Raw genomic sequence first — 288,358 nt, forward strand, 5'->3', positions numbered from 1 at the left:
CCCCAGTAAATGTCTTAAAGTGCATGAAGACCAACATATTTTGTATTATGCTTCCTACTGAAGATTAGAAACAGGGTGCAAAATGTGTCAAACAGATTTCTCAGCTAAAGACATATACACCAGTCTAAAACATTAAGCATCCATAAACCTTCCTCCTTGTCATCTGGTCACTAATACGACTTTTTGTAAAGTTAACTGTTGCAGTGAGCATCCCTACAAACCCTAAACAGATTTTAAGCATTTTTTTTTTTTTTTATTCCATTTAGTTCAATGCAAGTACCCTACAAGGATGTGATGATCAACATTAAAAACAGAAAGGTGTCAAAACACAACAGTCAATTGTGCTGTGTCTTCTTTTTGAATACATAATGTATTACGAGCAGTACTTTTGTCCAGGACACATTCTACACCTCCAACGAGCCACAGGCATGCTCAGTGTCAGTGTTTTATTTCTGATCCTTTGCAGTAACTCTTCTACATTTCACAATTATAATTTATTTATTGTAGGATTGAGCAGGGTGCTAGGTAGAATGCCAATTTTCCAATGGAAAATCAAGGTGAGAAATTCAGATTCTGGGATCTGCAAACATTTTCAGAGTGTATTTTATTAGCAGGTATAGCGAGGCTGTTTATTATGCATTTGAAGATGACAGGAAATGAAGAGTTCTGAATTACTAAGTGCCATTTTATGCATTTAAGGGCATTGTAGGAGTATGGGGCATCTTGCCATGCTGTTTAACTGCACCCTACTCTTTAGAGCTCAGCTATGATGGAGAATGCAACAAAACTGGCTGAGTTAGTGGTCCTGGCCCATTTTATTGAAGGTGAGCCAGAGTGTTATGTACCTTGTTTGCAAAAAGCAAATTTTTCGGAGGTCAGAACTATGTTCCTAAGCGGAAATGGCTTCTCAAATCATTTAAAGTGCTATGAATAAGGCCCCATCTTCAGAGTTTTCTTAATTCTCTCAGCGTATCTCCCAAACAGCTCCAGTCCCAGCTTAACTAAAATCCATCAGTTCGGCACCTGATAACGATGTTGGATCTTTCTGGATGCTCTCGAAGAGTGTTGCCATTTCGGGGTTGGCACTAATGTAGGAGGTGAAGTCTGACATCCCAGGACTCTTCTCCACTTCTGGGATTGTAAGCAAAGCAGCCACAGTTCTCATTGCTGAGCGCTTGAGTTCATCCTGCTTTTCGAACTCCTGTTTCACTGATCCAGCTTTTACCTACAAATCAGGAAAACATGTAAGAAAACATAAAACAATGCATGTATCATTTGAATCCGCCTTCAGCTTCAAGTATTCATCCCTGGTCATCACGCTCTGTTCATCAAACCTTCATAAAGCTGCTGTTATGTGGACTTGTCTGTATTGGTTCATGTCGACAAAAATGAAATTTAAATATAGATGGCTTCTATTTTTAGGTCTTGCTTCCCAGCTACCACAATCTGTCTGGGTGCAAAAGACACTTTGTGGGTTTCCCAAAAACCTTAAGTGAGCTTACAGTCTGCCCATTATGTACCACTGATTGACTTTATTGAGACTGTCATTTGTTTTTCTTTTTACTTCTTATCTGATCGCTTGCCTTCCTCTTCTTGTTTGTCCCTCTCCTGGAGCATACCATATTTACTATCCTTTTGATCGGCTGACTTGTATCCACTACTCACTTTCAGGGAACCAGTTTTCTTTTTGGTTAGGTAATCCAAGAGAGTGCATGTGTTTTCCAGCTCTCCCCTTATCTGCTTCTTATCCCCACAAAAAACCCGCCACACTTGCACTCTGTGTTGGTCTCCCCTTTGTGTGCTGCTCTCGTGTGCTTCTGCTCCACCAAACTTCATACCCCCGCACTCTGAGTTGCTCACTCCTTTGTGTGCTTCTCACTGCCAGTGTTGTTCTCTACCTCGATTGTTGCTTTTTTATCTCCTCCCCCACCCAGCTTTGTTGTTATTTTATCCCACTCCCATCTGTTTCTCCTCCCTCCCTCCTTTAACAAAAACAAAAAAGAAATTCTGGAGGGTACTGCAGCAAATTGTTGCTGGCACCTCCATCTTCCAAAAAGCAATTTTATGCTACTACATTTGTTTTTAAATATACAGATCTATTTTTGGATTAGTACATAAAAGAAACAGTACCTGCATCCTTTCATTGGTGTGTGCATGTGGTGATGCATGTGCACGTTTGCTTGATGGTGAATGCACACTTCATCAGGCATGTCCCCACCTACTTCATCATAGCTTTTCTTTTGGCCGATACTTCAAAGTGTGACCTATTGGCTTTGCAGTGCAAGTTTTATTTGGGGTTTTTGAGGAGCGCTACAGATCACAATCTGGTAGCCTCAGAATGCTTTGGCTCAAATATATCAGCCTGGCATACTATAAACAGTTTTATTTAACTGACAGCTAGAAGCATAAAACCTTGCATGCTGGAACTATATGCTTATGCCTTAATGAAGAGTCAACAGATGCCGGCATTGATCTGGGGAGATGGGTAGTAGCTGATTTTAGACACCTAACTAGCAAGACTGGTTTTGAATGGACAGAGGCGACAACAGGCAAACCACACGTCTGCCTGAAAAGTTACGTTTTAGCAACATTCTGAGAAACCTGTTTCCTGTCTTAGTTGCAGCAGGATAGAGTTCCACAAAGATAATCTATGTGCATAAAGCAATTTTCCTCCAGCCCTCTTGTTGCAGAATGGCCAACAGCAAAGAAAGCTGTGATCTGTAGATCCTAATCTTCATGATGGTAGATAAAGGATGAAAAACCTAGCCATACTAATCCTCTGCTTGGCCATGTAGCCCTTTATGGAACTGACAGGAATCTTTTACTGGCAGCCAATGGAGGATCTTTAGAACCGACATAATATGGTCATAATGCTTCAGGATACGAGGGGCCAGCGGCCTGATTGTGTGCTGGTTGATTTGTAGGGATGAAGGTTCTTGCACAAAAAAAAAGCAGTACTACCTAACCCCTTTTTCACTTTTCTTGACCTGTCCTCTGTTTCTCACTGAACATGAAGGCATGCCAGTCCATTGAGGGTGTTGTACGTTTTGCTACTCAAAACTATGCTGGTCAGAAGGCACACCACAGTGCACCCCCACATGGAATGAGTTCTCCTACCATGCTGCAGAAAAAGTGACCATTCTTGGCATAAGGAAGAGTGCCCATCTTCCCCTTGTGGATTTTTTTTAAGTCTCCACTAACTGGGTTTATCAACTTTCCCTCTTGATAGATATGGTACGTGTAGGAAGCTGGCTATCTATGTAGTGCACTAATATATGGAGGCACTATGCATATATTCAACACAACCCTTACTGGTTTACAGGGTTAAAAATTACAATCCCAAAAGCTCTCTTTTTTGGTAGTATGGGTGAGCAGTTAGGGTTATCAGGAGGTAGTGCTAAGCATATGTCATACTCACAGGGTCAATAAATGAGACATACACTCGAGAAGGGGCTTGAGACCAATTGTTAGAAAAATAGTTACTTTGTCTGATATTATGTTTCAACACCAGAATACTGTTGCAAGAATAAATACTGATGCAGTTGGAAGAGAACAAGCAAAATACTTGAAGTGTCTTTAAGGCAGTAATGCAAACCTATGGAGAAAAGCACATGTATTTTATACAGGCATTCAACAGTGACTTACAGGACCAGTCTTCAGGAGTTAAGTTAAGGGCGGTGCACTGTCCAAGGAAGCACCAACAGGTCACCTTTGGGAGCACTGGGACGTTGGGTGCCGCTTGGGCTTTCCATGGGAAACGGTCCTGGGGAAAAGAACTTGCAGGTGAGGACTGGGGGGCCAGTTCGACTGAACCAACAGGGGGCTAAAGTCTTGTGATGCTCGGAGACGTGGGGACACCATTTGTCCTCTTCTCCTTGGTTCGGGAAGGCCAGGTGCAGAGGTGTCCTGAGGCATCGGGTCTTTGGTACCAGAGGCGGTGGCAGTAGAAGGGTCCTGCACAAAGAGGCTGCAGGTGGTGTCGGAGAATCCAGAGCTGAGGAACTCAAGGGGGGGGGGGGAAACTGTGCCCTGGAGACACTCGATTCATAAACTATTTAACAAATGTGTGCCCCCTCTGGCCCATGTTGTGAGATCCTGCTGAGTGGAGATTGTGTCATATGCCAAAGACACTCAGTTGCTTATTACCTCTGGACCAGAGCCAAACCAGACGCAACAGAGATTCAAACATTGTATGAGAAAAATTACTAACTGGATGACTTTGATTTGTCTCCAACTAAACAGCAACCATTCCGAGAACGCACTGTTCAGGAAAGCATGGGAGCTGTGGTCACCAGATGGGACCCCTCCAATCTCTGTCCTGCTCCATTTAGGTAGTGAAGAACTTATCAGTAAAAACTGACCGGGAGTTATCTGAGAGAGCAGGTCAACACAACATGTGGCATATGTTTTGCCACAATGAAGTTGCTAAAAAAAAGATTTCCCTTTGGCTGCCTTCCACCTCCAGGAAAATGCTAGTCCAGGCGCTGATTCTAAATTGCCTGGATTATGGCAATACATTGTTGGCGGCCGGTACTACTTTGATGGTAGCCAAACTGCAGGTAGTGCAAAATACCGCCACCAGATTAATATTCAACATGCCAGCTCAGTCACCCTCAGCTCCTATCCTTAAAACTATGCACTGGTTGGCAATAAAAAAAGTGCAATCTTTAAACTATGTGGCCTAATCCACAAGACCTGGTATCAGGCCCAGCCTATGCACTTGCAATAAAAATTGAAGATCTATAGACCCACTAGACAGCTAAGATCTTCCAATAAAGCTTTGCTACAGATCCCCTATATACGTACCGTTAAATTTGGGGATATGGCTTTTTCCTGTCTATCTCTGTTTCATTGGAATGCCCCCCCTTTGCATATCGTTCCTGTCTCAATTTCAACAATTTAAAAACACTGCTGAAAACATGGTTGCTCTGGAGTTTCTCTTCCTCGTCAATTACAGCGCCGCACAGAGATATCCCTACGGGGATGAGTCATGTGCAATATTAAGTATACAGAACATTGAACTAGAGGGCCTGGGGACCACACTGCTGCCGTTAGCCCACTTCAACTTGGGCTACGGGGCATGGGTGCAGTGGTGCTGGCTGGTTTTAGGCGATCCGGAGTCCTCAAGGTTCTTCTTGGGTGCCTGCAGAGTGCAGGGAAGTAGCTTCACTATCCCACGGGAGATCATGGTGCTTTTTAGAAGTGCAGGTGGTCAACCCAGGCTTCTGGAGGCAGAGGAGCTGCAGGACGAAACAACTTTGGCACAATTGTTGAGGACTGCAGGCAGGCTAGCAGAGTTGGTACCAAGTCAGTAGCTGCTCCTCTGTTCTTACTTTTCGTGGCTCTTCAGTATCCTCCTTATTACAGAGAATCTGTTTTCTTGTGTCGGGAGCCAGTCAAAATACTGAATTTAGGGGTGTGTAGGGTAGGAGCCAAAAGGCCATATACCCTTGTGGGCCTACGCCCCCTATATGACCACTTTCTGTGGGGAGTGGGCTTATTCCTATCTCAGAAGGCCTAGTTCCAAACAAAAACAAGATGAAGGAACCCTTCCTTGGGTGTCCACCTATGGTACTTACCTTAGGGGTGTGGTTAGCCCAGAGGTGGTACACGCCTACTGACTAGCTAATTTTACCGCCTGTCCTCATGCCAAACAGGCCTCAGAGCAGAGGGTGGCTACACCCAGTTCTGGGGAAGCGGGAAAAGGCGGCAGGGCCTTTGAAGCCCTTGGTCTTGGTATCCAGATCTGCTAGCCATCCTGCTGAAATCGGTGACAACACCCCTCTCTGGAGAAGGCTTTGTTTCTGACCTCAGAGAGAGCGGACTCACCTCCAGGGGGACAGAAACCTGTCTGGTTGTGGCAGGCTGGTTGGGACTAGTCAGTCAACGCACCCAGACCAGTGGGGTTCAAGGGGCATCTGTAAGATGCCCTCTGGGTGCAAGTCATCATAAACCCAAGGCTAGCATCAGCCTGGATTTATTAAGATGAGGTGTTTGATACCAAACACCATAAGGTTCAGTGAAGCCATTATGTGAATGGGTCACTTGTGGGGGACAAGTGTCCAGCACATACCTTAAAATGGCTTCTCTGTTCACTTGAGATGCTCAGCAATGAGCCTGGACATTACAGAGGCATACCTGGCCGTGCAACTATGTCTACACATCAAATATAATGCATCCTGCCTCAGGGCTCCCAGGCCTGATGTAGGGGTGACTTCCATATATTTAGATGCAGTGCTAGTACAATGGCACACAATGGGTGTGCCATGTCGTGTTTACCCCTGGCTCGCACCAGGACACGCAGACTCCAGGGGCAGCTGTGCGTATCTCGTTTTTAGGGGGTGACACAATATGTGCTGCAGCCTTTAGGGACCCTCTCCTCTACTCAGGCCCAAACTGTCAGGCCAGGTTCTTCCTAGACTGGAAACAAGCATTCTGGGACCGATTTCGGGGTATCACCCCTCATCAGCCAGGCTAGCTTGAATCCAGTGGCACAGTGAGCAAGGGACCCATGTCTGGGCATACCCTTGCCACTTAAGGCGCACATAGCAACACAACATGATGATGGACAGTGTGCTGAAACCTTTACAAACAATCACCCCCAGTCACAGATCTGGGTTAAATCCATCATTCTTTTTCTTATAGTGCACCCCAGGTTGGACCCAGCCAAATGCAAATCAGTCTTGACCCTACTCCCGATGGGAACAGTCCAGCCCACGCTGCTATACTTTGAATTTAGGCCAAAACTATACATTTCAAATTCAATGTCGTTTTCCATTGTGCTTCTGTGAAGAAAATCAGTGCCTGTCCCTCCCTTTTTTTAAATTCCAGTTTAAATGATCTAAAATCCTCTGCGTTTTAAAACACAGTAGTGCACAACTGTTTCATTTGCAGAGACTTGAAACTGTCTTGTCTGGTCCTGGTTCTTCTACTTTAACCCTTGGTCTACTTCCCCTTCTAGTTCACTCAAGGGTATTAATGCCTGCATGCTTTCTGGTATTTGACATTCTTCATTCCTCACCAATGCACCAATCTGCCACTCGGCCCTTGCCAGTGCAGAAGAAGCCAACCATCTGACCTCCACGATCTTCAGGTTTGCCAGGTCAGTTTCAGACTCCAGCTCGGCTTCCCAACTCTTCTGGAGGTGTGATGTGTCTCAAGCCCCTGCTGAGGTCAGAGTGTCTGAGTCAAGGTTTCTGTGGCACAATGCAGGCCACTGCTTCCAGTACAGCAACACTTGAAAGTCTGAGTTTATAGAATACAACTTTATATCTCAATATATTATCTTCCTTATACATGTATACCCTTCTATGTAGTTATGTATCTGTACATTTATTATTTTATTCCCATTGTAGAAGCAAAGAAAAACCTGACTGTCTCCAATGCACTACTCAATGTTATGTATCTCTGTATTTATTACTTCACTCCTACTTTAGAAGGAGAAAAAAAAACGTAGCCTCCAATGCACTACTCTATGTCTCATCCTATATCTCTCAATATATCCTCTACGCTGACTCATTCCAGACCTCATTCTACTACTATGGTCTCCCACACAACCCTTTCTAGACTCTTCCCTCCTTGGCTCACCCCAAACCTCATTTACTACTATGATCTCCCAAACAACCCTTTCCAGATTCTAACCTCATGTATCCCTCCTTTGACTCATCCCAAACCTCATTTTACTACTATGATCTCCCTAACCCCGTTCTAAACTCTTCCTTCCTCAAACATTCAATCCAACTAACAAACTTGCATGTCCACCACACAACTCAACTCATATTTCCCTACACTAATCCACCACTAATTCACGTTCTGGATTAGCGTGCTACTCGCCGAAAAACACTTTGACGCCTCATCAGGGGTATAGATAGATATACATATAATTACCACTTTCTCACCGCTTCAGCTCCCATAGTCAGTCCGACCTGTAAGCTAAGTCTACATGAGTGTGACCCCGTAAGGAGCTCTCAATGCTTCACAACAGCAATTGTTATGAGCAAGGAAGTTTCCAAAAGGTACCTAATGAATCATCCCCGCAGAGAGTGCAGCTTTCGAAATGCTATTGATAACTTTCCATTATTTTTATTGATGTTTGCATTTTTATTGTTTTATATTACAGTTTAACAAATGATGTGATACTTTTGTTGGTGAATTTCTTTACAAATTCAGTACTCCTACAAAAATCTTATTTTTGCGGGATTGTATCCCTCATTTGGGAAATTTAAATGTAATATAACTACTGGAACACAATCATTAACCAACATACACTAACCACTTGTTTAAGAATTTGCGGGCCAATTTAACTTTTTTGCTCATATCTATTATCCAAGCTAACACCAGGTTCAATTCAACATTCAGATCACTTTCTCCTATCTCCAAAAGTATCCAGGATGCACCTAGACCTCCCACAGTATCCCTCAGTGAAATAGGTAAAACTGCCCTCCCAGTCCGGGGCAGCTTCCCTCATTGCTTAGGGGAATCTAATCCTCATACTCTTCACGGTGGGTCCCACTGCCGCAGTGACTGTAGGGAGCGCAGATTAGTCTCCATTGTGGCTGTGCTGAGCAATAAATACTCTGCATCATGACTATTGAGCAAGAAAGGGTCCCCATGGTGAAAGTGTTGATCTTTTGCAAGGTAACTTAGCTGTACTTTAAATGGTAGCATGTTCACGAGTTGACTATTTTGGGCCAAAGGATTTCTTTATGTTCTTGGACCCTTCATAGTCAGCGTTTGTAACTCTGCATGGTCACAGACTGACACTGCATGATTGCAGTCTGTTTCCCTTCATTGTCAGTGCCAGAGACTCTGCATGGTCAGTGTCTATGTTTATTCATGGTAAAAGTTGTTGGACCATGGGTGTTAGTAGTCTCATTCCTAGCACGTCTGCAGCCCCAGACCTTGAATGGCCACAGACCTGGAATCATCACAGCTCAAGTCCTGCAGATTTGGGGACTTACGATGGACATCTGGCAAAAAGCGCTGGATGTCTTGTCTATCCGATTTAATGTATACATTATAAACAGTATAGATGGGGCATAGGCAGCTGTTGGACAATAGCCAGCATCCACTAAAATCTAATTAAGGCCCTTGGATTTGCACTGTCACAGACTCTGATATGGCACCAGACTCGGAAACTCTGGGTTTGCATGCTTAAGTTTTCATGACAGTCTCTAGGTTGGACTCACTAAGGTAACACATTTTCAGTTAGCAGGATCTGAAGGTTTATTTTCACTAAGGATAGGTGCAGTCAATGGTGTATGTCAAAAAGTACTCAACATGTATATGTACTTATTTTTATTAATGGCAGTGAAATGACAACACATCCAGAATTTAAAACGTTATGGAAAGCGGGGAGAAAAAGGTAGGATACTGATGTTGCTGATTTGAATACACTGCAAAGGTATTGAGAGATGGATATTTATGTTTCAACGTGGCGAATGTGTTTGTTAATCCTGCCTCCTTTCCCTTTAAAAAATGTATTCCTTGGTGTAAGGAAATGTCTCCTTGGCATGGTTACCCCCTGACTTCTTGCCTTTTGATGATGCCAAGTTATGACTGAAAGTGTGCTGGGACCCTGCAGACCAGGCCCCAGCACCAGTGTTCTTTCCCTAAACTGTACCTTTGCTTCCACAATTGGCACAGCCCTGGCACTCAGATAAGTCTCTTGTAAATGGTACCCCTGGTACCAAGGGCCCTGATGCCAGGGAAGTTCTCTAAGGGCTGCAGCATGTCTTATGCCACCCTGGGGACCCCTCACTCAGCACATGCACACTGCCTCACAGCTTGTGTGTGCTGGTGGGGAGAAAATGACTAAGTCGACATGGCACTCCCGTCAGAGTGCCATGGCAACCTCACACTACCTGTGGCATAGGTAAGTCACCCGTCTAGCAGGCCTTACAGCCCTAAGGCAGGGTGCACTATACCATAGGTGAGGGCATATGTGCATGAGCACTATGCCCCTACAGTGTCTAAGCAAAACCTTAGACATTGTAAGTGCAGGGTAGCCATAAGAGTATATGGTCTGGGAGTTTGTCAAACACAAACTCCACAGTTCCATAATGGCTACACTACAATCAGTGAAGTTTAGTATCAAACGTCTCAGCACAATAAATGCACACTGATGCCATTGTGGAATTTTTTGTAAAATGCACCAAGAGGGCATCTTAGAGATGCCCCCTGAATACCAATCAGACTTCTAGTGTTAGGCTGACCAGTTTCTGCCAGCCTGCCACAACCAGACGAGTTGCTGGCCACATGGGGAGAGTGCCTTTGTCCCTCTGTGGCCAGGAACAAAGCCTGTACTGGGTGGAGGTGCTTCTCACCTCCCCCTGCAGGAACTGTAACACCTGGCGGTGAGCCTCAAAGGCTCACCCCTTCTTGTTACAGCACCACAGGGTATCCCAGCTAGTGGAGATGCCCGCCCCTCCGGCCACTGCCCCCACTTTTAGCGGCAAGGCTGCAGGAGATAATGAGAAAAACAAGGAGGAGTCACCCACCAGTCAGGACAGCCCCTAAGGTGCCCTGAGCTGAGGTGACCCTGCCTTTAGAGCTCCTCCATCTTAAGTTTGGAGGATTCCCCCAATAGGATTAGGGATGTGCCCCCCTCCCCTCAGGGAGGAGACACAAAGAGGGTGTAGCCACCCTCCAGGACGGTAGCCACTGGCTACTGCCCCCAGACCTAAACACACCCCTACATTTACTATTTAGGGGCACCCAAGAACCCAGGAAGGCAGATTCCTGTAACCTGAAACAAGAAGAAGGACTTCTGACCTGAAAGCCCTGCAGAGACGACGGAAGACAACAACTGCTTTGGCCCCAGCCCTACTGGCCTGTCTCCTGACTCGAATAACTGCAACAGCAACGCTGCCAACAGGGACCAGCGACCTCTGAAGCCTCAGAGGACTGCCCCGAACCTAAGGACCAAGAAACTCCAGCGAACAGCGGCTCTGCTCAACAACAAACAACAACTTTGCAACTTTCTTGCAACTTCTATAGACTTCACTCTTCCCGCCGGAAGCGTGACCCTCTGCACCCGACGCCCCCGGCTCGAGCTCCAGAGAACCAACACCACAGGGAGGACTCCCAGGTGACTGTGACCTCGTGAGTAGCCAGAGATGACCCCACCCCGATCCCCCCCACAGCGACGCAGTCAGAGAGAATCCAGAGGCTCCCCCTGACCGCGACTGCCTATAAGAAGGGACCAGACGCCTGGACCAAGCACTGCACCCGCAGCCCCCAAGACCAGAAGGAACCGAACCTCAGTGCAGGAGTGACCCCCAGGCGACCCTCTGCCTAGCCCAGTTGGTGGCTGGTCTGAGAAGCCCCCCTGTGCCCTGCCTGCACCGCTAGAGTGACCCTCGGGTCCCTCCACTGAATCCTATACAAAACCCGATGTCTGCTGTGCACACTGCACCCGGCCGCCCCTGTGCCGCTGAGGATGTGTTTTGTGTGCCTACTTGTGTCCCCGCCAGTGCTCTACAAAACCCCCCTGATCTCCTCTTCGAAGACGCAGGCACTTACTTGTAGGCAGACTGGAACCGGAGCACCCCTGTTCCCCATAGGCACCTATGTGTTTTGGGCACCTCTCTGACCTCTGCACCTGACCGGCCCTGGTTGCCTTGAACCCCCAACGGTGGGCTGCCTATGCCCAGGAACTGAGACTTACCTGACAGACTAACCATTACTTACCTCCCCCAGGAACTGTTGATTTTTGCACTGTAGCTTATTGCCATTTTAACAAAAACTGTATGTTATTGCTCTAATTTAAAGTTCTTAATTTGCCTGTGTGGAGTACTTTGAATGTTATGTATTAACTTCAAATCTTGAACTTGTGGTTCTAAAAATAAATTAAGAAAATATATTTTTCTATATAAAACCTATTGGCCTGGAGTTAAAGTCTTTGAGTGTGTGTTCCTCATTTATTGCCTGTGTGTGTACAACAAATGCTTAACATTGCCCTCTGATAAGCCTACTGCTCGACCACACTACCACAAAATAGAGCATAAGAATTATCTAATTTTGCCACTATCTTACCTCTAAGAGGAACCCTTGGACTCTGTGCACACTATCTCTTACTTTGAGATAGTATATACAGAGCCAACTTCCTACACTTGGCACCTATATGTTGAGTGTTTTATTTGGATTGCATGACAGGCTAAGAAAAAATACAAGTTTGCTCTCTGAAGACTTGTCTTGGTGGCAACTAAACCCAAGTTTGTGCTTTGATAAAATATACAGTTATTGGATTGAACTACACTTGGTCTGCCCAACCGCTGATGTGCAGTAAGTAGTCTGCATTTTTATTTATTTTAACAAGCTTGCCCTGAACAATTAATGATTTGCACTTAGCAATTTCAGTATGATTATTGGTCTGTGCTGTAAAGGCTCTTCTTGGTTACTGTACACAATACATACCTTTGATGTGCAGGTTGCCCTCAGAGGCTCAATCAGTCGGTCCAGTCTTTGCAGCACTGCATTTGGGCACAATGTAGATAACCGGGCCAGCATAATGAATGTCAGCATCTGTGTAAAAGAAGAAGTGACACTAAAGGCATTCTCGAGAATAACTACATCTGCAATACTCACAAAATCTATTTATTACAGTCCGAGTGAGCACATGTGCGGCTGAAGGATCGCCATTCCAATGCAAAGTGGTGTGCAAGACCTTTGTTATGTGTTGTATTTGAGGAGATCATATTAGCCACTGTCTACAAGAATTAATCTGAGAAAACAGAGCAGAGGCCTCAAATGCCTATCTGCAAAAAGCCTTGACGGCTACTACCACTCACATGCAACGATCCCTAATTAAATTAATTATGGTGTGTCACTGAATGGATGATACCTTTTAGCAACAGTAGACGGCAGTTAATCAATGATTTGCTTCACTGGCGGTATACATTGATTAAAAAAATCCTTTTTCACAATCTGTTCTACAATGGGGTTCAGTGGACAACAGGGCTCAGTGAGGGGCATATTGAAGGTTGAAGAACTGAAGGGTCACACACCCCAAAGATTCATGCATTTACACTTATGTGTTCTTTCAATAATAAATAATTCTGTCATTCAATTTTATGATGCAATTTTACTATCTGCATATAAAGTTTTTTCAAGGTTGATGAAATAAAGCTGCGCTTGGAAATGACAGATACATGAGGCTACTATGTAGACCCGCAAGGGTATTCAGGTGCTTGCAAGTGGGTAGGCAGGGGCTTGCCGCGTGTTAGTTGAAGAGACAGATAATCAGCTTCTTGCAGAATTCGAGGAGTGACGTAGAGGACCTTATGTAGTGGGGAAGGTTGTGCCAAGCTTTAGGGGCTATGTGTAAGAAGGCGCAACCTCCTGCTCGGTTTCTGTGTATATGAGGGCTGTGTGCAAGCAAGGAACTGGCTGATCTGAGGTGCTTGGATGACTGGTAGAAGTGAATGCGTGCAATGAGGTAAGCGGGGCCTATGTTGTGTAGAGCCTTGTAGGTGTGAGTGAGAAGTCTGAAATGAGTGCTTTGGTGTATAGGGAACCAGTGGAGTTCCTTAAGGTGTGGATTGGTGTTGGTGTGTCTAAGGAGGTTGCAGACGAGTCTTGCTGCGGCGTTCTGGATGGTTTGGTTTCTGTTCAGAACCTGTTTGTTGACTCTGGCGTAGTGTTTGTTCCCGTAGTCAGGTCTGCTTGTTGTGAGGGCTTGTGTGACTATTTTCCTTGTGTTTTCCAGTAGCCACTTGAAGATTTTTCTCAGCCTCTTCAGCTGGTGGAAGCAGGTGAAGGTTAAGTAATTGCATTGACCTGCACGATAATGTCCACTTTTTCGTCTAGGATGATTTCCAGGTTTCTGGCATGTGTGGAAGGGGTTAGGGCAGGTCCACCAGCCACCAAGTGGAGTCCCATGAGGAGGTTTTATTTGTGAATATCACTACTTCGGTTGTCTATGTTGAGCTTGAGGCAGTTGGACCTCATCCACGTGGCTACTGCGGTCATGCAGGTGTTGAAGTTGGTCTTGGCGATGGGGGTCTTGCCTGGGAGAGTATGAGTTGGGAATCGTCTGTGTAGGAGAGGATATTGATGTTGGATCTGATGATGTCGGCCAGTGGTGTCATGTAGATGTTAAATAGGGTTGGGCTGAGAGTTTAGCCTTGTGGTACTCAACAGATGATTTTTTGGCTTTGGATGTGTAGAGGGTCATGCTTACTTTATCCTTTCTATGTTCTTCCCATGAGAAAGGGGCTCATCCATTTTAGGGCAGAAGCTTGGACGCTGCCTCATGGAGTCTTTTGATCATGGTGGAGTTGAAGACCGTGTCGAAAGCGGCTGAAAGGACAAGTAGGATGAGGGCCATTTTTCTCTTTGGTTGATGAGCAGCCTGGCGTCTACAGGAGCAATAAGTGAAGTTTCTGTGCTGTGGTTTGGTCGAAATCCAGAATATGCAGTGTCCAGAAATTGGTGTTGGGCTAGATGGTTGATCAGTTGTCTATATTTGGCCAGGGAGATTGGTCTGTAGTTTGCTAGTTTAGTGGGTCTGCCAAAGGTTTCTTAAGCTGGGCATTTACTGCAGCGTGTTTCCAGGTGTGTGGGAAGGTGGTGGTGGTGGAAATGAAGGTTTTCAGCATGTGGGTGAGTGTTTCGTCAATTGTGTGGGCACCATGTTGTAGATGTGATGCGGGCATGGGTCCTTGGGTGATCCAGAGTGGATGGTTTTCAAGAAACTTGTTTGTTCTGTGGTGATGGTCTTCCAGGCAGACAGGATGCTTCCGGTGTGGTGAGTTGGTAGGCTGGCGGCACAGGTCCTGCGATGAGGTGATGTTGTTAAAAAAGGCAGAGGGTGAGCTTAATTCTTTGACGATTGCAAAGATCTCCATGTTGCTGTTGAAGCTGTTGTTCATGCGTTCGGCTAGGGCTTTCTTCTTTGGTTTTTCCTATCTGGCTGTGGTATCATCTTTTGGCGGCCATGAAGGTGTCCTTACCAGTCTCTTTTTGGCTGGTTTTCTATTTCCTCTTAGATTATTTGCAGTGTTGTTTGGTTGCTCGGACTTCGTTGGAGGACTAGTTGGCCTGCTTTCTGGCTATTTTGTGGTGAGTGTGTTTGAAGAGTGCCAGGAAGCTAGCACAGTTGGATAACTAATTGCTGAGTTGGTCTGTGTCACCGTTTATGTCTCCGGTGAGGATGGGTCTGGCTTTGCATAGAGCGTGGGCCCAGTCTGCTTTTTTATGCTGCTGATCCAGCAGTGTCTTGTCCGGCCTGTGTCTGCGAGTGTCTTCAGGCAGGGAGTGATTATCTGGAGGTGGATGATGGAGTGGTCGGTCCAAGTGAGGGGTGTAGTGGCAGTGAACTTGATTCCGCTGAAGGTGGCGAAGACTGGGTCGAGGTTGCGTCTGGCGGCATGGGTGGGTTTGATAACATATTGGGTGAGTCCAGGGATGCCGAAGCTCTCGAGGAGTGCTAAGGAGCAGGATTTTGTCTGGTCTTCAAGGTGGAAGTTGAGGTGTCCAGAAGGATGTAGGCCTTGGAGTCAAGGGCAAGGGGGGATGGTGGTGAAATCCATAATGTCTTGGGCGAAGTTTGTTTGTGGTCCAGGTAGGCGGGCGGTAGGGTTCTGTTCAGGGTGAAGTTTGCGGTCATTTGGAGCTTAATGTGAAAGTGATCCATAGAGGGGATTGTGTTTTTGATAACTGTGATGCGGTTGAGAGATTCCTTAAAGATGATCGCAACCTCTCAGCCTGGTTTGTGTTCTTGTTCCTATTTCGCAATATTGTATCCTCCCGGGATTGCTGTGGCAATGTCTGGGAGCAACAAAGGGGTCAGCCAGTTTTCCGTCAGGAACAGGATGTCCAGGGTAGTGTTGCAAGGCTTGTCCCAGATCTCGGTGGCGTGTTTGTAGAGTGAGCGAGTGTTGAGTATCAAGAATGAGAGTGATTCTAGGGATGCTAGTTTGCTGGTCAGGTGGCATAAGAGTGATTCTGGGGGTGCTAGTTTGCTGGTTGGATGGCTTGGCGTGCTGTGGGAGGTCTGAGTAGTTGTAAGTAGTGCTTGCATTGTTGATCTGGTGTTGTATGTGAAGTGGCAGGCAGTGCATGAAAAGGCTCTGTGTGTGGTGGTGGCAGCAGTGGTGGAATGACAGGCAGGGTTGAGAGATCATAGGAGCAAGATAGAGTACTTCTGGAGAGCGGCTGGGCCAGGGTTCCTGAAGATGGGTGCAGTCCAGGCATGGACGGAAGCAGACGGGCTTGCCTTCAGTGTGCCAGGAGCACGTCTGTGCTGTGGACACAAATAGTTAGATCCTGGGAGGAGTGCTGGCAAGGGGGGGCAGGGCTTAGCAGTAGAGCAGGAGAGGAAGCGCAGCAGAAGCATGTGAGCAGGAGGGCTGAGGAGGGAGGGGGCGTGGGAGGCAGGAAGGGGAGAGTGCCACACAAGGTAAAAGGGTGGAAAGAAAGAGGAAAAGAAGAGGCACTAAGAAAGGCCCAAAAGTGAGAAAAAGAGGCACAAAGGGTGAAAAAGAGATCGAGTTGAGAGGCAAGAGGATCAAAAGAGGCACAAAGAGAGAAAGAAAGAGAGTAAACAAATGATTGAGTCGAGAGTCAGGAGGCTCAAAGAGGCACAAGAGGATCAAAAGAGGCACAAAGCGTGAAAGAGTCAAGACGTTCAAAGAGGCACTGGAGTCAAGAGGTTCAAAAGAGGCACAAAGTGTGAAAGAGAGAAGGAGAGAGAGTGAGAAGAGAGCGAGAGGAGCGTGGAGGATGAGGCGGGTGCCTTAAGGAGCGGGAGCCTGGTCTACAAGGGCCTTGACTGGTCCAGGTAAGTAATGGCCTAGGCAACAACTTAATTTCTGCTCTGCACTGAGGCCGCCATACAGTAGGTCCTGGGACAGGGGCGGAGCAGTGGGTGGGACTTGCTGGAGCATGGCAGAGGAAGCACAGAGAAGCAGAGAAAGGTGGGTGGGGGTTGCGGGAGGCGGGAAGGTGAGCATGGCATGCAAGGTAAAAGGGTGGAAAGGAAAAGAAGAGGCACCAAGAGAGGCACAGAAGAGTGAAAAACAGACACAAAAAGGGCAAAAAGAGGCACAAAAGGTAAAAAAGGCAAAAGAGTCAAGAAGCTCAAAGAGGCACAAAAGTCAAGAGACTCCAATGAGGCACAAATGGTGAAGGAGAGAGAGCATCAAGACGCTCAAAGAGCACAAGAGTCAAGAGGATCAACAGAGCCACAAAGAGTGAATGGGAGAGAGAGAATGCGAAGAGAGCGATAGAAGTGTTGATGACGATCTGGGTACTTCGAGGCACAGAAGCCAGGACTGCAATGGCCTTGACCAGTCTAAGGACTGGCCCAGGTAAGTCAAGTCCTGGGCACCAGCTTAATGGTGTCTGCTCCCTTGCATGTTATATATATTAAGAGAGGCAACAGTGAAAATGCTTAAAGGCTGATCATGGATTTTGTCATATAGATAACATGGTGCTACCGGAGGCCAAAACCCAATGCACAAGTGACCACCCTGGAAGCAACACATTGCGTCTAGTCTCATGCACAATCTGCAGAAAATCCCTTTTAGTAGGACTAACTTTTATTGTTATGTGTTATCTATTGATATTGCATTTTATACAAATGAAAAATTATGTGCAGTAATAGCAATAAGCATTATTTTCATGCTTATTAGCAGTTGTGCTTTCAGTTCTTTTTCAGCAGCGTGCCTGAATTATTTCTGATGTTAGTGCTTTTTCGGTGCAGCACTATCTTGATTTTATTATTTCTTCTGCTTATTCCAAACATTTACCGCTGGCATGCTTGTCATTTTCTGATAACCATCTTATAACATTTAAAAAGATATGATGATGCCTGCAGCCAGAGGGTTTGCTTGTTACCTTGGGACTGTTTTGTGATGCAGGAACTGAACTGAGGCAGTAAGATGAAACTAAGATGTAGACATCCAAGTTTTGTGATTGTGGACAGACAGATCATGTCAAATTGAACAGTAGAACTTGTGGTGCCTGGTCACCTAACCACACCATCAATGTTTGAATTTTTCAGGCTGTCAAATGTATTGTGCCAGAAGGCACACATCAAATAGTACCTTGTACAGTCTATCCACTGTACGGAGGTGATGCTTTGAGCTCAAATCCCTTTACAGCTTTAATGTTTAGAGCACTGAAAGTGATATATGGGAGTGTAATATCAAAGAAGGAGAGAAGGTTGCACGTAATGTATCAAAACCACTAAAGCTAGAGAACTTAGTTACAGGTCTGTACCTTTCTCTTCCCCAGCAGTGGGTTTTTCCTAGATTCACATGCTAGAATTAAGACAGACTTATGGGACCAGAAAAAAAATAGATGATGGTGAGAATGCGATTCACCTTAATGAAAAGGTTTCATATGCAACAGCTATGAACATATTTGTACGTAACGTTTTAATTCCATCCGATTATGTGATACATATTTTCATATATGAATAAAGCTCTTCCAAATGGAGTAACTGATTTGGAAAGCTGTCATCATAACAGCAATGTCAATTCTAGCTTGTGAATGTGATCAAGCGGAGAAGCCAAAATCTCCCAAGGTCAGTATTTAGTTCCCATGTTAAGGAAGAGGCCAAAACTGGTGGGAAAATTCTGAACAGAACTGTATGAACTGCATTAATGTTTGACACTGACTTGACAAAGATGGATAAGGCTTTAACAGTATCAGAGGTTTAAAAAAAAAACTGAGACAGAGCTGCCAAATGGACCCTGACCGAGGAATATTTGAGTCTTAATTCTGGCGAATGTGAAATGTTGGGGAAGAATTAGGTAAGGCTCCACCACCACTTGAACTCTTGATCCTCAATGGGCAAGGAGTCAGTTGGATTGTGGTGCAGCACTTGGTTAGTGCCCCGGCAAAGAGAAGCAAGTGCTCCTTGAGTATGAATGGTACTGTATTGAACATGCTCAGAAGACTGTGCACCAATACTGCACTGCCAATACTGAAGTGATGAGAACAATGGTTCAGCACTCTTCATTTGGCACATGGCTGTGTAATGAGATTGCTCAGTTGCCCATCCCTGCAGATAAAGGCAATAATTTTGATCCTGCGGACAGTGCAAATGATCTGTTCCACTATCAAAAAATAATATTTGACTCTCTGCTGTCCAGCTGCCGTTTGAGATAGACTCAGGAACTAGTACACATCTGAGACTGGCACGGCTAAATAGTCTATGAGAAGTACTTTCTTGCCCAAGTGAAGGGCAACATTTGAAGGACATCAAAGAAACGTCATGATTTTACTGGCTTCAGTATGGAAAAAAAAAAACAGGAGATTCACTCAATCAATCAATCAGAGTTTGTAAAGCGCAACTACTCGCCCGTAAGGGTCTCAGGGTGTTAAAGGAGTTTGTCCTCTGAGCTTCAGTCGAAGAGACAGTTTTTAAGGCCCTTCCTGAATTTGGGATGGTAACTGCCTGAGGTGCAGGGGCAGTGATTTCCAGCTCTTTTCTGCGAGGTAGGCAAAAGATCTCCCACCAGCCAAGGTTTTCCGTATGCGTGGTACGGTGGCTAGTGCTTTTTGAGCAGAGCGGAGAGGAGTAGAAAGTGATGCAGTTATTGAGGTAGGTGGGTCCTAGATCATGGAGGGCCTTCTAAGCGTGGACGAGGAGCTTGAAGTTAATTCTCTTCTTGATAAGGAGCCAGTTGAGGTCTCTTAGGTGATTGGAGATATCTTTGCAGCAGGGAATGTCCAGGATGAGTCTGGCAGAGGCGTTTCGGATGTGCAGTAATTCACTTAATCACATTACCCTCCAGTAGATTTCTTATCATACAAGAGTAATTATATATCCTTCCCCTCTTATTATTTGTTGAACTTGAGTGCTTGATTCTAGAGGGTATGACTTATTGTCATCTCAGCCTTCATGAAGACAATTTTACAATAATTCCATCAGCCAGGAAAGACTGTATCAATAAGCTGTAAAAAAACAAATGTCTTCGCTTTTGTCATTGGAACTTAGAGAAGAGTGCTAATTATCATACTTATACCATTGTCTTCAGTCTAAAGCCAGTGGCATAGATATGACTGTCTGTCTTTAATTTTAACAAATACTGGAACACAAGTGAAGTGATTTAAGACCAAAGGAGTGTTCCAAAGTATTCTCTATCCAAAATAGACAATGGGAGGTGTTCTCATAGCAAGTGCAGATGATGTGTTCTTCCTGATACCGGATGTCAGGCTGGGGAATCTTTCTATATGTTCAATTGAAGGGACAAGATAGTTGAATACGTAAATATTACTCCCCGTAGAAACTCCTGTTTCTAAGCCATATAGCACCTTCAATCATACAATCTTTTGATCATCTCCTTGTCCATTGCAGGACATAAAATAGTTTCCAGTGCAAGCTGGAGAAAAAGATCACTGAAAGGACAGGAGCACAGTCTCTGGTGTTTGTGCTTAGCCCTCCTTCTGTGTTAAGGCACCTTCTTTAGGAAATTAGCTTTTAAATACCTTTGGCTTTGGATATCTAAGTCTGACACTATGCACTACACTGACAATATTGCACTCTTGTTGCAGAACCTGGCATGATGTTAGCGTTGTTAAGCACTGGGAAAGTTTGCCCCTCTCCCTGATGGGGAAGGCCACACTATTCAAAATAGTGGTACTCTCTAGATTTCTCTATATCTTACACAATACTCCATATTGATTATATACCTGCTTTTTTCGTGAGGTTAATGCTCTTCTATGGACTCTTATGGCAGAGTGGTGCTCTAAAAATAGCACTCACTAACCTACAGCATTCTACTTATGAAGGAGGTATCGCCCTCCCTAACATAAAACGATATTATGAAGCAGCACATTTATCAGTCATTAACAACTGGGTCTTTGCATCGATGACAAGGTCATCATTTCAAATTGATAGGGAAATGGTGGGAGAGAAAGGTTCTCTATGGGGGCGAAACCTAGGGGAGATGCTCCACCGGACACAAGGTTATCAGTAGACCTGTGGTGATAGATGCATAGAGAGATGGGCTGGAAGGGGCGTCTGATCCCAGGAACCCCATTATGGCTCTGTACATGACTACAGGATCTCACAACACTGAAGGGATTTACGCAATGGGGTCTGAAAGGGATTAGTACGTTGGTGGATGTGTGTGACGCCAAAGGCATGGCACCATTTTCACATCTCCAAAAGGAATACCAAATGCAACCCTCTCAAATATTCAGATATCTACAACTACATCATGCCCTAACTAAGCATACTGCGGGAGGGAAAGAAACTATGGAGCCCTAGAATATAGGTTACTGGACGGCCCTCTGAAAAGGACAATTATTTCACATACTTATCAATCAATCAAAAAAACAATCAAAACATTTATAAAGCGCGCTACTCACCCGTGAGGGTCTCAAGGCGCTAGGGGAGGGGGGTTACTGCTGCTCGAAGAGACAGGTTTTAAGCTGCCTCCAGAATGCGAGGTGGTCCTGGGTGGTCCTGAGGTTGGCGGGGAGGGAGTTCCATGCCTTGGCTGCCAGGTAGGAGAAGGATTTCCCACCTGCCGTAGTGCGGTGGATGCGAGGGACGGCGGCGAGTGTGAGGTTGGCGGAGCGAAGTTGACGGGTGGGTGTGTAGAAACTGAGGCGGCGGTTGAGGTATTCGGGTCCCTTGTTGTGGAGGGCTTTGTGTGCGTGGGTGAGGAGCCGGAAGGTGATCCTTTTGTTGACTCATTAAACTCTTATGAGAAATATTCAGAAGGATTTAGGTGCACTATGTAATAAATGGCAGGCTGATATCAGTGAGATGTTGAGATGTTGGACGAAGACTAGATAGAGACCCTCCCTAAGTTGGTGTAAGTAAAACCTGTTATAAATTAATTAAATTAAAAATACTGTATAGTGTCTATTACACTAGGACACACCTACACATTATTGGGAAGATACCTGATTCTTCCTCTTTAAGACAATGTGGTCAACACAGGTCTTTCCTCCACACCCTGTGGGATTGCCTGGCACTGAAAGTCTTTTGGGAGAAGGAACATAATAGGCTGAAGGCGATCACGGGGGTTGAGATTGGCATGGCTGCTTCACTAGCTGTGTTAGGAATCTGGATTGACTCTGATGCCACTTCGTATCAATGAATACTAATTCATTTTGAGGTTTATCTTGGCAAAGAGGGAGAAAGCATGTAGATGGGGTTCTGCAGGGACACCGAAGCTCGAAGACTGGGAAAGATACATAGGTTTGTTACAGACAGGAGAAAGCAATTTGTAACAGTAGAGGATATCCCAAGAAATGTGATAACATTTGGAGAGGATGGATTTGTGATGACTGAATATTTGGAAGCCAGCGTACGTTCGGTTTGGAAGGGGAGGGGAGCTTTGGAGTGGAAAACTTTGGGCTTTGTGTATCTTTGTATATACTGTGGTTACAAATTATAAAATCAGTTTGAAAAAAAAAAAATGAGTTTGCACAGGACGGGATGTTAATACCATTAATAAACAACTAAAAAATGCACATGCTCCAGGCCTCAATCCAACTGCCCACAGCATTATTTAAACTGAATCCGAATTTCTGTGCCACAATAATGCTTACTAAGTTTCACTACATCACAGGATGTTGGTCTACTTCTCAAATTTTGACAAGCCACATACTGATAGCAATTCATTAACAAGCATTTACAATGCAACGGGTCTCGCGTTTGCTCATGTTAGAGCTGATCGCGTTGTAAACTCTTAACCCGACTTTTCACCTAACGGGCAAAAGTGCATTTATGTACATAACCCGAAAAAGTGAAATCAAGTATGTAAAGCGCTCGACTTCTGCCAAGCGAGATCGCGCTCGTAAATTAGAGAAAAACAAGTCCACGAGCCCAATGGAAAACAGCGAGCCTTGCATGTTTTCTGTACTTGGTCGCTGCGCTCGAGGAGGGCTAGCTACCGGAAAAGGCATGACATATGCGTGCCTTCGACTAATGAAAGCAAGCAGATTTTATTAGGGAAGCCCACGAACCAATAAAAAACACTGACGTGAAGTTGACAGGGCTCCGAGCCCTTTTCTAAATACAAAAGAGCCTCGCTGCATACGCATGCGCATGCAACGCAGGCTCGACCCTAAAAAAAGGGACCACCAAACAACTATCGATTTATCACACTGCTTTATGCTGAAAATAACTGTTTACTAAGGTAATCTGATGAGGATTAATAACTTGCCACTCACTGGTTACAGGTCTGGTGCAACAACAATGGAAGACATAATTACTTTAAGGATGTGTAAGGTTGAAGGCTGTAGTCTTGTGTTGACTACATTGCAACACTGCAACCTTTGAGTAGATAAGACTACACTATAAAATTGCAGGTTTTGGGGACTCATCTGCCTAGATTAATTCTCTGCAATCAAGAGAGATGAGTGAAGATCTAAATCAATCAGTTTGGGTCACAACCTCAGACAGTAACTCTGAATGGACTAAAACAAGTGTATATTTCAGCCCCTACACTTTTTAATTTACAAGTGGCTGATTGGTCATCACAAATGCAGTCCGTTAGATGCTTTCTGCAGAAGTTGAGGAAGCATATTATTATATGATAAAATGGGCAAGAGGGACATCAATTCATCTTATACCATAATGCTAAAATAGAAATTGCCACAATCTGGGAGGTATCTTAGCATGCTATTTACTGACACTCTGAACTAATTTGAAAGATGTGGCTATCAAAGTCAAGGGAACTGTAGCAGACCTGAAGATTTTTCAGTTTAAATTTGGCTGAGGTGCATAAGCGACATTATTTTAAGTTTAATTTTGTTTTTAAAGACCCTTTTTATTTTACAGTTGCTCAGCATACTCAGTTGACATTGTCATGGATGAATATACTGATACATTATGGAGAAGAAGACATCTCACTCACGCTTATGACTAGTAATTGATCAACACTGTGAAAGCACAGACATCTTCAATGAAAACTCGACCCTATGTGGGCTATCTTGAACATACTTTAAGCTCTGAAGTTCCTTCCCACCTCCTGTCCACCAACCTTCATTGTTCCCTGTACATAGTCCATAGATTCCAGATCTTTTTGTATTTCTGGGGGCATCCCCGACTTTTAGAAATCACCTGTTCAGCTCACTGGCACCTGTCCACGCCTCTTTCCCTGTCCTGGACAACTGGAGGTCAAATTCCACACCATGCCCTCGCAATGTTCCTTTTAGCCACCCCAGCCACCAGTATCAACTGGATTTTTTGGCACCTACGCCACATTTCCTCCCCCAGTTACATGCAGTATAAGCCACCTGGCATCCTGTGGTACCGCTAGACCAGTAGCCAGATTCATGATGTGCATTACCTCTTGCCAGTACTTCTGAATTATGTGACATTCCTATAGTATATGGAAAAAAGACCACACCATGCCACAGCCTCTAGCACACAAGTCAGTCACTGCGCCCCAAGCGGTGCAAAAGTGGCAGAGAGTAAAAAGATTGATGCAATATCCTGAGGTGGAAGCAAGCTCTTATTGGGACCTCCCTAGGGCTCTGAAGCACCTCCGCCCAATCATCATCCCTGAGTAACCCAATGTCACCCTCCCAGACTTCTCGCACTGAGCTCATAGGGTCAGGGGAGTTGTTCATCAATTTCCTGTATGTTAGGAAAATGGCTTTGTCCAGCAAGGGGTCTAGGAAGAGCCGGTCCTATAACAGAACCAACTCTGACAGTTGCTCTCCTTCCATCATATGACACCGCAGCACATGTCCGAACTGCAAATATCTGAATCGTTCCGATTCCCTCATATCAAAGTCTCTCTTAAGATCGTCAAAGGAAACCAATGCTCTCCCTCTCCAAACATACCTAAGGTGTTCAATGCCTATTAGGCTCCATTTATAAAACTCTCTAAAGTTTCCCACCTCCTGCAGTTGATTGCTGTTCTAAAGGGGAGTCATGTCTGTGAACCTGCCCTCCCAATCCAGGAATTTCCATGCCGTTACTACTGTTTGCGTGTGAATCGGGAGTTTGCGCTCTCGTCTTCTATCATATAGGAATGACGGACAGCCTTGGGTCCCCATAGCCTCCCTGTTGACTCGATAGGCAGGGTCTCTGACATCCACGAAAAACCAGTCGTTGATCATGATCAGTTGCAACGCCCATTAGTAAGCACAAACATCAGGGACCGCCAATCCACCCTAAAATACTCCACGTTGGAGCTTGACCAGAGAAATGCGGGAGCTGCCCCCGTCCCACAGGAGTCTGCACGGCTCAATGTTGACTATAGGGAAGAAGTCCGCTGGCACTCTATATGAGAAGTTCAGCAGGACATATAACAGGTGAGGGAGCAACATCATTTTAAAGAGTGCCGCTCACCCCATTAGACAACACGAAAGCGCTCGTCAGTCGGTGACATTGTTGCTGAGACGTTCCAGCTGGGGAATCAGATTTTTCTTCAGAAAACTCCTCAACGTTACGCGACATGTAGATGTCTACATACTGGACACCTTCACATACTACTGGGGCCACACATCTAGATGGAAAAGTTGGCTATACCCACGCCAGGGGGAAAGCAAGGGATTTGCTCCAGTTGATCGTCCAGAATGGTTCCAAAAGACCTGAAAAATGTGGAGCATTCGGTCTATTGTAACAAGGAGGCGCGTGACATACAGGAGAATGTCATTGGCGAATAAGGATATTCTTGCCTCCCAGCCTCCTCCTTCCTCGATTCCCCATATGAGGGGGTCCTATTGGACCTAAGTGGCCAATGGTTCTAATGCCACCTCAAAAATAATTCTGGATAGGGGGCAGCCCTGCCTCGAGCCCCCACAAAGGTTGAAGGGACGGGACAGCCCTCAATTCACTCTCACTCTCGTCCACGGTCCCTGGTACAGGAGCCTAATACAGCCACAGAACTGGGGGCCGAAGCCCTGCTTGTCCATGGCTGCAAACAGGTATGTCCTCTCGATGATGTTGAACGCCATTCTCATGTCTACAGAAAGCAGAACAGCTTCGCCACTGTAAGGTGGGCCGGTCATATGCAGGACTCCAACGATTCATCTGAGATTTAACCATGTGCTTTCTGTGGCATAAACCCCGATTGATTCGATTGGATCACTGTGGCCGTCACCTTTTGCAGCCTGTTAGCCAGAACCTTTGCCAGGACCTTGGCCTTTATGTTTAAGGAGCGAGATAGGGAGGTACGAACCACAATCTGTGGGCGACTTACACTTTTTTAGGGATCACAACAACGGTAGCCAATCTCAGCTCCTTTGGGAGAATACCTTCCTGTCTATCCCTTTGAAACATGCCCAGCATGTATTTCGCCGCTTTGTCAGACATGCATTTGTATAGTTCTGGAGGAAGGCCACTGGGTCCCACCGCCTTCCCGAACTGCAGCCCCTAGATTACACTCCCAACCATATTGTTAGGTCAAGCTCAAGCGCAGTCCAGACATCCTCAGACAGGGTCCTAAGAAAGATGTTCCTTAGAAGGTCAGTGCTTTCATCAGTGGCGGCGGCCGCTAATCTCAAGGGGTGGGGTGGACAGAGGGGAGTAATGGGGAAATAAAATAATTATTTAATAAAAAAATAAAAAAACTGTTTCCACTGCCAGCATCGGCTGCCTGGGTCCTGTTCCCTCGATGGTGTTAGCATCCCCACAGTCCCTCGGATACCAGCACAGGCTCCCCACGGAATCCTGGCACTGTTCTCATGCTATATCTAGCATGACAGTAGCGGCAGGATTGGTCTAAGTGACTCGGTCTGCCGCTCAGACAGTGCACTGGGGGTCTGTGCAGTTTCTCTAACCCGGCTGTGTTGCAGAGCAGGGTTGGTGAAACCTAAGAGCATTAGTCAGTTTGGCCGGCTTAAGACGGCCAGCCAAACTGATGTGCACTTAGTGCACTGACTCCACTCCTCCCAGCTTCTATGGACCACGCCTGCCCTTACCTCCACATGCAGGCTGAGCCAGCATCTGAAAAATAAAACAATATTAACATATCATTTTATTTGTCAGCGGCTGGCTTAGCCAGTGGGGCGACGCTCCTTCGCCTCTGCGAAGGAGCCACCCCTGTGTCGTCGCTAGTACTTGTATTTGCTGTGGAGTATATTCCTTCGCAGTATGTTGCAAAGGCCTCTGCTATAGCCTCACCAGTGGTGTGGGCCACCTCTTTGGTATCTCGGATTTCCACCACTAAGTTCCTGTCCCTATCTTGCTTATCTAACCAGGCTAGAGAAGCTTGCCGGCTCTGTTGCTGATTTCAGAGGCGTCTCTGTGTGGCCAACACCTGGGATCAGGTAGTGTCCTCTGCCAGATCTTTGAGCTCCTGCTGTAGGAGCCAAAGCCTATGAAATTGGGCTGGGTCAGGCCTTCCCCCATTTAGTAATGCAGTTTCAAAGCGAGCTATATCCTTCTCCAGTGTCTCGCACTTCCCAGCGGGCTCCAAGCTCAACCCCTTTATCAGAGCGTGGCCCCGAAAGACTGCCCTAAAGGTCTCCCACAAAGTACAGGCTGATGCAACAGTTCCTTAGTTTTCCTGGAAATATTGCTCTGTTCGTTCTCTAAGTTTGTTCCAAAATTGTCCATCCTTCAGGTACCATGGGTCTATTCTGGGGGCCTGTGCCTTGCTCCGGGAGGGGCCAGAGAGTATCACCTCAACCGGGGAGTGGTCAGAGATACCTTGTGCTAAGTGGAAGGCATTGTGGAAGTGACCGACGTGTGCTATGGGTAAGCAAATAATCTAGTCAGGAGAAACTACTATGTGCGGTTGCCAGGTGTGTAAATTGCCTCGCAGTCGGGTTATATTCGCGCCATACGTCTCCCAGCTCCATCGTGTCCACGAATGTCCGAAATGCATTGATGTTGGTCCCGCCTAGGGAAACGGACATCCTATTAATTTCCGGTGCCATAGTGGCATCCATGTTCTCCCCCACCCCACAAACCGGCTCCCCCCCTTACACACACACACAGACCCCCCACCCGGAATGTAATGTAGCCCGAATGTTGCCCTAAATCAACTGGGTTTCAGAGTGATCGATTTTTACTCTAGAGAAATGTATGTGGTTCCCACAGTACCTCCCCTCCAAGCTCCGCTGGCCTGTTCTCTAATTCCAGCACGTGTAGAGTAGGCAATGGATTTGCCCCAGTTTACCTGGAGTCTGGACGCCTCCGCAAATTCAGTAAATGCCGTGCAAGCACCCTCTATATCTGACCTCTTCTTGCAGAGACAGAGTATGATGTCTTCAGCAAAGAGATACTTTGAATGGGGTGTCACCCAGGTGCAGCCCATGGAACGAGTTGCACTGTCTGAGTGTTAATGCCAAGGGCTGTACAGCCATAGTAACTAGTACCAGTAAAAGTGAGCATCCCTGTCTGGTGCCTCTCGCAATGCTGCAAGAGTCTGAAATGAACCTGCCAGTCTTAACAAGTGGAGTTGATGCAGTGTATAATAGTTTTGTCCACGTGAGAAACCCACGACCACGATGATGGTGTATACAATTCCCAGCATAAATATGTCAATTGCCAGGACCTTGGGTGCACCTGTAGGGGAGAGTGTAAGACGCAAACAAGTCGTCTGATGTTAGTTACCATGCTACAGGTTAGGATAAATCCAGACTGATCCAGGTGTACCAGGCTCTGAAGTCAAGGCAATAGTCGGATAACCAGGGTCTTAAATAATATTTTATCGTCCATGTTTAAAATCAATAGTGGACTATATGAAGAGGCAAGGTCCTCTTCCTTGATCTGTTTTAAAAGCAGGATGATCAGAGCTTTGGGCATGGTGGCTGGGAGGGCACCACGCTCTTTTGCAGTGTTGTAGAGTTTCGTTAGTGGGGAAGCTAAGATGTCCATGAAGGCCGAATGGAATTTGACAGGTAGTCTATCAGTCCACGGCATTTTCCCACCGGAGGGCGTCTCCAACCTCCTAAACCTGGATGTCTCCCCCAAGCAGTATGGCTATGTTGTGGCGCCTACGATATTAGAGGGCAGCTCTTATAGGCCTGACTTGGATGTTCTAACAGTGGGCATAATAATCCTAGATATTATGGCCCACTTGATCAACCAGAGGTACCATTTGGGATTGATTTCTAAGAGGGTTTAGCAAGCCATGCAAGTAAGCACTCAGCTTTATCTTGTTTGCGATGCGCTTTGGTGATATATTGACAGTGGTCATGCCCCCTCAGTCTCTCAATTAGTACCAATAGTTTCTCCTTTTCAAGCCTAGCCCACTGGTGTGCAGAGGGGTCACAAGGCCCTGCCCAGCGTGTCAAGTAAGCGTTATTTCTGTGCAATCTTGCGATGGAGTTCCGAACAGATGCCCAGCAGCATAGCTATACAGTATCCCTGAACCACTACTTTGAGTGCTTTCCATTTAGTCACAAATGAGGATGCAGTGCCGTCATTCTCTGCAAAGTGAATGCCGACAGTAGTCTCTAGGAAGCCCAGAAGACTGTCTTCTAGGGAGTCTGTGTTGAGTTTCCAAGTCGGGATCAATGGTCTGGAGGGATCCCAGCACAGGGTAAATAAGAAGGGGTTGTGGTCTAAGTGAGTTTTATCGAGGTATTCCTAGTGGATTGCCTTGTGGCATAAGAGTCAATTGCAAAGTAATGTATTTGGGCAAACAAAGAGGTCATGTAAACCTGAGTAGTAGAAGTATTCCCTGAGCAGCGGATTACACTCCTTCAAAGTATCAAACATTCTCCACTTGTGCATCCACTTCCTAAGAAATTTCGGTGTGGCATAGGTTGGGGATGTGGGCAATGGTGGGCGGGTTCTATCCAAGGTTTTATCTGCTATGCAGTTGAAGTCGGCCCCCTATGATCAGTAGGTGATATAGAAGTGCAGAGAGGTGCATGAATAGGGACAAGAGGAAGGTCTCTTGATCTGTTTGTTGAATAGGTTTATCAATGCAATATCTTTCGTCTCCAGATTGCCCACCAGCACTACATATCTGCCTGTGAGTCTATACTCATCGATTGGTGGCAGGAAGGGTACCCACAGTAGTAGCGAGACGAGCACCGCTAGGGAGAAGGCAGAGTATGTCATGTAATATTTTCAACCCTGGCACCTGGCATCATTTTTGTAGTGCAAGCCTTTCCGCATCAGTTAATTGCGTTTCTTGTAGAAAGATGATCTGTACGGTACGTCTCTTGATGTAGGCTAGGACTCTACCTTTTCATCAAGGAGTTGTGGCCCCTTACATTCCAGGTGAGGAGTCTGACAATTGAGCCAGCCAGACATGGTCCTTTATCCCGCTGTCTAACCCACTTGCCATCCCAGAACCCTATCCCCCAGGTTCGTCCAACCAAAGTGTCCCCAAGCACGGAAAACAAGGAACTTCAAGAACAACCCTCACCCATGACAAATACGCAAGCGCATAGTGTTCAAACTATTCCAGCAAGGTTCTACCCAGACCCTCAGAAGTGGGGTTGATGCTCGGCCATCCTTCCATTGAAAAAAGGAGTTAAGAGCACTATAGCCACTGTCATATGAGTTTGTCAGGTGTGCCAGGGGTGATCTTAGGCAGGGGTGCATTGGCGTCAGAGCCAGTGCTGCTCCCGATGATTTCTTTGGTGTCCTCCTCTCAACCAGTCACCTTCTTGGGGCTCCGCCTGGGGTAAGTGATCATTGCAGCGACCGCCCTGTCTCAGCCAGCTCGGGCTTGTCACTGCATGGTACCTCTCCCTCAATGCGGGCAGGATCTCCTGTGTTTGCAGTGTTCTGTGGTGAGGGGGGGTTTCACACTCTGGCTAGCGACTTCTGTTTGCGTAGTCATTGAGCCACTACTATACCTCCTCTGGAGTACAGAAAAATAACTTGTTTAGCTAGGAACAGCAGTGCATACAGAATGGCAGATTTATAAATCTCTTCTTCGCAGTCAAGAAGGAAGGTCTCTGCTTCTGAACTACAGCTGTAAAAAGGGAGAAAAGTGAGACTCGCGCATTATCCACTTGGAAGGGGCCATTGCTTTGTGCCTGTCTAAGAGAAAGTCTCAATCCGTGAAGTGTAATAGCCAGGAATGGGGGGTGGGCGCGCTGGCACTCTGTGTGCACGCTCCAGGGCATAATGTTTGGACAGGCGCTCTGGGCTACCACCTCATGAAACTAGTCCTCTAGGAATGTAAGCATTGATACCCCTCAAACTGCTCTGGTAGGCCCTACCCTCCTAGTTCTCAATCTGGCCGCTAGGGTCTTGACCCTGCCCATCAGTGTACACAGGTCCTCAGCATGAGATTTAAAGGCAAGACACGGCACCAAAAGTTCTGGCTTCATCTGGCAGACACAGACTGCCCTCTTCCTATGGTCATCCTGTAGCAGTCACATGTCCACTACTGATTCTATTTGGTTTCAAGTGCACCTCTAGTGAAGTTTATGACAGCTAAAATACTGTCTAGTTTGGCGGCAGGGGGAGTGCCACTTGTGGTGTCCTTCTGACAATGAGAACACCCTATGATTCTGCTAACGGGCAGGGTGAGTATTCTAGAGGGGAAAATGGAGCAAGCTTCAGGATAGGCAGGCTCTTGTGGCATACGTGAGAGGTCAAGGTAGCGTCCCCGTGGCAGAGAGGGTGCCCTTAGTATTCAGACCTTGCTCTTTCACAAGGGCTCAAAGGGTCCAAGGTGAAGAGTGGCCAGTATGCTGGTCAGCTGTGATCCGCAACCAGTGGCGATCCTCATGCAGCAGAAGGGGAAAGAGAAAGCGGCACACAGCTGATCGTCTTTAACCTAAGTCCAATGGGCGGGACGCTGGGCCCAAAAAGGTGGTTGCAGCACTGAAGCAGTGTGATGGCCCTCTGCCAAGGGGCCGCAGGGCAATGTCCTGGTCTACCAGGTGCCGTTGCCAGTCAAACCCTGGCAAGGGATCAGGTATTGCGTGGTGGCTTGGAGTTAACCAGCCATCTCCCCACCTAGTGGGCCTCATGGAGAGGAAAGTCACAGTTCGAGACCAGATGTCAGAGGACCAAAGCAGCAGGATCTGGTGGCCATGGAGGGTCCCCACCAGGGTAGTCCTCAGCTCCTGTGGCACCCAGAGCTCAGACCCCCACTTGCCGAGCCACCCTCACCAGCCACACAGTGGCACAGCCAGACACCCAGTTCGCCACAGCAGAGTACTTGGCCCGATCGGATACAGAGGTTCCCAGCGTCTGTCACCAACTCTCTGGTGGCCAGAATGGACACCCAGGAGGCAGGATTAGGAGGATTTCACAGGGCTGAGGATAGTGCCATTGAAACGGCTTCGTCCAGCATGGCAGTTAGCCCTGCCCACTTAGATTCAAAGCACTACTGAGTAACTTCCACAGTACTCATTGTTGTAACATTCAAGAATGTGAGGTTGAGTTAACCAACTGATAATCCACTGACTAAGTATGGAATAAATGCATTTACTCAGCTAGTTTACTGACTTGTCCTAGAACTGTGGTGCTTCCAATTGGGTACTGCATCATCTTCTCGTTTAAGGACTGGTTTCAGCACTTGCCAAAGCAAACATGGAAATCCAGCAAGGGCCGTGGGCTGGTGATGGGAGACAGTCACTTAGAGTCATGCATATACTCAACAACTTTCCAGTGATCAAAGTTACGCTTTAAACTGAGAATGTTAGAGCTCACCATCTAACCCATGTCCAGGTTTTCACAGGTCAGCGGGGCATGCAATCACAAGCATGCTCTTAGCAACCATGCAATTGCCCTGCACGCGGGTTTGAGGAAAAAGCAGATTACCCTGATGTCATAATGATCCTTCAGCCCATCCTCCACGTGGTTTAAATATTCGTAGATATCCAACCTGTCCATACAGCTTTCGAGCAATGTGTACATACACTCGAAGGCAGCTTTCCGTACGTCCAGACCATCGTCTACTGTATGCTTGAAAGGTCCCATCTCCACCTGTAAAAAAGAGACAAGGTTATGTTAAGGTCCAATGTGTGCATCTGGAGTTATTCATGCATACTTTCTGTAATGTTCGGCAAATAGCATCACATTACCAAAAGCTTCAGAGACCAATGCTTTGGGAAACTTGTGAACAACTTAATCCTCCTCCCCCACTACTGCAACCACATCAATATGTGTTCCTCTGAGTTATTTTTTTAATGTTTACATACAACACAGGCTTCTAACTGATGCAAGCACAGCTTTGGGAACAAAACAGTAAAGCAGTATTTGCCTTTATGAGTAGTGGTGGAAGTAGAGGAGGAATAAGCACTTATTTGTATATGCTTAACAGTACCATAAAACCCTGCATGTGAGGCAGGGTGGTGGCAAAGGTGCAAAACTAAAAAGCTACTTACCTGCGGTAACTATCTTTCTGAAGGATACTCTAGCTACCTACAGATTCCTCACCTGTAGTACAATTCCAGGCATCAGACTGGATCTAGAAAACGTCAAAGCTCTCAAGTCGCCAGTAGAAGGCCCTGGACTCAGTCGAGGCCAGAAGTGAGACAGGTGACATCACCAAGGCCATTAAGCATCCGCCCCGGCACATCAGTTGCACTCCAATGTTTCCCAGTCCTTGAGGCAAGAGGTTAGACTGAAACTGATGAAAGACTGTGGTACCAAAATATATATATAGAATGGGATCTTATTAACTTTCCCTATAACTCATCCATCAAACGAGGAGGCAGGCAGGTCGGTGAGGAATCTGCAGATACAGCATCAAGATCATTAGCGCATGTAAGTGACTTTCTTCTGTGGGGTAATTCTATCTGCAAATTCCTCACCTGTAGAACTGATTTCACAGCAAAACGCTGCCAGAAGGAGGGTTGACAGATGGTTAGGTGATGTAATCCTGCAGAACAGGCCTGGCAAAATGTCTGTACCTGCACACCTCTGAATCAAGGCAGTAGTGCCTTGTGAAGGTGTGCAAGAAAAAGCCCATGCTGCTGCCGTACAAATTTCTGCAACTGAAACTCCTTTGGCAACGAAAGTGGTTGACTAAGCCCTGGTGGAATGGGCTCTGATCCATTCAAGAGGCTCTTTCTTGGCTAAAGCACAACAGATCTTGATGCAGAGAATGATCCAAAATGGGAGACTTGTCTTTTGCACAGCTTTACAGTTTTGGCACCACAGTACCCAATAAAGAGCTGGTCATCCGAACAACATTCCATGATGCGGTCCAGGTATTAATTACCCCTCTTTCATAGGATGAAGGGGAGGATAGAGGTTGGGAGAGTGATGGATTGACTGAGTTGGAAGGGAGTCACTACCTTAGGTAAGAAAATAGCTTTGGTTTGCAACGTCAACTTATCTGGGGGGAAAAAAAAAGAGTGTAATGGAGGTCAACAGCTAAGGGCCTGCAGTTCAATAACCCTTCTAGCAAAAGTGATGGCAACAAAAAACAACGTTTTCTGAATTAACATTTGTGTAGTACAACTCTGAAGTGGCTCAAACTTAGTCCCCATCAGAGAGGTGAGAACTAAATGGACAAATACGGTAATGCCTTAACTGGTAGAGACAATATCTACTTGCAGATTCCTTACCTTAGAATTTTCCACAGGCATCTGTCTGGATCCAGAAATGTTTCTCGAGGAGTACCCCCTGTGTGCCGCTAGGTGGCGTCGATCGGTTCCACATCCCTCGTCCACCGTACCGGATATGACATCACAGGTCCTATATAGGAGCCACCCTGGTGCGCTGTCAGTTTCTTTTCACAACTTTTCATGCCAGACGCGCAGAGCCATAAAGGTCCAGACTACTGGTGCATCAAAACTAAGGCCCTAAAAGGTGGAGGTCCCTGTCCCTAGAAATCAGTTTGCAGAGCGAGGAGAATGGGTGGGTCATTAAGGAATCTGAAAGTAGATAGCGCCTCTACTAGATAAAACGTTACTGAAGGTAAGTAACTTATACATCTGTTAGAGACATCTAGTTACAGATTACTACCTTAGAATAGATACCCAAGTAATACCATCCCCGGAGGCCGGTTTGCAAACTAACATCATACTAGGAAGTCCTGCAGGACCGAATGGACAAAGTACCTGTCCCTACGTACCTGACTGTCCAGGTAGTAGTGTTTGGTAAATGTATGCAGAGATGCCCATGTTGCTGCCTTAAAGAGGCCAAGGACTGGAACTCCACATGCTAACGCTGTGGTCGCATCTGTAGCTCTGGTAGAATGAGCATGCAAACCTTCAGGTGGTTGGGGAACTCATGACGAGGGGAAGGGATATGCCAAGGGACTTCCCACACTTGATTCACCTGACGGATGGGATCTGGTAAAGGACAGTGAGACAGGTTATGAAGCAAGCCCAGTATGTCCCTTACCTTGACTGGTTGGTCTACCCATTTCAGCGGATAGCCAGAGTGATGTTTGTTTCCAGATGGTAGGAAGGAGGATGTATTATGTTGTCAGATGTATACCCAGAAGGGCACTTTATTTCCCTGCAGGATGACATGGACACATTTAATTTAGGCCAAGCACAGTTCCTCCAGTACTCTAAGGTAGGAGTAACAACTAGGCAGTTATGGCCCACATTTCCGGACTCTCAAGACCCCACACAAACTCTGGTAATGTTCCTGTCCATGGCAGAAGATCGTACGTTTATTACATGCTTATACTGAGCACTGCGCTGTGACAAACAACTTCAGCCACTACAAATAGAAGAAACATGGCAGCAGTTTACTGAGGCACCCCCTACCCCGAAGGAATGGATTAAAGTACATGGGATAGCGGTGAACGCAAAGTTTAAACTAATTAAATATAATATAGTCCATACGATGTACTTATGCCCAAAAAAGCTTCATTCTATTTACCTCACCAGAGGACAGGGCTGCCCTTATTGTGGGACGACACAGGCAGAATTCTTACATATGGTGTGGTACTGTCCAACTTGATTTCCTTCTGGTCCCTGGTTTTAGTTCAGCTAAAAAGAGTGATGGGCTGTGGTATTTCCCACACAGTTGATATATGTCTACTAGGGCTCCTCCCGGAGAATCCAAAATGAAAACTTAGTAAGCGCAACACTATACTGGGTGTTAAAGTTGCAACACAGCATATTTCCTTACATTGGGCGTGTTTGCTTTCTTCAACATGAGAAGTGTGGGGGCTAGATATAGTAGAATGGGCGGGAGCAGAAGAAGCCCACCTGAAAAAGAGGCGGCATTATGAGAAAGAACAAGGTGTTCTGATGGCTGGGGGTGCAATGACACAGAACTTAAGAGAGTCCTCAGACTCCAACCCCCATATGGATGCCATGGTGCAGGAGAGGGACGGGGAGCAAGGTGGGTGATAGGGAGGCTCTTGACCTTCACTTCCAACATTCACACACACCAGAAAATATACAGGGTCGACATGATGGAGTATATAACTGCATCTGTGGAAGCTAATAGGGAGAGAATGGGAGGGGACAGGGTAGTTTCTGGCCTGTTGTCGAATGGGGTGAAGGTTACAAACTCCGGATGAATGGTGAATATCAATCTCATATATATCTCCCATCTAGAAATATATATGAATACTATTTTCTAAGATTCAGACTGTATTTCTATTGTGAAAATGTTAATAAAAAAATATTTACAAAAAAAAAAAACCTTCGGGTGGTTGCTTCTTGGTCAGTGCGTAGCAGATTTTAATGCTGAGTGCGACCCATCAGAAAACGGTCTGCTTCTGCACTGCCCGGCCTATTTTTGCACCAACATATCCCACAAAGAGTTAGTCGTCCACCTGGAACCCTCGTGTGCAGTCAAGGTAGAACGACAACGCTCTTTTTGGGTCCAGACGGTGGAGTCACTGTTCTTCCTTAGAAGGATGTGGGGGAGCGTAAAAGTAGTCAAGGTGATGGATTGGCCTACATGAATAGGTGTGACCACTTTAGGCAAAAAGGAAGCCCTAGTGTGAAGCACCACTTTGTCAGGATAGATGGAAAGGTAGGGCGGCTTAGATGGTAATGCCTGAGGCTCACTCACCCCGAGGGCAGATATAATGGCCCAAAAAATGCTGTTTTCAAGGTGAGAAGCCTGAGAGGACAATAGTGGAGAGGCTTGAAAGGAGGGCCACTGTCCATGCAACTGCCCTGCCCAGTGAGTCTTTTGTGTCCAGTCTACTTCTGATTGTGAACTTTGCTGTGTCCCTCCCATCAGCGACTACATGGGAAAGTACAGCCCAGGCCTCCTCCAGGGCCTGTGCAGCACTTGAGCAACTTTAACCCACAGGGTGTGGGAATAACTGCCCAAAAGGCATGCAGTGTTCACAGACCGCAATGCCAGGCTGGCAGAAGAAAGCATCTTGGCCAGTCTCTTGGATCCCCTATCCAAGGGTGCGGAAGGGAATGCGTCCTGGGAAGTGGAGGCTTGGATAACCAAGCTCTCAGGGGTGGGGTGATGCGTAAGGAAGCTTGGGTCGCCTGGAGCAGGGCAATGGGCAATTGCCCTATTCATAGGAGCCCCTGTGCTGGGTTTGGACCAGGTATCCTGTAGGACATCCGTAAGGGTTTCATTGAAGGGGGGCAAGGGTTCTGAGGAAGAGGCTCCAGGCTGTCAGGAGGTTAGTCCTGACTGTCATCGAAGGCAGCTCAAGGTGCAGGCCCTCAGCTGCTCTTCCCACCACCACAGATTATGAAGCACCCTCCTCCAAAGCCACGATAGGAGGAGAATCAATGCCAGTATCTGGGGAGGTGTTCAGTCCACTGGCTTCACCAAAGTCTGTAAGTCAGTCCATAGGGTCTTGGAGTTGGTACACCAAAGGGTCCAGCAACCCCTCCCATTCTTCAACATACCCTAACCAGTGGTCCCCAAACTTTTTCGACCCGTGGCTCCCTTGACCTATTGGCAGTTGGCTGCGGCTCCCCACTGTGTTATTTTTGTTTTGGCGAGTGGGGGGGAGGGGCTTGTAAGCCCGGCCTCTGGAGTTCTTCCATTTTGTTCCCTCAAAAATACTTGGTATGAACTATGAAGGTATTATAATCATAGATGTAGCAAAATTTAAAAAAATATAACAGTTGTTTAATAGAAAAAAATCTTTCATTGGTTAAGACAGAAACAGTGCTCTTCAGCACTGTGGTCCGCATAATGATTTTCTTTAAAACGATGTTTTGTTCCTTAAAAATTGCCTCCAGCACAGGGAGCTCTTCTTCAAGTCATTCTAGTTGTCAAAGAGCCACTTTTGATATATAAGAATACAGCTCCACTAATCAGCTCTACTATATTTCACTTTCAAGTACTATACTAAAGTACTTTACTAAATGTTCCAGCAGCTGCCATTATCTTAACTCTGCTCCAGTCTCTTCTAGCGTCTGATGGAGTCATTGCACTCTCCTGTCTCAGACTTCAGTATTTGTCTTCAGTCTCTGATTCCTTCTCACTATAGTCGTGTGTCACAGTTCGTGTCAATTCAGTTCTTATTATGGTACAAAACTCCGATGGAGGTCCACATAACACCATATCAAAAGTAAAAACACATTTATGCATTAAACATATTCCATACTATCATAGTTATAAGAACTTATTCATACACTATAAGAGATGTTAAAAAGTCTTCCCCCCCCAACTAACATTAACAAGACTAATAACAGTGCCCTTCAGGATTAAATAAAATATATTATTAAAACAATACCACAATTTCCTTAAAAGTGACACCGTACATACCTAAGTCCAACACGTGCCTCTGTTTTTATTTCTGCATTGCTCATAGTTTGTGTTAACTGTTCTGGCAGATAGGAGCAATTCCTGTGCTATTTTGCATGTCGCACTGCCATCTAGTGGTACTAGAGGGAGTTTCATCTTAGCAAAACATGTTTGAAAGCCAGCTTGAAAAACGAAAGAAATTACACTGGGAACATTGAGGCTTTACGTCATGGCGCCCCTGGGTAGTTTTGGAGGCGCACCAGGGTGCCACGGCGCACAGATTGGGAACCTCTGCCCTAACCCATAAGAAACAGGCTCAGGATCCAACATAGGAGGCACAGATCTTCTCGCCACAGGAGTCAGCACTGTAGGATGCTCATCTAGCTCTGTGTCCCGGCAATGAGGATGGGACGGTGCCGCCCAGGGGGAGGGCACAGGCAGCGCCAGGACCGTTGTGTCAGGACTGGCGTCGAGGAAGGTTGAGATGGTACGACCAACGCCGTCCCGGATCCTAGTATGGATCCATGGGTGCCCCTCGAAGCCGAGGCCAAAGCCCCAGCACGGAAACTGAAGGGGCTCCTTCCAACTCCGCAGGGCCCAAAGGCGCTCCAGCAGTGTCAGGATGCCCAAAAATGAGGCACATGGTCTCATAAAACTCTTTCAGCTGAACTGGGGTCACTGCCGGAAACTCGGGTAGGCATGAAAACGACCCACAAGTAGGCTTCGCAGATGGAGACCTAGAATAACGACCTCCCGCTCTCTCTTCTTGTCGGCCGACGGATGAGGTGAAGTCGAAGAACGTTTCACTTTCTTTGACTTCTTGTGCCTTGACCTACCCGATTGTCTGGAGGACTTGGAGTGGGACGATGACAATGGAGGACTCCGCAACCGCTCCTGGGACCTTCCTATTGACAGGGACCTCGACTTGCCCTGAGAGGAGCATCAGGCCATCCTCAAATTCAGGAACCGCTCCCTCAAAGACTTCGGATGCATGGCCCGACACTCAGAGCATCACTCCTAGTCATGATCGTGCTCCAAACAACAAAAGCACACGAGCTGCAAATCCATCATCGACATCGCCTGATGACAGTATCTGCAGGGCTTGAACTCAGTCTTCCTAGATAACATCCTTGGAAAAACTTTGACAAAAAGTTAAACAAGGGCAGTCAAAAAATACTGAGGGGTAGCTCTCTTTGGATCAGCGCTGGCTGATGCAGAAAGAAAGCAACAGTCAGCTCGCCGGGGTGGCGCCTATATGGAACCTCCAACATCATATCCAGCGCAGAGCCAATCAACGCCATCTAACAGCAACCAGGGGTACTGTTCAAGAAAAATCTCTGGATTCTGACGGATGCCTAGGGAAAATTCTAAGGTAAGGAATCTGTAACTGGATGTCTTTATCGGATTCAAGTCTCTCTGGGGAACCCCAAAGGGAGTGGGAGGAATCATATCAATCAGACCCTTGTGAAATCTCAAAAGAATAGGTGACTTATAAAGGGACGACTGGTCCGGCAGTCAAAAAAAATGCAGACAAGGCAGCCACATAATCCTTAATAGTGGCAGACGCGCAACCCCTCACAGCAAGGGTGAAGCACAAATTTTGACACCTGCGATAACTTGGCCTGTACCACTGGCTGCACACCATGCAAAAAAGGTGCTCCCTCTACTCGAATAAACAGACTTAGTGGAAGGGCAATATGCTGACAAGGTTACGTCCACCACCTCAGCTGGCAGCTGAAAGGGTGTCAGTTTTCCCTGCTCAATCACTAAGCATTTAGGTGGAGGTTTTGGAGATTGGGGAGTAGAACCATTCCATCAGAGAGGGAGAGAAGGTCCAGTCTGAATGGGAAGTGAAGTGGAAGAAACATCGAGAAGCACATAATGTCTGCATACCAGAACCTTCTCGGACAATCTGGGCTGATGAGAATGTCCTGACAACTCTTCCTCAGAACTCGAAGAATCAAGGGTATGTGGGAAAACGAGTAATGCAGATTTAAGTTCCACCTCAAGTTAGAAACACGTCCCCAAAGCTCCTCTCAACGGACTCTAGAGGGCACAGAACCCCTGGCACTGAGCATTTTTCAAGGAGGTGAAAAAGTCCACCTGAAGTGCCCCACTGGGAGAGCATGTCTTGGTCTAACTGTGGCAGAAGATGCCTCTCGTGATTGGCAAGGTGAAGTTGGCTCTGACACTTGGAGAGCCTTCTAGGTGATCAGCGGTGAGCCAGATCCCTTTGTTGTTTGCCCAAGACCACAGTCCCAACGCTTCTAGGCAAAGGAGGTGAGACCCTACACCCCACTGCCTGTTGAGTGTTTGTCAGTCAATTTTTGAAGACACTGACCCACGAAGGAGGAGAAGGTGGCCTTCAGCACCAGCCGAATCGATCGCAGGTCCAGCAGGTTGAAGTGAAGAACCCCCTCTTCTGGAGACCAGAGGCCCCTGATCTTCAGATCCTCCCTTGGGCTCCCCACCCTAGAGTAGAGGCATCCTTTCATGACCATAGTCATGGTTGGAGGGGGAGTGAAGGCCGCGCCACAAGTTATGTTTGCCACGTTCCCCCATCAAGCCATTTCCACTGCAGCGCAGGTGGGACATCATGATGGAGCTTGACAAGACTCCATTGTGCTACAGCCATTGCCTGCAGAGGCCCCACTGCGGGGCGGCTCATGCGCCAGTGTGGGTGCATGACTAGGAAAATGCAGGAAGCCAGAAGACTGATGAATCTTATGCCCCTCAACTCTGGGATTCTTGTGCCTTGCTTGAAAGATAGAACCATCTCCTGAATTTCTTTGATCATTTGTGATGGAGGGAAGGCATGACAAAGGGTCCAGGATCAACACTATAAACTGGAGTCATTGGAAGGGCCACAGGTTAGATTTGTGGTTGATTGAAAAGCCAGGGTTGAGCAGTAGGGATGCTGTTGAATGCAAATGGTGCAACACAATCTCCTGCTTGCTGCCTTTGACAAACCAATTGTCCAGGTACAAGAATACAGCAATGCTTGACCATTGGAGATGGGACGCAAATACTGCCATGAAGTTTGTGAAGACTTGAGACTATTGTCGGCGTACTTACAGCACCATGCAATTGACGTGTGCCTGCTACAGGAAATTCACTTAACCTCTGAAACTAAATCACGGCTGCATGCAGATTGGATGGGGGAGTGCCAAGCTGTTACCTACTCAAACTATGGGCGTGGTGTAGCCATAATTATACATAAGGGACTACTGTGGTGTACCATGGGGTACTTCGCGATCTGCATGGTCGCTTTGCTATGCTGCAGGGGTTGCTTCAGGACCAGCGTTTCCGACTCTTGTCCCTATATGGTCCTAATGTCGATGATTCAGAGTTCTTTGCGGAGGCCTGGCGCAGGACTCTTCTGTGGGGCAGAGATTTCAATGTGGTGCTCAACCCTGTAGTATACCAAGATAGCTGCGCACGCCCCGCCGACACCCGGCAGCGACAAAAGTTTTGTCCGATATTAGGTCAGAACATGCTTTATTGGATATATGGAGGGTGAGACATAGCACACGCAGGGAGGGAACTTGTGTCAACACAGTTCATAACAGCTGGTCACGCATAGACATTTGGATTGGCACAAAAGACGCAGAGCTCTGGACCGCAGAGGTGGAGCACCTACCCCGAACGCTTTCAGATCACTCACCGGTGCTACTTGTACTGTGGATCCCTGGGGGTGCTTGCCGAGAGTTCACCTGGCAAATGCCAATTGGGGCACTACGCAATCAGGTTTTTAGGGAAGATGTGCAGGCGGAAATAGTAGGATACTTTGTACATAACAAGGGCTCAGTTGCCTCCCCTCGCTCACTTTCGGAAGCCTTTAAGGTGGTGATTGGCAGAGTTTGTATAACTAAACAGCATGGGGTGCTTAAAATGCTTCGACGTGAGCTGGCTGATTTGGAATCCCAGCTATCCTCACTGGAATGACGTTTTTGCAAAAGTATGGATGGTGCTGTACTGGGGAGGCAAGAGAAAAGCTGTTGCAGTATGAAGAAGCAGCGCAACGCGAAGTTCATTTCTTCGGGAAGGAGGCACAGGTGAGGAGGGTGAGAGAGTTGGCAAGACACTTGCGGCAAAGATACGCAAACCATGGGCTGGGGACTACATTGAACTCTTAGATCCCAGTGGCGTGAGCCACACAGGCACAGTGGGAGTTCAGAGGTTGATGACTGACTTCTACACTTCTTTATACACCACTCCGGAAACACCCGACCCTGTGAAATAAATTGAGTACTTTGACACCATCAGCCTACCCTAGCTGGAGAACTCCCACAGACAATATCTGGACTCCCCATTCTTGGTTGACGATATCATTCAGGACATACGCGACCTACCAGACGACAAAGCACCTGGCATAGATGGCTTAACAGCGGCCCTTTATAAAGAGTACGCAGACATGTTGGTGCCACATCTGTAAAAAATGTACGCTGAGTCCCTGGAGGAAGGGACACTTCCCCCTTCACTCCGTGAAGCCCTAATAGTCACTATACTGAAGCCCAGCAAGGATCAACGTCTATGTGACTCATACAGGCCACTGTCACTTATAAATGTAGACCATAATATCCCTCTTCCTCTTACAACTAGCTTTCTAAAGCGACTCTGATCGCTACTGATATTGCTAGTTTGTGTGGGAAAGCAGCCTAGAATTTCATGGGAAATGCTCACTCAGCACTTAGAAAGAGGAGGACTAGTAGCCCGGACCTCAAATTTTACAATTGAGCCAAGGAGCACTTCGAGCATTTCTGGATCCACCCCACTAGATATTTACCACATCTGGCCCCGGAATACGATGTCATATGGATGCGTAAGTTGTCCAGCGCAATACACTACCCCCCTAAGTGGACCAGGGCGGAAGTCGATACGGTAGCATGCACAGTTCTGGCCTGAAAGGCGCTGCTCCGCCGGACTGGGGCTTCGGAGATATATGCAACCTCAATGCCAATAGCAGATCTTCCAGGATTGCAGATGGCGGAGGGATTGAGGCTTGCATGCGTCTCAGTAATATGAAACTGTCAACCCTAGGATCGCTCTTTCCAGAGGACCTATTAGTTTCCTTGGAGGCTGCGCTCTGCGAAACATACAATACAGCATTATATTGTCTGACGTACCTTCAGATAAAAGCGGAGATGAGCGCAGGCTACCAGGGATTCCCCACTGCGCCACAGCCTTTTCACGCACTTGAATTAATATACCAGGCCCAATCGCCCTGCCGGATAGTCACTTGTCTGTAAGCAACCATGCAGACCACCGCCCACTCTGCGGACCCTAAGGTTAGGATGCAGTGGGAGCTGGAGTTCGGCACAGCTTTTGAAGATGATGTCTGGAGATACAGCTGTATGCACATACCGACCTCTCCCCTAACTATAGACTGCGTTTAATTCACTTCAAGTTCTTAAATCGCATATACTATAGACCACAGCGACTCTTCCGCATGGGTCTTACAGCGGATGCCAAATGCCTCAGATGCCTGTCGCCGGATGCAGACTTTCTGCATACCGCATGGAGCTGCAGCGCGTTACAGGGCTACTGGCTTGAGGTGCTGGACGCAACTGATCAAATGGTAGGGAAGAGAGCCCCGCGTCCCCCCAAGTTCGCACTATTAGGCTATGTGAAAGATACACAACCTGCGTCCCAGAGATTGGTGGGACTGCTGCTGGTGAAGCGCAGGGTGGCTATGAACTGGGGAGAAAGCATGTTTGTGTAAAGTAGACTGGCTGAAAGACGCACTATACTATGAGGAACAACTGTCGGCCTGTTGGGAGTTGATGCCGCCCCGTTCACGTCCGGCGGATGTCTGACTGCCCCTTCAGATGTACATTCTATCTAATGACCTAGAGAATGTGGCTTGACTACTCCGCATTCAGATATACCGACCTACCCAGCGGGAATTCCCCTGAGAGGCCGGCCATTAACGCAGCATTTGCCTGAAAATGTTAACAGTGTAAATAGCCCTCTATTCCCCCTCTCTCCCCTTTCTCACCCTTCCTCCCTTTTTTGCATATGACCTTCACGGGTCCAGGTACCATATTAACCTTTTGCTTCACCTTATGCTAAATACAGTATGGTCACAACAGCTCTAAAGCACTCGATGTGCTACGGTTACAAAATGCATGCCGATGCACAGGATACTACTGTCACTGTGTTGACGATAATGAACACGGTATTGTGAATGTTAGTCATATGTTGTTGTACACTGTAAAAAAAACAATAAATAAAACAATTAAAACAAAAATGCACTTTGTAAAGACTCAAGGTGCCAATGTCGATCCAAAGGGTAGTACCACAAATCAGCAGTGTGTAGAAACCACCAGCAAAATGCAAGTAGTTCCGGTACAACCACAGGATAAAGATGTTAACCTAGGCATCCTGAAGGTCGAGACACATCATCCAATCTCCAAGCTCAAAGTCAGTAAAACTTGGGATAGTGTCAGAATCTTGAACTTCTCCTTTTTGAGGAAGTAGTTCAGGTCCCTGAGGTCCAGGATAGGCCACAGAGCTTTGTCCTTCTTGGGCACAAGGGAGAAACACTCTCAACCATCTTAACCATTTTCTCTCTCTGGCTTCCACCCCACTGCTCCTTTGAGGAGGAGAGCAGCCACACCCCCTGCTGAAGAATGGCCAAATGGCCTGAAGACAGAGAGGATGGAGGAGGCGGGATGGGGGAAAAACCTGAAGGAACGGAATGGCTTAGCCCCTTTCTATGAGTTGAAGGACCCACTGCTCTGAAATAATACCCATCCAGGCCAGACAAAAGTGAGACACCTGCCCTCCTACAGGCTCTGTTTGGGGAATTAAATCTAACCTGCTTTCCTGGTGTTGCAAAGGAAGAGAAGGAAGGTTGCAAGGTGGATCTGCAGCTGTTCTCTCTACTTTGGCTACTGTACTACCTGATGAGGGGGGTAAAGCTGTTGCTGTAGTGCCCAGTTGGTATTACTTTGAACCAAAAGATAACCCTTTTCCAATGCCACAAAAGCAACAAAATGGGCAGTAATCATTCGTCGGAGGAGAAAGATGTAGGCCTAGGGGTCCTGCTGTAGCCTTGCAAGTTTTAAACCACTCCAGGGCTGAGTCTGCTTTGTCTTCAGAAAGACACACCCCATCACACGCAAGGTCCCTTAAATTGGCATGGACATAAGAGGAGAAGTTGGCAGGCCGAAGCCAATCATGCCTCCAGATTGTGACAGATGTGCCCACTGCACATACCATTGAGTCCGCAGTGTCAGGACCTCATTTTATAATATGGAGGGAGAAACTTTGACCAAAAGTGATGATCTCTTGAAGTAGTCCACCATGTCCAATTGTACGTGTGGCAGGAGCATTTGAGCCATGTCCCGCTAGATGTGGCTGTATATCGCCACAAAACAGTTGGCATTAAGTGATCTGAGGGCCAAACTGCTGCAGAAAAAGCCTTCTGACACCAAGCCTAGATTCCCTGTCGGATAAGGGTGTAGGAAAGGCACCTGCAGAACATAAACTAGAACAGCAGGCTAGAATAACAAGGCTCTCCACGGCATCAGAGTCTTATTCACAAATGTCATGAAATCTGGTCCGATATGCCTCCCTATATGCCTCTCCTCTAAAAGTCGCTGGGCATCCAGTAGAGAGCGGTATCTAACGCTCGGCCCCTGATGCAGAGTTGAAAAAAAGAAACAATGGTTTGATCCTGTAAAGCCAGGTGGGATAGGGATCAGATAAATTAAATACTATACAAATGGAACCCCCACTTGCTATCAATGAATAAAGTACAATCAAATATACTAATCATCACCTTAATCCTGTGTGTAATAATATGTTTCTTCATATTTCATTATTCTATTCAATTACAAAGTCAAGATGCTATCATCAATATTTTACCAAAATAAGCCTGTGTATGCAACACAAACTTCAGGATGCCAAGCGCAACCCACTATATGAGTTACACCTAAGTGGGAACTACATTTCCTGATAGGCTCCCCCAACCGCCAAAGGAGTTTTACTTCATTGAAGAGTCCCATGAGAGAAGGTGTATTTAAATGGATTCTCTCCCCACCAAATGAGAAATCGGAAACCTCAGGAAGACATCAAATGCAGTGAAAATAACCGGACGACTGAGCAAAGCAGGTGAGCGACACAAAACAGAGACGCAAGGTACGACATAGCTGTCTCCACTTTTGTAGGTCACAATTCATTTATTCTTTTCCATATCTGCAATGTTTATTCTGGTATAACTCATTATCCCTAGAGATACTGCTGTGTTGTTTACAAAGCACAAGCACTGTGAATGCAGCATATTAAACTGCAACCGCTGGTATTTACTCTATACAGACACTGTACTGAAGGAGACAGATACAACTCCACACCTCTGCACATTTGGAATGTATTTATTTCAATTTTTCCTCACATCTTTGGTGTTCACTCTGGTGTGAATTTTATCTGATAGCCATGTCCAATTACAAAATATTAGCACCGTGATCGCAAATATAAGAGGTAATCACCAGTATCTAGAGGTGAGATTACACCTGAACTCCCTTTCCACGCTTCAAAAATAGAGGAAGTATGTTGCAACTGTTCACAAAAACCTCGGCACTCCACCAGTACTAAGTGGTGATACATACTTTCAGGTCTATGGGGAAACCTCTACATCAACCCGGGTGATTTCTCGAATAAGATGTGGATGGGACCACATGGGCACTTTTTCCACTAAGCGGTGAATTCGGAGATGGTTGTAACACTAAATGAGAGGGCAAAATGTTCTCCAAAAATAAAGTTTTTTTTGTTATCTTTATGTTTTTTAGAGTCCTTTCTCATACTTGCTACGCCCTAAGTCTTGAGGTCAAAACGCATCAGCATGATTTCATAAGGAAGTTGTATGTCCTTTCCATAATACAAAAGAACCTGCTTTAAACAAGATACATTGATAAACAAAGGACTGTGACTAAGGGGAAATGGAACCTCATCACATTTTCTCCTTATTAAGTGATTTGGGCTACTGATGAATTGATATTAGCATAACCTGCAATTGCTTCAAAGGCTCAGCGCTTTAGGACTCTGATCATTGGTTTTAATACGGATGATTTTCTCTTCTTTCTTTTTTAAATGTTGGTGCTATATTTTGCTCTAAATCTCTTGTTGGTGGGGAAATGTTTAATATTCATGTGACTGTGTATTTTCTGTTTGTAACAGAAAAGAGGCTATTTTATGTCAAAGAAAAATATGTGGAAACAAATAGAATAAATATAAAGAAATGTACTGTTGCACACAGGATTAAGGTGCTAATTTGTGCATTTGATTGTATTTGATACATTGATAGCAGGTGGGGGTCCGATCTGTATAATATGCAGAGCTGGAGGAAGAGGGGGTCGCAGCAGAAGTGGTGCCGTCCACGGCATCTGTGGCAGCGCCGTACATCAAAGCGCCAGGTTGAAGCAGTATGGTGATGGTATGAGGACAGATGATGCAGCGCCGAAGGACGTCAGCTGGAAGGACTAGAACATCTGAAGTCGTGCCACTGGCGCCGCTTGGTCAAAGGGGTACAAGATGGCATGGAGGCCTTAGCGAAGATGGAGTACATGGTGTTGACACAGGTGGGTCCGACCCCGGGGTCAACAACTTCGGGAAGTTTGGCATCAATGCCGAAGTCTTTTGCTCTGCAGATGCCAGCACCGATGGCTCCTGGGAGGGCAAAGGCTGCTACAGAGCAGGGTCCAGATATGGAGCAGGGCTGCGTGAAGGATCTCCAGTGGTGTTGTCAAACTCTAGTTCCAAGGACGAACGTCCTGTGTGAGACAGAATGATTGGGTGACTTACCTCTTGAAGGATTCTACATCTTCCTGTATTGCTTGTTCTTTGCAGCTGAAGAGGATGAGGGAGATGATGCTGGGATTATTTACAACATTGATGGACTTCATTGGCTCTAGCATTCAGAGCTCGGCCTTCCACTCCTTTATGGTCTTACGGTACATGCTGAGACAAGATAAAGGGTCTTGGCTTCATGATCAGATCCCAAGCACCAAAGGCAAATAGCGTGGGGGTCCATAATAGACATCTGTCCCTCATAATCCCTGCAGGGTTTGAACCCCGAATTCTTGGGTGGAGACATAGTTCTGAATTTTCTTTTGTATTTGTGAGGAAATTTCCTCAAAGAGAGTTAAGCTCCAGATAAATGTTGAAGGCATAGAAAACAAGCATTTACAATGCAACGGGTCTCGCGTTTGCTCATGTTAGAGCTGATCACGTTGTAAACTCCTAACCCGACTTTTCACCTATCGGGCAAAAGTGCATTTATGTACCTAACCCGAAAAAGTGAAATTAACTATGTAAAGCGCTAGACTTCTGCCAAGCGAGATCGCGCTTGTAAATTAGAGAAAAAGAAGTCCACGAGCCCGATGGAAAACAGCGAGCCTCGCATGTTTTCTGTACTTGGTCGCTGCGCTGGAGGAGGGCTAGCTACCGGAAAAGGCATGACGTATGCGTGCCTTCGACTAATGAAAGCAAGCAGATTTTACTAGGCAAGCCCACGAACCAATAAAAAACACTGACGTGAAGTTGACAGGGCTCCGAGCCCTTTTCTAAATACTAAAGTGTCTCGCTGCGATACGCATGCGCGAGCGCATGCAACGCAGGCTCGACCCTAAAAAGGGAACTGACATTGATACGCCAGGGCAGGTACTTTATGGCCTTGGAGACGCTTTCTGACATTATTTTCAGTGGGGCTGAGTCCAGCACTCTCAACCAGCGACATGAGGCCTTTGAAGTTTTCGGGATCCAGTCTAACGCCTGGGATTTTTCTACAAGTGGAGAATCTGCTGGTAGAAGTATTCATCAGACTATTATGATTTAATATGCATGCCTGGTAAAGTCTTGAAAGAGTGTATTTTCTCTGAATGTAGGGCAGAGACCTTTAAATTGTTGGACACACCCCTTTGGGGTTTCCTTGACAACATTCCCAGGGAGGCGCAAATGCCCCAGCAAATAAGTGTAAATGAGGATGGCCTGGAAGCATGACTTAGTTCCTTTTTTCACATTTCAAGGCCATCTTCATTTCTATGAAGCAATTGAAGTTAGGGTTGCCATCCTCTGCAGAGGAAAATGCCATGCCATCTCTTCACGTTTTATTGTTCTGAAAGGCCCAGACATGGTTAAGAAGAACTTTATACAAACTCACCTGTATTCATTCTTAACATGGCTTTTCTGTCTATATTTACTTTAATTGTCAGTCAGGGTTCCTCAGGGCAGCTGTAGAACCATTTTAAAGTGTTTTCTTCTAACATTTTCAGTTTAAAGTATGTACTGATAGGAAAGAACAACACAGCTTTAGGTAATTTTTCTAATTTTCGTTAAATACATTAAAATAGGTACTGATGGCAATTGATATATTGAGCCCAGTGGTGGCTGGGTCAAAAACATGGCTGAAAACAAAAAATATTCTGTAAGTACTTTGTTGTTTTTTTCACCTTCATGGCATCTGCATATGAAATAATGCAGATACCTTAAATGAAAAACAGATACAAACAAACTATTTGTTGGGAACTGCACTCATTTATATTAAGAAACAACAATTGGTTAATGTGATCAAGTTTCTGTTTGTGATACAAGAGAGTCACAGAATTAAATCCTGTTGGGCGCAGTGATGAATAGTGACTTGTCTATTTATAGTGCTATGTAGTCCCAGCAAGAAACAGAAATCGCTGTAAATATTTAAATTGTTATTTTTTAAATTGGTATTACACATAGCATAAGATAGGCTGCCACACAATGATTTAGTGTATGTTGGACCTGGCCTTTTACAGGGTCATTCCCCAGACTTTTTGCCTCCTTATTTTTCTGACCTTTGTTGGCTGACGTTATGACGTGCACTTTTTCACTGCTAACCAGTGCTAAAGTTCATGTGCTCTTCCTTGTAAAGTTGGTATGATTGGCTTATACCTAATTGGCATATTTCATTTACCTATAAGTCCCTTGTAAAGTGGTATCTCTATACCCAGGGCCTGTAAATTAAATACTACTAGTGGGCCTGCAGCGCTGCTTGCGCCACCCACTGAAGTAGCCTCTCAAACCTATTTCAGACCTGCTAGCGCAGGGCCTGTGTGTGCAGTTTTCTGCTACAGGGACCTGGCATCTAAATTTACTTGCCAGGCCCAGAACTCCCCTTTTACTACATGTAAGTCACCCCAAGATACGCCCTAGCTAGCCCTATGGGCAGGGTGCCATGTATGTAGAAGGCAGGACATGTGCCAGGCTGCGTGGCCTGTCCTGGTAGTGGCAAACAGCCTGACTTGGTGTCTCACTGCTGTGAGTGCTGCTTTCTCATAGGATTGCATTGGAAATGCCCTGCCTTATGTGTAAGGGGTATTGTCTGATTTATGAGGGGTAGCGTAGGCATGTTTGGTATGGTTGTATAAGAAATGCTGCTTACTGGTGTAGGTGTATTTTTATTACTGTTACAAAAATGCCACTTCTAGAAAGTGCGCATTTCTCTGTGCTTATGACTCTGGTGTTTTGCAGCTTGACTCCAATCCACGTCTGGGCAGACAGAGTTGGGGCTTTGTGCATACTTTTCAGACAGCGCGTACACTGGGAGGGTGGAGGTGTCACAGAGGTGCATCTACATATTGTAGGGTCTTCCTGGGCTGAGAGAAGGGAGAGGCGGGGCACATCTGCATTTGTAAAGGCTGTGCCCTGACCTCGTACAATAGGGTCATTAACCCCCCACTGATGTTTGGAGCCTGTGCTGGAGGAGAGAAGGGGCACTCCCAAAACCAGCTGTAACTGGTTGGAACCCCCTCTCCTCCTCATTGTAAGAGACTATGCAAACTGAGTATAAGTACAGGGGAATTTTCCCCACAATTTGGACATTCTGGAGGACTGAAAAGACTTACCTGAAACTGGACACTGAACGCTGCTGAGAGGACTCACCAAGACTCACCTTGGACTACTACTGCTGTGCTGATCTGTGACCTGCCTGGTCACTAGGAGGAACTGCCACCATCTGCAACCTGTGTGCTGGCCTGTAGCTGGGTTCGCCAGCCATGTGTTCCTTTTTCACTCCTGTCCCTAGGGGCAGGGTGCCGTGGCCCCTGACCTCTGCCACTAACTCCTTCACGAGGAGTGCTGCTTGTAAAAGGAAAGCGCCTTAAAGAGCGCTTCCGTGGGCCCCCTTGCCCCTCCTGCGCACAGTTGCCGTGGGAAAAAAAATCACCACCGCAGCCCGGGATCCAAGTGGTGTCTATCGCGCTTTTTAAAGCGCTTTATGTGCTGCCCGAATCAATGCCGCAGCCCGGGTGCAGTGGAATCACCGCTGCAGCCCAAGTGCACTTTTAATTGTCGGAGCGCGTCGCACTCTATCCAGTGCCCCCAGGGCACCAAAAGCAGGAATCGAGGAGCGAGCGTGCTCCAGCCGTGCCACCGGGGCGAAGCGCGCATACAGACGCGCCCCCGGGACACCAGCAGGCACCGTCCTTGGTGCCTGCTCGTGAGAAACGCCAAGGAAGCCAGGAGAGCGGCTCGCGCACCGTGGTTTGTGCGGCCGCCCTCCAGAGCAGGAGGAAAGCCTCATCGGAGGCCCCTGCTCCAACTTACCTTTTGTTTTGGACTGCCCCCCCGAGGACGAGGGCGGCTGTCCATGAGACGCAGGGCACGGGGAGCAGAAAGGGAGTTCCTCCCCCCCCCCCAGCCACTGCCTTAGGGGTGCGATCGCCCCAGTAACTTCACTTTGGGCATTTTAGGTGGCCCCCCTTGGTGGTAGGGCCAATGGAGGCCCGGGAGGGCTCCCCCAGAGATCACGGGCCTCAGGAGCGGCCCGTTAAGTGCATCAGAGAGGGTGCCGGCCACCCCTCTTCCCTAGGAGCCAAGAGTGGCCCCTGTTGAGCGCATAGGAGCGCCAGGGGCCCCTACATCGATCTCCCAGGCACTAGGAGTTCCTTGTTCTACAGAATAAGGTACTTTTGGGGACACTGGGAGGGTGGTATGCTCCAAGTTCATGATAGGCTGATGTATGTTTTCTTTTTCATGACTTGCCATATAATTTTATAATGTTCATGATATAGGCCTTTATGATATTTTCTATGACAAGTGCATTTATTTACTGTGATTGCTGACTATTGCGTATGTTGCAGAATCCCAGTACTTACGTGTTCTAATGTGACAACTAATTATTCCTGCAGAGTATTAGTAACTTGTTTAACATTCTGACAACTGCTAAGGTAGCAGGGTATTACTGACGTGTAATGTTTGGTCTAATTATGTTTTGTGCAATACAGTTTATTTTTACATAGCTCAGTGTTGTGTTTACATCTTGCGTCACGTGTGTTGTGATGTTGTGCAAACGCTTTACACATTGCCTCCTGGTTAGGCCTGACTGCCCGTGCCAAGCTACCAAGGGGGTGAGCCAGGGTTATCTTGGACGTGTAACTCCCTTGCCCTGACTAGAGTGGGTGGGTTCTGCCTGGCTTAGGTACATACTCTAGCCAAACAGAAACCCCATTTCTAACAGTGTATATTAAAAGACAAGAGCTTTCCAAGAAAACATATTAGTAATACCTAATTAGATTATACCCAGAGCAGATATTTGTATAAATTAGTTAAAAGTATACTTCACAAAACTCAGCATCCTTACATTAGCTCTCAAAAATAATCAAATGTGTCATGATGATACTTCAAGTGTCTAATTTTGGTTGTCTACAAATAGTCAGAGACAACTTCCCCACTTCCTTAAAGAATAAAAACTATTGACAAATCTACTCATTTTCTTTAAGTGCTATCACTTCCACTTGTGCAGCAGGTGCATTGGCACTAGGGAACTGGTGTGAGAGACCACTGCACACCAATTAAGGAAATGTTACTATTAAAAAAGTGGGTGATAGACCATTTTCCTTGTTAGCACTGGGGCCCAAATCCCCCTTCTTGGAAAGGGGTAAGGTCCCAAATTAAGGGAGTGGGGGGACGGGGGACTGGAGGGTGTTAATGAGAGCTCAGGCTTTTTCTCATTTGTTGATACAAAGGGGAAGACAATCTGCTTTGGGCGTCATGCCTAGAAGTGATGGCCCAGTAATGTGGGCAGGAGAGTAGGTACTATTGGTCCTGCAGGTGCACTGGCCCCGGCCTTAGGGGCGTGTGTGCCCAATTACCTGTTATGACTGTTTTACCATCATTCCAACTTGTATTAGGCCTCAAGGTACCCTTGCCATGCCAGTGTTACTTTGGGAATTACGCCAATGGCCCAAGAGAGGAGAACACTGAAGCAGAGGAGACTTCATAGCTTGAGCCTCCAAGAGTTTGCAGAAAGGAGAATGGGGGTACAATTGAGGCATGGTGGATAGCGTTAGGGCTGGGAGCACCCTTGCTGCAAAGAGGCAGTCAACACGTGACAGCATTTTGTTGGAAAATGACAGAGTCTGTTTCAAGATCTGAGTGATGGACAGGCTTGGTGGGGAAGGAGTGAAATAAGCAGAGGGGACAGCCTACTACTCAGGGCTGCAGCTGTCATTGGTACAGAAGGTGCAGTTACATTGGAGCCCAGGAATGTGAGGGGTTCACAAGACCCCCAATAATGGGAGTAGTATTTTTGTCTATGTCGGTATTTTTTTTATTTTCTCATTTAGAAGTATCACATATAAGTGTGGCTTACTTATGAGGTACTGGAACAGTACTGCTGAAATGATCTCACACACCCCTTCCCATGAGCTCAGCCCTGGCTCTATTGCCCTATCACCTCCAACCCCTATCAAGTCTTTTCATAAAGTTTTATGTTTTGGAGGGGGGCCATTCTTCAAAGAAGTTTGGGTAGGGGGCTCAGAGTAGACCTCTGATGAAGGGGTATTACCTAATGCCCAAATCACGTATCATCATTATCATAATTATAGTAATACAGTTGTCTTGTAGAGGACTGCAGTAGTAGATTCAGGTAAAAGTGAGTGGCAGCCTCATTGCCACTCATTTTTAGTCTTTGGAGGTTTGGAATGATTTAGTAATGCCACGTCAGTCATGCAGAATTTTGTGTCACATTAATACAGCAATAATTATCATCAACACTGGGCTGATGGCAACATGTTGATTTATTTACAATACTTCATATCCCATAAGAATATGCAATAGTCTACTGGATTATGCCTCAGACTGTAGCCCCAGCTCACCGCACATGCCCTATAAACCACTGACCTCCATACCATTGCTTACACTTTGAATGCCCATATGTTTACATGAAACATGATATCTAATCTAGAATAGCAAATTCTATTATAGTCTCACAGATGCACTACTGTGTGCTGCTGCTGTTAGGTTTCAAACATTAATTACAAAGTGTGTCTCTTTTCTTTCAATATTACTTTTATAATTGATATACATTTCCACATCTTTCCATTTGATTTCGAGTCAGAATGATTATAAAACAAAATCATGTATCCATCTTATGACTGAATTTATCAAAACAACATTCAGTGCATCATAATTTGATTAATTACTAATGCATTTCGGATCTGCTATGATTAATTAAAATTGTGCCGGACGCTAGCATGAAAGTGCTCAGGTTTTTTCAGCCAACACAGTACCAGTGGCATAACATAAAATGATGAGGCCCCCTTGAGAATGTGAAGTCTCCCATATCTCACAAACACTCCTTGGCCTTGGTAGGAACTGGGCCACTCTGAATGGTTTGGGGGTCCCTGAAGGTTCGCCACCCCACCTAAGTCGCAGAGGCTGCCTGTGTTACACCCATACACAGTACAACAGCAGATCAACATGCTGTTTGAAAGTTGGGAAGGAACAGCTAAACTTTAAACTCCAGAATGAGAAGGTTTGTGGTCCAGCTAGTGGTTAATTTTTAAACTGATGGATCTCCCGTTTGAGGCTATGTTTATGATTGATATGCAGCAATTCTGTTGGAAGGTTGCCTTGTTGATGACCATTACTTCCAGAACAAGGGTAAGTGAGCTTCTGGCATTAGTTTCAGAGGAAGCGTAGAATACTTTCCATTAAAGTAAAATCATCCTTCTTTCCTTCTGAAGGTAATTTTTGTGCACCACATTATTCAGGTCATTTTTGCTGACCTTTTTCGCAAATCCTACTTTTCAATTGGTAAGTGTGTTGCATACTGTAGTAAAGAACGAGAAGAAACAGGTTCCCAGATGAGGATCAAGATCCTTTAATCGGCCTGCTACAATGTCCTTTCCCTTGCCAGTCTCACACAACTGGCCTCAGGGATTCAAACCACAACATTCCTTCGCATAACTTGGAACGCGGGCGCACCTCAGTGTGAGGCAGGTGCTTGTGAATGCTAAGGTTTCAAGTATGACACAACCTTCTTCCTTATACATTTAAACAACAAATAAAAAACACAAGTTAAATACAATGAATGGCTCCCTAAGTTGGTAATGAGATAACTTGGAAGCACAAATAACAGGAAAAACTAAAAATAAAGTAAACAGTACAATTCAATGGAGGTCAAATTCAAACCCAAATGCCTAATGTTGGGAACTTGCTATAATTTTTTTTTTTTTTTTCAATTATGTAGCTCAGACTGAAGCATTCAAGTTATGTTTCTTATCAACAATTCGATGTGGTTCCCTTACATAATCATTCAAATATGCAGGCAGTTTTCTTTCTCTCACTATCCTACCTTCCCTTCTATTACCACCCTCTCCCGTAACCACTTGGTCACTCTCACCTCCTCTCACATCACTACCCGGAGGCAACGAAATATGAGGGTTATCAGTAGATCCACCTACTACCTCCTCAGTCAACATGAAACCGCTACACCCCAGCTTAACATTACTAACAGTCTTTCTCGATTCATCACACGTACCTCCCTTCTGGTACAAAGCTACTCTGCGCTTATTCCACTTGATGCCATTATTCAAAACCACATAAAAATCACTCACTTGTCTTGACTTCAAAAGGACCACAGAACGTAAACCATCATCGTCCTACACCTCTATCCTTTACTTTTACCCAATCGCCAACTTACCAGAACGTTTTCACATCTGCACATAACTATCAACCTTTACTACATCATCCACCAACCAGCCTGGGGCCAATTTCGTTCTGACCTTACGCCCTCTCATAAACTCGAAAGGTGTTTTATCTTTGTCCTTAAGCTTGGTGGTGAGATTAGCCCAAACCCCTTCTTGTACTGCCACATCTATATTTTGATTACCCCTCATGGCCAATTGAATAGTGCCCTTAACCATACGATTCATCCTCTCAACAACGCCATTCGCTTGAGGGTTACATAGAGCAGCGCCACAAAAATTCCTTCATTTCAACAGAGGGCAATTGTGTGCCATTGTCAGTAATGCTAGTATGAGGCCAACCTTTTCTCCTGAAAACATCTTTCAAAATAGCAATAGTACTCCTTGTCGACACCTCTCTCATAAACACTACTTCCATCCATTTAGAAAACAAGTCCACCAAGACCAAGGCAAACCTACGGCTGGCATAGGCCCTATAAAGTCCATACAAACTGTGTGCCATGCTTCTTCAATGTGTCCCATCTGTGACTCTGTCCCAAGTTTCAGTCTTTTTTCACTCTCCCTACAGTGAATACACTCCTCTACCCACTGAGCAGTTTGCACATCAATTCCAGGCCACCAATTTTTTTCTTTAACGCTCCTTTGAGTCAACGTGTGGCCTAAATGTCCTTCCTTAAATTCTCCGGTGGTACAAACCCGTCGCCTCTCATCACCATCCCTCTGTCACTTACCGACAACTCATCCAAAATTTTTACATAAGGTCTCACATACACCGCAACTGCACTCTCTCTCCTTGCACCCTCGACAATCATCCTGCTCACACTCAGTAAAACAGAATCCCCTGCCCTTCCTTGTACCCACTCCATTTTAGAAAAAAACACCTAACCTGTGTTGCACAATATCCTCCATCCATGCCACTGCCCCTTATTCCTCTTTGTTCAAAACTGCCTCCCCATCGACCACCCTCCAATCCACAGCAAGACATGAAAGTGCATCAGCTTGAATATTCCGCCACCCTTGAATGTATTCAACATGAGATGAGAAATATTGTAGGCGAGCAGACAACCTAGCCAATCTTGTGGATCCCTTGCCCGCTCCTCCTGCCGATAATACCTTCATCAGAGGCTTGTGATTCTATCTCAAATTGAAACCTATGTCCCACAAAAATGTTCTAAAGTACTCTGCTGAACACGCAGCCGGCAATGCTTCTTGCTCGATCACTGAGTAGTTCCTTTCGCCTTCAGTCATCGAGCGCGAGGCTAAAGCCACTGTCCTTTCAACTCCCTTGTGCAGTTGTGATAACACCGCGCCTACACCAGATGCACTGGTGTCTACAGTGACAATGGTAGGAAATGATGTATTAAAAGGTACTAAAATTCTTGCAGCACACGCATCACGCTTTATATTATCAAAGCACGCCTTCTGAACTTCTGACCATACAAAAATACTTCCTTTAAGCAGTAAAACCTTCAGCTCCTCTGTTTTGCCTGCAAAGTTTTCAACAAACTTTGAATAATACTCTCTGAGTCCAATCCTTGTTCTTTGGACATGGAGACAGTCTTATGGCTTCCAAAAGATCTCTCTTTGGTTTGATTCCCTCACTCGAAATTGTGTGTCCTAAGTATTCAATCTCTTTACTCAAAAAAACATATTTCTCTTTACGCAGCGTAAGGCCCACTTCCAGAAGTTTCCTAAGCAGCTTTCTCAAAATCTGATTGTGTTCTACAACAGTAGGTGCAAACACCTAAACGTCATCTTGGAAGAATATTACGTTGTTAAAACCCTCGAACACTTGCAACATCATGTGCTGGAAAACACTCTTAGCAGACGAGAAGCCAAATGGCATCCTAATGAAGTGGAAGATGCCATCCATGGTGATGAATGCTGTAACATGAACTGTGATGCAAACGGATCTGATGGTAAGCACTCTTAAGATCCAACTTTGAAAAGTACTTGCCTCCATTGAGTAACATGATGAGTTCATTGATGTTAGGCAGAGGAAAATTATCTGTTACAAAGCTCTGATTAACACTGCGAAGATCGACACAAAATCTTAATTGGCCATTAGACTTCTTTGTTATAACCATGGGCGAAACCCAATCAGAAGCCTCCACAGGTTCTATTACACCCTCCTTTATCATATCTTTCAACATTCTACAGACTTCCTCTATGACTACAATAGGTACTTTCTTAACTTTGAGTTTCACAGCGACAGCGCCTGGCTTCATGCGAATTTTGTGCACATACCCTTTCAACTCACCAATCTCTTCCTAAAACACTTCTTTTACTTCCTCAAGAATTTCACTCACACCACTATCTTCAACAATCAGAATTTGTTCTGGACCCCTTGGGTTCACAATTAAATTGAGATTGTATTGATGCATCCAACCTAAGATTGGTGGCCCACTTTCAGCCACATAAATTTTGCCCTGAATTTCCCTAGTTTTGAATCATATGTAAGTTGTGAAAAACCCTAAAATGTCAATCTCCTCTCCTTGATATCCACCAGAACAAATGTCCTTTGCTCCCAAATCAATCTGAGGCCACTTCTCAAGTAACATATCTTTAGAAACAATGGTATACTTTGAACCAGTGTCCACCATTAGTTCCACATCTATGTACTGTATGTTGAACCAAGCTTTGGGCCTGCTTTTCCTTCTATCGTGGTCTGTTTTACTTTCATCACTTAAGCTAAAAATACGATCATGAGGTTTACCTCTATCCTCACACGCTGCCACACCCTTTGACTTAGGCCACTCACTACACATACGTGCAAAGTGTCCCTTACATCCACACCTCCTGCACTCTCTATTTATAGCATAACACACCTTGGACTCACTGTTATGTAAATTACTCCCCCCTCTGTTACACTTATTATTCAACCTATTGTAAACAAATTTCTGTGTTTTCTGTGAACTCTGTGTATTCTTTCTCACAGCTCCCACACTACCACAGCTACTCTCAATTCCTCCTATTACTTCCGTCACATGTTCTGCTCCAAGGCAGGTATGTTTCCCCATTTCTCTCATACATAATTCTGATTCTTCCACTACTTTAGCCATCTCAATCACATCCTTTAAATTGGGATTTTTTTGCAGCCCACAGTCTTTCCTGGATCTTCCTACTCTTGCATTGAACCATCAACTGATCTCTAATCATCTCCTCACACATCCCACCAAAATGGCATTTCACTGACAGCTCTCTCAGTCTTGATACAAACTCGTCAATAGACTCACCAACTCTCTGTGGTTGAGTATAAAACTTGTACCTCACCATCACTACGTTACTTTCCTTTGCAAACATATTGCTTAATCTAATTCTGGCTTCCCTGTATTTGTCATCAATTTGAGCTCCATTGTCTGTAGCTAAAGGCATGAATTTAAATAATATCTGCGCCGCTGACCCTAAGCAATTCAACAAAACGGCTTTTTTATGTGCAAAACTGAAATCCTCACTGTCTAAAGCCAAAAGATAATTATCGAAGATATCTATCCAGTCTTTCCACTGAATCACTGGTACCCCTTGATGAGGCAAAAACAGTGGTGATGTAGTAATTGATACGTGTTTCATTATGTACTGATAATAAGGTACAGTGTAACCAACAAACCAATAACCAAAATGTACTGTCCTGGTGTGCACATCAACGAACTCTGAACCAGAACGCTGGTGTGCGCATCACTGTGCTTTTGAATGTAAGTTCAACCTTGAATATATGGTGTGCACGTCACCGGGCTCTGCAGTCTTGAGTGTTTGGTATGCACGTCACCGTGCTTAAAATATTGAAGCGTCCATCAACACTGAAGCGTCTAATGCAGCGAAATACCATCAATGTCATGAGGGTTTTACATTACTCTCTAAAGAAGACTAAAAAACATCTTAAGCTCATGGGGCTTATTAAAAACCGTGGACCTGTTCATACATGCTTAATCTCTTTTAAACACTATAGCCAAATAAGATAGTCTTATCTATTGACATTTTATTAGAAAGCTAATTGGCTTTTACCTGGTATGCCAATATTGAACTTTACAAGAGGGAAAACAGATATTGAGCCTCTCACAAGGAATATTCCCATTACCAGCACTTGGCTTTGCCCATATCTTGCTAAGAACTTTAGTCTGTACTCTCAGACAAATACACTTGCGGGACAAGCTTCACTTCAGATTGGATATTGTGGCCACTATTGACCTTTTAAGGTTACGGTGGGTTACTTTGCTACTATATCTTACTTTTTATCAACTTGGGAGAAAATACCGAGGTAAGAAAGGATAGACTTTTGCCACTATATTCTTTCTGAATTTGTAAATGGTATGCTGGTAGGTGTCACTTTCCCAATTTACTCTGCTGGAAGAAATAGCTGATTAATAGCCCTAGAATCCGTCTGCTATAAGCAGGTAGACTATCCTACCTCTCGTATGAGGTCTTTCCGGATCTTGGTTTCACTGTACAAGTGTGGCAAAACCATTCCCAGCAGATCTCGAACTAAAGTTGGCTTGTTGTGAGCAGCAGAGTTAAACATCACCAGTGCAACACGTCGAACATTAAGATCTGAATCCTGGAGCGTCTTTAGGAAATCTCCTGCAGAATTGAAAGAGAAAAATGTAATGCAAATTTTTAAAATGAAAACGTAGATAGCTACCATTATGGTGACTCAGTTACACTTAGCCTAACTGTCTCAAATTATCAACATGTGGGTAGCGTGCTGCCTAGTAAGGGGACTGGAGACTGCTTCTACAGATGTTTTTGCTTGCCTGGTGGCACTCAGGCCGATGTATGTCTAACATGTACACTCTTGCCCCTTCCCTACTTTAAAAAGCTGCTCACTGGTGATTATTTTTGACCTATGACTTAAGAGGATGGCAGAGAGTATTGATAACAAGAATTTGCAATGCAATGGTCTTGCGTTTGCTCAAGTTAGAGCTATTAGCGTTGTAAATTGCTAACTGGACTTTCTTGCCACACAAATTAAAAATGAAAAGTAAAACAGTTGACATAAGCAAGTCAATTCAAAGCGCCACGGCTGCCATGAGCATAAGTACGAAGGAGAGACAAAAGGAAAAAGAAGTTCGCTCCCAAACATATCGGCAAATGTGCAATTATCCATGTAACAGGGCCGGTCCCCAAGGCGGTAACAAAACCACCCTAAGGAGGGGGACACGTAAAGCATTTACCAATGTCATCAAAGGATTTTTGAAAGGCAACCCCAGAAACAAGTGAAAGTGACAGGCGTGAGGTGGACGTGGTCAAAATCCCACATAGATGCCAACACGTCAGAAAAACAGCGTTTACGTACTGCTATGCTCGACCTAAAAAGGGAAGGGAGGAGCCCACAAGTATACTATGGACACCTTTTTTTTTTATAATGCTATGCCTGACTTCCCACAAAACATAGAAACATTTTTAGAGGGGAAAACTGCACTGGGTGGTGTAGTCTTGACAAACATGCACACTGCTTCGAGAGGAAGCATTGGCAGTTTAATATTTGCAGAATCTGCACCCTATGTATTTCTCTGTAATAGACTATGGTTGGTGAAAGTACACTGAATTTGCCTTATCTATAATGGTGTATTCAAAGAAATCAGATGGATGGCCCATCCGATGCATTAAGTAGCAATGGAAGAGGCAGGATGAAATTCACCTAAAATTGGTGGCCTTACCCCTTAGCCCTCAGAAGTCGCAAACCGCACACCTGTGGAATGCAAAACCCTGGATCTGTTCAGCTGACATTGAGATTCTGCAGTGTGTCCTTGGCTAAGAAAGCCTGCAAAAAGGTACGTAGTAAATCTTTCTCATTTTAGTAAAACACATTCAACACATGGGAAACAAAGGTGGGGTGAGCCCTCATTATTTCCATGGGCACGTTGCATGGTTCACAGACACAAGAAACTATACATTTTCCAGGAGAGTAGATTCATGTTGCAGGCTACCTTGTAAAAGGGTTTCTACATGACTAAATGTTACCAATGTCTGGCGTTTGGCCCATTAAAGTCTGCAGAAAGTCGTGCCTCATACTAAATAAAAAGTGTAAATGACTTCCAATCAGCCACCAATTTCTAATCATGTATTCACAAACATTCACTGCACATAGTATTTGTTCTAGTGCCCAGGATTGGCATTATAAAAGTATTTCATTATTTTAATATCTCTGCTCCTTTTATCAACTGATCTCATATCACACCCACACACCACTAGTGTGTAAATAAGTGAAACATATACCACAAGAATCAATTAAAAAGACATAAAATTCAGCACAAATGCATATCCAGATAATATGACCACTTTTGCAAAACACAACACTTAACAAGCATTTGCAATGCAATAGGTATCACATTTTCTTGAGTTAGAACAATTAGCATTGTATATTCATAACTGGACTTTTCGTGCCACATTAATTGGTCAATCCTGCCTCATAATTTTGTCTTTTCCTGCCATATAATTCCAGTGGCCCAGCATTTAACTAACGTACGACCTCTATCCTTCTTACTCTATCTTAAAACATATATAATAATCATATAAACCTTTATCAGAAATAAACTTTTGGCACTAGAGTGCAATGCTCAAAACACCATTACAAAAATATCAGTTCGGATGGACTGGAGGGTGAAAGGAAAGAGGGACTCAGGAGTAAACATGGACAGGACAAATGGCATAGTAACGGTATCATAGGCCCTGGACTATGGAAGAAAAATGGTTGCCTGGAATTTCAGTACGAAAATACAACAGTAATTAGAATTAAGTGAGGTCCGTAGGTCTCTGGGCCCAGATGCCACTGCACCTGTTGCTCCATTGATAACTAGGCTTCAGCAGAGAAAGCAGAATAGGAAACAAGCAGTGAAAGAGCCAGGGCATGTATGTACTGACACATTTCCCAGGGACACAGAATGGGAAAACCACTTTGACACTTCAGGTCCTGACAAGTAACTTGTGGCTTCCACATACAGATGAGAAAAAGAGGGACTTATAGTAAAACGTGAAATGACAGATAAAGATAAGAAAAACACGAGAGAAAGGAAGAAAGATCTAAAAAAAAAAAAAAAAAAGTGAAAGACGCATACCGAGTCAAAGGAAAGTACACATAAAAAAGACAAAGAAAGAATGAAGGGAAGAGAAAAAAATTGTGAAAGACTGAATGCCTGATGAAGGAAAAAAGAGGAACAAAACAAGGAAAGAAATAACCATTTGAAAATTTGAAAGAGGAGGTAGCAAGAGGAGCAGAAATAAACAGTTGAAAGAAAGAGCAAAACTGTTAATGTGTGGATTTTAAGAGCTGGAAAGAGAAAAATGGGGGAGAAAGAAAACATTGAGAGTAAACTGAGTAAAGGAAAGAATGGAGTGAGATAGGTGAAACAGACCCTCCCAAATAAAGATGGCAGCTAAGAATAGATTTAATTGGCTCCCCCATGTCCTCAAACAGAAGTCAAACTGTGGAACAGTAGGGGGCATTGCAGAACAGCAGGAGTCGTATTAGCAGAGTTGTATGTGAACCCTGATACAGCAATATTGGGGCACTTCAGATCAGGATTAGGGGTACAGACAGAGCTGTGTCCTGGCCCAGTGCTGGAATAACAGAAAGGCAGCAGGTGAGGAATGAGAAACAGAGCGCAGAGTAATTCCTGGTATTGGAATAATGGGGCGCTGCAGGTTAGGGTTGAGGTGCACTGACAGAGTTGTATGTGGGCTGCAGTACTGGAATAGTAACGGGCACACAAGGTCAGAAGTGAGGTATGTTAATGGAGCTATGTGTTGAACCTAGTACTGGCATGCCAGTGTTGCCAAGTGTTAGCCTGGAGGTGTCCTGGTGAAGCTGTGAGTGGGGACCAGCATGGGAGTGGCATTGCCTCTAAACCACAGAGGCGAAGAGTCCTGAAGGGAACGTGTAAGCCCTAGTACTGAGAAGAAATGTGCATTGAATGTTAGAATTGATGGATTCTGGCAGAGCTGTGGTGGTTCCCATCAATAGTGGTGCTGGATGTTAGACTTGAGGTGCACTGGCTGAGCTGTGTTTTGCTCTTTTGGGTCCAGCATTGGCTTGACAGTGGGACTGAATATTAGAACTGAACTGCTGTAATGGAAATATATGTCAGCAGGGTCCCAGTATAGGAAAGGAAGTGACTTCACCGGGGTTGAACTGAGGTGCACTGATGGATCTGCGCCCGAGGTCCAGTACTGGAGCAGCAGAGTGTTCTGACTGCAAGAACTGAGGTGCTCTGGCAGATAGCGTGCATGGGGTTCCTGGCACTGGCATGGCTGAGGGCTTGGAGAGTGTAAACAGAGGTGCACTAATGGAGCTGCGCCCGTGGTCCCAGTACTGGAGCAGCAGACTGTACTTGCACTGCAAGAACTGAGGTACTCTGGCAGACAGCGTGCATGGGGTTCCTGGCACTGGCACGGCTTAGGGCTTGGAGCAGGTGAATGAAGGTGCACTAATGGAGCTGCGCCCGAGGTCCCAGTACTGGAGCAGCAGAGTGTACTTGCACTGCAAGAACTGAGGTGCTCTGGCAGAGAGCATGCGTGGGGTTCCTGACACTGGCACGGCTGAGCGTTTGGAGTATGTGAACTAAGACGCACTGATGGAGCGGCACCCAAGGTCCCAGTACTGGAGCAGCAGAGTGTACTGACTGCAAGAACTGAGGTGCTCTGGCAGACAGCGTACGTGGGGTTCCTTGCACTGGCATGGCCGAGGGCTTGGAGCATGTGAGCAGAGGTCGCTGATGGAGCTGCACCTGAGGTCCCAGCACTGAATGTATTGACTGGAAGTACTGAAGTGCTCTGGCAGACTGCATGCGTGGGGTTCCTGCAAATGAAAATGGAACTTCCCTGGACAGGAGCAGGAAACGAAGTAAAAAAAAGTCCCCTACAGACCAGATAAGGAGGACAAAGCGTAATTATACAGTAGTTGCTCCCTGCTCCCACATAGAAGAAGGAGGGACAAAGAGGCATGACTGACCACTAGCAAGCAAGGATTTGTAAATGACACTAAAACTAACAAATGAAATAGCTGAAAGCCCACAGAAGAAGTATACTTAAAAGTATACAAAATGTCATATGCTTACACTAGACCTGAAAGGAGCTCTATGGATCAGGAACTCTTTTTGTTTAGGATTTCTATAGTTATTTTGTCCCACGGAGAATACAGGACTCATATTCTTCTTATAGAATTCAAGTCTTTGTCAGCGTGGTCTGATGAGGTATGATTGTCCAGTCATCCTGTGAAGTACTCCTCAGTTAATGGTGACTATGAGGAGTGTTTTCACTGCACAAGTGGGACTGAGGTTTGGGAAGGTCTTGAGCAGAACTGGAATCCTCAGAGCACTACCCCGGTCATCTGTTTCAGTTTCATTTAATGTGTCAGTATCTTCGAAGTTTGTTAACTAGGTACCCATTCTTCCTAGGGTTCTCTGGAATTGTTCAGTTTTTTATGTGTTTTTTTGTGAAAGAGCCAGAATTAATGTGTGGATCAGGATGTTGCTTCCTTTGTGCAATTCTTTTATCTCTTCAGTTTTTGTACCTCGAGAACTCTTAGTAGAGGTGGGAAGTGTGACAATGATGTTTTCTTTGATATAAAGTATCATTGCTGCACCATACAGAACATATTGTGATCCGGGACAGTATGGCAATGATAACTGTCTGTCATGAAAAGCATCGTAGCCACATCATTCAGATTTATAATGAATATAGTTATCCTCCGAAAATTACTAGATCTCTTTTAGACACTGCTACTTGTGGTCCCAAGAAAACTGATTTTTTGCCTTAAAGAGGAACTTCAACATTTTATATAGGAAGGAGAGAGTTTATGAATGAGCAGGAAGCTCCTTCTAAGTCCATGAGAGAGAGAATTCTCAAGCCCTGGCCTAGACTGGTACTGTCAAGCTGTAGGTAACGAAGGGCTGGACACCCTAGTCCTTTGAGAAGACTCAGGCTGTAGTCAAGCAGGCAACTGTATGTGAGCTCTTATGAATAAGGCTGTGGCTATGTATGGAGCAGACCAAAATCTCTTTACTAAATCCTATTATTAGGATAGTTCTGAAGTCAAGAAGCAAACAGTTTAACTCATCAGTGCTGACTATATACTTGAGAAACATTCTGCCACTACATGTGATCCGGACCTTAGTTCAGCACTAAATGAGACTGTCTTTATAAACTGGAGGAAGGTGCGATGTAGCGTGGTAAGAGATATGTTAGAAGGTGAAGTCTTTTGAAGCATGCAAATACAACTTTCGAGCATTTGAGACAAGGATGCAATACTCTGGAGATTCAGCATCGGCTTTGGTAACTATATGCTTTTGATACACACTTGTTTACCACTTTATACACAATGCGCTATCAACACTTTGGGGGTTATTACAACTTTGGAGGAGGTGTTAATCCGTCCCAAAAGTGACGGTAAAGTGACGGATATACCACCAGCCGTATTATGAGTTCCATAGGATATAATGGACTCGTAATACGGCTGGTGGTATATCCGTCACTTTACCGTCACTTTTGGGACGGATTAACACCTCCTCCAAAGTTGTAATAACCCCCTTTGTGTCATTTATTGTGTATATTGAACAAACGTAATTGGATTTGACTGCTTCAAACTAAAGGCTTGCTCTTGAAGTGCACTTCCTAATGTGGCCTATACTGATTTACTTAACTCATTCACACCTTTACCACTGTATTCAACCGAAAATGAATACATTACCCTTGACAATTCGTCATTTGTAGGATGTTAGTAAGATATATGTTCTGAAGCATCGATTTAATATCAATCAGTAACCCCAGAGAAACCATTAATTTTTTATTACCATTTCAAGTGAGGCACTGCGTTATGAGTCCAGAGACTATGTCAAGGGCAATTAAGAATCTGACAAACCTTTGAAAACTTACACTATATTGTGGATTGCAGTTGTTTGCTCTCACTTTATAAGTTATTTCAGATGCGAGACCTGCAGGCATTAAGACACCGTAAACCATGTGAAACCAATGTGCAAATGTGACCTTCATTAGAAGACTAACAAAAGGAGTCCATACAACACACACAGGTCAACATCAATTTGCTATGTAGACAGCATCATACTTTGCTCAAGATGAAGACTGCCCCAGATGCAGCATATGAGTGCTGGGACAACAGTAGGCTTCACTTGAATACACACACAGTCAGAGTATAAACTTCATTCCTAATGACTGTTCCTTTAATCAGCATCCAGGTGATTCTTTTGCACTTACCTATGCTTCCCTTTAAAAGTGGGTCAATTGGTTGTGGCTGGTCCGAAATGGTAAATTTGATAGCAGTCACCACAGTGCTGCGTGCATATGGAGAGCCTAAAATTGCACAAACAACAAAAAACAAAAACAAAAAACAAGAGAAGAACAGATATCACATATTTGCACCACACTTGAATCAACATGGCACTGTCTCCAAGCAAGCACTGTAGAAACACCAGAAATTGAGAGAAGGTTGGAATTACATTGGCAGTACACTGAAAATGTGCATTTAAAGACATAACTTGTACTACCTACACCCTGTTGTGAAGAAGTGAACGATAGTGATCCTACGTATAGGTGTAAATAAGTGAAACGTGGCAAAGATTTTCATTAATCAAAGATTTTAAAAGGTCCAAACACTTGTCTGTGCTGCAGGAGAACTTTGTCACCCTGCACAAGGAGATCATGCTCGAATGTTGAAGCTAACTTTGGAAGCTAATAGACATTGCATACAGTGAAACAAACGTTCAGCCTTGTGTCTATCATTTAGGAGAGGGAACATTTTGTGGCAGGGACCGGGACACGGCCTCACTAGAAATCTATACAAGATGTTGAAATGATTCAGACAGAACCACGTGCCTGTGGGTAGTTATGGCAGAAGGGTTAGTCCAGATCCTGTTCTTTCTCCCTCACCCATCTCAGCTTATCTGATGGGGTTTGCTGCTTGTGAAAATGAAGCTAGGACTCATTACTGCTCCCTGCGCCATGAAGCTGGCTGTTGCTCCACAAGCACCTCTGAGCAGTGCACACATGTTGTGCAGCAACTGCCAAGAAAGTCTGCATTTCATCAGCCCTCCCCAGTACAGAGACACAGCCAGGACTGTGCTTAACGCACAGAGGCTCCCAGTCAGTTTTAGGATCTTTTGTTTAAAAAATATAAACCTGCGAATGTGCAAAGAGGGTGCTTTCGGAGCATCAGTTTTGAAAGTACCCTCTTCACTATTCACATTTTAATTTCAATCACTAATCTGCTAAGGAGGTGAGAAAGATCTCCTTATCAAACATATGCCACAACACATTGAATTTGGTGCTGTGCAACCATACTTATTTGCTAGTAGTAAAAATACACCACTTAGGAAACACTATTTCTAGAGTGGAGAGGATGATTGAATCTTTAATAATAAAAACCTCGATTTATATAATGCTTCTATGCAAAGCACTTTTTGTAAATTATTATTAGTTAACCAAAAACACAGGCAGGTACTCTCTGCTCATCACTGTCGGTGTCAGCAAACGTAGTCTCATCTCCCCTGCGTGCCACAGCTGCTTTATAATGGAGATCTGTGTAAATGTATGTTCTAAGATAGCTGTCATTTTTGCAGTAAACAGTTTTGAAACAACAAAACGTTTTTCCTTAAGGACACGATCCCAGTACCTCTGGATGAAGGGGAGAGGACATACTCACACGAGATGGCCTTAGATTGTGGTTACGGGTGAAAAGCAGGAAAGATCCGTATTTAGAGCAGAAGGTTTAGGAACACTTAGAACCGAAATGCAGAACTGCCTAGGACAAACGGACCTGTCCGGCATATGGCAGGCACAACACCCGGACCGACAAGACTTTACTTTACTTAACATGCACATGCACATAAGATGTGCATGAGACAACCACTTTTTGGTCTACTCATCACTCCAGAAAGATGTCACCAACACAAAAATAGGGAGCCTAAACCTCTCGGACCATGATATTAGAAGCCTGGATACCCTCAAGAGTGATTAGCGCGCTATACAAATAAATATAATATGTTAACAATGCCAATAGAAGTCCAAAAACCAGCTAGGCGCTGTACCAATGGACAGCAGAGGCTCAGAGAAAGTATGTTACTAGAGATACAATTCAGAGACTCCCTAGCAGAAATAATAAGATCATACTCCGCAGAAAATAATAATGGGTAGACATAGGAACACACAGAAGGCGGTAGCGAGAGTGACCCTCATAGCTGCTACCACCGCATTTAACAGAGATAGAAAACCTTTTGCTCTCTCGGGAGACACTAGTAGCGGTGACATCCCAGTATCCCATTCAAATGGGCAAAACATACAGTTGACTTTGCTGAAGCCAACATCTTACCATTATTACAAGAAATCTATCTGTAGGGATACTCACTGACGCATCGCACAAAGGGTCTATCATGGATGGGGCGCATAGCTGTCATCAGAACAACATTAACCAGGATGCTGTAGTTGTGCGCTCCACACTGCTCCCACTACCAACCATAATCTTTATGAAACCACCAAGAGCAAATGGGAAATTCATCGGGGGGGGGGGGTGTCATAGAACTGCCAGGCAAAGGTTGTCCAGACCTACATGGCAAGAGGGGCTGGAGTGCCAGAGTTTACAAAATATTATCAGGCCTCCTGGCTGCGCTTCAAGCTTGAATAGAGAGGCAGAGAGACGGGAAAGCAAGTGCTTCGTTGATCAATAAATCTAGGCAACCCAACTACAGAAAGTGTCCTGGCTGTAAAACACACAACACATGGGGATAATAATTCTCACCAGTCTCTAGATTCACACTTACATAGTGGGAGGGAGGTGAAGTACAGAAGGGTGTAAACATCTTCCCGTCACCTTTCACCACAATAACTGAAAATACGATCAAGATGGACAGGCATTTCCAGCCCGTGCAGATGCAAGATGCACCTGAATAGGAGACTTGTTTGACAAGGCAGGGATGAAAGATTTAGAGACACGAAAAAAGAATTCAGTATCCCAGTGGGAGAGCTCTATCACTACTGGCAATCAGGCATTGGGCAATGCAACTGAGATTAGACAGGCAGCAAATCGTGGCCAGACAAACTTCGAAAAATGGATCTTATGAATGGAGGTGACAAGAGATTAGTCTCAGAAATTTATAAAATACTGACAGACAACCTGGGATGTGACCGGACCAACAGAAACAGAGATAGGAAATAGAGGTGGGGTGCAAAATAACCAATGATGACTGGGCACAGATACATATCAAAACAACCCAAGGCACAGCATAAAAAAAATTCAATGAAACTGATTAGCTGCTGTTTTTTTTTTTACATTGGTCAAACTACACAAATGGGACCCAAGCAATATGAACAACTGTTGAAACAAACGTGACTTGGAGGGGGGCCCTAACACACCTACTGTGGTCATGACCAAAAGCCCAGACCTTTTGGAAAGAAGATGCAAAAGTTGATACATTTCACATTGAAATACCTCTATCCCACGCGTACACGATATTCATGCTACCTAATAAACCAAGTTTCCCTTTGAACTCAGACGATAAGCAAATGTAACTTTCCTTAATAGCATCAAACAAACCATTCTTGCCTTATGCAGAAAAAACAAAGGATATCCACACTCCACCATTGTTTACAAAAATATAGATAATGAGAATGGAATAATAGCATTCACGTTTTTTCAAGATCCTTGAGGGTTTGATAAATATGGGAGCCCCTTATGGATTATCTCTTAATTGAATTCAGAGGGCTCACACGCCACAGATTACTTGAGGATCATAAAATTATTCCACCTCAGAAATCCTGGCTACGGTAAGAGGTCAGACCAGACTACACAAGACATTAGCTTCACCTGAACACACTGCTCGCAGCTAAACACAAGCCAATTCACCTGTAGAGGAGCTGCACCAATCTCCAGGTGCTGAAAAAAGAGGATTGGAAGGAGAGGGCTTAGCTTGGAGTTTAACAGAGAGGAAAGATGGCTAGTTAGCCTCTTTTCTGGTTTAATATCACAGTTCTGATATACTAGAGTTATTCAATAAATGTCCTCTTATCCACACCAGCTACCGGGCTTTAGGAGTCAGTTGCTGGAATTTAAAAACTCAATAAAAAGATGTAATCAATAAACAACACACAACAAAACAGTCATATATGTTGCCAAATTCTTCACCCCTAAGAATTCAGTGACAGGGTAATTCACGTACGTACTGAATCAACGTTTATATGTAGACTGCCTTGCTCTCCAGCTAAGGCCTAATAAAAAATATTAATTGGGAACGGGATAAAGATTTGATGACAACTATGTTTAGTTTGGTATTTTCATGTGCTCTAAATGCGCTGATGATCACTGCAGGTTATGTATGTAAAACAGTAAACGTTTAAAAGATGAAGATCTTCTAGAAGTATTTTATCAACTGTGATTACAAGTTAAACAGTTTGTGTTTGGAAGTGACACATTTTACAAAGCGTCAGTGAACATTCTTAGGACAACGTGACGAGTTAAAAAGGAGGCCCTATTCCACACTTCAGAAGTAAATTGTAAAACTCCAGGTTGCTGCCTTAATGCTATGACCCAGACAGGATAACAAGGAAGCAGATATATGGCAAGGTGGGGGCAGTAGAGGTAAACTTCATTAAAGGAAACTTCAATTCCTCTTCTAGGCTAAGGGTAACACTATTAGTAAACAGCACAACCAGGATGCTAGTCTGGCCCTCGAGGCGCTAGTGCTCTTACCTGCTGTCAGCTGCTTCTTCAGCCTCGGGAGCAGCTGGGAAGGGTTGACCAGGGTCAGCTTCCCCAGGCACTCCGCCACCACGTTGCGAGTCCCTTCTTCCGAGCATTCGCAGTGCTTGAAGAGCAAGACCCAGATGTCCTCTAGAAAGGGCTTCAGGTCACCGGCAGGCGAGGCGCTGATCACCTCCTTGAGGGAGTGCAGCAGCAGGTACTGCCTCTTGGGCTGGCTCCCGATCTCCCTCAGGATGAAGGGAAGGTACTCCTTCAGGCTGCCGATGCTGACGCTCCCTAGGGTGTAAGAGGCTGCGGACTTCACCTCCTCACTGGAGGAGGAGAAGGCCTCTAGGATGACTGATTTCAGGTCCCTCTGTGATCCAAGGTTCATGGTGCGTCCCATTTCAGCCAATGAAAGCAAAGCCAGCATCTGCACAGCGTCACTGGACTTGGGATTCTTCACATCTTGAATAAACTGAGTCACCATCCCGGAAGCCTCTTTGGGACACATGGACGAAAGGGCAGCCACACATTTGGCTACGGAGTAATATGCTTGTTTGTGAACAGATACAGGAGCAGTGGCATGGCTTGAGGAGTAGGCAGGGCCCGTTAGTTGTTTCATCAGATCTGCATATCCTAGCCCACGTGTATTGGAGAGCACCAGAGCCCGAAAGAAGTCTAATATGGCATTAAGAACCCCTCCCTGCAGCAGAGGGGAGTGCACAAGGCGGAAAAGTTCCAGCAGGATGGAACCACTTATCTTGGACACGGATGGTGGATAGGCGGTAGCTAGGGACGTAAGCATCACGATGGACACTTGAGAAATATGCATATCGTTCTCCCCTATCAGAGGGGGCAGCTCAGTCAGAACTGCTTCAATCATGGCTGGCTTTAAGCTGTCACTATAGTTTTTGATCAGGATGTCCAAAGCAGTTAGGGTGCTCAGCTTCAGGGCCCGTTGGTTCTTGCGCAGAAAGGAGGCCAGGATGGGAAACCCATCCCCGAGGATGGGCCGCAGGTCAATCTTCAATGGGGAGCATGCGATAAGTGTAAGCGCCTTAACAGTGGCCAACCTTGTTATTTCATTTTTGAGCCTCTCCAAGAATATCTGCAGGGTGGGCTGGAGTTCATCTCCCAAGTGATCCCCAAGGTTGCAGACTATCTGCCCCATACAGGCAATAGCACGCTCTTTCACTTCCTGGTCAATGTCTGCTGCTTTGAGCCTCTTCAATGTGCTGGCAAACAGTTCACGGACATATGGTTTGCAGTCTAAGTTCAAGGGTTTGTCCAGTGGACGGATAACTTTCACCAGTTGCTGGGTGACTAGGAGGGCCTCAGAGATGATCTTATAAAATGGATCAGTGATGCAGGCCACGAGAGCTGGAAGGAGAGACCCAATATGTGGATGGAACACTTCAGGTGGGTGGTTGCACAGGATGACATGAAGGAAGGCCAGAGTATCAATCCTCATGTTGGAAGAGCTGGATTTATCAGTCAAGGAGAACAGAATAGCTGTAACAAGAAAACAAGTATTTATTATACTTCAAGATCGAAAGGCAAATAGTAGAAAAAATATGTCCTCCCTCAAAACCCTAATTATTTACAGTTTTATGATCCACTCTAGTCAATTGGCAAAACAGTTATCCAAAACATTCTATTTTCTACGGGGCCTGTCACATTTATTTATTTTTTCTAGGCTCAGATTACAATTAAAATTAACTTTGAATTCGTTTCTGAAGGCACTGTGCCTCATGATACTTCCTGAAAATGTAAGTGTGTGGCTCTTGGAACGGGATTACTCTGTCCCACTGTTACAAAGGAACAAGAAAGAGACAGGATGATTACAGGGGTGAGAGTCAGATTGCTGCAATAAGATACACAATTCTTAAGCAGGAGGAACACCCAACTTGTCAAGGGGCAGGAACCCTTTTTACCTTAGGTAAAGCTCCCTGGATATAATGAGTTTTAGATGGAGATACAAGTATAGGGTATTTTGTACAATTACTAAGGGGTACTTTCAAATTACCCCAATAAAATAGAAAGGTCGACAATTCAATTCAACAAAAGTTGCGAATAAAGTTTTCCCTGGGGTTTAGCGATATTCATTCCACCTGGTAAAATGTGATAAGATGTCTCCTAAAATGAAGAATTACGTGTAAATCAAGACACTTCTGTACTAATATTTCAGGTGATTACTGTATCTTTCTGCATATTGCTTTTCTAAAGGGATGTCCCGATAGCCAGAAATGGATCTGGGAACCTTTCCTCGAGTAGCTCTCCAGCGTCACCAAAAAGTACCATTTGAATTCAACTATGGCAGACACATCCAGGAAATAAAGACAATGGCCTATATTTTGTGCTGCCATTGGTTCCTTACTTTTTTCAGCACCCAACCAAAGTATGCAGAGAGGAACAGAAAGAACCTAATGACAAGAGGCAATAAAACAAGAGTAACAATTTTCATACTTCGATGCTTAGGAAAAGCACCAACTCAGGTAGGGTGGTTGGCAATCTAGGTGAAGATATGGTATTATCAGAAATATCATTACTGAAGGTCAGTAACATTTGCTTCTGTTTGATACTCCTTCCAGCAGATTCCTCACTTTCCTTATGAATGAGTTCCACAGCCACACTCACCAGAAGGCAGGACAGAACTGAAATCATGGAAGTCATGTAAGGAAATCATGTAGCATGCCACAGCAAAATATCCATCTCTTCGCGCCTGAGAGGGTGTCACTTAAAGGCCCATTTATGCAAATTCCATCTCCAAGATCAAAGCAAGGGATGGGATGCACTTTCTGGTTAAAGGTCGGCAATCTCAAGAGGTGGACAGAAAGTAGAAGGCGTAACCCTTGCGGACTAGTTGAAGCACTAAGCAATACATTACGATGGACTTCCAATGGGCCAGAAAAAGAGACTCCCCCGCATGGGCAACTGCTGTGCATGGGCAAAAGGGGTGTTGCCCTGCCACCTTCCGGGAGGAGGCAAGAACAGGGAAATAAACACAGAGCAGCTGAGAATAAATCACTGCTCTGAGACAGTGTGCTGAATCTCTTGGGTGAACACTAGTGAGTTTTGCAGATGTCCCACTGCGTAAGTGCCAACCGGGCGAGGTTTTCTTTGAAAAGAAGGCACAAGCTATAGCAGTGACATCATCGGAGAGGGAATGCTGAATTAGAAAGCAATTGATTCAGTTGGTTTTGGGGGGCATGAACAGTGGCCCTGCAAGGATTTACAAAACTCCATCCACTTCAATGGCTGGGGGTGGGGCAGGTCGATGAGACAAGGAGGGAGTGGGTGGTAACAATTTGTTGGTCATCACAGAGGGGCAGGCTGTAGGAGGGGTGCAGGGGACTTCTCTTCTGACAGTAACACATGTTTAGTACTGCATTTGGCTTCACTTTGAAAAAAAACATTATGGAACTGAGAAGGACAGAGTGTTCCTTATCTCGACCGTAGAAGCCCAAGAAAGGGAAGTAACCAGCTTCGGACAACAACTGCACTAGTGGACTAAGAGGTAAACGTGCAGCTAAACTTCTGTCTGCATCTGGACCATCGAAGAACCCACCTTCCCCTTGCTTTAGCAGCTACAGTAAAACGGGGTTCCTCATGGCCCTTTTCTGTCTGCAGCTCGGCAGACAAACACTCATAATTAACGTGGGAAGGTCAGTAAGTGAAAGGAAGGATGAGTGGATGAAATGGTGCATGGATCGACGCACGGATGAATGTGTGAAAGGATGGATGTAAGAATAAAAGGCAGGGAGGGTGTCTGAGTGAAAGGATGGATGGATGGATGGAATGAAAGGATGGGTTGATGGATGATGAGAGAAAGGATGGTCAAACGAGTGAAAGGATGGATGAGTGGAAGGGTAAAAGGATGGATGGATGGATGGAGCGAAAGTATGGATGCATGAGCGAAAGGATGTATGTAAAGACGGATGAGTAATAGGCAGGGCAGATGGAGGTCTGGATAAAGGATGGATGAGTGAAAGGGTGAATTGATGGATGGATAAGTGAAAGGATGGATGGGATGAAGGGACGATAGATGGGTGTAAGGGTGGATGGCTTAGTGAAAGGGTGAATAGATGGATGAGCCAAAGGGAGGATGATGGATGGATGAAGTGAAAGTCTAGATAGATGGATGAAAAGGGAAGATGGATGAACAAAAGGGTGGCTGGATGAGCAAAATGGGGGATGGATGATGGAATGGATGGATGAAAGGGGAATGGATACGTGAAAGGATGGATGAGTGAGTGGACTGATTGGTTTGATTGACCAGTGGCTACCCTTTTTTATGGGCTCCACAGCTACACTACACCCTCCTTGTTTTGTGGTCCATGTTTTGTTGCATCAAGAGTCAATAATTACTCACCTTGATATAAGAAAAATAAAATGCAGACCCGCTTCTAGTCCAGCAAATAACTGAGGCAGCTAGTGACTCTGACTGCTGACACAGGTGCATGAAGGTGCCTGCGCCAGCCATCAGAGATACTGTTCGGGGCTGTGAGCATGTCTGTGTGACAATGTGTGCGAGTTAAAGTGAGAGAGCAACTCAGTGAAGGAATGAGTCAGAGTGAGTGAGAATGAGTGATGATCAGAACCAGTATGTGTGAGAATGAATGTGAGCAAATGAGGGAGAGTGACCGTGAGTATAACTGAGTGCTACTGTGTGTGAGACTGAGTCACAGTAAGACTGAGTAATTCTGAATGAGTGAGAATGAGTGGGACTAAGTGAGACAGAGTGGGCCAGAGTAGAATGAGTGAGACTGCCTGTATTAGTGAGGCTGAGTGAGTCAGAGTGAAACAGTAAACTCAGTACAAGAAAGTGTGAGAAAACCCTTCAAGAAAAAGCTGTTTTGAATGCGGGCCAAGGATTACGCCCCACCACTTTTAAAGGTCATCAGCCCCACTGCTCCCCAGCAACCAGAAGCTAATGGTGCAGGTAGAGCAAAACAAAGTGACTTTAAAGCTGGGGAAGATAGTGTCTGTTGCTGGAGTCTGTTAGATTCACCTCACAGTGAAAGAAGCAGAACTTCTGCGAGTTCTGAACCAGCCAAGAGGGTTTTCGGAAATCTGCAAAAGTGGCCTTATTGTTCATGTGACTGCTTGGCTGGGGAAGTCAGACTCATCATGTGCACCACAGAACAGCTGTTTTAAAAACACTCCAAAGAAGAGTCTACATTTTCCACAAAAATCCTCTTCCCATTAAAAATCAAAGCCCTATTTATTAGAGCAGCCTGGACTACTGCAAAAACATCTCAGAGGAGCATTTTCAGTCATGTTTACTTAGGGTAACAGCTGTAGCCACAGAAAAGGCCAGTGCGTCTACTGAGTCCAGGTCATATATCAGAATTTGATTTGAGGCACTAGGTTGTCTTTTACTCGTTTGCAAAAGTGTCCTCTTATGTGTTGCAGAAAAGCTAGTAAAAATCAGCTTTGCCATTTCCAATGCTGCTTGGACACACCATCCTAGGAGCCAAAAGGCATTAGCAATGCATAGGTCACACTGCCCAAAGCAAAAACTTTGTGCCCCATAGAATGTTGATGTTTAGACTCAAGGTCCGATGGTGCCATAGAGAAAACAATGTGGCTTAATTTTGCTGAAGATGCTTGAACGACCAAACTCTGCAAAAAATGATAGGTGAATAAGAATTAAAAATCTGATGTGTTGGAACAGGCAGTCTTCTGCTTGGCTGTGGAAAGTGTGCTTCCCTCCTCTATTTTGATCTGGCAAGTCACTAGAAAGCTGCTGTAGATTTTATTGAGCTCTACCTCAGTGAACATGACAATCACTCACCTCCACTGAGAGGTTTCCTGTTTACATGGATTGAGACACACAAGTTTGGCTCTGAGGTTCAGGAGGCATGCACAGTGCATTCCTCTTTTCCAGAGAGTGGCTACTCGGGTTTGGTACACTGACAGTGGTGGCAGCATCAACCTATACTTAGGAGTAGCTGTACCACTGTGCCTTTTAGGTGGGGAGGCCAACCAGCTCCCACCAGGTAAAGCTGTGCAGTCTCCCTTACCTGGGTTCATTTAGCCTCTATCATATGTGTACTGAGAGCCAATGGGCTCACTGAGTGAGGTTAGGGAGCTGAGGTGTTATCCTTTCTGCTGGACATTTCAGTTCCCATCCCTGTTCCTTGCAGGAGCTTGGTGAGTAGGTACCAGCTCTCATCTATATTTAGTTACGACTCCATCTGCTGGGACAACTCCCGTCCTTTATGCTGGGTGATGGTCAGGGCCTCCAGATCTGGAGTTGATTAAAATGTATCTGGGGCATAGGCCTGACAGGTACCAAGAGGCTGGGAAGGAGCCCTTGTCACACGGACTAATCACGCAGTGAACATGGTGTACTGGAGGCACCCATGATGCAAAAGTAGCACCCCCCCCCCACTCCCGAATGGACAATCCCTTCAATCAGGGAATGATAGAAAACAAAGTTGTTTTCTTTTATTTGTCAAGTCACCAATAAGGGGTCGTCAAGGAAGATGAGATCCAGGAGTCTCCTTTCAGACCCAGGGATAGGGTTTAAACTTAAGACAGTGTCTCTGTGACAGATTATTGCTGAAATGAATTTGCAATTTTGACAGGAGGAGCTGGACTTCTGCTCATCAGACAAAAACAACAAGACATAGATGGATGGAATACTTTAATTCATCTCAACCACTAGCAATCATTCAGGAAACAGCACAATCTCCTTTTTTTTATGCCGACCATGCCACCTTTGTTCGGACCCAGTCAAATGCAAATCAATTTTAACAGTGGGAACATTCCAACCCGAAATACCAAGCCAAGTCCTCCCTGAAGCAGACACAAGCAACCCAGGACGGTTTCACTCTGGTTAGGGCTCATCAATCAGGTATAGCTTGGTTCCAGTGGTACAGTTAGAACTGCACCCACGACTAGCATACACGTTGCACTTAAGGCATCAGCTGCAACAACAAGGTGATGGATGGAGTGCTTGAAATGAACTCACCCTCTGGCAATCACGGGGACCACATCCCAATCCATTGTTTTTTGCCCACCATGTCACCTTAGTTTGGAGCAGCCGTATGCAAACAAGTCGTAACCCTGCTACAATGGGAACAGTCGACCTGAACCGCCTAGCCATGTCCTCCCTGAACCAGAACACAAGCAACGCCCTGATTAGGTCTCATAAGCCAGATAAAGTTTGGTTTCAGTGGCACAGTGGTCGCTTGTCTTCCGGTTCTGGGAGAACCTGGCCTGGCAGTTAGGGCTGAACAGTTCCCACTGAAGCAGGCTCAAAACTGATTTATGGCTGCATCCAAACTGAGGTGGCATGGTGGGAGGCGAAAAATGATGAACTGGAATGCCGCCCAGAGCATTCCATCTATCACCTTCTTGTTGTTTCAGCTCATCAGGCGGCATTCCAGAAGAGAATGAGCTGTCTGCGAGGCTTGTGGACGCTAGTGGTGCTTTGGAATAGAAGGAGACTGCAGACAGCTGCTCAAGATAAGGAAATGTGTGCTCAACAAACATGGCCGGACTGGGAACATGAAGCAGCCCAGGCAGATTTTGTCATAACAGTCCGCATAGAGTGCATAGCGAGCGAGCCTGACCACTTCAAGAGGTCTTGTAGGGTTGGGGGTTGGGTAGGGGGTGGGTGGGAGCAACCCCACCCTAACAAATTTGGGGTAAAATGGCAAGGCAGTGCATTCTACAACACATTATTAATTATATTTTCAATTGCATTTTCTTTTTTTAAAGCATAGTAGTTGATGATCTTACAGTGCACCAGGATACAGCAATCTTTATTAGGGTTCTTGAATGATTCCCTCACCATCACCCTCTAACAGCGCGTTTCATCTTTCCATAGCCCCTATCTCACATGTATTTCATAGCACTTCTCTTACCAGCGTAAGATGTTGGAGCACTTTACGTCACACACACATACAGAGACAATGAATCATACATGTGTAAATCAGTGTATAGAAAATGCTGATGAATGGGACTTCAAGGTGTGGGATTCATGTCATCCATTCTGGGTAGGCATTTTTTTAAGAGTGCTCAGGATTCAGAACATAACAAATACACGTTGTTTGCAGCAAGCATATTAACCCTCTGTGCTACCTTAGATGAGTCACAACTGCCGCTAGACAAAACCCCGATCTCTCTCCAAGAAGTACATTAATCACCAGAGTTATCTGGGAACTTTTACTGTTGCCCCAAAACTGCTGGATATACAAGGAACCCTGCAGTGCTTTCAAACTGCTGCAAAACCAGCCCCCAGTAACAAAAGTGGCCCCCTACCCGTCCACCCGGGGAAAAGCCTGATGCCCGTTACTGCCAGTCTGGCCATGCCAACAAAATCGAGGGAGATGGGGGAAGCTCCATATTGTCACTCACAGTGATACTACTTCAACCTGACCCCTCCCTTGAGTCTGTGGGTGCTTCAAGTTACTATCTATAGGTGGCAGAAGACTGCCTCGGTTAAAACATTTTTACCACTTGGTCCCTGCCCATGACGTGCATGGTCTCCAGCTTCGTCCTCGCTTGTCCTGCACTAGTGGTACAGCCCCCCCAATCCCTTCTGTGTCACCTGAGGGGATAAGGGTGGGCTGCACATTGGCCAGCCACAACCGTTCTACAGCTAGCCCTGTAGTTACTGGACTAGTGAGACTCCACTAACGGTGCCAAGACACCAGCACCACCACCCAGACCTCTAAAACTACCAGAACGGTGTCCTCACATAGGAAGGGTAGGACCTTTTGTTGCTTTGCTTTGGGTTGTGGGACAGTGTGTGGACCAGGAACATTTAAATTTATATCAACTTCTGAAACCAAATCACTGCAAAAAAAGTGTGCTTTGCGACTATGAGCTACACTAACGTTTGTAGTCAGAACTTGTAAAGACTTCTGATTTTCACTGTGTTTCTTAGTAGCTTTATGAGTAGTATATTTTTGTGTGTCTTAAAGTACTTTTCTTTTATGAAGTAAAGCACTGACTGGATGTTGATTTTATTAGCTGGCATTAAGGTGTAAACTATATCGTGAATGTCTAAACCACCTCACGTCATGGAGTAGGCCTTGGATTGCTCTGTCTCCTGACCCCGTGAGATCAAACAGAGGAGTACTTAGTTATTCCGTTTTGAGGTCAGGTAGCACTGCAGACTCCGGACACCGGGGTGAACAACTCCAGTTAATGCAATTGGAGTCCAGTAACTCCTGACTGCCCTGGTAATCATAAGAAACCAGTCTTCACAAGCCTGTAGCGCCGAACAGTCTGCCTGTGAACTGCTGCTTTTGAAGAGGATTTCTCCCAGGCAGCCAGCACCCATTCTAGTACAGCTTTGTTTTAAAGGTAGAAGATGCTCCAGAGAGGTAGAAGATGGCTGCAGAATTTCTGTTAGGATCCTGGACTTGGGCACCGCAGAAAGAAGGGTCAACTCAAGCCATTCTGCTGCCTTACACACAATAGCTGTGAACAAACAAGCCTCCTCAGAAGGATGCCTGAAGGATAAGGGATATCATCTTAAGGGGACGCATCAAGGCCACTGACAGGTAGCAGATCTAAACAAAGCCCAGCATCTGTATGATAAAGAGGTTGTCAGCATCCAAATCATTTTCCTTCATGCTTTGAAAATCCAGGGTGGTCATACCCAGTGCATCTGAATTTGAGTCAAAGAATCCTTCCTTGTGTACAAACATCTGGGCTAATGGAAGATGGTCAGCAAAAACCTAGTCTGCAAAGGAAGCTTGAATCTCCTCTCTGGCAACCTGGGGGTTTTCCTTCAACTTCGAGGTTGACATGAATGCGGCTCTGACAGCTGCGCTAGAGACAACAGAAGAAGCTGCATTAAAGACAATCATACCAGAGGCTTGTCCAGGTGTGGCCTGTGGCGGTGCGGACTCAGGTGGCATCGGGCAGGAGCCCCTGGAATCACCAAGGCTAAATTTTCTGGCCCAGTGAGAGCTGCAATGGATCCAGGGGGAGGAAGAGCAGATCTGAAGAAGTCTAACATGCCATGCTGAAAAAGGTGAGACATTGGCTACGCAGAGGAAATTCCAGTATATGATTTTTTTAAATTGGAATCAGTCCAAGAAAGAAGAAGCTGCCATCACAGACCAACAGACAAATCTCTAAACAGTCACGGGAGATGGACTTTGAAAAACAAAAGGACTTGTCCTTATGATGGTGTTTATGGCTTTGGTGGAAGGACTCATCGGAGGATAACACCCTATCAGGATACTTATCTGAGGAAGTGAGTGCAGCTTTGGAGTCTCCTTTCGCGTGTAAGCCAAAAATAAACTTTGCTTCCTTCATTGTGTTAGCCTTTAGGTTTCTGATATTATACCGGGCCCATAGCCAAATATATTTTATGGGGGTATAGCCCTAAGCAATTACCAGACATTAAAGCTGTGCAATATAGGTACATACTTTCTCAAATATGTGTAGAAAAGGATATAATATACAAGATTTAAAAGCAGACAATGCTTTTTGTTTTTTAATATTATTGGTGTGACTGGTTGTACTGCTAAATAACGACCCCCAGAATATTGTGGTACAAGAATATAGTGGACACAATATTGAGAGGTTAGTGCATTTTTGAAAGTATAGATTAACTTTTCCTCACTCCACATCTACGTACATTGAATATATATGTGTCACTGTCGGACCTCTTTCAGACAGCCATGGGTCATGCAGGGGCTACTGGGCCCAACCGTGGGAGCTGAGGCCTCTTACTCCTGATGCCTCAAGGCCAGAGTTACTATTGTGGATTCTTAGTAACTGAGCAAAGTACCCCTTCAGCTCTGACTCTTACGGTTGTGGTCTGAGCAGTCCGTGGATCCGAAAACCAAAAAAGGGGGGGGGGGGACGGTGTGGAGGAGGAAGATAGTCATGGTGTGATTCAGTATAGTGAACCCAGGCTCAAAACTCAAAATACGCACACCAGCAATAAATCAGTGCCCAGCTAAATACTCACTTTTATGAAGAAAAAAAAGGGAAGTATTTTATTTGTACTGCTGACCACACAAAGGAGAAATATGACATTCGCAAACAATTATACAATTACCCCTGAGGCTGAGGCCCTTGTATTTCTTTGGCGATTCCCTATGCCACTCTCTCCTCACATTAGCAATAGTGGTTATTCCCCATTCACTATTGGTAAAAATCCATGACAAGCCCCACTAACAGTCCAAGTCTTAAAAGTCCATTTTGACTGTCGGTTAAAGTCAACAGTGTGACAACAGTAGGGTTGCCTAGGGCCAACAGACCCGAAACCAGTCTTATCCACACCGGCAGGTGTGAAGCATTCAGAGTTCCTGAGTGTGCCATGGCTGCTAGCAGCGGGTGCAGCTGACTTCAGGTGAGCTGGTAACATGTGGCTGCTGCGGCAGCACTCAGCAGCTGCAGAGTCCCACACTCACAGTCACACTCCTGAAGGGACCACAGGCTCTCTGCAGCTCCCCAGGCTGCTATGTGTTCAGCTCCCGATGGCAGGTGGCTAAGACGATCCTGTTTGGGGTCCCACATCTGGGTAAAGGTGTGGAGATGCTCCCAGAGCGCTCTTGAGTCTCCAGTGCTGGCAGAAGAATTTGCAGACCTTGGCGTTCTGGGTGACCCTCTACAGCATTTAGGGTGTAGGAGGCTGGTCTGGCTTATAGTGGGTACCCTGTGGTACTTACACCCTGTGCCAGATCCAGTTATGCCTTATTAGTAAAATAGAGGTGTTTCTAGCAGCTTAGGCTGATAGAAGGTAGCTATGGCAAAGCAGCTTAGGCAGAACTAGGAGACATGCAAAGCTCCTACTATACCACTTATATCATATGCACAATATCATAAGAAATCACAATACTCAGAGTTACTAAAAATAAAAATATTTTTATGACAATATGCCACAAGTATCTCAGTGAGTACCCTCAGTACGAAGGTAAGTAATATACATATGTTATATGTATACAAACCCAAAACAGGTAAGTAAGAGTAAGAAAAGTAATGCAAAGTGTAGAATTACAATAGGATGCAATAGGTCTAGGGGCAACACAAACCATATACTCCAAAAGTGGAATGCGAATCACGAATGGATCCCAGACCTATGGGAGCTTGTAGAGGGTTGCTGGGACTGTAAGAAAACAGTCAGGGTGTCCAAGATACCCCACACCAAGACCCTGAAAAGTAGGAGTAAAGTACACCTACTACCCCAAAAGGACACAATAGTCGTGATAGGGGGATTCTGCAAGAACCACAAACACCAGCAAAGCACTGAAGGCGGATTCCTGGACCTGAGGACCTGCAAGGCAAGGGGACTAAGTCCAAGAGTCGCGATAGTGTCCGGGGGGGCAGGAGCCCAGAAAACCCCGGATGAAGGTGCAAGGAAGCTGCCTCTGGATGGAAGAAGCTCAGGATTCTGCAACAAGGAAGAGAGCTAGGAACTTCTCTGGATGGAAGATGTCCTACGGCGTGCTGAAGGGTGCAGAGGTGTTCCCACGCAGAAATACCGCAAACAAGCCTTGCTAGCTGCAAGGGTCCCGGTAGATGTTTTTAGGTGCTGCTGGGGACCAGGAAGGACCAGGGTGTCGCCCCTTGGAGGAGGAGACAGAGGGGGCGCTCAGCAACTCAGAGAGCCCCCACAGAAGCAGGCAGCACCCGCAGAAGTACCCGAACAGGCACTTAGAAGATTTGTGAACCAGAGCTGGCTCAGAGTCACAAAGGAGGGTCCCACGACGTTGGAGGCCAACTCAGAGGGTTGAGCACTGCAGGGCGGAGTGCTGGGGACCCAGGCTAGGCTGTGCACAAAGGAAATCCTGGAGGAGTGCACAGGAGCCGGAGCAGCTGCAAATCACGCAGTACACAGGTTTGCAGTCTAGCGTGGGGGGGAAAGGACTTACCTCCACCAAACTTGGACTGAAGGATCACTGGATGGTGGGAGTCACTTGGATAGAGTTCATGTGTTCCAGGGACCACGCTCATCAGGATGAGAGGGGACCCAGAGGACCGGTGATGCAGTCTTTTGGTGCCTGCGTTAGGAGGGGGAAGATTCCGTCCACCCACGGGAGATTTCTTCTTGGCTTCCAGTGCATGGTGAAGGCAGGTGACCCCCAGAGCATGCACCACCAGGAAACAGTCTAGAAAGCAGGCAGGATGAGGCCCTACAATGTTGCTGGTAGTCGTCTTGCTACTTTGTTGTGGTTTTGCAGGCGTCCAGGAGCACTCAGCGGTTGATCCTTGGCAGAAGTCGGAGGAATTCTGGTGAGCTCATTCGTTATCTGAAGAATACCCCATAGGAGAGACCCTAAATAGCCAGAAAAGGAGGTTTGGCTATCAAGAAAGGAGGATTGGCTACCAAGAAAGGTAAGAGCCTATCAGAGGGGGTCTCTGACATCACCTGCTGGCACTGGCCACTAAGAGCAGTCCAGTGGGCCCCCAACACCTCTGTTTCCAAGATGGCAGAGGTCTGGGACACACTGGAGGAGCCCTGGGCACCTCCCCTGGGAGGTACTGATCAGGGGAGTGGTCACTGTGTCACTCCCTTTTCCTTTGTCCAGTTTTGCGCCAGAGCAGGGCTGGGGGATCCCTGAACCGGTGTAGATTGGCTTAGGCAGAGATGGGCACCATCTGTGCCCATCAAAGCACTTCCAGAGGCTGGGGGAGGCTACTCCTCCCCAGCCCTTCACACCTATTTCCAAAGGGAGAGGGTGTAACACCCTCTCTCAGTGGAAATCCTTTGTTCTGCCTTCCTGGGCTGGGCCTGCCCAGACCCCAGGAGGGCAGAATCCTGTCTGAGGGGTTGGCAGCAGCAGCAGCTGCAGTGGAAACCCCGGAAAGGCAGTTTGGCAGTACCCAGGTTCTGTGCTAGAGACCCGGGGGATCATGAAATTGTCTACAATTCCATGATCTTAGACATGTTACATGGCCATGTTCGGAGTTACCATTGTGACGCTCTACATAGGTAGTGACCTATGTATAGTGCACACGTGTAATGGTGTCTCGGCACTCACAAAGTCCGGGGAATTTGCCCTGAACGATGTGGGGGCACCTTGGCTAGTGCCAGGGTGCCCACACACTAAGTAACTTGGCACTTGGCTAGCCAGGACCCCAGTGCTCATAGGTTTGTGGCCTATATGTGTTCTCTGTGTGGTGCCTAACTGTATCACTGAGGCTCTGCTAACCAGAACCTCAGTGTTTATGCTCTCTCTGCTTTCTAAATTTGTCACTGCAGGCTAGTGACTAAATTTACCAATTTTCATTGGCACACTGGTACACCCATATAATCCCCTTGTATATGGTACTGAGGTACCCAGGGTATTGGGGTTCCAGGAGATCCCTATGGGCTGCAGCATTTCTTTTGCCACCCATAGGGAGCTCTGACAATTCTTACACAGGCCTGCCACTGCAGCCTGAGTGAAATAACGTCCACGTTATTTCACAGCCATTTACCACTGCACTTAAGTAACTTATAAGTCACCTATATGTCTAACCTTTACCTGGTAAAGGTTGGGTGCTAAGTTACTTAGTGTGTGGGCACCCTGGCACTAGCCAAGGTGCTCCCACATAGTTCAGGGCAAATTCCCCGGACTTTGTGAGTGCGGGGACACCATTACACGCGTGCACTACACATAGGTCACTACCTATGTGTAGCTTCACAATGGTAACTCCGAATATGGCCATGTAACATGTCTAAGATCATGGAATTGCCCCACCAATGCCATCCTGGTATTGGGGAGACAATCCCATGATTCCCCGGGTCTCTAGCACAGACCCGGGTACTGCCAAACTGCCTTTTCAGGGGTTTCACTGCAGCTGCTGCCAACCCCTCAGACAGGTTTCTGCCCTCCTGGGGTCCAGCCAGGCTTGGCCCAGGAAGGCAGAACAAAGGACTTCCTCAGAGAGAGGGTGTTACACCCTCTCCCTTTGGAAAAAGGTGTTAAGGCAGGCGAGGAGTAGCCTCCCCCAGCCTCTGGAAATGCTTTCATGGGCACAGATGGTGCCCATTTCTGCATAAGCCAGTCTACACCGGTTCAGGGACCCCTCAGCCCTGCTCTGGCGCGAAACTGGACAAAGGAAAGGGGCGTGACCACTCCCCTGACCTGCACCTCCCCTGGGAGGTGCCCAGAGCTCCTCCAGTGTGCTCCAGACCTCTGCCATCTTGGAAACAGAGGTGCTGCTGGCACACTGGACTGCTCTGAGTGGCCAGGGCCAGCAGGTGACGTCAGAGACTCCTTCTGATAGGCTCCTTCAGGTGTTGCTAGCCTATCCTCTCTCCTAAGTAGCCAAACCTCCTTTTCTGGCTATTTAGGGTCTCTGCTTTGGGGAATTCCTTAGATAACGAATGCAAGAGCTCATCAGAGTTCCTCTGCATCTCTCTCTTCACCTTCTGCCAAGGAATCGACTGCTGACCGCGCTGGAAGCCTGCAAAACTGCAACAAAGTAGCAAAGATGACTACTGCGACATTGTAACGCTGATCCTGCCGCCTTCTCGACTGTTTTCCTGGTGGTGCATGCTGTGGGGGTAGTCTGCCTCCTCTCTGTACTAGAAGCTCCGAAGAAATCTCCCGTGGGTCAACGGAATCTTCCCCCTGCAACCGCAGGCACCAAAGAACTGCATCACCGGTCCTCTGGGTCTCCTCTCAGCACGACGAGCGAGGTCCCTTGAACTCAGCAACTCTGTCCAAGTGACTCCCACAGTCCAGTGACTCTTCAGTCCAAGTTTGGTGGAGGTAAGTCCTTGCCTCCCCACGCTAGACTGCATTGCTGGGAACCGCGTGTTTTGCAGCTACTCCGGCTCCTGTGCACTCACCGAGGATTTCCTTCGTGCACAGCCAAGACTGGGTCCCCGGCACCCTAACCTGCATTGCACGACCTCCTGAGTTGTCCTCCGGCGGCGTGGGACTCTCTTGTGCAACTTCGGGTGAGCACTGATTCACTCCACTTCGTAGTGCCTGTTCCGGCACTCCTGCAGGTGCTGCTTGCTTCTGAGTGGGCTCCTTGTCTTGCTGGACGCCCCCTCTGTCCCCTCACGCAATTGGTGACATCCTGGTCCCTCCTGGGCCACAGCAGCATCCAAAAACCCTAACCCCGACACCCTTGCAGCTAGCAAGGCTTGTTTGCGGTCTTTCTGCGGGAAAACACTTCTGCACGACTCTTCACGACGCGGGACATCCATCCTCCAAAGGGGAAGTTTCTAGCCGTGTCGTTCTTGCAGAATCCTCAGCTTCTACCATCCGGTGGCAGCTTCTTTGCACCCACAGCTGGCATTTCCTGGGCATCTGCCCACTCCCGACTTGATCGTGACTTTTGGACTTGGTCCCCTTGTTCCACAGGTACTCTCGTCTGGAAATCCATCGTTGTTGCATTGCTGGTGTTGGTCTTTCCTGCAGAATTCCCCTATCACGACTTCTGTGCTCTTTGGGGAACTTAGGAGCACTTTGCACCCACTTTTCAGGGTCTTGGGGTGGGCTATTTTTCTAACCCTCACTGTTTTCTTACAGTCCCAGCGACCCTCTACAAGGTCACATAGGTTTGGGGTCCATTCGTGGTTCGCATTCCACTTCTAGAGTATATGGTTTGTGTTGCCCCTATCCCTATGTGCCCCCATTGCATTCTATTGTGACTATACATTGCTTGCACTGTTTTCTATTGCTATTACTGCATATTTTGGTATTGTGTACATATATCTTGTGTATATTTGCTATCCTCATACTGAGGGTACACACCGAGATACTTTTGGCATATTATCATAAAAATAAAGTACCTTTATTTTTAGTATATCTGTGTATTGTGTTTTCTTATGATATTGTGCATATGACACTAGTGGTACTGTAGGAGCTTCACTCGTCTCCTAGTTCAGCCTAAGCTGCTCTGCTAAGCTACCTTTTCTATCAGCCTAAGCTGCTAGACACCCCTCTACACTAATAAGGGATACCTGGGCCTGGTGCAGGTGTAAGTACCCCTTGGTACTCACTACAAGCCAGTCCAGCCTCCAACATCTTCTCCGTAGACTATGTATAGCAACAAACTTTTCCGTGGGTGCGCTTGGCCATGAGCAGCAACTGCCACCTTTCTTTGGAAACTGCTTTTCGCTGCTCCTCAGTTCTGGAAGCCTACCATCCGAGGGGCTTTCTGAAACTGGAGAAATCCCCTACAACCAAAGAATTTTGTGCAATATGGCCATCATATCTCTGCAGCTTGTTGGCTATTCTTGTTGAACAGCATTTCAGGCTGAATGGATTTGGTGGGTTTTAACTGCTTTCGGGCAGAGGATAACTCACTGATGTCCAGTGAACTACCTTCACAGTGTGGTGCACTTCCACAGTACAAAAAAACAATATTTCTGGTAAAAACACAAGATACATTTTCTTTTCCAAAATGAAAGTTTGATGTGAAGAAAATGCTTCCCTCGAGTTTTACATTCTTTTTTTCTGTTGTTGAATTGGGTGGCACAATATGCATACCTTCGTCACAGCAAAACAAAAGTGAAAGCAGGGCATGCTAATGGAATCTGATTGGATTCACAAATGTGTGACCACACGGAGTTCCTACACTTCTCCCGCCAACAGAATTGACAAACAGACGCAAACGGACCCATTTCGGTCATGCAGGTAGTTATGGTATTCAGGCCAGGGGTCGATCGGCACCAAGGGAATCCTGCCAGACCCAGTCATTTCTGACAAAACAAAGGAAGACAATTTCCAGAATCTGTGAGGATCCATAAAATTACTACCATTGAGTATTCCCACACTTCTCCCAATAAAAACAGTACCCCAAATGTTTACCCAGTATTATGCATTTAGCATCAATTACATAAGACCTCATAACAGCTATTTATTGGCTGTGACCATCAATTAGATGGAACCAATACATTTAAAAAAAAGCAGATTTATACTACACTGATCGGAGATTACAATACATGCAAAACAGGAAATGTTAGTAGATGTTGTATCGAGATGCCTAGAGAGGTCAATTATTATACAAATTATTTCAGCCTTAGGTGCCCAGATTATGCTTTCCACAATATTTGATTCAAGAAGATGTATCCTCAGCGTGTTGACCGTAGCAGGGTTATACAGATGGAAAATCATTTTTGATAACTAGATAGGTAGACAAAATTGGGACATTTCACACTCATAGTACTGCTGGTTAGAGTATTTGTAGCTCTCTGCAGCAGGCATAATAACATAAACTATCTAGCTCCTGCAAACAAAATAACATTTATAAAGCAGATACATTAGCTCACCAGGATATATTTCACAACAGGCAAATGCCCCTAGAAAAGCTGTAGGATGAGCAATGTCAGTAAATGTAAGTCATACCTAACTTGTGATAACTGCCCAGGCCAATGGCTAATCAAAGCACCATGCAGTACTGGAATCTGGAGATTTCCTAACTGGACATGCTTCTGAATGGATTGTAGATGTAAACAATACATTTTTGTTTGACATACTATAAGTCAAAGGTGAGAAGAGAGTTCTGCTAGTGCTCATTGAATTCTTGGCCTCTCAGCTGAGACTGAGAACTAGTGTTAGTAACACCTTTCGCAGCTCCTCACACACAACACTGTGGCATCGCTTATGAGTTCATCATATTCCCTCTATTAATTAACATCTACCAAACTCCTTTACAAAACATGATTAAATCATGCAACCTTGCCTGCTACAGTTAGGCAAATGACCTCCAAAATATTTTTATAATGGTTGGCCATAAACAGATAGATAATGACTAAACACCTAAAGCTCAATACCGCACACCAATATTATGACCTGTGGACAATGTCAAAAATACCAGCCTACTGCAATATAGCCTAAGGAAAATGACGCCCCGCCAACAATATCAACAAAGGTCAGAAATCCCGGGATCACCATGAATCGAGACCTATACTTGATACCGCATCTTAACAACAACACATAGAGTGTCTTCTACTCAGTGAAAACACAGTAGAATCTTCCCATACCTTGGATACCAAACAGAAACCGCAGGCCATGTTCACACTCAAGCTCCAAACGGGACTACGTCAACAGTTTCTACCTTGCACCACCTGCACACAAAATGCAACTCATACAAAATGTTGCTGCAAGACTTCTCCGCCTTGACCCAAGAGAACACATGACTCCAGTCTTGCAATTAGTCCTCTGGATACCTATAGAAAGATCAGTGTTCAAGGTTCCCAAAGAAAAGGACCTCTATAGCTACAAGTTAAATTCAAGCAATACAAACAAAACAAGATCCTGAGCTCTAGGTTTGCACCATTTATCATCATAACATCTTACCATAAGAAATCTGCAGGAGGTATTGCTTTCTAAGTACAAGCCGCCAAACTTTGGAGCACCTTGTCAGTTAGCACTATTTGAAGCACCCAGGAGTTGAAAACATGGCTATTTCCAGGACAATTACACCACCTCACATCACAACAAAAACTGGAAATAGAGTTGTGCCCTCAGACTCAATCTTCAGCTTATAATCCACAGATTGGAAAAAAAAAACAGCAAATTACTTTCAACAGGCAGGTCATCTAAGGAGGGCTGACCAATGATTTGATGGGATATTATTTAGTTATGTAATTTCATATATAGCATTTATGGCCACAGTAATACTTATACCATAGTACTCAACGCTCAGCAGACAACTGTACTTTACATCTCTTACATTCACATAAGTCATATCTGCTACAAATGTTTTCCGTCACCAGTACTGTGCAGCCAATAAACTGGCCATCATCAAATGAATGGGCATGGAATAACTGAAGAGACCTATCACACACTGCTGTTCAATCAGATGACTTTAGTCTAGCCCATGACAGCAGATCCCAAATATCTTTACACTATGGCCACTTCTTTCATATCATAATGACACCATTCAGATATGGGATGATAGTAACAATGCCCATTTTAGCAGATCTCTCCACTTCTCTCTACCTTCCACCATACCACCTCAGGGCCACAATTATACACAAAATGCTCAATTTGGACAACTTTGTGCAGTAACCAGCAAGGCACATTACATTTATAGGTCCTGCAGAGTAGTTCAAAACTGCCAGCGTACAGAAAAACCATATACTGCGTGTACTACACCTCACCATTACAACACTGCTATGCGCTACCTCCCATATCATGATAACTGCACCTCTCCAGTCATCACGTGCGATATGGAAACTCTTCCCACATAGACTCACAAATGGCAATACACTTCCAATCACATACCCTATAAGTTGGAGCTTACTGCCCTTGTAGGTAAGCACTTAATTGACCCACCTAGAGGCCATAAGCGCTATACAAAATGATGCAATAAAGTACAATACAATATAACATTTATAATTTATGCATAACCAAGAATTGTTTTGATTCTATTAAAATCTTTCCTTCCATCACACTTCAGAATTATAAAATATAACATGCTTCATTTGTCCTTTCACATCTGCTGATATATTTTAAAATAATTGGATAGTCATTAATAGGTATATGAATTTTGTTGTGTATTAGAAAAAAACTGACATACTACAATCATTCTGTTTGCACTCCAGTGAGATTGCCACAAAATTCAGTTTACAAAATTCTCTCAGTTTGCATTCAGGGAAAAAAAGTAAATACAATACATCTCTTAAAAGAATAAGAAGCTGTTTGTCAGAAGACACGTGCTGTCATTTGACCTCTATCTTTATATGCACAACCAATGCGATGAGATACAAACAAACTTGAAAGGCATTTTCACTGCTATTTCACCTTCTGAACTCTAGCATAGTTATTGTGAGGGTGCTGCAGCCCTACCCACACCTGTGTTTCGATTATATTGTAGCATTCATATGTGAATGCAGTTTCTTTTGATAAACCAACTTTTCGATAAATGCTCTGCCAGTTGCCTGGATCATTTGTGGGGAATGGGGCCTGCGGGGGACGTGAGGCGGTAAGGTATGAAGATTAAAATGCACTGGCCGAGGCCTCACATGCCCCCTTTTGGCTACTGCCCCGCAATATGAGTCACAAGTTCAGAATAGTGGTACAGCCCAGGAACCACATGCAGAGATGTTGTGGGGGATTTAACAAGGACATCATCTTGCAATATGCTGACCATGTTGAAAAAGTGTCATTACACACTTGGAGGAATTTGGTATACACCAAAGTGCTACAGATTTGCATTGGTAGAGTAAGTAACAAAATGAAATATTGCCACAGCACCAGGTGGCAGTAAATGTATGGCGGTGATGTCATTACCTGGACTCCTGGAAAAGTGGAACCACAACTGGAGTCATGTGGCACCACCTGGCATGTCTGGAGAGCTATAGCTTAAAGAAAAGGTTCTGGATCTAGTCTGATGCCTAGGGGTATTCTTAAGGTATGGATTCTGTGGGAAGAAGCAGCTATCAGACCACAGTGTTTTCAGCACAAAGATCAGCATGTGCTGGTAATTGCTGAGCCTTTCACCTCCGTTAAATTTCATCAGGTTTCACCGGACAAAATCTGTTGGGGGTGCAGACTTTATAGTACTGGGCATCAACTAACCTTTTGAAATGCATAAACTCCTATGCCTTCCAGAATGAGGAGAGTTGGAAAAATAATAGTGTTCCCTATGCTTAACTACTTCTCCAGAAAACAGATAACTGTTAATTAGGTTGATGCAAATCAAAACAACTCACACCCTGAAATCACTAATAACTCATTAATGAATTTGCCAAAGGCTTGTTTACTTTTTATCACCTCCTAAGGGAAACCTTACACTTAAATTTAAGAAAGAGATAGTTTAGAAAGCAATACTGCAGAAATTCATACATGAGAATGGTTGGGGGTAGGAAAGCGGTATAATCACAAAGGCATTAAAAATCAATGAAGTAAAAATACTGGAACTAAACTGTGTATGCATTCACAAACTAGAGTCTATCAAAGAATGCTAAACTCTGAAAAACAAGTGCTACCTCTGTATTTGCTTAGGTTAATGGAGCATAATACCAAACATGGAACACTTCATACAGTTCATTTGGATTCCAAACATTTTATGCAGATTCCTTGATCTTCAAAGTTCTAAAACCTAGCCACACCAGACATTTCTGTAAAGTGGGCATGTTGGACAATCCAACGTAGTTGGGATTCATATTTACACCACAATCTTTTTCTGCCCATAATGCTGCAAAACCAGCTCTACATTGCAAACAATATGCTTTCTAATGTGTATGCCTACATAAACAAGACAACACACAAAGGGAATGAAAACCTCTTATTAAGAAAACGTTTTTTCCTTTATCTATGCGCCACATCATCGTGCTGGAATTCTTCCACTAAAATGTTTTGCACAGCACTAATAAAGTACATACCTTTAGTAGTATGCTTGCACCCCATTGTGTGTGTTGCCTTGCATTTTTTTTCCTGCACCTCTTCATCTTTAGTCTGTTGGCATTCTTGTTGCTGGTGTGCTGAGAGCTATCACAGGCAGCGAGTCTGTCACCCAGAAAGGCGAGGTGCCAGTTGTGATGTCTTGCTAAATGATGCTCTTGCTTTTGAAGGTAGTGCAGGCCAGTGGAATTTCATCAGGTGAAGGTGGTATTGGAGGATGTCATTATGGGGGTGGTGAGGAGCATTGTGGAGTCTGGGAGAATGGAGAAAGGTGTTGCCATCACCCCCAGATGCTAGCATATGAAGTCTCCAGTAGCAGTTCTGACTTTGCTAATAGGGAGAAACAGATTCACTTGGTAAAGAGAGCTGGTACCAGGCCATCTTGGTTTCCCTGACAAAGTCATCATTGATGGTGAGGTCAGTGTCTAGGGCGACGCAGAGTGATTTAGCACTGCATGAAAGTTGGGGTCTAAATCCATCCAGGTTCATTTTGTTAAGTCATGTTTGTACTAGGTGTTGCCGCTTCTTCTCTGAGCCCCGGTATAGAGTTTTGGTAGGATTATGATTTAGGTTGGTGTTGGGAACCAAAGTCTGAATGAGTTGCAGGCACTGTTTGAGGAAGTGAGCAGAAGAGACTTTTACGCAGAATTGTCTTGTTGACTTACTGATGATCTCAGACGCCAAAGGCAAGCCTGTCTATGCCCTTCTACACCCAGCGCCAGGAACCCTGGTCCTTCCTCCTCCCACCACTACCATGCTGAAACCCTCTGCACCCTCAACCCCGCCACTTCTGCCTCACCGCACCTCAAAACACGAAGGGAGCTTCCTCCACCACTTCCTGCAAGTTTTCATGCACTTACCTAGACCCAACACTCACAGCACCAACAGCACCCAACATCCCGCTCTCTGACACTAACACAGTCCTGCAACAACTCATACAGCAACACACAATCGCATACATGCTCCTCAATACCCACTGAATCACCAAACATGCCACAGAGATTTGGGATCTGCTAAACAACACTGCTCCTGACCTCTTCTTTCCTAAAGGAAACATTGCTGGACTCTGCTTTGGTACCTGACATAGCCACAGCCATCCCCCTTGGCTACAAAATTGCCTGGCAACACCTACTTCACAAACACAAGGGCGGAATAGTCATTATCAACAAAAACATCATCAGCTGCACCACATCCACAGACACGTCATCCTCCAACGTGGAACACCTGTCATTCAAGCTCTACATCACAGACAACTTCACCCTAAGCGGCACTCTCATTTACAGACCACTGGAACCGCACAGTAACTTCACTGACACAATTATGGACTTTGCTGCACCCTCTCTCAATGCTAGCACTCATAACCTACTAGGAGACCTGAAGACCACGTCAACCTCATCTCAAGAGCACTTATTGAAGACCTCAGAAGTCCGGGCCTCTCCGAACGAGTATGGGGTGTTACCAGTGTCCCGGCACACTGCCTGAACACTGTTTTCACCAACTTCAGCAACATCAGAGTTGACAAGCCCACACCAGTTACTTTGACAGACCACCCCCTCGTCAAGTTAGTATAGCCGTCCCAGACCAATGCACATGCACCATCACCAGACCAGCCTGCCGAAAATGGAACAGCATCACTGACGAGGACTGGAGCACTGCTCTCATCATCTACTGATCCAAATACAGCAACAGCTTCCCAAAAGACATCAATAATTTCAACAATTGGAATAACCTCCGGCGCCGACTCCCTAGCCCCCTCGAACAACACAATTCAACAAGATCCAGACCGCAGGCATTGTGGTACACAAAGGAACTCAGACTGATAAAATGCCACTGCGAGCAACTGGAGCATAAATGTATAATGAGCTAGACAATGCAGACAGGAGCACGTTCAAATCTGCCCTGAAAAGCTACCATCATATGATTCAGACCATACTGATGCCAGCACAAGCAGAAGCAAAGATATCTTCGCCATTATGAAAGATTTTAATTCACCATTGGCTGCCTCCAGCTCAAAAATGTCTTTGCAAGACCTCTTAAACAATCTGTCTCAATTCTTCTGCTACAATATCACTGCCGTTTACAACAACTTTAGTCTGAACCAGAAAGGACAGGCCTCACCAAATGCCTCCCAATCTTATCCAAATAACCAATGCTAACCACATTGCCTGTCATCCACCCCCCCCCAAAAAAAACTGACACTATACAGTTCATCCACTCAGGCCCTATCGGACCTTTGCACTAACCATGCCTACACCATAGGACTGCAATCCATCAGCGTGATGCTCACACCCATTCTGAATGCCTCCACCTCTTGCGCGACCTTCCCAGATGCTTGGAATGCAACTGTCCTCCCAATGCTTATGAAACTGTATGGGGACCCTGCAACAATCGCCAACTACAGACCGATCTCCCTGATACCATTCCCAGCCAAGGTCTTAGAGAAAATCCTCAACAGACACCTCACTGAATACCTCAACCACCTCCTCAACATCACTCAATCTGGTTTCAGCATGGAAACTGTCCTCATCGCTGCCACAGAAGACATCTGCATGACTCTGGACAGGGGAGACTCGGCGGCCCTTTTCTTCCTGGACCTCTTAGCAGCCTTTGACAGTTTTTGACCCCATTCCCTTCGAACATCTACACGACATTGGTGTCTAAGGACGAGCACTCGAACAACTCGAACACCCGCAGCGACATCTGCGGAGTTTCATAAGGATTCTCCCTGTGCCTGATCCTCTTCACAGAATACATATTTCCTCCAGCCAGAAACATCCGCTTCACAATATCAACATCCTCTACTATGCTTACGACACACAACTCAGTCTCTTGCTCACTCAAAAGACACCCAGTATCTGGATCAAGTTAAATGCCTGGATGACTGAAATCACCCACTGAATGAAGACCAACTATCCAAACATGATCACCAGAAAATCAAAATCGTAATTTTCGTTAAGAGCACATCACTGTGGGACTCCACCTGGTAGCCAAAAAGGCAAGGAACAACACCCACCACCCACGCAAAGACCCTTTAGATCATCACTGACAGCAAACTTGACATGACCAAGTCAATGCCATCACTGCTTCATGCTCCAGTACACTGAAGATGCTGCTAAAGATTTTCAAATTGCTCCAAAACAGCGCCCGGAAAACTGTCACGCACTCCCTGGTCCCTTTCCCTTTATTTCACTGTCCATGAATTACAGTCTAGTAGGTTCTTTTTCATCCCTGCTTTCTCCCATTGTTTTTCTGTCTTTCGCTGTCTGTGAACTGCTAAGTTGGACGACCCAGAAGAAACCCCCATGTGAGTCTGCATGTGAGCGATACACAAGATAGCGGGACACGGGAGGAGGGAATGTTGATGAAACTGAAAGGCATTTAAGCCTGATGAAAATATAATTGTCAGCGGAAAGGTTGCTCTGCAGCACAAAGTACAATGTTGGCTACTGAGTTAAAAAAAAAAAAAAAAAGAGAGGAAGAAGAAAACTGTTTCGAGATGGAATTTGTGCAGTCCCATTGGTTCCTCTCTCTTACTTAAGTGAGATGCAACAGGAGGCAAATGTTTACAAGGAGAAAGATTATTTACATTTTTAATTTATTTACACTAGCACTTGAATATAGGCACAGGTCATCTTATACAAAGAAGCACACTGACAGCATTAACGTTCTAGCAAAAGCACTTTAACAAAATAAGTATAAAAGGTATTTGAATTAGCCCACTTGGGCTTTATGACGGAAATGTTCAAACATGATAAATAATTCTAAGTGCAACGTTGGGAAAGATATATATTATTCTAAGAACAACTACTTCTTTGCATGTGCTATTTAAGCTTTAGTATTGAGTGGAAATAGCAAGGGAAAGAAAGGTTAGCCCACTTGGGCTTTATTGAGTGATAGATGCGTTTCACTTTATTTACATTATTTTGGAATAATAATAATCATGAATTTTAGTGGAAAATAATGCATACTTTTTAAATTAATAGCACAAATGGGTTATCAGAACTGTACAATGTGATGGAATGCTGTAAGAAGGCTCTGTTTTGTAAGCAAGGATGCAGGCTAGCCGGAACGCGTCGGAATAGGTAGCACAAGAACACTTTAATGAAAAGCTGCACCACTAGCACCCTGGAGTATCGGTAACCTTGACTGAAGGTTTTGTAACAAGTTGCGGTAGATTTCGGAAAGAAAGTGCTGACTCCGCGCACACGCGACACTCCCTCCTTTCAGATGAATGGTGGCAGCCAGAAACCACAAAAGAGTGGAATATATGGAAAATATCACTTAAACAGCGTACATCTGTTCGTGGCATGTAGTGCTGCACATTCACAGGCTATGCAATGCTTCCGCCATCTAGTGTTGGGCTCGGAGTGTTACAAGTTGTTTTTCTTCAAAGAAGTCTCTTGCGAGTCACGGGATCGAGTGACTCCTCCTCTCGGTCATACTGTGCATGGGCATAGATTCCTTTGTTAGATTGCTTTCCTGAAAAAGGGTGTAGGAAGGAGTGATAGAGTTAAAGAATGTAAATGTATATACATAAGTACAAATAAGAAACTACAAGGACTACAGGCTTCCGGGGAGGAGGGAGGGTGCATGTGATTCTGCAGCACTACATGCCACAAACAGATGTACACTGGGTGACATTTTCCGTTAGATGGCATGTGTAGCTGCAGATACACATGCTATGCATAGAATAAAAAGTAGTTGCTCTCCTCAAAATAAGCAGTGGTTACCCTGTAGGAGTTGGAGTTGGTTGAAATAATGTTTTTAGGACAGCTTGACCAACATTGGCCTGTTGCTTTGACAATACATTCACACAGTAATGTTTTGTAAATGTATGTGGTGTAGACCATGTGGCAGCTTTGCATATGTCTGCCATTGGTATGTTTCCTAAGAATGCCATTGAAGCACCTTTTTTCCTAGTGGAATGTGTTTTAGGTGTTATTAAAAGTTGTTGTTTTGCCTTAATGTAGCATGTTTGAATACATTTAACAATCCATCTAGCTAATCCTTGTTTAGAGATAGGATTACCTTTATGTGGTTGTTGAAAAGCAACAAAAAGCTGTTTAGTTCTTCTAAACTCTTTTGTTCTATCCACATAATACATTACAGCTCTTTTAAGATCAAGAGTGTGGAGGGCTCTTTCCGCAGTTGAACCTTGCTGTGGGAAGAAGACTGGCAATTCCACTGTTTGGTTTATGTGAAAAGGTGATACAACCTTTGGCAAAAAGTTTGGATTAGTTCTAAGTACAACTTTATGTTTGTGTACTTGGAAAAAAGGTTCCTCAAGAGTGAATGCTTGTATTTCACTAACTCTTCTTAATTACGTAATCACTACAGGAAAGCAAATTTCCAAGTTAGAAATTGAATATCACAGGAATGCATGGGTTCAAAAGGTGGACCCATTAGTCTGGTGAGTACAATATTGATATTCCAAGCAGGAGCTGGTGGTTTTCTAGGTGGAATGATGTGTTTTAGTCCTTCCATGAAGGCTTTGATAACTGGAACTCTAAAGAGAGGTATGTTTTATAGTCTGCAAATATGCTGATATGGCAGTAAGATGGATTTTAATAGATGAGAAAGCTAAATTTGACTTTTGTAAATGAAGTAGGTAGCATACAATATATTGTATTGATACTGTAAGTGGGTCATTATTTTTAGATTGACAGTAGTAAACAAATCGTTTCCATTTGTTAGCATAGCATTGTCTAGTTGTAGGCTTGCGTGCTTGTTTGAGAACTACCATACATTCTAATGGAAGTTTGAAGTATCCAAATTCTATGAATTCAGTAGCCAAATCGCTAAGTTGAGAGCGCTGGGATTGGGGTGTCTGATTTGTCCCATGTTTTGTGTCAGCAAATCCAGTATGTTCGGAAGTTTGTAGTGAGGTACTACTGACAGGTCTAGGAGTGTTGTGTACCAATGTTGTCGTGCCCACGTGGGGGCTATGAGAATCATGGTGAGAGAGGTTTGACAGTTTGTTGACCAGAAATGGAAGTAGTGGGAGAGGGGGAAAAGCGTAAGCAAATATCCCTGACCAATTGATCCATAGAGCACTACCCTGGGATAGAGGGTGTGAGTGTATGGATGCAAAGTTTTGGCATTTTGTGTTTTCGTTTGTTGCAAATAGGTCTATTTCTGGTGTCCCCCACTTTTGAAAGTACTGTTGAAGTACTTGAGAGTGAATCTCCCATTGGTGTATCTGTTGGTGTGTTCTGCTTAGGAGATCCGCTAGCTGATTGTGTATTCCTGGAATGTATTCTGCTAGTAGATGAATGTGATTGTGAATTGCCCATTTCCATATTGTTTGGGTTCGAAGGGACAGTTGAGATTAATGTGTCCCGCCTTGGTTCTTTAGATAATACATGGTTGTCATATTGTCTGTTTTTATCAAGACAGTTTTGTGTTTGAAAAGTGGTTGAAACGCTTTTAGGGCAAGGAATACAGCTAGTAATTCTAAATGGTTTATGTGATCATTTAGCTGTTTTGAATCCCATTCCCCTTGTATGGTAAGGTTGTTGAGATGAGCTCCCCAACCTACTATCATTGATGCATCTGTTGTTTATGTGGTCTGAGGCAAGGGTCTCGAAATGACTGCCCCTTCATTAAATTGCTGAGATTCCACCATTGAAGGGACTTAGGCGTTTGGCGGTCTAACAACACTAGATCTTGCAATGGACCCTGTGCTTGAGACCACTGCTGTGAGAGGCACTGTTGTAGTGTTCTCATGTTTAGTCTTGCATGCGGTACTATTGCTATGCAGGATGCCACCAGTTCCATTCATGATAAAGCTTACAGTGTATTGTTGATTTGGCTGCATTTGTGGTATGAGATTTTGGAAAGCTTGTATCCTTTGTGTATTTGGATAGGCTAAGGTTTTTTGTGTATTGAGAACAGCACCTAGGTAAAGTTGCACCTGTGCTGGTTGAAGATGGGATTTTTGGTAGTTGAGAGTGAACCCTAATGTATATAGGGTTTCTATTGTGTATTGAGTGTGTTGTTGACATTGTATAAAATTGCTTGATTTTATTAGCCAATCGTCTAAATAAGGAAAGACATGTATGTGTTGTCTTCTTTGGTAAGCTGCTACTACTGCTAGACATTTTGTGAATACCCTTGGAGCTGTTGTTATGCCGAATGGCAGAACTTTGAATTGGTAATGCTTTCCGGCTATCACGAACCTTAAGTATTTTCTGTGACCTGGACGAATGGGTATATGGAAATACGCATCTTTGAGATCTAATGCGGTCATGTAATCTTGTTTTTGTAGTAGTGGAAGACGTCCTGTAGTTACCATGTGAAAGTTTTCCGAAAGGATATATAGATTTAGTTGTCTGAGATCTAGTAATGGGTCTGAGTGTGCCATCCTTTTTGGGAATGAGGAAGTATAGTGAATATACCCCTCTTCCGTGTTGAGATTTTGGAACTAATTCTATTGCCTCTTTTAGTAGTAGCGATTGTACTTCTTCTTGTAATAGAACGTTGTGTTCTGGGGACAACCTGTGATGATGAGGAGGAATATTTGGAGGGGTAGAAATCAATTCTAGGCAATAACTATTGCATATAATTGAGAGTATCCATTGGTCTGTGGTGATATTTTGCCATTGGGAGTGGAATTGCTGCAGTCTGCCCCCCACAGGAGAAGTGTAGAGTGGAAGGGTGGGAAGGAAGCCACTGCTTAGGTGGTGTAGTGGTTTGCATTGAGGTTTGAAATTTACCTCTGCTCTTGAAATATTGCCCTCTATAGGACCCTCTAAACCCCCCTCTTTGATATTAGGTTTGTTGTCCCTGCTTTGTTTGGGAGGTGGAAGCATCAGAGGACTGTGGCTTAAAACCTCCTTTAAACTGTGGTCTGCGAAAGGAGCCTCTATATGGTGTGGTGTATAAAGCCCCCATTGCTTTCGCAGTATCTGACTCTTTTCTCAGTTTTTCAATAGTGGGGTCTACTTCTGGGCCGAATAGATGTTTCTTGTCAAAAGGCATATTAAGTACTGCCTGTTGAATTTCTGGTTTAAAACCAGAGGAGCGTATCCTTGCATGCCTTCTAATTGTGATGCCAATATTGACACTCCTTGCGGCTGTATCAGCAGCATCGAGGGCAGACATTATCTGATTATTGCTAATAGCTTGTCTCGCTTTCACAACCTGTTGTGCTCTCTTTTGATGCTCCTTTGGAAGGTGCTGTGTAATATCTTGCATCTCGTCCCAATGGGCCCTGTCATATCTGGCTAGAAGTGCCTGGGAATTGGCAATTCTCCATTGGCTAGCCGCTCGTGTGGCGACTCTTTTTCCAGCTGCATCAAATTTCCTACTTTCTTTATCAGGAGGAGGTGCGTCTCCAGATGACTGGCTGTTTTCTCTTTTCCATGCCACACTGACTACCACTGAATCTGGAGGGACCTGATGTTTGGGTCGGTAGGAGCAGGCTTATATTTTTTATCAGTTCTAGGGGTGATGACTCTAGCTTTGACAGGCTCATTAAACATTTGGTCCGCATGTTTAACCATTCCAGGCAACATCAGGAGACACTGGTACCTGGAATGATTGGAAGACAGCGTGTTAAATAGAAAGTCTTCTTCCAGGGGTTCAGAATGCATAAGCACTCCATGATGAGCTGCTGCCCTAGATATTACTTGAGTGCAGGCAGTGGTGTCTTCTGGAGGAGAAGGTTTGGATGGGTAGAGGTCTGGCTCATTGTCTGGAATGGGATCAGGGTCATAAAGATCCCATGGGTCTAGTGTATCTGCACATGAATACAATGAATGTGTTGGAGAAGGCAATGGTGGTGGACTATTGTGAGGTGAATGGGAAAGCTGTGGAAAGTGAGGAGGAGAAGTAGGGAGAGTTGCTGGTGTCTCCTTTTGTTTTTGCACTTTTGCTGGTGGTTGAACAGAGTCTAACTCCTCTTGAAAAGCCAGGTTTCATTTTTTCTTAAAAGGAGGTGCAGTGATAATTCGTCCAGTCTCCTTATGTATATGGATTCTCGATTGTCTTTCATCAATAATCTCTAATATTGGATCAATCTCAGTCTCTTCTTCAGAAGCTCTATAAGATTCCAGCATGAGCTATGAGATTTGCTTTAATTTTCTCGAAAGTCCCTTGTTCCTCTGTGTATGAGGATTTTAAAGGGCCTGAAGTGTGGATCTTTTTCAGTCCCAAAAGAGTTGTCGGTTGTTTCGGCTCCGAAACCAAGTGGCGAATTTTCAACTCCGAGGAATGAGGCCTTTTACTGGAGTCTGAAGTGGCCGCTTTAGATGATTTACTTGACTCAGAGGTGGACGGAGAAGTGGCCTTTTTCGGCGGCGGCCCCGAAGGTCAGTTGCCAGAAGTCTTTTTTCGGGCCAAACCATCGCCTTCCGGCAGTGGTTGGCCCAAGGCCTTCAGATGTTTTTTTATGTAGGGTGTAGGGGCAGACGTACTCACATGCTGGACAGCTGTGATGGGTCTATCATCTTCTGATTCTTGTTCGGAATCAGTGTCTCGGACTGCTCTTCCTCCATGACGTTGAGATGTTCGGTGCTTTTTAACACCATTTCCAGTCTTCGGGCTTTGTGATCTTTCAGGGTCTTCTTTGATCGAAAGGATCGACAGGCCTCGCAATCTTCCTCCCAATGGTCTGGAGAAAGGCACAAATTACAAACCAGGTGCTGGTCTGTATATGGGTACTTCGCGTGGCACCGACGGCAGAATTAGAATGGAGTCTGATCCATCAGGCTTTCCACGTGGTAGGCCCGAACAGGCCCGAGTTGGGCGCGCGCACCCTGAAGGGCGAGATGAAGGTTCCGACAGTACTACTGGTTTGATGTTAGATGGGGAACGCGATTGAAAACAATACCGACGAATAAGTAGGTTTTCCGATTCGAAATCTCAGAGCGAGAGGAAACACATCCGAACCAGACAGCAGAAAGAAAACAATCTAACAAAGGGGTTGATGCCCATGTGCACTTTAACCGAGAGGAGGAGTCACTAGATCCCGTGACTCCGAAAAGGTCGAAACGCATCGGTGTTAGTTTGTTTGGGGTCCTGTTATGGAATAAAAGCAATCTGCTGTAATCCTGTAAGTGCTGCATTTTTTACTTAATTGTCAAACTGGTGTGAAGAATATTGATGGGAATAGGTCCTTCCCATGCGGGCACCGACATGAGAAGAGAGCGCCTCTTTGGATCTGAGATATAAATTGTCAAACTGGTGTGAAGATTATTGATGGGAATAGGTCCTTCCCATGCGGGCACCGACAAGAGAAGAGCGCGCCTCTTTGGATCTGAGAGATATATATATATATATATACATATATGGAAAATGTCACTTACCCAGTGTACATCTGTTCGTGGCATTAGTCGCTGCAGATTCACATGCTGTGCACATCCCGCCATCTGGTGTTGGGCTCGGAGTGTTACAAGTTGTTTTTCTTCGAAGAAGTCTTTTTTCGAGTCACGAGACCGAGGGACTCCTCCCATTTCGACTCCATTGCGCATGGGCGTCGACTCCATCTTAGATTGTTTTCCCCGCAGAGGGTGAGGTAGGAGTTGTGTATGCTAGTAATAGTGCCCATGCAATGGAGTGAATACGTATGTACATAATGAAGTTTAAAGTAATATATTTACAAATTTAAAAATGTTCAAGATCAACTTCTAAACGGCTACAGGCTCCCGGGGAGGTGGGTGGGCGCATGTGAATCTGCAGCAACTAATGCCACGAACAGATGTACACTGGGTAAGTGACATTTTCCGTTCGATGGCATGTGTAGCTGCAGATACACATGCTGTGCATAGACTAGTAAGCAGTTATCTCCCCAAAAGCGGTGGTTCAGCCTGTAGGAGTTGAAGTTGTTTGAAATAATGTTCGTAGTACAGCTTGACCTACTGTGGCTTGTTGTGCCGTTAACACATCTACACAGTAGTGTTTGGTAAATGTATGAGGCGTAGACCATGTTGCTGCCTTACATATTTCGTTCATTGGAATATTTCCTAGAAAGGCCATGGTCGCACCTTTTTTTCTGGTTGAGTGTGCCTTTGGTGTAATAGGCAGCTCTCTCTTTGCTTTAAGATAGCAGGTTTGAATACACTTAACTATCCATCTAGCAATGCCTTGTTTAGAAATTGGATTCCCTGTATGAGGTTTTTGGAAAGCAATAAATAGTTGTTTTGTTTTTCGAATTAGTTTTGTTCTGTCAATGTAGTACATTAGTGCTCTTTTGATGTCTAATGTATGCAGTGCTCTTTCAGCTACTGAATCTGGCTGTGGGAAGAACACTGGTAATTCTACTGTTTGATTCAAGTGGAACGGTGAGATCACTTTTGGTAAAAATTTTGGATTTGTCCGTAGAACTACTTTATGCTTGTGTATTTGAATAAATGGTTCTTGTATGGTAAATGCTTGAATTTCACTCACTCTTCTTAGAGATGTGATGGCAATCAAAAATGCAACTTTCCATGTTAAGTATTGCATTTCACAAGAGTGCATGGGCTCAAAAGTTGGACCCATGAGTCGTGTTAAGACAATGTTGAGGTTCCATGAAGGAACTGGTGGTGTTCGTGGTGGTATAATTCTCTTTAGGCCTTCCATAAATGCTTTTATGACTGGTATCCTAAATAATGAAGTTGAGTGCGTAATTTGCAGGTAGGCTGAAATTGCGGTCAGATGTATCTTTATTGAAGAGAAAGCTAGCTTTGACTTTTGCAATTGTAGTAAGTATCCTACTATATCTTTGGCAGATGCGTGTAAGGGTTGAATTTGATTATTATGGCAGTAATAAACAAATCTTTTCCACTTATTTGCATAGCAGTGTCTAGTGGTAGGTTTCCTAGCTTGTCTTATGACCTCCATACATTCTTGTGTGTGGTCTAGGTGTCCGAATTCTAGGATTTCAGGAGCCAAATTGCTAGATTCAGCTATGCTGGATTTGGATGTCTGATCTGTTGTTTGTGTTGTGTTAACAGATCTGGTCTGTTTGGTAGTTTGACATGAGGTACTACTGAGAGGTCTAGTAGTGTTGTGTACCAAGGTTGTCTTGCCCATGTCGGTGCTATTAGTATGAGTTTGAGTTTGTTTTGACTCAATTTGTTTACTAGATATGGAAGGAGTGGGAGAGGGGGAAAAGCGTAAGCAAATATCCCTGACCAGCTCATCCATAACGCATTGCCCTGAGACTGATCTTGTGGGTACCTGGATGCGAAGTTTTGGCATTTTGAGTTTTCCTTTGTTGCAAATAGATCTATTTGTGGTGTTCCCCACATTTGGAAGTAAGTGTTTAGTATTTGGGGGTGAATCTCCCATTTGTGGATCTGTTGGTGATCCCGAGAGAGATTGTCTGCTAACTGGTTCTGAATTCCTGGAATAAATTGTGCTATTAGGCGAATGTGGTTGTGAATCGCCCAATGCCATATTTTCTGTGTTAGGAGACACAACTGTGTCGAGTGTGTGCCTCCCTGTTTGTTTAGGTAATACATTGTTGTCATGTTGTCTGTTTTGACAAGAATGTGTTTGTGGCTTATTATGGGTTGAAATGCTTTGAGCGCTAGAAATACCGCTAACAGTTCTAAGTGATTTATGTGAAACTGTTTTTGCTGTATGTCCCATTGTCCTTGGATGCTGTGTTGATTGAGGTGTGCTCCCCACCCTATCATGGAAGCATCTGTTGTTATTACGTATTGTGGCACTGGGTCTTGGAAAGGCCGCCCTTAGTTTAAATTTATACTGTTCCACCATTGAAGCGAGATGGTATGTTTGGCGGTCTATCAACACCAGATCTAGAAGCTGACCCTGTGCTTGTGACCATTGTGATGCTAGGCACTGTTGTAAGGGCCGCATGTGCAACCTTGCGTTTGGGACAATGGCTATGCATGACGACATCATGCCTAGTAGTTTCATCACAAGTTTGGCTTGTATCTTTTGATTTGGATACATGGTCCGTATCACATTATGAAATGTGTGAACTCTTTGTGGACTTGGAGTGGCAATCCCTTTTGCTGTGTTGATTGTTGCTCCTAAGTATTGCTGTGTTTGACACGGCAGAAGGTGTGACTTTGTGTAGTTGATTGAGAAACCTAGTTTGTGGAGGATTTCTGACATATTTTGTGTGTTGTGAACACCGTCTTAGCGTGTTGGTTTTGATTAACCAATCGTCTAGGTACGGGAACACATGTATTTGCTGCCTTCTGATATGTGCAGCTACTACTGCTAGGCATTTTGTAAAAACTCTTGGTGCAGTTGTTATTCCGAATGGCAACACTTTGAATTGGTAATGTATCCCTTGGAATACAAACCTTAGGTACTTTCTGTGTGAAGGATGTATTGGTATATGGAAATATGCATCCTTTAGGTCTAGTGTTGTCATGTAGTCTTGTTGTTTGAGCAGTGGGATTACGTCTTGTAATGTAACCATGTGAAAGTGATCTGATTTGATGTAGGTATTTAATGTTCTGAGATCTAGTATAGGTATCAGACTTGTCTTTTTTGGGTATCAGAAAGTACAGGAGTAAACTCCTGTGTTTATTTGTTGTTTTGGTACTAACTCTATTGCTTCTTTTTGTAGCAATGCCAAAACTTCTAGTCCTAGAAGATCTATATGTTGTTTTGACATATTGTGTGTTTTCGGTGGGATGTTTGGAGGGAATTTGAGAAATTCTATACAATAACCATGCTGGATAATTGCTAAGACCCAAGTGTCTGTTGTTATTTTCTCCCAATGTTTGTAAAACTTGGTTATTCTCCCCCCCACAGGTGTTATGTGTTGGGGATTTGTGACCTTGAAGTCACTGCTTGTTTGGAGGAGTTTTGGGACTTTGGAACTTTCCTCTATTCCTTTGAAATTGTCCCCCTCTATATTGTCCCCGAAAACCTCCCCGCTGATACTGGCTCTGGTAAGTGGGCTTTGTTTGTGAGGTTGTGGCTTCTGTGGTTTGCCCTCGAAACCCCCCTCGAAATTGTGTCTTTCGAAATGTGCCTCTGCTCTGTGGGGAGTAGAGTGCGCCCATGGCTTTGGCCGTGTCAGTGTCTTTCTTAAGTTTTTCGATCGCAGTGTCCACCTCCGGCCCAAACAACTGCTGTCCGTTGAATGGCATATTCAGCACAGCTTGCTGTATCTCTGGTTTAAATCCTGATGTACGCAGCCATGCATGTCTCCTTATTGTTACTGCTGTGTTGACAGTTCTAGCAGCTGTGTCTGCAGCATCCATTGCTGACCGTATCTGATTATTGGAGATACCCTGTCCTTCTTCTACTACTTGCTGCGCTCTTTTTTGGAACTCCTTGGGTAAATGTTCAATAAGGTGTTGCATCTCATCCCAATGGGCCCTATCATATCTGGCTAGCAAAGCTTGCGAATTTGCAATACGCCACTGGTTTGCTGCCTGTGCCGCCACCCTTTTGCCTGCAGCATCGAATTTTTGACTTTCTTTATCTGGAGGTGGTGCATCTCCTGAAGTATGAGAGTTGGCTCTTTTGCGCGCTGCTCCCACTACAACAGAGTCTGGTGTTAGCTGTTGTGTAATGTACACTGGGTCTGTTGGTGGCAGTTTATATTTTTTATCTACTCTTGGGAGTAATGGCTCTCCCTTTAACAGGCTCCTCAAACACTTGTTTGGAGTGTTTTAGCATTTCGGGTAGCATAGGAAGACTCTGATATTGGCTGTGTGTGGACGACAGTGTATTAAAAAGAAAGTCGTCTTCAATGGGCTCTGAATGAAGGCTGACATTATGAAATGCCGCTGCTCTTGACACCACCTGTGCGTAGCCTGTACTATCCTCTGGTGGCGATGGTTTAGTTGGATAGCATTCTGGACTATTATCTGACACTGGTGCGTCATAAAGGTCCCATGCGTCAGGGTCATCTTGACTCATTCCTGTATGAGTTGGGGATTGCATCATTGGTGGAGTCGGTACCGGTGATGGTTGCGGAGAGTGATGTGGGGATGGTGGCGGTGTTACTTGTTTAGCCACCTTTGCGTGTGGCTGTTTGTCTTTGTCTTGAAAGGCAAGCTTGCGTTTCATTTTGACTGGAGGAAGAGTGCTGATCTTCCCTGTATCTTTTTTAATAAAGAGCCGTCTTTGTGTGTGATCTGGTTCTATTGCCTGTAATTCCTGTCCAAATCTATGTGTCTTCATTTGTGTGGACAGTCCTTGTTTCTCAGTGTAGGAACTTGTTTTCGGTTTCGAGGCCGGATATTTCGGTACCGAAACCTTTTCGGCTGCTTTTTTCGGCTCCGACGAAACCTTTTTTACTTTCGGCGTCGTGCTCTCTCCGTGCCGACCCGTTTCGGTGCCGCTGTCTCGGTGCCGAATCTTCTCTGAGCCACTATCTCGGGCCCGAGATTGCTGTGTGCCGGTATCTCGACCGGAGTCGGATGACTTCGACACCAGCTCGCCCTTTTTCGGTGCCGATGAACGGTCACCTACTTTTCGGGTTAAGCCATGGCCTGTTGGCGGTGGCGTCCCCTGGGCTTTAGCGCTTTTCTCGTGAGTTCTTGGTTTCGACGTCTTACTCACGGTTTTAGGCGTTTCCTCGGGATCGATCTCCTCAGAGTCCGACTCCTGGGTGGAGAATGTTTCTTCTTCCTCCTCGAAACGCTCTTGTCCTCTCGGCGCCCACGCCATTTGTAGTCTTCTTGCTCTTCGGTCCCTGAGTGTCTTCCTGGACCGAAACGCTCGACAGGCCTCACAAGTATCCTCCTTGTGTTCTGGTGACAAACACAAGTTACAGACCAGATTTTGATCTGTATATGGATACTTGTTATGGCATTTTGGACAGAAGCGGAATGGGGTCCGTTCCATCAACCTTGAGGAGACACGTGGCCGGGCCGACCAGGCCCCGACGGGGATGGAAAAAAAAACCGAAGGGCCACCGGAGCTCTTCTTAATTCGGTGTCGATCTGTTGTAACTAACCCGATACCGAACGCAAACAATACCGACGATTTTTCCGAGATTCTAACTAACTTTCCGACCCGAAACACGGAGCGAAAAGGAACACGTCCGAACCCGATGGCGGAAAAAAACCAATCTAAGATGGAGTCGACGCCCATACGCAATGGAGTCGAAAAGGGAGGAGTCCCTCGGTCTCGTGACTCGAAAAAAGACTTCTTCGAAGAAAAACAACTTGTAACACTCCGAGCCCAACACCAGATGGCGGGATGTGCACAGCATGTGTATCTGCAGCTACACATGCCATCGAACATATATATATATATATATATATGTATATATATATATATATATATATATATATATATATATATATATATATATATATATAAACACATACTGGCGTCGTCAGTAGGTAGTTATAGTTAGGACCATGTTTCCATAGGAAAAGCATTTTTTGACTCGCCTATATCTTTGGCGCCATTTGACAAATCTTCCAAAAATGTTCAAAACAAAGTGTGCCGGTGATTTTTGTTGCACATGGAAAGTTTTGGGGTGATCCGTCAAGTGTGAGCTGAGAAAATGGGGGGTAAAAAAAGTGTGTTTCTGATGTTAATTCTTTAGGAGTTTTGAACACGACTCCAGCCCGAGCTGCTGGACGGAATTACACTAAATTTGGCAGAAGGCTAGATTTTGTCTCACAGGTTGTGCTTTTTGTTATTTGTTGTAAATCCATTCAGTATTTTGAGATATTAAAGGGAAAATACATTTGTATATCTAGGGCTGCAGATCTGTTGCAAAGTTTTTGCGGCACTCACGGCGTATTTGCAAATGCATACGCCACTAGGGATGCTGTCACTGCTGGCCGCAACCTGACCAGAAACTTGTTGATGCCATTTACGGTTATGGGGCATGGTACCTGGGACTTAAAAATAAAATAAAAGGAGGTATAAGGGGTCAGGGTGGAGGTACACAGACCCCAGGTGAGTGATATAGGGGTCTTTGAGGGTAAAATTAGGAGTTTAAGATGATTTTTTTTCCACAATGCACGATGTTCATGAATACGTCCCAATGCTCAGCGAAGCTCAACGTATAACGCTGTGACAAATTCATGAACTCTGGTGAAAGTTTTGAAAAAGAACATTCACACTCATTCATTCACTAAATCATTCACTCATAGAAGCACTGAGACACTCATGCACCCACTCACAGACCCACTCAGACTCTCACGCTCCCACTCACAGAGCCACTCACACCCTCACTAACCCAGACACTGACCCACTCAGACATTGACGTACCCACTCAGACGTCAGACATCCACTCACAGACCCACTCACAGACCCCCTCACGCACCCACTCACAGACCCGGTCTGACACTGATGCACCCAATCACAGATCCATGCAGACTCATGCAACCACTCACAGACCCACTCAGAAACTGACACACCACTCACAGACCCATTCAGGCACTGAGGCACCCACTCACAGGCACTGAGGCAGGAGCCTGGCCCTGGGATACCACTGTGCATGGCCAAAGACCGTGCACAGAGGTGGGTGGATTAACATATAGTAATTAAAATTACTTTATATTACAAAACCTAGAATTTCACTGAATAAAACCAAAGGTTAAAGGGATGTTATAGTTAGGAAATAGTATTCAAAATATATAAATTCATTTGAAAAAACAAAGGTTACAGGGACCTTATAGTTAGGCTGAGTTATTTCAAGTAACTATAACTCGCGCCCTAAGGTAACTATAACTTGAGTCCTCGCTATGCATTGATAATTATCCAAGATATCACAGCACTCATGACAACTTTTATAACGTCAATAAAAATATCAATAAAACATTAGCAGTCAAATTATTGAAGAACAATTGTGCATGGCATGGGTGCAATAAGGTAAATTTTGAATTTTTCTGAGGGATAAGTAGCGACAGCAGGATCCAAAGACCCAAAATAACACAAAATGACGATTTCATGGCTCTTTTATACCCTTTGTGACTGCCTTGATGCTTTGTGCCATGTTCTGATTTTTTTAAACTTAGATTTTCTGTCATAACAGTTCATACTGGTTGGGAATAAATGTGCAGCTTTGTCAGAGAAACCCAGGGATTAAAAAGCATCTGCTCAAAGGTACTTTGTCGGGATAGTTATTTACAACTTTAGGGATTCACAGTGAAGTAGCTGACTGCTGTTTTCTATAAGGAAAAGGCAAAGCAGTGAGAGCTAAGTTTGTGGTACACAAATGACTAGAAAGCTCTTCTAGTAAACAAATGCATTTTAATAGAATGAGTTACATGTCACTATGGCTGATGATCTGACAACTTTTCAGAAGCACTTTTTATTTCTATTAAACAAGAAAGGAAAAGGAAGAATCTATTGAGAAACATTTCTTAACTATGTCATAATAAAGGAAAGCGGCTATTCAACAAATTAAGATCTCTTACCAGGCACTAGTACAGGTATATGGTCAGCAAGACAGCCAGGCAAAACATTAGCTAACTCAGTGAGCAGGCTGAAGCATCCTTGCCTGGATTTAATCCTTTTGTCTTTGAATTGTTTATGCAAGGCCTTGACTATGCTTGGAACCTGCAATCAAAGCACAGTATATATGAGCAAGTGATCTCATTCACTATTTCACACAGGGATGTCATCCACTGACCAAAGTCTATTTCCCCTATCATACCTAAGTCAATGAAAAAGGGTCTATTCAGAATAGACACGATTTGCCACTTCCAGCAGAGAAATAACAAGGCTTAAGAAAAAGATTAACTTACATGTCAAAGGAGGAACCTTTTGCATCTCAATTGAGACCTAACTCTGTCACTGAATCAAGCATACTGCAAAATGATGGGTAAAGACATAAAGTACCTATATTCAAACTTTGGACAGCTGTGGCAAATACTTCATATAAAACAGAGCTCCACATGTTATCCACATCAACTGATCATGCAGCACCAAGAGGAGTTGTACATCACTTGAGAATGTGTTATCTGAGACAAAGCAATACTTTGTACAAGTTTACACATATATCACGCAAGGTCAACCTACTGCCTGCTTAGGGATATAGCATACAATGCATAAGAAGGATTTGGGCAATCATCTGGGAAAAGGTATGCCATACAGTAATGACTGGGTTCTAAAGAAACATCCTTGCGTGACATACTAAAAATTACATCTACACCAGCATTTTTTAGGACACAACCCCAACCTACACTGAAAAACTGTCCTATGTATGAGAGGTGTTTACAGCTGGAACCCCATACTCTAGGCATGTAGCAAATGCTAAAGCCCCTATGGACATAAGCTCAGTTTACTAGGGACATACTATGACAAGTTCAGGAGAATCCATTTTCTGTAATTGCTGTGACAGATCTATATCCTAGCAGTGATTAGCCCTGAAAATTAATATTTTCGCAGCATTCAGTGCTGATAACCAACATCCCAAAAGTTTCTGCTGCTGAAAGTCAACATACCACAGCATTTCTGACCTAGCTGTGCTCAGTCATGAAGACTTCTATGCTAGCAGTGTCACTAAAACCCATATCCTAACACAGGTCAGCACTAAGTAGCCCTATACTAATAGCATTAGCACTCACAACTGATGTACAACCAATGTGCAGTATGCAACTGAATGTACTGTTCTTTTAACAGTTATTTTGGGCTGGAGTCACAGGAGTTTATGACTTCACCATATGCTATGGGATCTACAGTTTGGCACCTTCCATGGGGGGTAGATTGTGCACAGCTTCAGCTAGTGTAAGGATGTTTGTGATAACTCGAAACCCACCTGATTGTGCAACATGATGATGGATGCGTCTCCTTTGTCGGAGGCACTGTGTCGACTCTGGGCAGGTCGTGTTTGCTTCAATAGGGCAATGTAGGCACAAAAGACATCAGCTTTTACATTCTCCTCTCGTTCTTTGAACCTGCTGATCAGGACTGGGGACACGTTCTGGTAGAACTCCTGCAGCATGTCACGCCGGGTGCTCAGTAGGGCCTCCAGGCATCGAACAGCAGAGCGGCGCACTTTCCAGCTCATATCATCATCATCGCTGTACTCATCGTCACTGTCTAACGGAGCAAACAGAACTAGTCAAAGGAGATGGGCAAGTGTGAACATCTGTGTTACACATTGTGGAAAACATACAAACACATATATACGCCCCTGATCCACAATAGCAGAAGTTAGTCAATCAAAATATTAGTATACCTCACTGTCCCTTTGTATTCAATTTCACATCTCTATAGTGGCACTGTACTGTGGAGACTATCCTGAGTGGGTGGAAGGAGAGCTATTAGATGTCCAGGACTCTCTTGAGTGGGTGGAAAGAGAGCTGTTAGATGTCCAGGACTATCCTGAGTGGGTGGAAGGAGAGCTGTTAGATGTCCAGGACTATCCTGAGTGGGTGGAAGGAGAGCTGTTAGATGTCCAGGACTATCCTGAGTGGGTGGAAGGAGAGCTGTTAGATGTCCTGAGTGGGTGGAAGGAGAGCTGTTGGATATCCAGGACTATTCTGAGTGGATGGAAGGAGAGCTGTTAGATGTCCAGGACTATCCTGAGTGGGTGGAAGGAGAGCTGTTAGATGTCCAGGACTATCCTGAGTGGGTGGAAGGAGAGCTGTTGGATGTTCAGGACTATCCTGAGTGGGTGGAAGGAGAGCTGTTAGATGTCCAGGACTATCCTGAGTGGGTGGAAGGAGAGCTATTAGGTGGGTGGGAGCAGAAGACATTATTCATATTGTATAAGTGTAGCAGTGGGCAGGGGAGGAAGACAATCTTCATATTCTAAAATTATTGCAATAGAACACCCACAGGTTTTCTGAAAAAAATACAACTGACTGTTGCCTTCCAAATTTGACTTTAAACACAATCCTTTCACCATCTTTCAAAATATGACTGTTTCAAAATAATAGTTGGATAAACTAAACAATGTATCTTTAAGCGTGGGCACAAGCTGGCATATTCACCTGAGAGGTCAACAGTTCACAGGTTTTTAAAACACTGCAGCTGCATGTTCAGCACACCACAACTGGCTAAACTTACTAGTTCTTCTATAGGTTAACTTGCCTAGCTCTTCACTTGCAATTAGTGTCCAGAATAAACTTTATGGGCTTTGAATAACGTTAGCAACAAGTCACTTCAGTTAACAACTGCTGACAAAACGTTTGCAAAAAGGACTGCTCTGGACTGTCCTTCACCTTACAGTAACCTGCATGTGAGTCTTCCCTCTTTTCATCAACATTTCCCTAATTACTGGGATGCCAAGAGCACAGCTATCAGCACCTTATGCCATACATGTACTATTTTGGCTCACATTTTCCTAGGTAGGTGGTCATCCATACAATGGTGTCATCAGTCACAATCCAGAGCTCATCATTAAATTGAGTATTTTGTCAATGAAGCAGATTAACACATATTTTTTCTTTACAATGTGCAATTAACAGGGGTGGAAACGAAGGCGGAGTTGTCTATTGTCCTTTGGGTACCAAGGATGGTGGCAAAGGAGATGAGGAAACCCTCTTCGTTTTTTTTCTTTTAGTAAAAAGTATTTTATTAAGCTTCAGACGTAATACCAGCATATAAAAAACAAAATGTGTAAATAATTTCTTAAAGTGAATATAAAGAAGTATAGCAATGTCATTTTCACACATTAATATATCAAATAGAGCATAACTTTATATATTATCTTTAAATGCATTACATAAAAGCCTGGAGCAGCATTCTGCAATCTTGAGGCGCTGAAGAGCTACTGCTGGGGAAAAAGCTGTACAGGACAGTCTGAAGTCTGGAAGATAATTCATAAGGTGAGGAAGATGGGAGAAGAGGTAGCCATCAAAGTAAGTGAGCCATGTTGTATTAAAGCATGGTACTCCCTGCTGAAACACATTATTATTCAGGAGTGGCTGAGGAATGCGTAAACCACTCATTTGTCATAAAAGAAAAGTGTGGTTTTGGCCATGGAGCCACTGCAAACTGCCCTCTGCACGCAAGGACATGAATGGGGTATTGCCTTGGGAGAAGGTACCCACTCTGTGTCCCTTTACGCAGATGACCTGCTCATCTTCCTCAGGGGTATTTCCTCGATCCCTGACGGAACAGCCTGCACCCTTGATGACTAATTATGGATCCCTCTCTAGCTTGCAGGTTAACTGGGCCAAATCATGTTTGACGCCTCTTACCTGGCAGGCAAATACATTCAGATATCCGGGCATACAAGATTATCACTCACCCTCAGAACTGTTTGATGGTAATCACTAAGAACCCAGATGGCATTCTGGAAGACGCTACCCCTATCAGTGGCAAAGCAAGTAGCGCTACTTAAGCTTAAGATGGTTGCGTTGCCCCGCCTCTTGTATTACTTTGCCAATTTTCCAGTGTATATTCCTGCCCCCTTCTTCTGATCATTCAAGCAAGTAATGAGGGACTTCATCTTGAATGCCTCCCGTTGTAGAGTGGCATTCTCCAAGCTTTACTGGCCGACAGACCAGTGCTGGCTTGCAGTACCCAACTCTGAACACTACTGGGTGTCCCAGCTGCAATGGGTGTTGCAATGGTTTGTCGCCCATCATCTGAAAAACACTGCTATGGCATTACCCATCTGGAATCTTCCACATATCCTAAAACTGTTTCATGCCTGCGCTAGACCACGAGCTCCTCAAACCTTGCTTCTGCGTGTAGCGCACCATTGCTTTCATCACTTATACCTTATGAGAGCAATAACTTGTTACGCCACAGCAATAGCACTATTAGGGACACCACACGAACAGCAGACCACTTCCATGTTGGAGTTGGCGCCCTGACACCTAGCAGGGATCCACACTATAGGAGACCTTTATAAAGAAGAGGCGCTTCTCCAATACGAAGCCCTGACGGAGGAAACTGTCTTGCCTTCTGGTAACTTTCTCCTACGCGAGTGCGAGGGCAGGTGTAGGGAGATCTGGTTCAGGAACCACCCATAAACCTTACTCAGCAATATCTTCATGAGTTCGGAAGGGGTAGGCATTTGGGGCACTGTTTAGCTGACTCCCTATGCACACAGGCCTCGCAATCACTCACATCCCTTTGAGTCCACTGCAAAGCTGACCGGGAGCACCCTTACACAGACAGAGAATGGTCCTCACTGCTGGAAAGCCCCACTCACAATCCACGTAACACCCGGTTCCAATTGATCCAATTCTATACAGTCCATAGAGCCTACCTTACACCTGCCAAAACTAACCACTACTTTCACCGCGCAGATGCAAACTGTCCCCGCTGTCACCTGGTAGGTGCAGACTTACTTCACATGCTCTGGGCCTGCCCCTGCTTACACCAGTACTGGCAGGAAGTGACTCGCCGTTTGCCCCACTACACAGGTAGAGACTCATAACCACAGGTGGAAATCACCTGACACGCCATGCTATACGTCATGGCTACAGTCCATTACAGTCTGGGCACAAGCAGAAAGTATTGCCCTCCATTGGGAGGATAACTTGGGGTTCCACAAATATCCAATACGTAGTATCTGGGATGCCATCATGGTAGACTTACACACCGAAATACATATCACCTCTGAGCCATTGCACACGCTGACATCAGGGGACACGTGCTGAGGGAAGAGACACCCTCAGTACATAAGCCAGCAGAGGAGATTCATAACACAATGCACCTCCCCACTATGCACACCATTCCAGGACTCAATTGAATGCGGAGAATGATCATGATGATCCTGAGCATCTGTCACAGGGCAGATGGCACTATGCCCGACTGTATGGGCCGGAGATGTAAACTCGTGGTTAGCCTGGAGGGTATATCTGTTATGGTTAACATTTTGGTTATTACTGTTGATCTTTGTTGTAATCAACAGTTTGCTTCTGTAACTGCCCAAAACTTGTCCTACTCGCTTATGCATGCCAAACGCAAATCTGATCACACTGGAACAGATGTTTTCCTTATTCTATGATCTGGTGTTACTCGCATTGAGATCTGCTTCCTCTGTACCTGACAGCGAAATACACCCCTCTGCTGTTCTCCATACTTTGTATCCTAAGCTGTACGATGTTATCCGTTTGCAGTACTTACGTGTTGACATATGTAACTGTCTTAACAGAGTGTAAAACTTGGAAAGAAGAAAAAAATGCAATAAACAGGTTTAAAAATGAAAGGAAAGTGTGGCGTTACATTTATTGAAACTTTAGCAAGTATGCTTAGAAGGTGTTTCCCCATCAAGTCTGGCATGTTGATGCATCCTTCTGTGTACTCTGCGTTGGATGTCACATGACAACAGACAGGCAGCAAAATGGGCGGCACAGGCTACGAAACAACCTCCAACAAATGTCAAAACCACTTCCATCTAGGTGGGAATATTGTAAAGAGTTAAACTGTAGGTCACAGCTCACCAACTTTCAACACTCCCTGCAAACAGTGCTGCTGGCCCTCTCTACTCCTTTCTACTCCCTTCTCCCTGTCGAGGAGGGAAGTCAATAGTTTATAGGGCATATGGAGCAGCAAGCATTTTTCTCAACTGTTCTGTGGGGGCAACGGGTGCCTGTTTCAGGCCATAGTCAACAGTTCACTGAGGAAGAAAATGTAAGCAAGGAGCTGAGGCGGTGGAGGTAGGGCGGAAAACCAGTGCTCTCTTACCTCTGGTGTACTTCAGTGCTCTGCAACCAGTTTGAGAGACACTATAATTTGCTGAGGAAACCAAGTGAAAGGCTGAAGTGGACATGTGGTAGAGCAAATACTGGATTCAGAGGAGCACAAGCATCAGCATGAAGCCACTTCTACCACTAGGAGAGGGTCATAGCAGGGTAGAGATGACCTTAAGTTGAAACGTTTGTAAAACTTACACACTGGCCCGAGTTATCTAAACTCGATTCCCTGGGACAAAAAGCAATTTGTAGGGACTGACATTGTCTTCTGACGAGAAAGAAAATAGTGGGGAATGTTGAGAAGTTTGATCTGTTTTGATTGACGTATTCTATACACTATGAGGGTCATTCTGACCCTGGCGGCCGGTGGCCGCCAGGGCCACCGACCACGGGAGCACCACCGACAGGCTGGCGGTGCTCCAATGAGCATTCTGACCGCGGCGGTTCAGCCGCGGTCAGAAGCGGAAAGTCAGCGGTCTCCCGCTGACTTTCCGCTGCTCATTGGAATCCTCCATGGCTGCGGAGCGCGCTCCGCAGCCATGAGGATTCTGACCCCCCCTACCGCCATCCAGTTCATGGCGGGAAAGCCGCCATGAACAGGATGGCGGTAGGGGGGGGGTCGCGGGGCCCCTGGGGGCCCCTGCCGTGCCCATGCCAATGGCATGGGCACGGCAGGGGCCCCCGTAAGAGGGCCCCAAAATGTATTTCACTGTCTGCCTTGCAGACAGTGAAATACGCGACGGGTGCAGTAGCACCCGTCGCACCTTCCCACTCCGCCGGCTCGATTACGAGCCGGCATCCTCGTGGGAAGGTCGTTTTCCCCTGGGCTGGCGTGCGGTTTAACTGGAACCGCGCGCCAGCCCAGGGGAAAACTCGTAATACCCGCCGCGGTCTTTTGACCGCGGCGCGGTAATTTGGAGGGCGGGATCCTGGCGGGCGGCCTCCGCCGCCCGCCAGGGTCATAATGAGGCCCTATATGTTTTAATAGGTTTGTATACAAGCATATGTTAAACAAAATATGATTGAAAAACAGGTTTTCCTTTTGGATTAGTACAATAGGTCGATTGTGGACACAAAGACAACTAAAGGATGCTCTCCTTGCCTGAAACACAGGCCTGTACCTTACAAGCGAGGCAAATTGAGCTTAGCAGTCAATTCGCTATTGAAATGGAATACAGCAATGGAGCTATTTTATTAATTGTCTAGATGAAGAATGGAAACCTCTAGATGGAACTGCAGAGAAGTTGTTCCAAAAGAGCCGAATACTTGGGCACACTATATTTCTATGTTGACCCCTAAGAATAATCAAAACACAGATCTAACAAGTACTAAACTGGAGAGAACTGATAAGCTACAGAAAACACTAGCAACATCATGTCAAATGTAGCAGATGTTTGAAATGAGACATTAGCTGATGCTAAAAAAGAGAAAATATTACGGTGATCATTCACAGTATGAAAAAAAGAGACCTCAAGGTCACAGTTGAAATTTCCAACTAAGCTAAATAGGAAGTATCTTTGAAGGAGTCCTAACTTTATCACTAAGACACACCAGCTTCCCGTAAATTACACACCTCATCCCTCACAATGTAGGGATGCAGTGGAGAGCAGCGCATGAATGAAAATGCGATCTCACATATTATGTGGCATACTAGTTCCAAGTTTTACTGGTTATTAATGTTCTTACCCTAATGATATCAGCAAAAAGATATGAAACCTAGAAGAAAATAATATTCCTTCATAGTCTTAAGTCATTTTCCACTATTTTTATCCTGTGCAGAAATTAAGTACCTTGGTGCCAATCAGCAGCAATATGGCCATCTTGTAGTCATGATTAAGTAAGCCAAGAATCCACTAGGGCAGTGGTTCCTAAACTGTGGCCCGGGGACCACTGGGGGTCCGTGAAGCCTCCTCAGGGGTCCGTGAATGCTTAGAAAATCAAGTAATATTAACAGATTAGGTCCCCAACTTTCAGTAATGACTCAGTGGAGGAGTCACCGGATTCCAATAATGATTCAGTGGTGGTCCCCGGGTTCCAGTAATGATAAAGTGGGGGTCCACAGAAGTGAAAAGGTTGGGAACCACTGTACTAGAGCTTACAAGCAACATGTTTTGCTGTGTGCACTCATTTAATGCAAAGTAAGCATGGCAGTATCACAGACGTGTTGAGAGGTAACAACCAACAAGTGCTTTCATCTCTCTATTCAACATCAGTAGAGGACTCTCTGGAGTCCAAAAGAAGGACACAGAAGTAAAATAAATGATTTATAACTCCTGCTCTTTATCTCCTAAGCAAAAAACAAGGATACCGCAGTGGTTGTTACCTTGATCTTCATCGTCTCCTTCATCAGTTTCCATTGCCTCCTCCTCTTCATCATCCTCACTGTCATAGTTGTAATTTGGATCGTAGGCGAGATACCTCAGGCACAAAGAAGTCACCGTAGGGATATGAGGTGAGATTTCCTTAGGGCACCTTGAAAACAGATCAAACTGGTGGTCCAGTTAATGTGCCTGATCTACATTAATAAAATATAGGCTAGGTGGTACAGTCAATGTGCCTGATCTACATCAATACAATACAGGCAATGTCATTTACTCTATTATTACAGTGCACAGAAAGGATGTCAACAGCATGTGCTCTGAGGAACACTGCATTCTTGGAACAGCTCAGATCTGGATACTCTTTGAGCTCCCGTTGCTCCCTACAAATATCTAAATCTTTGCTCAGAAAAAGACAATGCACCCACAATTACAACATATAATACATCTCTCTCACCAATCACACTGTACCCTTTCAATTCCAGCATTGGGAGCAAGACCAAATTGCACCCATAAATTAGGGGATTTTTTTTGGGGGGGTGGCGGGGTCTCTGAAACCAACACGTACAGGCAAACAAGAGCATAAATAGATCTATTGGAGAGATGTGGGGAGGGTCATAATGTTCCCCTATAATTTATGTTAATGGAATTACCTCTCTGTGATGTTTTTTCAGCAGAGCACAGTGGACCAACATGGGCAAACACACACATGTACACTGATACATAAACACACAAACGCAAACACACGGACACACACACACACACACACACACACACCTCCTTATGAAAGCTTCGAATGCCTGGAAGCAGTACTCCCGAAGCTCATCGTCCTCCACATTACAGTATTTCACTATGAGCGGAATCATCTTGTCCATGTGATTACCTGCCCAGCATAGAGAAAAAGACATAAAGAAAGAGCAAGAACGTTTGTTTGAGAATGCAAGAGGAAACGGATAGAGGCAGAAAAAGGTTTAAGTTACTACTCTCAAACTGACAATTGATTAAGACATTGACCTAAAGAGCCCAAAGCCCAGGAATTATAAAAACATTTTATTTGACGGAAACAAATGTCTGAGGTATGTGTTGTATGAATCTGTCAAAAGATCTCTACGACACATAACACCACTGCTTTATGGTCATCTCAAATAAAACTAATACAAATTCAGCTTTCACCCTCGGTATTTTCTACTTTTCCATCCCGAGTAACAATACTGGTGTCATAATGTGCCCTATAATTCATTGGCCCCATCAACCTAGCAGCCTGAAGGGTTTCCTGCAGATGCCAGAACTTAACACTTGCCCTCTTAGGAGGCATCCTAGACTCAATTCCTTAAGGTGGCAGCAAACCTATGTCTGTCACCAAAGAACATACCAAAAAAGTTTCAAGTTTGCTCCCCAGTTTATTTCCTTTTCTTCACCCTCATAAAGGCCTCTGGTGGGTTTAGAGATTATACTACTCAGGACAGAAACCCTGAGGGATGTTCTATCTTGGGAACTCCAATCCTAGAGACACTAGTGGAAGCAGAATTGCAACCTAAAAATCCACTTAAGTAAAAGAGAATATCTTAAACACCGCCACAGATATGTAAGGAAAGCACTGCAGGCTAAAAAATGGCACACATGAAAGGAGAGCCCTGAAAAATAAAGAATATGATTATTAAAACTGGAATGCCATACTATATAAACAACACCAAAAAGGAGAGCGTTGCAACTAAACACAATTACAGATGAAAAACGGGCCCTTGAACATTAAAATCACAGCTAAACTTGAAAGAAGCATGCAAGCTTTGTAAAGTAGAACACATGAAGGCATAGTCGTGCAAGTTAAACAAAGTCCTTAACAAGAAGCAATAGTCCTGCAGGTATCATTCTAAACTCAAGAAAAGATGCTCTTACAACTATACAAAACTACAAAGTGGAAACAAGAACCTTGCAGAGTAAATAAGGTAAAAAGGAGAGAAGCTCTCACCAGGCAATAAAGGCCACAAAAAGATGTGAAAACCACGTAAGCCAATGGAAGTTTAAGTACTATATTATACAAAGGAAATAAGTCATTTAAGCAAAACAAACGGACAAGAAGTGGCATAAGCTTTACGATTTTGCAGAACTTTGTGTGCTAAGGAAGCCACAAGGAAAACGAAGAGCCAACGTGAGCTGCACAGTGCCACAAGGATTTATGAGAGGATTTATGAGAGCCAAGTGAGCTAAAGAAGCCATGAGAAGGAGATGAATGTGAGTTTAGTAAGCCACAACTAGAACCAAGAGCTATGTAAGCGAAGTAAAACCACAATGAGAATCTAGAATCATGCTAGCCAAAGACCCCCATAAAGAGAATGATCAGACCTGAATGTCAAAGATGCAATGAGATGAATGGAAAGCCTTAGAAGGAAGGGGAGCCACAGGACAAAAGGGTGACCAGCTGAACAAAGACCCAAGGCTGCGGGAATGACCTGCGAGTTAATGAAGCGACATCAGGATGGGAAACGTGTGCCAAGGAAAGTGGGTGGATGTGAAAGAGCCTTTTGACATGAATAGTAGAAGGATAGATCACTGAAATAGTGAAACAAATGAAGACCCAAGAAGCAGGGAGAGGCATGTGAAATAAAGTGAAGCAAAACTCAAAGGTGAGGCACTGTGAAATAAGAAAGTCATGAGAAGTGAGAGTATGTCAACTGCATAAAAGACACAAAGTTAAAAGATCCTGCGAACTGAATGATAACAAAAGAAGCAGAGGGAAGAATGTGAACTAAAAGCCAGGAGTGGCAGTGTGTGGACTACAGTAAGCCATTAAAAAGTGGAAACCTGACAGGAGAAGGGAGAACCCAGTGAGCTTTGACAACTAAAAAGGGAGAGAAGAGGCCCTGTGCAATAAAAAAAACCTTAAAGTTAGGGAGTTGAGCTAAAAATCCATGAGGGAAATGGAGGGTTATGCGAGCTAACGGAGTCGTGGAAGATATGACAGCCCAAAAAACTAAGGACTGGAGGCACGTGAAAGAAAATAGAAGGAGTAGTTGGGCCCTGTGAAAGGGATAAAGACACAGGGAGACAGCAGACACACCATCCACAGTGTAAAAGGAGAGCCTTGTCTGGTAAGAGCCACAAGAAAGCTGAGGAAACCTAAGATATAAAGAAGTCATAAGATGAAAGAGTCCTGTGAACCTACGGAAGACATGAGAAGAAAAGAGTCCTGCGAGATCAATACTATACAAGATAAAGAAATACATAAAAATACAGGTTTCTGTAGTTTTGAGGGATTTATCATGAAAAAGAGGAGCCATATTAGTAAACAAAGACAAGAAGAGCAAAGAGCAGCATGCAAACATTTTACCAATTCGGTGTCCAGCTTGCCGGTTGATGCTTGCCACGCACTGAATGTATGTCCTGGTGACTGAGGTAGACTCATTCCTCTTCAGCTCAGCTATGAGGTGGTCCATGAGCTCTGCAAAGATGTTCCCGTTGCAAGTCAGAACCAGGTGGCCCAGGGCAATGATGGTTCTCTTGCGGACAGCCAGTCGAGGGCTTTTCAACTGAGGGAGGAGGCAGCTCACGATGGATGCGTGAAACGAGAAAAGGACTCCACCCAGCCTGCCACCAGATAAAAAAAAACGCAAGCATTGTTTTATCGGCTCTATATTCTGCAATTTACTACAAACATTGAGTTGTTACTTCTCAACATCCTCAGTGGCCACAGATCTGCTATGTGAGCATATAGCTACACAACACGTAGACTCTCCTTGCATGGTATATTAAAATATTGTATACATATCTTCATATACATTTCTAGAACGGATGCAACATGCAAGTAAAGTCCGCTGTTTACATTGAGACAGAAGCTTTGATGTATTTCCAACACAGTCAAGCAAGCAAGAAAACTGTCTAAGGGATTAAACGTCTGCAATGATTTTTGTATCAATCCAAAATTTGCTATTAGGCAGCCTTTCTTTAGTCACTTTTCTCTTTGTGTCTGTTGAATCTCAGTATTCTCAGCGTACAAGCGTTACAAATTTAAGTAACTTAACAGAATCTATAACTATGTGATTTAAGTATCATTCCGGTTAACATTTGTGGAAATTAAAATGTCCCTGGTGGAAAAATGTTCACAGATCTTCATATAGCTACGGTCTAGATTAATGGTTGCGTTTTCTGAAGACAAAGCAGGAAGCTTTCTTAGTTAAAGATGATTTAGAAAATCAAGTGCAGATTTTCGCACTACAGCTATCGTTTCTCTCTAAGCCTGGAGATCTACATTAGACAAAGAAAATGCTTACAGGGAGGTCACCGGAAATATTAATTAAAAAGGAAGAGGCACGGTTTGGGCAGGCAAAGCTGAGGAAGACGTTATACACACAGCCAGCTGAGGGGGGTGAGAATTTAAAGCAAGGTCAGAAGAACGAGTTACTTACCTTCGGTAACGACTTTTCTGGTGGATACATTAGCTACCTGTGGATTCCTCACCTGATGAATACTCCCATGGCGCCAGCATTTGACGGAAATCTTCTTACTAGTCTCTGCACGTCGACGAGGACGTCACTCTAGCCCACGCGACGCCGTCTGACGTCATACAGGCAATAAGAAGTCCTCGCCGACGTGCCGATGACAGTACCAACATTTTTTTACGTGCATGAGAATAATAATAATAACCCAATGCAATGAAAGAGCAAATCAACATCTCTTAATATTGTAAATCACACAACATTGCAATAAAATAGCTGTAGATTTAATATAACTTTTTTTTTTTTTTTTTTTTTAAACAAATAAATATATTTATACATACGAATCATGTATATACCCAATATATATATAGATTTATATATAAATATACACATATATACAAATATCATACATGCAAAATGTATTGCAACTTTGAAGACCAAAAGGAGCACACTCAAGGATTGCTTGGAGAGACCAAAAAGGCAACGGGGAGGCGGGTGGGACCGTGAGGAATCCACAGGTAGCTAATGTATCCACCAGAAAAGTCGTTACCGAAGGTAAGTAACTCGTTCTTCTGATGGATACAACTACCTGTGGATTCCTCACCTGATGAATAGAGTCCCAAAGCAGTACCACGCCCGGCGGTGGGTGCCTAAATGGTCAAACCAAGAAATCCTGCAGCACTGACCGTGCAAAATGACCGTCCCTTCTGACCTCAGAGTCCAAACAGTAATGTTTCACAAAAGTGTGAAGGGACGACCAAGTTGCGGCCTTGCAGATGTCAACCACAGGAACACCCCTGGCCAAGGCCGAAGAGGCCGACTTAGCTCTGGTGGAGTGAGCTCTAATGCCCTCAGGCGGATCCTTCTTTGCCAAAGAGTAACAGATTTTAATGCAAAGAACAACCCACCTGGAGAGTGTTCTCTTGTGGACTGCCTTTCCTCTCCTCTTGCCCACGTATCCGACAAACAGCTGATCCTCCAGCCTGATATCCTTCATTCTGTCGATATAGAAGCTCAACGCCCTTTTTGGGTCCAGGCGATGTAGTCTTTCTTCCTCCTTTGAAGGATGAGGCGGAGGATAAAACGTGGACAAAGTGATTGTCTGAGCCAAATGGAAGGGTGAAACAACCTTCGGAAGGAAAGCAGCCTTGGTCCTCAACACCACCTTATCCCCATAAAACGTTATATAAGGGGGTTTAACCGATAAGGCCTGCAACTCACTCACTCTCCTTGCAGATGTTATAGCTACCAGGAATACTGTTTTAATAACCAAATATCTTAAGGGGCAAGAATGCATAGGCTCAAAAGGGGACCCCATAAGGAAAGTCAGGACCAAGGACAAATCCCATTGAGGCATAACAAATGGTTTTGGAGGATATTGATTCAGAAGACCTTTCAAGAATCTGAGAACAATAGGGGATTTAAATAACGATGGTTGGTCTGGAAGACAAATGAAGGCTGACAAGGCCGACAAATAACCCTTAATGGTAGCTACTGCACAACCTTTCTGCGCTAGAGACAGTGCAAAAGACAAAACATGTGACAGATGAGCATGTAAGGGATCAATCTGTCTCTCTCCACACCACATAACAAATTTAGACCACCTATTAGCGTAGATAGATTTAGTGGAGTGTCGCCTGGCCGCTAAGATAACATCCACTACATCAGGCGGGAGAGAGAAGGAACTCAGGTTGTCCCGTTCAATCTCCAAGCATGTAGGTGCAGACTCTGGAGGTTGGGGTGTAAAACCTGCCCCTGCGACTGCGAGAGGAGGTCTGCCCTGAGAGGGAGACGGAGCGGAGGGCACAGTGAGAGTTGGAGAAGGTCGGAGTACCATACCCTCCTTGGCCAATCCGGAGCTATTAAGATGACTTGGGCCCGGTCTTGGCGAATTTTCCTCAACACTCGAGGAATCAAGGGTATGGGGGGAAACGCGTAAAGCAACTGGTCGCACCAGGTTATCTGAAACGCGTCCCCCAACGCTCCCTGCATCGGATACTGGAGGCTGCAGAATAACGGGCAATGCGCGTTCTCCCGAGTGGCAAACAGATCTATCCGAGGAAACCCCCACATCTGGAAGATTAAACAGACTTGATCTGGATGGAGACGCCACTCGTGGTCTGCCGAGAATTGGCGACTGAGACTGTCCGCACGTACATTCAAGACCCCGGCCAGATGATTTGCCACCAAGCAAATCTGATGGTCCTTTGCCCAGGACCATAGCCGAAGAGCTTCTCTGCAGAGAAGGTACGACCCTACTCCTCCCTGTTTGTTTATGTACCACATCGTGGTAGTATTGTCCGTCAGGACCTGTACCGACTGACCACGAAGGGATGGGAGGAAGGCCTTGAGAGCCAAACGTACAGCCCGTAACTCCAACAGATTGATATGAAACACCTGTTCCTCTGGAGACCAAAGCCCTTTGATCTCCAGATCCCCCAGATGAGCTCCCCATCCTAGGGTGGAGGCATCCGTTATTACCGTGGCCACTGGTGGCGACTGCGCGAACGGCTTCCCCTGTGAAAGATTGTTGCCCGCAATCCACCACTTCAATTCCACAGCAGCATCTCTGGAGATCTTGACAGTACCTTCTAAATCTCCCTTGTGTTGAGACCACTGCCTTCGGAGGCACCACTGAAGAGCCCTCATGTGCCAGCGAGCATGCGTGACCAACAGAATGCAGGAGGCGAACAGACCGAGCAGACGAAGGACCTTGAGGACTGGAACTACCGCTCCATTTCGAAACATTGGAACCAATTCCTGAATATCTTGAATCCGCTGAGGCGGAGGAAAGGCTCGACTCAATGTTGTATCCAGTACTGCCCCTATGAACAGGAGGCGCTGAGAGGGCTCCAGGCGAGATTTGGGCACGTTCACCGAAAAGCCCAGGTCGAACAACAACTGGGTTGTTGACTGCAGATGATGCGACACAAGCTCCGGGGACTTGGCTTTGATCAACCAGTCGTCCAAGTAAGGGAATACTGCTATCCCCTTCCTTCTGAGCTCCGCCGCAACCACTGACATCACCTTTGTGAAGACTCGAGGTGCTGAAGTAAGACCAAACGGGAGGACCGCAAACTGATAGTGCTGCGACCCTACCACAAACCGGAGATACTTCCTGTGCGACTTGAGTATCGGGACATGAAAGTAAGCATCCTGCAAGTCGACAGACACCATCCAATCTTCCTTGTTCAACGCCAAAAGCACCTGTGCTAGGGTCAGCATCTTGAACTTTTCCTGTTTGAGGAACCAATTCAAGATCCTCAGATCCAGGATTGGTCTCAACTGACCATCCTTTTTGGGAATCAGGAAGTATCTTGAGTAACAACCTCGACCCTTTTCCTGCTCTGGGACCAACTCTACCGCGCCCTTTGAAAGGAGGACTTGAACCTCCTGTTCTAGCAACAGGAGGTGTTCTTCTGAACAATAAGATGGGCGGGGCGGGATGAGGGGCGGGAACTCCCGAAAGGGAAGGGCGTAGCCTTTTCCCACAATGCCGAGAACCCAAGTGTCCGTTGTGATAGACTTCCACTTGTGGAGAAAACGCTGTAATCTTCCCCCTACAGCAGAGGAGTGAGTGGGAAACGGTGGAAGCCTAAGGCTGCTTCCCCTGCTGCACCCCTCCAGAGGACGAGGAAGAGGCAGAGTGCTGTTGAGAGGCTCCTCTGGTACGGACCCCACCCCTCCCCCTCCCTCTAAATGACCTATAGGGGAGGGAAGAGGCGGGTTGCTGGAACCTCCCCCGAAAGGAAGAGGAATAAGAGCCACGCCCAAATCCCCGAAACCTCCTGAAAATTCTAGAAGAGGCAGAGGAAGAAGGAGCTTGCAGTCCTAACGATTTGGCTGTGGCTCTGCTCTCCTTAAATCGTTCCAAGGCTGAATCTGCCTTGGCTCCAAACAGTCTGTCCCCATCAAACGGGAGGTCCAGCAGGGTCGACTGCACATCCGCAGAGAACCCTGAGTTTCGGAGCCAGGCCTGTCTTCTTGCCACCACAGCCGTGCCCATCGCCCTGGCCACCGAGTCGGTCGTGTCCAGCCCAGACTGGATAATCTGGGTCGCGGCAGCCTGGGCGTCCGAGACCACATCCAAAAGACCCTGGGGAAGCTCCGTGAATGAAGACGAAATATCATCCATCAGCGCATGGATGTACCTCCCCAGAATGCACGTGGCGTTGGTGGCCTTCAACGCCAAACTGCATGACGAAAATATTTTCTTGGACTGCGCATCCAGTTTCTTGGAGTCTCTGTCTCCAGGCACCGTCGGGAAGGAACCAGGCGCTGACTTTGAGGAACAGGAGGCTTGCACCACCAAGCTCTCCGGCGTAGGGTGTCTAGAGAGAAAGCCAGGGTCAGATGGTGCAGCTCGATACCTCCTGGCCACAGCCCTATGAACGGCCGAGGAAGACACCGGCTTCTTCCACACCTCCAACACCGGATCCAGCAAAGCCTCATTAAATGGCAAGAGAGGCTCAGCTGCAGCAGAGGCCGGATGCAATACCTCTGTCAGCAAATTCTGCTTTGCCTCTGCCACCGGCAAAGGCAGGTCCAAAAAGCTCGCTGCCTTCCTCACCACAGCATGAAAGGAAGCCGCCTCCTCCGTATATTCCCCTGGAGATGAAAGGTCCCACTCAGGGGAAGTGTCCAGCCCACTGGCTGTATCCAGACCATGCAGTCCGTCTCCAGAGTCCTCAATCTCTCCCTCCTCTAGGACTCGCTGGTACTCTTGCTCTTCTAAAAGACGGAGAGCACGCCTCCTCGAATGAAGTCTCTCCTCGATACGCGGAGTCGACATGGCCTCCGCCGACGTCGAAGAACGGCGCCGATCTCCAGAAGCATCTGACGCCGCGTCCGGCGCCACAGGCAGCTTCGGCGCCGAGGCAGGAGCCGGAGGACGAGGTCTTGGAGCCGATGGACCAACCGGAGTCACAGGGCAAAATCCTGACTTCGACGGAGGGGCAACCTCCGGGGCCGAAACATCCGAAGCCACCGGAGCGGCCACCGACGCCGGCACCGGCGCCGAGCCCACATTCCCAAAAGGGAGAAAGGGCATAAAGGGTGCCGGCCGAAGAGGCGCAGGATCACCCAACGAAAAGGCCAAGGGCCCCGAAGGACCAGCCGGAGCAGCTCCTGGAGCCATCTGCTGAAAGATGGTATACATCGCATTAAGAAACGCGGTACTATCGGCTCCAGGAGTGGGAAAAGCCGGATACTGGGGTGCCTGGATCGAGGGCGACCCCGACGCCGGCCTCGACGTCTGCGACGCCGGAGAAAACACAAGAGGCTGCACCACCTCAATCACTGACGCCTGACCAGGTGAAGTCGGTGACGCCGGAGAGGGCAACGGCGTCGATGGATGCGGCGTGACCGTGGGGCTGACCTCCCAAGTCCTCCGACGCCGAGCCGAAGGTGACCTCGAACGAGACTCCTTGCTGGAGTGACGTCGTGAGTCTCTACGGCGCCGGGAGTCTCGATGACGCCGGTGAGACCTTGGCGAAGAAGACTTCTTATGATGTTTCTCCTTCTTCTTTGACTTTGCCATGAATAACTTGGCCTCGCGCTCTTTGAGGGCCTTCGGATTCATGTGTTGACATGAATCGCAAGTCGAGACGTCGTGGTCGGAGCTCAAACACCATAGACAGTCGGAGTGAGGATCTGTAACTGACATCTTGCCCCCACACTCTCGACAGGGCTTGAAACCCGACTTCCTCTGAGACATTGTTACCGCAGAGAAGACTACGCAGCAGACAATACACTGTAACCACGAAGGTAACAGTAACTCCCTCGAAGATAACCGTTTCGAATGCACGGAAAAAAGGGAACTGTCATCGGCACGTCGGCGAGGACTTCTTATTGCCTGTATGACGTCAGACGGCGTCGCGTGGGCTAGAGTGACGTCCTCGTCGACGTGCAGAGACTAGTAAGAAGATTTCCGTCAAATGCTGGCGCCATGGGAGTATTCATCAGGTGAGGAATCCACAGGTAGTTGTATCCATCAGAAAGGCAGAGTTAAAAGTTAGGTAGTCAGTACCTGCCAAGCAATTCTGTGCAGGAAAGCTGCCTTGCCAAGTCAATGATGTGTGTGTCTAGCCCTCCCTCTTAAGCACTCAAAAATGTGAGCAAAAACTAAAACAATGTATACCATATAATGTGGCATATCTGCATTTGGCACATTGGTGAGAAATATTGCTATACAGTCGTTGTCGTGCAGTTTTTCAGGTTTTCCCTGCATTTTTGACCCATTTTCCAACAACAACATAAAACGCCTAGCAGTTCCATTTATCAAACCACAATTTTGCACTGACCAATCTTTGGAGTTTGTGGTATTAAGGTATGGACTTAGTCATTCTGGTTTAACTACTGACACTGTCATTTTGAGCAAACACCTCAGTCACCTACACGTATTTTGTTTTAAATGTGGGCACCAAGAAGCTCTAGTGTGTTGTCTGCAACTGACTCCAGATTATACCTTCTTACCTGCTTAGCATGTCTGACAAGATGTCCAGAGCCTCCAGCTGCACAGCTGCATCGTCCTGCTTGCCGATAGCCCCAGTCAACTGTGCAGTGATCTTCTTACACACATTTGCGGTCACTGCTGATCCTGCACCAAAGGGACAAGAGTCAGATTGGTCTGTGGCTGAACCACTCATGCACAAAGTGAGAAAAGTGGGTCCAAGTCTATAAGGAATTAGAGTGTATTTTAGAAAGCATGTTCAAACAGGAGGTTACACAACTTACAGAATCATCATTGGCTTCTCAATAACCCTTGCAAGAAAGAAAAAATGGAATTCCCCTATGACACAGCAGCAAAATGTTTATCTAGAGAGACTACACCAACTGCTGAAATTACCAAGGTTCACGCCAAAGCTTTTTAGAGTAGAATTATTCACAAAACTAGACTGTAAAATCAGAACACTACCAAAGTTCTTTGTGCCCTCGATCACATCTATCCACAGCATTTGCAACAGAGAACTGTCCAAGAAGATGGCTTTAGGAGTGGTAGCAGCCACTTTATTCTTTCAGCAACTATTGCCTTTGTTAGCCAGAGAAATGTCATTTTTGTATTGTAGTTAGGGCCAGGAACTCAAATACTTGGAGATCATATATATTCCACTATATGAACTGCAGAAGAAGGGGTCTTTATTTGCATGGGTGCAATGTAGGGAGAAATATTTTGAGAAAAATATTTATTAAAAAATGTTTTTTCAAAAAATCACCGAGGCATCCATCAGAGAAAGCAATGCAATTAGCGTTGGCAGTCGACAACAAAATCTTGTTACTCAGTAAGTTCAGAATGTACAACAAACTGCAACATTCACATCTAGAATATGTAGGGTGAGACACCTTTAGGTCCTTAAAAGAAATGTTATTTGTATGGGCAGAAGCTTTTGTATTAAGAATCTCATATAAATGTAGAATAAAGCAGAAACTCACAGACAAAACATCAGGTTGTTAACTAAACTTAACAAACATCCTAATGGCACGGAACATAGTCTTGGATGAAAAATACTTGTGCTGACTTTCCATTCAGGTAGGCATGCCTATAAATGAGAACCATAAATGTAGGAACAGTCCCTGTATTTGCCTTTAACATCAGTTCTTCAGTATGGATGCATTCATTAAATTCATAAATACTGAATATTTTGGCCTGTGTGGCTAAGGCAAACACTCTTTCGAATTATAAAACACCTATGTGGAGGCAACAGCTTAATTTTGTTTTTTTCGACATTGAAGAAAAACACAGTTTAAAACTGAGGTTTGGCTTCGGCTCAAACACCCCAAAACCACTGAAATTTGCCAATTATGGTAATAAACACAAGACAAACCATAACTTACGCCACAACCATATGCTGGTGTCACGTTGATGTCTTCTTAGCTCTTTTTATATTGCTGCACGGTTAGCAAACTGTTATTTTGAGCGTGGAGAAGGGTGCGAGTCATGGTAGGGATGTGCGGGTCAATGGTTTTTGGCTTTTGAACCACAACCAAACCTACGTTTTTTCAGTGAAGTGCATTCTTTCTGATGTACTTTATTTCCAAACCTGTTGCATCCATGCATTGTGGCCAGGCCCTGCGCACAACCGGCTGCGGTTGGCCATTGCATGCTACGCAAAGCCAAAGGCCGTGCACAAATGAGGGTTTACTGCAGGCGCCTCACCCCAAGATGAGCGGGCAGCCACCACAGTGCGCTTAATCAGCTCCGGGCAGACGCTATTGTGAAATAAAACACAGGGTCAGTTGCCACTCTGTAGTTATGATTCAGCCTCCATTTCCAATGCAAATACTTTTTATGATTTGCCTATAACTTATGGCCCCAACTATGAACCTATATCAAATATGGCCTTCACTGAACTTAGTCGACTAACATCTTTTTTGTACAGTCCTTTGCGGGAAGGAAAAATAAGATGTGGGAGAGGTAAAATATGTGTTTTCACTCCAAAGGAAATTTCTCAAGCATCTACAGCCAAAATCACTGAATGCATTTACACCACATTTAGCGGAAAAGTAGAACTCTACCCAGAAAGGGCACTTTTATTGTTTTAGTATAAGCCAGTTCAGTAGTTTTTGAAATATTAGTGTTTGCAAAAGGTGCTGGTGACCTTGAAAGAATTAACACTTCTATATACTGTTAGTTGACAGGCCATTTGCTGATTTATTTATGACTGGCATTGTGAAAAACATGCATGAGATTTGACAGACACTTAAAATGTTGAGATTACTCTTTTTATCTTAAAATTAATGCAGATCCATCAAGGAGGAGCTCAGTTACAAAAAGGGGCGGGACAAACAAGCATTCATTTGCTAATAGGTCACATCTGCACAAAATGTGACAGACATTTGAAAGGCTTTGTCTCAATCCAACAAGTGGGCCACACTTCAAAGGGAGGGGGTCAATAAAAATGCCATCTGCGTATAACTTTGGTGCTTAATAAGTCCGCAAGTGACAAAATGTTAGCAAGTTACATCCAGTGCACGTTTTTCTGGAGGGGGGGGCATGGTCAATAGTTCGGTGAGGAAGGTTTTGGCTGGGGGACGCAAACAATGTGGTAAGTCATTAAAAAAAAAAAAACATGAAATGCTCTGCAAACAAAAAAATCAAAGTTAAAAGGTCAGTTACGGTTCAGAAAACGCAGAAAGACGCCCTGCCCCCAAATTGCTTTGTACACTATAACTGGCGATTTCAGGGCTTTTTAGATCGAGCTCACATGTGCTCTGATCTGTTGTAATCACCTGTGGGCTTTTAACCACGGCCACCACTATCACTCATTCATGCGCTTCCCTTTCAAAAATCCTTTGTTATCATTAGTAAATGCTTTACATTTGTCCCCCCTTTGGAGGCGGTTTGATTATCGCCTTGGACATCGACCCTGTTACATGGATAATGGCACATCTGCCAATATGTTTGACTGCTAGCGAACTTCTTTTTTATTTTGTGTCTCTCCTTCTCGCTCATGGCGCTTTGAATTTGCTGACTTATGTCAACGGTTTTACTTTTCATTTACAATTTAAGTGGCAAAAAACCGTCCAGTTAGGAACTTACAATGTTAAGAGCTCTAACTCAAGCAAACGTGAGATTCATTGCATTGCAAATGCTTGTTTGGTTTTGTGTTCCCTGAACCATACCTGAGCCTTAATAATCGATTTTTCAGTGAATATAAATATACATGTAAAACAATGGCAAAAAATAGCATAGCATACTCTGCTCATCTGCATTTATAGTTTATGCTATGATGTTTTATTCATGTGCAGCAGCTGTAAACAAATGCTGCAGTCGGAAAAACTATTCAGAGCACATGCAGTTAGAATCATACCAATGACAAAACTTTGTGCGGCCCAAGTTGTCAACTGAATCTATAATGGAATGTGTGAGAAAAAAAAGCAATGTTTTCAAATCAGTTCCAACATACTGAGGAATAATAACAAACACGTAAGCTTAATCAAAGTTGCAAGTGGCTAACATTGTGCACATTGGGGCCTGCCCATAGGCGCTGGACACAGCCCAGGCTCTATGACCTAGCCCCACTGTGCCCCACCCAAGGCCTTGCACTCTGAATAGTGCCCCTTGCGGTGAGTTGGGTATTCAACACACTAAATATCTCATGTCGCCTGCAATGCTCCAAACAACCATTTGTCAATGGCACAGGAAAAATAAACATGCCATAAAAACTTCCTTCCTGGTTATCACTGTTCGTTTTAGAAAATAGATCAGAAGATGAAAAGGCAGTTCCCCTTGTTTTCTTTAAACTGCAGCTGCAATGATGCTCTGTGACCTGCCTTTCACCTTAGCTTCTTGCTCTACAATAAGGCATTATCACAGAACAACTCAACTGTAATAAGGAAATAAGAGACAGGCTTTTGTACATGGGTTTATAGGCTCCCATGTATTTTACTGACACACAAACATAATGGAGTTGGTGATCTTGACTGTAATTAAGGTTAGATCAAAGGGTCTAGTGAAAAAGAACTTTGGGCCTGATTGAGATATTGGAGGAGGGGTTATTTCATCACAACGGTAACAAATATCCCGTCCGCCCAAATCTAAATCTCATAGAATATACAGGATGTGGATTTTGGCAGACTGGATATCCGGCACCGTTGTGATGGAGTAACCCCTCCGCCAATATTTAAATCAGGCCCATTATTTTTTTTAATATCTTTTGGAGCTGTTCAACAAATCTTCATTAAATTTTCCAAATGTTCATACAATCTGGGTTCAGAATGGCAAGTCTTTTGCAGGTCCATCAGGAGGAGGAAGAAAGCGATGCGGGTCAAAAGATTGCGTTTCCCCATTTTAACTCCTACTGTACTGTTTTCTCTCATCTACAGAAAAAAGATCTGAACGGAATTGCATTATACTTGGCATGTAGGTACAACTTCAATCATGAAGTGCTTTTGGTTCGTTTGCCATAAAACGTTTGAGAAATTATTGTTTGAAAAATGTCCTGGCGTAGGTGTGAAAGGGATAAAAAGTTATATGTGAACTATTAGTCATGGATGATCCACAAACACAAAAATCTTTTGCAGCCTCCGTTAGAGGATGCAAAGTTTGGGTACTGCATCATGAAAAGAAAAAAATATCTTATGGTTCATGGTGTGCAGCTGGGGAATTGGCCTCCCCTTTAAATTATTTTAAAAAAGTAAATTTGGCCAAAGGGATCAGCGGAACCTCAGGCAGGGTTCATAGACCTCAGTGTGAATCAAATGTCTGTGAACCTTGCCTTGGATTCTGCAAACCCAGACGAGGGTTTTTGGACCCATGTTGGGTTAACCCCCGCCCCCCACACGCTTAATCTCATTTCATCGTCATCTTCGTGAACCCTGGCTCAGACCAGCAAACCCACATAGACTTAGACGTTATTGGACCTCCTGGAGGGTTCAAGGACAGGGTTTTGGGTCCACGGACACAGAAGGAGGTTCAACAAGGGCCCATGAGTGTATGAGAGTTCATGAACCCCACTCCCCTGCCAATCCCAAAAAAAAAAAACATTGGTGGCCCTCCTGTGCTGGCCCCAGTGGGTGTTGGCTGCACACAAGAGTTGGGGTCCTGTGCCCCACCCTAAACAGCCATGCACAGCATACCAACTGCAAAGCTAATAACTTAATATTTACACTAGAAAGTAACACCACCTGAAAGCCTTAAATAACACATATTGAAACTATTTTTCCTAGTGATAAGTGTAAAATGTTATGTAAACTCGTCTTCAATATTATTTACATTTGTAATTCCTTCTGTCATATCGTGGGTGGCGCATTTCACTACCAATATCTTACAACAAAAAACATTTTCAGAGGTTGTGCAGGTGGCACACAACTTTTTTCTTTTTAAACAAAACCTTTATTTGTAAGTTTAACGATAAACAACCAACCACAAAGCAGAACTGTAATAAAGAGGCACCTGACCTCTCCCACTCCACTGCGAGCACTGCTCCCGGCGGGACACCCACTAGATCCCTCTGACATCAAAACACTCTACCACCAGGTGGGCCTGGTACAGACTAGCTCGGCTCCTCCATAGCTACATGCTGTACTCTCCTGCATTACCGCTGAATAACGTGGCTTTGTGCACCTTCGGGGATCTGTTCCCAGAAAGATATGTCTTCTCTCAAATGGAGAATGTCGGGCTGACTGCTGCCACGCAAATGAACCATTTTGTGCTCTGGCATGTTCAGATCGCCTTACGTGCCCTGATGCCCTCCTGCCCACTAGTATCGGGGGAATTCAAACCTCACTCTATTTCTCCCTGACAGTGAGGGTGGGAAATGAGTCTCTAGACTGTGAAATGCTGGTCTAGAACTGTTGCCAACACATGACACTAAATTGCAGGCCAACTGGGAAGGCTGACTTGGGCCGCCCACTCCCTCACAAAATTTGGACTGCTTGCTGCACGCTTGGTCTCTATGAACCATCGACACAATCTTATACACTTTTACGTTGTGTATACACTCCCCTTGAGACGCTGGCCAAACAAGACAACAACCGCTCCCCAAACTGCCCTAAATGTCAGGCACCCACGGCTAATTTTGCCCACATGACATGGACATGTCCCATTATTGGCCAACAGTGGAGAGACATTTTCAGCCGACTCACATTGATGACGGATTTATTGCTTGAGCTGGGCCCTCTTCTTGTTCTGCTGGGAAATGTGAAAAATGTTCCTAAATCTCTCCGGCGCTACATAGCCATGCCCCTCCTCTTAACCAAACACGAACTTGACATACATCGGAGCAGCAGAACTCCTCCCACAGAGGATGCCTGGCTTCGTATTCTCATAATTTGCGACACTACCAGTGAATTATATGCCATGCTCCAACCGCCCACCTGCAGGCCTAAGGATAAATGGCAACCCCTGTAGGACTACCTATTGACGACTGACACGCCCACGCGGGAACACTAGCTTCTGGACATGGGAGATCTTATATTTGCTGTGACTGACATATCCAAATGCTGATGTCTTTACAGCCGCTTGCCCCGCAGGTTACTCGGGAGAATGGGCGCATCTCTCTTCTATGATCTCTTCTATTGTAACTGTATTGCTTGTCTCTGTTGACAACATTGCAATCGTGCTAGATCTTTGTTCCTTTATCCTTCCTGTGGATTGGGAGAAGCTTTGTGCTTTATGTATGGTATGATAAAACAATAAATAAAGGTTAAAAAAATGGTATAGACAAAACATGATTCTTATCGTATTGACAAATACAGTGGTAGAGCAGAACACAGGAGGTAAGAGTTACTTTCGAGCACTAATACTGCCAGGTGCTGTGGAGTCACCCCCAAGGCATCTCCCTCTGTGCCCAAGAACGTACTACATAGTGCGCCCCAAGCTTCTAGATCAACTTGCAGTTTAGAGTCCTTGTGGGTGAGACATGACAGACCCAGAGTGTCTCAGAGGGAGCCCTGAATGCAATCCATGTGATTGCTACCCACCTCCTTGCCAACACCAGTGCCAACTGCAGAAACCGGTATGTCATTTCTTCTTTCTTGGGGTGAACAAGGTTATTCCACAAACATAACTGAGGTGTGAGTGTAGAAGTCAATGTGGAAGTCTGACTCAACTACCCTCACCCAGAACTCTCTCAGTGGGGGACAGTCCCATGCCAAGGGCATAAAGTCTGCTGCCCAATTCCACAACGGTGACACGCAGGATTCATTCTGTGCACGCCCACGGGGGTCGTAAGGTGTAAAAAGGTGACATTTATTTGATTCGGGTATTGCTGGATACAGACTTCACCAACTCAGAAAACCTGGTCCAGTCCATATCAGTAAACTGAGGCCGACATCTGCTTCCCAGACCTGCCACACCCTCAGCGGTCCATCAATCATGTCTGCTTGTATTGCCTTATACATTAACAAGGTGACGCCCAGACCCCAGTATCGACAGCGCGCCCAGCTTAGCTGATGCTGCAGGAGAAGACGACCAAACAGCCCTGACTGTGTCAGTTAAGCCAGCATGGTTTAAGAACTGCCCATGTCCCAGCCGAAACTGAATCAGAGTGCCTTCAAAGCATATAAATATGTTTCTGAGCTACAGGACACTGACCAGGTTGCAACTACCGTCATGCCAAGATTCAAACAATAAAAACTCCTCTAGCTGTTGGAGCAGAGCTAATACCCAGAGTGGCAACCTCTGCCACAAGGCTGCAGTCTGACGCACCACATAGAGGGCAGTATGGGACACTTTCGATCCAGCGATCAGCAACGCTGGGAGGTCGCTCCACTCCATCATGAGTGCCTTCTCCCAGTTTTTCCCTTCCACCAGCCGTTTCACTGCGTGCTGAATGTGTGAGGTGTAGTATAATATTCCAAATTCGGGACTCCAAGCCCACCTTCCTCATATCCCATCATTAATGTCCGACGAGCCACCCTGCTACGCTTCCCTGCCCAAATAACGGAGGTGACTTGTGTATTCAGCTGACGGAGGACACCTGCATGCAGTGGGCACAAGGAATTCTGGATCACATACAGGCAGCGGGGCAGAAACAACATCTTGGACATAGTAATTTAATTCTACCCATAAATAATGGCTGTAGGGTGTTCCAAATCCGCACAGACGCCCCAAGGAGTCTATTGCCCGATCAATATTATACTATAATTGCATTTTGTTAGGTATGTGCCACAATCATGCCCAGGTAGTGAAAATGATCAGTCTCCCATTGCAGGCCTAGGTCTGTTAACCGCTCCCTGGACACCTGAGCCAACGCTGCCAGCGGGAACAATAATGGCTTCATTAGATTAATTTTGAAACCAGATACCACCCCAAATTGTCTCAGCCGTTCCAATAAAACCACCAGGGACGTCCCAGAAGCCCTGAGGTAATATAGTCATCAGAGTAGAGTGAGATAATATGTCTGGTGTGGCCTAACTCTATTCCCCAGTCGTTCATAACTTGCCACACCTGTACTGCTAAGAGCTCCACTGCCAGGGTAAATAGAAGGGGTAAACAGTAGGCACTGTTGTTGTGCAACTTGTTTTATGTCCCAACGATCTGTTCTATACTGTCCCACATTTACCAGAGTAATTGTATAGTACCTGAATCCCGGCTCAAAACAGGGGGCCGAATCCCATCACCTTCATCACTTCTAACAGATACCCCAGTCCACTGTCAATGGCCTTTTCAATGTCGATGGAGGCCACAACCATTGCCTCCTGGCTGTCTTTCACCTCATGAGGCGTATGTGCAAGCAGTCATAAATCAATGGTTGTATTGTGACCGGGAATAACGCTGCACTGATCAACATGTACCAATCCACCAAATACTGTGTACAGTTGATTGGCCCAAAGCTTACATAAATACGAAGCAGGATCAGATTTGATCCCCCCCAAACCCCGGAGGCTTAGGCATTACACATATAAGACCTTTGTGCATGTTCGTCGAGAGTATCCCAACTCATTGGTTTCCAAGAATACCTCCAATAAGTGCCGAGTCAGGGCTGCTGCAAATCTCTGCCAGAATCCCACTGGGAATCAATCCACCCTGGAGCCTTGTTCTTAGGAAATATTTGCAAAGCAGCTGAAGCTCCTCCAGCGTGATCCCTGCTTCTAGTTCTTCCACTGCCACTTCTCCTAGCTAGGGCATACCTGAGGATGCCAAGAAAGCCTGAATCCGATCTAAGGAGCTATGGGATAACCCCCCCCCCCAACCACACTCACCCATACTCCCTCCAAATGACACTGAAAGGCTGCCACAACTGCCTCCTGCAAGGCTTCTACTGTGCCATCTGATTCAATCAAGTGAAGTACGGGGGTGGCTACGTTCCTCTAGACCAACCAGGCCAGAAGCCTGTCTGACTCGTCTACCTCTCGATGAACGCGCTGCCTGTAATATGTAAGGGTATAGGCATTGAGCCTGTCCCATTAGGCAGCTAATTTTCAACTGACCCACAACTCCTTCTTCCCGGGCTCTGGACAACTCAAGTCTTGGTTTTGCAAAACAACCAGTCCCTTTCTCTAGCTGTATCTCCAGTAGCAGCGAAGATCAAACCCATGCACTGCCCCAACTTTCATAGCGTTTCATTTGACAGCACAAGCACCTGCTGAGCCCCAATTATTCTGCAAGTATTCAGTCAAGGTTTGCGTCAGTGTGTGCCTGGGTCAAAACTGGTATGGCATGGTGAGCAAAAAAAACTGATGGATTAAACCCAGATCTGTGACTGGGGGAGAGTGTTTGATTTGTTCTGCATTCCGTCCATCAACTGTTCTTTTTGCATTTGTCGCCCCAAATGGGAAGGGTATGCCCGGACGTGGGTCCCGTGCTCACTATGCCACCAGATTCAAGCTAGCCTGGCTGAAGAGGGGTGATATCCCGAAACTGGTCCCAGGATGCTTGTTTCTGGTCCAGGGAGGACCTGGTCTGGCAGTTCGGGCTGGACTGTTCGCATGGGGAACAGGGTCAAGACTGATTTGCATATGGCTGGGTACAAACTGGAATGGCATGGTGAGAAAAAAACTGATGGATTAAACCCAGATCTGTGACTGGGGGTGAATGTTTGATTTGTTCTGCATTCCGTCCATCAACTGTTCTTTCTGCACAGAGTGCACAGAGCAGTTCAAGTAAATGCAAATACTACTGCGCATATGGCTTTTTTCACAATCCCTGTCAGAAAAGGATCAGAGTTAAACAAAGCAATGCCAAATGTGAAACGTATCCATGCAAGGAATCGTACCAGCCCTGGCAAGTTGCCCCTATGATGCAGCAAAATACCTAGCCCCCTGGGGCAGTCAGCGGGCAAGTCATGGCTGTCACAGGTCACGCCCCCAGAGCAGATGCCCCCTCTTCCCCCATACCACACTTAACAGACGTGACATAAGAAAACAGTACAATCAAAACATGACTGTAGTGAAATTAGTCTCTAGTACCACATTTACAGGAAGAAGCATAGTGTCATTCTCCAGGGAGTCCGAAGCTACAGCAGGTGAACCGGGCCCAAACACCCATGTCGGCCATCTGCATGGTACCATCATCCTGTATTGTGACTGTGCGAAGCCAGGGCCACCACACCACCAACCCCCCGCAAATCACCCGCCTACCTCTCCCGGCCTCCAAAGCTCCCCCCCCCCCCAGGCATGATTCCTCCGAGCACCACAAGCCATGGACCGGAACATTCTCCCACATTTCCAGCTGGTCCCATACCTCCTGCGGATGCTCAAAAAAGTTTGCTTTACCATTGCAGAAGACCTTCAATTTAGAGGCGTACAGGAACATGTACACATAGCTTCTGCATAACTCCCAGGAAGGGCTTGCGTTGCTCTTGGACCCTCCTAGTATTGTCAGGGTATATGGAAATAGTGTGATTGTCAGATTGTGGAATTTCCTGTTCTCTAGCAGCGCGGAAGATACAATCTCTGTCCCTATAATTCAATATTTTGATGACAAAGACTTGCGCAGGCTCTCAGGGGGCGGAGGCTGCACCAAAGCACATGTAACCATTCCACTAAAAAAAAAACTCAGAGAGGCCCTCTGGCCTTAGTGGATGCCTTGCCGAAGGAGCCCTCTACCTCCTACGGGAACCCCAGGAACCAGAGGTTGCTTCGGTGGGAGCAACCTTTAGCATCCACCACCCTGGCCTCCAAGTCACTCATAACCATTGTCATTTCGGCCATCTGTTGCTTAAGCATGGAAACCTCGTCCTCCGAAGTCTTAATATTTTTCACAACAGTTGTTACTTTCTCAGCCACTTTACTCGAGCCTGCCAAAACAAGTTAACATCTATAGAAACTGTCTCAATATTGTGTTCCAGCACTGTACTACATCTGTGTATGGCTGCCAAGAGACAGCGTTCCTCATCTTGCTCCAGCAATGTGGTCCTAAAGTCTGCTCCCGCCTGGGGCGTGGCCAACATGGCGACCGGGATGGTCGCATAATAACCAGCTCCGGTCCCGGCCCGCTTTTAATATCCTGTCACAGACGCCTGCACACAAAAGCGTGCGGGGCGCCGCCGGCTCTCACCGGAGCACCGACACTGTTTTGCCCGGACCCGGCTGCGGAGCTCCGGGAGTGTGGAGTGAGCCGCGACCTTAAGGGGAGGCGGAGGTACGTCGCGGAGGCCGTGACTCGCGTGCTGGGCCCATCGGGGTGAAGCGCTGTCCCGCATCGCGGCGGCTCTGGCGGGGGCCGCGATCGCGCTCCCAGCGTGCCGCTGCCGGAGTGGGTTGCCGGAGGGGAGGCGCTGACTCCGGTGAGAGCGGGTGGTGCCTGCCCCTAATCTGGGATTGTGTGTCTGGGGCGGCCGCCCGCGCCGGGGGTTGCGCTCGAACGGGTGTGGGCTGCGCCCCCGGGGAGGGCCGGCCCGCTCCCCTCGCCCTACAAGTTTTGTCCCGTTGGACCGCACGGAGCTCGGGACTATTATCGTTTTGGCTGCGCTTTCTGTGGAGATGGGTGTGGCCTCTCCAATACTATAGATCCGGGACTCGGCACCCAAGGCGACTGGCAGTGTATGCCCCGGGCTAGTCGTCAGACGCTGCCACGTGGATCAAGTCCGGACCGGGGAGCTGCCCAGTAGAAAGGAGGTAAAACAAATAGAGGGGGCACAAAATAAAGGAGGAAGAGAAAAAAAAAAAAAAAAAAGAAGACAAGACCAACAAAGACTGAGTAAACTGAGTCACACCTGTCCCAGCCTCAAGTAGCAGCACGACGACAATAAATCACACAAAAGGGCATGATGCTGTATCCTACTGTAGCGCTTCACCGGCGGCACTAGTCGAACCGCAGCGCCTTGAGGCTCCTCGCTATAAGGGAGTACATCATACAAGCAAAGTACCCCTACCCAATCCTCACTATTCCAAGCAGCGATATCGGGTCCCAAACTGTGGGCCATACTCCTCGGCAGCAACACGCAACCCTGACAGATGTGATACGTTTTGTCCGATTGCGAAGAAACTTAACTGCCTGATGCGTAGCGAGTTCCCCACTTCAAAGGAACAAACCTCTACAGCCCTAACCAATTGTAGCTACTGAAAAGACAATCTCTGACAGCAATACCGTCACGTGCATAATCAATGGGCAAACCAAAGACCCCACGTGCACCTCCTGGTACAATGGATGCTGATGCCCCAACCCCACCTACGGAAGCCTCAGCCACACAACAAGCACTGCAAAAGATGGAAATAACACTCCAGACACACACAACGCAATTTGAAAAGATTTTACAAGCTATATTAGACACCAAAATCACTCTGGAAGCAAAAATAGGCTCGGTGATCGAGGATGTTAACTTATTGAGAGCGGACCAACACGCGTTGACGGAAAGGATCGCCGATTTAGAAAAAGATACGTCACACCTCTCACCAGCGGTAACCAAACTCCAGTCACAAATGGGGACTGTAACAGCAGAGTTGGAGACTCTGAAGCGCAGAGCTGAGGACGCGGAAGGAAGATCCAGGCGTAACAATATCCGCTTCGTGGGATTTCCCGAACGCGCTGAGGGCCCGTGCGCAGAACTCTTCATTGAGCAATGGCTAATGGAAACAGTACTGAAGGACAACGTCCCGAAGTTCTTCTCAGTAGAACGTGCCCATAGGGTTCCTGGGAAACCCTTACCACCCGGCACACAGCCTCGACCACTAATAACAAGACTCCTCAATTACCGGGATAGGGACCTCATATTGCATCTGTTTCGTAAAGAAAGTCCGATACGCTTTGAAGGAGCAAATATATCAGCTTATCCGGATTTTACAGCAGAGGTGCAGATAAAGCGTAATTCATTTTTCCGGGTTAAAGAGCGACTAAGAGATCACAACATCAAATACGCTTTGCTGTTCCCGGCCAAACTTCGAATACAGGATGACACCCGCACTCTCTTCTTTATCTCACCAGAAGATGCATGGACTTGGCTTCACGCAAAGGGAATCGCTGATCCATTAAATGCAAGAAACCCCGTGGACACAAAACACCCCCCTAGGGACAAACGCAAACCTCGCAGGCAACAAGACACTAAACCCACCCCTGAGCAATCCCGCGCGGAACGTTCTTTACTACTGCAGACTACATCCCTCCTCGCTAATACATCTCCGAGGTCCGTGTCGACACAATCGGGAATGGAGGCAGAGCTAGGAGTACATTCTGACTCTGCGGATTCCACTTGCGGCCCCGACCTCACTCCACGGACAGCGGACGATATCTGATAAATACATACCGGTATCGAACACAATGGTACAAGATATCCCACAGTGGAAGCCAATAGTCGCCCGCTAAAGTTGTCTACTACCCACCGGCTTCGCCTCTGCTTTGCCGCTACTCCTGACAGCGGCAAAAAGATCTATGGTTGGTCCCAGTGAGCAGCAAATCTCAACAAGAATATAGCGGGTCGGGGCCAGCATTGACTTGAACGTACTTATTCGAAACACCCCTGCACCGTATGGACCGTTCTACCTGGTTGGCAAGTATTGTATCGGCGAAGCCCTTGCCACAACCACAGTTATTGTTAGATATAGTTAATGTTACTGTTTTAATTAGCAGAGTCGCAACAACAAGGCATAGATTAGCTTATGGTATTCGAAGTAAATGTCATTATTATGTTAACAATAAGTATACACTAGGTAACCACAGCTTAAACTGGCTAGTCACAATGGGCATGAAATACACTACTGTAGCAAAAAATAAAATAAAAGCCAGCCCCCCAAACTTGCAAAGCCCATGTATAAAATCACAAATAACCCATGGCAGTCCAGAGACAACAGTATAACTTACAGTATAAAATACTCACTTGGAATATAAGAGGCATGGCTTCCCCGCGTAAGCGACAACAGATACACGCATACCTTAGGAGACACCAAATACATTTTGCCATGCTACAGGAGACACACCTGGATAAGTCCTCCTTGGAACACACCAAAGTAAAATGGAAAGGGCAATTATATGGTACTACCTTTTCAACATATGCCCGGGGAGTAGTGATCTGGATAGCCCCAGGGGTCCCCTACGTCACGTCCCGCGTACAAGTTGACCCACATGGTCGATATGTCCTTCTGGAGGGCTCCCTAGATGGAGAACCCATGGCTTTAGCATCAATATATACCCCGAACTCAAATCAATGGGACTTTTTAAGGACACTTAACACTAGCAGGCTCAACGACCCAGAGATGGATGTCATCTGGGGCGGTGACTTTAATTGCGTATTAGACATTCACAAAGACCGTTCTGTCCCTCCGTTAGATAACACCCTAGCTAAGCGCGCATCACTTGAACTCGCAGAGTGGGCTTCCAATAATAGGCTAAGTGAAATCTGGAGAATAGGCCACCCTGCACACCGCGAATATTCTTTCTACTCCCCAGTGCATAAATTACACACCAGATTAGATATGTTATTCGCATCAAGGGACATAATTCCAAAAATAACCACATCAGGCTACCTAGCTCGCACCATATCTGATCACAACCCACTACAAGCTACCCTGAGAATGGACCGCACACTCGCGTGCATTCCCACATGGCGTTTACAACCAGATGCCCTTATAGATCCTCCTTTTCATGCCGAGTTGGCTAAATGTATAATAAATTACTTTGCCTTAAATAAAAACACAACAATAGCGCGCGCCACGGAATGGGATGCTCACAAAGTGGTTATACGCGGCCACTGCCTTGCAGCTTCAATGGGAATTAAAAGAATGCTTAATAGAGAACTCCTAGAGCTAGAATCTAAAATGCGCAAGGCTGAGACCGAGGCCACTATTAGTGGGACCTCGATTGAGACACTAAACTCGCTGAAATCAGACTACAGAGAAGCAGATGCCAGACTCAGCAGACATGACTACAGACATTTTAAAGCCCGGCAACACGCAGAAGGAGACAGATCAGGCAAACTACTAGCATGGCTGGTGCGCCAACCACTACAGACCTCACCTATAGGCGCGATTAGAACACACTCAGGAGAAGTGATTAACACTCAAGCTGGAATTAATAAGACCTTCCACACATATTATCGTTCCCTATACCAACCCACTAGCCCTCCAAATGAACAACAACTATCTGAACTTCTGTCATTGATTCCCCAAAATAGTAATGTCATTGATAACGCAGCCACTCTGGATGGTCCCATTACTGGTGAGGAACTACGCTTAGCTCTCTCTCAAATGGCACGTGGCAAAACCCCTGGTTCAGACGGATTACCAATGGAATACTATAGCTCATTATCCACCCATCTACTACAGCCTTTGATCGAGGTGTTTAATGAGGCACGTAATAGAAAACAGCTACCAGACTCCATGTGTGAAGCATTAATAGTGGTACTGCCAAAACCGGGACGCGATCCACTCAATGTCAAATCCTACAGACCACTTTCCCTGTTAAATACTGACTGTAAACTCCTGGGGAAAATCCTAGCAAACAGACTACTCCCTTATTTGTCAGACTTAATCCATCATGATCAATCTGGATTTGTACCAGGGAGGAATACTTTTCTAAACATAAGACGCCTAATCCGCATACTTCACAGCACAACAGAGACCGAGGCAGTGGCTGTGGCATTGGATATAGAAAAGGCGTTCGATACACTGGGATGGGAATATCTCTTCCGCACGTTAGAGGCGTTCGGCTTTCAAAACGGCTTCATCAGCTGGATCGCCACGTTATACGCAAAACCAACAGCTCGCGTCAAAACGGGCCAAATGATATCAGAAGCGTTCCCCATTGGTAGAGGCACCAGGCAAGGATGCCCTTTATCCCCTCTATTATTTGCAATAGCTATGGAGCCATTAGCAATCAAACTCCGTTGCTACGCAGACAGGTGGGGCATCCAAGAATCCAATATTTATCATATTGTTTCCTTATATGCGGATGATGCTTTAATATACTTGCGTAACTATACCTCTTCCCTCACAGAAGTTGTACAAATCCTGGATAACTTCGCCTTATCCTCTGGCCTATGCGTTAATTGGGCAAAATCATGTATTTTCCCGCTTACCTGCATACCTGCGGAGCAGCAAATATCATTACCATTACATCAACTGACATGGGCATATCAGACCTTTAAATATTTAGGAATTCAGGTATACCACTCCATGACAGACTTACGGGAGGGCAACCTTGACAGGCTGCTACGTTCAACTCGTGGATCTATGGCATTTTGGAGCTCCCTCCCACTGTCACCAATGGGCCGTGTGGCCATAGCTAAAATGTTAATATTACCTAGATTTCTATACTATTTCACAGCGCTCCCGTTGCCCCTACCGCGCTCGTTTTTTCATAAATTACACTCGCTACTAACAGATTTGCTATGGGGCAGAGATAGACGGAGGGTGGCATTAGCCATTACACAATATCCACAAGAAGAGGGCGGGCTGGGCATGCCGAACTTTGAACTGTACTACGCGGCAGCCCAACTCCAATGGGTGGCCGTGTGGTTTAGCGAACCCCCCACCCCAGAGTGTACAGCGCTATTGTCTTATACAGCACCACAAACGATACTGACATCACTCATGTCCAGACCTCCTTACCTGTCTAATAAAAATCCTCTATTGGAAACAGCCAGGTACTGCTGGCGGAGATATGTCCAGGGTAAAACTCTAACTCCCCCTTATTCGCCTGCGTTGCCTCTGGCTCAGGTACCAGGTGTCCAGAACCTCTCCCATCACCATGATATACGTGTAACCAAGGCATTGAAAATAGGGGACCTGTACTCAAGCTCTAAGAGAAGCACTTTCGCAGAGCTTGTATCTCGCGGTGTCATGCAACCAGGGGCCTTCTTAACATTTAACGCCATTAACAAACTTCTGCAAAACTTCTGGGGGCGCAATACAAATGAACCCGACGAATCCCCTCTACTCACATCATTACTCACCATAGGAAACACAAAAGGCAGCATCACTAAATTATATAAAATCCTGCTAACAGATACCTGCACCACTCTGACCCAGGTCAAAGACCGCTGGGATGGGGTTCTCTCCACACCAGTTGACCAGAAGGCCTGGGAAGCTGCCCTTTCCACGATTAAATCTGTATCCCGTAATGTCAGACTGAGATACACTCAATTTAATTACATCCACCAGGCATATCTATCACCGTCTCGTATCAGCAAAATATATCCAAACTCTAAACCAAACTGCCCTAGATGCGCTACACCCGCTGCTAATTTCTACCATATGGTTTGGGAATGCCACACAATAAACACTGGTTGGTGCCGCATAACAGAAACGGTAGCAGACATAATAGAAAACACGCTTACACCCACGCCAGAATCCTGCTTGTTGGGTATACGTCACCGGGGCAAGAATGTAAAACATACTCACAAGTTTATAGACCTTGCGTTTGTAATATATAAGCGATTGATCGCTACACTTTGGAAGGCCCCTAATGCCCCCCCCTATTCCGTTTGGCTTGCAGCCTTGCATAGCTCCACACTAGCGGAGGCTCACACTCTAAGACAGCTGCAACTCAGAGGTCAGATACAAGAGGGTGCCGAATACTGGAACCACTTAGTAGTACAAATAGAATCTAGAGATGATAAATACCCCCCTTGAAACACGAAACATGAACAATATGCCCTTCAAATAAATACTTAGAAATCATGATAAGGAATATATTACACCTGACGAGACACCCCTCCTGGTACCGGCATATTAACCCGAAAAAACACAATCGGATAACAAGTGCAACACCACCCAATTGTGAATACGCAAACTGTTAGTGGCTACTGATGCGCTGTTAATCATGCCCTTGCCCCATAACAAACTATATGTCATGTAAACAAAATACTGACATCTCCCACGCCCACACAGCTGAATGTTACCACAATTGCTTCGAATTCCACTAAATATAAATATACTTTAACAACACTGCAAATATGCCTATTGTTATAAAATGTATCAAGTTTAAGTTGATTGTCAGCACATTGAAATATAACCGTACTGTATAGAAACCACAAGTACGTGTAGAGGCACATGAAAAGAGAAAAATGTTTACTCTCTTACTGATTTAAAGGAAATGTACTGCTGTTCGTGTGTTATGTTTAATAAAAAGATTTTAAAAAAATAAAAAAATAAAAAAAAAGTCTGCTCCCGCCTGTCTGACTAGCAGCTGTGATGGCTGACGGAGTGACATATTGGGTAATCGTGTTGGTGGATGATTTTCATTGCCCATTAAGGCCCCACCACACTGCATGACACCTCCCCAGAGTGTGGCTGCAACCCTTCAACCAGGGCAGACAGGGACCCAGGAGATCAGGTCAGGCACTACCTCAGCAACCCCACTACTGCCGCCTGGGGAGGTCTCCACTTTGTCACAACGTATGCCCCAAGGTTCGCCTCCACAACACCAGACACAGCTGTCAATATTTTTTTTAAAAGAGGCACCGGGCCTCCAGATGCCCATCCCATCCAAAATGGAAACCTTCCAAAGAGAGTCTCCTAATATCCCACAGGCAAAAATCTGTTAGTTGGTGGCCAGGCTAGCACACACAGCCTGCGGTGAATCCTGTGCAGGCAGCCTCACCACAGTGTGTGTGCCGAGGCCACAAATCCCAGGAGGAAAGCAGCAGAAGTCTTGTCCACCCGCACAGAAAGAGCTCCATGCAGCTCTCTTCTGCAGTGATGCATGGGCATCTTCACTCCTACTGCACAAGGAAAAGCCACACTCCTCTTGCCCCTACTTTGCCATGCCAGTCGTCTTCATCACCAGGTGAACCCCACATTGTTCTTCAGGGGGACTAGCCACATTTCCAGGAGGCAGAAGGGGCAATAGTCATGGCGTCTGCACTGGTTCGAGGCCTCTCTGCTACTTCTCTTCGACCCCAGGGGGGTCTCCTCTCAGCCGGCACAGCTCTCCCGTATGGCGTTGCGGCACCCCCTCAAAGAGGGGCAGCATCAGCGCTGCTCAGGGGACTCCTTGATACTCAACGACCCCACTCCAACCGCTCTGCCAATGCTATCCTGGCGGTCCACAGAGATGCCGGCAAGGCCCCGAGATCACGTTGGCTCCTGGGGGCTTTCCCCAAGTGCCCCGCTTTACCAACAGTGATCCACAGGCCGCCAGCTCAATCTGCCGGCAGAGTGCTAAGGTACCTGTAGCTAATTTCCTTAGGAGCACAAGACAGGTCCTCAGTCCTAACCACTACTACCCGTGACAGACTAGGACTGTCTGTCCCAAGCACCAGCAGGGGGGAAAGGGAAAGTGGATAACAGAGAGACTGACTCAGACGACTGTTTCATCTACTTGGTTACAAGACAGGGTCTTCCAGATTGGTTGTTTCTAGAAACAACACACAGTGAATTATAACAACAGTTACTAGGGAACACTCAGTGCTTCTTCTATATCTATTCATACATTACTATACTGACAGGCATACACACATTTAATAAAACTCTTCTAAGACTCTTTGCCTGTGTCCATCTGAGATTTAGCTTCTCTCTAATGTGGCTTTAGAATTCTACTTCTTATGAGTTCAGGATATAGAGATTCCGTTGATCTAACTTCTTCTTAGTTAACAGTATAATCATTAGAATATTCTGTCCCTTAAACATATTATGAGTAGTTAGCCTACATTAATGTATTTTATTTAACACAAACACACACACACACTTTTATGGAACACTCCTTCAGTTGTTCAGTTCCTTTTCTTTTAGTTGTTAAATTGAATTGTTTAATCAAAGTACAGTATTTGCTTAAAAACAGAAAAATATAATACTTGGTACGCTTCCTCCGTTTCTTTGAACTCAAATGAATGACTACAGAAAATACATACACAAATCTCTCCCATGAAAATCACAGTTTTTTTCATTTTTGACACACTACTCCTTCAGAGATTAATTTTATTTCAACGCCAACACTAATCTCTGTGAGACACTACCTCGACTCAGAAGGAATCCTCCATACTTGGCTTCACACATGAGCTGTTAAATAACACTGCTGTCTGTTTTTAGGTCGAGCATTCGAGACCGCTTGTATATACTTCTCTTCTGCACTTAAAGCCATCCCTCTGCTTCCTATTTGTTTATTTCAGTATCCTTTAAAAAGCCTTGCTTGTTAGAGGTCAGTTCTGCCTCTATTTCCCTCCTTTTCCGCTTTCATTCCACCCAGAGAGCAGGGACCAAGTACTGTATCTTTACGCTTTGGATGTTGATCTGTTCCTTTGGAGACTACTTTTTTTAGTTTTTGCTTGCCCCTCTTACACTGTGGGTGGGTGTTCCAGAGCAGCTGCACTCCCTCGGGCAAGCCCTCCAGCTGGTCTCCTTTCCCTAACAGCTCCCTCAGCAAAAAAAAAAAAAAACAGCAGGGGGGTGTTTCCAGGGCCGGCTCACCCTCGCTCTCTTTGTCTTGTTTAAGTAGCTTTCTTAGGGTGTGGGTTGTCCAAGGAGGGCACGGTGAATAAAGATCATGTTGCAGCTTGTCTATATTAACTGGTTATTCTCTATTGCTGTGCTTTATTTTTCCCAAAACACTGTTTTTTTAGGTGCTTTGGCACTTTTACCGTTACTATTTTGTGTTTGTTTAGTGGAAAACAGTGTTAGGACTTCGGCTGCTTCATGTCCATTGCGTTTTATTTTTTAAAATGTCTGAGGTCTCCTCCCCCTGCTCTCTCGGGCTTCCCTGGTAGTTCCACTCGCTCCCTCTCCTTGGGCTGCGGTGCCTTCTCCTCCCTCCTACTTGTCAGGCTCTTTCCTCTCCTGCAGCCCACATGGCACTGCAATGGCTTTTAGCACATGGCATTCGCACTCGCACCCCCACCCCCTAACCCTCCCTCTGCCGCCAACAGCACCCATCAATCTGTAAAGAATTGTCTCCCAACAAATGGCAAAAAAATCTAGTTTTCAAAAGCCATCATGTAAATGCAGAGTTATCTCAATCAGTGCGGAAGGCCTTCTCCCACTGCTCACCATACCTCCATGGCACACCGAACCTCTGTTCCTCGTGGCACTCATGATCTCACAACAGGGGAACGTTGCACGGTGGCAGCACAGTGCACTTCCTGCGGAGTAAGAGGAAGCTACAGTTCACGGATACTTCAGAGGTGCTGTGTTGGTACTCGCAAAATCACTGGCACCGCACTCAAGGCTCTGCAGGACACTGGTAGACTCTCTCCGGGCCTCCTGCTGTCATTGCAGAGCAAGGTAGCCGACCACAGCCAGTGCAGACGGATGGCGCATACCAGGAACCATTCAGGTACACTAGGGAGGAAGCAGGTGGCGGCGGAGCACAGGCTGTAGAGACCCCTTCGCTCCAACCCCCCCATTCCTCCGTTGCACATCAGGGTCTCTGCCCGCCGGAATGTCACCCCATAGCTGGAGTATGCAGGGTTTCGGCGACCGAGATGGAGCTAGCCCAACTGTCAGGGAACAATGGGGCCATTATAAGAACAAGAACTCCCCACTCCACACCCAGCCCCTCAAAACCAGCTTCACAACAGCACCTATTTATTTCCATGCACACTCCAAACACTAAAATAGCAAATAATTAAAACTTAAAACAAAAATCCACCAGCATTTTTTGGATTTTGTTAGACAACCACGCATGTTGCACGTAATGAGGGCATGCCAAAAGGCTGTAATAGTAATAGAGCAAGAGTGTGTATACTGCATCAGCGTGAACGCCACTGCCGTGACACTGCTCCCAATGGAATCCCCCAAAATACACACTCCTGGTTCTATTCAAAACTGCAAACTATGCTTCATTTTATTTTACTTTTTATATGGAGAAGAAAAAAAAACATTCCAATCTAAGGCATATCATTCAACTCCACTTCATCTTGAGGGTGCCTCACTCTACAGATACACCTATACTCTTCAAACATACAATACCGTCCCCCATCCACAACACAAACAGGCATCAGTAATGATCACCGGTCCCAAAAACCTTGTCAAACTCAAAACATGCTTTCATCTCTATTAATTTCCTAAAACATTCAATATGACCGTCCCTGAAGAATCAAAAGGTTGACAGGTATGCCTAGGGGATCGCACTGTCTATTACATAGATTTCTAGGATTCAGCTATCAATTCACAGATTGGCTCATCTATTCACTCATGAATCCATTCTGAAGCACCCACTCTCCCCCTTCACTAATGCACCACATAGGCCCAGCCCAGTACCCCTAATATGGTCTCTCAAACCATAGAAAGTACTCCAGGTGAGGAATCCACAAAGGAATGCAGTATTCCTGAGAATACTGTGCAGTGGTCTGTAATGTTATTCTCTCTTTCCTCTCTCCCACATTTACCTCCCTGTCTCATCTTCCTGCCTATGATCCCAAAGTTGGGTCTCATCTCCCTGTATCTCTCTTCCAGATGGCCCCTTATGTTTCTAGGCACCCTTCTTAGTTGTGTCACTCCTGCCTGAAGTCTCTCACCCTGTTCCTGACCTCTTTCGCCCCCTTTCTGTTGCATCCTGTTTTGTGTATGATGGACGCTTGCCCCGCTGCTCACCATTCAGTACCGGTTGTAACATGAAAGAAGCTTGCATTCAAGCTGCCAAACTATACCTCTTCGGTCTGAGATATGCATAATCTCTGCTAATTTTGCTGTACACATCCCAGGGACAAATACTCCTAGGCTGCTGATCACAGCATTTGTTCCATGTGAGTGAAGCTTGCACTGCTACTTCCTCCGTATCTAGTGTGCACTTATTCACAGGCCACAGTGGTTCTGTGCATTGAGGGAAGCTTGCCTGGCTTCTGCCAGTGTTGTACCTGTTCTCTGTGTGGAACTCAAACTGCTGCTGCCTCAGCCACACTTTCCTATGTCAACCCTTTATCAGCAGCTGCAGTTATGTACATTGCCTGTAGGCTTTGAGGGAACCTTCACTGTTACATATTCTGTGCCTGAGAGAACACTACACCTGCTGCAGGATGCGCAGTAGCTAGACTGCTCTATTGGTTTTTAGCCTTCTTCTATATGGTCTGGTATGAAGGTCTGCATTGGTTTGGCCCAGGTTATACCAGCTCTGTGTAAAATAAACTAACTGCTACTGGCTGTGCTCTACCTGTTTTGTGGCCGGTGACACATTTTCACTAAACACGAGTACTGCTGGGTATGTCAGTGCTTGTTAATTTTTGTTTTGGTATATTCACAACAAGGTAAACAAGCATTTGCAATACAATAGGTCTTGCATATTTCGAACAAATCAATTATCTTTTGACAACCGGGCCCACGAGCAAAAAATAAAAAAAATAAAAAAGAGTGGAAACTGAAAAAAAGACGACGACAAACTAAAGTTAGCTTTAAAGAATAAAACTTCGCAATTTTGTTTGTCCTTCTGGGCACGTTTTTGCCAGTCACAATCCTTCTATTTGCGGGGCACTAGAAGTTAGAACAAAATAGTACCTCGATCACGTTGGGAGCAGCAGACGGGCACTAATTAAGTTGAAATTAATTAGTGCTTGATCCCTGCTCCACATTGAGGAACGGAAATTATGCCAGACATGCCTTGACGAATTACGAGGATGTAAAGAAGAGTGCTACGCAAACCAACAAGTGGGGAGCGACAGGCAGGCTCCAAGCCCTTTACTGAACACAACAGTGTCTGGCATTCGAGACGCATGTGCAAAAAAATGAAGCCACTGAGATACACGGAGGATCGTCCAGTGTTAAAACCTCACTATTCGCTAGATTTCTACAGCTGCAGCCCACCTGCCCACCAAATCTGAACATGATAGGTCACAAGTGATTTTTCTTACTTGTGGCTGTGTCTTCAATGGCCAAAATCCACTACAAGTCAATCAGTCTACGTGCATAAAGGCAAGAAGGTCTGTGCATACACTCTACATGCTTTCTCAGACTGTTGGCAAGTGTTAGGCACCCAATGATTGCATTCTCTCACGCACAGATGCAGTTATTTTAATCACAACCCAATAATCTGGTTTAGATACTAAAGTGTACGGACTTCCTTTCACAGAGGCCTCTACTCACATGTATGGTTTGTAGAGGATTCCTAAAAGAGGCAGCAGGCACCCATTTCCACAATTTCTGTGGGAAATAGGGCCTTATCCCTGAAAAAATTTGAACATGCACACACTTGCATTTTCCTCATCAACATAATAATAAAAACATAGCTACAAGGAGGTTAAGATGCAAAGTATTTGAAACCTAGTGCAAGGCTCCATAACATAAGTGTCTTCAGTGACAGTAATGAACAGATTATTATCATTTTCACTGATCACAACAGTTTACTACTACTAGATAGCAACATTTAGAAGCAGAAAGGAGGGTATTTTTGAAAACAAATAGAGGGAATTACTGGATTACTAACAGCATATTGTGCTGCATGACTAAACACCTACAAGGTCCCAAAGGCGAGACCTATTGGCTATGCCAATGCTTGTTAATATTCTCCTCACTGACGATGCACATTCGAAAGACGCTACCTTTCTCCTCATCGAAAACAGTTGAACTGCGCAGCGCGTAGTTCACGGGTGCACATAAACAAGTGCCTCGATCTTTGAAGCCCCAACAGCTAAACTGCATAGTTTCATTGTTTTGGACAATATTGCCCATATCGGGAATCTCGTAACTGTCTCACTGCAATCTTATCAGCACCACGTGAAACAAAAGGTTTATGAATGGGCATAGTCTCCACGGTGGGTATTTTCTAGTGTTAAGGTATTTAGCATTCCTCTGGTTTTGTTTGGATGTCAGAACATTGCAATTCAGTGAATTCTTGACAAAAAGGCCCGGGTGGGGCCTCACCCCCAGGCCCAGCAAAGCTGTGAGAATGAGGCCGTCCATCCCTGCTCTCAAAGGGACACAGCTGGCGATCAGGATCCAGGCCAGTCAGCACAGGCCGGTGGCCCTGGGCTCCGAAACAGTTAAGGAGCTGCAATATATTTCAAAAGATCTCAGGGCCGCAGGATGATGAAGGATATTAGATCAGCCGGGAGCGGGAGCAAACTACGTCCTGTTGGCCATCTTGCCAGACCACGCATCCCAGTGGCACACAACCTTAGCATTTTTCAGATACAATATTACATAAACTACAAAACGGAGATGAGTTCTATTTGTTTTCTGGTACATTGGAACTTACCAAACTCACTACTAAGACTAACTTTTTTGGTGCAGCACCAGAGCCATCCCGTTTCTCCAAGTCTATGAAGGAGTAGCTATGCTATCTACTCTAGTATTTGTCTTTCCATGCTGGGACTTGTAGTACTGAATTTGCAGTGGGATAAACAGGACTATACATCCTAAAATGAAAAACTCAACTTGATGAGCTTCTTACAAATGGAACAAGGAAAACCGAGACCACTTAGTGCATAATACCTTGGGGGACTTCAGTGGCTGAACAGGCCTATGTATTAGTGCTTGATGGACTGTGAAATTTATTGATCTTAGGTTCAACGCAGAATATCGGTTAATCTGCACAAAAAATAGGTCCGACCCAGAATCGGTCTCTTTACGATTAATCAGCTGTGCCAACAGCATCTTCCCTATAATAGTGAGACTTGGTGCCAGCTAAAGCTGTTGAGGGACTTTCTGGAAAATGCTAGTGTGAAGTAGTCACACCTTTCTAGTACTAAATGAATCAATAAAATGTATCACTTGGAGGAGCGGTGAAAATGTAATCTAAAAGAAAAAACGATGTATTTGCCAAGTCAATTACAACAAAGTAAGGAAATTACTAGAAATGATTTTTCAGTAGAATATTTTTTATTGAGAAATTTAGTAAAACATTACCCAGGAGTAAAAAAGGGACAAAATAAAGACAGAACATCTCAATGACAGAAGTGAGAATGGTAGAGTCATGCAGCTGTTATTACGGGGTTACAGATTACAGCAAGAGGATTGATGCTAGAAAAATTTAATGTTTCTGTGAATGTCTGTAAAACCAACCATAGATCTTTCAAATGTTCTTGAGATGGATACGAATTTGATAGTTGAGATTCCATTCTGTCTCTCGAGCAGACGGCATTCCACCACTGTTTATAGCTGGGTGGTGAAAGGTCTTTCCAGTGACTGGTGATTTCTTAAATGTCAATCAGACAAAGTAGATCTAAAATCCGGTACAGGATTCTTTTTGTGTATATTCTTTGAATATGACCATAGAACAGAGCCAACCACACCTTACATTGGCAGAACTTGCAGAATAAAACTGAATAAGCCCATTACCAAAGAAAGCAACTGTGTAAAAAGGCAACCAGAAAGACTATGGTGCACCATTAGTTTCCTGGATTAAAGTATCAAAGAAAATTTCTGGGAACAAGACAATAGTTCCATAAAGCTTTTACATTATCCATGCACTCATAAGTTGCACTTCAGGACTGAGCTGAAATCATGCTTTGGTTCTTGTGAGACAAAAGGCAGCTGAGTAAATGCCAGTCCACTTCAGGTAGCTGTGCTATGGATACAAACCCTAAAAGGTGTGCAAATCTTCAACCAGTCAGTACCAGACATGTTTGAATTTCAGGGGCATTTTGTCTCATAAAAGTACTAATGTGCCCCAACATCCAGCTCTGCATCAAAAAGGTACGAGCAGTGTGACATATCTTTGATGAATTTTGAAAATATTTTACCAGAAAAGACCAACATTTAGTTGATATGAAGATACTGAATGAAAGGACACACAGAAACAAAAGAGTTTAACAAGATTTTAGCTCTGGCCAAGGCTTTCACCGGGAAAAAGTCTGGAAACAAGGTATCAAGTATCCAAAGCCTCAAGCAATAATAGCTAATCCTGTAATCACAGTTGGTTATATGTCAAAGACATTTACAGAAGAGGAGACTGTCCTTCTGGATTAACCAGAGGTATGACGATCAAACACGCTTCACTCCTGGGACTTATGCAGTTCCAATGGAACATAGAATTCATTTAAAAAAATGAAGTCTGTGAAGCTGAGAAGCTTAGAAGCAGGTTACCTGCTCTAAGGGAATCAGAGGAGAGGCTTTGGGGCAGAGTTAAAAGTACGCTTCCCTACTGCCTTGCACCTAACAACAACATTGCACGCTATGTGGCCACTTGGTTTCCACTCTTGTAAGAGACAGCTGAAAATAAGAATACCAGGAGAAACATGCATATAACTCAACATTCAGTCTGGTGTAAAAATGACTGCTCGCAGAGAACTGGCGAGGGTGTGTGGGCTGAGGCAAAAAAGGCAAGGATGGGAGTATATAGCTCAAAACTAGTTGGTGGGAGAATTACGGACTCTGCGTAGACAGCACAAAGAAACTTTGCCATTGAGAAAAGACTGCACTTGATGAATAAGGCTGACTACACACCCTAAATGACACTATATAAATGCCCACTGACTTGAGTGTTTCCAGAAATCGCTACCACCTTGGTGAAGGACAATGCTCCTTTCTGCACAAGAGCTCTCCTAGGAAAAGTAGGGATTCAGCACAAGAAAACCGACGGAGAGTCGCACCGTAAGCTAGAACATAAGTGGGCAGTACACAATCAGGGCCAATGACTAATAACAGATACTTTGATAATACTACAGGGGAATATGCGGAAAAAGTACAGGATGAAACAACACTAAGCATTGTGACATCACAGATGGGAACCTCTCGGTCAGCCCACCCATTTAGAAGAAAACGTACAGGACTGTAAGAGGTGCTGATCTTGGAGTACAATGTTCCCTTTCATCAACAGAGAAAGAGACATTTTAAATCACCGTCTTCAGATAATAAAAGGAGGCCATGCTTCATTGTTGTAAAATATAGGCCACATGAAAGAAGTATATTCGATAAGCAGGGCACGAATAGCGTAACAAAGAACCCTAGCGCTATTCTTCAATGAAACCACAAAGCAAGCTTTAGCGAAGGACAGGTACTGGGTGGCTTAAAATACTGGTAGAGGCAGATTGTCAGCTGCGATAGCCTCACTTTGCAACTGTGCCAGTTGGAGAGAGAGAGAGAGTCAGCTATAGGCACTTACAGGTCATGGAGAGGCTGCTTCCGGAAGAAGAGTCACTTGTGAAATAAGTTAAAAGATTTCTTTTTCCTGAAGGGTGCGGTAAGCAATTAATCAAATTCGGTGTTTTCTGTAAGGGGAAGGCACAACGTGTGTTGTCGAATTATTGTGGTCTAAAAATGATCTCTTTATACTGTGCTTTCTGAAAATGTTTATAAAGATGTTTTTTATTGAGTCAAATACAAGAACATTAACTTAACATTGCCAGGACAGAGATATGCAGTTGTGAATATATATGCATAAGGAATATTGTACTTGTAAATGCATATTTAAACATGTACATGAATTAGGCATATACAGCAATATAGTATCAAAGACCCCAAGTTTGAATAAAGAAAGAAGAAAGAAAGAGGGAGAGGGAGGGAGAAGAGCTTTAGGGATAGAAAAGGGAATCAAGTGATAGCCATGTGGAGAGAGAGGCAATAGGCATTAGTTACAGCGAATGTAAGTTGAAATACGTATATATAAGAAGAAAAACAGGAAATATATTGACATTTTTTAAAAAGGAGGAGTAAATCCATTTCCTTCGCATTGCGTGAGAGATAGTTACTTAATGGCAACCATAGCTGATGACGTTTGAAGAAAGTTCCTGTTGAATCAAGCTTGTAGCTGTGAAGTCTATGATGATAACATACAGAATTCCACCACTGTCAGAGTAATGTTCTCCGAAGATTTCCAGTTAGAAGTAATAATAGAGATTGCAATAGAAAGCAAGAGGTCCACCAATTTTCCAAGAGGCCTGAATGAACTCCAGATATCGTGTACGCCTCCCAAAAACAGTAATTCATATGACATTGGTAAGGAGATCTGAGCTATTGCTGAAATGCGAGACCATATTGAGGACCAAAAAGTAGATAGGGATGGACAGGAAAAAAACATGTGAAAGTCAGTACCCTGATGAGTGTGGCAGTGCCAACAATTGTCATTTTGTGCAAGTTTGAATTTGTAAAGGCGTACAGGAGTGTAGAAAAGTCTATTATAAAAAAAATATAGGGTCTGTGTGAGGCTTGCAGTGGAATGTATCTTATACCATATTCTATCCCATAAAGAAGTTGGCCAAACAACACCAAGATCTGATTCCCACAATGTCTCAATAGGTGATTTGAGTCTAGGTGAAACAGAGGTTCTTAAAAGTTTATAAATTCCAGCTGCCCTAGGATAATTAGAAGTTACAATCAGGTGTGGAGATGATGCAAGAGAAGAATGATTATGATGTATACGTTTATTGAGGGCCTCTTGGACTAGAGTAGAAAGAATGATATATTGGGATTCCATGCGAATAGGGAGATTATAAATTGCTGAGAGAGTAGTAAAAGGGATGATAGAGTCTTTATGATATAATTGGGAAATTAGAAGAATACCTTTAGTCATCCAAGCCTTCCAACACAAGGTTTTACCTTGTTTCCTAAGCGAACTATTGTGCCAAATAGGAGTGTTAAAGAATTGATTAATGGGGGTAAGATGCGAAATAAAAAAAGGTTTCAGTAAGTTGACTGAATGGGAGATAGTGCTGGGCAACCAGAATTTTGGGGGGTTAGACATAAATATAATGTGTTTATGGGAAAAGGGAGAAATAAATGTTTCTTCCAAAGAGAACCATAGCTTTTTAGGGGCATCATTGAGTGTAGATAAATAGGGATGTATTTGCTTAATGCCAAAAGATTTGTGATAAGTTATAAAGTCAGGGAAATTAACTCCACCTTGTACTTTAGGAAGTTTTAATTTCGAGAGAGAGATTCGGGATTGTTTACCGTTCCACAGGAACTTGGATAGAATTTTATCAATTGAACTAAAAAATAGTTTAGGTATCTTAATAGGAAGCATCATAAGGAAGAAGTTAATGATAGGGAGAAGCATCATCTTAATGGTGTCCAAGCGGCCCCACCACGTGAGATATAACGGAGACCATTTCTGTGTGAGATCTACATGCTTTGCCGATAGGATTTCTAAATTAGTCCTTAATGTATCCTTGAGAGTAGTGCAGTACCATACCCCCAGGCATTTAATCTTAGAAGAATTCCAAGATAATCCTGCATCAAGGAATACAGAGCCAGTGCAATGACCATTAAGTGGTAAGACCACTGTTTTGTCTATATTAAGTTTATAGCCAGATACATCAGAATATAAGTTGAGCTCATGCAGGAAGAGAAGTGTCAGGGTGAGACATGAACAAAAGAATATCATCAGCATATGCCATAAATTTGATGTGTGCATTATTAATTTGAAACCCCGTAAATTGTTCAGACGTTTTTAATTGGTATAGAAAAGGTTTGAGAGCCAACATAAATAGTAAAGGAGATAATGGGCATCCCTGACGAGTACCCCTTTTAAGAGGGGAAAAAAGGAGATCGGACACCGTTTGTTATAACCGAGGAACATGGTGAGGAATAAAGAATGGATATAAAATGTCGGAATTTAGTACCTAGTCCATGCCATTCCAATGCTTTCGACAAGAAACCCCAGTAGAGCCTATCAAAGGCCTTTTCTGCATCCAATGATAAAGCTGCCAGAGGAATCTTAAGTTTAGATGCCTTGTTAATAATATTTAAAAAAGTACGGGAATTATCTGCTACATTTCTATTAGGGATAAAACCAGATTGATGAGAATCAATAAGGTCAGGTATATATGGGAGTAAACGGAGAGCTAAAACTTTGGCATAGAGTTTACAATCAGTATTAATTAAAGATATGGGTCTATAATTTTTACAGTCAGTCGCATCCCAATCTTTTTTGGGAATAAGACAAATCATGGCCTCCGTAAATGAGCCAGATGCAGAACCTGACATTATAAAATGATTAAGTAATTGAAAGAGTTTGGGGAAAAGAGACTTAGCAAACTGAATAAAGAATTCTACTGTGAAGCCATCTGGGCCTGGAGCCTTACCCTTGGGGAGAGATTGTAAAGCTGTATATAGTTCGGTAAGTTGTAGGGGTTGGTCTAAAGATGAGAGGTCAATCTGCAATGGGTCTCTTGGTTTGAGATTAGAGAAATATTGGTTGAGAGATTCAACTGTTGGTATGTGTTCTGGAGTGTACAGGTCCTTATAGTAAGAAGCGAAACACGATGCTATATCTTTATCTCTAAAGTGTTTAACACCATTGTTATCTGTGATAGATTTAATAATTGTTTTTTCTTTTGTTTGTTTCAAATATCGAGCTAGAAGAGAACCAGCTTTATTGTTACCACCATAATATCTGGCATTTATTTTCAGGAGGGTGCTTGCTGCATGCTTGTTCGGTGGTATATTGGTTAAACTCCATTTTAGCTGAGACTAGTGCTTCAAGATGTGATTTACTAGTTTTGTGAGTATAGTATTCATGTTCTAGGGACTTTATATTTTCAAGGATGGAAGTCGATTTTTGTTGAGCAGACTTTTTTTTTGAGTGAGCGTAACTTATGATGAAACACCTAGAGGCTGCTTTGAAAGCATCCCACACAAAATGAAATGATAGTTGATCACTATCGTTGATGTGAAAGTATTCTTCTATAAACTTACTGTAGGAAGCGATAAAAGTAGCATCTGAAAGTAGAGAGTTATTAAACCTCCATGAAGATGTTTTAGAACTATTAAGAAAAAGATCAAGGTCAGTAATCACAGGTGCGTGATCTGAGATCAAAATAGCACCGATTTCAGAGTTGACCATATGTTGCAATAAACCTTTACTCAGACAGATATAATCAAGCCTGGAATGGGAATGGTGGGTAGGAGAATAAAAAGAGTATTCCAAGAGGTCGGGATTGCATAGTCTCCAGGAATCAGAGAGAGAATGGTGTAAAATAAAGTTTTTAAAAGCTTTGTGGGAGGCATGTGGAATGAAACGTGACGTGGAACGTCTGTCCAAAAATGGATCGAGAATTTGGTTGCAGTCACCACCTATTAGTAAATTGTTTGAGGAATGTTCAGAGACAATATGTGAAAGATTCTTCCAAAAATTTGGATCTGGATGTGTGGGGCCATATATATTAAGGATAATAAGAGAAATATTGTCAATTGTAAATGTAACAAGTACCCAGCGACCTTCTGTATCTTGATGCTGTGAAATTATGGTAGGTTTGAGAGATTTATGACAGAGTATAATTACCCCATTTTTGTTTGTGATGGAAGGGGAGTAGAAAATGTCACCCACCCATTGTTTTTTAAGCTTAATTGCCTCAGAGTCGTTGAGGTGAGTCTCTTGCAACAAAGCAATGTGGCATTTCAAACAAGCTAGGTGAGATAAGATACGCTGACGTTTAATGGGGTGTTTAAGCCCCTTAACATTCCAAGTAACAGTTCTAAGTTGCATAACAAGAAGTATTAATAAACAACTGCTGTAACAATGAAAAAACTAGGCATATCAATTTTGCAAAAGCAAAGAAATGAGGAAGAAACAAGATAGTAAAGAAAAAGAAAAGGAGGAAGATGACCTCCAGAAGTTGTATATACATGAATGTGGCAATACAGGGACTAAAGTCCACGAAAGCTAAAAAAAAACAAGATAGAAAGTGAATACCCCGAAAGGTAGAGGGACAGCGGAAAACCTGAAAAGACAAGCAAGAGTGGCTTCAGCACAAGAAAAGTGATATTAGATATTAAAACAGATGAAGGCGAGTTTCATGGAAGAAAAAAAAAAAACATACAAACGTAAAATGTACCATTCAGGAGACCAAATAACGTAATAACTACAGTAAAGGACTGTGACATGAAAAACAATAAAAATCAAAGCTTAACAGTGGAACGTGTAGGAGAACAGTTTGGATGGTGAGAAAGGGATATGGTTGGGAAAGGAACATGAGGATTGCACAAAGAACACTATCTAAAAAAAAAAATATATATATATATAAGAAAATGCAGAGATGGAAAACCATGGATATAAATATTAAACATAACCATTACTATAAAACTGTCCAGAAATAAAAAAAAGAAGGACATTAAAGACAAATTAAATTATATCTTCAAGTAATTGCAGATGCTCCTAGTTCCATTGCTTCTGTTTTGTGTCGGTTAATAAACGTTTGTAGTGCTGAAGGTTCCTCAAACGAGTACGATTTGTCCTTGAATGTAATTTTGAAAAGGCATGGGTGAAGAAGACCATATCGAATATTCAAGGATTTGAGTTGTGGACGTAAGTCCAAAAACTGTTTGCGACGTGAAGCTGTAGCAGGAGAGAAGTCTTGTGTGAAAAATACTTTATGACCTGACCATAGCAAAGAGCCCATCTTTTTGGCTTCCGAGAGTATTTGCATCAAGTCAGTAAATTGGAGAAAGAGAATAATAATTCCTCTAGGATTTGCACGAGGGCCAGTTGAAGTCTGTGGACCTAAACAATGTGCCCGTTGGATAGAGAGGGGAGAGGTAGGAGGCAAGCGAAGAATTGAAGGTATTGCTTTTTGAAGGAATGCAATTATGTTAGAGCCTTCAGAACCTTCTGGATTCCCAAAAAGGCGAAGATTATTTCTCCTATTTCTGTTTTCTAAGCTTTCAGTAAGCCTTTTAAGTTGAGCTATGTCTTTAGAGATCTGAGGATTGACAGTGTTACAATCTTCAAGGCTACTGACTCTGTTCCAGAGTACAAATTCGTTGTTCGTGTTGGGACCATTGCTCCTCAATACGTTGCAAAGAGGCATTAGTGTCCATCATAAAGGGCTTTAGTGCACGCAATTCCTCCATTACATCATCTAGAGTAAGATGTGTAGGTGATTTTGAGGGAGAATCAAGGTCTTTTTTTGGGCGCTTGACGGAGGAGGTGTTAGATGTTTTTTTCGCAACTGCACCAGCAGCATGAGATGAAGAGGCGCCATCCTTTAAAAAGACTGCAGCACTATCCATTGTTAAAGTTGATGGTAGAGAAGATTTAGTTATATGTGTGCGCACCACTCGAAGACGATTATTAGACTTGGAGAAAGATGATGACTGGCAACTCTGAGAATTATGTGGTCTCCCCATAAAAGCCAGCAGCAATTTGGTAATAGGAAGCCAGCAATGTGAGGTGTTGATGAAATTATATTACAATGAGAAGCTGCTGCCAGAAGTTTCCAACAACATAGCAAAATATAATAAAAAATATATAAATAGAAAATCCTAAACTATTCTCTCATAACAGGCATGACAGAATACCACAAGAGCAAAGCACTTTACTGTACATAGTCAAACAATTGGTGACTAGTTTTAAGGGAACCTTCTGAAAAGGAAAACAAAAACCTCCATCAAAGGAAAGCATTTACCATGTTATGAAGAGCAATTTGAAAGAGCTCCTTGACAAGAGCTGCCAGTGAATACTGAAAGTTGAAAAACTCAGCTAAATGTGTTTGAAGAGAGAGGTCAAAAGTTCAGCTGGCTGTCAGACGGGTAATAAATATTCCATTGCAGAGGAAACTAGATTTGTAGAATCACATCCAGGCAAGCAGTTAAAAGTCAAATAGAAACATTTCTGTCAAAGTTTAGGTTTGTGCAGAGGCTTATGGAGTGAAACATGACGCAGATAAATAATTACCTCAGGCACTCACATGAAGTCTCTGAAATGACTTCAAAACTCAATGTCTCTGTAAGATAAAGGCATATTTATGCAGCTGCAGTGCTCCGGTGCTCAAAAATGCTGAAGAAATTAATAATTTTGATGTGAAAACATCTCCTTCTTTCCAGGAAGTGCTGAAGCCTCACGGAGCTCTAAAGAGCAGCGGCCATCTTGCGTGACCTCCAGCCACGCCCCCATTCTGAAAATGTTTACATATAAAATAAAGACTCTTTAGAAGATTGAGGATTAAACACCCTGAAGTTCATTTTAAAAGCAGAAAGAACTCCCCCTGAACCCTGTCATTTATGCTGTAGACTGTCCTTTCATGCAGGAGACCTATGTGGCTATAGAATACAATGAGATACCTTTCCAAGTCACTCGGCAGTCTTCACGGGGTCAGTGGTACAGGACACGACTTCCTTCGTGAACTGGCAATCTATTGATTTGTTTCCCCATTCAGAGTATATGATAAGAACTTTCAATATCTGCGCTAGACCGACAATGTGAGAATGCTGGACACTCTTAGACTTAAAGGAGCTTCAAGGGTGTTGTTATGTCCTAGCGTACTAAAGGATGGAACTGAACGTCAAGCACCAACTTTGCAATATGGACCTTTTTGTAATTATGGAATTTGCAGAATATGAGACCTCAATGCTGTGGCCTCCATTGACATGATTAGTATATAAAACAGTGATAGATTAGATTATTGAATTAACCTCAACCACAGGTAATCACACAGGCCGCATACCAGTCCATCGTTTTTCAGTACACCATGCACCTCAGTTTGGACCCAACTATATACAAATCACTCTTGAACCTGTTCCATCCGGAACAGTTCAGTACGAACTGCCAAGCCAGATCCTTTATGAACCGGGACACAAGCAACCCAGAACTGCTTTTGCCATAGTTACCAGTCAGGTGCAGCTTGGTCCTAGTGACACAGAGTGCATGGGGCCCAGGGGCAACACAAGTAGTACATAAACTGGTGATAGATGGAATACTTGAATTAATCACAGCTACAAGTAATTACTCAGGCTGCATGCCAATCCATTGTTATTCTGCACACCATGCCTCCTCAGTCTGCACACCAAGTATACGCAAATTAGTCTTGACCCTGCTCCAATCAGAACAGTCTTGTCTGAACTACCGAGCCAGGTCTTCCCTAAATCGAAACACAAGCAACCCAGGACCGGTAGCACCCTAGCTATGGGCTCATCAGCCAGGTACAGCTTGGTTCCAATGACACAGTGTGCACGGGACTCACCTCTGTGCACACCCATCCCATTTAGGAAACACAATTAGTAAATAAATCAGTGATGGAGCCGCATCCCAACCCATCATTATTCTGCACACCATGCCACCTGAGTTTGGACCCAGCTATATGCAAATCAGGTCCTGCCTGAATCCGGAATACAAGAAACGCAGGACCAGTTTCGCTTTAGTTGTGGGCTCATCAGCCAGGTACAGCTTGGTTCCAGTGAGACAGTGTGCACGGGACCCACGCCTTGGCATATCTGTCCCACCTAGAGTGACACAATTAGTATATAAAACAGTGATGGATGGAATGCTTGAGGTAATCTCAGCTACCGGTAATCACTCAGAGCTGCGTCCCAATCCATTGTTATTCTGCACACTATGCCACCTATGTTTGGACCAAGATATATGCAAATAAGGTCTGACCCTGTTCCAATCGGAACAGTCCAGCACAAACTGCCAAGCCAGGTCCTCCCTGAACTGGAACACAAGCAACCCAGGACCGGCGTTGTGAGCAAAAAAAAAACGATAGATTCATGCCCAGATCTCTGACTGGGGATGAATGTTTGACACCGTTCAACATTTCATCCATCATCTGTTCTTTTTGCATTTGTTACCCTAAGTAGGGCAGGTATGCCCAGACGCGAGTCCTATGCTCGCCATGCCACCAGAGTAAAGCTAACCTGACTGATGAGGTGTGATATCCCTAAAAGGGTCCCAGTATGCTTGTTTCAGGTCCAAGGAGGACCTCGCCAGACAAATGACAGCTGGCTTCAAACTGGAATGGCGTGGTTTCAGGCCCAGATCTCTGACTAGGGGTAATGTTTGACATTGTTCAGCATTCCGTCCATCATCTGTTCTTGACATTGACATGATGGCCTTCCAGTACATAAAGGTCCACCATAACGCCATAGTTGCTCATAATACCATTGCCTCTCTCAACATCATGAACAGTGAAGTAGCGGCAGCCTTGACATCAGAGTCCACAAAAAAGCATCACCTCCACCATACCACACACATAATTTTTTGCACTTCCAGTGGAAGTCTAAAAGTGAGTAAGTCCTGGTTAGGTTAGTAAATTCAACAATACCTGGCCAATAACATCTCACATTTTTTCACTGAATTTTTGCAATTTTTTGATCATACTTTAAAAAAAAAATGCCTCCACTTATATTCTGCTGAAAATGTGTGTTGTGATCAATACAGTTGTGAAAATTTGTCAAAGATCTCATGTGGCATCATAGATGAGATTTGTGGAGTCAACAGGACATTCTAAGTTCCTGTGTGGTTGCCGTCACTGCATGGGTGCTGGATATTATCCATGGCTTGCTGCCCCTGAAATTTACATTTGTTCTGATGACATGAATCAGCGAATCATTTTTTAGACTCACAAGTTCAACATAGCATCTACTGCACAAAATGCCCAACACTCACAGTTCTCTATTGAGCAGATTTCTGAATACTTTTTGTGGATATCGTATCATTCCAATTAAAAATATAGTTTTTTAATAACTCATATGCACAGGCCTATCTGCAGATATTAACAGTACAGATAAACAAATGTGAGAGCAGGTAGAACCCCCTATAATGTCATTTTTTGTCTCTCAAACTACAAAACAAATTTACATCAACCTACAAAAGAAAGGAAGTATTCTGAAAAAAACATTTAACGGTGCCTCTATGAATTGGGTCATTTCTGCGTTTACTACACATAGCATACTCCCTGTTGGACTACCCCTATCCACATCTCAACTTTAGGATACTGAACAATTTGACAGATTGCTGGACTGTATGAACAGCATCCTTAGAGATTCTATTGTATTGTAATTTTTTTATGCAGTGCTTATTACCCCTGACGAGTCCATAAAGCACTTTAAGGGCAATAGAACACAACTCTGCAATTCAAGGTTATTGTTTAATCTAGTGGTTATTGATTTGTGGGATTAGCCATGTGCTCTCAGGAAAGTATTCCATGCATTTACTCCTCTTGCTCTTTGGTAAGTTAAATCTGTAGGAGTTAGGAGTGATCATTAGAGGGGGGTAGGTGGATTCATGCAATTGGTTGGTAAGATGAAATGACAGCCTTGCACATATTAGGATTTGTTAGATGGCTGGGACAGAGTTTTTAAGAAGCAGAGCTGTCTGCATCAACCAAGGTTGATGCAGACAGGAATGCAACTGTGAGATGACTACACTCAGAAAGAGATGGCATGAAGAGGATGGAAAGTAAGGAGTCACTCAGAGGAAAGTAAGGAAAACAATTGAGTTTTGTCAAAGTCAACTTTTCAAGCAAGGTTTTAAGAATATAGTAGAAGGTGGCTTTTTGATTTGGCTTGATATCTGAAGATATAAACCTGTAAAAAAATTAAAAAAATAAAAAGCCAGCAAGTAGAGGTGCTGTAGACTTCTTTAGGGAACACCTCATTTTATGAGATTCACTCACTATTCTAGCATCAGTGCACCAAAAGGTGTTTCACTCAATGAAAATAAGTTATTTGGCACTGGCTAAGAGCATCTTTTCAATACAAAGACGGATTTAAACTCTGTTACCTAATCTCATTCTATGTATTTTTTACAGTAAAGGAACCTAATATATCAAAGGTACCTAGTGCTAACATCCCACATGAATGTTGTATGCGTTTGTATGTGTGGCCTGTGTAGTACATGTATTATGTGTATGAGTGACTCAGAGTACTGTAAGATTGTTGTGTATATTTTGATCCTTGCCACATATTGCATCAGCTTATGGTAAATCATTAGCATACTCAAATGGAATGGTATTTTGTACCTTTTGATTCGCAATTAATCCGTGGTGTCTCTTGCTTTGTGTGGGATTAGTGCATCGCTTGGCCTGGAATGCTGATGGCAGTCCTATACTTATCACGCTTAGCAGACAGATTCAGTTCCCAAAATGCAGCATGATTCTCTATGTGTATGCTTCTCTTCGCTGGCAGCAAGAGAAAGAAATAGATGCCTGGGAATTGTTTTCCCAATAATTGGTTGGAGGAGCATAAGCAACACAACACTAAGGGGTCCTCGGCTTGTTTTCTGAGAATGTTTGAACTGTTTTAGTGAATGCAGGTTAACAGACCTCTGTATCCTAAGTACTTCTTTATTGGTAGGTTCTATTTGAAATGTTTGTATCATACCCAGGATGGCCTGCCATTACTAATAAAAACCATTAAAATGGGATAAAGGGTGCTGGGGGAGCAACAGTGGCCAAAGTATCCAGGAGCCCCACGCATTATGAAAATACAGGAAAAAATAAAGTTAAAATACCAGTAGAGGCAAACCTTTTCCTCAAACCTCTTCCTCACCAGGGTGTCACTCTCTGCATCACAAATACCCACAGAAATTTTGGGACAGAAGGATTCCGACATAAATAACAAACATAAATCATACAAAAGGTTATAGGAGGAATGTTTGCAAATAGTTTAATGGCTTGCAATTGCTCGGGTTGCATTCCAACCCATCATTTTCTGTGCCACTCTAGACTAAGGCCAGCCTTATGCAAATCAGTACTGGCTCTGCTACTCATAGAACCAGTCCATCCCAAACTGCCAGATGAAGCCCCCCTCCAGAAGGGGACACAAGCAACCCCAGACCAGCATTGGCCACGTTAGACCCAGTCAGTGATCTACCCTGAGCGACAGCCAGTGGTTAGACAGATTGCAAGAGTTCCTCCCATCACCTTTTGTATGTTTGGTGTGACGCCCTAAGATCCCAAGGGCATGCCCAGACATGGTTGCCTTGCTCGCTGTGCCGTTGCAGCAAAGTTGCACCTGACTGAAAAGGACTAATCAGGCCAAAACCGGTCTTGAGTTGCTTTTGTTCCGGTTCAGAGAGTACGTGGCTTTGTAGTTTGGGCTAGACTGTTCCTACTGGAGCAGGATCAATACTGATATGGGTATGTCTGGGTGTAACCAGAGGTGGCAAAAAAACAATGGGTTGCAATGCTACTCAAAGCGACTGCAAACGGTTAAACAAATTGCAAGTATTCCTCCCATCACCTTTGTATGTTCAATAATTAATAAAAATACAGAGTATGGCCCAAGATTGTTGAAAGAAAATCTCACTCTTGACATTTAAGGAGCCAAACTTTTAGCTCCAGAAACATGCTAGCAGTTACCTCGACAATAGAAAATGATCCCAAAACATTTTGAGTCTATCATTTTAAAACAGAAAATAAGTCTGCTGAAGAATTATTAGATCTATAACTGCAATAAATCCCATTACAGGAGCTGTATAATGTAATACCCTGGCACTGTAATACTGCAGGGAGCTTACTATCTACGCCAGAATGTAAGACCCCAAAGTCAAAGTTACTTTTTAGATGTTTCTTTTGTGTATCTCCTAAAATCCTTACTGATTCAGGGCCTTGACTTCTGACATCGAACTGAAAAATAATGCAAATACATTTCCAATACAATCTGGGCTTGCATTTCCTAGAAATTCATGCTGTTACACTATTACCTGTAGATGTTGGAGGCAGCTCAGAAATGACGGTCTTTAGCCCAATGTTGGAAATGTCCCTCAGCTGTTCTTTGTCAGAGAGCATGTTTGTACATAATGTATCTACGATCGTCTCCACCTGGTACTCCTTCACCTTCCCAACCAACGGCCCCAAGCTGTAATAGAGAAATGGAACCACGGAAACATGTATCTTGGGATCTGCATATATACAGCTGATGTCTGCCATTTATTACCCCTGTATGGATCTTCACAAAAGAGAACAAATTACCAGAATTTCACTTATTTTAAGAGAGCTATATGAAACTGTAGAACGCCAGCCACGAGATACAGATGTAATAAGGGTTTTCCATTAAGGTATGAGTACTTGATCCTTTCTGAAAAGCAATATCATTGTCAGAAGGTTTGCTTTACCTGTAAAGTTTGAGCACAGACACCTGTCATGGGGCCTACTGTCTCCCCTATCTTCTAGGGTTGCATGGAGAATTTTGCTCATTCACCTGATGAAGAAAAACCCCAGCTACACCTCTAGTAAAAGCCTCTGCCCGGACCCTGCATTAAAACTGTGGTCCTTCAGCTGCTAGGGACCCTACCATTCAAGCTTATTGCCCGGCGACATAAGAAAAATCCCAAACTCCCCACTCTACACAACAGTCCTGGAGGCCTAACTTCTACAGTAGATCACCTGCCTACACTACTCCCAATTTCACACCCTCACATCATCATTAAGCATCAGGACACAATGCAAAAAATATGATGTATAAAATGTAAGTAATGCAATATTTCTTTAAATCCTGGTATAAATGCTCAATTGGAGTGCATAAATACAAATGTTAAATACTGACCTCTCTTAGCATGTCTGTTGGAGTTTTCATTGGAAAGACTTTTATTGCTGAGCACCTCTGCTTTACTAGTGACTTGATCAAAACACAACTTAGCAAGGCATGCTAAATAATTAAATTCTCTTAATTTGACAAGCCCATCAGTTCTCACAAGGAACAATGCAGCACAAACTAGGGAGTGCTTGAAACAAATGTTAGGTAGTGGCAAAATTACAGATTTTGGAACCAATTAGTACTGGATCTAATCCAGGTTTCTCACTTGCTCGAACTGTGACATACAGAGTAGATGACTGTTCCTTGCGCCACAGACACCTCCACGGTCAAAAAAGGAGCACTTAGAAATATTTCGTAATGATGGTATTAAGCACTGTACACAAACAAACTAAACTACACTTCTTTAATTTCAAAACAGAGGAGACCAAGTATTTCTTAAAAAACATTTGACTACACGAAGTGGGATTTGCTTAAATATTCATTTAAAAAAAATAACACTGCACAGTTTCTAGGTGGACACAGGGGTGGGGAGCATGGGGGATGGGGAAGGTCAGTGATTCTGCAAAAGACTCCCAGCGAGAGCTGGGCACAATGATGTGTTACATAAGTTTATTATGTAAGTAAGGCATCCTGTAGTACAGCATTCTTTTAAACTGAACAAAAAGAGCATGGTGAAGAATTCTGAATGTCAGGGGACGCCTGCCAAGAGTTGATAGGTCCAGGAGATTATTGGGTATATCATAGTCTGTTTTCTTTATTCTTAACATCACTTGCAGCTGCATACTGAAAGACTGAGGACTGCAGTGAAGGGGTAATTCTCCTCTTCACTGACAAGGAGGACATGTCTTGCTCTTGGATCCTATAATTGGCCAGCGAGGCGTGCTTGTAGATCTGGTGTGGCTTCTAGCTGATACATGGGGATCCCCAATGTTCACACTGTGTCTCTGCCCCAAAAACGCAAAGGAAATGCCGTAGAGAACAGCCTGCAAGCAGCACAAGGCAACCTCTTACCACTTTACTGCCAGGTTCTGCACCTCGCCATTTTTATCCTCCAGCAACTTCAGGAGCATCTTCACAACTTTCTTCTCACTGTCTTCGTCCAGCTTCATGGAATCTTTTTGCAATTCGACCATCAGGTCGTTGGTGGCCATAAACCTGCAGAGAAATCAAAGGTTAGCTTTGTGACTGGAAGACTGCTTGTTATCTTAGGCTCAGAACACTGGAAAGAAGCCCTAATGCAAAGAGAAAGATCATTGTTGTGGCAAAGTCTGGATCTCCAAACCTGAAATGCTCAGGGTGCAGTTGCTAAATGTGAGGAGGGAGAATGTTCACTTCTAGGACTTATATGACAAAATTACAAGCCTCTGTATCAGGCACACCTTTTGAATCCAAGTTCCTATCACTAGTGGAGATACCAGCCGTCTCCATCCATGTGCAAGATTCGAGATAAACTAATTTAAAAGAGAAATCTCTCTACAATAAATGTTTCGGGTTTAGTCATTTATCATAAAAGACAAGCGCAACAAATTAATACTACAGCATATTTTTACATTATACCTAATTACAATATGTCCACTATATATACCTAAATACAATACCAATAAGTACATGAAGAAAATTAATACTGTAACAACTAACAAAAAATAAACACAAACAGAAAAAGGGGGTAAAACGGCAAAAGCAAAGGAAAAGAGGGAAGAAATAATAACAGTAAAATTGATAAATGCCGGGCTATTGATTACATTATATTTGTAACATAAACCATAATTGGCGCTCCAGTACAATTACTTAGTTTGATAATATAAGCATCAATATATGCAAAACACAAGTTTAATTTAAATTTGCCCAGATTGATTTATGCTTCAATATCTGCAGTACATTCTAGGATCAATGAAAGTTCAAAGCATAGTTAGCCAACTAAGTTGCCAATTTTTCGAGCTTGTGAATATCATATGAATTCTATGACTTTGCAAAATATAATGCATAACATGCTATTAGGAAACTTCTGGCTACCTAAAAAGCAGATGCAATCTCTAAGATTGAACACTTTATGGCTGTTAATAACATTCCACAACACAACCCTAAAACCACATTGATATGGAACCACCTGGAAGAGGGATATCAACTTGGTACACTGCATGACTTAAAGGCCAAACTCTATTCCAGATGGTCAGGTACTAGTACACCACGTCATATATTGCGAGTCATTACATCACAGATACAATTTTGAACCTTTAGTTCCTTATTATTGATTTAAAGAGGGAAAGAGAGTGAGAGCGAGAGAGAGATTATATATATATATATATATATATATATATGTAAATATATATATAGTCACATAAAAAAATAAAGGTTACAGGGACGTTAAAATTAGGCTCATATTTTAAACGCAGAAACCCATAGAAATTCACCTGTTATAGTTAGAATTATCTTAAGTAACTATAACTTGTCCCCTAAAGTAACTATAACTTGCGCCCCTTTGCCATTTCATAAAAAATGTTACTGCAAATAATACATTGATATTAACAATGATGTTATCAACGATGTCATGAGTGCCGTAATTTGTGGGGTAATCAGCAGTGCATGGCGAGGGCGCAAGTTATAGTTACTTTAGGGCACGAGTTATAGTTACTTGAGATAACTCTAACAGGTTAATTTCTATGGTTTTGTATGTTTAAAATGGGAGCCTAACTATATCGTCTCTGTAACCTTTGTTTTTTTAAGTCAATTTCTATGTTTTTAAAATTCTATTGCTAACTAAAACGTCCCTGTAACCTTTGTTTTTTCAGCAAATGTCTATGTTTTTTTTTTTTTTTTAAACATAAATTAATTTTCATTACTATACCTTAATCCAACCACCACGGCCTGCGGCCAAACCCCCTAACACAACCCTGAGAGAAAGTGAGAGATATTAAGTGAGAGAGAGAGAGAGAGAGCGATTTAGGCTCTGATGAATGATATACTTGGAATACGATATTTCCATTCAAATTGAAAAGAAAAATGTTTTTGTCAACTAAAGCAGGAAATGACCACAGGTTCACCTAGACTGGAACCCTTAACCTTTATTTAGTGTGCATGTCTGAGACCTTAGCCACCAGGCCAGAGGTGACTCCTTACTGTGCAGTGTCCAGACTTAGATACGACATTCAACCAACATATTTTAAGGGGAAAAAGACTTCAATGGTACATCACTAGGAATGTTTACCAGTGAAAACACTAGAAAATAAACAGATGCACTAACAAGCGATAGTAGGATTTGAACCTTTAGCCTACTGAGTGACAGCACAAGAGCCTGACCATTAGGTCAGAAGTGAATCTGTTCTGCTCTGAATCCAAACGTAACTATAACATTCTTAGCAAACATCTTGGTAGTCTGTATCTTTGAAGTCACTGTATGAAGAGACATTACACTCACAATCTGTCTCTCTTCCATCCCTTTATGGTATGGGATGGGAGAGGGAAAGGGAGAGAGAGACAGGACCTCGGAGGAGCTCCCCATGTCTTGCGGTAGCTGGAATTGCTCCCACAAGCAGGGAGCTGCTTTAAAGAGTATCTCCCAGCCTGCAGGAGAAATGTTTTGATCTGTTTCCCTGCACACATAGTTGTGTGCAGGGAAACAGATGAAAACTTCACTTTCTGCAAGTGGGAGCTGTTTGACAGCTCTCACTTGCAGAAAGTTAAGTGTTTGCTCTGATTTGGAGGGAGCTGTCAAAGCTCCCTCCAAGTCAGCAAACAGCTATGTCCCGGGGGTAGGCACCCCGACATATAGCAGAAGCTGGCCCTGGGGGGTGGCGATAACCAGGGCTATCTATGGCTCATTGAGGGGGGCGGCATGGCCCCCCTCCAAAGTAAAATAGCCCCGGGGAGGTGGTGGTCCCTGGCACTGCAGGGGAGCCATGAAGCCTGCCGCACTCTATCTGATTAAAGCTCTGGGGAGGAGGCGATCTTTTGCTCTTTGTTTATTAAGTGTAGCGATTAAGAAAAATGCATGTCCCCCTAATCATAGCCTTAAAGGCATCCCACCTAGTGGAGGGATCTGTATCAACTCGTGCCTTAAGTAGAAAGAACTCTCTGATTGCTTTCAGGAGTTCACCCCTAGGAAGACTATCTCTAGTAAGAAAAACTGGGAAGAAACAATTGATGATATCGTAGAGGGGTTCCTCCCCACTCCAATGTAGCTTCTACTGGGGCACGGTCTGACATAGTTATGGGATGAATGGAGACAAGACGGACCGTAAATGTTGCATTAACAATTGGCTTATAAACAGGTAATCCAACCTAGAGTAGGAACAGTGCGAGAAGATGTGTGGTCCCTGGATTGGGGATGTAGGGATCTCCATGCATCTACTAAACCCAGCACATGGAATGCCTGCTTCAGAGTCTTTGGGGAAACTTCTCGTAGTGGACGTGTGAGGGTGCCTGCTGTCTGTGCCAGAATGCCATGTGAGATTAAAATCTCCCATCAACAGGATCTCTCCCTCTGCAAATCCACTGATCATGGCCAAAAGGGAATGTAGGAATGTGGCCTGATTTGTATTAGGAGCAGGAATAGAAGCAAAAGTAGTCAATCTACCTCAGAGTAGGCCCTTCACCATTACTATCGTCCCATCAGTGTCAGTTTTTTTGGGGCTCAACTGGTGGATGGCGACTGGGATGACTATACTGGGTGACTTATTTCTGGGGGGCGAGGTTTAATTCTTTCTAGGAACTTCAGGAGACATATGATATCCCATTGGGGCACTCTTTGCTCCACAGATCTCTTATGTATGGGATACATGAATGGTGGGGTAGAGGTGTTGCGGAACCGCCAGACCATGAGTGCTTACGTCACCTCTTTCTCATCACATGCGAGACAAGTTTGGTCACGTTGCTATACAGGGTTCTGAAGAGGAATCAATGGGACATGATATGTCTCCGTCGGCACTGGGAGGATGACCTCAGGAAACCTCTGTCTGATACAGCTTGGAGGAGGGCACTGGAGCTCATGCCCAGGGTATCTAGGAATGCTAGCTTCAAGTTATTCAGTTCTACAATCTACACAGGACCTACCTCACCCCTGGGCGAATACATGTCATGTATACCGGCGCTGCACCGGGCTGTCCTAGATATTGTGCTGATGAATCTGGCTTTTTCCACATGGCGTGACGCTGCTTCCATATTAGACCACTGTCCTCCATGTGATTCACCGGGCTAATGAGCAGGAATCTGAGCTCACCCAACAAATGTGTCTGCTGGGCCTACACAAGCATGGTGAGACCCAGAAAATGATGTATAGATTTACAGACTAGGCATTCATTCTTGCCCGCAGACAACTGACAATTAGCTGGAAGTCGGATTGCAGCCCTGATACGTACAGTTGGGGGTTAGGATAGGTGGAGTGTGAGAGCGAGGCGATCCGAAGGGAAGAGACTAGGCGAGTACGAAAAATACCAACTCTGCCCGCTTGGGATACTGTTCTGTTGGCTTGTTCCAGGTTGGAACCGGGTGGAAAAATCTTGGAGGAATGCCGTGACACAAAGAATGGTCCCAACACCGGGGGAACCTCCTTCAGTTGTGTCAAGCAGGAGGGTGTGATTGGCCTCGAGGTCTCTGATGGGCACGGATGCAGAGTTGGGTGAGTGCGGCCCCGGAATGCTGGGATGGAGTGATGATTTCAAGCATTGCCAATGCACATAGGATCTGTTCACTGAGAACGGCCCTCGGTGTCCCTTTTGTTTTTTCGTATTTTTGATTTGTTGACCCTATATTACTGGTTGCTTTACTGTAGTGTGTACTGCTATTGCTTAATATTCTGCTCGCCTGCACTGCCCGCTGCGATTTGTTTTGTTTGATTAAAATGCAAATATAAATATTAACAACAACAAAAAATACACCCTTGTGAGGAAGTTATACATTTGGTAGAAAATAATACGCAGACCCGCACAAACACAGGTTTCTTTCTCTCATCATGAAAAACAATGCTGGTAAAACACCCGAATGGTAGGAAATTGGTAAATAATTGGGGTGTATAGTTAGGCAGCTATGACGCTAAACCCCCAACACCCACATTCCATCTATTACAATAACAAGGTAATAGGAATGCCTGTGTTGTTGACATCAAAAATGCAGCCAGGGAGAAGGCATTGCATAATCAGAATGGTTAAAAAATAAATAATAAAAAAAAGAAGTACATTTTCTGTTGACACATTCCATACTAATTGTTACATATAAGAGCTAAAAAAGTAACATATATAAAAAAAAATTTTAAAGGAGTGTTCAGGGATGCATCACGCTTTGGGGTGGTACAGAGTTTAAGGTTCAGGGATCTGTAGTGTAACCCCATTAGCATTCAATTCTGTTTTTCAGAAACGAAACCTCATAGGAGTGGTTTGTTTCTGAAAAATCAAAATGACCATGGCCCAACAGAAATATTTCTTCCTGTACAAAGAAGTCATTGTTTGTTTTCCCTGACTTGGTACACCATGCATTGAATTGTGGATCAGGGCAGAGAATGCATGCTTCAGGAGGACCGATCCAAATGGGGAGGACCTCCTGAAGAATGAACAGCAGCTGTCCTTTAGTGGATTGGCTACGGCTTTTGATTGACCATCAGATCACCAGCAGTGAATGCACCAGTGGTCAATCAGTGTTTCTCATTCTCTCCAAAAGGGCAAAAGAGATTGTTAAATTTATCAGGGTGGGTCCTCTGCAGTTAGAATGCAGGGGTCCATAAATAATATTTGGACTTCTTTCTTGGTCCTGATTTTTCAGTGTATGTATATGCTCTGCTACATGAAGGCAATACCATAAACATGGTTTACAAAAAAGTTTGGTGGAGTGGGAGAACTACAACTCCATAGCGGGTCTTCTCTACCACAAAACTCTAAATGATTTGCAAAGTGATTAAATACATGCATGCACCTATGATGACTTCAGTTTCGCACATGGGAAGAATGTTTACGTAATAGTTACCATGCATGATGGAGATTCAGCCAAAGAGACGTGTACATGCGAGACATGCTCCACAGAAGAGATACATCTTCTGGGGAATTTTAGAAGCAAACATCTCAGAGTGTCCGAGTGAAAGATTTTGGCCACTGTAAAAGCAAGGTTTCAGAGGAGGTATGCGTAGCCAAATAAAAAGCACAAGTGGTGGAATCAGCAACACGTGGGAAAGATGGGAAAGGTGTTCCGCCCTGTCCCCGTTTCAGCTTTCAGGCCGGTCCATTATTTTCTCTCCATGGACTTGGCAATCTGATAGTCCACTGGGAGTACTCTATGACACTGTTGACATTCACAAACAGACCTACTGGTCTGTGAAATGGATCCAAAGTGTTCAATCTTCCAAAGTCAATGGTAACTACTACAGACACAGACCAGGCTTTGGGTAGGTTTGTGATTGCGGAGTCTGTTTGGGTACACAACCTAGAGGGGAGAAAGTCTACCAGGAATCATACGGCACTTGAATTCCCACTGGTCAAAAACAACTCAAGAATGTTTGTACCATTAAGAGGTCGAGGACAAGCACTCAGGGATGTGGAATTCCTATCGCCTGACGCCCGGGACATCTTGTTTGGGGTCAAGGGCAACAAGTTTTCATGTTTACTTTGTCCTTGAGACAAGTAGGCCCAACCCTCTGCAGCACAAACCCTTTGGCTGCCAGTTTACAGAGAGTGGAACTCTCTGCAGTTGAGGTAATGTGTTTCCAAAAGATAATGCTGTTCAAACTTGTATTTATGGTTCATTATTTGAAAGCCTTCATTATTAGGGTGAGTGCTGTAAATAAATGTTTTAAGGTCACACTTCACTACTGACGTTGGTTCCAGTACAAAAAAAAAAAGTGTACACACGTTTGAAAAGTTTAGGCTATGAGGCTAAGTATAATGCTCCCAGAATGCTCTCTGATTAGATGCAAACGTTTGCAGAAGCTTGTAAGCAAGAGAGAAGAGTCTTTGCTTTTAAAATAAAATGTTCAGAAAAAATGCAAGTAGGGAAAAAGTTTAGCTACCATGAAATTTTAGGTGCTATTTCTCTGAAGTGTCATTTAGTAAAATGTGTTGATGCATGCTAGTATTTCCCAAAAACATTTCTAATGAAAAATCAGTGTAACCATTTTCAACACGATTATGGGAAGCATGAAAATAAACAAACACTGAAAAAAGTCAACTGATCCGACATATTTTTATAAGTCTTTTAGTTTCATCAATGCGTGCCTTGTTTTGACATGGCTTTTTTAACACTTTATTGTTGTGGGAGCTACCAGGCCCTCCACATTGTAACAAACACTGGCAAAAAAAAAAAAAAAAGTTTTTGAACTCTAAAAGCACACGTTGCCACCAGTGGCATAACAAAGGCCCCGAAACCGCCCTCCAGGGGACCCCTTCAGCACAGCACCTGCCCTGAGTGAGTCTGAAGAGGGGGCTCCTCCATGTTCTTTGCAAAGGGGCACCCTCCAGTTTTGTTACGTCACTGATTGCCACTGTAGTTCCTGACACTGAACAAAACTACTTTGTGTGCCAATATGCTCCTTGTGGAAGAGCAGAATGCGATCACTCACAGTAAAGCCAGCTGATAGAGAGAAAAATAGAAGTTTAATAAAAACAAAATGTCTTTGTTAACACCAGACCTAATTAGGGACCAAGACCCACATGTAGGTAGCTTTTTGCATGTCGCAAACAGCGAATTTCACTGTTTGCCACGTGCAAAAAGTACATTGCGATGCACAAAGCCAGTTTTGCGATTCGGTAACCTGGTTACCGAATCGCAAAACAGGTTTGCGACTCGCAATTAGGAAGGGGTGTTCCCTTCCTAATTGCGACTCGCAGTGCAATGTCGGATTGTTTTGTGACCACGGGCGCAAACCAATCGCAGTTTGCACCCATTTCAAATGGGTGCTAACCCATTCGCAAAAGGGAAGGGGTCCCCATGAGACCCCTTCCCCGTTGTGAATGTCACTGTAAGCCTTTTTTCAGAGCAGGCAGCAGTCCTGTGGACCACTGCCTGCTCTGAAAAAATGAAATTAAAACATTTCATTTTTGTAATGCATCTCGTTTTCCTTTAAGGAAAACGGGCTGCATTACAAAAAAAATAAAAACTGCTTTATTGAAAAGCAGCCACAGACATGGTGGCCTGCTGTCTCTAGCAGGCCACCATCCCTGTGAGGGCCGCCATTCGCAAGGGGTCACAAATTGCAACCCACCTCATGATTATTCATGAGGTTGGCATTTGCGACCCCCTTGCGAATCGCAGATGGTGTCAGGGACACCATCCTACATTCGGATTTACGAGTCGCAAATTGCGAGTCGCAAATCTGAACTTACTAGATGTGGCCCCAAATTCTTAAAGAAAGTCACAAAAGTGCACCCATGGTATATGTCTTTGAATTAGTGGCTTTCAAGAGAAGTATACCAGGAAATCGTACCCCTATAAAAAAATTGTGAACTGTATTTTAGCATGGGTAAATACGCATGTGTATATTCGCTCATGTGAAAATCTTTTGAGCATTTGCAAGTTAATTTTTCCTCCAGCCACTTTCTTCCCAACCCTGGAAGAAGTTCTAATTCTGCCATTGTCAGGAGTAAATTTCCAACCTTTCTTATTATGGGAAAATATTAGAGAGAAGCTGGTGAAAATCTTTAAAACATGCAGGTTAGTAGGTTTGCAGACTCAAAGGCATTCCAGCCCTGGAACTATTGCTTACTGCTTCCTCCAGCCCCAGTATGCAGATCTGCAGAAATGTGGCAAAATAAGGAAATTGCTACAGTAGGGATTGAAACTGCAAAGTATTCATGCCCTACTATGGGAGTAGCCCTGGCATAATCAGAGAGGCTATTATCAGAGCTCTTACATAATGAGATTGCTGCCATAATGTGTCACCACACTACATGGCACCAGAGGGACAAGTAGATCTTTTTGCAGGACAAGTAGATTTGAGAAGCAACCTGTCCCCTGGACAAGTAGATATTTTAATAAATTCCACACCCCTGAGCACTGTAGGGAGCCAGCGTGCCCTCTACATTTTGGGACGCTCCTATAAGTCACTTTTCAATTCAAATCGAATACAGAGGTTTTCCTCTTTGCCATTGTCCTGATTCTAGACCCTTCCTATAAATTCCATCTGCAGAACTCTCACTTACTTTTAATAACCACTAAAGCCTAACCATAAATCACAGCTTCTCTGTCCCAACTGTTGGGTCAGTGGGTGGCCATGTCCCATGAGAGCACCAGCCAACTAAAATGCATAACTGTAACCTGTTCAGAGAGTGTGCAATTGGTTCTGGTACTCGTACACAGCCCAGAAGGACACAGACAGAAGGCATACAGGGGCTGATAAAAAGGATATAGAAGCTGATGACTACAGATAATACAGGAAAGCAAGTGGCTCACAGAAAGCAGGCAAAGGCTGAGGAGCACAACCAGACGACAGACGATTCAAACAAGAAGCAGACACAGTATGAAGGGTACACAAAGGGACTGGGGTCAGAGTAATGGAGAAAACATAAATTAAGTAGTGAAGATAACCAGCTGCCAAGAACCAAACAAGTCAGGCAAGACCAGTGAAACACATATAGGAAGTAGTCATGAGTTAAAAGACACCGACTGGACTGATGGGGGAAGAGAGGCTGCAAATAGGGACCAAGGCAGCATGGATCGGAAGCAGATGGGTCAAGGTGCACATATAAGAGGCAGGTGCTGCCACAGACAGGAAACAGAGAGGCCCCAGGAGAACAAAAGGGAAGAAGGCAGACCGGGATTGAAGTGTATATGGAGAGAAGAAGAGAATAAATAGGGGTTAAGAAGAATAGAGGAGTCAAATAGTACAAGTAAGAAGCAACTGAATGTGCAGGCAGTCGATGTGGTAGGGATGCATATAAAAAGCATAAATAACCATGACGTGCAAATATGAGGTAGGCTGGAGACAAGAGAACTGTCAAGAATAAGATAAGGGCCTAGGGTCGCCGGTGGAGGCAAAAGGGATCATAAAGGAAGCAGACAGGAACCAGGGAGGCCAACACAGGCAGGCAGAAGATGTTGGCCAAGGGGGATGGACAGAGGCTAAAGGGTGTAGTCAGAAGGAGACAGGCGCCACACAGTGCAGATGGGGACAGTGGTGTGTAGACATGGGCAAAAAATGCTAGACTGGGCAGAAGGGGTCAGATATGGGCTGGAAGTGAAGCAATATGTAATGAAGAAGTCAGGGACAGAGGGGAGCAGGCCTTTGGAGGAGGCAGGCCTTTGCAGACAGCGACTGAGATATGTACACAGAAAGCAGAGGGAGGCTGGAAGGTGCAGTGAGGGTGAAGGAGGGAGTAAACAGAAAGCACATAGAAGATGAAGGCTTCAGGCAGGTGTTGAAGGATGTAGACTGACGTCAACAAATACATAGAGGAAACAGTGGCTAGATAAGGAGTACACATGTGCTGAGGAGTAGAGATAAGATCATATGGACCGACAAGAAGAGAATATGAAGAGTGCAAACAGGAAGGAAAAGGGGCCTATTGTGTAGACAGGTTCCAATGATGTAAACAGAAAGCAGACAGAAAATGCAGAACACCAACTGGAAGGGGGGGTGGCATAGAAGTACCAAGGGAGCATTCAGGAAGCAAAACAGCGAGGGCTACTAAAAAGAAATATTCAAGTTAATAGGAGCGCAGGAGTGATCCACTCGATAATAAACAACCCAGACATCAGCAACGGATTTAAACATTATTGAAAAAGTGTATACAAACAGGAATAAGCAGGACTCCAAGGAAGGAGTTACCTTTCCACTTACTTGTGTTTTAGAACTGCAGTGCAAGAAAGCATCTAGGTGCTGTGCTGAATCAAAATGTGAACTTATGGAAGGCTCTCACTGGCAGAAGTGGCAATTTACAGCCATAAGGGCACAACATTTGTTGGGGGAAACAATCAAAATCCACCCTTAAAGCCATTCCACATGGTATCTGGAAAAATATAGCTCTGTCACTGAAAAGCAGACAAATGGATGAAACCATCACCTTTTGAAGACATCATTCAAGCTGTAGCTTGTAGGTAGTTACCACATCCCTGCCACAGCCAGAAAGGAGGACAGTACTGGAGAGACGGGATGGGAATAAGAAGCAGGTGTGTGCTTCTTATCTTCAGCTCTATCCATAAAGAGACATAACAACTTCAGATGGTGCTTTAAGAGGCCTGCACTGGGGAGGTGGGATTGATACTGGGAGGAGGAGTACACTCCAACTTATAGCCTCAAGCAACCTGCGTTTACAGCTAAAAACAAACATGTGGGTATGGTCTAGGAACCGAACATCCCGTGCAAAGGAGAATCACAGGAAAAATAGTTTGACAAACGTGAAAGAAGTCTAGCAAAATGCAATTTCACACAAGTATGTTCTTTATCACAAGAAGTATAAAAAGTTAAGAGGTAGATACTACGTAAATGAACGTGCATGCTGATGAATGGTGCCAGAGTTCCAAAGGTAATGAACCTCCAGTCATTTATGAACAGGTTATCCACGCAGAGGTGTGATAGCATGGCAGCTTCTGGCCAGGGGATTCCTGGGTTTATTCCCAGGCCACGGGGAAACACGTTTGCAAATGTGAACAGCTATTCAGTCCTCCTGCAGCTGTCTCCATGCATCATACTCAATTAGGTCTACAAATATAGGCCAGCTTCAATGAAACTCTATACAGTGGATCCTCGAGTGACCACAGCCTTGGCATCCCAGGAGCGATCACTGTCCTCGCTGCCTCTCATTATGTCACTAGCATAGAAGCCGACTGGGCAGCGTCACAATCAGCAGAGGAGTCCAGATTCTACAGTTCTAAGACACAGAAAATTAGTAAATCTCAAAAAGAAAAAACACAGATGAAGACCAAGCTCTCGTCTTAATATATCATCAGGGGATTGTGGACAGCACCAATCTCAGTCCAGTAAATCTGGAGTTGACCACGTCTTCTATAAACGTTTAGGCACCCGATTTTATTTATTTATTTTATATTGCCCTTGCTAATACAAAGCGTATACACTTCCAATTTCAATACATTTCCAGCAATTCCTTGTAAGATTTTTATACAGAAAATACCTGCTTTTCTGTGTTCACAAATCAAAAATTGAGTTTCTCGACAGACACAAGAGCTTTGAAGAACGAGTTAAAATAGAAATGAATGTTGTTTTCAACACATGCCAGCAAGAGATTGCTGCAAGGCTCCAAACCTGCAAAAGTCACAATAAATGCTAATTGACAGTGACGGAAGAGAGAAATTAGTACACCAATATAAATCTCACTAGGACTACCTCTGTCGCTAGTCCCACTACAATAGACAGGGGGACAAAGTCCCAGCATCCAAAAAAAGCACACTTATACAGAGCACCATCCCAAATAAAAAAATATGTTGCAAAGGTAATCAGTCGAAACCTGAGGACAATAGAAAATGAATGATACCCTGTCTGCCTGTGCTGTTGTCCCATAAACTTTACCAAGTGATGGTGTGTCCTACCTGCCCTTATTCACTACCCAATCACCACGCGTCCAAGCCTTGCCACAAAACATTGGTGGAAAAAGCACCTGTGCAACCGCAACCACGGCTTAGTCAATCGTATTTCTTCAACTTCAACTGCCCTTTGTTGGCATATCAAAAATAAATAAGTAGTGGTAACAGGTTTTTCGGAAATCATTGTTTTATATAGAAGAAGAAAAATATATCATATTTCGATCTCCTTTCATGGTTATAAGCGGCGAAGACAGAGCTGAATCAATACGTACTCATCATTTTAAGTAACTTATATTTAAAAAAAATACATTTGTGGATAAATGTTTTGAAAGCATTACCTGGGCAGTTATTCCACAGGTGTATCTGTGTTTTGCTACTGAGTTATCCATCTCCCATTGTAATATCTATGGTTTAGTCTAAGTGGTTTATAACCTCACTGGGTGTGCGCACCTCTGTTGGATGTGAGTATCAATAAGTGTGATTCGGTGGGTTTGATATGCCAGAACTAGCTCAAATATAACTTGTATTTTTCTAGGTTGTATCTAACTCATGATAACGACATGTTCATAACTACAAACAGTAGTACCCATCTAGTACTCGTGCAACATCAACATCAGTTTACCCTATTGTGTACATTCCTTGTGTGAATCATGCAAGTACTAGGAAAGAAAGCCGGGCCAATGGAAGCATACACAAAAAAGATCAGGGATTTGCTGAACGATAAACAATTCTTCTTCAGTACACAATTATGTTAACACATCCTCTAACACCACTGAAATACACATTTGAAGCACTAAGTACACAATTAAGTCCAAGGAGGTGGAACCTGAGGAATTGACAAGATCACACAGCATTAAAGTGGGATTATAAATTCAAATCGAGGACTGCCCACAAAACCAGTCTTTTTGAGTGGAAAATAAAAGACTAAATTCATCAATTTTGTTCTAGTTAGAAGCAAAAAAAAACAAAAGGAATTGTAAGACGATCTTAAGGGTTGGTGAGGTAAAAAGTAGGCGGTCTGTCCACAGTTTAAACTATTCTATATGTTAAGTCAATAGCACCAACACTATTTTCTATCATAATAAATTAATGTTAGATTAACATCTCGGATAAGAAGTCTTAAAATCTAGCAGTGGGCTAAAATGCTTGGGTGCCGCACAAATCAATGGTTCATCACTACTGGAATCAAGGGCTCGTCAGCTCTCTGAAGACTTGCTGCCAGGTAAGCCTGGCGGCAGCAGCAAATCCGTCACCATCTCCCACTGATGATCTGTTTTAAATTTAGCTTTTAACTGCAGAGGTTCTGTAGAGCCTGCACCATCTCCCATTTGCAGTCACTTGATATGGGGAATAAATCAAAAATACATTTTACATAAATTATCATATAACAAACTTGAGAAGATCAGCAGAAAACTGCACACTGTCAGCCGCAAATTGAGGCGTTGGAGCCATTTTCGAGCGTATACACTTTTCCCAGCATGGTTTTAAATGTAATTAGTATTCCCTGACTCTGGAAACAGGGTTTGGTCTTCCTAAGTTCTGTGATGTCAACCTAAAGAGCAGGTGAAACTTTTTGCCTGGCTGGAAATCTAAAATATTTACAAACAAATATGGTGATAGGCTGTTTCACCATACGGACCACAATTTGGGAATGCTCTTCATTTGCACCTCAGACTTTGTGCTTCATTAGAGCAATTCGGGATCAAGCTCAAACCAACCTAATTAAAACCTTCCTATCTTAGATACTACTCCTTCTACCTCTAAAAAAAATCACATTGTTAGGGAGAAGTTATGGTTTCTTCTATGCATAACACATTACGTTACAAACATCTCTGAACCTGCCTTAAAAAGTTGTGGTTATGAACCAAAACCTACCCCACTGAAATCAACCAACTACGATTAACTATACAAACCATAACTTCTGCAGCCACAATGAAAACCATAACTCATCCACAAAATGCACTATGCTCGATCTCAAAACATAGGTAAACATAACTGATAAACTTGTTTTTATTTCATAATCCCAACTTCCCCTTAACTGTTTTAATTTAATGGCTCATATGATCCCACACCCAATGCAAGGTCAATCAGATGTCAACACACCTACCTTTACACATCCATGCATAAAGAGTACATGCAAGCAGTCATAAAACATATAGAAATCCACTGTCATGTGCCAACAGAATAACCATCAGACACCCACACAAGCACCATTTAACAAATGTAAACAGTGTCTATACACAGACTTAGTCAAGTAATAATGCTTTTACGCACCCATATTGAAACATTTTCTCTAACACAGGATGCTTCAAATTTAGGGGCTGATTTAAAGTTTGGCAAAACCCTCAGACTGTAAGTCTCATTTAGAGTTAGGCAGATCATAAGTATTCTATTGATGGATCATCTGTTGGGTCTGTTGATGGACAGTTTCCTCTGACACCCGTCGGAGGAAGGACTTTACACCATCCACCCTGGATAGGGCAGATGTGTAATGTCTTTCTTTCCTATGGCAATAAGGTACAGTAAAAAACACTATTGACCCCTCAACCTGGGAAGAAATCTCCTAGGGTGTTGGGACCAGAGGGAGTTTGTTTTAGATTTGAAAAGTTTGATGGCCAGCCATCATGGCCAAAAATACCAGTCAGCCAACATTTCCCACACTGACGGGAACCATTGATGGCAGTTTGTGTAAAAGTAGAGAATTATTCCTAATACCAACAGAAAACTCTAAATTTGGCAGACAGTGGTCCCTCCGAATTGTTGAGGTATTGTCCTCTGAAATCTCCATCCATCAAACTCTAAATCAGACTCTTAGTCAAGTAATAACAGGGAGTGCCACAGGCATCAAACTATGCACAAAGTCAAATTATGCTCCAACACAACTACCATCACAAATACAAACACTCATCATCATACACTTGTGCCAAGCTACCAGAGGGTTACAGGTAGGTTTATTTAGTGCCTTTAGTAGTTCACTAACAAGGATTGTTATTATCACTTGAGATGAGTCCTTACACCCCCGCCACAAATACTCCAATTTCTTACGTTTATTTTATTTTTGCAGTGTCATATAGCTCAGACTCAGCTAAATGTCATTTTGGAGCTTTACATGAGCACCAGTTACATTACAAATTCAGATTCAGTTTTGAGGCATGGGGAGATTAAGTGATTTACTCAAAAACACATGGTGTTGAGCCGAGGCCGAGACACAAATCTGGTTTCCCATTTCCAAAGTCGGCTTTTCTTACTCTAATGCCACATCCTCTCCATGTCCTATGTTTAAGACAAAAGGCTTTGATGGGCGAATTCTTATTGAAATGAGTTAAATAATGTAGACTGGTGTTGTGTAAGATGGAATCGCACAAATTGCCTTGGTAGTGAAGCAGATGTTCATTACCATTGTTGACAATCAGGGGTAGATGATCTGAATTGTGATAATCCTTGTTAGACACTATGAAGTGGGACTTGCAGTTTAATTTGCCTGCCAGGTTCTTAGAACAAATATATTGATTAAAAATACATACATATACAGGGAGCCTTTAGATCATCAGCCCTATTCTGCAAGTGATCTGACTGACTGCCATTCACTTTGTGATTCTGTCTACGACCTTAAACAGCAATGAGCTGAAGTGAATCTACCCACTTCAGCCATTGGCGCTATTACCGTGTGACAGGCAGCAGTTCTGCCTGATCACATATGCACATCTACCTGAAGATAAGCATAGTTCAGTAGTTCAGTGCCAGGGTTGGTAAACCTGTCCTTTAGTTTGCCATTTTCTCCTTCCTTTTATAGGTGTCCTTTCTTTCCTTTTATTTTTAACGAAGAGTGACTGAGTTTATCAGGTCATGATTTTTGAATATCTTTACTCACTAGTAACTTAAGAAGCACTTTTATTTTATAAGCCACACCTATTGGGATTGACGATGCTTGTTTTTCATTAACCTCCTAAAATGAGTGTCCATGTAACAAGACTGCTCGTTCTTCATCCGTGCAAAGTGAATTGTGGGGACCGGTTATGGTGAAAGGGTGGAGGGCAGGGCTCTAGCTATGCTGCCCACAGCCTGCGTCTCCAAAACCTCGGTTACGCCGACCTCGTATGTGATCTCATATGTGATGTCATAACGTTTCTTGAAATGTCACTGATGATGTTATTTGTGATGACGTCAATTAGAATATATGGAAGATCGCAGAAGTCCGTGGTAGGATTAAGAATTATCATTATCAAAGCAATGATGTTAGTTTTAATGCATTCTGGCGCTTGCAATCGTAAAGTGTATTTATTTGAGGTTTGATCGTATAATTGAATTATAAATGCAAACCTACATGTGACTGAATGTAAAAGAATAAATACACCTCAGCCACTGACCCACGCTTTTGCTTGGGACAGACTGTCCTAGGAGTCACACGTGCGTATCAGACCTCACATGCAGACAGACTGCACACTGAACTGTCACGCGCGTGCCAACAGCAAGCTAGGCGGTTCTGCTGGTGACGCCCGCCGGGCGCCCCCCACCCGGGGCGCTGCCCTCACTCCCCGCGGCCCCGGCCTCTCCCTGCCCCGCACCTGAAGTCCTTGTCGCTGGAGCCCATCTTCTCCAGGAGGCCGCAGAGCTGGTAGGACGTTCCGCTCATGGCGAGGCCGGAGCGGAAGAACCGAGGCGCGCGACGGGGACCGGGACCGAGAGGCCGCTCTGGTGCTTCGCTCGCCCGGGTTACATGTAGGTCAGGCGCCCGGCAGCAGAGACACCGTCCTGCAGGAAGATCCGCGCATGCGCGCCGGGGACAGTGACGCAGCAGCGCCTCCAAGCGGTGGCTCCGACCGTGCGCATCCAAGAGGCCGGAGAAGGACCGTTATGTGATAAATTATTGGGAGCTTCTCTCCTTGTAGGGGACAGGCTGGCTGTAGCTGTCCCAAGCACACGTCTGGTTCTGTCGTGATGTGCGTTACAATGCGATACTTTTTCGCTGGCATGGCTAAATATAAGCAGGAGCACTAGATGAATTATGTGATTGTGCGGCCGCTGCGAGTTTCTCATAAGTATAGATTTGCAGCATTTGCCACATAATTCATCTGCCGCATAATCTGCAGATTTTAACCCCAAAATTATTTCTAGCTCATACGGTTCAAAAATTAGTAAAGTGCAGTGACATACTGATTTACAGTGCAAGGCCCTTTGAAATGATTTACTTATCACCTTTCTGTTCCTTATTGCTACATTTGGGTATTAAAATAGTACTCATGAGCCACAGCCAATGCCTAGACAGTGTTAGCAAGTTTAAATATGATGAAATAATGAAGTAATACTTTTACAAAATGTGCTGCTCTATGCCACATATTTTACCTTTTCTTGCCACATAATTTTCTCTACCCTGTGAAGTAACTGCTACTCGCAAGCCAGGTAGGTACAATCCTTTATTTAGAAGTAAGGACGGAAGAACAGGTCCGTTCAGGGAAAGGCTCTGGCTCAACTGACTTCAGGAGACTACACGACATAGAACGTGGCATCTCCCCAAGTCTGCATCACGAGCATTCTAGGAATGAAACTAGAACACTACACATCCTCCTTCTTTTCTTATAACAAGAAATATGGAACAAGAAAAAAACAATTAACAAAACAATAGATAAAAAGAACTTAAACATGAAAACCAGAAACGTCAGTTAAGTATCCTAACACGTAATCCTTCAACCAACCTGGAGGAATCACTTTCTTTTTCCTTTCCACAGACTCACACTATTGCACCCCACCAGATATACCACCACTCCCAATTTCCGACTCGGCATCCGAATCCCTTATCACATCTTCCTCCTCACACAAAACCCGATCACCAAAAACGTGTGGAGGCGCTTCCTTATTAAACACATTGTGACTCATAACTTCATCTTCCAACCATTCAGCCTTTCCACCCTCCTTATCGATAGTGTGAGCTCCACCACATCCCAATTCCTGTCCGTTACGAAGTAAGACAATACATTTAAGATTCCACACCTTACCATCACTCAGTTTTACCGCGTTATGCAAAACTTCCATGACACGTTCAGGATTAAAGTACTGGCTCTCGCCCTTCTTAACCTTGTAGGGTTTCTTAACTCTAACCAAATCACCAATATTAATATCAACAGACTTAACATGATGGAGCTTATCATAATAGGACTTCGATTTCTCAAGAGATTTATTCAAACAATCCCTTACATTCTCCTCAGACCAGTATTGAACACCAGTCTTGGTCAACCAAGCAGGGTTATGTTTACATCTTGGCCTTCTTCCCCTCATAATAATGAAAGGGCTGAGACCAGTAGTAACATTCTCAGTTATCCTATACGCCCACACAGCTTTAAAGATGGCAATGTGCCAATCCTCTCCACCATTCATAGCACTTTGAATTATACCTTTAACGACTCTATTGAATCTTTCTACCGCTCCATTCCCACTGGGATTGTACAGAGAAGTAGTTTTATGTTCAATTCCCACTCTCCTAAAATAGTTTCTTGCAGCATCTGACATAAACTGTACTCCATTATCGCTCAACAATTTAGAAGGGGTACCTTCTGCAAGGAAAATCTTATCCAAAAACTCCAACACGCTAACAGTGTCTGCTTTTTCCAAAATGCCAACTTCTGGCCATTTGGAAAACAAATCGATAAGGACTATTACAAACTCTTGAGAATCACCCACCGGACCCAAGAGATCAACAGCAACATATTCCCATGGTTGTCTTGGAATGAATGTTTGCTGCATGGAAGGTCTAAGGGTACACAAACTTTTGTCAGCTGTGGAACATATATGACAGGTTCTAACAAATCTTTCCACCGATCTATCAACACCAGCCACCAGAACAGCTCTTTTACCTCAGATTTGGTTCTAACGATGCCGAAATGTCCCTCATGACATAATTCTAAGATCACCTCCCTTATACCAGAAGGAGGAACTATCTTATCACCTCTCCAAAGAACATTGTTCACAACAGAAAGTTCGTTCCTTACCTCCCAAAAATTTCTACAAAGTTCAGGTAATAGATCCTTCTTAGGCCATCCATTCAAAACGAATTTTAAGACGGACTGTAAACTAGCATCTACCTGCATTTCCTTCCTCCAACTATCTTCATTCAGCGCAGGGCTGCCAAAGTCATGTATAAGAGCCACATTCCATTCATACCACGGGTCATCAACACATTTTTCCAACAAACTAGGTAATCTAGAAAGGCCATCCGCTAATACATTACTCTTGCCTGGTACATACATCATACGATAAGTGTAGACCTTTAAACGCATAGACAACCTTAAGATTCTAGCAGAAGCCATTACACTTCCTTCACTTGTAAGAAGTTTAATCAAAGGCTTGTGGTCACAGCGAATGGTTATGTCCTTACCCCACACGAATGCACGGAAGTGCTCTAAAGCCCAAGCGCAGGCTAAGGCTTCCTTCTCTATAACAGAGTATCTCTCTTCTGAAGGAGATAACGATCTGGAAGCAAAAAGTATAATCCTTTCCTTACCCTTACAATTCCTTTGAGACAAAACAGCACCTAAGCCTTTATTACTTGCATCTGTGGTAACAAATGTATCCAAATTGGGGTCAAAACTTTCTAAACATGCAGCCTTGCTTAACTCCCTTTTAATACACTCAAACTCCTGATTACACGTTTCACTCCACGCGAAAGGTGAATTCTTTTTTAACAAGGATCTTAGATTGTAAACCTTACTGGCAAAGTTCGGAATAAATTTTGCACAAAACTCAGCCATACCCAAAAAAGATCTTACCTCATCTTTAGACACAGGAGGTGTTAGGGTTTGTACACAGCAAAGAGCATGTCCCCTCTCACTGCACTAGTGGGTTCTGTAATAGCTCCCTTTTAAACTTACTATTGAAAGCCTTTCTTGTTATCTCACCTTCCCCCCCCCCCAGGCTTCTGTGTATGTTGTTTAATATGCTGTTTTGTTTACACATTGGGCCTTGCTTTTACCAAGGCTTCTTTAAAACACTCCTCCCTAGGCCATGTGTTAATCCAACTCATTTGCATAATAACTGAAACTCTGCACACCTTTCAAGAACATGTGCAGCATGTGAGGAGCACACCCAGCTCTTCAAACCACACCCAGCTCTGCACACCTTCCAAGAACATGTGCAGCATGTGAGGACCACACCCAGCCCTTCAAACCACACCCAGCCCTGTCTATAAAAGGCATCCCCCGAGCCTCACCCAGTGCTTGGGCTCGTCTACCTCCCGCTTGCCTGAGAACAGATCCCTCGGCGCTGGCACTCCTGCTCTTTACAGACTTTCATTGACTTCAATGGGCGCAGCTTCTGGCTCTTCCTTCTTCCGGTTTCCGGTTCCTCCTTGCTTCAGCCTCTCTCCTATGAGTAACCTGCAAAAGAGAAAGAAGACAAGGTTAGACTGATCAGTATCTCTTGCCAGCAACAAGTAAGTGCAAAACCTTTTATTACCTGAAAGAACTTTGACAACAATTTCTGGATTCGTGTATAGACAATTTGAAACGAAATACCTTCCACGAACATTGTGATTCAAACTCTTTGTTACAAGAATATTTTGCAGAACTTTGTGAAGCAAACATTGTTTTTTCTCATGGAACTTTTAAGAATCGAACAGTGGAAACCATTAACAGCAAGGCAAACAGTAAATCAAGGACTTGCACAAATTACATGCTGTAGTTTGATGTAAAAGTACAGTATTTGTTTTTATAAAAGATTCTGGAAATATGGGAAAAAAGTTTTACAGTAATAGAAAACACATCCCAGAGCAGTAACACATTCCAAACCTGGAAACTAGAGACCAGGATCCAAGAGGCACCAGTTTCTACAGAAGTCAGAAAGGGACGCAGATTTGTGCAGCACTTCAACAGTGGAAACGCAAGAACGGTGTTGTCTCTCTTTTTTTTTATTTTATCCACTTCCCCCCTTCCCTTGAGCTTCTGTTCTTAGTGCACTGTTTTAAAAACTAGTGTGCTGGAACAAGCAGTTTCAGGGTGGGGTCGGATTGTCTTCAACCTCCATCAGAACTGAACAAGAACTCAGGTGAGCTGGGCTTTGACAGAAGCACAAGCCTTTAAAAATTTTCAGTTCTGGTGGACGATGAATACCGGGGAAGAAATAGAGGGCATTGTCGTCACGGATATGGCGTAGGCCCTAAATGAGGACTTGGCTCATAATGAATCAGTGTCTGGCATCTTGCAACATATGCAAGAGGAAATAGAGAGATTAAAGATGGAGAATACCTCTTTAAAACAGGATTTAAGCAGGTATAAATTTAGGGGATCTCAGTGGAACACAGCTTCTACACCTTTGTTTAAAACCTCCTCAGAGACAGGGGCGCCATCAAAACATACAACTTTGCCTTCCCCAGTTGAGGTTACTGTTAATGTTCCTAATGTTGTGCCCTTAGCAGCACCTGAACGTTTTCATGGAGATAGTAACAAATTCCATGTTTTTATCAATCAATGTCAATTACACTTCATTTGTAAGCCACAACAGTTCCCTATTGATGATACGAAAGTGGCATTCGTCTTGTCTTATTTGGGTGGCACAGCAGCCAATTGGTCAATTCCTTTCGTGGATAGAGATGATCCCATCCTCCATAATTGGAATCAATTTAAACGTACCATGACCAGCCTTTTTGCAAAACACACTTTCATGCAGGCAAGTGATAATGAGCTTTTAAATCTTAAACAAGGTAACAAGGATTTATTGACCTATCTCACTAGTTTTAATCGTTTACTCACCGAGACACAGTGGCCAGAAGAAAAGCGTGTCTCCCTTTTTTATAAAGGTTTGAGAGACGAGTTAAAAGACGCGCTGGCTCATATCGTTGATTTGCCAAAAGACTATTCGGACTTTGTAGATTTAGTTGTGAAATTAGAACATAGACTAGGAGAAAGAAAGGGAGATAAATACAAACTGGAATCACGGTTAACTTTTATTAGACACGAGAAGAAAGACACAGATAATAAACTCCCTGAACCAGAGCCTATGCAAATAGGGACACTCAGAGGTCCACTCACATCAGAGGAAAAAGAAAGAAGGAGAACATTTCAATTATGTTTATATTGTGGCAGGGCAGGTCACTTTGCCAGAGAATGTCCAGTAAAGCCTAAAACTCCACGAAAGGGTGCTGTTTCCTCCACCTCCTCAACTGAATCGGGAAACGATTAAGCTCGACAAGGGGAGAGGTTACTTGTTCGAGAAAACATCTTAATCAAACCTCTAATGCTGCAGCCTTCAGGGTACCGCACATACCTAGACATTTCATAATTCAGGTCGTTTTAATTGTTACTACCCAAGTGAGGCATTCTCTCCCTGTCCTACTGGACTCAGGCGCGACAGGAAATTTTGTGGATAATAAGTTAGCTGAAATCTTAGGACTTCCTATGTGCCTAAAGCCTTGTCCAGAAGCAGTATGTGCAGTGGATGGGTCAGAATTGACCTCTGGATTAATCACAAAACAAACAAGTCCACTTGTTATGGTCTGTCAGAACGGGCACACAGAGGTGATTAGCTTTGATCTGATAGATACTTCTAATTTTGGTTTGATTCTCGGGGTACCCTGGTTAACAACTCATAACCCAAAAATTGATTGGGTGAATAGAACTGTTACTTTGGATTCCTCTTTCTGTAGAACCAATTGCTATCAAGAAGCAGGTACAGAACAGAGCACAGTATTACACTGTGCTAGTGTTACACAAGATGAACCAAGTCTCCCTCCTGAATATTCTGACTTTAAAGACGTCTTTGATCCAGTAAAGGCTAGTGTGCTGCCCCCACATCGGTCTTATGACTGCCGTATAGATCTTATCCCAGGGGCCCCTTTACCTAATAACAGAGTATATGCTTTGACTGACGAAGAAACCAAATACTTAAGAACCTACCTAGATGACCTACTACAGTCTGGGTTCATCCGTCATTCCACATCTCCGGTGTCATCTCCACTCTTTTTTATCCCGAAGCCGGATAAATCCCTGCGCGCGTGTATTGATTATAGAGGACTAAATAAGGCTACAATAAAGAATAAATATCCTCTTCCTCTAATACCTGTGTTGTTGGATCAATTAAGACATTCTACTGTATACACTAAACTAGATCTGCGGGGAGCTTACCACCTGGTCCGAGTAAAAGAGGGGGATGAGTGGAAGACGGCTTTCAAGACAAAGTTTGGTTTATTTGAGTACACAGTAATGCCCTTTGGGTTATGTAATGCCCCTGCGGCCTTTCAGTTCTTTATAAATGAGGTCCTACACGAATTCCTGGACGTTTGTGTCATAGTATACATAGACGACATCCTCATTTACTCTAAGAACTCAGAAGAACATACCCAACATGTTCGTGCAGTATTATCAAAGTTAAAAGAAAATCATCTTTTTGCTAAGTTAGAAAAGTGTACTTTTAATGTCAACAAGGTGGACTTTTTAGGATACTGCCTGTCACCTCAAGGAATAACTATGGATGTAAAGAAAATCAGTGCTATTGCTGATTGGCCAGAACCATCCTCTGTAAAAGATATTCAGAAATTTCTGGGTTTCGCCAATTTTTATAGGAGGTTTATTGCACATTTTGCAGACATTGCGGCCCCAATAACTACCTTGTTGCGGAAAGGGCAACGATTTCTTTGGACTGATGAGGCGGCACACGCCTTTCAACTCCTAAAACAAAAGTTCACTTCAGCCCCAATTCTGAAACATCCTGATCCTGACTTGCCCTTTTTTGTTGAAGCGGATGCTTCATCACGCCTCACCCTTGGCAGGTCATCCTGGTTGGGTAAAAACCCTGGAAAATGTGCAAAAACACTTTTGGTGGGACACTATAAGAAAGGACATTAAGCAATTTGTCACTACCTGTCCAATTTGTGCAAGACATAAATCTTCTCATAAGGCTCCTGAAGGCTTGTTAATACCAATGCCAACACCCAAACAACCTTGGCACACTGTGAGCGTAGACTTTATTGTAGGTTTACCACCTGTAAAATCCTTCACAACAGTGTTGGTTATAGTGGATTTTTTATCTAAAATGGCACATTTTGTACCATTACGGAAATTACCCACGGCGGCAGAATTTGCAGATATTTTTATAAGGGAAATTGTGCGTTTACATGGTTTGCCAAGCAAAGTGGTTTCAGACCGAGGGAGCCAGTTCAACTCCAGATTTTGGAAAAAATTATGTGAAAAACTGAAAATAGATGTGGCCTTATCCACTGCTTTCCACCCAGAGACAGATGGACAGACTGAACGACTGAACCAAACCTTACTTCAAACGCTACGTTGTTTATTGGCTGATTGTTTTAGTGAATGGTTGGAAGCTCTCCCTGTAGCAGAGTTTGTTTATAATAATACTGAGCATTCAGCTCTACTATGCTCACCATTCTATTTCTTGCAGGGGTATCATCCAAGAGCTATACCCATTTTGTTAGAAGATTCCCTGTTACCTACAGTAACGGATAGACTAACGAGGTTAGGTGACATACAAGACAAAGCCAGGAAACATTTATTAAAGTACAAGGAAAGCATGAAAAGACAAGCAGACAAACACAGGTCTGAGGCCCCAATGTATAAAATTGGTGACAAGGTAGGGCTCTCCACAAAGAACCTAAACATAGAGGGATCCCGAAAGCTGCAACCACGTTTCATTGGACCCTTTAGTATAACTGCCATAGTAAACCCGGTAACAGTAAAATTAGATTTACCAAAAGAATATCCAGTACATACTACATTCCATGTGTCCTTGCTTAAGCCGTACAACTCAAAAACCCGACCTGAACCACCACCTCCACCCATACCAATTAAGGGAAATCTGGAATATGAAGTGAAAAGCATAAAAGACTCAAAAAGAATTAGTGGACGTCTGTTTTATTTAGTAGAATGGAAAGGATATGATGAATCTGAGAATTCATGGGAACCAGCATCATATGTACATGCCCCACAGCTGATTAGACTGTTTTATTTAAAAAATCCAGGAAAACCCCGTCCTGTAGGAGGGCCTTTGAGGGGGGCAACTGTTAGGGTTTGTACACAGCAAAGAGCATGTCCCCTCTCACTGCACTAGTGGGTTCTGTAATAGCTCCCTTTTAAACTTAGTATTGAAAGCCTTTCTTGTTATCTCACCTTCCCCCCCCCCCCCCCTAGGCTTCTGTGTATGTTGTTTAATGTGCTGTTTTGTTTACACATTGGGCCTTGCTTTTACCAAGGCTTCTTTAAAACACTCCTCCCTAGGCCATGTGTTAATCCAACTCATTTGCATAATAACTGAAACTCTGCACACCTTTCAAGAACATGTGCAGCATGTGAGGACCACACCCAGCTCTTCAAACCACACCCAGCTCTGCACACCTTCCAAGAACATGTGCAGCATGTGAGGACCACACCCAGCCCTTCAAACCACACCCAGCCCTGTCTATAAAAGGCATCCCCCGAGCCTCACCCAGTGCTTGTGCTCGTCTACCTCCCGCTTGCCTGAGAACAGATCCCTCGGCGCTGGCACTCCTGCTCTTTACAGACTTTCATTGACTTCAATGGGCGCAGCTTCTGGCTCTTCCTTCTTCCGGTTTCCGGTTCCTCCTTGCTTCAGCCTCTCTCCTATGAGTAACCTGCAAAAGAGAAAGAAGACAAGGTTAGACTGATCAGTATCTCTTGCCAGCAACAAGTAAGTGCAAAACCTTTTATTACCTGAAAGAACTTTGACAACAATTTCTGGATTCGTGTATAGACAATTTGAAACGAAATACCTTCCACGAACATTGTGATTCAAACTCTTTGTTACAAGAATATTTTGCAGAACTTTGTGAAGCAAACATTGTTTTTTCTCATGGAACTTTTAAGAATCGAACAGTGGAAACCATTAACAGCAAGGCAAACAGTAAATCAAGGACTTGCACAAATTACATGCTGTAGTTTGATGTAAAAGTACAGTATTTGTTTTATAAAAGATTCTGGAAATATGGGAAAAAAGTTTTACAGTAATAGAAAACACATCCCAGAGCAGTAACACATTCCAAACCTGGAAACTAGAGACCAGGATCCAAGAGGCACCAGTTTCTACAGAAGTCAGAAAGGGCCGCAGATTTGTGCAGCACTTCAACAGTGGAAACGCAAGAACGGTGTTGTCTCTCTTTTTTTTATTTTATCCACTTCCCCCCTTCCCTTGAGCTTCTGTTCTTAGTGCACTGTTTTAAAAACTAGTGTGCTGGAACAAGCAGTTTCAGGGTGGGGTCGGATTGTCTTCAACCTCCATCAGAACTGAACAAGAACTCAGGTGAGCTGGGCTTTGACAGGAGGAGACACCTCGATTATAGCATTTACCAAAGAAGTTTTTGGTCTAACACCCTCACCACTAATCTCATGTCCCAAATACTCCACACTTCTTTTTGCAAATTTGCATTTACTTAATTCCACTGTTAACCCCTTATCACCCGAAACTCCTAATACATGTTCCAATCGCTCATCATGCATGCACTTATCCTTCCCAAAAATTAAAATGTCATCTTGGAAGCACATAACCCCTTTAACCTTTCCAAACAGTTTATGCATTAGACGTTGAAAAACAGCTGCTGCAGACGCTAGACCGAAAGGCATCCTCTTGTATTGGAAGCATCCGAAGGGTGTGATGAAGGCTGTTAATCTTTTGGAACCCTCGGATAAGGGAATCTGATGATACGCAGATGACAAGTCAATAGTAGAAAACCAATGCGCTCCCTCAAGACTAGAAACCATTTCCGTAATCTTGGGTAGAGGAAAACGATCAATCAGGATATTATTATTTAAGTATCTTAAGTCTACACATAAACGGATTTTCCCGTTACTGCGCCGAGCTATTACTACAGGCGAAATCCATTCCGAACTCTCAATTGGCTCAATCACATCCATTGAAATCAATTTGTCCAGCTCCTTGGAGACTTCTTCTCTGATCATGATCGGCACAGTTCTGGCCTTATGAATTTTTGGTAGAGCTTCCTTCTTTAATATGATCTTGTGCTCGAAACCGGTAAGTCTTCCCAAACCCTTGTGAAAAACTTTGGGAAATTTGACCTCCATCACAGAGGTCACGGAGCATTCTTCATTCACCATTAACACCTTTTCTTTACTGTTAGGATCTAGGATCATTTGCAACTGTCCTTGATCCTTCCACCCTAGAACAGACGGTCCTCTCTTAGCTACGTATAACTTTCCTCTGGCACTCCTGTTCTTGAACGAGAATGCCAACCATCTAAAACCTAACAGGTCTATCTTCTCTCCTGTGTAGCTCTCTGGCTGAATATCTGGCGGAGTAAGTTGCTTGCCAATCTTCACTACAAAGGACTTGTTCCACACATCCTCATTCACGATTGTGAACGGTGAGCCAGAGTCAGCATACATTGTAACTGGTACTCCACCAATTTCCATGTTACATATTGGTTTTTCCTTAGTGTTTACTTCCGTTATATTGAGTATAAAACTCTTATCCTCATCCATTACCCTGGAATCCATAGTTTTCTCCTCCGTGTCACTCTTTGCCGTATAATCACCTTCATAAATACACTTAACTATTTTCTTTTTACTTTTACATACTTTGGCAAAATGGCCCACCATTCCACATTTATTGCATTTTAATTTTAACGCTGGGCACAACTTGGAGTGAGCCAAATGATCCTTGTTATCACATCTATAACATTTCCTTTCAGTTTCCCCATTCTGAATTTGTTTTCCAGGTTTGCGGTTAATCACTTTGTAAATGCCGTCCTAATTTTTCCCTGTAGATTTTATTTCATTTAAACATCTTTCCGAGATCTCTGCTTTCCTTACAATGGCTAAGATGTCTTCCAGAGGAGAATCACCATTTATCCAAAGTCTTTCTTGAATGATTACCGCAATGCATGACTACTTGATCCCTAATAAGTTCGTCATGGATTGTTCCAAATCTACAGTCCAGAGCAAGTTTATTTAAGTCCGCAACATAGTCATCCACAAGCTCATTTTTTTCCTGTTTTCGTTGGAAAAACTTATAGCGGACAATTCCCATACATACTTTTGGAGAAAAATACTTGTCAAGATCTAGCATAGCGGCATTAAAAACACAAATATCACCGCTTATGGCATTTTTGGGCATCTTATTAAAAGTTTTTAGACCCATAGGACCCAAAGAATGCAACAGGATCCTCTTTTTCTGTTCTGCAGGCATCTTGTTATCCACATCAATGGCAGCTAAATAATTTAAAAAATAGTCTTTCCATTCTAACCACTTGATAGGTGGTGAATTGCCCATTGCCCAAAAAGTTTGCGGGGGAACAATTGTAAAATTGGCCTGCGCCATGTTTAGTGGCTAATTATAAGGCACACGCAATGACTTCCAATGCCACTTAATAATACTAATTTATCCTTCCCTTCTCGGACCTGTTCCAAACTTTTACAATAGAATGTTATTTTGCGATTCACGAAAAATGCCTTCAAAAATGTTGTTTTCTTCCTTCCCTCCTTCCTGTTTATTTTATTTATTCCTCTTTATTTTTCTTGATCTTTTTTTAAAAAATATTTCCAAGTCTTTTCCTTCTCTAATAATGTTCAAAGGCGAACGACTCTGTCTCCTTAGAGTCGCAAGCGGAAGCTGCGTTAATTTGGCTAGCGTCTCCGTCACCTTGGAGACGCTAGCGGAAGCTGCGTTAGTCTCCTTAGCGTGCTCGTAGCTAAGGAGACTCGCTGAAGAAGAAGCGTCGCGTTGCCCAGGCGACGCACGTAGTGCGTGCGCGTTCATTGAAGAGAGGACGCTCGCGTTGCCCTGCACGCGCCGCTCTGCACGCGCGCACACCAACGGCCGGGCAGGGCACAAAAGCACACGGAGGAAGGATTTTCCAAATATATATTTTTTTTTTTAAACGAAATATAACAAAAATAATTACATTAACGTTCCGTTCCAGGTCGACAGCCCCCAAGGCAGCAGAAAGGTACAGAAAAGGCGGTGGAGAAGCATCCAAAAGATGAAACCGCTGACAAAGACGCTGCCGGTTTGGATCCTCGTCGCCAAATTGAAGTAACTGCTACTCGCAAGCCAGGTAGGTACAATCCTTTATTTAGAAGTAAGGACGGAAGAACACGTCCGTTCAGGGAAAGGCTCTGGCTCAACTGACTTCAGGAGACTACACGACATAGAACGTGGAATCTCCCCAAGTCAGCATCACGAGCATTCTAGGAATGAAACTAGAACACTACACCCTGCCACATAATTTGGCCTTCTCCTGCACATAATTCCAGTGGCCCTGACTATAAGGTAATGTTCCGATACGTTATTAACATATAGAGAGGCATTCACTTGAAAAAAAGTTATACAAAATAATCTAATCTCACCATGCTTGTACAAGAAAAAGGTCAACACATGCTATATGGTAGAAAAACATGAAGTCATACATTCACCTCGAGAGCAATTGTTTAAAGGTATCATTAAGATTTTTCCATTCAGATAAAAAGATTACATTTATTTACTGCATTGAAAATGTCATTAGGCTGTCCTTATCCTTACAGGGCTTTCTTACAACTCTGAATGCTACAAGGTTATAATGTTTTTAAAATCCTTCTCTGAACTAAAACGCAGGGCACAAGTCCATCAGAGCGCCTGACATCATGGCATAGGACATCTCAACCCATCAACTCACAGGAAGAGACATCACAAGCAGTGACATCAGATCTTAAGACCCCACATTTATGTTTAGCAGGTCTACCATGAGTACATTTAAGCACATTAAGAGACTTAATAAATTAAATTTGCGTCTGGGTTGTACGAAAAAAGTGACGCAATAATGACACAAAATCTGGCCCTCAAGTTATACATTCATTTTTTAAAAACTCTGCCACAAAAAATTGCCAACAAGGAGAAATGTGTCAGTTAATCTCTTCTGCTGAATAGATTGCAATGTCTGCATTTTTAAATATGTTATGGGGTTGAAACATCTGCTGTTGAAGATCTTTGTGTGCCCAGTAAATCACAAGGAATAACAATAACAGTGAGATAACTCTGGATGCTAACACATTTGCTGGCGAGGTCTGTGTTTTGTTTAGTCGCAGTTTTGAATAAAGTAGCATAGAGAATTAATGTGTCTGAGGCTAAACACATCATGTAACACGCAGATGACAGATTATTATTTTATGAAAGAAAGAAATAATATAAGAAAGAAGGCAGTTGAGAAAGAGAAAGTAAGGAGGTAGACAAAAAAGAAAGATGACAGGCAAGAAAGAAGGCAAGAAAGAAAGAAGGCCAGAAAAAATGCAAGCAAGATGGAGAGAGGAGGAAAGAAAGAGCGAAAGAAAGAGATAAGGAAAAAAGAAGGAAACATAAGCAAGGTTAGAGGAAGAAGAAGAAGGAAAGAAACAGAAGGAAATTGAAAAGGGAAGCAGAAGAGAGATGGAAAGAGAGAAGGCAAGAAGGAAAGTAAAGTGGAATGAAAGATAAAAGGAAAAAGAAGGAAAGAAAGAAAGAGAGGAGGAAAAGAGAAGGAAAGAGAGAATGAAAAAAGAAGGAAACAGAAGGAAAGAACAAGAAAAGGAAGAAGAGGACGAAGAAAAGAGAAGGAAAGACAAAAGGAAAGGAAAAAAGAGACAGAAAGAGCGAAGAAAAGATGAAAAAGGAAAGAAAGAAAAATCGAGAAAGAAAGATAGAGGGAAAGAGGGATATAGAAGGAAAGAAAGAAGGCAATAGAAGGAAAGAGAAAAGGAAGAAGAAGGAGCAAAAGAAGGAAAGAGATGGAAACAAAGAGAAAAGGAAATAAGAAAGATAGAAGGAATGAAAAAAGGAAAGAGAATGAAAGAAAGGAAGGAAAGAAAGCTGAAAATAGAAAGGATGAGAGAAAGAAAGAGAAAAAAGAAAGAGAAGGACATATAGAAGGACAAAAGGAATGAAAAAAGACAGAATGAAAGAAGGTGCAAGGAATAAAGAAATAGAGAGAACTAAAGAAAAAGAGAAGGAAAGAAAGAAGGAATGACAAAAGGAAATACAAATAAACAAGGAAAGAAATATTGAATGAAAGAAAAAAGGAAGGGAAAAAGAATGTGTGAGAAAACAGGGCTGATTGCAGAGGCACCCTAACTTTTTGCCCCTGTTTTTAACTTTTTGCTGGTGTTTTCCTGACTCTGATGGTGCCCTAAGTACTGCTAACCAGTCCCAGGGCCTGTGCTCTGTGTAAAATGAGTATGCAAATTAGGCTAATTATAATTGGCTATGTCAACATACTTAGAGGTCCCTAATATATGGTAGGGCAAGTAGGTTTAGGGACACCGGCATAGGTAGTGTACCCATAGGTACACTGCTGAGTTGCCCAATGTCATTTTAAAGACAGGCCTGCCTTGCTGACTGCTTTTAAACTAAAGTTATATGCAAACTCAACTTTGGAATTATAAGTACTTCCAAAGTCTTAAACTACCTTATGTTTACATATGACACCCCTAAGGTGTGCCCTAAGTGCCCCTAGGGTTGGGTGCCATGTAACTATAAACAGAGACCTTATAAAAATTGTTTTATAAGGCCTGGTGAGGTAAAATAGTCAAATTCGTTTTTCCCTCACTGTAGTGAATGGCTTCCATAGGCTAAAATAGGGAGACTTCTTTTAATTAACAAAGTTCCCATAAGAGACAGATATCTTGAATTTGGTGTCAAATTAATTGTTATAATAAATCCCACAACTTGCCATTGTTGGATTTAATATAACTAGTTCAGGAAAAGAGTTTTAAAACTCTACCTGAATGTTGCCAACTTCAGCCTTGTAGTGCCCTTCTCTGATTGGCCAGCCTCTGGTAGCTTGGCCAGACTGCCTTGATGATGTGTGAAATGGCCTGGGCTGAACACAAAGGATGTGCCTGGGGGAGAAGATCTGCCTCAGCAGATGGTGCAACAAGATAGGGGAAGGGCAGCCAAACTGGTCTTCAAAGGCAGGGAAGGGCATTTGGATTAGCTCAGTACCTGCCCCATTTCCTGCAACCCCAGACAATTAGGTGCCTTCTTGATTAGATTAGGAGAGGGCAGGAGAGGGGTGTGTTTAGGATTTTTAGCCAAACCAGTGGGTGGGCTTAGCCAGATCTAACCTCCAAAAATCAGTTTCAGCAATGTTGGATTTTTGAAGACTGTTGCTCCCTAGGATTTATTTTTGCCACACTTCCCAGGAAGTGGTCATCCAAGGGGGAAGTTGCTTGCCTGCGATTGGACAGTCGGGCTCCCTTGCTTTTCACCCCAGGAGCAAGGATAAATATGGCAGAGCTGTGCCCACAACTCAGATCCCTACAAGTAACAAGACAAAGAAGAAAAAGGACTGCCCTGCTGGACCCCTGACCTGCACCTGGACACTGCATTCTGAAGGACTGCACCAGCTGCACACTTGGGCTTTGCCACTAAAAGGACTTTGCTTTTAGTGGCAAAGCCCAAGACTACTGCTTCAAGAAGGGACTCCCTGCTTGCTACAGGTACAAAGGAGCTGACCAGAGTCTCCTGCATCAAGTCCTGCAAGTAGAGCCACGCTGACCAGTGGCCATTTGAGGATACTGACCAGGTGCATTCTTGGAATTATAGTCCCAACTCCCAAGGAGCAACTCAGAGCTTCTGGAACCTTGGATTAAGTTGTGGAAACTTCAATTACCCGAAAAGGACCGCTGGAAGAAGATCCAGAAGTTTGGAGATGTTTGGAGCAACTCCATAATTTGAAGAGGGGGATTGTGGGAGTTGTAGTCCCAGAACCCAAGAGGCAAAGCAGAGCCTCTGAACATTTGGCAGGTGCTGTGGACCACTTTCCTGAATCAAGAAAGTAAGTGTAACAGTGTTACCTCATGGGTGGCCTGAACTCTGGACTTTGTCCCTGTCCAATGTGACCTTTTATTAACCCTTTAAGTGGTAGTTGCTTCTATGCGCTAGAAAACATTAATTCTTTAAAAAATCTTATCTCCGGTTCTCCTTATCCAATTTTAATCATTTTTGTGTCATTTTAACGATAAAAATATAATCTATTTGTATACATTGGTGTTGGATTTTTATTGTGTTTTGTGTTATACTTATTAACTGTTTTGTGATTTTTAAATGCTTTACACAATTGTCTCCTAAGTTAAGACTTGTCGCTCGTTGCCAAGCTACCAAGGATTAATCTGGGTTTAATTTATTGAGACCTAACTGGACCTAACTGGGGGTTAGTGGCCTATTGCTAGGTATAGGTACTTACCTGCCCTTACCAATGATCCACTTTCCAACAGAAAGAAAAATAAAAAGAAAGAGAAGGAAAGGAAAAAAACACAGAGAGCAAAAAAGAAAGAGAAAAGGAAAGAGTGGAAGAAAAATATTAAAGAAAGCAAGACTGAGAGAAGGAAAACGAAGGAAAGAAACAAGCAAAGAAAGAGGAAAAAAGTAAAAAGAGGGTAACCTAATACAGAACAGTTTCAAATGGGCACAATCTAGTATGAAATAGTAAAAGTCAAAAAAAGCAAAGCACTTCAAAAAGAATATACAACAACATTGACAGGAGATGGGATTTGATAAAGATGGAATGTGCATCTGAAGTGTCCTGCTGGCACATCAGGTTCTAAACACAAAGGCAACACTAAGGTAATTATAAAGTAAAAACTAAAACACTAGTACTCAAGGGAGTGGAGCTTGTGCTCCTTGTGAGAAAGCAAAATGCAATCACACAAAGTGAAGTTAACCAGTGGCTTAAGTAGTCCGACCCACTGTCCCTTGCTATGTGGTTTATGAGCAGAAGCAAAATGTGAAAGACACAACAACAGACCAATGGACGAAGAGAGGTGGCTGAGAGCCTTTATATGTAAGTACACTATAAATATTTTAGGAAAATCAAAAGGTCTTGGCTAAAGCCAGACCTAAAAAGGTGTTTTAAATTGCTATATTGTTCCATTTTCATATTACAGAACCTACAGCTTTGGTACTCTGAGGGAATACCACACCCGACTCATTTAACTGTGAAAACCAGTAACTAACCTTGTGTTTCCAAAGCTGCAGGTCCCGACCTACTGGTGGGTCATGAGCCAATTTTTGGTGGGTCGCAAAAGTCCAAGCAGTGCTTCTGTATTCATCTTGTCATATTTGCAGCACTTCAAAGACATAGATCGATTGTCTGACTATGTCTTCTGACAAGTTACTGCTTAATTTGTAATGTGGAAATTGGTGTTTACAAACTTCTCTCAGTTTTGAGTCAGAAAAAGAAAAGTAAATTGAAATGTGTGACAATCTTATTGGGATACTGGGCAGGGGCAGCTCCTCCATTAGGGCGCAGGAGCGTCACCCCACTGCAGAGAGCCAGCAGATGACAAATAAAATGATAATAAGACAATTTTATTATCGTTTTATTTTGCACTAACTGAGCCGAGGCTGGGCCGAGTCTAGGGCAAGACGGGGTTATCCTGTTTGGAGGAGGAGTGGTGGCACTGTAAGTGCGCATGTCGGTTTGGCTGGCTGAGTATGGCCAAACCGACATACGCACTTAGATTTCTCTAACTCGAGCTGTGTTGTACAGCCAGGTGGAGAAGAGGCACAGGCTCCCTGTTCCTATGCGAGTGGCAAAACAGCCCTTTCAGACCAATTCTGGTGCTTCTCTTATGTTGGGTAATAGCATTACCAGCATGAGAGCAGCATCTGGATTGGGTGGGGTGGGGCAGATGTGCAATGTGGCCCATTGATGGTCAGAAGCAGAGGAGCACTGAGGCAGCGAGCAGCAGCAACAGTAGATAAGTGCTTCATTTAAAAAAAAAAAAAAAATCCCCTATGCTGCCCCACCACTTTGTATTGGCAGCAGCCTCTACTGGTACCTGGGGGGGTGAAAGGAAAGACAGGGGGTTGTCATTTTTTGTAACACACAACAAAATCTAAATACTTGTAAATGAAGTGTATACATTCAGGAGTTAACACAGCAAAAATTAATCACTTTTTTGGTAATTCTGAAGTGTGATGGATAAAACGATTTTAATGGCAGCAAAACAAATCAACACACTTTAGTTACTGATGCGCAAATGTTAAATATTCACTGAAATCCGATTTACATACATTTTCATTTGCAAGCAATATAGTGTTATCCGTAAAATTCTATGTATGTGCAACTTTAGTGGCTATTTCAATTGAAAATGTGCTGTCTGTAAATGACAGTGTGCTCCCACATGATGCTTTATTTACATTAAAAAATCACCTGCCTCAAGCTAGGTTGGTTGCGAAAGTTTGTCGTTCTAAAAATTGGTTTGTGGTTGTAAAAAGTTTGAAAAGCACTGAAACAAGGTATTTGGAACTGAAAAAAGCCTTCCGATAATATATTGTGGTAGCAGGGTTGAAGCATGGCTAATTCAGAATATTGTAGAAGTCGGATCCACAGTCTGGGCATTTTCTATGAGTTGACATCTTCCACAAAACTCCATTTTTTGGTGAGTCATTTCTAAAGATTTTTTACTTCAATTTCTTTTAAGTTGTTATTAGAAACATCAGGCCTGAGGCACAAATAGCACTTTTGTAGGAACTGGCACTTTTTTTTAGTAATTGACACTTTTGTAGTAAATCTAGTGCCACACATGGTCAACCACTAGTACTGCAACACCCTCCCACAGAAAATAATGGAATTGGGGGCTTAAAATAAAACCCCTTAGGAAACAATTTTAAATATAATTACATTATTTAAAACAGTTAAAAATATAAGTAAATATACATTAATGTTAAAAAAGGACATATTTATCATTTAATTATAAAATCGTTAATTACCTACTTTGAATTTAAAAACGAATGTAATAAATAATAAATATGTATATTTTAATGTGAGTTCAAGAGAAGTAAATACTTCATTCAGTAGAATAAACTTGTAGAATTATAATTAGTGGTGAGGCTTCCTGAGGAATTGTCATTGTCACAGCAATGTCTGTGGCTGGAATACCTTGGAAACTATCCTACAGATGTAAAAAAAAAAAAAAGTTGCTTCTATTACATTATATTGGGGGTACATATGCACCATCGATTAATTCCCTGCTCAACACAAGAACTGGCTTAGACTTTCATGGTTATTTAGGGTAGTAATGGGGCATCAGTCTAAAACTAGTGGATGCCAAGTCCACCCTCCACTTGGTTCCCCAGTCGCATTAGAATGTGCATAACTAATTATTTCCAGCTGTAGAGTCTCACTCCACATCTGGCAACAGTAAAATTGTGCTGTTGGACCAGTTGCCGCAGGTCTGCAGTTGCCATTTCTTCAGATGCCTGGCTTAAATAACCTTATGATGCTGGTTTTCCCATTTGTGACCAGAATAAAGGGCATCGCAGTCGCTAACAGGACTAAAGTAACAATGCCACCATTGAGCAAAACAAAACAGTGAAGGGTAGAATGTGAGAAATAATCTCAGCCACTGATAATCACTCTGGGTAGCATTCCAGTCCATTGTTTTTAGCCCACTAGGAATCTAATATCAGTCAATGCAATTCAGCTTATCCATCCTTTGGCCAAAAAAACAAAATATGGAGGAAGGTCCCGAAAGTTATTGGGCATTGACTTCTGGGATGATCTGAGCCCTGCCAAGCAAACCTGGGTTTTCAGAGAGGCATGCTATATACCTCCTAAATCTAACCCACCTGTATGCACTGAATTGTTATCCCTTATGCCTTCAATTCGTACTGGGTCATTAACATACTATTTTATAGACTGACTAAGATATTCCAAGTTATTTCTTTGCTGTTCACCCTTTCTTCCTTTGTGATCATCTTCTTTCTATGGTGATTCTTGTTCTCTCCCTCTGCATTCTTTGGGCATTTATATTTCAACAGAGGTAGCTCGATCCTGGCCACACAAAACAATCTAGTTTCTCATCTGGATAGGCTACAGAATGATATGTCCTTCCAGAGGCAGTTCCTCCGTAGGGGTAGAAGGGCTTCAACCCACTACTTTGATCCACCACCCACCTTGACAGTACAGCAGTCTTCATTGTGCATTTGAATTTTAAGTTTGGCTCACCTTTGTACAGCTTGACTCTTGGGCTGCAATTGCTTGTATTGCTATGTAGGAGGGAGGGAGGCGTGGTTGATGTCCCAGAGATCTTCGGTGTTGTGTAATTAAAGTCAGTCGTAGCTGGCGACTTTAAAAAGTGGTACGGCGGGGGGATTAAAACAAAAATAAACAATACCAAAAAAAAACTTACCTGAATGTTGCTGCCGCTCTCCGCCATTCTCCGTTGCACTGCAGGCACAGGCTCCTAGCCTGCCCTGCGCCAATAAGGACGCTGCTCAGAGCAGCGTTATGATTGGCTGGAGCGCCCCTGCTGAACGCTTCAGCGCAGACTCTTTCCAACTCGGAAACACAGTGCTGGGTTGGAGAGAGCCCTTGTGCACATATGTGTTTGGCTGGCCCGAGACGGCCGGACAAACATACACGCGCACTGAGGGAAGTGCTCTGTGCACTCCCCTCACTGCTTGTCGCCCCACCCCTTTAGAAATATCCTTTATTATCCTTTTATTTTTAAAGGTTTGCCACTCCTGCTGCTACTGGGTGGGGGGGGGGCAACGCTCCTCTGCCCAAGCGGAGGAGCCACCTCTGATTAAAGTGTGCATGACAGACTGACCGGTCTGTGGAATCGACCAGCCTGACATGCGTACTTCAGTACTAGGAGTTCAAATGCGCTCAGTATTGAAGGTGGGGGCAGCAAATGTAACTCTCCTTACTTCACGTGGGCGTTGGTTCGCTTCGTCTTACCAATCCTGATGCAGCTCTCATGCTATTTAATTTAATAAACTTCATACGAGCTGCTTCAGCATGGGCTCTTTGCACAAAGCAACCTCCCCAAGATCAAGCAATGTGGAGCCAGGTAGCACAAGAGCACGAAGAGCACTTTTATAGCTGTGGCTTTGAAGTGCACAAGGATAGGACACTTTCTTTATTGTCTGCAGAGATTTCTTCCTTCAGCTACTGTGCATGCGAGCCGGGAAGATACCTGTTAGAAGGACCATGCAGACAGCTGAGCTGTGGGTGTCCCTGAGCACTTGTGCAGGCTTTGGTGTGCTTTTCTCAGTTTATTGCTTCATTTAAGTGGCACTACAGACAAGGAGGACTAAGGAAGTACGAAGTGGGTGTTTTAACTAGCTGACTAGGACTGCCATAGTTACAAAATAACTGCATGTAAGTCCGACATGTTGAGAAATCCCCTTGATATTAACGTGTCCACACAATTTTTAAACCAAACTATTTTATAAACCTTGAACATATAGTCCGAAACTTAGCAATGATGATGAGCAACATCAAAAAACAAGATGTTTATAGCGCACAGAGTCAGAACTTATCTAACTAAGGCATTTTGTGCCAAGGGCCATGAAATAATGTGCACACTGCTGAAGGAAACAAGATTCTTGTGGACCTCTACAGCAAAGTCAACAAAGTGCTCATTTCAGAGGTATGGACTTCCTTTTTACATTTCAGTCTGAGGCTGTGTGTCGTGAACAAGTCACAAGATTTTACTAGCTGTAGCTGAGATAAGTCTTTGTGCTTAAGATTTCAAACACACTGGTTCTGTTAATATGTACACTGTCTTTTAGAGCAGTTCCCAACCTGTGGTCCGGAGACCCCTTGGGGTCCGCGAACCCTCCTCAGGGGGCCCGTGACTGCTTAGAAAATTAAATAATATCAACAGATTAGGTCCACAGATTTCAGTAATGACTTAGTGTGGGGGGGGGGTCCCCGGATTCCAATAATGATTCAGTGGGGGTCCCCGGATTCCAATAATGAATCAGTGGGGGTCCCTGGGTTCCAATAATGATAAAATGGGGGTCCACAGAAGTAAAAAAGTTGGGAACCACTGTTTTAGAGTAGTAGAGTATTGACCAGCTACTTCCACTATTCTTGAAATAGGTATGCAATGAATATGCAAGTGGGAGGATACCACCCTAGACATGTGGACTTACGATAAGGGCATAAACTTTATCCATCAAGTATCTATTTAAGCTGTTGAATATTGTTCTTCCCAAAATTTCAGAGTTAAGTTGTGGGTTAATGGTACTGTAAAGACCATCACCATATATTTGCCTGCATAATGAATATAGAAACATTGACCTTCAGCATGAAAGTTCCTTGGGCCCATTGGTGCCATTTGCTTTGAAATTTGAAGATGAATTTTATGCTCCACCTCTTTCAAAAGCCACCAGCCATCACTGCCTCCTTCAGGTCCTCCTTAGCCTTGTTGGTAATGAGTAGTGCAACAATCTTCAAAATGGTTTCCCTCCCCAGACTTCTATATCATCTTAAAAACAGCCCATTTACCCTGAGAGTCCAGTTAGGAATTTACAACGCTAATAGCTCTAACACGAGCAAACATGAGACCCATTGCATTTCAAGTACTTGTTGTGAAAATCATCCTAGGCATAGCACAAAATTGGCTGCTTGATGATCAGCCTGTACTAGCTGGGAGGGAAGGGCAATAGACCACTGAATAGCTTTTGAGATTCCAATTTATAAATACACGGACTGTCCCCAGAAACACCAGATGTTATGGGGTGAATGTCAATAATACAGAGATCTTGAGATGTGATATTGGGGAAGGAGTAGTGGTGTGAATGGGATTGATGCACTATACGATAAGTGGCTGGATAAAGATGTGTAATGGAATTATCAATGGTATAACCATGGCTTAATCAGGAGATTATGACTATGTCTACTCTGTCTTGCTTAAGTGATGCTGTGTGGTGAAATACTAACTACATATGGTATTGTCATATATTTAATGACAAATAAATTGATGAAAAAACAATGAGTATAAACTTAATGCAGAGGTACTGAATTTTTGTGCAACCCTTTGAAAGTCCAGAACACTGTTAATTGGAGCATTCTCTATGTCCTTTCCTTTGGACAGTGGTACAGGGCAGGGGTGCACCTGCCTCTAATTTTATTTGTGTTAGTGATTGAGCCATTGGCGCTAAGCGTAAGAAGTTGCACTTCTATCAGAGGCTTAAGTATGTAACTGTGGATAGTAAGGCCCTCATTATGAACATGGCGGTCCAGACCGCCATGCCGGCGGTGGCGGAAATCAATGCCATATTATGAACAAAGGAAGACTGCCACAGGCGGCCCTCCGCCACCGCCAGGATACTGCCGACAGGCAGCCTGATGATGGCGGATTTCTCTATCCGACAGGGCAGCGCTGCAAGCAACGCTGCCCTCCGGATAATGTACCCTGCCTTTACCTGGCAGTTTCCCCCACCAGGGAAAGGCTGGTGGAAGGGGTGCTCCAGGGTCCCCCATGCACGGGCAGTGCAGGGGCCCCCGTGCACAGCCCCGTTGCGCATGTCACTGCCCGATTTAAGGGCATCGGTATTCGTGACGGGTGCTGCTGCACCCGCCGCACTGCGGCATTGACGACGGCTCCATGTGGAGCCGTCGGCAATGTCCTTGCCCAGCATTCCACTGGGCCGGCGGGCGGAAACACTGTTTCCGCCCGCCGGCCCCGTGGAATGTTTATTATAGGGCCGGCGGGGTCTTCTACAGGCTGGCGGTCTGTGTTTAAATCCCCAGCATGAACACGGCGGGGAATCCCACTGTGTTCATAATGACTCCCTAAAATGTCTAATTTTGCTGACTATGGCGGTCATTATGAACATGGCGGGATGCACCGCCGACAGCCGTGCTGACGGTCGACGGAAGACCGCCAGTGGCGGCAGCAGGCACCCCGCCATATAATGACACCTGTAGCCTCACCGCCATTGATGCGGTGAGGGTTGCCATGCGCCATGCTGGCAGTCGGTGGTGGGGTGGATGCTGCTCCACCCTCACCGCCACGTCAGCCAGTCACCACCACGCCTATAATGATGCAGTCATAGGCGTGGCGGTGTATAGAGACACAGTGATGCCGGCGGAGCAGCATCCTAGGAGTCCGTTCCCTCCCGGAGCAGTGCAACGGAACAGGAAAGTGCTGCCCGAGAGGGAAGAGGGGGAGGAGGGGTATGTGTTGAGTGAGTGAGTGCGTGCATGGGGTGTGTGCATGTGCGTTTGTGAAGGGGGGATGTGTGTCTGCATGTATGAATGCGTGTGTGTATGTCTACATATGCGTGCATGTATATTTGGGGGGTTGGGGGAACCTAAATGGAGCTGGGGGATGGTGATGGAGGGTTGGGGAGGTACTAAAGGGAGATCGGAGGGAGGAGGGGTAGGGTTTAGGATTACAGGGAGGGGTCTAGGGGCTTGGAGGGGTATTTGGGGGTTGTGGCAGTGGGGGGGTCTAGCATGTCACATACTGGTGACAGGAATGAGTATTCCTGTCACCAGTATGCTTTCCGCCAGGGATTACCTGGCGGGGTATCCCGCCAGGAAATTCCGGGTGGAAACAGGATCATTATCCCACCAGCGGTCTAGGCTCCACCGCTACTTTCAGCCCGGCAGTCGATTCAGGCCTGGTGGTGAGTGGTAGTGAACTGCCTGCTTTGCAGCCAGTTCACTACTGTCATCTTTATATGGCTGTCGTGCACCGCCATGCTGTCGGTTGTAATTACCGCCATCTCCGGTGGAGCGGGCTTTCCAACCATGTTCATAATGACCGCCTATATTATGGTTATATTCTCAAACCCATATTCCACCTGTTAGAAATTGAGTATTTGGTTGGAAGTCAGATTACCCCCTGTCCAAGCAAGGACCATCACTCTAGTCAGGGTAAAGAAGAAACACACCTGGTTAACCCCCACTCACCCCTTTGGTAGCTTGGCACGAGCAGGTAGGCTTAACTCAGAAGTAATGTGTAAAGTATTTGTACCAACACACACAATGAAAACACTACAAAATGGACACCACACCAGTTAAGAAAAATAGGTAATATTTATCTAAATCAAAAAAGACCAAAATGACAATAAATCCAACATACACAAGTCAAGATATGAATTTTCAAAAGAATAAGAGTCATACTCCATAGAAAACAATGGAAACTATGATTTTGCACAAAGTACCTGGTTAGCATAAAAAATAAAGCCGCACGAGCGATTATGCATCGGAAAAGGCAGCAATGCGTTGATTCCTTCCTCGCAAGGGAGGCCTTGCATTGTTTCTTCTCCGGTTGGGTCGCCATGCAGCGTTTTTCTCCCTTGCAAGAGAACGATGCGTCAATTTCCAGACGGGGCACCTTGGATCCCCTCAGAGTCGGGATGACTTTGATACCCAGATTTGATACGTGGAAAATCTGGTCACACGGTGTTAGAAAACCGCGCTGCGTGAGGTTTGCATCATTATCAGCAGCCGCAAGCAGGTGTTGCGCGCCGTATCTCTAGCCGCTATATGTCGATCTCCCAGCCGCGATGCGGTGGAGTTTCGATTTTAGCTGCAAAGCCGGCGGCGCTTCGTTTATCTGCCGCGTTGCAGATGGTGCATCGAAAATTCCCGCACACATTGTTCTGTGCGTGGATTTTTAGCTCTTGTTCTGCCAACTTCACTTTTCAAGGTCCCAGGGACTGGATAGGACACCCTTTTGCAGGGCAGGAGTCTCAGCAGGGAGTGCAGGTGTTAGCAGTGGAAAGTCTTTGAAGGTCCTGAGATTTCAAACAGGAGGCAAGCTCAGTTCAAGACCTTGTCAGGATATGCAGGCTACACCCCAGCTCCCTTTGTCTCACTGTCTAGAGGGGATTCACAAACAGCCCAACTGTCAAACTGACCCAGACAGGGAATACACAAACAAGCAGAGTCACAGAATGGTAAAAGCAAGACAATGCCTACTTTCTAAAAGTGGCATTTTCAAACTAACAATTAAAAAAAACAACTTCACTAAAAGATGTATTTTTAAATTGCGAGTTCAGAGACCCCAAACTCCACATTTCTATCTGCTCTCAAAGGGAATCTCCACTTTAAAGTTATTTAAAGGCAGCCCCTGTGTTCACCTATGAGAGAGAGAGGCCTTGTAACAGTGAAGACTGAATTTAGCAGTATGTCACTGCTAGGCCATGTAACACACATCAGTACATGTCCCACCTTTAACATACACTGCACCCTGCCCACGGGGCTACCTAGGACCTACCTTAGGGGTGCCTTACATGTATGAAAAGGGGCAGTTTAGGCCTGGCAGGTGGGTACACTTGCCAAGTCGAATTGGCAGTTTAAAACTGCACCTACAGACACTGCAGGTCTGGGCCATATTTACAGGGCTACTAATGTGGGTGGCACACCCAGTGCTGCAGGCCCACTAGTAGCATTTGATTTACAGGCCCTGGGCACCTCTAGTGCAGTTTACTAGGGACTTACTAGTAAATCAAATATGCCAATCATGGATAAGCCAATTACACATACATTTTACATAGGAGCACTTGCACTTTAGCACTGGTTAGCAGTGGTAAAGTACCCAGAGTATCAAAAACAGGGTCCAGCACACATAAACAACCTGGGAAGCAGAGGAAAAAATTTAGGGGAGACCACACCAAGGATGTCAAGTCTCACACCACTGTTGCTTTAAAAGTTGAAGCCTAATCGTGAAATATGTTGGCACAAAGTTAATATGGATAAATTGGTGTTGATGCCACTTGATCTTTACTATGGGATGTTGGACCTGATGGGACTCTGACATTTCAGTAAATCAGTCAAATATTTAGTGGTAACAGAGAACCCTTTGCTCTGGTTGATGAATGAGGTGCTAATCTAGAAGAGAATTGACTCCCTTACTACAGGGATAATGTGGTGAAGGGAATACCACCAAGTGGCCAGTGCTGCCTGAGCCTATAGCATACCGCAGCAGATAGTTCTCTTCTTCATCGAGAGCTTCCTTGATAATTTCACCTGCAAGGTGGGAGATAGTGACTATAGCTTCGAAATCAAGGTGGGTGTGAGACAGGGATATGTGATGTCAATGTTGCTCTTCAAACTAGTCATCGAAGGGGTGATGCAATGCATAACATGAGACTAAGCTAGAGGGATTAGATAGACCTAATTCTCTGCACTAGAGGACCTTGACAATGTGGATGATATAGCCTTGCTCTCTCACACCACACACCAGCATATGCAGAAAGAGAAGCCTTGCCTCAACATCTATACACAGCAAGTGGGCCCAAAGATCAGCAAAAAGAAATCAGAAGTCATGCCACTCAACTTCCCAAATCCTTTACCACTCAAGGTGGATGGAGAGGACCTAGCAGTCCTTAATCTGACCCAGTGGTTGCTGGTGCGGCCCACTAGACTTCATTTTCTGCACTGGCACTTATTTTTCCTTATCAGACTTTGACCACAAGCAAGAGAGGAGAAAACACACAAAGGGGATTGAAGGAGGAAGGAAAAGACAGGTAAGCCTTCACAAAAGGAGAAAGCAGGCACAGTGAGGTATTGGGGTGAGGGGCATCTGTAGTGGATTAAAGAGGCCTGATAGAGATTCAAGACTAGTATTTGGTGCATGGAGATTTACTAGCACTTGCTGTGAGCATCTGAGCAGAGTTTGGGCACTGACACTCATTATTTTACAAATTAAGCACTGGAGCCTAGCCATGACTGAAGAGTTCACCTGCCTTGACAGTACTAGCAGGGATGATGGAGGGACAGGCAGTGACATCAAGAGCAGACTGAACAAGGCTAATTATTTCTTCAGGATGCTGAACAATGTGGAGGTCATCTTCCCACTTGTGTGGCTGGCCTGCGACACAATAAGCTCCCAAAATATGATGCGGAAACATCAAAAATTCGATGAAATATTTTACCCGGTTTGGTGATGTGGTTAACTGGTGGTTTTTGGGCCCTGACTTACCCTCCACTTGGGGAAACTGACCAGACCTAAACATTTCTGAAACTAGACACCCAGGAGAGTTCAGGGTGGTGTGACTTGTGTGAACCCCACTGTGTTTTTTTTCACCAGATGCCTTGCAAACCTCAAATTGTGGTTAAAAGCAAATATTTTCAACACATTTCTCGGGGGGAAAAGTTCCAGAAATTGTGTTGATCAGAAGTATGAGAATGCAGGGTGGTGGAGTTTATTTGGATTCTTGCAGTTTTCAGACATTCACTCACAACTGTTTTTAGCCAAAGTTTGAGATTTGGATGGGCTTTTGAGTAAAATAAATTCAGAGGCTCCACATGAGTCGTACCACCCTAGTGGAGTACTGTTTTTATGGGAGACGTGGGAACAAACAATAGTAGAACATGTTATTCATGTAATTACCAATTGGGTTTCTCTGCATTTTTGGCTTCTAAATGTAAGCCGGTAAGTAAAAAATAAGACATTTTGCAAAACGCATTCTGAATCTGTATTAATCTTGTACAACGTTTCTTTCTTCAACAAGAGCAAACTAAAATAACACCTAGGCATAAAAAAATCCTGCACCTGGTAATTTTCCTATGACAGCTCACAACATCCAAAACAGGGCTGCTTTAAACTCTCTTGCATCAATGGGGCTTATCTTGGTGCCACTATTACAAGCTATCATCCTACTGGCTTATGCCCAGCTAAGTCCATGAAACTTATTTTCTCTTTTCTCAAAATGCAACTACTGGACTTTTTTAACTGTCTGAAGGATCAGGTAGTTTCCTCGTTGGAGGAACATCTGTCATTGTTAAATCTGTTTTATGAAAAACACCTTTGACTGACATGATGTGAACAACCTTCGTCTAATCTCTCTTCCACTATTCTTTGGAAAGAAATCGGAAATACTGTTTTTCAAACAGCTTCAGCAATTTGTCGAAGACAACCTTTTAGGTGCATTCTAAGCTGGATTCTAGCCATAACTCGGTATAGAACTCATGGTCCTAATGGTTTTAGATGACCTTCGACACCTGGTCGATAGTGCAGGGGGCATTTTCAGACCTGTCAGCAGCCTGAAGTAGGACAAACCCTCCCATCCTGGCAACACACTGGATGAAGTTGGGCTGGGGCTGGATGGCAAAATCATTACGTGGATTAAATAATTTCTATCTGAATATTAGCATATTAGTAAACTACCACCTTTACTTTTCACACCTAAGCAATGGAATTGTGGTGTGCCACAGAGGTCAGTCCTGCCTCTATTGCTTTTCAATCCATTCTCCTTCAAAACCACCGGAGTCAGTTTCTACATGTATGTGGACGACTCTCAAATCATGTTTAGCATTTTTAATCTAGGTGCGAATACGAAGCTTGCACGAGATATAAAGTCTGTCAGACTGCCTTACTTTAACACACTGAGGATAAATCCAACCGAAATGGAGATGCTGCTAGTGCCCAAACTATCTCTTTTCTTGCTCATGGTCTGCTGGCCTGGTTTATGCAACCTCGCCCATCCCCACCTAAGGTGATTTTCAATCTGGGAATCCATCTCAAAATCAATCTATCACTTGAAACACAAGTTACAAAAGTGTCTGGTATGTTGTATTATTCCAATTTGTATAACACAACTTCTACCCGGAAGGGTGTCCCGTCACTAGAATTGTCATAATAAACAGCATTTCACATAAAGTTCATTCAAAAAGAAATGCTTTGAAAGCTTTCCTGAACTTAAGAAAATTTCTAATTGTTTTGATTGGGAGAGGAATGGTGTTCCTAGGCTTGACAACCATCAAACTAAAGGCAGGGCCAGCCACTCCCTATCAACTTTTGCAAGTAAAGGATAACCAGATTGTGATTAGAAGTCAAGCGAAGGGAACAAGATGGAACATATTTGAAAATATTTAGGACTTGATCCAGAGGTAGTGCAATCAGCAAGACAAAGAGTTAGAAATAAAATTGGCTCATCAACAGGAAGCCAGTGAAGGAATCGTTTGTAATAAGCGACATATGCTTGCCAGTGTAAACCAAAACTTAGGTAAATAGTAATGTTCTGTATTAATTGCAGTTTTGTAATCAGTTTCTTGGTCACTCCTGTGTTGATATTGTTACATTAGTCGAGTTTGGAGAATATCAAAGCGTGACAAACTTGTTTACGACATTTTAAGGTAAACACAGGAGAAATCTTTTTGACAAGTAGATATAACCTTCTTTACCTTAGGGTAAAGCATGAGAGTATTATCAATGTGTACAACTGTTGTACTAGGAGTCGGTGATAACACCTGCCCCACTGGCCACAAACTAAAGGAACATGTAGTCTTTGATACCCAATCATGAATACCTTCATTTCATCCAAGTTAAGTTTATAAAACGTAAAGGTGAGGCCTCTGTATGGGTTATCTATCATCTTGCTTCTATTAGTTAGCACAACATTTAACACAATCACACACCTGTGTTAGCACTGGACTCCTGCCCTATATCCTGAATTCCAGCATGATCAAACACAAGTGTGCTGTGTCCCACCGTATCACATGCTTGCAGTCATCACACAATGTTGTGAAACAACAATGCTTATTGATGTATGACAAATTGTGATTTTTATTTAGTTTACTCTCTCTGTTCTTACATGTATGTCCTCAATGTAATGTTTGACCTATATGTTATGTATTGTCCTCTATTTAAATCAACATAAAATATCTGCTATATATATATATATATATATATATATATATATATATATATATATATATATATATACTGATGTTAATATTTCTGTATTTTTATTGGTTCTTTCGTACTCATCCATGCAAAAAAAACTATTAATCTAATGCACACAGGGTCTATATATTAATTTATAGAGATAGATAGACCCACATGTGCATCAGATTAGGATTAATCTAATGCGCATATGGGTCTATCTATCTATCTATCTATTTATCTATCTATATATATAGATAGATAGACCCATATATAGAGATAGATAGACCCATATGTACATTAGTGCATTAGATTAAGAGTTTTTTGCATGGACGAGTACGAAAGAACCAATAAAAGTGTGTATATATATATATATATATACACAGAGCCTTGAACAATCCTCAGACCAGGGCGCCACCGGGGGTGAAACACCTGTTGACTGGTCCTAACCTATGGATCATTATGTCAAATTAACTATACTGCAAGAATACTAAAAATAAAATACATCAAATAAAATTATTTTGCTTGCTTCCAAATGTACAATAGGAACTTAAAATTGTACTTCGATTTGCAACCTGTCCCAACTAACCCATACTTTTAGTTCTTGTTCTTATTTGTCTGGTCAGCTTTTAGCAATATAGGCAACCAATAGGTTAGTGTGTAGGATATAAATAAAGCCCTGTCTAAGTGAAGTAGACTTCTTAGACAAATACCCCAACCTCTAAGCTGAACTCATAGCCTTGGTAAAGTGCAGTGTGGCCCAGGGGAAGAGTTTTCACTTCCCTAATTTTTCACCAGAATGGTCTAACCCTCTTCCCTGGGCCTCAATGTCATGGTCTAGAGCGGCAAGGGTTAGAGGAGAGGGAAACCTTCTCACTTGGGCTTTGCTACCCTTTCTCCTTGGCATCACAGGCATTGCCTAGCACTGCAGATCTCAGGATAGAGGGTCGTCCTCCCATGTGCCTTGACGCTATGGTCGAGTGCTGCAACACCCAAGGGAGAGAACCACCTTCCCTGGTCCTTGCAGCTATGATCTAGCACTACAAGGCCCGGGGAAGTGGCCATGGTCATGTTCAGCAAAGCCTAAAAGGAGGGGTCCCATCCCATAGGCCTCACAGCCTAGTGCTGTAAGGTCATGTTAGGGGGAGGGCTCCTGCCCTGATCTTCATACCCATGGTCTAGCGCTGTGAGGGCCAGGCGAGGTGGCCTCACTACCATGGGCCTCAAGGCCATGACCTAGTGGTACTAGGTCCAGGTCCCAACAGCTATAGGCTAGCACTATAAGTCCATTTCCTGGGCCTCACAATTCCATTGAGAAAGTTTTTATAGTGAGATTAATAACAACATTGCAATTAATGTCATAGTTTGCATGACACAATTAATTAGAAAGTCACAACACCAGTAAAAATAAGATGTGTAAAAATATGATGTAAAAAGGAGGAACATTTTACATGGAAAGTACTAAATAATCATAGATTAATACTTCCAACAATTATGAATATGTGCAAAAAAGCTTTGGATGTGGTGCCAAAAAGTATCCAAATAGCCATCAAGCATCTAGCAGACATAATGCTTGATCCATACATTTTACAACGTTACAGTTTAATTGGATGTGGGAGTCATTCTATCTGCAGGATCGGGGCTTGTCCGCACTTACCTATGACCCAGTGCAGTCAAACCCAAGACTCCCAATTTTCAAAGCCAAATATGGCTGTATTTTGGCTGTCTCCCGCCTGAAATTGCCTCTGCTTGAATAGATTTTTTAAATCTCCCACTTTCCTCTTCTAAAATGTTGTCATGTATGCTCTAGGTACCACATGCTGTTTAGAGAATCTACAAATCCAATATATCCCCGCGACCAGAAGTTCTATGGGACATAACAATGTATTGCTTTTGTAAATCGCCCATCGTAACAAAGAAATTACAGATGAAAACATTGCCATCAATGGCTATTTTTTCCTAATCATTTTTATATTTTTTTATTTTAACATTGAGTTTCTGGGAAAATCTTGAGGGATCTACACAAATGACCCCTTGCTAACTTCAGAATTTTGTCTACTTTTCAAAAATGCATCCATGATCTTCGATGAGTTTCACACCTCTTTCTACCACAAACTGTAAGGAGGTTGACACCACAGAAATTAGGAAGAAATGACTACCTCTTATAAGAATGCAACAGCTTTGGCAAAGAAACTGTTTTTTGATACAATCCTGCTTTTTCCTGAAAGCTGTAAAGATGGTGTAGAGCAAACCTTTTGTCGATTACATTTTCAAGAAAAAACACAACACACTTTCTAGCAGAGCAGGTTGTCCCCATTTTTCCTAAAAAAATCAAAAATGTGCCTATATTTTGGCTATTTTCTCAGTTCCCTCAATGAAGTCTACAAATCCTGGGTATCTTTAGACTCATTGGGTTGTTAGGAAAAAAGGATGCAAATGAAAAAGTTCCTAGCTATTGTGAAGGAACCTTTCAATTCTATTAAGGACACGGAGGCGAGGATTATGCAGTCCTTTCTTCATTTTTATTAATAACAGCAAGTTCAAAGTTCAACAACATCAAACTTGAACTCCCATGATGGCCACCAGAAACCATGACAACTAATAAACCAATCCACAGTCCATAAGATGAGTATATAAATAACTGACGGGCGCAGTCCTTCCTCTTCTTCACTGAAGGAAGTTAAGGAAGTTAAGGAACTCGCGACTTCAATCTCCTTTAGAATCACCTCCTACAAGACAAGGAAGAGATCAGACACAGCAATAGACCTACCTCAAACACAAACGCTCCAATAAGAGTGAACATATAGTAAGTAAAAATACATACATGAACAAAATGCATAAATACAGCCATAATAAAGCATCAGAATGCATAAGTAGTCAAACATCACCAAAGAAAATTACCATACACCTGCAAAGAGGACTCCAATGTCACAAACTGGCAGCTCAATCTCGGATGGGTAATACTAAAAGTATATGGGGGGGGATAATCCTCGCCTCCGTGTCCTTAATAGAATTGAAAGTTTCCTTCACAATAGCTAGGACATTTTTCATTCTATAGCAGTACCGGAGGCGAGGATATTGCAGGTTCAAAGCTTACTTACCACCAGCGAGGTGGCCTCATGGAGTGGTTTAAAATAAAACTTCTTAAAAACCGACTCCGAAGACCAATCAGCCGAACTCATAATGTCCTCCAAACGCCCACCAACCAAAATAGCCTTGGAGGCCATGGCACCTCTAGTAGAATGAGCCACAAAACGTCTAATGTCAGTCCCAGATTCTGACATAACCCAACGAACCCACCTAGCAATAATGGGCGAAGACACTGCCTTAAAGGGTTTCTTGACAGCAATCAAAAGCTGCCTCTCTCCGGGAGGTCTAACCTCCTCCGTGACCGCTTCATAGGTCTGTAGACATCTCACCACACATAACCTAGGATGAGAATCAAAACTGGGATAAGATACAAACCTGGTACCCGTCTTAGTCTGTCGGGAAACAGTGAAAGTAACCCCGTCTGGGGTGAAGACCCTGGCAGACACATCCAAAGCCTGCACGTTGGAAACACGTTTGCAAGAGACCAGGCACAAAAGCATCGCCAATTTTGCGGACAGTTGCTTCCTGGATAGGTAACAATTATCCGGCCAAGAGGATAGAAAATTAAGAACCTGGTTCACGTCCCATAACCCCGAGTAACGAGGTTCGGGAGGACGGGACAAACGAACCCCTTTCAAGAGTTTACTCACCCAGGGGTGTTCCCCCACCGGAACATCGTTGATAGTGTTATGTCCCACCGAGGTCGCAGAACGAAAAGAGTTAATAGTACAATAACTCAGACCAGATGAAAAAAGTTCTGCCAAAAAATTGACTATTAATTCAATAGGGGCCCCACGGGATCCACCTCCCTCTCCAGACACCAACAGGCCCATCTATTCCAAGCCGATCTGTATCGCTTGATAGTACCTGGGGCCCACGCCTGTCTAATAAGGGCTGTAGCTTCCCGTGAAAGGCAGACGTTTTCCCAACGTCCCCTGAAATCCTCCATGCCATGAGCTCGAGGTGACCCTGAAGCACCAGAGGATGATGGCGACCCAGAGGGTCCTGGAGGACTCCCGGGACACAAGGGAGTCTGAGAGGAGCCATCCAAGATAACTCCAGAAGAGTGGGGAACCACAGCTGAGCCTTCCAGATCGGAGATATCAGTATCAGGGACTCCCACTGGCGACGCACCTGAGCCACCACTCTGGGGATCAACAAGAACGGAGGGAAAGCATAGCACTGATCATTCGACCAATCCTGAAAGAAAGCATCCGCTGCGCTCACCCCCGGATCGGGTTTCCAACTGAAATAAGTCGGAAGTTGAGCATTCCACCGGGATGCAAACAGATCCACAGAACAAGGACCCCAACGGTCCATCAGAGACCAAAATATCTCCGGGTCCAGACGCCAGTCGCTTGAATCTTTGAGGTACCGGGAATTCCAATCCGCCACCTGATTTTGAGTCCCCGGAAGATATTCCGCTGTGACCGAAATCTGTCTCTGAAGACAATAATTCCAGAAATCCTTCGCCAAGTCCGCTAAGACCTTGGAGCGAGTGCGCCCCAGTCTGTTGATATACTGAACAGCTGATATATTGTCCATCCGAAGAAGGACACAACAGGAAATCCTGTCTCGTGTCAAAGAGTGGATCGCAAACGACCCCGCCAGAAGCTCCAGGCAGTTGATGTGTAGGTTCAACTCCTCCGAGGTCCACTGACCTCCCATGGAGATCTCACCACACCTGGCTCCCCAGCCCAGTCTGCTGGCATCCGATTCAATCACCAGATTGGGAAGAGAACCTAAAATGGTCTTGCCATTCCATGCCCCCATGTGGTCCAACCACCACTGCATCTCTAGGCGAGCCTCCGAAGAGAGCTCCACCAGAGGTGAATATGTATGCCCTTTCCGGAGGTGAGAAGCTTTCAACCGCTGCAGGGCCCTGTAATGGAGAGGACCCGGAAATATAGCCTGGATCGATGATGACAGGAGTCCCACAATCCTGGCAATCTGCTGGAGGGAGGTCCTATCCCTGCGGAGCACCCTGGCAATATCCTTCTTTATCTTGGAGACCTTGTGCTCCGGAAGACGCAGCGTTGCTGACGTCGTGTCCACCACAAAACCCAAAAACGTTGTGGATTGAGACGGGCACAGAGAGGACTTCTCCGAATTGATCACAAAGCCCAGATCCTGTAGTAATGCAATAGTCATGTTCGTGTAAGACAGTAGTTGCGATTTGGACTGGTCCATCCGAAGGATATTGTCCAAGTAAATAATCAGTCTCGTGCCCTGAGTCTGCAAAAACTCGACTACCAGTCTCAGCAGTTTCGTGAAGCACCAAGGTGCTGACGAAAGGCCGAACGGGAGGCACGTGAACTCGTAGACCTGACTCCGCCATTATAACTGCAGAAACCTGCGGTGAGGGTGGTAAATGGGGACTGTAAGATACGCGTCCTTGAGATACAAACGTATCAGCCAATCCCCTTGACACAAAAGGTCCCTGAGAAGATGGATACCCTCCATCTTGAAATGACGATAAACCACCCATTCGTTGAACGCCCTGAGGTTTATCACTGGGCGAATCCCTTTGTCCTTCTTCTCGACCAGGAAAATGTTGCTCAGAAACCCCCTCGGATGTAGGAGAGTCGGGACAATGGCTCCCTTGCCCAGAAGAAGTTGGACTTCCGAATCGATTAAAACAATGAATCCTGTACACTGAACTGAATGGGAGGAGGACGAACCGGTTGAACAGGAGTCCCATAAAACTCTATGCGAAAACCTGAGACCGTCTCTAAAACCCAAGGGTCGGACGGACGTAAGCCGGGCCCAAGTGCTTGCGAAGAGGGCAATCCTGCCTCCCAGTTCTCGAGGGGAAGAAAGAGGGGTGCTCACCTGTACTTCCTCCCTGGGAATTGGAATTTCCACGTTGGAAACACGAAGAGCGTCCCCGGCCAGAACCTCTGTTGGGGAAGAAGCTTCCCTGACGGCCGTCACTCCAGCCATTGTTGCACTTGCCTTGGGTTCTGGAGAGGCCTGACTATTGAGAGCGGCCGGAGGAGCGACCCCTTCCTCTTCCGGCCCCGCCGAAAACCTTTCCGGGAAATATCTTGCGCATCGAGGACTGCGCATTATCCAAAGCGGAGAAAGTAGATACGAATCGCCCAAGCTCCTTCACAAAGGGATCCCCGAAGAGATTGCCCTGGGCTATCGCGCCAGCCTCAGATGTTGCCAGCTCCCCCAACTTAGGGTCGATCTTTATCAGGAGAGAACGCCGTCTCTCCGTGGAAATGGCACAATTGGCGTTGCCTAAGAGACAAACTGCCCTTCGTGCCCATCCAGATACTAGATCCGCCTGCAAGGGTTCCCCCGCAGCCTTGGGCGAGTCCGCAAACTCAATAATCTTCGTTAAGGGGCCCAACACATCCAACAGTTTGTCTTGGCACGACTGCCAAGAACGATTGATAACCTTCTTGGGATCACGCATGTACTTTGAAAAGAAAGTACATAATTTAGGATCCAACACAGGTGTTACAGCCACCTTGTCCCCCCAGCGCCGGCCGAGGACATTCTGCCCGCAAGCGGGCCCGGACCCCTTGCTCCAAGGGGTGTCGGATAGTTTTAGCCACATAGGCCGCCACTTTAGGATTGGGGACCCATTCAGAGGACCGAGGGTGATAAATGTCCTCAGGGTCAAACATGTCGGAATCCCAACCTTCTTCCTCCACACTAGAGGTGTTCGAAGATGGGCGCCAAGGTCTTCCCACAATGCGACCCTCATCCGATGAGCCCTTGTTATCGGAGTCCCCCCCCTGAATGGGGTGATCCCACGAAGGGATCTAGTGCCAGGGCAGCAGAGCTGCCATGCTCTCCGGATGAGACATCCTCCCGGCAGGGTACAGGGTCTAGCGTTCGCGCACTCTTGGCAAAGGCCTCCCTTAGCCGGGCAAACCCCTCCAGGTGCCCTGCGTCACGCTTCCTAGAGGAAGAAGGGACCTTAGATGTACTGGCCTGAGGGTCCGAATCCCCTAAAACACTCGCTGAGTGGGACACCTTCTGCATGAGCTTGTCCACCCTATCCTGCAGGGGTGCTAAGGCTTTCGCCACCTACTACGAAACTAGTTTGTCCATACCCTCAGGAAGGTGTCTCTGAGGAGGCCAAACTTCCTCCGACCCCAAAGATGGGGCGTATGCATGGTGAAGAAATGAATCTACTGAGGGGGTAGAAGAAGACATTGCACCCAAAGTACCCAACTCAGCACCAAAAAATACAGGGGAGACCCAGGGTAACCAGAAGCAAATTGCCACTTACCCCACCAAGGGGCGTCAATAAATAGGGGTGAGAGCACCAAACAGATAACGCCTGTAGGAGGCTGGACTGGCTTGTAGTGAGTACCTAGGGGTACTTACACCTTGCACCAGACCCAGTTGTCCCTTATTAGTGTATAGGGTGTCTAGCAGCTTAGGCTGATAGATAATGGTAGCTTAGCAGAGCAGCTTAGGCTGAACTAGGAGACGAGTGAAGCTCCTACAGTACCACTAGTGTCATATGCACAATATCATAAGAAAACACAATACACAGATATACTAAAAATAAAGGTACTTTATTTTTATGACAATATGCCAAAAGTATCTCAGTGAGTACCCTCAGTATAAGGATAGCAAATATACACAAGATATATGTACACAATACCAAAATATGCAGTAATAGTATTAGAAAACAGTGCAAACAATGTATAGTTACAATAGGATGCAATGGGGACACATAGGGATAGGGGCAACACAAACCATATACTCCAAAAGTGGAATGCGAACCACGAATGGACCCCAAACCTATGTGACCTTGTAGAGGGTCGCTGGGACTGTAAGAAAACAGTTAGGGTTAGAAAAATAGCCCACCCCAAGACCCTGAAAAGTGAGTGCAAAGTGCACTAAAGTTCCCCAAAAGACATAGAAGTCGTGATAGGGGAATCCTGCAGGAAAGACACAAATCAGCAATGCAACAACGATGGATTTCCAAACGAGGGTACCTGTGGAACAGGGGGACCAAGTCCAAAAATCACAAGCAAGTCGGAGATGGGCAGATGCCCAGGAAATGCCAGCTGTGGGTGCAAAGAAGCTGCTACTGGACAGTAGAAGCTGAAGATTCTGCAGGAACGACAAGGGCTAGGAACTTCCCCTTTGGAGGACGGATCCCTCACGCCGTGGAGAGTCGTACAGAAGTGTTTTCCTGAAGAAAGTCCACCAACAAGCCTTGCTAGCTGCAAATCGTGCGGTTAGGGTTTTTGGATGCTGCTGTGGCCCAGGAGGGACCAGGATGTCGCCAATTGCGTCTGAGGACAGAGGGGGCGTCGAGCAAGACAAGGATCCCTCTCAGAAGCAGGCAGCACCCACAGAAGTGCCAGAACAGGCACTACGAAGTGGAGTGAAACGGTGCTCACCCGAAGTTGCACAAAGGAGTCCCACGCCGCCGGAGGACAACTTAGGAGGTCGTGCAATGCAGGTTAGAGTGCCGTGGACCCAGGCTGGACTGTGCACAAAGTATTTCTGCCAGAAGTGCACGGAGGCCGGAGTAGCTGCAAAAGTCGCGGTTCCCAGCAATGCAGTCTGGCGTGGGGAGGTAAGGACTTACCTCCACCAAACTTGGACTGAAGAGTCACTGGACTGTGGGAGTCACTTGGACAGAGTTGCTGGATTCAAGGGACCTCGCTCGTCGTGCTGAGAGGAGACCCAGGGTACCGGTGATGCAGTTCTTTGGTGCCTGCGGTTGCAGGGGGACGATTCCGTCGACCCACAGGAGATTTCTTCGGAGCTTCTAGTGCAGAGAGGAGGCAGACTACCCCCACAGCATGCACCACCAGGAAAGCAGTCAAGAAGGCGGCAGGATCAGCATTACAGAGTTGCAGTAGTCGTCTTTGCTACTTTGTTGCAGTTTTGCAGGCTTCCAGCGCGGTCAGCAGTCGATTCCTTGGCAGAAGGTGAAGAGAGAGATGCAGAGGAACTCGGATGAGCTCTTGCATTCGTTATCTAAGGAATCCCCAAAGACAGAGACCCTAAATAGCCAGAAAAGAGGGTTTGGCTACCTAGGAGAGAGGATAGGCTAGCAACACCTGAAGGAGCCTATCAGAAGGAGTCTCTGACGTCACCTGCTGGCACTGGCCACTCAGAGCAGTCCAGTGTGCCAGCAGCACCTCTGTTTCCAAGATGGCAGAGGTCTGGAGCACACTGGAGGAGCTCTGGGCACCTCCCAGGGGAGGTGCAGGTCAGGGGAGTGGTCACTCCCCTTTCCTTTGTCCAGTTTCGCGCCAGAGCAGGGCTGAGGGGTCCCTGAACCGGTGTAGACTGGCTTATGCAGAAATGGGCACCATGTGTGCCCATGAAAGCATTTCCAGAGGCTGGGGGAGGCTACTCCTCCCCTGCCTTCACACCATTTTCCAAAGGGAGAGGGTGTAACACCCTCTCTCAGAGGAAGTCCTTTGTTCTGCCATCCTGGGCCAAGCCTGGCTGGACCCCAGGAGGGCAGAAACCTGTCTGAGGGGTTGGCAGCAGCCGCAGTGAAACCCCGGGAAAGGCAGTTTGGCAGTGCCAGGGTCTGTGCTAGAGACCCGTGGAATCATGGGATTGCACCAACAATGCCAGGATGGCATAGAGGGGGCAATTCCATGACCTTAGACATGTCACATGGCCATATTCGGAGTTACCATTGTGAAGCTACATATAGGTAGTGACCTATATGTAGTGCACGCATGTAATGGTGTCCCCGCACTCACAAAGTCCGGGGAATTGGCCCTGAACAATGTGGGGGCACCTTGGCTAGTGCCAAGGTGCCCACACACTAAGTAACTTAGCACCCAACCTTTACCAGGTAAAGGTTAGACATATAGGTGACTTATAAGTTACTTTAGTGCAGTGTAAAATGGCTGTGAAATAACGTGGACGTTATTTCACTCAGGCTGCAGTGGCAGGCCTGTGTAAGAATTGTCAGAGCTCCCTATGGGTGGCAAAAGAAATGCTGCAGCCCATAGGGATCTCCTGGAACCCCAATACCCTGGGTACCTCAGCACCATATACTAGGGAATTATAAGGGTGTTCCAGTAAGCCAATGTAAATTGGTAAAATTGGTCACTAGCCTGTTAGTGACAATTTGAAAGAAATGAGAGAGCATAACCACTGAGGTTCTGATTAGCAGAGCCTCAGTGAGACAGTTAGGCATCACACAGGGAACACATACCTATAGGTCACAAACTTATGAGCACTGGGGTCCTGACTAGCAGGGTCCCAGTGACACATAACAAACATACTGAAAACATAGGGTTTTCACTATGAGCACTGGGCCCTGGCTAGCAGGATACCAGTGAGACAGTGAAAACACCCTGACATACACTCACAAACAGGCCAAAAGTGGGGGTAACAAGGCTAGAAAGAGGCTACTTTCTCACACAACCCCCCCCAAACGAAGGACAATAAGGCTAACCTTGGCCAGTTGAGACTTTATTGTCTAAGTGGTGATAAGTAGAGAGTAGCTCTGCAATAGACTGGTTACTCCCTTTATCATCCACTATATAGTTACTTCCCTGTGGGGATGTAAACCACCCTGTTTGAAGTTTTTTAGCTAAGCAACAATGTGAGGATGTATTTTCAGAGTTTCTATCAGTAAGTTTTAGTTTAGAGCAGTGGGAATGGTCCACTGAACCTATTTGTAGTGATGGAAATGCCAGACAGGGATGCTGTCTCAGAAAAGCCATGGCTGGGCAAAAACTTTGTCCATATGGCTGGAAGAGAGAACAGGGATGCTGTTTCTCTTGGGTTGGAGCAGGGCAGGGATGCTGTCCTATGAGCTCCACACTAGGGCAGGGATGCTGTCCTAAGTGTTGTGAGGCAGCGCAGAGTTTCTGCACTAAAGTTTCTCTGGGAGGGTTGGAGGGATGCTCCATGTTAACTAAAATGGTGCTCTTTTTCTCACCAATGTTAGTTATCCCACAGAGAGGTACTTCTACCTCAGGGAGTACAGCTTTGCCAGCTGATGCTTCCCTTGGAACAGGTGCCACCCCAGGAGAGGTTTCTCCCACCACAGGAATGGTATCCTGAATGGCAGGGTGGTTAGGGGATACTGTGATACCCTTTTTACCTGTTGATGGAGAGGGATCCTGAGTTTTCAGGCCTTCTCTCCTTTGCTTTTTCATTTCAGTAGAAATGAGAGGGAACAATTCCTCTGGGATGCCCAGCATGGCTGCATGGGCATAAAACTCTACATCAGCCCAACCTGAGGCCTCTAGGTCATTACCTAAGAGACAGTCTACAGGTAAGCTAGGTGATACCACCACCTGCTTAGGGCCAGTAACTCCACCCCAACTAAACTGAATTATAGCTAAGGGAAGAAACTTAGTGGAGTTATGGACATCAATAATTTTATACTGTTGTCCAATGATGTGTTGTTCAGGAGCCACTAGGTTTTCAGTCACCAAAGTGATACTGGCACCTGTGTCCCTGTAGGCCAAGGCCTCAACACCATTTATTGAAACTGTCTGCCTGTACTTATCCATTGTAAGGGGACAAGCAGCCAGTGTGGCAAGGCCAATGCCACTGGGTGTGACAGAAACTGTCTTGGGACTGACTACCCCAGTTTCTATGATGGACCCATAAGTGAACCCAACTACCCCCTTTGCTTGACTGTTGCCAGCAGTCCCACCACTAGTACCACTACTGCTAGGGGCACTAGAGCTTGATGTATTAGTGGTGGTAGGCTCAGGGGGTTTACCTGGACAGGACTTATCCCCTGGCATATGGCCTCTGTTTTTACACACAAAGCACCAAGGCTTTTTAATGTGTGCAGGTTGAGAAGAAGAGGAAGAATTTGTTTTATCCCCACCCTCTGAAGAGTGTTTAAGATTTGAAGTGGGATCTTTGGTTTTACCCTTATCCCCAAGTTTATCTTGAGATTTTTCACCATCTTTCTTCTTGCCATCCTTGTCACCACCTGTATGAACTTTTCTGTTCACCCTTGTTCTGACCCATTTGTCTGCCTTCTTTCCCAATTTTTGGGGAGAGGTCAGATCAGAGTCCACCAGGTACTGGTGCAACAAATCAGACACACAGTTATTAAGTATATGCTCTCTCAGGATCAAGTTATACAGGCTTTCATAATCAGTAACTTTACTGCCATGTAACCACCCCTCCAAGGCTTTCACTGAATGGTCAACAAAATCAACCCGGTCTTGTGAAGACTCCTTTTTGGTCTCTTTGAACTTCATCCTGTACTGTTCAGTGGGTAAGCCATAACCATCCAGGAGTGCATTCTTAAGAACTTTGTAATCATTGGCTTCACTTTCTTTCACAGTTAGGAGCCTATCCATACCCTTTCCACTAAATGATAGCCATAGGATAGCAGCCCACTGCCTTTGAGGGACATCCTGTACAACACAGGCCCTCTCAAGTGCAGCAAACCACTTGTTAATGTCATCCCCCTCCTTATAAGGGGGAACTATCTTGTGCAGATTCCTAGAATCATGCTCTTTTGCAGGATGACTATGGGGAATACTGCTGCTGCCACCATGGGTTTCTAAACCCAACTTCTGTCTTTCTTTTTCTAGTTCAAAGGACTGTCTATCCAAATCCAGCTGTTGCTTCTTGAGCTTCAGTCTGGTTTGTTCCACTCTCAATTTATTGAGCTCCCTTTCTAACAATCTGTCATCAGGGTGGGTGGGAGGGACATGTCTAGAAGCAGAAGTATGATGTGAAAGGACAGAAGGAGACCTGTCCCTAACAGAAGGCACCCTAACAGCTTGGCTCACAGAAACAGCACTTCTACTATGGTGAGAAGGAATACTCTTACTGAGATGTGAGACCATACTATCTGTATGATGTGACTCAACATCAGTTCCAACTATACTAGGTTGTCTGCTAGGGGGCAGGCTTGGAAGTTTCCCTCCCACTTCTTTAGCTAGGGGTGCCCCAGAATCAGAGTGGGAACCATCAGCTAACTTTTCAACAGGAGTGCCAGCTGTGGCCTTATCCTGTTCAATAAGCATATTCACTAACAGTTCTCTAGAAGGATTCTTCCTTACACTTAAACCTCTATCTATGCAGAGACTCCTTGCTTCCTTCCAGCTAAGGTTATCATAAGCACGTTTGGACAGATCAACAGTTTGGCCTGTGCCAGACATTTTAGACAGTGTTTAAGTGACAGAAAAAGTGAAGAAAAAGTTTTTCAGAACTTTTGGAAAGACAGAAAAAAAACTTTTTAAACTTTTTAAGAACTTTTTAGAAAGTTTAGATGTACTTTTCAGCACTTTAGAAAAGAGGTGAGAAAAGAAATGCAAAACTTTTTGGTTAGGTGTACATACACTGAACTTGTTTTGTATATTTTTCTCTTATGAAAAGTACAATGACAAAAGTGGTAAGTAGTTACAGAGCACTTATCCCTTCACTTCACAACCAATGTAGGAGGCTGGACTGGCTTGTAGTGAGTACCTAGGGGTACTTACACCTTGCACCAGGCCCAGTTGTCCCTTATTAGTGTATAGGGTGTCTAGCAGCTTAGGCTGATAGATAATGGTAGCTTAGCAGAGCAGCTTAGGCTGAACTAGGAGACGAGTGAAGCTCCTACAGTACCACTAGTGTCATATGCACAATATCATAAGAAAACACAATACACAGATATACTAAAAATAAAGGTACTTTATTTTTATGACAATATGCCAAAAGTATCTCAGTGAGTACCCTCAGTATGAGGATAGCAAATATACACAAGATATATGTACACAATACCAAAATATGCAGTAATAGTATTAGAAAACAGTGCAAACAATGTATAGTTACAATAGGATGCAATGGGGACACATAGGGATAGGGGCAACACAAACCATATACTCCAAAAGTGGAATGCGAACCACGAATGGACCCCAAACCTATGTGACCTTGTAGAGGGTCGCTGGGACTGTAAGAAAACAGTTAGGGTTAGAAAAATAGCCCACCCCAAGACCCTGAAAAGTGAGTGCAAAGTGCACTAAAGTTCCCCAAAGGACATAGAAGTCGTGATAGGGGAATCCTGCAGGAAAGACACAAATCAGCAATGCAACAACGATGGATTTCCAAACGAGGGTACCTGTGGAACAGGGGGACCAAGTCCAAAAGTCACAAGCAAGTCGGAGATGGGCAGATGCCCAGGAAATGCCAGCTGTGGGTGCAAAGAAGCTGCTACTGGACAGTAGAAGCTGAAGATTCTGCAGGAACGACAAGGGCTAGGAACTTCCCCTTTGGAGGACGGATCCCTCACGCCGTGGAGAGTCGTGCAGAAGTGTTTTCCTGAAGAAAGACCACCAACAAGCCTTGCTAGCTGCAAATCGTGCGGTTAGGGTTTTTGGATGCTGCTGTGGCCCAGGAGGGACCAGGATGTCGCCAATTGCGTCTGGGGACAAAGGGGGCGTCGAGCAAGACAAAGATCCCTCTCAGAAGCAGGCAGCACCCACAGAAGTGCCGGAACAGGCACTACGAAGTGGAGTGAAACGGTGCTCACCCGAAGTTGCACAAAGGAGTCCCACGCCGCTGGAGGACAACTTAGGAGGTCGTGCAATGCAGGTTAGAGTGCCGTGAACCCAGGCTGGACTGTGCACAAAGGATTTCTGCCAGAAGTGCACGGAGGCCGGAGTAGCTGCAAAAGTCGCGGTTCCCAGCAATGCAGTCTGGCGTGGGGAAGCAAGGACTTACCTCCACCAAACTTGGACTGAAGAGTCACTGGACTGTGGGAGTCACTTGGACAGAGTTGCTGGATTCAAGGGACCTCGCTCATTGTGCTGAGTGGAGACCCAGGGTACCGGTGATGCAGTTCTTTGGTGCCTGCGGTTGCAGGGGGACGATTCCGTCGACCCACAGGAGATTTCTTCGGAGCTTCTAGTGCAGAGAGGAGGCAGACTACCCCCACAGCATGCACCACCAGGAAAGCAGTTGAGAAGGCGGCAGGATCAGCGTTACAGAGTTGCAGTAGTCGTCTTTGCTACTTTGTTGCAGTTTTGCAGGCTTCCAGCGCGGTCAGCAGTCGATTCCTTGGGAGAAGGTGAAGAGAGAGATGCAGAGGAACTCGGGTGAGCTCTTGCATTCGTTATCTAAGGAATCCCCAAAGACAGAGACCCTAAATAGCCAGAAAAGAGGGTTTGGCTACCTAGGAGAGAGGATAGGCTAGCAACACCTGAAGGAGCCTATCAGAAGGAGTCTCTGACGTCACCTGCTGGCCCTGGCCACTCAGAGCAGTCCAGTGTGCCAGCAGCACCTCTGTTTCCAAGATGGCAGAGGTCTGGAGCACACTGGAGGAGCTCTGGGCACCTCCCAGGGGAGGTGCAGGTCAGGGGAGTGGTCACTCCCCTTTCCTTTGTCCAGTTTCACGCCAGAGCAGGGCTGAGGGGTCCCTGAACCGGTGTAGACTGGCTTATGCAGAAATGGGCACCATGTGTGCCCATGAAAGCATTTCCAGAGGCTGGGGGAGGCTACTCCTCCCCTGCCTTCACACCATTTTCCAAAGGGAGAGGGTGTAACACCCTCTCTTAGAGGAAGTCCTTTGTTCTGCCATCCTGGGCCAAGCCTGGCTGGACCCCAGGAGGGCAGAAACCTGTCTGAGGGGTTGGCAGCAGCAGCAGCTGCAGTGAAACCCCGGGAAAGGCAGTTTGGCAGTGCCAGGTCTGTGCTAGAGACCCGTGGGATCATGGGATTGCACCAACAATGCCAGGATGGCATAGAGGGGGCAATTCCATGATCTTAGACATGTTACATGGCCATATTCGGAGTTACCATTGTGAAGCTACATATAGGTAGTGACCTATATGTAGTGCACGCATGTAATGGTGTCCCTGCACTCACAAAGTCCGGGGAATTGGCCCTGAACAATGTGGGGGCACCTTGGCTAGTGCCAGGGTGCCCACACACTAAGTAACTTAGCACCCAACGTTTACCAGGTAAAGGTTAGACATATAGGTGACTTATAAGTTACTTAAGTGCAGTGTAAAATGGCTGTGAAATAACGTGGACGTTATTTCACTCAGGCTGCAGTGGCAGGCCTGTGTCAGAATTGTCAGAGCTCCCTATGGGTGGCAAAAGAAATGCTGCAGCCCATAGGGATCTCCTGGAACCCCAATACTCTGGGTACCTCAGTACCATATACTAGGGAATTATAAGGGTGTTCCAGTAAGGCAATGTAAATTGGTAAAATTGGTCACTAGCCTGTTAGTGACAATTTGAAAGAAATGAGAGAGCATAACCACTGAGGTTCTGATTAGCAGAGCCTCAGTGAGACAGTTAGGCATCACACAAGGAACACATACCTTTAGGTCACAAACTTATGAGCACTGGGGTCCTGACTAGCAGGGTCCCAGTGATACATAACAAACATACTGAAAACATAGGGTTTTCACTATGAGCACTGGGCCCTGGCTAGCAGGATACCAGTGAGACAGTGAAAACACCCTGACATACACTCACAAACAGGCCAAAAGTGGGGGTAACAAGGCTAGAAAGAGGCTACTTTCTCACAACGCCCAACCTAAATTCAATGGGCAGCCCCCTTGCCGTGCTCCAATAATGAGATAAACAGCACCAAATCTATATAAGTGCCTAAAGTCACTTTAATCACGTCCCCGAAGGGAAAAATCAATGCAGTAGGACCGGCTCCTACCGCTTTGCGGTGTCTGCAAGGGTTGGGAGCCTAAACGGCAAGCAACTCAGAGGGCGGGTGCTTGCCAGGCTCAGAAACGATCGGAAAGCCCAGCACGCCAAGCGCTGCCTTCCCAGATCAGGAGCTCGATAAACGCCCCTAGCGGTGACAGGCCGTCACCGCACAACGCGCTCGGGCAAGAGCCTGCCGCGCGGGATAACCAGTACAAGAATGCGAGGAATGAGGATATGTTCCTTGCACCCGGCGCGCACAACAAACAGAGCGATGAAAGTGAGGAGTGTTTCTCAAGATCGCAGCAAATCTAAAGAGCAATAAACGCTACAGCACAAGGCAATCCCCGAACCCCCAAGCGAGAAGGAGTGAGGACTTAACTGACGGGCAGCAGTGAATAAAGAGGAAGGACTGCGCCCGTCAGTTATTTATATACTCACCGTTATGGACTGTGGATTGGTTTATTAGTTGTCATGGTTTCTTGTGGGCATCATGGGAGTTGAAGTTTGATGTTGTTGAACTTTGAACTTGCTGTTATTAATAAAAGTGAAGAAAGGACTGCATAATCCTCGCCTCTGGTCCTGCTATAGAATTTGGTGTGGATACATTCTGTGGAAAAAAAAGTTATCAACATTTAAGCACCTACTCCCCTAAACCTCCAAAATGGCTTTTCATCGGGTTAGTAAAACCTTAGCAGTGATGTGGCTAAAAGAATGCGTTCCAGCATCCTTAGCCTGATACTTTGTACAACATAGTTTCTGGTACTTTGACGACCTTCTCAAGATGGCTACTATATCTGTGCCATTTACAAGGCGCCACCATGCTTCAAACAACTGCCTCAAGTGAAAAAAAATCGAAAAACGACATACATAGAGAGCGGACCACAGTGCGGTTTCCCAATCGGAGCCGTGACGGCGGCCATGTTTTCTTATTGATGTCAAGTAACAGATTATCTCCAAAAACGTGGTTTGGTGTAAGGGAGCGAACACATAGAAAAACATTTCTGTCCTAAAGAGAGAAACATGAATTATTTACCAAGCTTTTGAAATGTCAAACATACATCTGTAAATCGTAACTCGTAGGAGTTTAAACTGGTCATCTTAGTTAAATCCATGTTGTCACACACTTTCTTCATTGTCGTACATTTTGTCTACATTAATCTCGGAGTGGCTTTTTAGTCCCCGAACAAACAACATATCGGCGACAACAGTTTATTTCAATTAAACCGCAAATGAATTGTCAGTCATCTTTGGTTGGGCACCGGCTGATGGTTGAAGTTGCACTTCCGGAAGCTGGGCCGGAAGTGATCCTGGAAGAGACAGCGGGCGCCGCGGTGAGCTGCCACGTCTGAGAGCGGCGGGAGCAAAGTTGGGCTGACTGGGGAGAGTGTGGGACGGAGCCGCTGCCTGAGCCTGCAACATGGTGAGCACCGGGGGCAGGGAAAGAGGAAGGCTGTCGATTGTGCCACCGTATCAGGATCCCCTGTGGGAGTCCTCTAATGCTTCCTTGCCCCAGAGTCCACATAAGTATTCCACATTTTAGGTCCTCCCTTTGGATAACAACCTGCCTCTGTGCGCCTCAAAACCCTCGATGTCTTGAAGTGCTTCTCTACCCGTATGTGGACCTTTATTTGAGACCTCCCCAGTGCCAAAGGAGGAGTCGGCCAGGATGGCACCACTGAGGAACCATTGAGGGGTCTCCAAACAAATGGAGGATTTGTTTGGAGACCCCTCAATGGTTCCTCAGTGGTGCCATCCTGGCCGACTCCTCCTTTCATCCCCTGCTCCCAGGTTGGCTCATGACGTTCAGTGGGGAGCCCCACCTTTTCTTCAGTTGAGTGGTAGTAGCTTGATTGACAGTCACTTGAAAGGAATTGTTGTAATCTGCTCTGCGGGTCTTCATAACGGGGCAGGTGGTTGTATTGACTATAAACCGGGTCGCCACATAAAGATCATTAAGGGGTTGCAGTGAAGGAATACAGCGGAGCCCAGTAACAGAGAAAGGGGTGTTCTGTAGTAGTGTGGATTTATACATGATATTTGCTGCTTCATAAGGCTAATAGATAGCTGCTCCTGTATCTGGGACTGTCCCTTTCACTGTTATTGAAGTGTTCATTTTTTCTTAATTGCAACTCCTAAATGATCTTTAAGAGGCGACCGGGTGTGTAGTCAGTGGAACCTACACCTTCTGTGTTCTTTTATTAGGGTGATCCCAAAGCATTAACTTAAGTGCATCCCTCTTTAATTTCACCCGCTTAGTGAAGTTCTCTAAGCACGATCTTCTTTTTTTCCCCTTAAGTGGATTGTTAGAAGTCTGATAGTCTTTTGTACCTGGGTCGAGTGTATAAACGTATGTCGCAGCATGGAAGTCTGTTTCCGCTGAATGTGATTTTGAGCATTTCATTTATAAAGCCGTGAGAGACGTGATTATGGTACACATGTGACTATTGAATAAGTCGTTACTGGCGAGAAGTGCCAGTTTTTATGATGGTGTCGCTACCACAAGCCTATTCTGTGGAGTGTATTCAAATGTTTGCTAAAAAAACAGATCACCTTATTTGTTTGGTATCTATGGAGCAAGAAAAATGAAACTATTGAGCATGTTTTAATCTTGTCCATTGCTAAACAGTGATCATAAAAGTGCAATATTGTGGCTTCTTTTCTCAGAATCTGAGGGCACAAAGGCAGCAGAAGTAAAGAAAAGGAAGCAAAACTTTTCATTTATGTTTTTGTTCAGAAACAAAGTAGTTAGGGTGGAAGTTCACTAACGAGTGCATAACCTAGTGTTGACTGTGAGAGAAGCTGATTATGATTCCATTAGTTGTTCGATTCAGTTGACCGGTTATGACGTAGCGTTTGTTGGGCTGCAGAGCCTCTGATCCCTCTTTACTAGCAAATACAGGGAGATGTGGAAGTTAGTGAAAAGACTGCAAAATGTACATTAGGAATTTGTGGTTGATTTAAAGCCAAAATAACGTAGGGATGTCCATTGCAACATTTTCTTTGGTTGTGGGGGCATCTTGCAGAAGTGATAGGCCGTGAGGAACTAACCGTTTTCAATTTGGCGATGCTTCATGGGGTGTGAAAACAGATATGAGTATGCGGAAATACTTGGTGACAAGACTTGGGGAGTAGGTGGAGCAGGGGCAAACAAAAAAACAAGCATTTGCAATGCAGTACGTCTTCTATTCACTTGATTTGGATTGGCATGGTAAATGCATAACTGGACTTTTTTTTTTTTGCCACATTAATTGGTCAACCCTGCAGAATATTTGAGTCCTTTCTGCCATATAATTCCCTTGGCCCGCATATAACTAAAGGGCCAGTATACTGGAATATATATATATATATATATATATATATATATATATATACATTTTTAAACAAGGCCCTTAAAACACAAACTACTTTCAGGTGCCAAAAATTTTACTTGGCAGTTGGTACAGGCAACATTACAGGGCAATGTATAAATAATTGTACTTCAAGAATGCATACTTACTGGATCACTGCACCTTTACTGCAGTCTGAGGAGTCGAACAAAAAGCCCATGATTTTTCACACACTTGAGGAGAGTAACCTGACATGATATTAAAGATCCTCAGTCAGTCTTGAACTGAAATATTAGTTATAAAATATTGACCATTGTACAGCATAACCAACTGTAAGCCCTCCCTGAGCTTAGTTTTATAAATAAATGCTCATGCAGCTGAAGTTTCACAGACTCAAACGTGTAGTTCTTCTAGTCAGGTTTCTTCTTTGTAGTAGCAGCTTGTAGCCCATTATAAAAATACAACTACAAGTCCCAGAATGAAAGCTGAAACAAACTAAATGAGCAAATCAAGCAGCGAAATAGAAAGCTGGGCAACTATACAAATACTATTCCAAGGGCAGGTTTCCTGCTTGTATCACATTCTAAAAATAAAAACTACAAGTCCCAGAATGAATAAGTGTGCTAAAAAAGAACGTATACTAAGCAGATCAGAGTGCATATAATGTAAAAATGTCAAAATAACTCTGTCAATTAATGTTCTTTTTGGAGAGAGAGCGTCCTTTAGTCTAGTGGAAGTTTGGACTCGTTATAAGGTAGCACAGAGGGTCAGTGTTCTTTCTGGAGAGAGAACATACTTTTGTCTAGTGGAAGCTTGGACTCATAAGGTAGCACAGAGGGTTAATGTGCCTGCTGCAAAGAACGCGTGCTAGGCAATTCTCAAAGCGCATATAATGTAAAATGTTAGAATAACTCTAGCGATTTTTATTCTTTCTGGAGAGAGAATGTTCTTTTGTCTAGAGGAAGTTTGGACTCTTTATAACGTAGCGCACTGGGGTAGTTTTCTTCCTGGAGAGAGAACGTACTTTTGTCTAGTGGAGGCTTGGGGTCATCATAAGGTAGTGCACAGGGTTAATATGCCTGCAGCAAAGAATGTTTACTTAGCAGATCAGAGTGCATATAATGTAAGAACGATACTGGTGGTCAAGTTTGTGCTTTGAGCGATGTGAGGGCCATGGCAGCCATAAGAAAAAAGTAGTTCACCCATGCTGAATATATCAGCATTCATGCAATTATCTCTGTAACAGGGTTGGCGTCCAAGGCGGTAACCAAACCACCCCAAGATGGGACAAGTGTAAATCATTTACCAATTACATCAAGTGATTTTTGAAAGGCAAGCCCATGAACGAATGAAAGTGATGGGCGTGAGGTGGGCATGGTTAAAATCCCACAATACTTCCAGCAGGTCAAACCGTTTGCACGATCAACCTAAAAAAACAGAGAAGTGGAAAGATATTGATTTTAATATTCTGGGTCCTTTTGAAAATGGTAAAGCGATGGATGAGGCTGATTTTTCTTCCCCCTCCCCGGTGGTTGACGTTTTAGAATTAGTTCGCGATTGACTTTGCTAATGTGCCTACTCAACACATTTCTGTGTTCTTTTTAGAAAAGGTTTTTGAGAAACGTGTGCCCAAGATCACATGCTCTAAGAAATATGGTTACCTAATAACAAAGAAGATGCATACATTTCTGTTGGGCATACAAGTGGTATGTGAAAGAATAATGGTTGGTGGACCATATGAATTATTCTCTGCCTAGCGATCCACTACACCTTGGAGCAATGTCCAAGCTATATTAAACACCTGAAATACAGGATACATGTTTTGTTGCTGGTTTCCTAGACTTGTTTTTTCATTTGCTAGTGACCTAGGGCGCTCAGTTTGCCTGTCAGCTGGTAAGTCTTTAAGATATAGGACCAGTTTGGAGAGAGTTTTCTGTGTTTAGTATTGTTGCTTAGTAGAGTGATCATCAATTTGGAAAATTGTTCTTATCAGCAGCAGATATTCAAAGGTATGTGGACTGTGTGATGAAGAGAAGTTTCTTCTTTATTGCTATCATTGGATGTGGAAAGATGAGCCCAGGACATGTATTAATCGATTTCCCTTGTGGTGTGACTTTGCAATTTTAATGGCAAAGTAACACCACAAGGGAAATCGATTAATAGGCAATCACGTGCAATTGGAACATGAGGTTCTGAAATTTCTCAAATTCTGTTGGAAAGACAACTAAAGCCAATACCAGCTCCCAAGTTGCCTTTACATTTTGAAGATTTACCAAATGCACACATTTTTATTTCTTTCAAGCAGCAGATAGCCTGGCAAGAAGGCTTGATTCTTGTTCAGCTGTCTGCCCCTCCCTTGGCATCACACCACAAGACTCTCCCTCTCCCCTTCAGATGGGGCATCTCAAGTGTCGAAGTTAACCGTCCTGGGACTGTTGCCTTTTAACATAAAGTAGAAGAACTGTTTTTGCCAAATTTAAAAAAGTATGGGCACGTGGTGGCCCTCAGATATGACCCACTTCGACCTCTGGTTTATGATGCAGTTTATAAAATAGCCATGCTTTGGTTACAGAGATGTTGTGACCATGAGGAGCTCTGCTATTTGTTGAATATGTTTACTATCAGCAAAGGCTACAGAACATTGCAGAGATGTAGCCAAAAAGCATTTCCACGCTGTCAATGGGGTAATATTAACTTTTTTGTGATTGTTGGATGCATTTTCATAGCATAAACATAAGTCTTGTTCAGATGCCAATAATCACTGCTCTTTAGACTTTCAGCCTTTTAATTATTAGTAATGTAAAAGGAGCTCATGACAGATTGGCCTATTATGCTACTTTCAACTTGCATACCGATAATTAAGATCCAGCTTGGGTTCCAGAATATTCTAATGTTTTTCCTAATAATTATGCTACATGCTTAGTTGTCTTTCTCATGCTGAATGAAAAGCATTCGAGCTACCAATATTAAGTCTCCTACCAGTGACCATGCCAGACAAGCTTACATTGTTGGCCACCCCACTCCAGATTACCAGCAGTGATCACCTCCGTGCAGCAAATTGAGTTGCCAGTAGTAATTGTATAAAGGACATTTCCATTTGGAATGTTTGTACATGGGTAATAACCATAACTGAAATGCCTGTGTCACCAAGATGATATTGGTAGTCTTGCCTGAGTCAATCAAATATCAGCTTAAATATATTTTGGAAATCTGTTTTTCTCTGAACCTCCTCATTTGAGGTCTGAAAATACACACATTTACACCTTGAATGCACACGTTTCCATTTTGTGATACATCATTAAATTAACCAGACACAGGTTTTTAATTTAACAGGCTGCACACAGGAGAGCTGCTTCTAGGCAGCTGGAGAGCGTCTATTAGCTCCGAGGCTACATGCTGGACAACCCTTCTTTAAATGCAGCCATCAGGTGAAAAAACTGAGAGCAAAGGCCAAGGTTGGGAGAGGCAAACAGATGAATAAGTTTGGTACGCAGAAAGAGGGCCTACTGTCTGGTAGAGAGAGATTAAAGGTACCCAGTTTCTGAAAGTATTTAGACTACTTTTAGGAATCAGAAGCTTTACTTGTGGCTGAGTTTTCTTAAGATAAATTGAATCTTGAGAATTAACATATTTATTTTTATTTATTCCCACATCCACAGTCTGCATAGTGAGCTCCTGAGAATTAGTCAGCCAGCACATGCATGTGCAGCATCTTACATTTTTTTATGATTGAGGCGTTCATCAGTGTGACACACACACACATCAATCACACACACACAGACACACACACAAGCATGGGACAGTTGCCCCTTCTCTCTCTGACTTTACCCCCACTCAACCATCAGACTGTATGATAAGCTTAGAAAACCTTTCTCCAGTCTGTGTTTAGTTTGGTCGTCTTGGCCTTGCTCAGAGTATGATAATTGAGGAGTGGGTGTGAGAGGGAATCCAAGAAAACATGGTGGTCTAGGGCATTAAATAGCAACAATTATCTCCTCTGAGAAATTCCCACATTGAGCCCAGGATGGAAATGACAAGAGTCCTGATGATGTAAGTCTTAGGGCCTCGTTACGAGTGTGGCAGTCGGAACGGTCAGGTGGTGGCAGAGATTCTAATCCGCTAGGGCAGCAATGCAAGCAGTGCTGCCCTGGGGATTACAGCCTCGTTCTCCGCTAGCGGTTTCATGGCGGTAGCACCACCATGAAAAGACTGGCATGAAACAGGTGTAGAGGGCCACTGGGGGCCCTGCACTGCCCAGGCACTTGGTGTGGGCAGTGCAGGGACTCCCCCGGCCAGCACCCTGCAGGCGACAGCATTGCTGCCGGCTTGATTATGAGCCGGATACAATGCTGTAGCCAGTTTCCCACTATGCCAGCGGGCGGAAACCTACGTTTCCGCCCACCAACCCACCAGGAAACCGATAATAGCTCTGGTGGGGAGGTTACCGCCTGGGCGGAGGCCACCCTGTCGGAAGTTTGTTGGACAGTTTTTCACCTACCAAATTCATAATGGGGCCTTTAGACTGCTGTAACATTATTTACATAGGTCTCGCAAAGAAAGTTGCCAATGAGTTACAGTGGCTCAAAGTCGCGTTACAAGACTGTGTCTGAACTTGTGAAGGTAAAATCACATAAACCCGTCTTAAACGTACTTTGCGTTTGTGGGATCATTCCCAAGGTTCTCTGCACTGTGCACACAGCCTGCTGCAGCACAGATGCAGATTAGCTGTGGCAACCCAGACTTCAGCACATACCTCATAGGATCCTTTGGTCAGCGACTTCACATATGATCATCAACAAGCCTTACCACTGATGAAAAACAGAGATAGGCTGCAGCATGCCCTGTTCCAGTGATGACTGCAGAAGCAAACTACATGTTTTTCAGGCAAAGCATCAAAATCGAATTCTTCTTCATCGTTCACAATTTAAATCCTTGCAGGTGAATATTATTGGATTTTCACACATTCACACATGCATTTCTAATTTGACTCTAACTTCCTACTCCCCACAGTGTAAAGATTATTGGGTGATTACAACTCACCAAATGTAAAAAAAAAAAGGCTGACACACAGCTCTTTCTAAAAATAATAAACAGAATGAAATGTTGCTAGATAAGTCAAAAGCTGTTTCAGAATAATTAAACCCTTCATTTTAAAGAAACTAAAGTTTGAGTGTTCTGATAGCTGAGGAAATGCTGCAGGGCTCTGGATAATGTGCAGATCATAGGTGTAACTTCAAACAGGTCTAATAAATAGTATTTTCAGACTTCTTAAAGCTAACCTTTTTACAGCCCAATATTATTGTACTAATTTAATCCGCTGTAGATTAATAAAAAGATGGATGTTCTTGTTCTGATTCAAACTTCAGACCTTTGTTTCTCAAAACGGCAGACGCTGGCAATGGAATTGCAGTGATGTGAAAAAGAAATTATGCAATCTTAATTTTCTACTGTTTTGCATATTCATACATACCTGATCATGATGTATTGCTTCTCGTCAAGTCTGAACAGTAGATAACAACATAACATATCTTTTTCTAAAGTGCACATTGACCCATGAGGGACCTCTGGGCGGTGAATAACCTGATAATGTTGCCAAGCTCAACAGTACTCCTTTTACCTGGTTCAGAAGGCTCAAAGGCTGGGATTCATACCTGAGATCAAATATGGCAGGGTTGTGGAATTCCTATCACCAGGTACATATTGTTTGGGGTCAAGGGCAACACATTTTCATGTTTGTTTTGTCCTTGGGACAAGTAGGCCCAACCCCCTGCAGCACAAACCCTTTGGCTGTCAGTTTACAGAGGGACTGTCTGCAGTTGAGGTAATGTGTGTCCATAAGTTGATGGTGTTGGAACATGTACCTATGGTTCATTATTGAAAAGCATTTATTATTAGGGTGAGTGCTGTAAAAAAAAAAAAAAAAAATCGTTTTAAGGTTACACTGCACTTCTGACAGTGGTTCCAGTGAAAAAAAAAAAAAGTGTACACACACACTTGAAAGGTTTGACAATATGAAGCGAAGTTTAATGCTCCCAGAATGCTCTCTGATTATATGCAAATGTTTGCAGGAGCTTGTGAGCAACAGTGATGATTCTTTGCTTTCAAAAAATGCAGGTTCCAAACAAAAACCTATCGCAGCTATGACATTTTAGGTGCTATTTCTTTGAAGTGTCATTTAGTAAAATGTGTTGATGCATGCTAGTATTTCCAATACATCTTCCTAATGGAAAATTAGTGTAACATTTTCAACAAAATTATGGGAAGCATGAAAATAAACTAACACTGTCAAAGCCAACATTCCAACATTTGTTGTGACTCTTTTGGTTTTATCAATGCATGTCTTGTAATGACGTGGCTTTTGTAACACTTTATTGTTGTGGGAGCTGCCAGGCCCTCACCATTGCCCCTCAGCACAGCACCTGCCATGTGTTGGTCAGGGGGAGCTCCATGTTCTTTGTAGAGGGGCCCCCTCCAGTTTCGTTATGCCATTGATTGCCGCAGTAGTTCCTGGCCCTGAACAAAACTACTTTGTGTGCTAATATTCTCCCTGCGGAACAGCATAATGCGAGCACTCACAGTAAAGCTTGCCAATAGAGAGAGAAGTAGAATATTAATAAAAACAAAATGTCTTGGTCAACGCCAGACCTAATTAGGGACCCAATCAAAGAAAGTCACAAGAGTGCACCTATGCTATATGTCTTTGAATTAGTGGATTTCATAAGAACTTACAGAAGTAGACAAGGAAATTGTACTCCTAGAAAATATCTTTGAACTGTATTTTAGCAGAAGCACTTAAGCATGTGTAGATGTGCTCATGCGAAAATCTATTGAGCGTTTACAAGTTCACTTTGACTCCAACCACTTTTTTCCCCCAGTCCTTGAAGAACTTCTAATCCTGCCATTGTCAGGAGTAAATTTCCAACCTTTCTCTTTATGGCAAAGATTAGAGAACAGCTGGTGAACATCCTTAAAAAATGCAAGTTAGTAGGTTTGCAGGCTCAAAGGCATTCCAGCTCTTGAACTATTCCTTACTGCTTCCGCCAGCCCTGGTACATAGATCTGCGGAAAGGTAGCAAAATAAAGAAATTGCTATAGTAGGGATTGAAATTGCAAGTATTCAAGCCCTACTATAGTATTTGCCCTGGCATGATCAGAGCGGCTATTATCAGAGCTCTTACGGAATGAGATTGCTGCCATAATTTGTTTTCGCATTACATGGCACCAGAGGGACAAGTAGATTTTTTTACAAGGCAAGTACATTTAAGAAGCAACCTGTCACCTGGACAAGTAGATATTTTATTAAATTCCACACCCCTGAATATGTCTCCCTGCAGTGGCTGCATTAGTGCAATAAGCCCCATACTTTGTGAGAAATAAGACACATATTTTTCTCTTTGTCAATATTTATTACATAACAAAATCAGCCAACATTGTGTAGCCTTGTTTGAAAAAGTGCATGCTCTGATTCAAGGTCTGGGCTGTGAAATGGCTATTCCAAAATTCTGACTTGTCTTTTTCAGCCATTCAGTTGTAGATGTGCTGGTTTCTTTTGTATTGTTGTCCTGTTACATAATCCATTTGTGGCTCAACGTTTGACAGATGGTCTCACATTTTCCTGTGCAATATACTGGTATGGAAAGAAATTCATGGAGGATTTGCAATGATTGTGAGGAGTCCAGGTCTTGCAGTTGCAAAGCGGGACCAAATCACCTTGACCACCACATGCTTGGTCTGAAGTTTTTGTTTTTATAGGCTGTGTTTGCTTTCCACACACGTTAACAACTGCCAGTCGCCTATACCTTGTTTTAGTCTTCCCAGAGGACATTGCTCCAGATGTGCTAGGTTCATTTATGTACTGTTTTGCAAACGTGAGCCAGGCAGCCATGTTCTTTTTGTGAAAAAATGTGTTTCCTTCTGCCTACCCTACAGGAGAGCTATACTTATTGAGTCTTTTCCTGATGATAGAATCGTGAGCTCTGTTGTTCACCATAATTAGGGAGGTCTGCAAATCTCTGAATATAGACTGGAGCTCTTTTCTATCGCTCTGGGCCCCAGACATTCTGATCACGTGTTAAATTTGCTGGGGTGTCGACTTCTCAGTAGATTGGCGATTATCTTTAACTTCTGCATTTGCAAATAATATCACAGTGGAGCGATGGACTTCGTACTGTTTGGCAATTGCTTAATAACACTTTCCATACAGCTGGGCAGCAATTAATCTTTCTCTGAGAACTTTAAGGATATCCCGTGACTTATGAGTGATAAGTTATGACAAAAGTGAATGCTCCAGAAAATTGACAATGTTTGTGATTTTATATACGGTTAGTAGCACTTTCTGAAGATTATGTAATGAAATGTGCTTGTATAGTAGTTCATGATTGTAATTGTTTGGTTAAAGAATAGGGATGCTGTTAAATTTTCACACAGTGCTTCTGAATGTTGGCTACGTTTTGTTTAGTTAATGATGACAAAGTGGAACGTATGTGAAACTTGTCACACCAGGTTACATTTAGCTACGGTTACCTATAAGCCACCTCACAAAACCACTACAAGCTGGATTGTATAAATTATTTGAGGTAGCCAAGTATTAGTGAATGCGAGCTATAAGCCATCAAACTCCACTGCATCACCGATTTTCATACATGAACATTTTGAAAGCCTTCGTTCCCTTACTATTTTATGTGGAGGATTTTCCTGAAAACGATTTGGCCAGTTCATAGATTTTTGTACCTCCTATTGATATTACAGATATATTCATACCACTTTGCATTTATTTATTAAATAGTTCCAAGAGTTGCAAATGGCGGTGTATGTCCACCTCTGCAGTTAAGACGAATTGTTAGCAATGTTTTTCTTGTGCTTACAGGTGTCTGTAATTAACACAGTCGATACGTCCCACGAGGATATGATCGTAAGTACTTTTGCTGACCCATTACTCTCATTTACAGTTTATGTGCCCATGCATGTTTGTATGGAAATTCTATGTCGGGGATTGCATGTTACTGTTGGAGTTGTGGACATATGCACACCACAAGTGTACTATAGCCGCTGTGTTCTACGGACAAGGGGTGGGTGCGTTTGTCAAAAGTTTTTATTTTGTAACATAAATTGCTTTCAGAAGTTGCCAGCCTGTCATTCTATAGCACACAAACTCTAACTGATCAAGCAAATAATGCCAGTTGTGACATTATGATAATCACAGAATGGAAATATGTATGTCATTATTCTAGTAATATTGTGATGCTTCATATAAATGTTAAGCAACAATATTTAAGTTTGTACATATTTCCAAATGTTAGTTAATTCTCATTCTGTCTAACTTGGAAAGGGTCGGTGTGAGGTCAGTTCACTATATTCATTTTGACAGTGACCCGCAGAAATTTTGGATCTGAGCCAATGATGTTCCTGTACACTGCTAAGAGCAAATACATTGGATATAGATGTCAGAGCAGAAGTGATCTCTTCAGGTTCCAACCAGGTCTAGATGCCTACCCGGGTCAAAAAAATACTGGAATAAATATGGGTGCAGAATACAGGGGGTAGTAAGGGAGAGCTGAGATCCAAGAAAATAGGGGGTAGAGTAATATTTGAGCTGTGCTTGTGCTATTATCAAGTGCAGACAAGGTAGAAAGCAAGCAGGTACCACATTGTGCTTGTTTGGCTCACCTGCTGGAGAGAGGAGGCACCCTTTGACCCATGCGGTGTGTAGTATGAGGCATGCATCAGAAGAAAGTAGGGGAGTGTAAAACTGCATGGGGTAATCTTAGTTACAGATTGAATGATCTAGGTCTTTCTATTGGGTAATCTTAGCTAAAGAATAAGAGGGAATGAAGCGGTCTGTGTGGTAAACTCAGATTGGAGAATAACCGAGTGAAATGTTTTGTAAGGCGTTTTTTACAAAGACTATTAAGGCTTTGTGTTTGTGTAAGCTAATGTGACTGTAGGCAGAGTAAGAGGGAGAAGTGAGCAAGTGCAGAGTTGTTGATGACTGGCTTCGCGGCTACAGCATATGTGGTGGCTAGAACATTATTTGGGGTAACTTCAGGGCTGAACTATATGGTTGTGGCTCTAGGTAAATAATCGTACACATGGAATATTTGGCAGGTGAATATTTGTTTATATCAAGTAGCTAATAGGGACGTGAAGCTTTGTGTGGTGAAATCTCCAGCCCACTTTGTAATGGGGATTTCTGAAGCTTGGGTTTCAGTATTTTCATAGTGTTTTCTGCTAAATTATTTGAGACTTGTTCGTTATTGTCATCCAAGGCACATAATACGGTAAAAAAGCTTACTTAAAAAAGGCTTGCATCATGTCCATCAATATTGTTCACATCTAGTAGTTATCAATGCCCCTTAATTTTAGTATGGAACCACTGAAGACAGGCCAGCTTAGTGAAATGGTGGCATGTATTATTAGCCTTGAATGGAACATTTAATATCTAGGCTTATTTAAGACACACGTTTCAAACCAAAAGGGTGAATCCAGTTTTTCCGATACTGACATTTAGCCATATAAAGTGTATTTTAAAAATGAGTGTTTCTTATTAAGTGTGATATTCATTAAGGCAGAACATAATCGTTTTGAATCCATAGTTGGGTCACTGTTGCAGACTCTCAGCAGCTCCCTCATATGGAAATTTTGTAAGAAGGCTGCCAGAAAGCCTGCCACTAATTCTTCTGATGCATGATTCTTGCTTTAATAAGCAGGGCATCACTAGCTCCTATGAAGTATAAAGCTAATTTCATTATGCTTTACACAGGTCTAAAAATGATGAGTCTAGGGGAAGATGGCACGCAGGGGGCACGCTATTGATTTAAAATAGAAAAAAAACATCTAACTGGATTTGAGATCAGATGGATGGAAATGAGCTCATGAATACACTTGGGTATCATCTTGGTTAAACGTCAGCTCGTTTTGTCCATCCTAATTTGGTGAAAAATATAATTCTGTTTTGTGTATGTTAGTCCTACGCTCAGTGGATTTGGATAATGGTTTACACAATGATATCTCATTAAGATTGTATATCTGTTAAAAATGGGGAACATTTCTGGTCTGGTGCACTGTGGCCGACTTACCTATCCAAAATTCTCCACTGCAGCCCTTGACTGGTTTTACTGGCAGTATTCAGTAAAAGTTTGCTTTTCCAGAGTAATTTGAGCTGTGTTTTGCATATGGTACTTGCTTTTGCTGAGCCATGTTACTTCATAGCAAAGCATTCTTCGAGTGACACGATGGTGGCCTCAGATTTTAGAAGTCCTACTTATTCCCTGAAAAAGCGAGTTGTTTTTTGTTCTCACCTGACAGCATGATGCCCAGATGGATTATTATGGCACACGGCTGGCCACGTGCTCCTCTGACCGCTCGGTGAAGATCTTTGATGTCAAAAATGGAGGACAGATCCTCATCGCTGATCTTAGGGGGTGAGTAGATGCTCTGCCAGATACATAACTGCACCGGTTTCCCTCCTTCTTCCCAAAAAACTAACAGCAAAACACATCAGCTCTTCCTGTAATTCTAGAGAGACCTTCGTTTAAAAAGGAAACTGTTCAGCAAAACAAGTCAGTGGGTGGGATGTTGGAGTCTTCTGTGAAATTGCAGTCACGTGTGCAGTCAAATCTTCAGAATTCTACCCTCTTTATTAATTTGTTGAGTTTTTAGCATCAAATGCTACCTCGGTAGCCTTCATCAATGTCAGAACCCTCGTCTAGTTATTATATTTCTTGTAAATGTTTGTCTTTCAGGCCCTAGTCCCTCAGATGTCTGATTTCCCACATCCGTTGTTTGTTCCATGCTCGCTCCTTCTGCCTGGACAAACATGCTTTCTAAGTCTGACTTACAGCAGTTATTTTCGCTGTTTGGCTGGGAGTGCCTACAACCGTCCTGGGAACAAAGATATATTTTTCCTAAGCAGATTCTATTGCCCTTTAAATTTCCAAGTCCCCTTAAAAAGGTGTTCCCTGAATGAGAAAAGCCCCCATGCTGTAACCGTATTCCGAAAGCCCATCACTTACCAGCCAAATACATGAGTTATAAAACAATCCATGATAGTTTGTAATGTTATTTGTTTAATCCTGCAGCTGTTTTGACAATGCAACTCAACTCTGGGCTAATCTGTCACAACTGAAAGTAGTTTTAATTCCGTTTATTTATACTGAATGGAGAAATCATTTTATTGATCATTTGGATATTTACAGTTTGGCCTGTTTAACATATAGGAACGTGTGCAGTAAAAATTATTTATGCCTTATTCAGACACGAGGGACCAGTATGGCAGGTAGCCTGGGCCCACCCAATGTATGGGAACATGCTGGCCTCCTGCTCCTACGACCGGAAGGTGATTGTGTGGAAAGAAGAAAACGGCACCTGGGAAAAGAGTTACGAGTACACTGGGCACGACTCCTCAGGTATGACATTACTCGTGGTCGGGAACCCCTAACCAACTGGAAAACAAATGTAGGCATAATCCGCGATAGAGCAGGTGTCATCTGTCAGAGGCGCTATTTTAAGGTGCAGAAATAGCCCCATTCTGCCCTGTGCTCTGGAGGGTCGGGCCATTACTACTCGATTATCAGGGTAGACATGACCAAGAGAAATGACTTGTGTTTTTGTCATTACCAGCACATGCACATCCCCTACTATGTATTACTATTTATTTGATATAAAATTTTAAATGGTTACCACTCCTTTAGTCTGGCACAAACAAGGTTTATTTTGCTCTTGTTAACAGAAGAGCTGTAAGATGACCAGGCCCCTATTAATAATAGAGTTTTCTAAATTTTCCGATGTGGCACAGACCAACTTCATCAGGAGATCAAACTTTTGGAAATGGAGAACAAGCATGTGACGATATCTGATCATGTGGTTATCTTTTGATACTTTTATAAACTAAAACATACCCAGAAGCTACTTGGGGCTAAAGGAAGATTTGAATGAGGTGCTAAAGCTTATTTCTTACAGTGGTATAACTATATTGTTGTTGCTTTGCTACATGCATGTACTTTTCAAAATGTTGGGTATTCATGCACAGTTTTCCGCTTTACTGGATAAATATTTAGTACTTCCGAGTTGTGTCTTGAGTTTGGCGATCTACAGTGTCGTTCGACATGTGCTGTGTATTTGCTATATTCGTGATTTCACTGTTGAAGTAACTTTACACACTGCATGCTCTGGAGAGCCAGGAGTCTGCTTGTGTGAGTGGGTATTGCCATGAATTGAGTGTGAGTGTTGTTCATGGGTCTTTGAAGCTTAACCCAGTCTCCTTTCGACAGTGAACTCCGTGTGCTGGGCCCCGCATGACTATGGACTGATGCTGGCTTGCGGTAGCTCAGATGGAGCCATCTCCATGCTCACCTACACGGGAGATGGCCCCTGGGAAGTGAAGAAGATAAGCAATGCACATACGGTAAGAGTTATGTTCCCTGCCTCTTACCCTTGACTGCCAGACATTCCGTTGTGTTCTTTATGTGCAGTGATGACCTGCACAGTCTCATCTGGACGTTGAGCTTGGTTGTCACGCAGATGTGCCCGTCACATGAATTAGCTGAATTCTCCAATGCTCAAGCAGAGATGGATGCTTTTTGTAGCTACAGAATAATGTGAAGTAGCTTTGCCACAGAAGAGCTGGGCTGCCCATCCTGCTTCAAGCCATTACCGGTCCAGCGCTCACCAGCTTCTCATAGCTAGAACTAGGAATAGGGACCAGAGGAGACTGATAAAATGATTAAAAAAGCCTTTACAAGGCACTGTGTCCTTTAAACGCTTTACAAAAACATAGGAAAATTAGCAGTATCGTTTGAACAATTTAGTCACAAAAAATAAATCTTGTGTGGCTCAATCTCCAAATATGGGCTGCTCTCCAGTGGTCCTTATGAACTTTGCTGGTTCTGAGAACCGAGTGCCCGATGGCCTGTTGCTGGAAGCATGTTAGTTCTAATAGCGATGAATCCTGGGCCATTCCTCTGGTGGGACTATATCAAGGGTTAGGAGAAATTAATTATTTGTGAAAAGCTCTGCTGCATTTGTCTTCATAGAGCATAAAGCTCAAAGAAGTACAGCCTGAATGCAAGAGAAGGGGGTGTCGCTTATCGGTGGGAGTATAAAATATTGTGAACAGCCTTTCTGCCCCATTTCGTAAGAAACTGAAGAAAAATGAATATTAACCACCTTCAATGAGAAATTTATTTGCATTCGGAGTGTGTGATTTTTAGGTCTGCATTAGCCAAGACTTTTTGATTTTAGCACAATTCGATATGATATGCTTATTAATCGTGGCTTTTAGCCAGCCCTATTCCTCCATTGTTCTGTTATTGTCATTTAGATTTTTCTTCTACCCACTACAGCATACAGCGCAGGGCAATGGGTCCGCCTACTTCAGCTTTTGGCTAATGTGACTGTGAGTGATGTCATTCTGCTTGTTCACAAAGAGGACACCACACACTAAGTAATTCCCTTCAGTGCCAGGACTACTTTGGCAACCTGTGTGTTTTTTGTTTTTTAAACCTAAAAATTGTTTAGCTTTTTACTTTTCTTTGTTTTTTTTTCCCCCTAACAATCTTTGTGTGAGCCTGGCAACTCCCTCAACAATGTTTTATAAAAATAATGACAAAACAAGCATTGAAAAGCCAAAAGGACTGGCACCAGGTACCATACCGATTGGCTTTGACAATACTTGTGTCTTATGTCGGTAGATTAGTGGTAAAGTAGTGCTGATTTGAGTGCGTTTCCAGTGGTTTGTAGCAAGACGTTTTAGTTTGCTTTCTTTTCCCACACAGATCGGATGCAATGCTGTGAGCTGGGCCCCTGCAGTTGTCCCTGGTAGCCTTGTAGATCAGCCATCTGGTCAAAAACCAAATTACATCAAGAGATTTGCATCTGGTGGTTGTGATAACCTAGTTAAAATCTGGAAGTAAGTCTTCTCGCTGTATCATTCTTAGTAGTAAGAGTCTGTCGCAGGTTTGAACGGGACAGTTTAAAGTCTGAAGCATCTTCAGTTCATCAGGTTTATATAATAATGCCGTTGCTCTTAAAAATGCAATCAGTGTACTTTACAAACTCAGCCTATGTTTTATTAATGTCCCTTAATACCAGTTCACATGTTTGTGTCGATATCCCATGTAAATGTGCAATCCATAATTTGTCAATACTGTCATTTCAGTCTTGACATAGATAACCAGCAAGTTGTGCTATCAAAGATGTGCCACGATGGGTTTAATTCATTCTACTGGTTAAAGTAACCATGAGAGTGTCCTAGTCACGTTGGTTGTCAGTGAGTTCTCATTTCAGAGTACTGAAAATTAATGTTGCTATTCTTTTTGGCCTTTTGTCACACCTGGTGCTTTTGACCTCACTGTCTCAATACCTGAATGTTAAAGGCTTCTGCGATCTGCATCCTCGATGGTTCAAAGTGAAATATGCAATACGTATTTTTCAGGTGAACCACATTGTAAGCTGTATTTCTTAGTGCTCTGACTTTACAAGTTCTTATCCATAAATCATGATGTTCTCAGTACATAATCAAACGCTATGCTGCTGCCTGAACAGAATGCTAAAATGCCTCTCATTTTCACTGGACAAAGTAATGCTTAAATATATACAAGTCACTCAAAATGCCGTTGTGAAATTAGTCTTCCATGGACGTGTTACTGGGCCCAAATTTAGAGTATTGTTTTAACTGTTGGTTTGAGCCCTGATGCTGTGCAAGACTCTTACCCTCCTTCAAAGAGTCTTTCAAGAGGAAACTACTGATATCTCAAAGAGGTGCCTTTTTAAACAAAAATGTTCTACAGGTAGCAAACTACTTGAAGTGTCCTTCTCATATCTGTTTGTGTTTATAAACATGGTTGTGTCAGTAGTTAGCGTTGGCCCATATAAGTAAACAGAGGCAACATAGAGTTTTTTAAACTATTATTATGGGATGTTTTCTACTTAGATAGGATTCAAAAGTTGTTGAGGTTATGGATGCGTCCTGTAGAAACAGTGCTTAGAAGCGTTGACATTTGTGGAGGTTTGAAAACGTAATATAAATACAAAACACTTTGTTGAATAGGGACATACCTGAAATTCTACATTTGCAAACACTGGATAACATAAAACCTGTTTTGTTTTGCTGATTATCTCCCTCAAATCATCACCTTCAGTCATCTACTTTGGTGTTTGTTTCGTTCACAACTACATGTTAAGCTATGAATCACTTCTGCACAGAGATACAATTCTGTCAAATAGAAATAAATGTCATGCTATTGATCTGACTGGTGCTTTGAGTGCGGAGGCATTTCACACATACTGCGTGACCGCTTGCAGCTGTAAATTAAATATAGATAGCCTCAATTTAAAGGTAAAGCCCCCTCTGATTCAATGCAAATGGAATGGAGGGTGGTAAGACATTTAGTTCAATTTGTATCTGGTTAATAAGCACCTGTGCCAGCATGTGTGACCATTCTGTCCCTGGCATGTCCTTTTTTAAAGTGTTAGTGCAGTTGATGTTTACTAATTCCCCGTACTCCTGAGTGAATGGTACACAATTTCTTGATCCTCATATGAACAGTGTGATGAATATGGATCTTAAGTGTATTCCCTGGATTCTGCCTAGAATATTCTTCGATGTTTTTGAGTGCAATATCATTCTATGTCGCAAGAATCTGAAATGGACATTGATTTTCGACAATGTTGAAATTCTTGTTGGACACCTCTTCTGTTCAGGACGGCTTTGATCAACCTTTTGTTTTATTTCAGAGAGGAAGATGGGCAGTGGAAAGAAGATCAGAAGCTAGAGGCACACAGTGACTGGGTGCGGGATGTGGCCTGGGCACCATCGATTGGCCTGCCCACAAGTGCTATTGCCAGTTGCTCACAGGTGAGGCATAAATTAAGTTTAAGAATGCTCATGTCTGTTAAGCCTGCTTGTGAATGTGATCTACCTTCTCAATGCAGCCATCTTTATATTGTTCTCACTTCCAGATTGTTGTCTTATTGGCCTCCCACCTTACCGATTTTAGGAGTGAGGAGTGAGCATTTCCATTCCTTGTTCGGGTGAGGAATGATTAAACTAATGGGAAGGAAGCATTGGTTTTGTGCTTCAGTAACTCACATGTAAAGATGTGGAGTGATTGGTATCCCCATCTTAGCTGCTTCAGTAGCTGTGCTCTGCTTTAGAGACAACACAAGTTTGTCTCCCAGAAGGTGTGTCCACTCAATCATGTGTTCTTGCTAAAGGGTTCTGTCTGCTTAATGGATGTTTCACTTTGGCCACTCGAGTCAATCACTGGAAGAGATCCGAGATGATGACTTAACTGGGATAAGGAATATAATTCACTAGTAAAACAGAAAGCTGTAGGAAATCCACCATGAAATGCTGCTGCACTCCGTTCACATTGGACATTTCGGTTAAAGAAACACTACTGAGGCTCATCCCCTGTACTTGCTACCTTTCCAAGTGTCCCTCTTGTGATACCGTGTGTTGTTCCTTTCTTCTCCAGGATGGCAGAGTGTTCATCTGGACGTGTGACGATGCAGCGGGCAACTCCTGGACCCCTCGGCTGCTACACAAGTTCAATGATGTGGTGTGGCATGTGAGCTGGTCCATTACAGCCAACATACTGGCTGTGTCAGGTGGAGACAACAAGGTGTGTATTACTGTCTGCCCGAAGGAGGTTAGAGCAGGCTAAAGCATGAGGTGATAAAACTGCGGTGCCAACTAACTTGTTTATCCCTTAGATTTTGTAAGCTCCTAGGATCCACCATTCAGTGTCAGGAAACCATGATAGCATGTTCACCGCTCCGTGGAGACAGTGGAGCAACAGTGGGTGATACGCACTGAGCTATGCTTGCTGTCGTCAGCTTTGCAAAGAAGCAAGCCACATGCACTGTTCATCTTTTTTGACTTTCCGAGTACTATATGGAATTTTGTAGGGGAGTGACGTGGACAGGATCTGTTGTCAAGGAAAAAAATATGTTCCCCTTCCTGCTGTCCCTCTTATTCAGTGACACAAGGGAGGGGGAAGCTGCCATGGCTCAGACCTTTCCAAACAAGAGGGGCAGAGCAGTTTGGCAGAGCTGGAGAGGCAGGGTCTGTGGAGGCTTCATCCCTTTTCCGTCCACTATTCATGAAAGAGCTGCTGCATGTGCTGTGCTTGCAGGCACGCTCGGGTATAGCTGAAGCTTTCGTTCATTGACAGCAAAGTCAATGAGACAAGGTAGGAAGAAGGGGGGGGGCGAGAGCTTCTGGGCTGTTTAAATCTTCTGTACCTTAGAGGAGGCGTTTTTTCTATTAGGACATTCCACCCATAGAGATCTGAATGTTGGGACAGCCTTTTGGCCCGCAAAGCAGGGTTTATCGGCCAATAACGTTGTGCTCCCTTTTTATTGACGTGGGTTTGGTCAGTGTTGCTTGCTGTAATGGACTCCAATAAACTGAAAAGGTGAAAACATACTAGTGGGTGCACCTCCCGACATGTGAGACAAAGTCTTTGTTATGTTTGTTCTCTTTTAGAAAGAACTATAGTTTCATGGGTTAACAGGTCTGGCTTTTTATTTGCTCCATTTTTCTTTTATTTAGATTTGGACATAGAACTACATACACAGGTTGAGTAAAATAGGCGGGCAGTCTTTTGTGAAGGATATTGTTCATTACATTTTCTTCATGCCTATTGTAATGAATGAACTTTTTTTTTTAAGCATTCAAAATTGTTCACAAAAAAGATATTTCAACATAGGGTGGCATGGTCATAGGGGGAGACAAGTCTCCACTGCTGCTGTAGTGAGAATGCTGTCTCTAATGTATCATGGATTCCCATTTTGTCAGAAACTAAAAGTAATTAAATGTTTGTAACCTGCCTTATGTGGAAAGGCAACGTCCATAGATATCCAAAAGCGTTCCTTTTATTATTCAGATATTACTCACAAAATAAGTTTCAGTTATCAGACCTTTAGAATTAAACTAGCAACAGGTCTGAAAAGCCACAACCTATTATTAAATTAGATATGATAATGAGAGACACTTTTTTTAAGAACAGATATATTGTCCACCTAGCCTATCTGACTTCCGGTGATATATATACATTTTAGTGTGATTTCTAATGGCGGGTGTCGCATAGCCCCCCTTCAATCCTAAAGAAAGCCCAAAATGGAGAACACAAGCCTGACAAAATTACTAATCTAAATCTCATTTTGTGACATTATCCGAATGAAGAAAATATTTTTACCATGAAAATCCAAAAGATTTTCTTGAAAAAGTATACCCAATTCGGGTTTGAATCCCAGATCCAGTATCAACAAAAACTCTTTACAATTTGTAACATATTACGAATTCGAACAAAAATGTTGCGGTAGATCTTTTTTATATCTACCATGACCTGGGAAATAAATAAAAGTAAAAACATTCAAGGGAAGTAAAAAAGAAAATAGCTTCAGAAGACGAAGGGCAAAAAGAAGATAAGGTAAGTACAAAAAAGAGGAAACCGTTGTAGGTGGCGGTCAGGCACATGAAGGAAAAAAGGGGAGGCAGGGCAAGAACGTAACTGGCACTATCAGGAAATATAAAAGCAAAGAAAGAACTAAGGGGAGATTGGGGGGAACACTTGAAATCCCCCAATGAAAAAGATTAAAAGGTTGGGTAAGAGTAAAAGCTGGAAAAGTAATGGCTGTATGGTTGAGTGAGTAGAAGTCCATGGGGAAATTCCCCATCCCCCAACCCCTTTGAAAAGAGAGAGAATACAATTCAGAAGAAGCGAGAAACAGAAATCGAGTAAAAACAAACAGAAGGAATTTTTCACCAAAAAGGACCTTCATCCGTTTGATTCAATTAACCTAGTGAATAGCTTACACCTAGTTGATGATTGTTTGTGAAAAACGGTTTTGATGCAAAAGGATTGTCGGAACTGGTTTTGTCAAGTTTGGTTATTGCCATTTTCACACACAACTCTGGATGCACAATTGCACCTGCAAATATTGGAATCTGCCAAACCTATCAATGCTATGAAACTCTACTAAGCATATGGTATGAATAGAGGTCTTGAGACATTGTTTCAAATGACCCTTTGAAATTGAACAACGTAGTGTGTAAAGGCACACCTTGTTTGCATTACCCCCTGATAAGAAGCTTGCTAACTTCTGAAGATCTAAGCATACGTGTCTAACATTCAAACTCCAGTATGCCTATAAATTGAGACCAATATCCGTCAGTTCCACACACGTTGCACTAAGGGCCTGTTCTAGATATTGGCGCTCTTCCACAACCCGACTGACAAAAATCTATTTGTTTGTATTCATCTTACACGCACAGATTGTTTTTTGTGCAAGTGTCAACACTTTTGGCCGTGAACAATACGTGGTTTTACAGTTCTAAAAATATTTACTTGCGTATTTTTCCATGCACATAAATCTCGATCTTACAGCTTGCAAATACCCTGAAAGTTTGAGAACACCCCCAAATATACATACTTGTGAATTTTCACAAAGTGTTTCTCAGACCATTGCTCCCTGAAAGCGGTCAGAGCTTTACTTAGATAAAATGAGTAAATGCCCTTCAAGCATGGAAATGGGAAGTAAACACCCAAAACTGATGTAGGGTGATAGAGATTTAGTGGAAAGGGTTTCTCTACTAAGAAAACGTATTTTCCTGGTGTGGAAGAAAAACAGTTTTGGGTGCATTTCAACTCTCATGAGACATTTTTGCATGCATAATTGTACATGCATTGTGTGAGAAAATGCCTTCATAGTAGCAGAAATGTGAATTCTCAAACGTCTTCGAAGAGTGATCCTGGAACCCAGCGACTGCCACAGCTCACCAGTAGGACTCTTGGGAAACTTAGCAAATTCTAAAGAAACCTGAATCTTACTGTGAATGTGGAAGGATACACTTGTAATTTCTGTCCCTATCGCTCTAGAAACTACACTGTGTTCATTGGGAGATTACGTTCAGTATTGTACAGGATGAATTACCTAAGCGAATTCTGCATCTTTCTCAAGATTACATATTAATTTCCATGGCTACCCTTCTCTTTATCAATCTTCTCGTGATTCATTGGCTTGGTCTTTGCATACAGATAGTAAACAACGTTATTGGTATCTGTAGTAATTTGTCTTCATTGAAGCATTAATACCGCCATGCCCCTGTTCCCTGAAACAAAATAGCATTCTCATAAATGTGACCAGTGTTGGGTTTCAGCATCTTTCCAAAACCTTTGGGTTTCTGCTAAGTGTGAGAAATGTTCACCTGTTAATAATAACTGACAGTGATCCCAAGAACCATGGATATAAACTATGTAGGTGCAAGTGGGCAGGAAAAAGGGTATCCGAAAAGCTGGAAGCGTGACATGCTGTGTTACTAGGTTGGGAGTTCGACAGCAAGCCATTATAATGAATCATTATTAATGTGCACATGAACTTGAATTTGGCTAATCAGTTTGAAGAGACCAAAGTAAAGCTGGGGACCCAGAAAAGGCTGCACTTGTAGCGTAGACCAGGTGCATACATCAGTCTCTATCTAATATCCCACTTTGAGGTGGATTCAGTGAGTACCAATGATGTGAGTGGTAGTGGCATAGAGCAACGGCTAGTTTAATGTTATTTTATATTATGGGCCAGGTTCAATTGATAGAGCTGAGTCCCACGTCTGAAAGTAATCACCCCTCTCCGATGTGTAGCCAAGAAGCATAACCTTTTTCATTTCAGTCCTAATCCTTCTTAAAATGTCCATAACATCCCTGGCAGGTATGTGCTGAGCTACCTTCTCTCTATCCGATTTGCTTGGTGCCTCGTTCAGCAGATCACTCAAAGTGTCTGGAAAAGAACCTAATCTCTTTTCTCTTCCCACATAGATTCACAACTCTTGAACCGACCATACACCTTTCAGGCCATCACCAGGGGCCAGCCTTCTCTCTCCTGCCTGCTGTGTGTAAAGATAGACATTACACTGTTTCAGGCAGGTATGGGATGTTGATTCAGTGTAGACATACATGTGGTGTCCATATCGGAACCCAGAGTGCCTGACTGGGGTATTTGGCCACTTGCCTATCATCGCTTTTAATTTTACATCCTCAGCCCATGGGTATTCCTCCAACCTTTGAGACTACCTCTGCATAGCTTTAGGTGGTCCTACAAATATTGATATTTGTGTTGAGCCTGGAATCTGTAAGGGATCATGTCAGGGTGGACGTCTCACACACACTTTCCAAGGAAAGAATATCAATGGTTGCAATATCCACCCATCTACTAAATACATCCCTCTACCCTTCCGAATGGGCCCAGTTGTCTGCCCTTGGTATAAGGGTCTTCACTGATCTGCAAGCTACCTTTGTCACTCCCTTTGATATTATTAAGGCTCCTGACCAATCTGCCCTGCCCGCCTGCTATTTCTGGTTCACGTTGCTTCATCTGCTGCTGGTCATCCAACAGCGCCCAAAGTTCTGGTGGGTAAATCTGCTGCTTTATTTTCAAGGTTCTGGCCACAGTGGAGTACCTGAGCCTCTAAGAAGGCTGAAAGTGGGGGGGAAGGCTGAAAGTGTGGGGGGGGTTTCGGGAGGGAGGGGTAGGACAAAGTCAACATGGGAAGGAGAGGAAGGGCGTAGAAGGATGGATGGGAGTAAATGTTGACCTTAACACCTTTTGTATATTTTGGCCTTTGGCTACTTTGGCTACTTTGGAGGGCTGTGGATCCTAGAGAAGATATGTGGTGGGGGCAAGAGGGAAGGGATTAAGTGGAAGATGGCCCGAGCCAGGAGCAGAGCCAGAGAGGGATGGAAGGGAACCAGGGGAAAACGGAAGGCTGGTTTAATATGGAAGGGAACGTAGGGAGTGAGGCAGTCAGAAGCACATTGGAAGGGGTGAGAGGGAATATTGGGGAAGCAGGAGACAAAGAGGTGAAAAGGTTAAAGGGAACACTGGGAAAGCATGAGGTAGAAACGATAAAACTAAACAATGAGGGGATGAGGCAAGTGGAATGGAGAAATGGACAGAGGGGGAGTCAGGAGCACAGAGATGAAAGGGAATGGGAGAGCATGGGGAGAAGGATCAAACAAGGCATCTGGAGAATAGAAAGCCAACCGGATGAAAGGGAATAATGGGAGAGCGAGAGGCCAAGGCACAATGGGAAAGGGGAAGGCTAAGGCATGATGGAAAGGATATATCGGGAGAGTGGAAGGCTAAGGCACGATGGAAAGGATATATCGGGAGAGTGGAAGGCTAAGGCACAATGGAAAGGATATATCGGAATAGTGGAAGGCTAAAGCATGATGGAAAGGATATATCGGGAGAGTGGAAGGCTAAGGCACGATGGAAAGGATATATCTGGAGAGGCTAAGGCACAATGGAAAGGATATATCTGGAGCGGGTAAGGCACGATGGAAAGGATATATCGGGAGAGTGGGAGGCTAAGGCACGATGGAAAGGATACATCGGGAGAGTGGAAGGGTAAGGCACGATGGAAAGGATGAAACGGAACATGGGGAGAGTGGAAGGCTAAGGCACGATGGAAAGGATGTATCGGGAGAGTGGAAGGGTAAGGCACGATGGAAAGGATGTATCTGGAGAGGGTAAGGCACAATGGAAAGGATATATCTGGAGAGGGTAAGGCACGATGGAAAGGATGTACCGGGAGAGTGGGAGGCTAAGGCACGATGGAAAGGATACATCGGGAGAGGGGAAGGCTAAGGCACAATGGAAAGGATACATCGGGAGAGGGGAAGGCACAATGGAAAGGATGAAGGGGAATATCGGGTGAGTTGAAGGCCAAGGCACGATGGAAAGGATGTATCGGGAGAGTGGAAGGGTAAGGCACGATGGAAAGGATGTATCTGGAGAGGGTAAGGCACAATGGAAAGGATATATCTGGAGAGGGTAAGGCACGATGGAAAGGATGTACCGGGAGAGTGGGAGGCTAAGGCACGATGGAAAGGATACATCGGAATAGTGGAAGGCTAAGGCACGATGGAAAGGATACATCGGAATAGTGGAAGGCTAAAGCATGATGGAAAGGATATATCGGGAGAGTGGAAGGCTAAGGCAGGATGGAAAGGATATATCGGGAGAGTGGAAGGCTAAGGCAAGATGGAAAGGATATATCTGGAGAGGCTAAGGCACAATGGAAAGGATATATCTGGAGCGGGTAAGGCACAATGGAAAGGATATATCGGGAGAGTGGGAGGCTAAGGCACGATGGAAAGGATACATCGGGAGAGTGGAAGGGTAAGGCACGATGGAAAGGATGAAACGGAACATGGGGAGAGTGGAAGGCTAAGGCACGATGGAAAGGATGTATCGGGAGAGTGGAAGGGTAAGGCACGATGGAAAGGATGTATCTGGAGAGAGTAAGGCACAATGGAAAGGATATATCTGGAGAGGGTAAGGCACGATGGAAAGGATGTACCGGGAGAGTGGGAGGCTAAGGCACGATGGAAAGGATACATCGGGAGAGGGGAAGGCTAAGGCACAATGGAAAGGATACATCGGGAGAGGGGAAGGCGAAGGCACAATGGAAAGGATGAAGGGGAATATCGGGTGAGTTGAAGGCCAAGGCACGATGGAAAGGATGTATCGGGAGAGTGGAAGGATAAGGCACGATGGAAAGGATACATCGGAATAGTGGAAGGCTAAAGCATGATGGAAAGGATATATCGGGAGAGTGGAAGGCTAAGGCACGATGGAAAGGATATATCGGGAGAGTGGAAGGCTAAGGCAAGATGGAAAGGATATATCGGAATAGTGGAAGGCTAAAGCATGATGGAAAGGATATATCGGGAGAGTGGAAGGCTAAGGCACGATGGAAAGGATATATCGGGAGAGTGGAAGGCTAAGGCATGATGGAAAGGATATATCTGGAGAGGCTAAGGCACAATGGAAAGGATATATCTGGAGCGGGTAAGGCACGATGGAAAGGATATATCGGGAGAGTGGGAGGCTAAGGCACGATGGAAAGGATACATCGGGAGAGTGGAAGGGTAAGGCACGATGGAAAGGATGAAACGGAACATGGGGAGAGTGGAAGGCTAAGGCACGATGGAAAGGATGTATCGGGAGAGTGGAAGGGTAAGGCACGATGGAAAGGATGTATCTGGAGAGGGTAAGGCACAATGGAAAGGATATATCTGGAGAGGGTAAGGCATGATGGAAAGGATGTACCGGGAGAGTGGGAGGCTAAGGCACGATGGAAAGGATACATCGGGAGAGGGGAAGGCTAAGGCACAATGGAAAGGATACATCGGGAGAGGGGAAGGCGAAGGCACAATGGAAAGGATGAAGGGGAATATCGGGTGAGTTGAAGGCCAAGGCACGATGGAAAGAATACATTGGGAGAGTGGAAGGATAAGGCACGATGGAAAGGATGTATCGGGAGAGTGGAAGGGTAAGGCACGATGGAAAGGATGAAACAGAACATGGGGAGAGTGGAAGGCTAAGGCACGATGGAAAGGATGTATCGGGAGAGTGGAAGGGTAAGGCACGATGGAAAGGATGAAACGGAACATGGGGAGAGTGGAAGGATACATCGGGAGAGTGGAAGGCTAAGGCACGATGGAAAGGATACATCGGGAGAGAGGAAGGCTAAGGCACAATGGAAAGGATACATCGGGAGAGGGGAAGGCGAAGGCACAATGGAAAGGATGAAGGGGAATATCGGGTGAGTTGAAGGCCAAGGCACAATGGAAAGAATACATTGGGAGAGTGGAAGGATAAGGCACGATGGAAAGGATAAAACGGAACATGGGGAGAGTGGAAGGATACATCAGGAGAGTGGAAGGCTAAGGCACGATGGAAAGGATACATCGGGAGAGGGGAAGGCATGTTGGAAAGGATGAAAGGGAACATTGGGAGAGTGGAACAACAAAGCATGATGGAAAGGATGAAAGGGAACACCGGGAGAGGGAAGATTAAGGCACAATGGAAAGGTTACATTGAGAGAGGGGAAGGGTAAGGCACAATGGAAAGGATGAAAGGGAACATTGGGTGAGTGGAAGGGTAAGGCATAATGGAAAGGATACACCGGGAGAGGGGAAGGGTAAGGCATGATGGAAAGGATGAAAGGGAACATTGGGAGATTGGAATAACAAGGCACAATGGAAAGGCACAATGGAAAGGGTACATTGAGAGAGGGGAAGGGTAAGGCATGATGGAAAGGATGAAAGGGAACATTGGGTGAGTGGAAGGGTAAGGCACGATGGAAAGGATGAAAGGGAACATTGGTTGAGTAGAAGGGTAAGGCATGATGGAAAGGATGAAAGGGAACATTGGGTGAGTAGAAGGGTAAGGCATTATGGAAAGGATGAAAGGGAACATCAGGAGAATGGAAGGATAAGGCACGATGGAAAAGATGAAAGGGAACATTGGGTGAGTGGGAGGGCAGGGAACCGTGGAGAGGCTGAAAGGGAGCATCAGGAGAGCATCAGGAGAGCAAGAGGCCAGAACATGATGGAAAGATAAAAGGAAACATCAGGAGCCCAGGGCACGATGGAAAGGGAATCCAGAAAGCAGGAGGCGTGGGCACACAGGAAACGATGAAGCCGAGCAGATAGAGAGTGAGAACGGTCAAGTGGTGAAAGAATGGAAGTAGAGAAAAAGGTCAGAGAAGGATGAATGAAAGTTAATACTGACTTAAGCTTTCTGTAGTGCTGGCACCACGTTCCCTATCGCTTAGTTCAGAGTGTTCTAGGATCTGCAAGAGGTGAGGTCTCAAGAGAAGGGACGGAAATGAACATGGGGAGAGATAGAGGGGGGAGAGCAGTGATTGGGATGAAAAAGAAGATTGGGGAGATTATGGGAGAATCAAAGTGGAAGGGATCAAGGAGAACACGCTGAGTTGAAACAGGAGCACAGGTAAAGGGATCCGAGTTAACATGAGAGCGGAACGATAGGGGAAAAATGTGAACTAAAGTGGAAAGTGCAGAAAAACAAATATTTCTTTATGTTCATGTTTTGTGCAATACCAACTGGTTGCCACTAGGCTTTCTCAAAAGTAAGACTATGGGAAGAGCGAGGAGTGGGAGTAAGGACTACTGATGTCACTCTCTTTAACTCTTGGAATATTCTATTTGTTTCTTTTTTTGTTTGTTTTTACTATAGTTGACATCTATTGGGGCCACTCCTGTTTGGGATTTCACAATTTAGAAGGGGCAACACTGTTGGAATGCACTTCGACCATCACTAAATGAGAGATTGAAAACACAATGACTTGCCTGTCACTGTACCTTGTCTTAAGAATTTTCTCCCATTTAATATTTCCTCCTACACTTTTTAGATTTTATTTAGAACATGACAATTCCAGTGATGATAAATGCAGCTAAGATTGTTGCCCTCTTCACGCAACGTGGTGTTCTATGAAATCATTCATTGCAACTTGCCTATTGCCTTTTGGATATGATCAGACTTTGCTTGGTTGGGGAAGCCACAGCTTCCTGGTCTTGGTGCACTTTGAATATGAGGATGATTAGGGAAAAGGTCTGCATGCTCATAATGAAATTGTTGCTCTCCGAGGCCACGCTGCAGAGTGCTGGCTGCAAAGCTCAAAGGTGATAATCTAAGCTTGCTTTGTGTCTGTAGGTGTGGCATGTGCACTTTTTCCACAGTTGGCCTGAGACCAGTTTCCCTTGTAGCCTTTGATGTTTTCTTATTTATGTTCTCCATGAAGTGTCTGATTTAAAGCAAACGTGTGGTCTGTGGTAATACTGCTCATGAATCAAGTGAAAGTCAAAAAAGTCTGCAAGGATGGAGACTTCATTTGTCTCTCTGGGCCTTCATACGTTACATCAAGAGAAGGACCTTGTACAGTAATTGTGTGGAACACTTAGGTAATCATTACAACCCGGCGGTCGGACCGCTGCCAATGTGGTGGTTCAGCAGCCATTTTACGACCGTGGTGGTCGCACCAGTCGGACCACCAGCACCGCCAGATCACGACTTTTCGTCGGTCTGCCGGCGCTGACGGTCCTAATCCTCCAGGCCAGCACTGCAAGCAGCGCTGCCGTGGGGATTACGATTCCCTTCTCCACCAGCGATTACATGGCGGTAGCAGACAGTTAAAATCACCACAGGTGCTGGTGCACCCTACACATTACAGCATTGCTGCCAGCTCATTAATGAACCAGCGTCAATGTTGTTGTCGTAGTTTGGACTCTTGCTTTAGGCAAGACTGCCGATTTAAGGATGACAGTACTTACGTTTGTAGGTGACTATGCCTATCCTACAACAAGTCGCAGCTGTCGCCTCAACCCTTCCGGCTCACTAGCAGCACCTCACCAAAAACCCAAACAGTAAAAGGTGATCTGTGGCAGCCTTTACACATGGACTCAAGAGTATGACATCTCAGGGAGTGTCGTGGTTAAACAGAGATTACCCCTTTCTCACAGATACATCATGTCTCAACCAAACACAGGCAATGACGACGATGCAGTAAAGTTTCAATAGTTTTTATTTAACACAACTGCAATCTGTGATATGTTGCATGGGCTGCAATGATTAGGATAATGAACGGTGCAAGAAACCGAATTGTAAAGACAAGAGTCATTATTACGAAGACCCCCACCATCTTGCAACAACATGAAAAAACATAAGGTGTGTAATATGTCCTAATACCCTATCATAATAGGCCTAACCTCCTACCTAAAGGAGAGCTGAGTATGTTAAACCTAATCTGCCAATGCCATGAGAGGTGCCCCCAACCCTTGTTACCTTGGAATGAGGTCTCTATCTCAGACTCCGCAGGGACACGAAGACTGGGTCAGCGTCAAGACGACGTGCAGTATCGATATCAGCGATGGTGGCGATGCCCTCTGGTCAGAATCCCTCTGATTATCTGGCTAAAGTGTGATGTATTTATACAGATCTACTTGGACCCCTGACGTAGGTGTGTTCCCAAACAATAGATAACAGGCATGCTTGGGGCGGCAATTAATATAAACAATTCCCTCGAAAGCATAGAGAGGGAAAGTCCCTAAGAGTGAACACCAACTGTTTCTTTGTCTTTGCCACTTGATCTTGACGCCTTAACGCGGTGGCACTGATAATGCAAAGCATAACAAGTGGCCTAACTATAAACAAGGCAGCCATCTTAAAGGAATTAAATGGGCTAAGACAGAGCAAGCTAAGTAGGTTAAAAGTCACTAGGTGATGGGGTACAAGTCTGCAAGCCGAAGGCTAAGCGAACTGCTGTTATCCCATTAAAACAAACTAGGATTCACTACACTGTAAGGCTGTTTCCCGCCGAGCCTGTCGGCGGAAACAATGTTTCCGCTCGCTGACCTAGTGGGAAATTTAATGGGGCCTGCTTGAAGGGGACTGCACTGGCGGTAACCTGACTGTGGGAGTTTAGCGGACGCCTTTTCCATCCGCCAAACTCATAATGACCCCCTTAGTGTGCACAGCCTGGAGCCTGACACTTTATGCACTATATATGGTCTCCCACCATGGTGCCTTTATCACACACTTTCACAAAAGGGACAAGAAAAATTATAGAGGAACCCAACCCTACCTACATGGACTGCTACTAGATCATAAACACAGCATAGTTGTTTGAAAACTGCCCTCACCCACTTTTTGTGGCATGCTTCATCATTTGGCAAAATGTCCTTTGTCACACAGACAGAACTGAATGTTGAAAAACTTGCTGTACCTAAATTGACTACAGGGTTAGACAACATACATATCCCAGCATTTTTCTACCAGAATTTCACTCATGGTGCCTTCTGGTCCTAATTAGATGATTCTGATGCCACCTAATGTGTTTTGTTATTTTGCTGTTCTTTGTATGTGCTGCTACTTGGGGGCTCTATAAGCCATTTTATGTATGCCTCATACTTCCGTTTTTTATTCTAGGTGACTCTGTGGAAAGAATCAGTGGATGGACAGTGGGTTTGCATCAGTGATGTTAACAAGGGCCAAGGAGCTGTGTCTGCAGTTACAGAAGGACAGCAGAACGAGCAGTGACCAGTGGACTATCCGGCTGCTCTTGCTCAGGATGCAGCATTGGATTCTTTCTAACAAAGAACTTGTGCCTGTTATGCTGCTGGTGCCCTTACCGCAGTACAACAGCAGGACTAAGTAAACGGCAAAAGCCATACAAAGATGTCAAGACCACCCAGGCGGTTCGTTATACCCACCTGCGTTATTGAGATCCTCTGCATATGTTGGCATCTGACCATTCTGGCAGGATTCAGAAAATGAAAACCACAAAGAACACTTCCCCAAAAACCATTGCCAAGTGCGGTTGATTTTAATATCTGCGTTATTTTCCGTGCATCTAATCCTTTTGTTTAAAATCTGAAAACAAAATGGAAAGAGTACTCAAGTTTAAATAAAAAGATTAATTATGCGACACAATGTTGAGCATTTGGAACAAGGGCTGGATTGATGTGACTTCTTATGATTTTTCAGAGATTGATACTCTATGGCTTCCCTAATCTATGGAAATACAATGTCAGTTAATTGATAGGAAACCCAAATTATGTTTGGTCAAAGAGTGGGCCAGAGACCCTATACCTTCCAATTCAACCAGCATCTACATCCACTGATGTAGAACCATAGGTTGGCCATATAATGTACAGTCCAGAAATACCACACCACCCAGAAGTCACATCTGCAGTTCTGAACAAATACCATTTAGTTTTCAGAGTTTACTGAACAGGTCTGGTCTGATCTCGCTATCTTTGCGCCAAATGTCCATTCCAACTGGTGCATTGCCCCATTGGAAGACGACTGCTGCTGATGAAAATCCAGAAAACATCTGTTTAAATCCGTATGCCCCTTACTGTGTGATAAATGTGAATTGTACGTTATGCATTACAATCCCATGATGTGTCCATGGTGGTAGATATCTTTTCTGAACCCAACACACATCCCATTAATATTGGATGTCATGACGATCCACCCACATGCTAGTATTTAAGTCCTGAGAATCCATACATATTCTAAAAGTGTCATTGTGTTTAACTGACAACAACTACTGCAAAAAACTTCTCTTAAGACTGCTCCCTCGATGACCCTGTCTTTACGCAGTCACCCCAATCCTTTCTTGAACTTGGCCATTGTGAGCACTAGGCCACTGCATCTTGTGTACCTTTAGGGTGAGCATTCACTTTGAACTCGTCTTAGGCCCACTAACATTAGCTACTCTTTTTGTAACATCTTCGGATATTGATGCTGTTTCTTAGTGCATAATAACTCTTTAGGATGATTTATGTCTAATCTTAAAACCTTGCTTTCTGGCTCGATCTGGTGAGAATATTCCCTTTCTGCAACATTGTCTCTTGAATTTAGTATCGTACTCAAAACAAATTTTATGAGTCTGGATTAATGTTGGCCTTGTATAAAACCACATTAAGAAATTTTGACATGTTCTCTTATGGGCTCCAGACAGGCTTTTGTTTTTTCACTTAAAGGCCCTCCATGGGCTATATTATTTTAATTGTTGGTGCATTTTTTTGCTGTATATAACTATGCTTAACAGAAGGCTTAGTGCTTTTTAAATTCCCACAGCAATCTTGTCCACGTGTGATATGAACATTACTTCTTTCCCTCCATGTACCCCTTATCCTCCCTTGTTCCACTGCACCATCTTTAGTTGTGTATCCCCTTCTTGTCCTCACTCTTCATAACTTTACTCTCAAGGTGCCACTCCTGTGCGGAGAGAGCAGTAAAGGGCATCTTCTAATGGCATCTTCCCTGTTTGGGTTCGTTTAAGCCTGGAAGGACCTCTGGCTCAAATTTCTGTCTCATGTCCTCACCCCACTCGCTCTTGGGTGCTTCACATGGGTTGGTCCTCTATCACTTATAGGGTGTTCCATATAATGAATGCCCTGCTGCTTTAACAGTGCCTCACGACTGATGTCCATATCGCTCCTGGCCCGCATAGCACTTTCTCACACTTCATTTTTATATAGCACTTTCTTGGTGTTTTAAAAAAATACCTCCAATTAGGTCCCATCATTCCTGGGTGAATTCTATATAGATCTCCTTCGATGTTTTTGCATCACAATAATGGGTCAATCATCTTGTGACTACTGGTTGGATTCCACATAGCTCTTCCATAGTGGTTTAACGGCACCATCAGTGATCTGGTCCTTTATCACTTCTGAGTGGATTCCATAAAGCCATAATTTAATGCTTTACCTGTGCCGTCAACGGATTGGTCCTCTGTCGCTTGTGGATGGATTACAATGCAATGGCTTTCAGGCACTCCTGATTGGACTCTTTATAGCACTTCTGTAGTGTCCATACAATGCTTCAAATGGGTTGGGTATTTATTACTACTGAGTAGACTCCACGTATGCTAGCAGACTCAATTTGCCCATCCACAACAAGTTCTGCATTTGGCAATGTTCACCCTAAAATTGATAAGCATTTGCAACAGCTTCTGTTTGCACACTTTGCTACACTCCCTTCCTTTGAGCAGTAGTATTATGTTTTTAGCTGAAACAACCTACCTTGACCAAAATGTCAAATAATGGCCAAATAATAAATAACCTCCTATCAGTCATATGCTTCAAAGGGCTACCAAAAACTTGATGTAGATCGGAGCATTTCATGCCCTCCCTAGGGTTATGAAGTAGTTGGACCAATATGCCTCACAAGGGCTATGGACAGTGCTTTATAAATACTAATATAATTCAATACAATATGCTGATTTAGAATCTGCAAGCATGATGATTTCTGCTCTTCCTACAGTCATCTTATGATATGGTTAAACTTACTGAGCGTAGAAGAAAATCATCACCTGAACCAAGGTCCTCATTTCCTAAATTGTTCACAGTTTTATCAATTCCAGCCTGGGCTTTGCATTCTCAGGTTCCCCACAATTATATTTGACAATAATAGCCTTATCCTGTTGCGCACCAGTCGAGCACCAAAACCTACTTATGACAATATAAACCTGAAGCACGTCAACAACTTGCATCCCAGCATGCTGCTTGTAGGGGGTACCTGGTGAGTCACTGTCACTCCAGTAACTGGTGCAATAACTCGGTCAAGCCTTTTCTGATACTCCCGTGGTAGGTAACACTGCTCCATATGTGCAGGAGAGCAACCTTTTGCACAACAATAACTGGTAACACATACACCCATCCGCCACCCCTGTGACGACCGTTGTATACTTCAACGTATATGCTAACGCATTTTTCTTATCCACCTTACGATTCGAAAACGCCTCACTGAGGTCGAGGGATCTTTTTACACAGTGAGGAGTGTGGTTAATGGTACACAATCATTTCAAAACCAACAAAAAATGTAAACACCATGACCAATGTGGTGATGGAAGAAAACTCCAATCAATAAAAGTTTCAAAGCTTTAATTTATAACTACAAAGTCACATAAATTGCGTGCAGAATCAAATTATAAAGATAAATGAAAACTATGGGTTGACAAAATCTACAAAACAAGTTTAATCTACTCAATATCAACACCATTAGACATTCAAGAATAATAATACATATTAATGAAATGATTTGAGAAACAGAAATATCAGACTGCGAATACATTAATCAAATCAGGATTTGGAAATAGGTTGTCCCTACTGCAAGCCAAATTAAGACGAGCATGTGTGGGAATGGGCTAACACATGCAGGCAAAAGTCAAAAAGAGACACAAAAATAATTTGGAAAATAATCTATCTCGGGCTAAGTTAAACTAACCATAAAAATAAAATAGGCAGGTGTCAGCATGCTAACCTCTACTAAAGAAATGCAGTTTAGGGGAAAATAAAATTTGCAATAAAATATACCTCTCCCAGGGTCTGCATTCAGTTCAGTTTTGTCAGCAAATGGAAAATGTCACTTACCCAGTGTACATCTGTTCGTGGCATGAGACGCTGCAGATTCACATGCTTTGCACATCCCGCCATCTAGTGTTGGGCTCGGAGTGTTACAAGTTGTTTTCTTCAAAGAAGTCTTTTAGAGTCACAAGATCGAGGGACTCCTCCCATTTCGGCTCCATTGCGCATGGGCGTCGACTCCATCTTAGATTGTTTTCCCCGCAGAGGGTGAGGTAGGAGTTGTGTATTACAGTAATAGTGCCCATGCAATGGAGTAAACATGTATGTACATAATGTAGTTTAAGGTGATATATTTACAAATGTTCAAGATCAACTTCAAAACGGCTACAGGCTCCCGGGGAGGCGGGTGGGTGCATGTGAATCTGCAGCGTCTCATGCCACGAACAGATGTACACTGGGTAAGTGACATTTTCCGTTAGATGACATGTGTAGCTGCAGATACACATGCTTTGCATAGACTATTAAGCAGTTATCTCCCCCAAAAGCGGTGATTCAGCCTGTAGGAGTTGAAGTTGTTTGAAACAAAGTTTGTAGTACTGCCTGGCCTACTGTGGCTTGTTGTGCTGTTAACACATTCACGCAATAGTGCTTGGTAAACGTATGAGGCGTAGACCATGTGGCTGCCTTACATATCTCAGTCATTGGAATATTTCCTAGAAAGGCCATGGTAGCACCCTTCTTTCTAGTTGAGTGTGCCTTTGGTGTAATAGGCAGTTGTCTCTTTGCTTTGAGATAAGAGGTTTGAATGCATTTAACTATCCATCTAGCAATGCCTTGTTTGGAAATTGGATTTCCTGAATGAGGTTTTTGGAAAGCAACAAATAATTGTTTTGTTTTCCGAATTTGTTTGGTTCTGTCAATGTAGTACATTAACGCCCTTTTGATGTCTAACGTATGTAGTGCTCTCTCAGCTATAGAATCTGGTTGTGGGAAGAACACTGGTAGTTCTACTGTTTGATTCAAGTGGAACAGTGATATGACTTTTGGTAAGAATTTTGGATTTGTTTGAAGAACTACTTTATGCTTGTGTATTTGAATAAATGGTTCTTGTATGGTAAATGCTTGGATTTCACTTACTCTTCTTAGAGATGTGATGGCAATTAGAAATGCAACTTTCCATGTTAAATATTGCATTTCACATGAGTGCATGGGCTCAAAAGGTGGCCCCATGAGTCGCGTTAAGACAATGTAGGGTTCCATGAAGGAACTGGTGGTGTTCTTGGTGGTATAATTCTTTTTAGGCCTTCCATAAAGGCTTTAATGACTGGTATCCTAAACAATGAAGTTGAGTGGGTAATTTGCAGGTAAGCTGAAATTGCGGTAAGCTGTATTTTAATGGATGAAAAAGCTAGTTTTGACTTTTGCAAATGTAGCAAGTAGCTTACGATGTCTTTAGCAGATGCATGTAAAGGTTGAATTTGATTATTATGGCAATAATAAACGAACCTTTTCCACTTATTTGCATAGAAATGTCTAGTGGTTGGTTTCCTAGCTTGTTTTATGACTTCCATACATTCTTGTGTAAGGTCTAAGTGTCCGAACTCTAAGACCTCAGGAGCCAAATTGCTAGATTCAGCGATGCTGGATTGGGGTGTCTGATCTGTTGATTGTGTTGAGTTAACAGATCTGGTCTGTTTGGTAGTTTGACATGAGGTACTACTGAGAGGTCTAGTAGTGTTGTGTACCAAGGTTGTCTTGCCCAAGTTGGTGCTATGAGTATGAGTTTGAGTTTGTTTTGACTCAACTTGTTTACTAGATATGGAAGGAGTGGGAGAGGGGGGAAAAGCGTATGCAAATATCCCTGACCAACTCATCGCCCAGAGACTGATCTTGTGGGTACCTGGATGCGAAGCTTTGTCATTTTGCGTTTTCTTTTGTTGCAAATAGGTCTATTTGTGGTGACCCCCAATTTTGGAATTACGTATGTAGTACTTGGGGGTGAATCTCCCATTCGTGGATTTGTTGGTGATCCCGAGAGAGATTGTCTGCTAATTGATTCTGAATTCCTGGTATAAACTGTGCTAATAGGCGAATGTGGTTGTGTATCGCCCAATGCCATATTTTCTGTGTCCGGAGACACAACTGTGTTGAGTGTGTGCCTCCCTGTTTGTTTAGGTAATACATCGTTGTCATGTTGTCTGTTTTGACAAGAATGTGTTTGTGGCTTATTATTGGTTGAAAAGCTTTTAAGGCTGGAAATACTGCCAATAGTTCTAGGTGATTTATGTGAAACTGTTTTTGCCGAGTGTTCCATTGTCCCTGAATGTTGTGTTGATTGAGGTGTGCTCCCCACATTATCATGGAGGCATCTGTAGTTATTACGAATTGAGGCACTGGGTCTTGAATAGGCCACCCTTGGTTTAAATTTATATTGTTCCACCATTGAAGCGAGGTGTATGTTTGGCGGTCTATCAACACTAGATCTAGAAGTTGACCCTGTGCCTGTGACCATTGTGATGCTAGGCACTGTTGTAAGGGCCGCATGTTCAATCTTGCGTTTGGGACAATGGCTATGCATGAGGACATCATGCCTAGTAGTTTCATTACTATTTTGACTTGTATCCTTTGGTTTGGATATATGACCTGTATTACATTGTGAAATGCTTGTACTCTTTGTGGACTTGGCGTGGCAATCGCTCTTGCTGTGTCGATTGTTGCCCCTAAGTATTGCTGTGTTTGACACGGCTGAAGGTGTGACTTTGTGTAGTTGATTGAGAAACCTAGTTTGTGTAGGGTTTCTATGACGTACTTTGTGTGTTGTGAACACCGTTCTAGTGTGTTGGTTTTGATTAACCAATCGTCTAGGTACGGGAACACATGTATTTGCTGCCTTCTGATATGCGCAGCTACTACTGCCAGGCATTTTGTAAAGACTCTTGGCGCAGTAGTTATTCCGAATGGCAACACTTTGAATTGGTAGTGTACCTTTTGGAATACAAATCTTAGGTACTTTCTGTATGAAGGGTGTATTGGTATATGGAAATATGCATCCTTTAGGTCTAGTGTTGTCATGTAGTCTTGTTGTTTGAGCAGTGGGATTACGTCTTGTAATGTCACCATGTGAAAGTGGTCTGATTTGATGTAGGTATTTAATGTTCTTAGATCTAATATAGGTCATAGTGTTTTGTCCTTTTTGGGTATGAGAAAGTACAGAGAGTAAACTCCTGTTCCTTTCTGTTGGATTGGTACTAATTCTATTGCTCCTTTTTGTAGCAATGCCTGGACCTCTAGTCCTAGAAGATCCATGTGTTGTTTTGACATATTATGTGTTTTCGGTGGGACGTTTGGAGGGAATTTGAGAAATTCTATGCAATAACCATGCTGGATAATTGCCAGTACCCAAGTGTCTGTTGTTATCTCCTCCCAATGTTTGTAAAAATTGCTTAGTCTCCCCCCCCCACAGGTGTTTATGTGTTGGGGGTGTGTGACTTTGAAGTCACTGCTTATTTTGAGGAGTTTTCGGGGTTTGGAACTTCCCTGTATTCTTTTGGAATTGTCCCCCTCTATATTGCCCCCGAAAACTTCCCCGCTGATATTGGCTTTGATAAGTGGGCCTTGCTTGTGAGGTTGTGGCTTCTGTAGGTTGACCTCGAACCCCCCCCCCCCCCCTAAATTGTCTTGCGAAATGTGCCTCTGCTGTGTGGGGAGTAGAGTGCGCCCATGGTTTTGCCGTATCAGTGTCTTTTTTAAGTTTCTCAATAGCAGTGTCCACCTCCGGCCCAAACAACTGCTGTTCATTAAAAGGCATATTCAGCACAGCTTGTTGTATTTCCGGCTTAAATCCTGACGTACGCAACCATGCGGTGTCTCCTTATTGTTACTGCAGTATTTACTGTCCTTGCAGCTGTATCTGCTGCATCTATTGCTGACCGTATCTGATTATTTGAGATACTTTGTCCTTCCTCCACCATTTGTTGTGCCCTTTTCTGGAACTCTGTGGGTAAGTGTTATGAAATGCTGCGTTTCGTCCCAATGAGCTCTATCGTATATTGCCAGAAGTGCTTGTGAGTTGGCAATGCGCCATTGGTTTGCTGCTTGTGCTGCAACCCTTTTCCCCGCAGCGTCGAATTTGCGACTCTTCTTGTCTGGAGGTGGAGCGTCTCCTGAGGTGTGAGAGTTTGCTCTCTTGCGAGCTGCCCCAACAACCACAGAGTCTGGTGTTAATTGCTGCGTAATATAAACAGGGTCTGTTGGCGGTGTCTTGTACTTTTTCTCCACCCTTGGAGTTATGGCCCTGCCTTTTACAGGATCCTGAAATACTTGTTTGGAGTGTTTTAGCATTCCAGAGAGCATAGGTAAGCTTTGGTATTGGCTATGAGTGGAGGATAGTGTATTAAACAAAAAGTCATCCTCAATCGGTTCTGCATGCAAGGTGACGTTATGAAAAGCAGCTGCCCTTGAGACAACCTGCGTGTAGGATGTACTGTCTTCTGGTGGCGACGGTCTCGCAGGGTAACAGTCTGGGCTGTTATCTGATACCGGAGCATCATAAAGGTCCCATGCGTCGGGATCGTCTTGACTCATTGCAGTATGAGTCGGAGATTGCATCAGTGGTGGAGTGGCTACAGGTGATGTGTGCATTGATGGTGGTGGAGATGGTGGCGGAGTTGTTTGTCTTGCCACCTTTGCCTGTGGCTGCTTGTCCTTTTCTTGAAAGGCAAGTCTTCTTTTCATTTTAATTGGGGGAAGAGTGCTTATCTTCCCTGTGTCCTTTTGAATGTGGAGCCTCCTTTGAGTGTAGTCTGGTTCTATTGATTCAAGTTCTTGTCTGAACTTATGTCCTTGCATTTGGGAGGACAATCCCTGTTCCTCTATGCAGCAACTTGTTTTCGGTTCCGAGGCTGGATGTTTCGGAATCGAAACCTTTTCGGTCGCCTTTTTGGGCTCCGACGAAACCTTCTTTATTTTCGGCGTCGTGGTGTCTCGGTGCCGACCCATTTCGGTGCCACTGTCTTGGTGCCGAACTTACTCGGAGCCGCTGTCTTGGGCCCGAGATTGCTGTGTGCCAGTATCTCGACCGGAGTCGGATGACTTCGACACAAGCGTGCCCTTTTTCGGTGCCGATGATCGGTCACCTATTTTTCGGGTTAAGCCATGGCCTGTTGCCGGTGGCGTCCCCTGGGCTTTTGTGGTCTTCTCGTGAGTTTTATGTTTCGACGTCGTACTCACGGTTTTCGGCGTTTCTTCGGGATCAAGCTTGTCTGAGTCCGACTCCTGGATGGAGAAGGTTTCTTCTTCCACCTCGAAACGCCCTTGTCCTGTCGGCGCCGATGCCATCTGCAGTCTTCTCGCTCTTCGGTCTCTTAATGTCTTCCTCGACCAAAACGCTCAACAGGCTTCACAAGTATCTTCCTTGTGCTCTGGGGACAAACACAAGTTACAGACCAGATGCTGATCTGTATACGGATACTTGTTGTGACATTTTGGGCAGAAGCGGAATGGGCTCCGTTCCATCAGCCTTGAAGAGACACGTGGCCGGGCCGACCAGGCCCCGACGGGGGATCGAAAAAACCCCAAAGGGCCACCGGATCTCTTCAAAAGTCTGTGTCGATCTGTTGTAATTAACCCAATACCGATGATTTTTCAGAGATTCTAACTAACTTTCCGACCCGAAACACGGAGCGAAAAGGAACACGTCCGAACCCGATGGCGGAAAAAAAAACAATCTAAGATGGAGTCGACGCCCATGTGCAATGGAGCCGAAATGGGAGGAGTCCCTCGATCTCGTGACTCGAAAAGACTTCTTCGAAGAAAACAACTTGTAACACTCCGAGCCCAACACTAGATGGCGGGATGTGCAAAGCATGTGTATCTGCAGCTACACATGCCATCGAACAATGTAGATCATCAGCAAAGTATGTTAGGAGCACCATCAGGGAAAGTGCAGAACACAAGCTGCACAGGGAAACAATCAGGAACCATCCAAGGGACAAGAACCAGCAGAAGACTCTACAGGGGACCGACTGAAAAATTACAAAGTCCTTCCCTGTAGTAAAATTAACAAATGTCTCTGATTCGACAGTTCAGTGGTTCCACATCACGCAAAAGGGGCAATATCCACTTAGAAGTCGAATTTCAAACAAACTTGCATCATGACAGAGAATTCTCCGATTTGGACCCAAGTAATCTCCTCTTTCTGTGTGAATCCAGTAGTCTATAACAATTTTGTACATCACTTGATACAATACACATTCTTCCCAAGGTGTAAGACTATTTTAGCATTTCCCATGTGACTGTTCAGGTTAACAGTATCGACTGCTTTAACATTTTATCCACAGGCCTAAATGTTCCAGAATCAAGTTCATTGGGAAACAAGTCTTGTACATTGAACAATGGGACCCTTTACTATTCATAAGAAACAACCTACTTGAAAAATTCACGTTAGAGAAAGATGAATGGTTCATCACTTTTACATGACTGCATATGCAAAGTCTTCAGGCCTATTAATGCTAACACAAAAAATATAATGCTTTAATAGATTTATTAATAGAACACTCATAATAATAAGCACATTTATAAATACAGCATTAGTTATTTATCAGAATATTTAAGCACATTTCATTAATATTGCAATCTTTGTTAAAGCATCACATTAAGTATGGCAGAGAAGTGCATTTATTTTTCTGTGCAACTTTACTAATAAAGCAAACTAAACATTATAAATCAAATTAGTTTCACTACTAGCAGTTAATCTAATGTATAAAATATACTTCAACATTATTTTAATCGTGTTAACACATTGTCAATTCTGGTAGACACATTGGTGTCCGCCACAAAAACCGTGAGCACTTATAAAATATGTGTGAGTGCAGCTTTTAACTACGTTAGGTTTTTAAAATGTGAATATAAGTCACCCAATGCTGACATCTGGGTCACTAAAAGCATTACTAAACATTTACGCTCCAACACATCTGAAACCAAACATGGCAAACTTGTCCCTTTTCACCCAAGGCAGAAGCTGAACTAGACTTGGCTGAAACTATGATTGCAAGTCGAGTGCAAAATCAAAAAACTTTCCAGAGGACAGTCACGCACAAGGTGACGAAGTTTCTTGACATTGGTTACTGGTCAAAGGACAAATAAACAATGGTTGACCTTGTCGCCACTTTAATGAAAGGAAAAGGCCGCACAAAATGGGTTTTGTTGAACTGCATTCTCAAAGCAGGGTGTTCACGTCCAAGAGAAGGACCAAACAGGTGGCACAAATTGCCCCTCTGTCTCATGGTTTTAAATCAACTTTCCCTCACACTGTTGCATTGCCAGAAACACTAGAAAAATAAAACCCAGTGTGCCTCATTCTGCAAAGTGCGGCGATTTTACCACCATTGGTAAATGCTGCTGGTAGTAAAAATTCCCCGCTTTATAAAAGAAGAAAGTTCTCCTGCATTTGGAAAACACAGTTGGAAAACTGCTAAGTTACTGGCAGTGGTGAGCACCCTAGCAGTTACTTCAATCAGAGGAAACGAGGTGATAGTAATAGTGTCAAAAAGCGTGCCTAACCAGTTACCACTACTTGAAACGTAGGCTATGCATGGTCACCACACTCCTCAAATACTGACGGAATAGTTTTGCCACGTTTCTTGTAACATCCTACAAGTCACACTTTTATTTGAGGAAGGCAGCTACAAATGGGATCAACAGCTATAGGCAGTGGTAAAGCAATACCGATGACGTAGCAGCTCAAAAGTACCAAATAATGTGTTTCACTGATTGCATTTTTAACCTAACCACGCAGTGGAGAGATACATTACAACAGCGGTATTTCTTCAGCGGTGAGAGTGAGAAGGCCAAATTCCTTGTCTCCAACGCCAATGTCTGGATATTTGGGGGCAGATTTATTAGCATTTCACTCAACACAATGCAGCAGCTCTCAACGCAACTTGCTGCATTGTGTGACAGGGAGACATCAGAAATGAGCCATATTTACAAAGATATGGCACATTTCTGCTCCCTCCTTGCACTGGTGCACTCTTTACTGCCTAGCACCAACACAGGTACCCTTACACCATGGTGCAGGGGTGCCTGGGTTACCAGCAGGGTTGGTTTTGTACAAGAAGGGACACAAAAACAATCCTTAAAGACATTTCCCTTCATCTGTGTGATGCAAAATGCATCACGGATAGAAAGGTAAGTAATGAGGAGAAATAAAGAGGCATACCATTTTAACACATTCCCAGGTTTACAACTCTTCGTAAATGTGAGAAAGTGCCAAAATCCATGGATGGACGCATGGGAAGGCCCACACTCCACCCAGGGAACAGCTTCCACCTGCAGTGCAGCAAAATGTGCTGCCTTCCGTTACCTTGGATTTACTAAACCACTCAGAGCCCAGCAAGGTGGCTTTTCATACCAGTTGAGGGTTTGCCGTGCATGACACAAGGGCAATGCAAGCCATTAGTCAATCTGGCATTGGATCCCAATTAGGAGGGACTGTTAAATCCTGATCTCTGCACAAACCCTGCTTCTTTTGGGAAACTGAATCATGCGTTGTGTAAATACTGCACCCGGTTGTCTTCACCAGCCGTGGTAAATACCTCACTACCCAGTAACCCCACTCAGAAGCCAGGCCTACTGTCACTACTGTAAAAAAAAAAAAAAAAATGTTTGCTCATTTAAGACATGTTGAGTAGTCAACAAGCACTAACAAAGGAAAGCAGTTACCCTCAATTTCATTGTAGTGTATCACCTACATTTTTAGAAACTTCAAATACATTGTTTTAGAGCAGTCATCATCATGGTAAGCATTCTTTTGCGGTGCAGGGGTGACTGAAGCTCTGACCAGAACTGAAGCTTTCTAAGTGTTTCTGAAAACCAACTACATTTTCCCAATGTGTACAGCAAAACAACAGTGCAATATTTGAAATGTTGCATATGTACATGTGGAGAACAAGATTTTTACAATGTTTGTAATAATTTCTGGAACCATTTGCACCCTTTTCCACAACACCATTAAGCATTTAGTCTCGCTCCCTTTCAAATAGCAGAAAAAAAGCTGCTATATCAAGATGTCCACTATGTTCATATTTGAAATGTTGAATGTCCAACTTTCGTTCAGTTATAATGCAGATGGGGAACAGTCCATACTGTTTGTATTAATTGTATATGAAAATGCCCATTTTATTATAATTTTATAAATATTTATTTTTAGAACCAATTCACAAAGGCGTGTAAGGGTATTGCAAGAGTACTCCAACACCTACTTGTAATTGCTTCTGTAAATTAGCCACTCAAATTGCATTGAACTATCATCGAATACAGAGGATTGAGGCAGGGATTTGAATACAGAACCTTGTACAACGCTGTGAACTGAATCGCATTTGCTCTTCCGGGCGGTAGAGAATGGTCCAGTTTTCAAACGTCTTGATTTTATTTAAGAAAATGTGATTGGCATGGTTTTGGGAATATTTCAACCACTAAGCATACCTCAGCTTTATATTTATCTTTTAGGGATCCCCGGCTCAACTGTTATCTGCTGTATTTTCTGCACCATCTTACTGTGTTGACAAAGGATCTCTAGGTCATGCCATGTCCATCATGCTTTCCGTCTAGTGCAGAGAAGCAGCATTTGTAGAGGTGTTAGTCCTAGATAAATAAATAGTCCTCCATGCTGGAGTCCAGACTCCTTCTAAACCCTCCCAATTTTGGCAATCTAGGCCCATGAGGAACAAGTATTTGCCAAGGATTCTACAGTAATAATCGAAGAGGTGACCTCATATTAGAACCAGCTCTCCTGTTCCATATAATGTGATTTGGCCATTAAATTACATTTTGTTATAGGGACTTAGAGAACAATCACTCTACAAATAGGGTCTTTTTAGTGACTATGCACTTACATGTTGCAACTATTGGTAGATGTAGAAAATCACACACTTCCTGTCTTCTGTGACGGTAAAACGTAGGTTTTATTACAGGTACAAATGCTCATATAAATTACACTTCCTTATAATTACTACCTGAACCTTTAGACAAACGTGAAATTGGCAGCAGGTTTTGCAAGTGCTACATGCCTTTCTTGCCTCAAAGATTTAGAATTATTCATCCAACATGTCTTTTGAAAAACACAAATTTCTCCCTTGGGATGGTTGGCATGTGTCTACCTTCCTAGATTCAGCTCTTTGAAGTTGAGGGGACATTACATGTTATCCAAATCCAGTTTACAAATCCTACTACAAGCAGCATATTGACTGTCCAAAAAACAACAAAGAAGGTTCTAAGGGCTAATATGTCTACAGAAGGACGAGGATTAATCGTTCACACCGGGCACAACTTATCCCGTCTAATAATACTACCTTAGCTAACAAAACAGCACAGCATAATCTGTACGCGTGCTGTCTAATGGCAGGTTAGCTGTGGTATTGTAACAGCTGGACTGCTTTCTGAAAAACAATGATTTTCATTTGTTAAGACATTTAAATGTATTCACCCAATGGCACAATGCAAAGGATTTAAAATCCTATTTAGTTGAAGCTTAAATGTTGAGGTATATGGCCACCTCTGGTTCAGTCAAGTGAATAGTGGCCTAACACAAATGTTACCGCCTAAAACCAGTTAAAAGTTGGTGCACAGTTTTGTGTGCTGGACTGCTCATTTCCTTAAGCCTGCTAAGTGCCGTTGACATGGTTCGGCCTGTAACAAATCTGCAACCATGGTCGTCATCAGGACTCACTATTTTCAACAAGGTAATATTCAACAGGCCAAATCAGGTATCCACGATGCTTCCACTGAAGTGGTAAACTGTAACAACAAAGATAATGCGCTTCTTTATACGCTTTTGCCCTCACATTCTGTGCAATCAAATGGAAAGCACTTTAGGATTTACTGACCTTTGCTAGAAGGAGACCAACCTAAGGTTATAGTAGACATACACCTTGTTGTAAATCACAGCAACTGTTTAGTCTATCTAGGATGAGGGGGTTACTCATACCCCTGGGCTACCGACTAGCCCAGTGGACCTAGTCTACCGAACATTTTTTGCACAGAGAGTAACCCAAATTTACAGCAAAATTGAGACAATATGTACAACCACGTAGCACCAAACACGTTTGACACAACCACAGTGAACCACAAATGATGTCTTAAAATCAATGGGGTAGCCAGAAATAAAATATAGGGGCGTGTTTGGGGAAAGTTTTAGAAAAGTATGTGTTTTATTCAGTAATGAAAAAGAACATGCAATTAGTAATCAGTATCAGAAAGGGAAATGTGCATTGCTTTCCTATAGAAATGGAGAGGAGGTGCACTGTTTGCTCAGTACTGAGACAGAAAGTGAACTATTTTACTCAAGTAAGGCAAAGGGATGTGTGCTGTTTTATTCGGCAATCAAAATTCCATGCACATTTGGATTCAGTAGTGGAAAGGAACGGGCACTGTTGTGCTCCGTAAATGGAAACAATCTGAACTGTTTATTCAGACAATGGAAAGGAAAGGACACTGTTTTGTTCTAGGAGAGGCGAGGAACCTGCACCGGTGCAACAAGCAAAATACCTGTATGTCCAGTGCGTTCATTAGGATGCACATTAGTGAGGGGGCGCTGCCTCTCTCTGATGTAATAGCTTAAAACGGTACTTTAATTCATGAATTATTTGAAAGATTTCTGGGGAGCAAGGTCCCCCAGCGCCACCTCTATAAAAAGAATTTGCCTCTCAAAATCAAGGCTAGGATATCAGAACTACATTTTTAAAAATCCTAGGATTGATCCTGAAATTCACATACTTACAAAAATTGATCAAATGTTTACCGAATACTTTATATAGGGTCTTTGAGGTCAGCATGCAGCACACATAGAAAGATGAAAAACAAGGAGAAAGATATTTCACCTTGTTACTACTCCAATGCATCTTGCTTAACATCCACTCCCTCTGTAAACCCGCTACAGAAATCTAAGATACCATCACCACCCTCTTCTCTGACTTTGCCTTCATCACGAAACATGGCTTAACCCGCTCTTGAGCCCCTACATCGCCGCCGGCATTCCAGGGGGCTTCAAGATGATACACCAAGACTGCACCAACCAACATGGCGGGGGCATCAGCATCATCTTCAAGGAAACTATACAATGCAGTGTCACCAATGACCCCACGCCTCTCATGGAACACTTCAACTTCTGACTACAGACTAACGCCAAGACAACAACAAGAGGCACCCTCGGCTACAGACCCTAAGCGCCATGACCAGCTTTCTGGGATGCCATCTCCAACCTTATCCACCTCCTAGCCATCAACTCCTATCACTATGTCCTACTCGCCAATCTCAATTTCCGTGTCGAGGACCCCAGTGACACCAACTCCACCACCTTCCTGGAGAACCTGAACAACATCGGCCTCACCTAACT

The 288,358-nt window shown here is 44.2% G+C and overlaps 2 protein-coding genes across 5 annotated transcripts; one reads left to right on the forward strand and one right to left on the reverse strand.

Moving 5' to 3' along the window:
• Positions 1 to 254: 254 nt before the first annotated feature.
• On the reverse strand, positions 255 to 191,705 carry LOC138258968 (cullin-associated NEDD8-dissociated protein 1-like). Of its 4 annotated transcripts, none has more exons than XM_069206323.1 (15): positions 191,502 to 191,705; positions 174,496 to 174,639; positions 172,652 to 172,806; positions 132,085 to 132,208; positions 124,506 to 124,762; positions 121,955 to 122,060; positions 121,183 to 121,331; positions 114,017 to 114,300; positions 112,674 to 112,815; positions 72,095 to 73,600; positions 67,612 to 67,707; positions 60,812 to 60,981; positions 32,618 to 32,782; positions 12,418 to 12,525; positions 255 to 1,225 (listed from the first exon to the last, which is right to left on the reverse strand). In XM_069206323.1, the coding sequence occupies exons 1-15, from the start codon at positions 191,567 to 191,569 to the stop codon at positions 998 to 1,000; spliced, it is 3,702 nt and encodes a 1,233-aa protein (XP_069062424.1). In that variant the 5' UTR covers positions 191,570 to 191,705; the 3' UTR covers positions 255 to 997. The 4 variants fall into 4 exon arrangements, with proteins under 4 accessions (XP_069062424.1, XP_069062422.1, XP_069062423.1 ...); XM_069206321.1 differs by having other exon boundaries at positions 259 to 1,225; positions 32,716 to 32,782; positions 191,502 to 191,695; XM_069206322.1 differs by lacking the exon at positions 255 to 1,225 and having other exon boundaries at positions 12,415 to 12,525; positions 32,682 to 32,782; positions 191,502 to 191,686.
• Positions 191,706 to 240,245: 48,540 nt separating this feature from the next.
• SEC13 (SEC13 homolog, nuclear pore and COPII coat complex component) lies at positions 240,246 to 272,600 on the forward strand. Its single transcript, XM_069206325.1, has 9 exons — positions 240,246 to 240,375; positions 251,148 to 251,192; positions 253,586 to 253,701; positions 254,534 to 254,685; positions 255,550 to 255,683; positions 257,053 to 257,186; positions 259,013 to 259,133; positions 259,756 to 259,902; positions 272,078 to 272,600. The coding sequence occupies exons 1-9, from the start codon at positions 240,373 to 240,375 to the stop codon at positions 272,186 to 272,188; spliced, it is 963 nt and encodes a 320-aa protein (XP_069062426.1). The 5' UTR covers positions 240,246 to 240,372; the 3' UTR covers positions 272,189 to 272,600.
• Positions 272,601 to 288,358: the final 15,758 nt, after the last annotated feature.

This window comes from Pleurodeles waltl, chromosome 9 (genome assembly GCF_031143425.1).
Source record: "Pleurodeles waltl isolate 20211129_DDA chromosome 9, aPleWal1.hap1.20221129, whole genome shotgun sequence".
Taxonomy (NCBI): Eukaryota; Metazoa; Chordata; class Amphibia; order Caudata; family Salamandridae; genus Pleurodeles; species Pleurodeles waltl.

Coding starts and splice junctions, on each gene's coding strand:
- LOC138258968 (XM_069206323.1), bottom strand. CDS start 191,569: ATGAGCGGAACGTCCTACCAGCTCTGCGGCCTCCTGGAGAAGATGGGC. Junction 73,601..112,673: donor TATACCTGTACTAGTGCCTG/GTAAGAGATCTT, acceptor TTCTTGTTACAG/CTATTCTGTTCTCCTTGACT. Junction 1,226..12,417: donor GGGCAACCTGCACATCAAAG/GTATGTATTGTG, acceptor CCTGATTTGTAG/GTAAAAGCTGGATCAGTGAA.
- SEC13 (XM_069206325.1), top strand. Junction 253,702..254,533: donor CTCATCGCTGATCTTAGGGG/GTGAGTAGATGC, acceptor TGCCTTATTCAG/ACACGAGGGACCAGTATGGC. Junction 257,187..259,012: donor AACCTAGTTAAAATCTGGAA/GTAAGTCTTCTC, acceptor GTTTTATTTCAG/AGAGGAAGATGGGCAGTGGA.